Below are 288,358 nucleotides of genomic sequence, written 5' to 3' on the forward strand. Positions count from 1 at the left end.
CTGGGTGGGACACAGGCTAATAATCACAATTCTGCCCAGACGTGACCCCAGCTATTCTTCACAATTCTGTCTCGATGTGACGCAAACTAATATTCACAATTCTGTCCAGATTTGATGCAGGCTAATATTCACAATCCCGTCTGGGTATGATGCAAGCAAATCTTTACAATTCTGTCTAGATGTGACGCAAGCTAATATTCACAATTCTGTCTAGATGTGACACAAGCTAATCTTTACAATTCTGTCTAGATGTGATGCAAGCAAATTTTCGCAATTCTCTGTAGATGTGACACAATGCTAATATTCACACTTCTGTCTAGATGTGACGCAAGGCTAATCATTACAATTCTACCTAGATGGTACACAAGAATATCTTCACAGTTCTGTCTAGATGTGATGCAAGCTGGATGTGACATGGGCTAATATTCACAATTCTGTCTAGATGTGACCCAAGGCTAATCAGGTTTGGCCAATTTGACTGAAAATATTTAACTGTATGGTCTAGTTGACCGAATTTAGGCTGCACAAAATGATCGTACAGCCAAAAATTCAGTCAACTAGGCCATACGGTTAAATCATAGTGAACAAGGGGTCGCTTGGTTGTCCCCTGCTCCTCTTGCTCGGTATAATGGAAACAGCAGTTTGCAGGGGTGTCCCCCGCTTTTGGGACATTGGAAGCGGTGGACTTAAAAAAAATATAAAACAAAGAAATGGACCCTGTGTCATCAGTTCTGACCTGCGTTGCGCAGACAGAACTGACGCCACAGTGTCAGAATGAAGGCAGCCACTGAAAGGTAAATGGGGGAGGGTGGGGATCTATTGGGAGGGTGGGAGGTGGGAATGGATTAGTTGATTTTGGCCACAGCAAAATTGGGTTTTCTGCAAAAATGACTACAGTCAATTCCTCTGCAAACAATTATGCCACGGTCAAATCATACCAATCCGGCTAATCATTACAATTCTATCTAGATGTGACACAGGATTATCTTCACAGTTCTGTCTGCATGTGATGCAAGCCAATTATTCACAATTCTGTCTGGGTGTGACGCTGACTAATCTTCACAATTTTACCCCATCCATAACTTGCCAAAATGTAAACTGCTGTTTGATGCAACGTATGATAACCTTACACATTGTGGCTAAATTCAGAATTGCTACCTTATACAAGTGGGGGAAAAAATGCTGATAAGCAACAAGTCGGCTGAGTGCCTGGGCAGTAGGGAATTGTGAAATGAGATGGGTGGGGTAGTTAATAGAGTACAGTAATGGCTTACTAACACAATCAGGGCAAATTTGAGATAAGATTACTATTCAAACTGTGGGCTAGACGCATTAGACAGCCAGTTATTAGAGAATAAGATATAAATTAGATTGGGTTGGTCAGTTTAGTGGGGAGCAGTACTGGCTGCAACCCCTGCATGAAACTGCACTTACCTTGTCAGATGCTGCTGTGTTTACCTCATCCGGCACCACAGGCCAACACGGTTTGGAGCTGCTTCGGCAGGAGCTGTACTTTGCCCCTGGGTCCTTCACCAAAGGGGCTGTCTGGGTAGTTAGGGTGTCTTGGGAGTGTCGCTAATGAGGTGTTCCAGGTCAGGAGAGGGGGGGCTGCAGAACAGCAATCCACAGTTGGAGGGCAGGAAGAGAGGCTGGCTGGGAATGAGGGTGGCAGCAAGGAGGGACAGTGATTGGCCTATTTTGTACAATGTGATTGGACCCACCAGGAATTTACAATTCAGTCATTATTTTTCCATGGTGCTACCTTGTCTTGATGTGATTCAGAGGTTGTTGGTGAAATAACTATTCTTTTTGATGTTTTTCAGTGAGGCCAAGTCTCTTTTGGTAGAAACGTATTCACCACAGTAGGCAAAATATACCAAATGGGTGCCAAAACAATGCCAGGCCAGTATACTGCATATGATAAACAAATATGTTATTATCTCTGTTACTCAAAAACAAAGATCACCTGCAAACCTACAGAATGCCTACTTCAACCCAAATTCATCTATTAAATTGCATTGTACCTCATATGTATAATCTCTATAATGTTACAGTTACAAAATCCAAATGTGTATCAAACTACTTTAAAACATGTTGCACTCCACAAAACAAACATAATAGCACAATTATGCATTAAACTAAACATTCTAAATGATACGTACAAAATGTATGTCATAAACAAAAAACCGTTAGAATATGCTGTCAGATATCTGACTACTTTAATTATACTATAAAGAACACAGCTACCATTCCTGGGTTTTCCACATTGGATTGTTTTCCCATGACACAATGATTACAAATATGTGCATATAATAGCAACAAACTGATCTGAACAGCACATGGTACACATAATGTACTAGTTATGAGTATATTTTTCACATCGAGTTCTACAACTAATTACATTTTATTTTCTGTGCAGAAAATGACATATGTTACCATTCCGCCTTTATCAGTGCAAGACAACACTCAGACTATGACAGCAATAACAACATGATCAGTGTTCTATAAAAGTCAACCTTCTGACCAAGAACTTCACACAACACCAACAGGACCAGGGAAAGGAGGACCGAGCACCCGCCCTGGAACTATACCCCAAACCGACTATTTTCTGGCTCTGATCATAAATCCCACGTCACAAATGAGAGCACAGAAAATAGGCCCAATATACATTATAGCTATGTGCACTATCATATAACCTGCTCTCTGCTTCAACAGCCACATTAGCCACCACTTGGGAACAGCTAATAACGTAAACATATTAATGACAGAAGCAACACCTTACCATGAATCACATATAAAAACTTAAACACAAAGATTCATTACACCCACTTCCATCGTCGATGTATCCACTAATGTATCAGCAGAAGTTACACATGACACATTACAAAAATAGCACCTGCACCACATCTCATATTCTCAACCCACCAAAAGATCAAACATGTTCATTTTGAAATCTTCATTCACAACACAAATAACATCAAGAATATCTCCAGAAAGAGAGCCCATTACCATCTCAATTCCATGGCCCACCTAAACGCCACAAAAGTTAATTTTCAATTGTTCATTCACAAAACATGTTACCTCAACAAGGCCAGCAAAAAGAGAGTGCAGGGTCTCAAACCACTATTCCCTGGTCGGAATTATTAAAAAAAACACACACACCAAAAACTCGGAAGGCAGAGCCATCTTCCAAAGGCTGTGACTCCAGGCCAACAGAGCTCTCTGCAACTCTCCTCTGTGGTCCTAGGACAAGCCCAGCCCAGAAGCCTCTATGTGCCATCAGCTGAAAGGTAAGCCTGTCATACTGTAGTGTACTGCCAGCACCTATACTGCTGCCTGGGATGGTTATGCACATTATTGCTGCCCACAACACTTCCCCACCCCCTGCTGACCCCCTTCCTTCACCCAGAGTCACGTTCAGCCCTCCAAGGTTGCCTAGGCACCCAGAGAGCATTGATGATACCAGCAGCAAGGTCCCAGTAGCAATCGCTCGCATCAATCCACCCGATGGACTCCCTCCCACTTCCAAATCATGTGCCCGCCCCCTAGCAAGAAGACAATGATCTATTTAAGGATAACCGCCCTGCTATCATTAACGCTCTGCGGGGAATGGCCAGCCAGCATAACCAGCTCTAAGCGCCTCTCCCCAGACATAATGCCAACTCATTACATCAGGCCCATATCACTTTATCTAAGCTGGCTCCCTGCTTCATTCGCCTCGTGTCAGAAAATTCAAAGGGCTAATACCTGCCAAACATCATCATCGCCCCACAATAAGCAGGCACACACCAAATCACTTAAGGACAGCCACCCCTCCATATGGGAGACCAGCTCCTTCAGACCACCATGCAAGACTACAAGCAATTGCACCAACTAGGTTCCCCTCTCCAATACCCACAGAGCTTCCACCATCCCCACACAACCCTCACTTCTTGTCACACTCAAACCAACCCTAGCCACTATCATAGCAATGAACACTAGGTTAGGTTTACTCTACAAACCAGGCCTGGATGGCCATCAACTACTTGTGCCTGAATAACGACAAGATGTAGATCTTGTTGGTGGACTCTCCCGCTATGTTGAAGAAACTTAGCCCCCAATTCACCTCCTTCATGATAGATGGGATTCAGATTCCCAACTCAGCCTTGGTAAAAGCATTGGGTGTCCACTTGGATGTCTGTCTGTCTGTCTGTCTGTCTGTGTCTCTCTCTCTCTCTCTCTCTCTCTCTCTCTCTCTCTCTCTCTCCAAACATGTGAGCACAAACTCTTCCTCAGCAGAATACACTGCAAAACTCAGCAATGCAGCAAGACAGTTCCTGACTCCAGAGAGCTGCCTGACTATCGCCAGAGCAATTACTGGTGCGAGATTGGATTACCGTTATGTCCTCTTTGCCAGGATCTCTAGAACAGAACATCAACAAACTACAGGCAATCCAAAACTATGCCCTACGAGCATCATTGAACATTCCTAAAAGAGACAACATCTCAGCTGCCAGGAAAAAGGATCACTGGCTCCTAAATCTTGAAAGGGTTATTTTCAAAACATTGTCTATTACCCACAAAGGCCTAAGCAACCCTGCCCCGCAATACCTGTCCCAGAAAATTGAGAGATCTATGACTACCAGACCGGTAAGGTCTATCCATGCTCATCTCTGGCCCTACCAACATTGTAAAGAGCCAGAGGAGGTGGTGGCTGAGTTTTCCCACAGTAGCTTTTAACCATTGGAATGCCCTTCCTCCAGAACAAAGAGCAGAGGACTCTTACTGGTCCTTCCTAAAGGCTTTGAAAACATGGCTATTTGTCTAATGTGCCTCTGGTGTCACCCGCTAATCCCTGGTCCTGTGCAAACGTTATCTGTTGTAATAACCTGCATTGATGTTCATTATGTATGCATGTTTGTGGTGGGGTATTGTAATGCCGGAGGAAGCTGATTTATTTATATAACTGTTTCGCAACAGCGCCCTGATGCCTCTGGGCTTAGGCACTTTACAAATTAAAAAAATAAATCTTCCAAATCACCCGGGTGTTCAGTGGCAGATATCCCCATTTTGCACATGCTCATTTAAAGGTCTGGTGAATTGCTTCATGCTCAGTTACGGTTACAGAAATGACCAATTCCGGCATACACGGTAATCGTTATTTCCAGCTCTCAGGTATCCAGCAACATGTGTAGTGCAGCAACGAGTAGGACCAGTTTATTAACACACAGGAACAAATATTCCCAGTTCCCATGCTCAGTAACAGGAATATCTATATATCTTTTTTTATTGTAAAAACCTTAATGCCTCCCAGAGTCCGAGGGCTTTGCAAGGGCGGGCTGACAGACCCATAAGCATTACATTTAAGTCTGGAGATGCGTATGTTATATTCCTTCATCTCTTCTGTAGTCCTGTATAAATTAACAGGCTGTCAGAATCTTCATAATGGGCAACAGATTTTCCTACTCGCATCTTACCAGCCTAAAGTTAAAGCTGATCACACATTTGAAGATGTTCTTACGGAGAGGTGTAAGGAGGACAAAGAACTTATTGCATCTCCCATCCCAAAACACATAGAAGTTGTGGGTTGTTGGTCCATGGTGGAAAATAAGGAAATGTATAAGGGGGCATTGCAGAGGTAATACCAATGAATGTAGCAACCATTGTCCCCTAATCTTTTATATTTATTTGGAATAGCTGTCCCTGGGCACGCGTTGCTATGGCTCAGTCTGGTTAAATGGAGAAGAAAGAAAAGAGAAAGCACAAAACAACCCCTCTCTTCTCCCCCATCCCCCATAATCCAGGAGTCAGGTATATAGTCTTTCCCCCTCTCAGTGGTGGCAGTGGTGGAGGCAGAGATTGCAGTTCCATTCCCTCCTTGCTTGTTCCCCCGCTTATCCCTTTTCATGGGTCAGAGTTTGCATTGTGCTACCTTGCCTGCTGGAGGATACACACAGCATGGAATGATACTTAGCTCAGTTAGTGTTCCTCAGCCCTGTGCCATGAGCATTATAGCTCTTGGCAGTTGCTGCACCCATCAGCCAAATTCATCCATTCTTAAATGAGATGGGGCGATCACCGTGCTCGCAACCATACATCCTCAAGTCTGGCTGCACGTCACTCTGCTGCTTACTCGGCACGTATTCTAAATTGGAAACAATGAAATGGAATCATAAAATATTTAGTATAGCGTGTGTTTCTTTTACGTCTAACAGATGGCGCTGTTTTCCCCCAAAAACATGTTTTTACCTGTCACAGGTGTGGCATCTATATATAGTGGGTATGTAAAAACATGCATGTATTCAAATGCAACGTTGTGTCAAAATTTCAAAGCGATCGGTGAAAAACTTTCGGAGATTTAAGATTTTGAACAAACAAACATTTACATTTTTATTTATATAGAAGATTAGAGAGCATGCTCCATGATGCCATTCTCAAGCATCAGAATGGATCATCAAGTTGGAAGACCCCTTAGTGTACCTAATTGTGGTTTAGGCACACATACTTTAAGTTTGTTCTTAACTTAAAGTCGAGCCAATAGAAAGCTTTTAAGGCAGGCATATGAGTATGGCAGTTTCAATGTGCTGTCTTTGGGAAGACTAGTATTGATTGCATTGTGATATGAGATGTGGCCAATGTCCTACAACATTCAAGAGCAATATGTATGCCACATGTTTTTATGGGGAAGCTAGTGAAACTGTCCAGCCAACCCAATCAAGATATATGCATTCTGGCTAGCTGTGTAGAAGGAGGCAAACAATTTCATCAAGTACTGAACTTCCTTTAAGCAGTTATACAGAGCCCCTCTGGAGGTAGATCATGGTCTCCTTAGCACCGACATGTGAATAGTCGTGTGAGCTTCCAAGATACAGGCAAATGAGGCAATATAGGATTGGCGAGTGGGATAATTCTTAAGGGAGTCTGCTATTGATAAGGCTGCTTGTTGATAACGATGGCTTTACTTTGACTTGCCTAGCAGATGCTGAGGAAAGAAGATAGACAGATGTGCCACCTACTTCCTACTTCCCTAACTAGAGGTTTAGCAAATCTTTGGGGAGAAGTCTTAAAACTCCCAGTACAAAAATGTGGCAATTATTCCAGATGAATGTAATAAAATATTCTTCAATGCTTCAAAGAAAATAACACTTTTGCCTGTTTCCAAATATTTGAAATGCTCCAGTACTGAAAGTCTTGTTTTAAACACACTCCTGTCTTCTATTAATTAGACATGTTTGATTTTCTGGACTTAAAAACATCCAAAAAAAGGATTAATAGATTCAATGCTTCCAACCCCCCTAATTGTATCGAATGATGGGAGCTGTTCAGTGATACGTTGTTGTATGCTGTATAAAAGGCAGCTGAGAGGTTCAATGGAATGAGTGCACATGACTTGGCATGAACTCCAGAAATAAAAAAAGTTCATCTATTACATTTATTAAATTGGGTTTTCTCCTACGAAGTGACCCGGAAGAAATCCTTTACATTAGTAATTAGCTTGTTGTTTTCCAAGTAGAATGAATGTGTGTGGTTATAACAACCAACAGTCCTTTGGTGAAACAAGGGAGTAACAAGTTATGTCATTTGTTGGGCAGGATATTGGAATATGAAAATAGTTAATAAAGTTAGTGATGAGAGTAAACAGTGACTAATAGCCAAGGTTAATTACATTCATTTGGAAAACATCTGTTTGGGGATATCATCTTTTGGAGGATGATATGAGCTTCCTCATGTTGGGTTCTTCTGTGAGGTTCAACAAACAGTAGAACAGGTCATTTGGAGTGAGGCAGATAATATAATATTTTTCCGCTGTTGTCAGCAATTTTGATGCAGTAAATGGGTGTAGGATTCGCTATTGTTCATTCAAGGAGGAGAGGCGGAGCATTATTTTTTTGGTACCACTTCATTTGGAACAATTATTTTGAATAGTTCACTGCTTCCATGATTTGGGCATGCAAGTGGGTGTTTTTATATCTAGTACAAGCACGGTTATAGCCTTGGGTATATATGTTAATGTTAAAGGATATTTATTCCATACACTATCACCACCGGAGTAGTCCCCTGGCGCTCTGGAGGATCTGAAAGGAAATAGGGTAGGATGGGTTAGTAAAGCTGAGTGGGAAAATAGCAAGAGAGCTGTGCTGTGCTGTTGGCAGCCTCAGTTTGGTTAACACTGTTCACAGAGCTTAGGTGTGCTTTTCAGTTGACAGCCGTTATGTGCTGTTGTGCAAGGCTATGTGTGCTTTATTTTGTTGTTGTGATGTAGTAAAACGCATGCAGTTTGTTGCACTTTAGAGGGATGGTTGTGTTTAGTTAGAGTTTCAGAGGTGTATCCAGAGAGGTGAGATTTCTTGGTAGGGTTGGTAAGCGGCATCACTATCTAGATGTGACGCATGCTAATCTTCACAATTCTGTCTAGATTAGATGCAATCTAATATTTACAATTCCGTCAAGATGTGACACAAACTAATATTCACAATTTGGTCTAGATCTGACACAATCTAATCTTTACATTCTGTCTAGATGTGACACAAGCTCATCTTTACAATTTTGTCTAGATGTGACGCAAGCTAATCATTAAAATTCTGTCTAGATGTGACACAAGCTAATATTCACAATTCTGTCTAAATGTTGCACAGGCTAATATTCACAAGTGTGACGCAGGCTTATATTCACAATTCTGTCTCGTGGTGATGCAGACTGGTCTTAACAATTCTGTCTAGATGTGATGCAAGTTAATATTCACAATTCTGTCTAGATGTGACTCAGGCTAATATTCACAATTCCGTCTGGGTATGATGCAAGTTAATCTTTACAATTCTGTCTAGATGTGACGCAAGCTAATATTCAAATTCTGTCTGGATGTGACGCAAACTAATATTCACAATTTTACCCAAAAGTGACACAAGCTAATCTTTACAATTCGGTCTAGATGTGACACAAGCTAATATTCACAATTCTGTCTAGTTGTGACCCAAGGCTAATCGGGTTTGGCCAATTTGACTGAAAATATTTAACTGTATGGTCTAGTTGACCGAGTTTAGGCTGCACAAAATGATCGTACAGCCAAAAATTCAGTCAACTAAGCCATACGGTTAAATCATAGTGAACAAGGGGTCGCTTGGTTGTCCCCTGCTCCTCTTGCTCGGTATAATGGAAACAGCAGTTTGCAGGGGTGTCCCCCACTTTTGGGACATTGGAAGCGGTGGACTTAAAAAAAATATAAAACAAAGAAATGGACCCTGTGTCATCAGTTCTGACCTGCGTTGCGCAGACAGAACTGACGCCACAGTGTCAGAATGAAGGCAGCCACTGAAAGGTAAATGGGGGAGGGTGGGGATCTATTGGGAGGGTGGATGGTGGGAATGGATTAGTTGATTTTGCCCACAGCAAAATTGGGTTTTCAGCAAAATTGACTACAGTCAATTCCTCTGCAAACAATTATGCCACGGTCAAATCATACCAATCCGGCTAATCATTACAATTCTATCTAGATGTGACACAGGATTATCTTCACAGTTCTGTCTGCATGTGATGCAAGCCAATTATTCACAATTCTGTCTGGGTGTGACGCTGACTAATCTTCACAATTTTACCCCATCCATAACTTGCCAAAATGTAAACTGCTGTTTGATGCAACATATGATAACCTTACACATTGTGGCTAAATTCAGAATTGCTACCTTATACAAGTGGGGGAAAAAATGCTGATAAGCAACAAGTCGGCTGAGTGCCTGGGCAGTAGGGAATTGTGAAATGAGATGGGTGGGGTAGTTAATAGAGTACAGTAATGGCTTACTAACACAATCAGGGCAAATTTGAGATAAGATTACTATTCAAACTGTGGGCTAGACGCATTAGACAGCCAGTTATTACAGAATAAGATATAAATTAGATTGGGTTGGTCGGTTTAGTGGGGAGCAGTACTGGCTGCAACCCCTGCATGAAACTGCACTTACCTTGTCAGATGCTGCTGTGTTTACCTCATCCGGCACCACAGGCCAACACGGTTTGGAGCTGCTTCGGCAGGAGCTGTACTTTGCCCCTGGGTCCTTCACCAAAGGGGCTGTCTGGGTAGTTAGGGTGTCTTGGGAGTGACGCTAATGAGGTGTTCCAGGTCAGGAGAGGGGGGGCTGCAGAACAGCAATCCACAGTTGGAGGGCAGGAAGAGAGGCTGGCTGGGAATGAGGGTGGCAGCAAGGAGGGACAGTGATTGGCCTATTTTGTACAATGTGATTGGACCCACCAGGAATTTACAATTCAGTCATTATTTTTCCATGGTGCTACCTTGTCTTGATGTGATTCAGAGGTTGTTGGTGAAATAACTATTCTATTTGATGTTTTTCAGTGAGGCCAAGTCTCTTTTGGTAGAAACGTATTCACCACAGTAGGCAAAATATACCAAATGGGTGCCAAAACAATGCCAGGCCAGTTTACTGCATATGATAAACAAATATGTTATTATCTCTGTTACTCAAAAACAAAGATCACCTGCAAACCTACAGAATGCCTACTTCAACCCAAATGAATCTATTAAATTGCATTGTACCTCATATGTATAATCTCTATAATGTTACAGTTACAAAATCCAAATGTGTATCAAACTACTTTAAAAAGAGGAAATGGAGTCAAAAAGGCTACCCTGACCCAAACGATCGTATTGTGATTCCAAGCAATACATGTACTAAGTTTTCACTCTGCCTACTAACCCACGAAATAGCAGATATTTATGTGCTCACGGTTGCACATCCTGAATGCAATAGCACCCTTTTTGAAAATATGTCTCGTTTTCTGAAAATATGTTTATCGTGTTAGTGTTAAATAAACTTGTTTTTTCTTGATACTCTCGCCATCTTTAAGGGTGTTTGTCTTAATAAGCTAGCCATTAGCTAGCTTTGCTGCAAATGTTGTGACCTCCTTTCCCGTCTTGGGTCAGGGTAGCCTTTTTGACTCCATTTCCTCTTTTTCTAGTATACCCACCCTTAGGAGTCAGGCCCCCTTCACAAAAAAGATAGTTCCGCCCAATTTTTCTCTCATCAAACTACTTTAAAACATAAAGCACTCCACAAAACAAACATAATAACACAATTATGCATTAAACTAAACATTCTAAATGATACGTACAAAATGTATGTCATAAACAAAAAACCGTTAGAATATGCTGTCAGATATCTGACTACTTTAATTATACTATAAAGAACACAGCTACCATTCCTGGGTTTTCCACATTGGATTGTTTTCCCATGACACAATGATTACAAATATGTGCATATAATAGCAACAAACTGATCTGAACAGCACATGGTACACATAATGTACTAGTTATGAGTATGAAAAAAAAACCTATTTGTTATATTTATCACAACGAGTTCTACAACTAATTACATTTTATTTTCTGTGCAGAAAATGACATATGTTACCATTCCACCTTTATCAGTGCAAGACAACACTCAGACTATGACAGCAATAACAACATGATCAGTGTTCTATAAAAGTCAACCTTCTGACCAAGAACTTCACACAACACCAACAGGACCAGGGAAAGGAGGACCGAGCACCCGCCCTGGAACTATACCCCAAACCGACTATTTTCTGGCTCTGATCATAAATCCCACATCACAAATGAGAGCGCAGAAAATAGGCCCATAATACATTATAGCTATGTGCACTATCATATAACCTGCTCTCTGCTTCAACAGCCACATTAGCCACCACTTGGGAACAGCTAATAACGTATACATATTAATGACAGAAGCAACACCTTACCATGAATCACATATAAAAACTTAAACACAAAGATTCATTACACCCACTTCCATCGTCGATGTATCCACTAATGTATCAGCAGAAGTTACACATGACACATTACAAAAATAGCACCTGCACCACATCTCATATTCTCAACCCACCAAAAGATCAAACATGTTCATTTTGAAATCTTCATTCACAACACAAATAACATCAAGAATATCTCCAGAAAGAGAGCCCATTACCATCTCAATTCCATGGCCCACCTAAACGCCACAAAAGTTAATTTTCAATTGTTCATTCACAAAACATGTTACCTCAAGAAGGCCAGCAAAAAGAGAGTGCAGGGTCTCAAACCACTATTCCCTGGTCGGAATTATTAAAAAAAACACACACACCAAAAGCAAAACCAGATAAACAAAACCCAAGGGCTGCCCTAGAGTCCCCGTCTAAGCCGATTATTGCCTGGAAATCCTTACAAACACAGCAGTATAAACAAATATACAGAAAATATGCCAAACATAATTCATAGCTGTAAAGTTCCCATGTACACTTCCAGCTGCCCATCTCTCTGTTTCCCCAATCACAACATATATCTATTGACCACCACCAAGGAATGCATAGGAGTATCCATATGTTTCCTCCAAAAACACTGCCTTACTACAAATAATATAAACACATACCCTTTGTGAGACAGGTACTGGCTGTCCTGCTAAAGCAGATAGAATGTTCACTACACCTAAAAAGAAGAACAGCACCACTCATATATTGGCATGTGCTACTCATTCTAAATTGGGTTAAAACAGCATAAACCCATCTCAAGTAACCGGACACACTAGATGTCATGCCTTCACATATGTTAGGCAAGGCAATGCTTCAAAGCACATACAATAATCAATCACCAGTGATGAAATCATCACAGGTAGTGAGTACATTATGTTGCCACTTTAGTGCAAAGATGTCTGCATATGGAGAAAGTAGCTCCAGGATGTATTCCATTGTCCTCAAAGAAGAAATCAAGGTGTGGCAAATTGACTTCTGCCCTGCTACAGTAAAAGGATGAATACAGGCTAAAACGCCCACTCACTCCTTACACTTCTACAAACCACACAGTCCGGAGATATACATCCTTCACCTTTTGTGGTAATGTGGACTGAGGGAAGTCTGTACTCTTGAGAGGGGTGTGAATGTGGTTCAGCATCTACCCAAACAGAGAAGTATAACAGTCCAAAATAGAGGAAGGTCCAATCAAGGGTATTTAAATATATATACTTTAATTAAACACCACATTCAACAATAAAGAAATAGAAAACAATATAAAAAAATCACCCCTATAGAATGAGCATAGTACATGCAAGAATAGAATAGATGCAGCAGGCTGGGTAATGAGACAGGGGAGAGAAAAGGAAACTTAAAGACCACAGTGTTCAGAAAGGATATTTCTAAGACATTGAAAATGGGATTAAAATGACTTTACACGGTCTCTTAGGTATTTCAAAAAAGTGTACTCCCTACTTTTTGTTCTCGGGGGGACGACACTATCAATGGGAGGCTATTGAGCAAAAGCAAAGGATAATAGGCCGACTACCCCTACCTTAAGTCCCTGAGAAACACAGGATTAAATCCAAGCTAATCTCATACAATTTTAAGATTAGTTATACCACACGCAATATTCATTGAAAAATTAATTTTATTGTTGGAGCATTTTATGCCCAGAGTAAAAAAGGCTCGCAGAGGCCTATGTAAATAAAAAAAAAATAAAAAACTGTGCTATTCACTTACACTCTAACTGGTGTCTTAACACCAAACCTTTCATGATGGTAAAATACGTAGAGAAAGGAAAGAACGGGAAAGCCAGTATGTAATACTGTAAACATAGACATATATAATCACAAACAGAGGGATCAGGCATCTTTTATCCTACCAACAATAATGTGTACCTCATAGGTTTAACTGGAGTGGTTGATCATTCGTGCGATCCTATACTTCATTTACTAACCACTCTATTTTGTTTGGCCACGTCGATGTAGGGCAAAAGGGGTTACTTTGTACACACCAAATACCCTATAGTAAATTGTTGCAGTGAGAGATAGGAAACAAAGGTGTACAAGGTTCCTATTGGCAAGTCGACATATGTTTCGGCCTTTCTGACTCATACGGTGCACTCTCTCGGTGCCGTTGGTTCTGATGGTGTTAATGGTCGTCTTCAGGACGTAAATATCAACAGGGTAATTCATAGAAATTCGCACAAAAGTGGCACATGCGGCTGGCGCACAGTGTCCCCGTGCGATACACTGCGCCAGCCACGTGCGAAAAAATCCTTTTCATCGCACAGCGTATTCATGGATTTTAACCTCCGAAACCAGCCGTGGCGCAGAGTGGCGCAGCGACCCCGCAGCAGCGCCAGTTACGCCCCCAAGAACGCCCTCGCGCACGGAAAAGCCTTCAAAATTCCCAAATCATCGCAAAGGGCTGCGCTAACACTGGACCAGTTCACAGGGCTGCCAAATAGCAAACGCCAAGCGGGGAACGTGTATTTCAGTGGTTTGCGGGAAGTTTCACACGCGATTGTCCTGGGTACGTGTACATCAGGGGTGCGTGGGAAGTAACACACGCAATTCCATCAGGGTACATGTATTTCAGGGGTGCGCAGGAAGTATCACACGCGATTCCATCAGGGTACGTGTATTCCAGGGGTGCGCGGAAAGTATCACATGCAAAAGCAGCAGGGCACGTGTATTTCAGGGGTGCGCAGGAAGTATCACACGCGATTCCATCAGGGTACGTGTATTCCAGGGGTGCGTGGGGAGCACCACACGTGAATTGCACGTGTGGGTCCTCCCAGGTGTTCCCTCTACACCCTCCACGGCCCCTGCAGGCAGCCCACACCACAGGGGCCTACCCTGCACATGTCCCGCAGGCAGCCCATCCACCATGGCCATGCCCCCCAGCCAACCCACATGTCACCTTGCACTACTGCCCACCAACGCATGTCCCCCTGCACCCCCAGCCCCCAGGGCCACCCTCAACCAGGCCCCCACTCATGTCCAACTCATGTCTCCCATCACCCCCACCCCCCAGCAGTGCAGGGCACCCTCCACCAGGCCCCCACTCATGTCTCCCAGCACCCCCACCCCCCAGCAGCCAGGGGCACCCTCCACCAGGCCCCCACTCATGTCCCCCTGCACCCCCACCCCCCAGCAGTGCAGGGCACCCTCCACCAGGCCCCCACTCATGTCTCCCACCACCCCCACCCCCCAGCATCCAGGGGCACCCTCCACCAGGCCCCCACTCATGTCCAACTGATGTCTCCCATCACCCCCACGCCCCTGCAGTGCAGGGCACCCTCCACCAGGCCCCCACTCATGTCTCCCATCACCCCCACCCCCCAGCAGTGCAGGGGCAGCCTCCACCAGGCCCCCACTCATGTCTCCCACCACCCCCACCCCCCAGCAGTGCAGGGCACCCTCCACCAGGCCCCCACTCATGTCCAACTCATGTCTCCCATCACCCCCACCCCCCAGCAGTGCAGGGCACCCTCCACCAGGCCCCCACTCATGTCTCCCACCACCCCCACCCCCCAGCAGTGCAGGGGCACCCTCCACCAGGCCCCCACTCATGTCTCCCATCACCCCCACCCCCCCAGCATCCAGGGGCACCCTCCACCAGGCCCCCACTCATGTCTCCCACCACCCCCACCCCCCAGCAGTGCAGGGCACCCTCCACCAGGCCCCCACTCATGTCTCCCATCACCCCCACCCCCCAGCAGTGCAGGGCACCCTCCACCAGGCCCCCACTCATGTCCAACTCATGTCTCCCATCACCCCCACCCCCAGCAGTGCAGGGCACCCTCCACCAGGCCCCCACTCATGTCTCCCATCACCCCCACCCCCCAGCAGTGCAGGAGCAGCCTCCACCAGGCCCCCACTCATGTCTCCCACCACCCCCACCCCCCAGCAGTGCAGGGGCAGCCTCCACCAGGCCCCCACTCATGTCCAACTCATGTCTCCCATCACCCCCGCCCCCCAGCAGTGCAGGGCACCCTCCACCAGGCCCCACTCATGTCTCCCATCACCCCCACCCCCCAGCAGTGCAGGGCACCCTCCACCAGGCCCCCACTCATGTCCAACTCATGTCTCCCATCACCCCCACCCCCCAGCAGTGCAGGGCACCCTCCACCAGGCCCCCACTCATGTCTCCAAGCACCCCCACCCTCCAGCAGTGCAGGACACCCTCCACCAGGCCCCCACTCATGTCTCCCAGCACCCCCACCGCCCAGCAGCCAGGGGCACCCTCCACCAGGCCCCCACTCATGTCCCCCTGCACCCCCACCCCCAGCAGTGCAGGGGCACCCTCCACCAGGACCCCACTCATATCCAACTCATGTCTCCCATCACCCCCACCCCCCAGCAGAGCAGTGCAGGGCACCCTCCACCAGGCCCCCACTCATGTCTCCCATCACCCCACCCCCCAGCAGTGCAGGGCAGCCTCCACCAGGCCCCCACTCATGTCTCCCACCACCCCCACCCCCCAGCAGTGCAGGGGCAGCCTCCACCAGGCCCCCACTCATGTCCCCCTGCACCCCCACCCCCCAGCATTGCAGGGCACCCTCCACCAGGCCCACACTCATGTCTCCCATCACCTCCACCCCCCAGCAGTGCAGGGCACCCTCCACCAGGCCCCCACTCATGTCCCCCTGCACCCCCACCCCCCAGCAGTGCAGGGCACCCTCCACCAGGCCCCCACTCATGTCTCCCAGCACCCCCACCCCCCAGCAGCCAGGGGCACCCTCCACCAGGCCCCTACTCATGTCCCCCTGCACCCCCACCCCCCAGCATTGCAGGGCACCCTCCACCAGGCCCCCACTCATGTCTCCCATCACCTCCACCCCCCAGCAGTGCAGGGCACCCTCCACCAGGCCCCCACTCATGTCCCCCTGCACCCCCACCCCCCAGCAGTGCAGGGCACCCTCCACCAGGCCCCCACTCATGTCTCCCAGCACCCCCACCCCCCAGCAGCCAGGGGCACCCTCCACCAGGCCCCCACTCATGTCCAACTCATGTCTCCCATCACCCCCGCCCCTCAGCAGTGCAGGGCACCCTCCACCAGGCCCCCACTCATGTCTCCCACCACCCCCACCCCCCAGCAGTGCAGGGCACCCTCCACCAGGCCCCCACTCATGTCCAACTCATGTCTCCCATCACCCCCACCCCCCAGAAGTGCAGGGCACCCTCCACCAGGCCCCCACTCATGTCCCCCTGCACCCCCGCCCCCAGCAGTGCAGGGGCACCCTCCACCAGGCCCCCACTCATGTCTCCCTGCACCCCCACCCCCCAGCAGTGCAGGGCACCCTCCACCAGGCCCCCACTCATTTCCAACTCATGTCTCCCGACACCCCCACCACCCAGCAGTGCAGGGCACCCTCCACCAGGCCCCCACTCATGTCTCCCATCACCCCCACCCCCCAGCAGTGCAGGGGCAGCCTCCACCAGGCCCCCACTCATGTCTCCCACCACCCCCACCCCACAGCAGTGCAGGGGCAGCCTCCACCAGGCCCCCACACATGTCCAACTCATGTCTCCCATCACGCCCACCCCCCAGCAGTGCAGGGCACCCTCCACCAGGCCCCCACTCATGTCTCCCATCACCCCCACCCCCCAGCAGTGCAGGGCACCCTCCACCAGGCCCCCACTCATGTCTCCCAGCACCCCCACCCCCCAGCAGTGCAGGGCACCCTCCACCAGGCCCCCACTAATGTCTCCCAGCACCCCCACCCGCCAGCAGCCAGGGGCACCCTCCACCAGGCCCCTACTCATGTCCCCCTGCACCCCCACCCCCCAGCAGTGCAGGGGCACCCTCCACCAGGCCCCCACTCATGTCTCCCAGCACCCCCAACCCCCAGCAGCCAGGGGCACCCTCCACCAGGCCCCCACTCATGTCCCCCTGCACCCCCACCCCCCAGCAGTGCAGGGGCACCCTCCACCAGGCCCCCACTCATGTCTCCCTGCACCCCCACCCCCCAGCAGTGCAGGGCACCCTCCACCAGGCCCCCACTCATGTCTCCCACCACCCCCACCCCCCAGCAGTGCAGGGGCACCCTCCACCAGGCCCCCACTCATGTCTCCCATCACCCCCACCCCCCAGCATCCAGGGGCACCCTCCACCAGGCCCCCACTCATGTCTCCCACCGCCCTCACCCCCCAGCAGTGCAGGGCACCCTCCACCAGGCCCCCACTCACGTCCAACTCATGTCTCCCATCACCCCTGTTAGGAAAGATTTCGTAATTGTAGGTAATTTTCCTTCCATGTGGCAACCCCTAAAATTATTGCTGTTGTTTTTCACCTTGTTCTCGACTTTGCCAGAGAAGTGCAGCCTTCTGCCGCACTCCTCTGGGCTTTCGCTCCTTTCTTACGGGGAAACTGACATGCCCTTAAGACAGTCAGTACCAGGAAACGCTGTTTTCCGTAGTTTCTTTTATCATGTTGCGGCTTTCGTGCAACATGACACAAGAGGGCACTGTAAGCTAAGTTACTGCTCTCTTGGGTCTCTAGCCTTCTACGGGCCCTAGATACTCTTTTAGGACTGTAACTGATCGGTGCAAGTGATTCACGGACGGGAATGGTGGCAGCGATCGTTTCTTGTGTTTTGAGCTCCTTTTGGCGTTCTAAGCGCGTTTCTCGCGCTTAACCCACAATGGTGGCCTGGCTCCCAAAATGGCCAGACCATGAGGCTCCTTTGTCCTGTCCGCTGACCGTCTTGCTCCCTTCACCTTCCCCAGGTCGAGCCGACCCGGGGCCTTCCTTATTTGGGCATGTACTTTCCCGCGAAACACGGACACTTTCGCGGGCTTCTACATGCCTGGTGTGTGCCTCCAGGATGTGGGCTGGGATGTCTGGTCCCAATACACATCCTGGGTGCCAGAGAGCCTAGGGTGGTGTGAATGCCTGGGACCACCGTGGTCCGTGATAGGTCCACGTATGGTGTGAGTGTTGATGAGCGGATCTCCCATTGGGTCCCCTCCATTTTGGCTCGAAGGGAACCGTGGATAAGAGGGGGCTGGAAACACCACTACCATGTCGATCTCCTGAGTTCTCACGAACGAAGGAATACAGGAGCCAAGTATCCTGCAACCAAGAGGCTGGACCGAGGAATCGCTGGTGACCCGCTGAAGGACTGCTCCTCTGCACTACTGTCGCCTTGTGAAACCCTTTTCACCTTTGATCGAACCAGAAGGCCTGTACTGGTACTTCGACCCTTGGAATAGCGGGAACAGCTATTCTCGGCATCTTCACCATCTCCTGCTAGTAAGCCTTCGGAAGCGTCTCTGGGCCATCCAGCAGACTGACCAGCTTACACAGGAGTCTTGCTCTGTAACCGCCGCCAGGTTGTGTAGTATTTCGAGTCCTTGTCACTCTCACACGCTTCGTATACTTGGCGTTCCCAGGTCTGAAGTGAGTAGTGTACCTTTGGCTCAGATACACACGGCCGCTCCGTTGCCCTGCTGTGGTAACAAACTGTGCGGGTTTCTTCGTTTGGGACGTCTTTTACTCAACTCTGCTGCCGCAGACTCAACACGACGACGAGACGTCCCCTGCTCTTCTGAACCTGCCAGCGACTGAAACTGACACGGAGAAGCCTGGGTCTGCTTGCATCGGGGACCGGTGAGTAGCATAGCTAGGAACTGGTCGCCCTCCTGCAGGAGCCCATAGCTTTTCCCCGCTGTGTCAAAACAGCACGCCGTTCCGTACTCGCGCTCTGCTTCTGCCCACAGTGGAGGCTGCGCTTGAGTCGCGGAACACTGTTCTTCTTCATTTGTGCACTAAATGGAACTGCCTGATTTCCCTCGAAGAGACTCCCCTTTTGCCCGTTGGCACCGGTGCGTGCAGGTACTTTTGAGCACAAGCCTCCACTCTTCGCAGGGCTTTGACTTCCTTTTAGTTAGGTGCCTCTGAAGGCGGACTGGGTCTAAGCATTATTTCGCACTGCCTGTTTTCCTTCCCTTTTAGGTGGACTACACATTTCGTGCATCTAACGCTTGAGACTTGTATTTGTATATATATTGTATTGGTATGGTATGTGTTGGTTTACTAGAGTTGTATTGTGATTTCTCGATACGGTCATTATTTTAAAGGCCTTGGAATAAATGTGTATATATTTTTCATATAAAACCTGTTTGGAGTAGTTTGTAAGTGATCTTGCTTCGTGTGCTCATTGCGGGCATTCAGTCACCATCACCCATCTTGAGACCTAGTCTTGACCGCCGCAATCGCTACCTTGATTGGTCTGGCTCGTCCAGAGGTTACCCTGTTCCAAGTAATTAGGTTGGCCTTCTGAACTTCTGCGCCACCAGGACAGAGTTCAGAAATCCGTCTTAACAAATTGGTGTACAGCGGTGGGATACGACTGAAGGTATCCAGTGTTGCGCACGAACTAAGGCATTTCAAGTTATTCCTACCAGGACACGTAGTGAATTGTTGTAGTATAACTTTAAAAAGGCCATAGTCCTATCTAACAGTATGGAAACAAATACCTTGTTAACTTTAAATGCTTCCAAATCAGAAACATTGAAAAAGATGTGTGCGGAGAGAGGTGTTTCCTCTCTAGGCACTAAATTGGATATGATCCAAAGAATCGTGGCGTGGCAAGAAGCGCAGCTTGATGCTATAACTTCTGAGGACAGTGCGGAAGGAGGTGGGGCTGCTCTCACTGGTAGAACCAACGGTTCTGCCACTGCACTGATCCACCGTGACCACGAGGACAGGGAGGATGAGATGTCTAATGTTTCCTCTGCCACTGCTGATGGGGAGGCTATGCTTGAATTCAAGAAGCAAGAGCTGCGGTTTAGGCAGCAGGAGCTTGAATTCAGCATAGCCAAACTAAAAATCGAACAGGCAGAAAAACAAAAAGACAGGGATCACCAGTTGGAACTGGCCAAGCTTCAGGTTGCAAATGGGTCCAAGGGTCCTGGACATGGGTCTGGGGCCTCCTCTCATCCACGGTTTCCGAAAGATCTGCTCAGTGTGTATGAGGAAAGGAATGACATTATGGACTGGCTGAATGCGTTTGAGTATGCATGCGAAGTTCAACAAGTTGACAATGCTGATAAGATTGCCTGGTTACTCAGCAGACTGCCCCATTCTGGCTGTAGTGCCATTATGGAAATGTCAAAGGCTGAGCGAGCTGATTTCGCAATGTTAAAGCAAACTCTCATTTTAAAGTTTGGGAAAACTCCGGCCCAATATTTGAAACGATTCTGAGAGTATAAGAAGAAGGAAGGTGGTACTTGGGTATCTTATGTCACTGAATCCTTGAAAAACTTAACTGGCTGGGTCGAAGGTTATAAGGTTTCTACCTTCGAAGGCATGATAAATCTTGTCATGCTGGAACACATTTTTGCATCTTCTTCCCCGGAGCTTAAGCAGCATTTGGCCGATTCGAAGGAGATAGATCCTAAGAAGCTGGCCATTGCAGCAGACTTATGGGTGTCACATCGAGTGTCCCATAAGGACAAAACTCATCCTGGTAAGCAGGAGGAAGGGAAAAAGTCCAAAGATAAGGAGGGTGGAGAATCTGATAAATCTTCTTCTCAAAAGGGCCACAAAAAGAAAAATAAGGGTAAGACACAAGAGAACTCACAGGGTAGTGGAGGTCAGCCTCCGAAACAAAACTCGGGTTACAATAAGCCTCCCTATGTAAACAGACCCAATGGATCTTGTTTTGCTTGTGGAGCAACTGACCACGTGAAGGGGGATCCCCGGTGTAAGGTTAGACCTTTGGGGGTCCACTCCGCTAATCTGGCCTTCTCCTCCTACGAGGAAGAAGAGATTACAGGAGCATCCTTCTCCTCAGACTCATTTCCCAGCGGGATAGAAGCTGAGGTAGTTTTAGTTTCCCTGGGTTCCTGGGAGCCTAAAGTCGCAGAGGCGTATGCTAGGATTCCGGATAATACCAAGCAATACTTTAAAGACAGTGTGCTGATCAATGGAGTAGATACTCCAGCTCTTAGGGATAGTGGGTGCAGTCGCACTGTAGTGGATTCTACATTGGTAGACTCAGAGGAAGTTGCCAGAGCTACTCTGATGCCCACTAAGTTGGCTGACGGCCCACTCCGTATGTTCCCAGTAATACCTGTAAATCTTACTTTAAATGGTACAGCAGTCAGGATTCCAGTGAGCATTCAGAGAAACGTCCCGGGAAAGGTCTTGTTAGGTAATGATCTCAGAGCTTTAGGGCTCGTAGGAGACACTGCCGAACGACCCTACACACGGTCTCAAGCACGGGCAGCATTGGCCAAGACCAATACGCCGCCCCAGCCGAAGGGGAAACCCAAGGCGAAAGGAGTAAACAAGTCAAGACGAGGGAAAGAGAATATTCCCCCGAGCTCGCCTACCACTGCGGTGGAGGAAGTTGGTCAATCGCCCGGGCCTGACGAGGAGGTGGCGATGCCTGAAGTATTTGACCCCAACGATCATCCTGAACTAAAAGACTTGTTAGTTGAAGGAGGTCCTGATAGGGACGAATTCAGTAAAGGCCAATGTGAGTACCCATCTCTGCAAGGCCTAAGGAGACAGGCCTGCTCCCAGCTTGAAGGTGAACCTCCTGGGACGCATAGGATTTATTGGGAAGGTGGACTCCTGTATAGTGAGCCTACAGAGTCTACAGAAGGAGACCATAGGAGGCTGGTGGTTCCCCTTGCTGTTAGGCCCTTCCTCCTGCAGTTGGCGCATGAAGTGCCCCTTGCTGGTCACCTTGGTATTAAGAGGACCAAGCAAAGGTTATCCATGCACTTCTACTGGCCCAAGATGGGGGTGCAAGTAGAAAGTCACTGCAGGAGTTGTGCCTCCTGCCAGTTATCTGGTAAGGTTGGCGTGACAATCCAAGCTCTGTTGGTACCGCTCCCAGTTGTGGGGGTACCATTTGAAAGGGTAGGGGTTGACATCGTTGGTCCCCTTGACCCGCAAACATCCTCGGGCAATAGGTTTATCCTGGTGCTGGTCGACCATGCAACCAGATATCCTGAGACCATCCTATTGAAAACTAACTGCCAAGTCAGTTGCAAAAGCTTTACTTGGCATATTTACTAGGGTTGGCTTCCCTAAAGAAGTTGTGTCGGATTGTGGCAGCAGCTTTATGTCGAAGTATATGCAGGCTATGTGGAAAGAATGTGGGGTCACCTACAAGTTATCTTCTGCATACCACCCCCAGACCAATGGTCTGGTGGAACGTTTCTACAGAACGTTAAGGAGCATGATTGGGGCTCTGGAAGAACCCCAGAGAAGAAAATGGGATCTTCTTTTACCATGCTTACTGTTTGCCTACCGAGAGGTACCACAGGAGGATGTTGGCTTCAGCCCCTTCGAACTTCTGTTCGGTCATCCTGTAAGGGGACCCTTAGCCATCGTCAAAGAGGGATGGGAGATGCCCACTCCCCCTGTTACTACCAACGTAGTTGATTATGTGCTAGGGCTCAGAAAACGAATGGTACTTCTGATGGGCTTGGCTAGTGATAAATTGAAGGCAGGACAAGCACTGGTGAAACATTGGTACGACCAGCAAGCTTCCCTCATCAACTTTACACCTGGTCAGCAAGTCCTGATCATGAATCCCATAAGGCCTCGAGCTTTACAGGACAAATGGTCAGGCCCTTACACAGTGGTGGAGCCCCTGGGTGAGGTTAACTATTTAGTGGACCTTGGAAGGCCTGGACAGGCTCCAAAAGTGTTTCACGTGAATAGGATGAAGGCTTTCGTCCCAAGAGTCGAAATCGCAGCACTGCTACTGGCTTCAGATGTTGAGGAAGAGGAGTCTGAACCTCTCCCCGACCTGTTCCAGAGCAGTCCTTCAGATAGCTCCTTTGAGGGTGTCCGAGTGGCCCCTCACCTGACTTCTGATCAGCAGGCTGAGTTGAAAAGTTTGCTTAGGCAGTTTTCCCCCCTGATTTCACAGTCGCTTGGTTTGACACCTTGGTGCAAACATAACATAGACACAGGAGACAGTGTACCTACCAAAAGTAGGGGATACAGGATGTCAGACAAAGTACGGTCTTATATTAAGACCGAGGTCAACAAAATGTTAGACCTTGGGGTGATTGAACCCTCTAGTAGTCCTTAGTCCAGCCCTGTGGTTTTGGTTCCAAAGGCAGGCACTACTGAATTGAGGTTCTGCGTGGACTACAGGGCTCTGAATGCTGTCACCAAGTCAGATGCACACCCCTTGCATCGAACAGATGAGCTGGTGGATACTTTGGGTGCCTCCAAGTACCTCAGCACGTTTGACCTCACTGCTGGCTATCGGCAACTAGCTTTAGCAGAACATGCCAAGGAGAAGACAGCGTTTTCTACTCCAGACGGCCTTTACCAATTCCGGGTAATGCCGTTCGGGTTGAAGAATGCACCTGCCACTTTCCAGAGGCTTGTGAATCATGTTTTGAATGGGTTGGACGAATTCTGTGTTGCATATCTGGACGATATAGCAGTTTTCAGTGCCACCTGGGAAGACCATGTGAAACACCTCGGGATTGTTCTCCAGGATCTTCAGAAAGCACACTTAACCATAAAGGCTAGTAAATGCCAGATTAGACAAGGCTCAGTGGTTTACCTTAGACATGAAGTAGGTGGAGGGAGAATACAGCCTCTTCCCAGTAAAGTACAAGCAGTACAAGACTGGCCTACCCCCACTACACAGACCCAAGTGAGAGCCTTCTTAGGACTCACGGGGTATTACCGAAACTTCGTGGCAGACTATGGCACCATAGCTGCCCCTCTGACTGCCCTCACAACTCCGAAGAAACCCAAGAAGGTAACTTGGACCGACGAGTGTGAGAAGGCCTTCAATGGCTTAAAAGACTCCTTGTGCCAGGCCCCATGTCCTCAGGGCTCCTGATTATCAAAGACCTTTTATCGTGCAGACGGACGCCTCTGACACTGGGATAGGAGCTGTACTATCACAAGTAGATGAGAAGGGTAAGGAACACCCTATTGGTTTTATTAGCCGCCAGCTTAAGGACAGAGAGCTCAGATGGTCCACGGTAGAGAAAGAATGTTTCTCTGTTGTGTGGGCCCTAAGGAAGCTGAGGCCCTACCTCTATGGGACCCACTTCACTGTGCAAACTGACCATAAGCCCTTAAAGTGGCTAATGAACATGAAGGGGGAGAATCCAAAGTTGCTTAGGTGGTCCATAAGTCTACAAGGCTTCGACTTCACTATTGAGCATAGGCCAGGTGTCCAACATAGCAATGCTGATGGGTTGTCCAGAATGGTTAACCAACCTCAACAAGAAACTCATCCAGGGGTGGATTAGTTCCCCCTGTCCATAGTCTGGGAGGGGCGAGTGTTAGGAAAGATTTCGTAATTGTAGGTAATTTTCCTTCCATGTGGCAACCCCTAAACTTTTTGCTGTTGTTTTTCACCTTGTTCTCGACTTTGCCAGAGAAGTGCAGCCTTCTGCCGCACTCCTCTGGGCTTTCGCTGCTTTCTTATGGGGAAACTGACATGCCCTTAAGACAGTCAGTACCGGGAAACGCTGTTTTCCGTAGTTTCTTTTATCATGTTGCGGCTTTCGTGCAACATGAGACAAGAGGGCACTGTAAACTAAGTTACTGCTCTCTTGGGTCTCTAGCCTTCTACGGGCCCTAGATACTCTTTTAGGACTGTAACTGATCGGTGCAAGTGATTCACGGACGGGAATGATGGCAGCGATCGTTTCTTGTGTTTTGAGCTCCTTTTGGCGTTCTAAGCGCGTTTCTCGCGCTTAACCCAAAATGGTGGCCTGGCTCCCAAAATGGCCAGACCACGAGGCTCCTTTGTCCTGTCTGCTGACCGTCTTGCTCCCTTCACCTTCCCCAGGTCGAGCCGACCCGGGGCCTTCCTTATTTGGGCATGTACTTTCCCGCGAAACACGGACGCTTTCGCGGGCTTCTACATGCCTGGTGTGTGCCTCCAGGATGTGGGCTGGGAGGTCTGGTCCCAATACACATCCTGGGTGCCAGAGAGTCTAGGGTGGTGTGAATGCCTGGGACCACCGTGGTCCGTGATAGGTCCACGTATGGTGTGAGTGTTGATGAGCGGATCTCCCATTGGGTCCCCTCCGTTTTGGCGCGAAGGGAACCGTGGATAAGAGGGGGCTGGAAACACCACTACCATGTCGATCTCCTGAGTTCTCATGAACGAAGGAATACAGGAGCCAAGTATCCTGCAACCAAGAGGCTGGACCGAGGAATCGCTGGTGACCCGCTGAAGGACTGCTCCTCTGCACTACTGTCGCCTTGTGAAACCCTTTTCACCTTTGATCGAACCAGAAGGCCTGTACTGGGACTTCGACCCTTGGAATAGCGGGAACAGCTATTCTCGGCATCTTCACCATCTCCTGCTAGTAAGCCTACGGAAGCGTCTCTGGGCCATCCAGCAGACTGACCAGCTTACACAGGAGTCTTGCTCTGTAACCGCCGCCAGGTTTTGTAGTATTTCGAGTCCTTGTCACTCTCACACGCTTCGTACACTTGGCGTTCCCAGGTCTGAAGTGAGTAGTGTACATTTGGCTCAGATACACACGGCCGCTCCGTTGCCCTGCTGTGGTAACAAACTGTGCGGGTTTCTTCGTTTGGGACGTCTTTTACTCAACTCTGCTGCCGCAGACTCAACACGACGACGAGACGTCCCCTGCTCTTCTGAACCTGCCAGCGACTGAAACTGACGCGGAGAAGCCTGGGTCTGCTTGCATCGGGGACCGGTGAGTAGCATAGTTAGGAACTGGTCGCCCTCCTGCAGGAGCCCATAGCTTTTCCCCGCTGTGTCAAAACAGCACGCCGTTCCGTACTCGTACTCGCGCTCTGCTTCTGCCCACAGTGGAGGCTGCGCTTGAGTCGCGGAACACTGTTCTTCTTCATTTGTGCACTAAACGGAACTGCCTGATTTCCCTCGAAGATACTCCCCTTTTGCCCGTTGGCACCAGCGCGTGCAGGTACTTTTGCGCACAAGGCTCCACTCTTCGCAGGGCTCGGACTTCCTTTTAGTTAGGTGCCTCTGAAGGCGGACTGAGTCTAAGCATTATTTCGCACTGCCTGTTTTCCTTCCCTTTTAGGTAGACTACACATTTCGTGCATCTAACGCTTGAGACTTGTTGTATTTGTATATATATTGTATTGGTATGGCATGTGTTGGTTTACTAGAGTTGTATTGTGATTTCTCGCTACAGTCATTATTTTAAAGGCCTTGGAATAAATGTGTATATATTTTTTATATAACACCTGTTTGGAGTAGTTTGTAAGTGTTCTTGCTTCGTGTGCTCATTGCGGACTTTCAGTCACCCTCACCCCTCTTGAGACCTAGTCTTGACCGCCGCGATCGCTACCTTGATTGGTCTGGCTCGTCCAGAGGTTACCCTGTTCCAAGTAATTAGGTTGGCCTTCTGAACTTCTGCGCCACCAGGACAGAGTTCAGAAATCCGTCTTAACAACCCCCATCCCCCAGCAGTGCAGGGCACCCCCCACCAGGCCCCCACTCATGTCTCCCATCACCCCCACCCCCCAGCAGTGCAGGGCACCCTCCACCAGGCCCCCACTCATGTCCAACTCATGTCTCCCATCACCCCCACCCCCCAGCAGTGCAGGGGCAGCCTCCACCAGGCCCCCACTCATGTCTCCCACCACCCCCACCCCCCAGCAGTGCAGGGCAACCTCCACCAGGCCCCCACCCATGTCTCCCACCACCCCCACCCCCCAGCAGTGCAGGGGCACCCTCCACCAGGCCCCCACTCATGTCTCCCATCACCCCCAACCCCTAGCAGTGCAGGGCACCCTCCACCAGGCCCCCACTCATGTCCAACTCATGTCTCCCATCACCCCCACCCCCTAGCAGTGCAGTGCACCCTCCACCAGGCCCCCACTCATGTCCAACTCATGTCTCCCATCACCCCCACCCTCCAGCAGTGCTGGGCACCCTCCACCAGGCCCACACTCATGTCTCCCATCACCCCCACCCCCAGCAGTGCAGGGCACCCTCCACCAGGCCCCCACTCATGTCTCCCACCACCCCCACCCCCCAGCAGTGCAGGGGCACCCTCTACCAGGCCCCCACTCATGTCTCCCACCACCCCCACCCCCCAGCAGTGCATGGCACCCTCCACCAGGCCCCCACTCATGTCTCCCACCACCCCCACCCCCCAGCAGTGCAGGGTCAGCCTCCACCAGGACCCCACTCATGTCTCCCATCACCCCACCCCCCAGCATCCAGGGGCACCCTCCACCAGGCCCCCACTCATGTCCAACTCATGTCTCCCATCACCCCCACCCCCAGCATTGCAGGGCACACTCCACCAGGCCCCCACTCATGTCTCCCATCACCCCCACCCCCAGCATCCAGGGGCACCCTCCACCAGGCCCACACTCATGTCCAACTCATGTCTCCCATCACCCCCACCCCCAGCATTGCAGGGCACACTCCACCAGGCCCCCACTCATGTCTCCCATCACCCCCACCCCCCAGCATCCAGGGGCACCCTCCACCAGGCCCCCACTCATGTCTCCCTGCACCCCCACCCCCCAGCAGTGCAGGGCACCCTCCACCAGGCCCCCACTCATGTCTCCCAGCACCGCCACCCACCAGCATCCAGGGGCACCCTCCACCAGGCCCCCACTCATGTCCAACTCATGTCTCCCATCACCCCCACCCCCCAGCAGTGCAGGGGCACCCTCCACCAGGCCCCCACTCATGTCTCCCATCACCCCCACCCCCCACCAGTGCAGGGCACCCTCCACCAGGCCCCCACTCATGTCCAACTCATGTCTCCCATCTCCCCCACCCCCCAGCAGTGCAGGGCACCCTCCACCAGGCCCCCACTGATGTCTCCCAGCACCCCCACCCCCCAGCATCCAGGGGCACCCTCCACCAGGCCCCCACTCATGTCTCCCACCACCCCCACCCCCCAGCAGTGCAGGGCACCCTCCACCAGGCCTCCACTCATGTCTCCCATCACCCCAACCCCTAGCAGTGCAGGGCACCCTCCACCAGGCCCCCACTCATGTACAACTCATGTCTCCCATCACCCCCACCCCCCAGCAGTGCAGGGCACCCTCCATCAGGCCCCCACTCATGTCCAACTCATGTCTCCCATCACCCCCACCCCCCAGCAGTGCTGGGCACCCTCCACTAGGCCCACACTCATGTCTCCCATCAGCCCCACCCCCAGCAGTGCAGGGCACCCTCCACCAGGCCCCCACTCATGTCTCCCACCACCCCCACCCCCCAGAAGTGCAGGGGCACCCTCCACCAGGCCCCCACTCAGGTCTCCCACCACCCCCACCCCCCAGCAGTGCATGGCACCCTCCACCAGGCCCCCACTCATGTCTCCCACCACCCCCACCCCCCAGCAGTGCAGGGGCAGCCTCCACCAGGCCCCCACTCATGTCTCCCACCACCCCCACCCCCCAGAAGTACAGGGGCACCCTCCACCAGGCCCCCACTCATGTCTCCCACCACCCCCACCCCCAGCAGTGCATGGCACCCTCCACCAGGCCCCCACTCATGTCTCCCACCACCCCCACCCGCCAGCAGTGCAGGGGCAGCCTCCACCAGGACCCCACTCATGTCTCCCATCACCCCCACCCCCCAGCATCCAGGGGCACCCTCCACCAGGCCCCCACTCATGTCCAACTCATGTCTCCCATCACCCCCACCCCCCAGCAGTGCAGGGCACCCTCCACCAGGCCCCCACTCATGTCTCCCAGCACCCCCACCCCCAGCATCAAGGGGCACCCTCCACCAGGCCCCCACTCATGTGCCCCTGCACCCCCACCCCCCAGCATCCAGGGGCACCCTCCACCAGGCCCCCACTCATGTCTCACTGCACCCCCACCTCCAGCAGTGCAGGGCACCCTCCACCAGGCCCCCACTCATGTCTCCCACCCCCCCACCCCCCAGCAGTACAGGGGCACCCTCCACCAGGCCCCCACTCATGTCTCCCATCAACCCCACCCCCCAGCAGTGCAGGGCACCCTCCACCAGGCCCCCACTCATGTCCAACTCATGTCTCCCATCACCCCCAGCAGTGCAGGGCACCCTCCACAAGGTCCCCACTCATGTCTCCCAGCACCCCACCCCCCAGCAGCCAGGGGCACCCTCCACCAGGCCCCCACTCATGTCCCCCTGCACCCCCACCCCCCAGCAGTGCAGGGGCACCCTCCACCAGGCCCCCACTCATGTCTCCCTGCACCCCCACCCCCCAGCAGTGCAGGGCACCCTCCACCAGGCCCCCACTCATGTCTCCCAGCACCGCCACCCACCAGCATCCAGGGGCACCCTCCACCAGGCCCCCACTCATGTCCAACTCATGTCTCCCATCACCCCCACCCCCCAGCAGTGCAGGGGCACCCTCCACCAGGCCCCCACTCATGTCTCCCATCACCCCCACCCCCCACCAGTGCAGGGCACCCTCCACCAGGCCCCCACTCATGTCCAACTCATGTCTCCCATCTCCCCCACCCCCAGCAGTGCAGGGCACCCTCCACCAGGCCCCCACTGATGTCTCCCAGCACCCCCACCCCCCAGCATCCAGGGGCACCCTCCACCAGGCCCCCACTCATGTCTCCCACCACCCCCACCCCCCAGCAGTGCAGGGCACCCTACACCAGGCCCCCACTCATGTCCAACTCATGTCTCCCATCACCCCCACCCCCCAGCAGTGCAGGGCACCCTCCTCCAGGCCCCCACTCATGTCTCCCATCACCCCCACCCCCCAGCAGTGCAGGGGCACCCTCCACCAGGCCCCCACTCATGTCTCACACCCCCCCACCCCCCAGCAGTGCAGGGGCACCCTCCACCAGGCCCCCACTCATGTCTCTCTTCACCCCCACCCCCCAGCAGTGCAGGGCACCCTCCACCAGGCCCCCACACATGTCCAACTCATGTCTCCCATCACCCCCACCCCCCAGCAGTGCAGGGAACCCTCCACCAGGCACCCACTCATGTCCAACTCATGTCTCCCATCACCCCCACCCCCCAGCAGTGGTGGGCACCCTCCACCAGGCCCCCACTCATGTCTCCCACCACCCCCACCCCCCAGCAGTGCAGGGCACCCTCCACCAGGCCTCCACTCATGTCTCCCACCACCCCCACCCCCCAGCAGTGCAGGGGCAGCCTCCACCAGGACCCCACTCATGTCTCCCATCACCCCCACCCCCCAGCATCCAGGGGCACCCTCCACCAGGCCCCCACTCATGTCTAACTCATGTCTCCCATCACCCCCACTCCCCAGCAGTGCAGGGCACCCTCCACCAGGCCCCCCTCATGTCTCCCATCACCCCCACTCCCCAGCAGTGCAGGGCACCCTCCACCAGGCCCCCCTCATGTCTCCCATCACCCCCAACCCCCAGCAGTGCGGGGGCAGCCTCCACCAGGCCCCCACTCATGTCTCCCACCACCCCCACCCCCCCAGCAGTGCAGGGCACCCTCCACCAGGCCCCCACTCATGTCCAACTCATGTCTCCCATCACCCCCACCCCCCAGCAGTGCATGGCACCCTCCACCATGCCCCCACTCATGTCTCCCAGCACCCCCACCCCCCAGCATCCGGGGGCACCCGCCACCAGGCCCCCACTCATGTTCAACTCATGTATCCCATCACCCCCACCCCCAGCAGTGCAGGGCACCCTCCACCAGGCCCCCACTCATGTCTCCCAGCACCCCCACCTCCCAGCATCCAGGGGCACCCTCCACCAGGCCCCCACTCATGTCCCCCTGTACCCCCACCCCCCAGCATCCAGGGGCACCCTCCACCAGGCCCCCACTCATGTCTCCCTGCACCCCCACCCCCCAGCAGTGCAGGGCACCCTCCACCAGGCCCCCACTCATGTCTCCCATTACCCCCACCCCCCAGCAGTGCAGGGCACCCTCCACCAGGCCCCCACTCATGTCTCCCAGCACCCCCACCCCCCAGCAGCCAGGGGCACCCTCCACCAGGCCCCCACTCATGTCCCCCTGCACCCCCACCCCCCAGCAGTGCAGGGGCACTCTCCACCAGGCCCCCACTCATGTCTCCCTGCACCCCCACCCCCCAGCAGTGCAGGGCACCCTCCACCAGGCCCCCACTCATGTCTCACCCACCCCCACCCCCCAGCAGTGCAGGGCACCCTCCACCAGGCCCCCACTCATGTCTCCCACCACCCCCACCCCCCAGCAGTGCAGGGGCACCCTCCACCAGGCCCCCACTCATGTCTCTCTTCACCCCCACCCCCTAGCAGTGCAGGGCACCCTCCACCAGGCCCCCACACATGTCCAACTCATGTCTCCCATCACCCCCACCCCCCAGCAGTGCAGGGAACCCTCCACCAGGCACCCACTCATGTCCAACTCATGTCTCCCATCACCCCCACCCCCAGCAGTGGTGGGCACCCTCCACCAGGCCCACACTCATGTTTCCCATCACCCCCACCCCCCAGCAGTGCAGGGCACCCTCCACCAGGCCCCTCTCATGTCTCCCACCACCCCCACCCCCCAGCAGTACAGGGGCACCCTCCACCAGGCCCCCACTCATGTCTCCCACCACCCCCACACCCCAGCAGTGCAGGGCACCCTCCACCAGGCCTCCACTCATGTCTCCCACCACCCCCACCCCCCAGCAGTGCAGGGGCAGCCTCCACCAGGACCCCTCTCATGTCTCCCACCACCCCCACCCCCCAGCAGTACAGGGGCACCCTCCACCAGGCCCCCACTCATGTCTCCCACCACCCCCACACCCCAGCAGTGCAGGGCACCCTCCACCAGGCCTCCACTCATGTCTCCCACCACCCCCACTCCCCAGCAGTGCAGGGCACCCTCCACCAGGCCCCCCCTCATGTCTCCCATCACCCCCAACCCCCAGCAGTGCGGGGGCAGCCTCCACCAGGCCCCCACTCATGTCTCCCACCACCCCCACCCCCCCAGCAGTGCAGGGCACCCTCCACCAGGCCCCAACTCATGTCTCCCATCACCCCCACCCCCCAGCAGTGCATGGCACCTTCCACCATGCCCCCACTCATGTCTCCCAGCACCCCCACCCCCCAGCATCCGGGGGCACCCGCCACCAGGCCCCCACTCATGTTCAACTCATGTATCCCATCACCCCCACCCCCCAGCAGTGCAGGGCACCCTCCACCAGGCCCCCACTCATGTCTCCCAGCACCCCCACCCCCCAGCATCCAGGGGCACCCTCCACCAGGCCCCCACTCATGTCCCCCTGTACCCCCACCCCCCAGCATCCAGGGGCACCCTCCACCAGGCCCCCACTCATGTCTCCCTGCACCCCCACCCCCCAGCAGTGCAGGGGCACCCTCCACCAGGCCCCCACTCATATCTCCCATCACCCCCACCCCCCAGCAGTGCAGGGCACCCTCCACCAGGCCCCCACTCATGTCCAACTCATGTCTCCCATTACCCCCACCCCCGAGCAGTGCAGGGCACGTTCCACCAGGCCCCCACTCATGTCTCCCAGCACCCCCACCCCCCAGCAGCCAGGGGCACCCTCCACCAGGCCCCCACTCATGTCCCCCTGCACCCCCACCCCCCAGCAGTGCAGGGGCACTCTCCACCAGGCCCCCACTCATGTCTCCCTGCACCCCCACCCCCCAGCAGTGCAGGGCACCCTCCACCAGGCCCCCACTCATGTCTCCCACCACCCCCACCCCCCAGCATCCAGGGACACCCTCCACCAGGCCCCCACTCATGTCCAACTCATGTCTCCCATCACCCCCACCCCCCAGCAGTGCAGGGCACCCTCCGCCAGGCCCCCACTCATGTCTCCCATCACCCCCACCCCCCAGCAGTGCAGGGGCAGCCTCCACCAGGCCCCCACTCATGTCTCCCACCACCCCCACCCCCCAGCAGTGCAGGGCACCCTCCACCAGGCCCCCACTCATGTCCAACTCATGTCTCCCATCACCCCCATCCCCCAGCAGTGCAGGGGCACCCTCCACCTGGCCCCCACTCATGTCTCCCTGCACCCCCACCCCCCAGCAGTGCAGGGCACCCTCCACCAGGCCCCCACTCATGTCTCCCACCACCCCCACCCCCCAGCATCCAGGGACACCCTCCACCAGGCCCCCACTCATGTCTCCCTGCACCCCCACCCCCCAGCAGTGCAGGGCACCCTCCACCAGGCCCCCACTCATGTCTCCCACCACCCCCACCCCCCAGCATCCAGGGACACCCTCCACCAGGCCCCCACTCATGTCCAACTCATGTCTCCCATCACCCCCACCCCCCAGCAGTGCAGGGCACCCTCCGCCAGGCCCCCACTCATGTCTCCCTGCACCCCCACCCCCCAGCAGTGCAGGGGCACTCTCCACCAGGCCCCCACTCATGTCTCCCTGCACCCCCACCCCCCAGCAGTGCAGGGCACCCTCCACCAGGCCCCCACTCATGTCTCCCACCACCCCCACCCCCCAGCATCCAGGGACACCCTCCACCAGGCCCCCACTCATGTCCAACTCATGTCTCCCATCACCCCCACCCCCCAGCAGTGCAGGGCACCCTCCGCCAGGCCCCCACTCATGTCTCCCATCACCCCCACCCCCCAGCAGTGCAGGGGCATCCTCCACCAGGCCCCAACTCATGTCTCCCACCACCCCCACCCCCCAGCAGTGCAGGGCACCCTCCACCAGGCCCCCACTCATGTCCAACTCATGTCTCCCATCACCCCCACCCCCCAGCAGTGCAGGGGCAGCCTCCACCAGGCCCCCACTCATGTCTCCCACCACCCCCACCCCCCAGCAGTGCAGGGCACCCTCCACCAGGCCCCCACTCATGTCCAACTCATGTCTCCCATCACCCCCACCCCCCAGCAGTGCAGGGGCAGCCTCCACCTGGCCCCCACGCATGTCTCCCACCATGTAACGCTCACCTGATTCCCGTAGAGGCGCCGGTCTTGACTGGGCGTATACCGTATCTTCAAAGGTGATGTGTAACACACGGCTGGCTCTTTGGGCTGGACCTCTGTGCACTGTATGTCTGACTCGAAGGATAAGATGTCTGCAGATAGAAAATATGGGATTAAGGAACTGGGTTATTGAATGTCTCTCTCTTCTTCCCTTTCTCTTCTCCTGTAGAACCCCAAAGGTTAACGCTCTCACCTTAGTTAAGTGAACGCCGTGCTCTCCATCTGCCTCGGGGCAGGGTGCTGTAACCAGTTTCTTCACTGGATAAGGGGAGCAGGCCTCTTGACTTCAGAGGACTGCTGTCCGTCGTTTACTGCACGAACGGTAAGTTTCGAGTAATTCTAATGTCTTTAAAGTCTTTAGTAATGATGTTTCTTGTTTTGCAGGGTTCCGGCGATGGCGGATGACGGGCTGAAGTGAGTTGAAGATGGAGCCCGTGTGATGAATAGAAGCGCCTGGAAGCACGTAAGTAAGCGCTTGTTGCCTGCTTCACGATGCGCTCTAACTGTCTTTTTATTTTGCAGGTACAAGTTCGGAGCGGCTGCAGGGTGCCGGAATACCCACTGGGTTAGATGTGGAAAGGAGTAATGGCACGTGAGTATTAAAGTTCCCCAATGTCTTTAAACGCACCTTGTTTTGTCTTTCAGATGCGGGATGCAGCGCCGAAGGCCTCCGGAGCGTGCGAAGAGTTGGTAAGCTTTTGTCTTTCAGATGCCGGAATGCAGCGTGAAGACCTCCGGAGCGCACGAAGAGTAGGTAAGCCTTTGTCTTTCAGATGCCGGAATGCAGCGCGAGGCGTTTGTGACAGCCGATGGACCAGGTAAGCGAAGAGCTGTCACTGAAGACCGTAATGCTAACCTGTTCTTTCTTGTCTTTATAGGTGTTGCTGAAGACTGGATTCAGGATGGTAAGCCTTTTTCCTTAGGCCCAGGATCAGATGCAGAAGACACGATGAGCGTTCTGCTGCAGAGGATGCAGAATAACGCAAAGCAAGATTCATCCATCGGGTGTGGTTTAAATAGCCTCCTGTAGTGCTTAGTTGTCTCCTTCCACAGCCACGCCTAGGTAAGAAAAGAGTTCCTGCTTTCCAGAAGAGTTCCAGTGTTCTGAATCTAGGGAGTGGCTCCTGCCCCACCCAACAGGAAAAGTAGTTCCAAACAGAAGAGGATCAGAGGCTCAACTGGCAGGCAAGTAAGCAGCATGGTCTGCTGCAGGTAAGTCCACCCAAGCATTATGAGCCTGGCGCTTCCAGCGCTGGGACTGGGCATATTTATGAGCCTGGTGCCACTGGCGCCAGGACTGGGTCCAAAAGGTCCCAATTGGGACTGGTTGGCACTCGGAACCTGGGTTATGGATCTGCTTCCAAGGGAGTTGGGAAAACCCTGACCTTTTGGAAGCAGAGATCATGACAGTACCCCCCCTCAAGGCCCCTCCCAAACCGGGCTTCTCCGGGGGTTTTGGCTTGTCAGGAAATGTTCGGTGAAATCTTTTGATTAGGCGAGGAGCGTGGACATATTCAGCAGGTTCCCAGGATCTCTCTTGGGGGCCGTAGCCTTTCCAGTCAATTAGGTAAAATAGTTTAGATTTGGAGATCTTGGAGTCCAGAATGCTTTTGACTTCAAACTCGAGTTCTCCATCAACTAGGATAGGTTTTGGAGATTTAGTTAGTCGGGTTTGAGGTTGCACGGGTTTTAATAGAGAGACGTGGAAGACCGGATGTATCTTCATGTGCGGGGGCAAGTCCAACTTGACCGCTACTGGGTTTACTATGGTAGTGATGGAATAGGGACTGTAAGGATATTTGGCGTGTTACAGTACAGAGTACAGCACTACTGCACAGGTAGCAAACAGCACAGAGTACAGCACTACTACACAGGTAGCAAACAGCACAGAGTACAGCACTACTGCACAAGTAGCACATTTTTTTTTTTTGCAGCACCACCACAAGGGTGCGGTGCATTGCTATATGGGTTACCAGATTAACAAGGAAAGACAGGCTATTCAGTCAAAAACGATTTTAAATATAAAATGCAAATCCAGTTCCTCATTGTAAAAGCACACATTTTTACATTAAAAATGCATACTCTGCCTATATTGCTAGAGACACATTTGAAAATTAACAGCTAACCTATTAACCATTAACCTGACTAATAAAACCTTATTTAACATAACCCACTAATAAAATGTGTTCTCCACTGCAGAATTAGGCATACTCTGAAAGCCATTTAAATGTGTGTGCAGATTTTTTTTTTCTATTCTCTGCCTGCTTATCCGTGTTTTTGTGCACAGTAACTGCAGGAAGAAGGAAGTCAGATTTGCAACAATTGCAAATGTATAAGCGAAGCTATTGTTGAGAGTAGGAGGATGAGAGATGATGGATTTCATTGGGACACGTCATACAGAGGGCTGAGATGAAAGTTTTAGTGGGCAGTAACGGGGAAAAAGACAGGCAGACATTTTTTCTGCACTACTGGGGAGAGGACCTGGCTGTGGGACTCCTGACTGAATGCAGATCCCTGCGTCCTGCTACAGTCAAGATTGTGCAGTCGAGATTGGGGAGAGCTGAAAGAAGGACCTTTCCACTGGCTGAGGCATTCCTATCTGCAAAAGCTGAGAATTCCAGGCAATGACCCCGGTTTGAGAAGGCAAGCGTTCCTTTTTGCTGGAGTTAATCCAAGGGAGCCACATTCACAAAGAGAACAGCCAAAGAGAACAACTAAAAAGATAAGGTAATGAGAAGTGTGGGAGCTGAGTGTGTACGGTAATATGCAGTCAGTGTAGGATTCCTGTGCATGCCTTAATCAAATGCTAATGTTGCAATTTGAGTTCTGTTCTCCGCCACTCTCTTTGCAGTGTGTCATAGACAATGCTTTTACTGTACCATTTTATTTATTTCTGTAAAGAGTGAGATCGTGTTTAAATGCAACTTTTATAATACAGAAAAATATTTGAAAACAGACGGGTGGTGTATTTACTATTTACCATTACAATGCCGATGATGTGGGGAGATTTTTAAACAGTGCAATGGTCATTTTAAGACAGATGTGTGCATGTCAGAATCAGTATGAATAATTGTGAGTGACTGTAGCATAGCTTGTTGGAGGTACATGAGCCAACGGGAAGAGAGACTCTCTGAACATAGCTCCCTACCGTATATAAGGTAGTGGAAATTACCACAACACTACCATATATAGCTCTCTGTCGTAAATAAGTCAGTGAGTTCGCCCATGGTGGCACACCATCACTATCACTGAAAAATGTGGTATTCCTAAAATGTAGGTCTGAGGTCTCTCTAGTGATCACACGAAAAATCTAAGCAAAGATAAGGGATTTTGGACATTGGGGCCACAAATAAAACAAGGGAATTATGCTCACCAAAATACCACCAACCGCGCCTACCACCCACGCATACCAAATATGCATGCCTGAGTGCTGAAATAATGCATGTTCACTGTATTATTGTCGTACATGGCCAAATCTGAATACAAGGAGTGATTGTTGCTAAGTTATTTTTCGGCGGTAATAAAATACTGTCAGGCCCCAAATCTCCACAAAATACCCTACATATTTATGGTGCGTTGCAGGCCGGGAAAGTGATCATAGAGTACCTACTGGGCGTGGCAAGTGTGTCTCACACTGCCATTTGCACATTAAAGGGAACCCATTTTATAATAGCAGTGTGCCACTAAAAACGAATTTCAGAATGTCACAAAGGGAAACCACATTCTCAGATCTAGTGCAATATTTAGAGGCAAAGTTATTTGCACATGGGAATTGGTCTTCGAATAGCACGTTAGAATGGAGTAACCGCATTCAGGGTGAGGTGCAGAAAGAAAAACTAGACAATATTTTTGCAGAAGGCAGCATAATTCAGGTCTGCCTTACAAGATTATTGAATGCAGCCGATAAAAGTGCAGAGAAAGACTGTTTAATACGGCTATGCGGCAAAATATGGTTTATTTTAAACAAGTCCCTGCGAATGCAAGAGAATGATACTCAGCTAATTAACAGGTTAAAGACTGAATTAGAGGGGGCAAGTAAAAATCAGGAAATGTTGAGAGCAGAATTGGATGTATGCCAAAAAGACATGCAATTAAAATGCAGAGACTTTGATACTCAGTTATCCAAAAGCAAGAAACAATTTGAAGATAGTGAGCAAGAATTGGCACACTTAAAAGCCTTAGTGGATCACATTAGGCAGGATAAAGATGAGGTTGTTTCAGAAATGCAGATTTTACAAAAAGAACATTGCGAAAAAGAAGGTGATCTCCAGAGTGCAGAACAAGAAATGATTAAAATGATTCAAGAAAGAGACAAGAGAAATAAAGAGTTCAATGAATGCCAAATGCAAATGTGCGATATGCAGGAGGTGATTAATAAAATGAGTGATGAAAATAATTATTTGCATGATGAAGCCAACAGACTCCTTAAAAAGTGTAAGGACTTAGAACAGCAAATGTGCATTCCCAGGTCCCAGGAGAGGCGGCAGGGCACCACATTCAATGGAGTGGAGGTGAATTCTAGCTATGCCCAAAGAGCTAGTGCTACAGTGGCTGGGCCGGTGACTGAACTTGGTTGCAGCGCCCTTGGGGGATTCAATACTCCCATTGGGGGCAGCCACCAATCTCATACACCTGAAAACAGGATTGAGTCACAAAATAGTGCAATTCCATGCATTGCAACAAGTAGCCCCATAAAAATAATGAAATCCATTAAAGCCCTGATCAAACCATTTAAAAAGGGAGGTGAATGCTGCATTGAGGATCACTTAGAAGCGGTACATGACATTTTTAAAGCACTCCAGATACCTAGGGAACAGTACAGACAATATTTTCATTTAACTTTAGATGCCCCGACGGCCAGCGTCATAAGGGGATTAAATGAACAGCAGAATATGACATGGCTGGAGTTTGAAAAAGAAATTAGGCGTCATTTTTCTCCTTTTCAGGAGGCAAAGAAAGTCGCGTACACAATTACTGCTGGACCTAATACATCCCCTCGCCAATTTTTACAAGACTTAAAAAGAGCATTCTCTCGCTTTGATGTATCTTTTGACTCAAATTCCAATGAGTTTAAAACCGCATACTTCTATGGGCTACAGAAAGACATCATATCCCAATTGGTCCGTGAATTTGACCGTGACAAGTCCCTTGAATGGATTGTACATCAAAGCACAAAGCTATATGAGGTACTCTATTGTCAGGGTAGAGAAAGTGATAAAATGAAAGATACCAGGCCTAAATCTAAAGAACCATCAGCCACAGTAATGGAAATCAGGTCAGCCAAAATGTCCCTTGAGTCTGCTCAAAGCCAAGGTAAAAATAATGTGACACCTGAACAAAGGGGTAATCAACAAAGATCGCCATTTCCTGTACCAATGTTCCAAACACATGATCCTAGTAATAGAGAGAGCTACATCAGCCCTAGATATTTAGGGGATAGACCCCGGGTAGGATATCGGCCTGATATGGCAGGTATGAACAATAACCAGAGACAAAATCAAGATCAAAGAAATGATGGTCCCTACCAGTCATTGGGGACACAGAGCAGATTTGATCCCAGCACCATGATATATGGTAATCAGGATAGGCCCCGATATGTGGATCGATTTACTGATAATGGAAATCAACATAGGGGCCAGTACCCACAATCTGAGAGACAGGACATGAGGCAAAACATGAACTACAATCCACGCCAGTACAATGATTCCCCACCAGGGGACTATAATCAAAGGATGGGTGCAACCCGCTCCCCTCCACAAATGAATCAAGAGTTCAGAAACCATCCCAATCGACATCAATCACCTGAGAGGTATCAGAATAGATCCAATCAGGGGGAAAACAACCAATATCGACCTAGGCCACAGAAAGAGGATCCTAGAGAGATGGAAAGGTTCCAGTGCCTTGAGGCCCAAGTGAAAATGTTAGCTGAGCAAATAGGAAAACTCTATACAGCGCAAAAACAACCTTCCAAAGAGGGGGCTGATGGCCATAGCAATGACCGGGGGGCTTCCGAAAAGTGACTAAGTACTCATGATAATCGCAGTGCCAAAATGACAGATTGCTCTGATATAATTTTGCATAACGACTCTGAGATGCCTAATGGATTAAAAATGAAAGTACCAGTAAATGAAATTGTGATAGAAAGTGCAAATATTTCTAAAAAAGAGGTACGGTTTAACTTAGAGCTAAATAAAACAGTAAAGATTTGCACAAATGAAAAAGAAACATGAGGAATTCCAAAAGAACAAAGGGACAGATTTAAGAAAAATGACTCATGCATGGGGAATACCAGTGAACAGGGAGTAAGTGGGGATGCCATAGCTCCTTCCCTGGGCAAGCAAAACAATGACCAAACACAGACAGAAAAAGGAAATACTCACAAGGAGGGTACAAGTCAATCACCTGAAGAATTCTTTGAGCCACATATTTTTGAAGAGGCTGAAAGGGCTGGTATTACACTAAATGATCACAAATGCACAGAATTAAAAAATGACAAATTGCTGAATGATGTTGTTACACATGTTCAGTTGGAAGGTTGTAATGTGGTCTCTGATGTTACCCAGATGGATGGGCGAACAGTGGCCACACTCCAAAAAACCTCTGAACATGGAGAAATGAATAAAATATATCGCACAGAAATGGGTAAAAAGGAGGGAAAAATGTCTTTTCATTTACCAATGTGCTTAGCCAAAAGTCAAAAAGACCTGAGAAAGGTGAGCCCTGAAATCAGTAAGAATTCACATTTCTTATGTGTATTAGAGGAAGTTGAGGACAGATATTATGCACCCATCACTGTAGAAGAAAAATGCCACACCTTCGCTATGATTGACACTGGCGCACAGGCCACAATTATGTCCAAGGAGCTGGTAAAGAGTATCAATGAAGGGAGGCCTCTACAGAGTCAGATCACAGTGAAGGCAAATCAAGGCCCAGTGCATAACTTTAATGGGGAGGAGGTGCCCATCATAGGTGTAACTGAGGTTGACATAAAAATAGGAAAGCACAGAATGAAACAAGAGGTATTGATCACATCCATTTGTGAAATTCCATTTCTGATGGGGACAGATTGCCTGAAAAGATTGTCTCCTCTCATAGATGGGGTGAATGGAGTGCTGTGGTCCTTAACCAAAAAACCATTGAGGCCTAAGAAACTAAAATCACAAAACAGCAATATAAATGAATGTCACACCGTTGCCAAAACAAATGATGCTGTGGAGGTATATCTCCAGAATAGCTGCATACCTAGTGTCACTGTTATATTAATGTGTCAAGACAAAATGCAGAGCGACAATGAAAAACTACATGTACAAATATACTTGGACCCAAGGAAAGATTGGCAGACTGCCATAGATGAGCACACATTACGTTTCTATTTAAAAGAGAAAACATGCAAACAGAATATTGCTCCTAAAACAGATTCAGAAAAACACATTACCACTCTGGCAGAAATACACATGGAAGATGAGCAACCATGGGTTCATGTTGGTATAAATGATTATCTTAAAACAATAAAAGCCACTTTAGCACTTGAACATGAAAGGAGTTTCATTAATGAGAAATTGTTGCAAAAAATTATGGAGAGGGAAGAAATCCCGAAATTTAGGATTAAAAACCAATATGTTTCTGGGTTGGACAGTCCAGACTTTGAAAACCGAATTGCAGGCAGATGCATGCTTAAAATTAGCATTGGGCAGAAAACAATTTACCATAATGTATGGATAGTGAGTGGAGCACAAAATGAATTTTACATGGGCAATGACATCATGCACAGAATGTGTATGGTGTTAGATTTCCTTAATCAAAAAATATGGTCACGCCTAGGTGGTCCGGCACCTGAATTTGAAGACAAAAGAAGGGCTTATCATTGTGCACAACTGGTTCCTTATGCAGTCGAATTACAAATAAGGAAAGATACTATTATTCCTGCATTTACAAAACAGTTTGCAATAACACTGAAATGCAAAAATGGGCAGCAGATGAAAGGCTCTGATGCATTTGTATGCCTGAATGAATCCATAAAACAGCAAGGCCTGGATTATGAATACATTCCATTGGTAGACATTGGTGAGGGATCTGTAAAAATCATGGTAAATAATAAAGGTTGTCAGGATATTCATTTAGAGGAAAACTCCCCATTAGGAATGGCCATACAAAAATCACATTATACGGCAGATTTAAATAACATGGTGATTGGGAATATTCCTGAAAAATATGTAGATGCCAAGGGCGAGTTGCCAGAACACCTGGACTCTCAGCCCAAAGGAATATTTAAAATTCATTCTGTGTATCCTTATGATTCAAATGAGACAGTGTGCTGCCATCAAGAGGATTGCATAATATTTAATTTAAATGAAAATGAAACAGGAAATCAGCCCATTGAAGTGGAAGCTGATATGCCAAAATATTTAAAAGTGGCAGCTCTACAAAAAGACACAGCCACACAGTTAGAGGAAAGCGCTGAGATTCCTTTACCAGAAGAGTTTCCAGAATTTTCCAGAATGGTAGAAGAGCAGATCTCATTAGCGGATGCTTGTGACAGCGATAAGGATAGAGACGACCTGAGGGAAATATTTATGGAGTTTAAGGATGTATTTGCAAAAGATGCTTATGATTGTGGTTTAACTGATTTACATGTGGCCACACTACCAGAAGGTTGTAGCAGGAATCCAGTGTTTGTACGCCAGTATAGACTACCGCTGGCATGTTTAGAATCATTGGCAGAGATTATTAAAAATTTGGAATCACGGGGAATAATCAGGCCCATTCATAGCACATCCAATACGCCTATTTTAGGTGTGTTAAAGCCAAATGGTCAATGGCGGCTGTGTGCAGACTTAAGAGAGTTAAATAAAAGAGTACCAGTATCTAGATGGCCACTACCATTCATTGATCAGGGCCTAGCTCAGATACATGGTTCAAATGTATTTACCACGTTAGATCTCACATCTGGATATTGGTGTGTGCCATTGGCAGAGGAGATACAACACTTATTTTCCTTTACATTTGACAGGACTCAATATGCCTGGCTTAGAGCTCCGTTCGGGTACATCAATAGTGGGAGTGAATTTGGCATATTTTTGAGAAAGGCCATGCCGGATGCAGCGGAAAGAGGAACAATAGTTTATGTGGATGATGTCCTGATAAAAAATGAAAGCCTGAAAAGCCATTTTGATGAAATAAGACATGTACTTGGCCAATTGCAGAAAGCAGGCGCCAAAGTATCTTTGCAAAAAGCACAATGGTGCAAGAAAAAAGTGAACTTTCTAGGGCATGAAGTGACTGAACGTGGGCTAAATCCACAAAGGAAGAAAATAGAGGCCATACAAAGATTAAAAGATCCTAAAGATGTGAAAGGAGTAAAATGTTTATTAGGGATGACAGGCTATAACAGAAAGTTCATTGAGAATTATGCAGAAATCACTCAACCATTGACTAAACTGCTTAAACTAAATACTCCCTGGAGATGGGAAAGAGAGCAGTCTGATGCAGTGGCTAGATTGAAGGAATGTCTTGTAAAGGCACCATGTTTAGCATACCCCATAAAGGACAGGGATTTCTTTATAGAAATAGGTTTTTCTGAACATTGTATGTCAGCAGTGTTATCACAAAAACACGATTTGAATCACAAAACCATTGCATTTGCAAGTAAGGCATTTTCCCAAGTTGAAATGAAATTTAATGAATGTGAAAAGGCCCTATTAACCACTGTGTGGGCGCTACAACATTTCCACCCCATTGTTCAGGGAGAAAAGGTGATTATTGAAACAAATCATCAACCTTTGCAATTTTTAGAGAGTAAAAGAATTAGATCAGGCAATCTAGCGCAATCCAGAATCACTTCATGGACGCTGGCATTACAAGGTTTTCCCGTAGAAGTGAGATATGGACAAAATAAAAAGAGCCCAATTGCTCAAGGGTTAGCTGAATTACATGACTGTGCAGCTGAACAAATACCAAATGAAATGGAAGTGGAAACTAGTTTGCAGGAATTTGAACAATCATCACACAAAGCTTTTGATGAAAAAACATGCAAGGATTTGCCAACTGTATATGTGGATGGTTGTGCTTTTCACATTGAAAATGACAGTAATAAACAGTTAGTGGCAGGAATAGGAAATGTCTGGTTGAAATGTGAAGGCGTCCCCAGTATAGGGATGAGGATTGGGAATAGGAGCAGTCAGGTGGCGGAATTGGCAGCCATCTATAAAGCAATTGCTACTGCAGTTGATAAAAAGTTCAGTGAAATTGTCCTGGTGACTGATTCTGACTATGCACGGAATAGCTTTGTGGAGTATTTGCCTGGTTGGAAAGCAAGAGGCATGGTTACATACAACAAAAAGCCACTTAAACATGGAAAAATGATACAAGCCATAGACAAATTGGTGTCAGAAAATAATTTAACAATATACTGGAGAAAAATTCGTGGGCATTTAAAAACACCAGGAGAGGATTAGGAGGGAAATGATAAGGCAGACCATCTGGCTAAGATTGGGGCTGTGATGGGAGAATTGCTACATATTGATTATTTAATGGGTGAAATACAAATTGATGCAGTGACACGTTCTAAAGCACCAAAGGAGGTAGATCAACCGGTGGTGCAGTGGAGTCATGACACGCCAGACCAAGATTTGATTGAGGCACAAAAGAATGATCAAATTTTGGGAATCTATTATAATCATTTGATAGATCCTGAACAAAATCCTTTAACAGAAAAAGATTGTATGGGAAAAGAAGAGTTGAGGGTGTTATTAAAGAACAAAACACGAATTAGATTACAGGATGGACTCATGATTAGAGAGTCCATAACAGGACAAATACAGTGGGTAGTACCCCTTTCATTCAGAGGACTGATGCTACACCATGCACATGATGCCATAACTGCAGGCCATAGAGGTTCACAAAAAACATTAGAAATATTAAAAGATTATGCTTACTGGCCACATATGTCCCAAGATGTGGAATTATATACTAGAGGATGTCTAGTATGCGCCCAATTTAAACCTGCTTCACCAATGCATAGAGCACCATTGATGAAAAGAGGCCTAACTCTCCCATGGTCAGATTTGCAAATAGACTATGTAGGTCCTTTAAAAAGGTCGAGCAGGGGACACCGTTATATTTTGAGTGTGGTATGTTTGATGTCAAAGTGGATTGAGTGCATTCCTGCACCAGATTGTAGTGCACAAACAGCAGCCACATTGCTGGTGAACCATGTGTTCTCAAGGTTTGGATTGCCACAAAGAATTGAGTCAGACAGAGGAAGTCATTTCACAAGTACTCTAATGAGTAAAGTATGGCAAATACTAGGTGTGAAAAGGAAACTACATATCGCATATCGGGCGGCGTCTTCAGGTACAGTTGAAAGAAGCAATAGGTCTGTTGTGGATATTTTAAAGAAATTTGTGGCAGAAGCAGGTTCCAGCTGGGATTTACGTTTACCATTGGTTTTGATGGCAATCAGATCGACTCCTGCCAAAGCCACAGGTGTTAGCCCTCATGAGGTCTTGACAGGTAGGAAAATGGTGTTACCACAACACCTACTATACAGAACACATGAGCAAACTCTAGTGAGTGCATCCACAGTTCATGAATATATTGATGAACTGAGGAGGCATTTGCAACATGCATTTGCTTTTGTGCAGAGAAATCTGGAAAGAGCTGCTGACAGTGCAAAGTCATATTATGATAAAAAGACATCAGCAAAGGAATACAGTGTAGGGGATCAGGTGTACAAGTTTCATTTTGGAAAAAGTAAACAGAAAAATTCTAAATTTCTAGCAGCCTGGCAGGGGCCATTTCGGATTATAGATAAGGTCTCTCCTGTAGTGTATAAAATTTTGAAAAATGAAGGTGAAACAGCAATAGAGCAGTTTGTCCATGTAAATCAAATCAAACCATGCCATCCCAGACATGAGATCAGGCGTCTTGAGCATGTAGAAACAGATAAAATCCCTTGAACACAAAAAGAGAAAATAAATGGGTACAATCAGGAGGCAGTGACAAAGAAGTTAAAAAGTTGATTGTTATGATGGCACATAAACACTGTAGTATATGTAAAAATATATAAATAAATAAATAAATAAATAAATAAATAAATAAATAAATGCACATATAATGGAAGCTCATGGTTGGTGTGCAGAGAGAAAGTGTGTTAAATATTGAATATCTGCTTGTTTTCTTTTAACTTGTGTTTAATTTCAGAAAAAAAAAATGAAATATTTTTACCAAGCATGTTTTATTTTTGGCAAAAGGATGAAGTTAGTATTATGCTATGTACTTAATTTGTTTATTTTCTATTTTGATTTAGACAATTAACATTATTTGATCGGAGGTTCCGAGATCAGAGCCCACGGGAGAGACGATGGAGTCCTGGAGTCCCCTGGATGAAGACCAAAAGATGCCTGCCTCCAGGTGGAGGTGAAGACAAAATAACCGGAATGCCAAAAGAGATGACTACTGTGGATTCAAGATTGCCAAGATGGAAGTGTACTCGAATGAACCGAATAACATCGCTGGTCGGGACATATCAGAAGCGGACAAGAGTGCTGACATATGGAGTTCCACGTATTTATTATTTTAATTATTTATTTTAATTTGTTATATTAATTATTTGTTTTAGTTAGTTGTTTTATTTCGTTGTTTTTAATTGACTTGGAAAATTTAAACTTAAAGTAATGCCACTTCAACTGAGAAGGCAAATGTGGAACATTTTATGAACTGATGGACTCAGATGAAATGTTGATTGCAAATTTTCATTGATGCACATGAATATTCATTTTGTTGGATTGCTATATTGTAAAAAAAAAAAAAAAAGAACAAGTTGTTTTTAGGAATTGGCTTGGATTATAGCCAAGTTCTAAAAACAAAAGGAGGGTATATGTAAGGATATTTGGCGTGTTACAGTACAGAGTACAGCACTACTGCACAGGTAGCAAACAGCACAGAGTACAGCACTACTACACAGGTAGCAAACAGCACAGAGTACAGCACTACTGCACAAGTAGCACATTTTTTTTTTGCAGCACCACCACAAGGGTGCGGTGCATTGCTATATGGGTTACCAGATTAACAAGGAAAGACAGGCTATTCAGTCAAAAACGATTTTAAATATAAAATGCAAATCCAGTTCCTCATTGTAAAAGCACACATTTTTACATTAAAAATGCATACTCTGCCTATATTGCTAGAGACACATTTGAAAATTAACAGCTAACCTATTAACCATTAACCTGACTAATAAAACCTTATTTAACATAACCCACTAATAAAATGTGTTCTCCACTGCAGAATTAGGCATACTCTGAAAGCCATTTAAATGTGTGTGCAGATTTTTTTTTTCTATTCTCTGCCTGCTTATCCGTGTTTTTGTGCACAGTAACTGCAGGAAGAAGGAAGTCAGATTTGCAACAATTGCAAATGTATAAGCGAAGCTATTGTTGAGAGTAGGAGGATGAGAGATGATGGATTTCATTGGGACACGTCATACAGAGGGCTGAGATGAAAGTTTTAGTGGGCAGTAACGGGGAAAAAGACAGGCAGACATTTTTTCTGCACTACTGGGGAGAGGACCTGGCTGTGGGACTCCTGACTGAATGCAGATCCCTGCGTCCTGCTACAGTCAAGATTGTGCAGTCGAGATTGGGGAGAGCTGAAAGAAGGACCTTTCCACTGGCTGAGGCATTCCTATCTGCAAAAGCTGAGAATTCCAGGCAATGACCCCGGTTTGAGAAGGCAAGCGTTCCTTTTTGCTGGAGTTAATCCAAGGGAGCCACATTCACAAAGAAACAGCCAAAGAGAACAACTAAAAAGATAAGGTAATGAGAAGTGTGGGAGCTGAGTGTGTACGGTAATATGCAGTCAGTGTAGGATTCCTGTGCATGCCTTAATCAAATGCTAATGTTGCAATTTGAGTTCTGTTCTCCGCCACTCTCTTTGCAGTGTGTCATAGACAATGCTTTTACTGTACCATTTTATTTATTTCTGTAAAGAGTGAGATCGTGTTTAAATGCAACTTTTATAATACAGAAAAATATTTGAAAACAGACGGGTGGTGTATTTACTATTTACCATTACAATGCCGATGATGTGGGGAGATTTTTAAACAGTGCAATGGTCATTTTAAGACAGATGTGTGCATGTCAGAATCAGTATGAATAATTGTGAGTGACTGTAGCATAGCTTGTTGGAGGTACATGAGCCAACGGGAAGAGAGACTCTCTGAACATAGCTCCCTACCGTATATAAGGTAGTGGAAATTACCACAAGACTACCATATATAGCTCTCTGTCGTAAATAAGTCAGTGAGTTCGCCCATGGTGGCACACCATCACTATCACTGAAAAATGTGGTATTCCTAAAATGTAGGTCTGAGGTCTCTCTAGTGATCACACGAAAAATCTAAGCAAAGATAAGGGATTTTGGACATTGGGGCCACAAATAAAACAAGGGAATTATGCTCACCAAAATACCACCAACCGCGCCTTCCACCCACGCATACCAAATATGCATGCCTGAGTGCTGAAATAATGCATGTTCACTGTATTATTGTCGTACATGGCCAAATCTGAATACAAGGAGTGAATGTTGCTAAGTTATTTTTCGGCGGTAATAAAATACCGTCAGGCCCCAAATCTCCACAAAATACCCTACAGGACCAAGGTATCTTGGGTTGAATGTGCGTGGCCCTTTTAGAGGTAGATATTTGGTGGATAACCAGACTTGATCCCCTACTTGATATTGAGGGGCTTCCTTCCGATGTTGATCTGCTCCTTTCTTGTATTGTTCTTTAGCCCTTTGAAGGTGAGAAACAGCTTCCTTAAAGGCTTGGGTGATTGTAGAATGCAGGTAGTCTACTGCTGGTGTTTCAAGATCTTGGAGGGGATCCAACTCCAAGGTTCGAGGGTGACTGCCGTACAAAAGAAAAAACGGGGTTTTCCCAGTTCCCGAATGGACAGAGTTATTGTAGGCATATTCGGCTATCCAAAGGATGTCTTTCCAAGTTTTTTCAGTTTGTTGCAGCATGCAGCGTAAATACTGTTCCAGAGTTTGATTGGTCCTCTCGGTTTGTCCGTCGGTCTGAGGGTGGTGACTGGTCGATAGTCTCACATCAATTTGAGCCGACCGATAGCAACTTCGCCAAAAATGAGAAATAAATTGACTACCTCGATCCGAAATTAGAACCGAAGGAAAACCGTGCAGTCGGACGATGTTTTCGAGAAATTCTCGGGCCAGAGTTGCTGCTGTTGGCAAGCCTTTGAGCGGAATGAAATGCGCCATCTTGGAGAATAAGTCCACGATTACTAGAATCGTATTGTATCCGGAGCATGGAGGTAGATCGGTGATGAAGTCCATAGAAAGCGTATGCCAAGGGCGAGGTGGGATGTCAATAGGGCGTAAGAGGCCTGCTGGTCTTTCCTTTTGACTCTTGTTTTGGGCGCATACTCCACAGGACATTATAAAGTCTCTGATATCTTTTTTCCAAGACGGCCACCAGAAGTAGCGATTGATCTTTTCTGAGGTCTTGGCCATACCGGGATGTCCTTCCATTAAAGAATCGTGATAACAAGAGATTACTTTTTTCTGTAAATCTGTGCTGGGTAGGTATAATCGTTCTTGGAAATACAATAAGTTGTCCTTTACTGCAAAGTCCTTTCCCTGCAGATGCCAATTCTGTATGTCTGCTGGAGTTACAAGTTGCCTGGCTTTATCCTTAACTTCCTCTATGGATTCTGTGGCGATTACACCCAGAATTCTTTGTTCGGGAATGATTGGTACAGGTTTAGGGTTGATCAAGTGTTCTTCCACTCCCATCCGAGAAAGGGCATCAGCTTTACCGTTCTTTGTACCAGGTCGATAGGTAATTATGAAGTCAAACTCGGCAAAGAATAATGCCCAACGGAGTTGTCTAGAGGATTGGGCTTTTGCGGTTTTCAAATATTGCAGGTTTCGGTGATCCGTAATAACAGTAACGGTGTGTCGGGCCCCCAGCAGATAATGCCGCCAAGCCTTAAAGGCAGACTTGATAGCCAGAAGTTCCTTGTCAGTAATCGTGTAATTGATTTCAGGAGGCGAGAATTTGCGGGACCAAAATGCCACGGGATGCAACTGATTGGTTAGCGGGTCCTTTTGTGATAGAACTGCCCCCATGGCAAGGCTTGAAGCATCAGTTTCCATGATGTAGGGGAGTTCGGGGCGAGGGTGTTTTAAGATTGGTGCAGAGATAAATTTAGTCTTCAAATCCTGGAAAGCTTGTTCCGCCTCGGTAGACCATTCAAAACGTTTGTTTTTCTTTAACAAGGCAGTGATGGGCTGGACTATTCGAGAGAATTCGGGGATAAACCTGCGGTAAAAGTTAGCGAAGCCTAACATGCTTTGCACACCTTTTACGGAGGATGGTGATGGCCATTTGAGAACTGCATCGACCTTCTTTGAATCCATACGCACTCCGCCAGGTGATAATATGAATCCCAAGAATTCAACTTCAGTCACGTTGAAAACACATTTTTCCAACTTAGCGAAAAGTTTGTGTTGACGCAATCTTTCGAGGACCATTTTCACGTGTTTCCGATGTTCAGATTCCGATGAAGAATAAACGAGGATGTCGTCAATGTAAACAACAACACACACATCTATGAGCTCTCTGAGGACATCGTTCATAAAATATTGAAAGGCGGCCGGGGCATTGCAAAGTCCGAAGGGCATGACCTTATATTCAAATAGCCCATACTTGGTGCGGAAGGCCGTCTTCCATTCATCGCCCTCTTTTACTCGTACCAAGTGGTAAGCTCCTCTAAGATCCAGCTTTGTATATATGCATGCTTTTCTGACTTGGTCCAGGAGTTCAGGGATCAAAGGTAACGGATATCTATTCTTAACGGTGATCTGGTTCAGGGAGCGATAATCTATACAAGTTCTAAGGTCTCCTTCCTTTTTTGGAACGAAGAACAAAGCTGAAGAAGCAGGGGACTTGGAAGGACGAATAAACCCATTTGCCAGGTATTGATCCAGGTATTGTCGAAGGTGAAGGTTCTCGGGCTCGGTGAGGGCATACATTCTACTACAAGGAGGAGTAGATCCAGGTATCAGGTCTATCTGGCAGTCATAAGACCTATGAGGAGGTAGAGAGTTAGCCTGATCCTTCCGGAAAACATCTTGGTATTCTAGGTATTCGGGAGGTAACTGGGGAGTCTCTGAAGAAATTGCTGCCAGTGCAACACCAGGTGGAGGGTGACAAGTAGAGACACATTCTGGAAACTGGACCGTTCTTGCTCGCCAATCGATCAGAGGATTGTGTTTCTCTAACCAAGGTATTCCTAGAATAATCTGAAACTGAGGGGCCTTGATCACATCGAACACGATCTTCTCATGGTGTCCATCTTGACTTACTAGCGTCACCTCTTGAGTGGTATGCGTTACTGGCCCGGAGGCTATCTCCGTACCATCCACCGTAGTAATGACGTCCTTTACAGCCTTGGGACAAAGAGTTAGATTCATCCTCAAAACCATTTCATGATGCACATAATTGCCGATGGCACCGCTGTCGACGTAAGCTTCAATTGCATGTAATCGATCCGGATTATCAGGGCTAATGAGGACCATAGGTATCACGAAATGCGAGGTCACGGAACTGGTTTTCACGCTTGGCAAGAGGACCTCTATTCTTGTCGGGCGAGGTCGTTTCCCTGCTCAGAGTTTGTAACTTTGGTAACTGCAGCTCCTACTGCCTTCTTGGCAGGTTTCACCGGACAGTCTCGAAGAAAGTGCCCTGAGTTTCCGCAATAGAGGCATAATTGCAACTGTTTTCTCCTTTCCCGCTCCTTTTGTGTTAGAGGACCTTTCAGACCCCCTATTTGCATGGGTTCCCCGGAGTCTACTCCTTTGGAAGGAGTTGGCGGTTTGGAAAATACTCGAGCATCAAACTTGGAACGATCGGCCTTCCTGTTCTGCAGTCTGTGATCTATTTGAACGACTAAGTCTATATAGTCCGAACAATCTTGTGGGGGATTCACTACTTGGGCTAACACATCTTTGAGCTCTCCACGTAGACCTCTATAAAACAGCGTAATCCTTTTGTCCTCAGGCCATTGAGTTTCCACTATCAGTCTGTTGAAAGACGCAATATAAGCCAAAAGGTCTTGATTACCTTGTCGCAACAAAAGAAGCTCATTGTCCAAGGCCTGCCCCTGTGAATGTCTTGCGAACAGTTTTTCCATACTGAGCTGAAAAGCTTGAAAATCATGGAGGACCGGATCATCTTGATTTACTAGAGGGATCGACCAGTCTGCCGCATTGCCACTAAGGTACGAAAGCACGAAAGCTACTTTAGCTTGATCAGTTGGAAAGGCTGCTGGCCGGCATAAGAAATGCAACCAGCACTGATTGATAAATACTGCAAACCTCTTTGGGTCACCAGAAAATCGTTCGGGCGGAGCCAGAGGTACATTCCCAGGTAGGTTGATCTGCACTGGATTCATAGAGGATGTAGAAGGAAGATTTCCCCCAGAGGCGGGTAACGGGGTCTGTCCGGCTTGTGACTGTAGCAATTGTTCGCTCCTTGGAAATAATCAGTTCCCTTCTTAGAGCGTTCGTTTCCTGACGGGCTGCATGCACTTCTGCCCTTAGTTCCCCAAGTAACTGGGTTTCCATAGCGCCTGGACGGGAGTTTTGTGGTTGGCTTTGCGTTCTGTGACGCTCACCTGATTCCCGTAGAGGCGCCGGTCTTGACTGGGCGTATACCGTATCTTCAAAGGTGATGTGTAACACACGGCTGGCTCTTTGGGCTGGACCTCTGTGCACTGTATGTCTGACTCGAAGGATAAGATGTCTGCAGATAGAAAATATGGGATTAAGGAACTGGGTTATTGAATGTCTCTCTCTTCTTCCCTTTCTCTTCTCCTGTAGAACCCCAAAGGTTAACGCTCTCACCTTAGGTAAGTGAACGCCGTGCTCTCCATCTGCCTCGGGGCAGGGTGCTGTAACCAGTTTCTTCACTGGATAAGGGGAGCAGGCCTCTTGACTTCAGAGGACTGCTGTCCGTCGTTTACTGCACGAACGGTAAGTTTCGAGTAATTCTAATGTCTTTAAAGTCTTTAGTAATGATGTTTCTTGTTTTGCAGGGTTCCGGCGATGGCGGATGACGGGCTGAAGTGAGTTGAAGATGGAGCCCGTGTGATGAATAGAAGCGCCTGGAAGCACGTAAGTAAGCGCTTGTTGCCTGATTCACGATGCGCTCTAACTGTCTTTTTATTTTGCAGGTACAAGTTCGGAGCGGCTGCAGGGTGCCGGAATACCCACTGGGTTAGATGTGGAAAGGAGTAATGGCACGTGAGTATTAAAGTTCCCCAATGTCTTTAAACGCACCTTGTTTTGTCTTTCAGATGCGGGATGCAGCGCCGAAGGCCTCCGGAGCGTGCGAAGAGTTGGTAAGCTTTTGTCTTTCAGATGCCGGAATGCAGTGTGAAGACCTCCGGAGCGCACGAAGAGTAGGTAAGCCTTTGTCTTTCAGATGCCGGAATGCGCGCGAGGCGTTGGTGACAGCCGATGGACCAGGTAAGCGAAGAGCTGTCACTGAAGACCTTAATGCTAACCTGTTCTTTCTTGTCTTTATAGGTGTTGCTGAAGACTGGATTCAGGATGGTAAGCCTTTTTCCTTAGGCCCAGGATCAGATGCAGAAGACACGATAAGCGTTCTGCTGCAGAGGATGCAGAATAACGCAAAGCAAGATTCATCCATCGGGTGTGGTTTAAATAGCCTCCTGTAGTGCTTAGGTGTCTCCTTCCACAGCCACGCCTAGGTAAGAAAAGAGTTCCTGCTTTCCAGAAGAGTTCCAGTGTTCTGAATCTAGGGAGTGGCTCCTGCCCCACCCAACAGGAAAAGTAGTTCCAAACAGAAGAGGATCAGAGGCTCAACTGGCAGGCAAGTAAGCAGCATGGTCTGCTGCAGGTAAGTCCACCCAAGCATTATGAGCCTGGCGCTTCCAGCGCTGGGACTGGGCATATTTATGAGCCTGGTGCCACTGGCGCCAGGACTGGGTCCAAAAGGTCCCAATTGGGACTGGTTGGCACTCGGAACCTGGGTTATGGATCTGCTTCCAAGGGAGTTGGGAAAACCCTGACCTTTTGGAAGCAGAGATCATGACACACCACCCCCACCCCCCAGCAGTGCAGGGCACCCTCCACCAGGCCCCCACTCATGTCCAACTCATGTCTCTCATCACCCCCACCCCCCAGCAGTGCAGGGCACCCTCCACCAGGCCCCCACTCATGTCCAACTCATGTCTCCCACCCCCCCACCCCCCAGCAGTGCATGGCACCCTCCACCAGGCCCCCACACATGTCTCCCAGTACCCCCACCCCCCAGCATCCAGGGGCAATCTCCACCAGGCCCCCACTCATGTCCCCCTGCACCCCCACCCCCCCGCATCCAGGGGCACCCTCCACCAGGCCCCCACTCATGTCTCCCTGCACCCCCACACCCCGGAAGTGCAGGGCACCCTCCACCAGGCCCCCACTCATGTCTCCCACCTCCCCAACCCCCAGCAGTGCAGGGGCACCCTCCACCAGGCCCCCACTCATGTCTCCCATCACCCCCACCCCCCAGCATCCAGGGGCACCCTCCACCAGGCCCCCATTCATGTCTCCCACCACCCCCACCCCCCAGCATTGCAGGGCACCCTCCACCAGGCCCCCACTCATGTCCAACTCATGTCTCCCATCACCCCCACCCCCCAGCAGTGCAGGGCACTCTCCACCAGGCCCCCACTCATGTCCCCCTGCACCCCCACCCCCCAGCAGTGCAGGGGCACTCTCCACCAGGCCCCCACTCATGTCTCCCTGCACCCCCACCCCCCAGCAGTGCAGGGCACCCTCCACCAGGCCCCCACTCATGTCTCCCACCACCCCCACCCCCCCAGCATCCAGGGACACCCTCCACCAGGCCCCCACTCATGTCCAACTCATGTCTCCCATCACCCCCACCCCCCAGCAGTGCAGGGCACCCTCCACCAGGACCCCACTCATGTCTCCCAGCACCCCCACCCCCCAGCATCCAGGGGCACCCTCCACCAGGCCCCCACTCATGTCCCCCTGCACCCCCACCCCCCAGCATCCAGGGGCACCCTCCACCAGGCCCCCACTCATGTCTCCCTGCACCCCCACCCCCCAGCAGTGCAGGGCACCCTCCACCAGGCCCCCACTCATGTCTCCCACCACCCCCACCCCCCAGCAGTGCAGGGGCACCCTCCACCAGGCCCCACTCATGTCTCCCATCACCCCCACCCCCAGCATCCAGGGGCACCCTCTACCAGGCCCCCACTCATGTCTCCCACCACCCCCACCCCCCAGCAGTGCAGGGCACCCTCCACCAGACCCCCACTCATGTCTCCCTGCACCCCCACCCCCCAGCAGTGCAGGGCACCCTCCACCAGGCCCCCACTCATGTCCCCCTGCACCCCCACCCCCCAGCAGTGCAGGGGCACTCTCCACCAGGCCCTCACTCATGTCTCCCTGCACCCCCACCCCCAGCAGTGCAGGGCACCCTCCACCAGGCTCCCACTCATGTCTCCCACCACCCCCACCCCCCAGCATCCAGGGACACCCTCCACCAGGCCCCCACTCATGTCCAACTCATGTCTCTCATCACCCCCATCCCCCAGCAGTGCAGGGCACCCTCCGCCAGGCTCCCACTCATGTCTCCCATCACCCCCACCCCCCAGCAGTGCAGGGGCAGCCTCCACCAGGCCCCCACTCATGTCTCCCACCACCCCCACCCCCCAGCAGTGCAGGGCACCCTCCACCAGGCCCCCACTCATGTCCAACTCATGTCTCTCATCACCCCCACCCCCAGCAGTGCAGGGCACCCTCCACCAGGCCCCCACTCATGTCCAACTCATGTCTCCCATCACCCCCACCCCCCAGCAGTGCAGGGCACCCTCCACCAGGCCCCCACTCATGTCTCCCAGCACCCCCACCCCCCAGCATCCAGGGGCACACTCCACCAGGCCCCCACTCATGTCCCCCTGCACCCCCACACCCCAGCATCCGGGGGCACCCTCCACCAGGCCCCCACTCATGTCTCTCTGCACCTCCACCCCCCAGCAGTGCAGGGCACCTTCCACCAGGCCCCCACTCATGTCTCCCACCACCCCCACCCCCCAGCAGTGCAGGAGCACCCTCCACCAGGCCCCCACTCATGTCTCCCATCACCCCCACCCCCCAGCATCCAGGGGCACACTCCACCAGGCCCCCACTCATGTCTCCCACCACCCCCACCCCCCAGAAGTGCAGGGCACCCTCCACCAGGCCCCCACTCATGTCCAACTCATGTCTCCCATCACCCCCACCCCCCAGCAGTGCAGGGCACCCTCCACCAGGCCCCCACTCATGTCGCCCATTACCCGAACCCCCCAGCAGTGCAGGGGCACCCTCCACCAGGCCCCCACTCATGTCTCCCATCGCCCCCACCCCCCAGCAGTGCAGGGCACCCTCCACCAGGCCCCCACTCATGTCCAACTCATGTCTCCCATCACCCCCACCCCCCAGCAGTGCAGGGCACCCTCCACCAGGCCCCCACTCATGTCTCCCAGCACCCCCACCCCCCAGCAGCCAGGGGCACCCTCCACCAGGCCCCCACTCATGTCCCCCTGCACCCCCACCCTCCAGCAGTGCAGGGGCACCCTCCACCAGGACCCCACTCATGTCTCCCTGCACCCCCACCCCCCAGCAGTGCAGGGCACCCTCCACCAGGCCCCCACTCATGTCTCCCACCACCCCCAACCCCCAGCATCCAGGGGCACCCTCCACCAGGCCCCCACTCATGTCCAACTCATGTCTCCCATCACCCCCACCCCCCAGCAGTGCAGGGCACCCTCCACCAGGCCCCCACTCATGTCTCCCATCACCCCACCCCCCAGCAGTGCAGGGGTAGCCTCCACCAGGCCCCCACTAATGTCTAACACCACCCCCACCCCCCAGCAGTGCAGGGCACCCTCCACCATCCCCACTCATGTTCAACTCATTTCTCCCATCACCCCCACCCCCCAGCAGTGCAGGGCACCCTCCACCAGGCCCCCACTCATGTCTCCCAGCACCCCCACCCCCCAGCATCCACGGGCACCCTCCACCAGGCCCCCACTCATGTCCAACTCATGTCTCCCATCACCCCCACCCTCCAGCTGTGCAGGGCACCCTCCACCAGGCCCCCACTCATGTCTCCCAGCACCCCCACCCCCCAGCATCCAGGGGCACCCTCCACCAGGCCCCCACTCATGTCCCCCTGCACCTCCACCCCCCAGCATCCAGGGGCACCCTCCACCAGGCCCCCACTCATGTCTCCCTGCACCCCCACCCCCCAGCAGTGCAGGGCACCCTCCACCAGGCCCCCACTCATGTCTCCCACCACCCCCACCCCCCAGCAGTGCAGGGGCACCCTCCACCAGGCCTCCACTCATGTCTTCCATCACCCCCACCCCCCAGCAGTGCAGGGCACCCTCCACCAGGCCCCCACTCATGTCCAACTCATGTCTCCCATCACCCCCACCCCCCAGCAGTGCAGGGCACCCTCCACCAGGCCCCCACTCATGTCCAACTCATGTCTCCCATCACCCCCACCCCCAAGCAGTGCAGGGCACCCTCCACCAGGCCCACACTCATGTCTCCCATCACCCCCACCCCCCAGCAGTGCAGGGCACCCTCCACCAGGCCCCCACTCATGTCTCCCACCACCCCACCCCCCAGCAGTGCAGGGGCACCCTCCACCAGGCCCCCACTCATGTCTCCCACCACCCCCACCCCCCAGCAGTGCAGGGCACCCTCCACCAGGCCCCCACTCATGTCTCCCACCACCCCCACCCCCCAGCAGTGCAGGGGCACCCTCCACCAGGCCCCCACTCATGTCTCCCACGACCCCCACCCCCCAGCAGTGCAGGGCACCCTCCACCAGGCCCCAACTCATGTCTCCCGCCACCCCCACCCCCCAGCATCCAGGGGCACCCTCCACCAGGCCCCCACTCATGTCCCCCAGCCAACATGTCCTCACAATCTAGATCCCTGGCCCTTATGGTCAGCCTCCAAATGCCAAACACCCACCCGAGTATTGCATCCACCCACTTAGAAATGGCAATAACATGATAGAACCCCAATTGCAAGTTTGGAAATGAACACATGTCCCTCACATACACCCAATGGGTGTCAGTGAATGTCAAAACCCATATCATGATATGCATGAAACCAATGAGATGATACTACACATTGAAGTTTGAAGAAAAAATATGTATTAAAACCAACATAAATTGAATCAAAAATAAACAAACAATAATGGAAATTTTTAAAAAATAAACCAGCATGTCCGTGAAATAATGCAAAACCACAAATCATAATCCAAAGGAAAGGTGTCCAAAGTCACAGTCCACAAAAGTAAATCCAATGGAAAATTAAAATCGAAAACCATTGCTCCATGGGTAAATCATTAAAAAAAATGAAAATCCAAAAGTCAACTATATACAGATAAACAATCCAGGGTCCATGATCCCAACAGAAGAAATGAAACCTATCTAATAACACTACCTAAAAAAAAAAACTATATACAAAAATGTGGCCCATTGTCCAAAAGGTCCAAAAAAAATGCAAAACCAAAGGAAACCTAACACTAACTACAGAACTATTTACAAGGGCAGCGGGCTAGTCCGACGGCTCACTTCGGGATGTTCCGGGCCAGGGCATCATCGAACTCCTGCTCAATGTCCCGGAGGAGGTCCTCCTCCATGGCCCCGAGGGTCCGCAGGGCCGTCGACATGTTCACCCCCAACTCCCTGCGGATTGCCTCGAGGCACTCAGCCCGCCTCAGCGCCCTCCGCATGGAGTTCTCCGCCTTGACCATCGTGAGCCATGCCTCTTCCGCCCGCTGCCGCTCCGCATCTATGGCGTGGCCCAACCGCTGCCACACGGAAGACACTTTCCGTCTTGGGTCCTCCTGCCCTCCGGCCGATGCCTTGCCCTCCGATGTCGAAGGCCCCGAGCCATCATGGCTCCCACCACGTTGCTGCTGCTGCTGTGCCACTGCCCGTGCACTGCCTCCTGCTGCCTGCACATCCTCCGCTGGCTGGGGTGCAGTCATTGATGTGGCCACCCCTGCTGGACGTCCGACTCCCAACTGTGGCAGGGATGCCTCCTCCACCAGCCTGGCCGCACCGTCAGAGGCAGCTCCACAGGGCACCCAGGTGACTAATGGGTGGGAAGATGGCACGGAGGACGACTGGCACATAGGGGGTTCAGTTGAGGAGGGGGTCTGAGCAAGCCCCATCAAACGGAGGAATCCGGCCTGGGTGACCTGTCCCAGTAGGCAGACGCAGTCAATGAACCATTCGAGATGACGTGCAGTCTCCTCATGAAAAGACTGCAGGTCACCTCGCATGGCCCATTGACGCAACGCCACCCCAGTCAGGACAGGCTCAACCCGGACCCGGATAGCCACGTCCGCAGGCAGAGGAAGGCCAGTTGTCGTGATCTTATCCCCTGCCTGAAAACGGGTCTAGGACGTAGGCATCCCTGCTGGTGCAAGATGATGCAGTGACAGGATCAGGGACAGGATTGCACACAGGCACCTCCGCGGCGACCTGTGCTGCCTCCTGTCCCTGGTCCTGCACTGCACCACTAGCACCAGTGGAATCCCCAACTCCAGACCCCGTCTCTGTTGCTTGCACGGCCTCCTCCTCCACCAAAACCCCCACCAACCTGGATGACTCCGTGCCATCTTCCCTCGTTGGGCCCTGTGGGGTCCCAGCTGCCCCTTCTGCTGCCGAGGAGTCCAACTCCGACCTCCGCCTCTTGGACGTCCCCCCGGCAGCTGCGGCCTGGGACGCGGCACCGGACTCCTCACTCCCCGACGAGATCACAATCTGGGAGGGGAGCCGGGCCTTGCGTCTCTGGCTGGCGGTGCGATCCCCGCCGCTGTGCTCCACAGCACCTTCTCCGCCCTCTTCATCAGTTGACGCTGCAGACAGGGAGAAATAAAATACAGGCATCAGGGCACTGTACGATGGACACATACACACATGACAGTTGCACATGAGTGGCATTGGCAAACCTCAGACATGGCATCACAATTGGCAACACACATGTCATTTCAACTTGCACACATGAGCCATACCACAGCCATATCTCAACTGCCAGCACCATCCATACACATACAACAGCATGAGCAGGCAAAGGTGAGCCAGACATCACATGCAACACAGGGAGTACACTACACATGCACGCACACCACCACACTTGCATGCATGTGTACACCTCAGCCAACTGTTGCAGTGTTCAGATGGGCATCCATGTCACATCTGCCAATCAGGCTTCCACATCCCGCTGTCACATGCATCCATGTTGCATCACTGTTGCACCCTTGTCAAATACACACACATGCACATGTACACAGTGCTGATACATGCAGCTGAAAACAACATACATGCGTGACATCACGAACATGCCTACTTACTTACACATTCATGCAAACATGTGTGCCCACACAACTGCATTTGGCATGCAAGCCTACACACACAAGCACCATCCATGTCTCACACATGACAGCCCTTGCATGTGTTAGCCTCACGGCTCTGTACACCCCCACCCATACTCGGCCCCATACAAACAGATGTGCAACCTGCACACTACTGGCACATCACCACACGCACAGCTTACAATCATGATGCATGTACACTTACCGCTTGACTCCAGACAGGTCTGCCTCTCAAGGACCTGGACGTGGAGCGCTGGGGATATGCGTTCCAGGACCCTCATCTGATCTTCCGAAAAGTGGCCCCGGCGCCCCTTAGCATCCGCTGCCTTCAAGAGGCGCCGGGCCTTGTTGAGGGTCCTGGACCTGAAGTCCTCCCAGCGCTTCTTGACATGTTGGAAGTCGCGGACTGCCACCCCCTCCGCGTTGATGGCAGTCACGATGTCCGTCCAGATCCGAGTCCGTCCTTCCTTGTCGGCGCGCACACTTCCGAAGAGGGCATCATACTGCCCCAGGACTTGCTCCACCAGGACACCAACTTCCCTGGCACTGAAGCTGTTGCCCCTCTGCCTCTCTGGCCGAGGGTTGTCAGTGGTGCCCGATATTGCAGGGCCCGACATGACAACCCCAGAGGCAGGAGTGGGTGGGCAACTGTGTCCTGGGGCTGGGCTGTGGAGCGATGGAATCCCAGTCGGGAATCTTCGGTTCCAGCAGGGGTGGTCACAGCAACAGCACCACTGGCTGATGTGCAGGCAGCAAATGGCAGGGCACGTGGGCAGCAGGCAGTCAGGCAGCAGCAGATGGCAGGTGGGAGCGTGCTCAGGGCTCTGGGGTGCAGTAAATCGGCTTTCTGGGCAGGAGCATGGTCTTCAGTGTGCTTACGCGTGGCCAGCTTGATACGGAGTGATTTGGCACGTGAAAATCCTGCACGTCTGCGTGTAATTCGAGGAAAGGCTCTTAGCGCGTAAGCGCGTCTGCACGCATACGCGATTTCATTGGCCCAAAGGCCCCCATGCGCAGCTATGACAACACGCGCATGGCTGTAGAGAATGGTGCGTGTAAAAAAAAAGATACACGTCCGAGTGTCAAAGCGTGTAATTGGTGGAAATGGCCTCATCGCGTATGCGCGTCTGTGACGTGTGTATAAAAGGTACGTGTAGAACGCCATTTCCTTGTACGTGCTTTTCGTGGAGAGCGAGTGGGTGAAATCTGTACTTCTTGTCGGTTCACACGCGATTTACTTCACAGCGTTTCAAGTTCGTACACCCTGTTACCTCTGACAGCTTTTTCTCCTTTCCTCTTTTTCCTGGGCCTGTTTCCTCAAACAGCGTTCCCTTCTACTGTTGTCCTGTCTCCTCAGACAGCGTACAATTCTTCTTTTGGCGGGGGTTTTGCCAATGCGCACACGCGCCTATTTTTCACGCTTTTGTTCCGGGCAGATGTTGAGTCGCGCACGTATTTAACATCTGTGTTTGCCCCGTGTGTCACATACCCCTTCAGAGGTTTGACACGCATACGTTCATTCTTGTGTTTCTGGGTGCCACAGCGTAGTGCAGGTTTATTTTTCCACACATGTGGTCTAGGAGGGGTTGCGTGCACCTTACTTCCCTTTTTTGGGGTGCCTGTGCGTTGCGTGACCCGTCATCTTTCCCCAGGGGTGACATACAGCCTTGCTAGAGCACTAGGGTACGATTACCATCTGGTACCCAACCCCTTTGACCCCCAATTGCCCAGGACAATAGTTCACAGCGACTCCCATACGCACAATAACATCAGTGCCATGGCTGGGAGGCGAACAAGCCGTAAGGGTGGCAAAGGTGGCCGAGCCCCAAGTGGTGGCCGTGGTGGATCCGGTAGGGGACGTGGCCATGACTTGCAGGGTGTCCCTAGCCCCCCATGTGTGGAGGAGCAGTCAGGGACACCCATCCCCCCCCCTGGTTGAGGGTAACGTGGCTGACACCATCCATGCTCAGCCCTTGTTGAACCAGCCCACTGTGGAACCAGACCTGGCACAGGGTGACTCCATGGCTGACTTCCAGGTCAGCAGGTCTAGGCCACGTGCGCCGGTGCACGTTGGTGTCATCAGGCCACGTGGATCAGGGGCAGCTAGGTCATCTGCTGCCCCGCGTAGGCAGGCTGGGGAGGCTGCAGGGGCAGCTGCGGCTCCATCCACCCCACCTCTCACACACCCAGCCAGGACAGTGTCGGTCCAAGTCCATCCTGCTGACATTCCCCCTGACACCATCACACTTGAGCTAATGCCTGCACCAACTCCCATGCTGAGTGTGCAATCCCACACTCCTAGTACAGAGTCCACCGGGGCTCCTGCCCCTAGTGTCCAGAGCGGCGTAGGACACTCAGGATCCCCACCACCTTCCAAGCGGAAGAGGAAGAGTGCTCGTCCAGTAGAGGCTGATGCCCCAGACACGGCTACACAGTCCGGCCCGTCAAGGAAGCCCAGCTTCAATGAGGCCGAACTGAATGCACTTGTAGAGTATGTGTCCGCACATGACCGCAAAATGGGGATTGTTGCAGGATCCAAGGCCACACCTGCACAACGTCAGGCACACTGGCAGACGATCGCGGACATCATAAGTGCCCTTGGAATCGTGAGGCGCACAGCTACTGAATGCTACAAGCGCTGGAATGACCTGAAGCGCAGGGCAAAGAATAAGCTGGCCTACCGTCATGCCGCTACTCTAGTGACTGGAGGTGGGTCTCCAGCAGAGGACATAGAACTCACTCCACATGAGCAGGTTGCTGGGACCTACGTCACGGAGGAACAGATCCAAGGCATGGGAGAACTGGCAGATTACGAGGCATTGTCCGGTGAGTGCACATGCATGTGTGTGCCATCCATGTGCATGATGTGTGTGTGAGGGCTTCTGTTTGGGTGCCAGGTGAGGGTGTGTGTGCCTGAGTGATTTGGGTCACCCATGTGCCTTATCCAATACATTCTGCGCACCAGCATTTGGGTATAGCAGTATCCCTTCTGCCAACATTAGACATCCAGCCCAACACCACACCAGTTGCCCTTGAAGTGTCATCTTGCCACAACATTGTTGCTTATTTTCATCTGTTTATTCAGGCAGATTGTTTGCATACCACCACTTTTACTAGGCATTTCTCAGTCCTATTGTCACATGTCTGACATGGCTATGGTACAGTGGACTGGCTTTGTTTCCTGGACATGATTTGTTTAGACATGTCCCTGTGCTATAGGACCATTTTGGACTGGCAGCTCCAGGTTAAACATGTGAACCATTTCAATGAAAAAATCAATTTCATGAGCAAACTAGACTGAATGAACAATTGGTGCCCTCCTCTCCCTCTTCACATTATGGCTAGGGTACATGCCATCTGTGTGATGGCATGTGTATTTGACCTGCCAATCACAGGCCAATGTGTGATGCCACTGCTAGGCAGCATGCAGCAAATGTGTTCATCTTCCATCTTGGTGTCATCAATGTGTGCCATCTTCCTCCCCTTCACACGCAGTGACGGTGCATGCAATGGAGGGTTTTAGTCATGTGGGACATGTGTCAACCAAGTACTGTTTCTGTAGCTTCTCAGCCCTAATTGTGTGCCATAGTGCTAATGCCTGTTTCCATTTGTTTTCTTTTTATGTCTTTGCAGGGGATTACGCACTTGATACTGCTGGGGTTGTGGAGATGGTGCAGACCCAGGAGGGGTCTCAGGCCCGACCGACCACCAGTGAGGGACGTGGTGTGGTGGTGGGTGAGAACCCACAACTGCTGCTGGTCGTGCTCTCAAGGGGTGTCTCTGGCTGCACCTCCCCCGAGCTGTATTCAGGTGTCGATTCGGATGATGAGACCTATGTGCCGTCGCAGGTGAGTGTTCCTGGGAGGGATTCTGTTCTGTCCGACCCACCTGCACCAGGGTTAGAACCCTCAATGGAGATGTCAGTGTTGGCAGGTACGCCTTTGGTGGTTACGGATGCAGGGTCACACTCCGCAACATCTGATCCTGTTCCTGGGCCAGCAGATCAGAGGGGGAATGCAGTCCTGCAGCCTCAGCCAGTGCCGGCACAGCAAGGCGCAGTTCGCCTTGCCCCAGACAGGTGTGGTGCCTGCCGACGTGGTGTCCGTATGCCACCTGGCAATACCGCATGGGAGCAATCCATATACGGTATGGCAACCCAACAGGCAGCATCATCAGAGATGATGGCTCAGGCCATGGATAGGGTGGCCACTTCCATTGTCCCCCCCGAAAGGCTGATGGAGCGACTACAGCAGGCAACAGACTCCATCTGCCAGTCACACAGGGAGGACATGTTGGCGTCCGACAGGGACAGGCGGGCGGCACTGGCGACTCTGCGGTAAGCCATTGCCATAGAGTCCCAGGGCCACAGGGAAGCCCTGAGGGTGGAACTCCTTCACCTCAGGACGTCTCTTGTTGAGCTTGAGGCTTCAACAAACAGAAGGACAGAACAGCAGCTGGAGCATCTCACACGTACGCTCTCAGCTGAGATGCACGCAACTAGGGCGGAGGTCCGGGCATCCCGTGAGTTGTTGCATGGGGACCTACACACAATTATCCTCCAGAACGAGACCTTCCACACCCACATGCTTAATGCCATGGAGGACCAGACTAGGGCTTTGCGTGGGCTGCCTCCCATAGTGCCACCACCTCCTGATGCAGCTGCAGAGGGTGAGGAGAGCGACAGCAGTGATTCTCTCACAATAGGGTAGCCGTGCAGGCCATGAGCCCATGGAGGTGTTTTTTTTTCACAATATCCACACAGGTGGGTTTTGGTGTGCACACTGTCCTCGGACCTCCTGGGTGGCCTCCCCCACCCCCCTGGGCCCATTAATGGCCATTTTTGATTTTATTTGATTTTTGTTTTTTTTTTATTTTTGTTTTTTGGACAGTGTGTTGCCTTGTGTGGCTCCCGTGGGCATACGCTGTATTGTGGCTGGGCACATGCAGGCTTGTCATGATTTTGGGTCAGATGCTTGGGTTTGTGTGACACACACCCCTCCTCCTTCCCGTTTCCATGGGCTTGCAAAGGGTGTGCCCAAGTGACATTGACGTACATGGTGACGTTGGACTCCCATTTGATGTGTGGGCAGTCTGTAGTCAATACTGTGTATACATTCATAGTGCATATTGTTGTTGTATTGTACACTGCATGGTGTATTGATATGTGCCTCTGCATCCATCTCATCCTCCTAATTTGCAGGTCCATTTCCCATATCTTCACAAGGCGGTCTACCTTGGAACTGGAGTCCATGTTGTAAGCAGTGCACCTACACTCTTGCGTGGCGCTAACACTGTATACTTGGAAGTGTTCGAAGTGCTGGCATTATCAGGTAGTGAGGCTACCAATTTTTTATGTCTGTAATGTCATGTTTAAGGTAGGTTGGAGGTTGTGTAGGTGATTGGTATTCTTGGTAAGTATTTGGTAATGTGTGTTGTAGGTCCTGCATTACTGTGAGCATTTCATGTGTGGCCATGTTTCCATTAGGGACACTGTAGTTGGTGACACTTGGGGCATGTTGTGGGGATTAATTTGTTTGCTCTCACATTGCATGACATGCCATGGTGTGTTGTGTGGCCGTGCCGGGGAGGGGTTGGGTGACATGGCACTGTTCTCATGTAGTATTTGGCAAGTGGGTATTCATTTCTGCAGCATGGAAGTGTGTCTTTAGATGACACTGCATTGGTGGTGTTTGTGTAGGTAGGGATGCACACATTGTGACACTTCCACATGAACAATCTCGGGCTGCTATGGTTCTGACAGTTGACTGTCCCTTTGTTCGTCATAATTGTCAGGTCGAGTCATCATTGCTTATCAGATGGTATGTGCCAGGGCTGTGTGCACTCCACAGGGGTGTGATTTCTATGTGAAGTAATTAGCCACCAGCTGCGTACGGGCTGCCTCACCCCGTGCCCTTTGCCCTCCCATGCGCAGCGGGCGTGCATGTGGTTGGGGATGTGGGGGCACCACCATGTCCACAGCCAGGCCCCGATGTGTTGCAACATTGTGCAGGACACATGCTGCCACTATGATCCTGCACACCACTGGGGGCGCATATAACAGCTGCCCACCAGAACGGTCAAGGGAGTGAAGGCGTGACTTGAGGACTCCGAATGTGCACTCCACTATGCCCCGGGTTGCAATATGGGCTGTGTTGTATCTTACCTCGGGAGGCGTGATGGGGTTCCGAATTGGCGTCATCATGTGGGTGCTCAGAGGGTAGGCACTGTCCCCTGGTGAGGAGGTGAGGGGTATCATTAGTGGGGTAGTGACATAACTCTGCATCTGACATGCATGCATGTGCAGTGGCATTCATACTCACCAAGCAGCCATGTATCGCCATGCCGCCCAGCTTCTAGGTCCCGGCTTAGGGTAGACATTCAGTAAATGAAGCTGTCGTGGGTGGACCCTGGATAGTTGGCATATACTGAGGTGATGATTCCCTTGGCATTACATACTACCTGCACGTTGATGGAATGCCAGTGCTTGCGGTTCCTATAGATGTTCTCAGATGCCCTGGGGGGACGTAGTGCCACATGGGTGCAGTCAATGGCACCTAGCACTTTGGGGAATTGTGCCAAACCGTAGAAATCCAGGGCGGCAGCCTGCCTTTCTGCAGGTGTCCTGGCAGGTATATCTGCCTGCGGACTGATGGGCGTGCAGTGATGATGTTCAAGACCTGGTGTAGGCAGCGTGACTGCGTGGCCTGTGACACCCCACCCACTATGGCACTTGTCCGCTGAAATGATTCAGTGGCCAAGAAGTGCAGTACATTAAGGAATTTCTCCAGGGGGCTGAGTGCTTGGGAGCACAGGGTGGGTGATGTGAGGTCGTCCTCCCACTCACTGACCAGATCCAGTATTATGTGTGGTGGAAACCTGTACCTCCCATACACCTGGTCATCAGGCATCCCAAAAAGGCTGGTTCTGGGAGTGAAAATTCGGGCCCTCACTATCCGCCGCCTCCTCCTTTGGTAACCCACGGCCACTGCTGCTAGGAACGGTATATTCATCCTGGCGTCTGAGCTTTTTAGTTGCTTGCGCGCACTTTTATGCTGCGCGGGTCGACGTACACCTGCTTCATGCTGGCGTACGTGTTTCAGGATTGGACCATTTATTTTTCGGCGCGTTGTAGGCGACCGTGTGAATCTTCCCGCCCACCCCAGGAATACACATAACACGCTCTCCCAGGCCCAGTCGCGAGTAAATATTCCCGCCCACCCCTGGAATACACGTACCCCACTCTCACAGGCCCAGTCGCCTGTGGAAGTTCACGCGCACACCGAAATACACGTACCCTGCAAAATCGCGTGTGAAACTTCACACGTACCCCGAAATACACGTACCCAGCGCAATCGCGTGTGGAACTTCCCGCAAACACCGTAATACACGTATCCTGCTGGTATCGCGTGTGGAAGTTCACGCAGACCCATAATACACATACCCTGATGGTTTCGCATGGGAGACTACCCGCGCACCCCAGGAATACACGTACCCAGGCAAATCGCACAGCTGGGGGGTGGGGGTGCTGGGAGACATGAGTTGGACATGAGTGGGGGCCAGGTGGAGGGTGCCCTGCACTGCTGGGGGGTGGGGGTGATGGGAGACATGAGTGGGGGCCTGGTGGAGGGTGCCCCTGGATGCTGGTGGGTGGGGGTGATGGGACACATGAGTTGGACATGAGTGGGGGGCTGGTGGGGGGTGCCCTGCACTAATGGGGGGTGGGGGTGATGGAAGACATGAGTGGGGGCCTGGTGGAGGGTGCCCCTGGATGCTGGTGGGTGGGGGTGATGGGACACATGAGTTGGACATGAGTGGGGGGCTGGTGGAGGGTGCCTTCCACTGCTGGGGGGGGTTGATGGGAAACATGAGTGGGGGCCTGGTGGAGGGTGCCCCTGGATGCTGGTGGGTGGGGGTGCAGGGGGACATGAGTGGGGGCCTGGTGGAGGGTGCCCCTGGATGCTGGTGGGTGGGGGTGCAGGAGGACATGAGTGGGGGCCTGGTGGAGGGTGCCCCTGGATGCTGGGGGGTGGGGGTGATGGGAGACATGAGTGGGGGCCTGGTGGAGGGTGCCCCTGCACTGCTGGGGGTGGGGGTGATGGGGGACATGAGTTGGACATGAGTGGGGGCCTGGTGGAGGGTGCCCTGCACTGCTGGGTGGTGGGGGTGCTGGGAGACATGAGTGGGGGCCTGGTGGAGGGTGCCCTGCACTGCTGGGGTGTGGGGGTGCAGGGGGACATGAGTGGGGGCCTGGTGGAGGGTGCCCCTGGATGCTGGGGGGTGGGGGTGATGGGAGACATGTGTGGGGGCCTGGTGGAGGGTGCCCTGCACTGCTGGGGAGTGGGGGTGCAGGGGGACATGAGTGGGGGCCTGGTGGAGGGTGCCCTGCACTGCTGGGGGCTGGGGGTGATGGGAGACATGAGTGGGGGCCTGGTGGAGGGTGCCCCTGGATGCTGGTGGGTGGGGGTGCAGGGGGACATGAGTTGGACATGAGTGGGGGCCTGGTGGAGGGTGCCCTGCACTGCTGGGGGGTGCGGGTGCTGGGAGACATGTGTGGGGGCCTGGTGGAGGGTGTCCTGCACTGCTGGGGTGTGGGGGTTCAGGGGGACATGAGTGGGGGCCTGGTGGAGGGTGCCCGAGGATGCTGGGGGGTGGGGGTGATGGGAGACATGAGTGGGGCCTGGTGGAGGGTGCCCCTGGATGCTGGTGGGTGGGGGTGATGGGACACATGAGTTGGACATGAGTGGGGGGCTGGTGGAGGGTGCCCCTGGATGCTGGGGGGTGAGGGTGATGGGACACATGAGTTGGACATGAGTGGGGGCCTGGTGGAGGATGCCCTGCACTGCTGGGGGGTAGGGGTGCTGGGAGACATGTGTGGGGGCCTGGTGGAGGGTGCCCTGCACTCACTGCTGCGGGGTGGGGTGCAGGGGGACATGAGTGGGGGCCTGGTGGAGGGTGCCCCTGGATGCTGGGGGTGGGGGTGCAGGGGGACATGAGTGGGTGCCTGGTGGAGGCTGCCCTGCACTGCTGGGGGGTGGGGGTGATGGGAGACATGAGTGGGGGCCTGGTGGAGGGTGCCCCTGGATGCTGGTGGGTGGGGGTGCAGGTGGACATGAGTGGGGGCCTGGTGGAGGGTGCCCCTGGATGCTGGGGGGTGAGGGTGATGGGACACATGAGTTGGACATGAGTGGGGGCCTGGTGGAGGGTGCCCTGCACTGCTGGGGGGTGGGGGTGCTGGGAGACATGTGTGGGGGCCTGGTGGAGGGTGCCCTGCACTCACTGCTGCGGGGTGGTGTGCAGGGGGACATGAGTGTGGGCCTGGATGAGGGTGCCCCTGGATGCTGGGGGTGGGGGTGCAGGGGGACATGAGTGGGCGCCTGGTGGAGGCTGCCCTGCACTGCTGAGGGGTGGGGGTGATGGGAGACATGAGTGGGGGCCTGGTGGAGGGTGCCCTGCACTGCTGGGGGGTGGGGGTGATGGGAGACATGAGTGGGGGCCTGGTGGAGGGTGCCCCTGGATGCTGGGGGGTGGGGGTGATGGCAGACATGAGTGGGGGCCTGGTGGAGGGTGCCCCTGGATGCTGGTGGGTGGGGGTGATGGGACACATGAGTTGGACATGAGTGGGGGCCTGGTGGAGGGTGCCCTGCACTGCTGGGTGGTGGGGGTGCTGGGAGACATGAGTGGGGGCCTGGTGGAGGGTGCCCTGCACTGCTGGGGTGTGGGGGTGCAGGGGGACATGAGTGGGGGCCTGGTGGAGGGTGCCCCTGGATGCTGGGGGGTGGGGGTGATGGGAGACATGTGTGGGGGCCTGGTGGAGGGTGCCCTGCACTGCTGGGGGGTGGGGGTGCAGGGGGACATGAGTGGGGGCCTGGTGGAGGGTGCCCTGCACTGCTGGGGGGTGGGGGTGATGGGAGACATGAGTGGGGGCCTGGTGGAGGGTGCCCCTGGATGCTGGTGGGTGGGGGTGCAGGGGGACATGAGTTGGACATGAGTGGGGGCCTGGTGGAGGGTGCCCTGCACTGCTGGGGGGTGCGGGTGCTGGGAGACATGTGTGGGGGCCTGGTGGAGGGTGTCCTGCACTGCTGGGGTGTGGGGGTTCAGGGGGACATGAGTGGGGGCCTGGTGGAGGGTGCCCCTGGATGCTGGGGGGTGGGGGTGATGGGAGACATGAGTGGGGCCTGGTGGAGGGTGCCCCTGGATGCTGGTGGGTGGGGGTGATGGGACACATGAGTTGGACATGAGTGGGGGGCTGGTGGAGGGTGCCCCTGGATGCTGGGGGGTGAGGGTGATGGGACACATGAGTTGGACATGAGTGGGGGCCTGGTGGAGGGTGCCCTGCACTGCTGGGGGGTGAGGGTGATGGGACACATGAGTTGGACATGAATGGGGGCCTGGTGGAGGGTGCCTCTGGATGCTGGGGTGTGGGGGTGATGGGAGACATGAGTGGGGGCCTGGTGGAGGGTGCCCCTGGATGCTGGGGGGTGGGGGTGCAGGAGGACATGAGTGGGGGCCTGGTGGAGGGTGCCCCTGGATGCTGGGGGTGATGGGAGACATGAGTGGGGGCCTGGTGGAGGGTGCCCCTGAATGCTGGGGGGTGGGGGTGATGGGACACATGAGTGGGGGCCTGGTGGAGGGTGCCCCTGGATGCTGGGGGGCGGGGGTGATGGGAGACATGAGTGGGGGCCTGGTGGAGGGTGCCCCTGCACTGCTGGGGGTGGGGGTGATGGGGGACATGAGTTGGACATGAGTGGGGGGCTGGTGTAGGGTGCCCTGCACTGCTGGGGGGTGGGGGTGATGGGAGACATGAGTAGGGGCCTGGTGGAGGGTGCCCGTGGATGCTGGTGGGTGGGGGTGCAGGGGGACATAAGTGGGGGCCTGGTGGAGGGTGCCCCTGGATGCTGGAGGGTGGGGGTGATGGGAGACATGAGTGGGGGCCTGATGGAGGGTGCCCTGCACTGCTGGGGGGTGGGGGTGACGGGAGACATGAGTGTGGACCTGGTGGAGGGTGCCCTGCACTGCTGGGGGGTGGGGGTGATGGGAGACATGAGTTGGACATGAGTGGGGGCCTGGTGGAGGGTGCCCTGCACTGCTGGGGGGTGGGGGTGATGGGAGACATGAGTGGGGGCCTGGTGGAGCGTGCCCCTGGATGCTGGTGGGTGGGGGTGATGGTACACATGAGTTGGACATGAGTGGGGGGCTGGTGGAGGGTGCCCTGCACTGCTGGGGGGTGGGGGTGATGGGAGACATGAGTGGGGCCTGGTGGAGGGTGCCCCTGGGTGCTGGTGGGTGGGGGTGCAGGGGACATGAGTGGGGGCCTGGTGGAGGGTGCCCCTGGATGCTGGTGGGTGGGGGTGCAGGGGGACATGAATGGGGGCCTGGTGGAGGGTGCCTCTGGATGCTGGGGGGTGGGGGTGATGGGAGACATGAGTGGGGGCCTGGTGGAGGGTGCCCCTGGATGCTGGGGGGTGGGGGTGATGGGAGACATGAGTGGGGGCCTGGTGGAGGGTGCCCCTGCACTGCTGGGGGGTGGGGGTGATGGGGGACATGAGTTGGACATGAGTGGGGGCCTGGTGGAGAGTGCCCTGCACTGCTGGGGTGTGGTGGTGCAGGGGGACATGAGTGGGGGCCTGGTGGAGGGTGCCCCTGGATGCTGGGGGGTGGGGGTGCAGGGGGACATGAGTGGGGGCCTGGTGAAGGGTGCCCCTGGATGCTGGGGGTGGGGGTGATGGGAGACATGTGTGGGGGCCTGGTGGAGGGTGCCCTGCACTGATGGGGGGTGGGGGTGCAGGGGGACATGAGTGGGGGCCTGGTGGAGGGTGCCCTGCACTGCTGGGGGGTTGGGGTGATGGGAGTCATGAGTGGGGGCCTGGTGGAGGGTGCCCCTGTATGCTGGTGGGTGGGGCTGCAGGGGGACATGAGTTGGACATGGATGGGGGCCTGGTGGAGGTTGCCCTGCACTGCTGGATGGTGGGGGTGCTGGGAGACATGTGTGGGGGCCTGGTGGAGGGTGCCCTGCACTGCTGGGGGGTGGGGGTGCAGGGGGACATGAGTGGGGGCCTGGTGGAGGGTGCCCCTGGATGCTGGGGGGTGGGGGTGCAGGGGGACATGTGTTGGGGCCTGGTGGAGGGTGCCCCTGGATGCTGGGGGGTGGGGGTGATGGGAGACATGAGTGGGGGCCTGGTGGAGGGTGCCCCTGGATGCTGGTGGGTGGGGGTGATGGGGCACATGAGTTGGACATGAGTGGGGGGGCTGGTGGAGGGTGCCCTGGATGCTGGTGGGTGGGGGTGCAGGGGGACATGAGTGGGGGACTGGTGGAGGGTGCCCCTGCACTGCTGGGTGGTGGGGGTGATGGGGGACATGAGTTGGACATGAGTGGGGGCCTGGTGGAGGGTGCCCTGCACTGCTGGGGGTGGGGGTGCTGGGAGACATGTGCGGGGGCCTGGTGGAGAGTGCCCTGCACTGCTGGGGTGTGGTGGTGCAGGGGGACATGAGTGGGGGCCTGGAGGAGGGTGCCCCTGGATGCTGGGGGGTGGTGGTGCAGCGGGACATGAGTGGGGGCCTGGTGGAGGGTACCCCTGGATGCTGGGGGGTGGGTGTGATGGGAGACATGTGTGGGGGCCTGGTGGAGGGTGCCCTGCACTGCTGAGGTGTGGGGGTGCAGGGGGACATGAGTGGGTGCCTGGTGGAGGGTGCCCCTGGATGCTGGTGGGTGGGGGTGCAGGGGGACATGAGTGGGGGCCTGGTGGAGGGTGCCCCTGGATGCTGGGGGGTGGGGGTGCAGGGGGACATGAGTGGGGGCCTGGTGAAGGGTGCCCCTGGATGCTGGGGGTGGGGTGATGGGAGACATGTGTGGGGGCCTGGTGGAGGGTGCCCTGCACTGATGGGGGTGGGGGTGCAGGGGGACATGAGTGGGGGCCTGGTGGAGGGTGCCCTGCACTGCTGGGGGGTTGGGGTGATGGGAGACATGAGTGGTGGCCTGGTGGAGGGTGCCCCTGTATGCTGGTGGGTGGGGCTGCAGGGGGACATGAGTTGGACATGGATGGGGGCCTGGTGGAGGTTGCCCTGCACTGCTGGGGGGTGGGGGTGCTGGGAGACATGTGTGGGGGCCTGGTGGAGGGTGCCCTGCACTGCTGGTGTGTGGGGGTGCAGGGGGACATGAGTGGGGGCCTGGTGGAGGGTGCCCCTGGATGCTGGGGGGTGGGGGTGCAGGGGGACATGTGTTGGGGCCTGGTGGAGGGTGCCCCTGGATCGTGTGGGGTGGGGGTGATGGGAGACATGAGTGGGGGCCTGGTGGAGGGTGCCCCTGGATGCTGGTGGGTGGGGGTGATGGTAGACATGAGTGGGGCCTGGTGGAGGGTGCACCTGGATGCTGGTGGGTGGGGGTGATGGGACACATGAGTTGGACATGAGTGGGTGGCTGGTGGAGGGTGCACTGCACTGCTGGGAGGTGGGGTTGATGGGAGACATGAGTGGGGGCCTGGTGGAGGGTGCCCTGCACTCACTGCTGCGGGGTGGGGTGCAGGGGGACATGAGTGGGGGCCTGGTGGAGGGTGCCCCTGGATGCTGGGGGGTGAGGGTGATGGGACACATGAGTTGGACATGAGTGGGGGCCTGGTGGAGGATGCCCTGCACTGCTGGGGGGTGCGGGTGCTGGGAGACATGTGTGGGGGCCTGGTGGAGGGTGCCCTGCACTCACTGCTGCGGGGTGGGGTGCAGGGGGACATGAGTGGGGGCCTGGTGGAGGGTGCCCCTGGATGCTGGGGGTGGGGGTGCAGGGGGACATGAGTGGGTGCCTGGTGGAGGCTGCCCTGCACTGCTGGGGGGTGGGGGTGATGGGAGACATGTGTGGGGGCCTGGTGGAGGGTGCCCTGCACTCACTGCTGCGGGGTGGGGTGCAGGGGGACATGAGTGGGGGCATGGTGGAGGGTACCCCTGGATGCTGGGGTGGGGGTGCAGGGGGACATGAGTGGGTGCCTGGTGGAGGCTGCCCTGCACTGCTGGGGGGTGGGGGTGATGGGAGACATGAGTGGGGGCCTGGTGGAGGGTGCCCCTGGATGCTGGTGGGTGGGGGTGCAGGTGGACATGAGTGGGGGCCTGGTGAAGGGTGCCCCTGGATGCTGGGGGTGGGGGTGATGGGAGACATGTGTGGGGGCCTGGTGGAGGGTGCCCTGCACTGATGGGGGGTGGGGGTGCAGGGGGACATGAGTGGGGGCCTGGTGGAGGGTGCCCTGCACTGCTGGGGGGTTGGGGTGATGGGAGACATGAGTGGGGGCCTGGTGGAGGGTGCCCCTGTATGCTGGTGGGTGGGGCTGCAGGGGGACATGAATGGGGGCCTGGTGGAGGTTGCCCTGCACTGCTGGGGGGTGGGGGTGATGGGAGACATGAGTGGGGGCCTGGTGGAGGGTGCCCCTGGATGCTGGGGGGTGGGGGTGCAGGGGGACATGTGTTGGGGCCTGGTGGAGGGTGCCCCTGGATGCTGGGGGGTGGGGGTGATGGGAGACATGAGTGGGGGCCTGGTGGAGGGTCCCCCTGGATGCTGGTGGGTGGGGGTGATGGGGCACATGAGTTGGACATGAGTGGGGGACTGGTGGAGGGTGCCCCTGCACTGCTGGGTGGTGGGGGTGATGGGGGACATGAGTTGGACATGAGTGGGGGCCTGGTGGAGGGTGCCCTGCACTGCTGGGGGTGGGGGTGCTGGGAGACATGTGCGGGGGCCTGGTGGAGAGTGCCCTGCACTGCTGGGGTGTGGTGGTGCAGGGGGACATGAGTGGGGGCCTGGAGGAGGGTGCCCCTGGATGCTGGGGGGTGGGGGTGATGGGAGACATGTGTGGGGGCCTGGTGGAGGGTGCCCTGCACTGCTGGGGTGTGGGGGTGCAGGGGGACATGAGTGGGTGCCTGGTGGAGGGTGCCCCTGGATGCTGGTGGGTGGGGGTGCAGGGGGACATGAGTGGGGGCCTGGTGGATGGTGCCCCTGGATGCTGGGGGGTGGGGGTGCAGGGGGACATGAGTGGAGGCCTGGTGGAGGGTGCCCCTGGATGCTGGGGGGTGGGGGTGATGGGAGACATGTGTGGGGGCCTGGTGGAGGGTGTCCTGCACTGCTGGGGGGTGGGGGTGCAGGTGGACATGAGTGGGGGCCTGGTGGAGGGTGCCCCTGTATGCTGGTGGGTGGGGGTGCAGGGGGACATGAGTTGGTTGGACATGGATGGGGGCCTGGTGGAGGGTGTCCTGCACTGCTGGGGGGTGGGGGTGCTGGGAGACATGTGTGGGGGCCTGGTGGAGGGTGCCCTGCACTGCTGGTGTGTGGGGGTGCAGGGGGACATGAGTGGGGGCCTGGTGGATGGTGCCCCTGGATGCTGGGGGGTGGGGGTGCAGGGGGACATGTGTTGGGGCCTGGTGGAGGGTGCTTCTGGATGCTGGGGGGTGGGGGTGATGGGAGACATGAGTGGGGGCCTGGTGGAGGGTGCCCCTGGATGCTGGTGGGTGGGGGTGATGGGACACATGAGTTGGACATGAGTGGGGGGCTGGTGGAGGGTGCCCTGCACTGCTGGGGGGTGGGGGTGATGGGAGACATGAGTGGGGGCCTGGTGGAGGGTGCCCTGCACTGCTGGGGGGTGGGGGTGATGGGAGACATGAGTGGGGGCCTGGTGGAGGGTGCCCCTGGATGCTGGCGGGTGGGGGTGATGGGACACATGAGTTGGACATGAGTGGGGGCCTGGTGGAGGGTGCCCTGCACTACTGGGGGGTGGGGGTGCTGGAAGACATGTGTGGCGGCCTGGTGGAGGGTGCCCTGCACTGCTGGGGGGTGGGGGTGCAGGGGGACATGAGTGGGGGCCTGGTGGAGGGTGCCCTGCACTGCTGGGGGGTGGGGGTGATGGGAGACATGAGTGGGGGCCTGGTGGAGGGTGCCCCTGGATGCTGGTGGGTGGGGGTGCAGGGGGACATGAGTTGGACATGAGTGGGGGCCTTGTGGAGGGTGCCCTGCACTGCTGGGGGGTGGGGGTGCTGGGAGACATGTGTGGGGGCCTGGTGGAGGGTGCCCTGCACTGCTGGGGGGTGGGGGTGCAGGGGGACATGAGTGGGGGCCTGGTGGAGGGTGCCCCTGGATGCTGGGGGGTGGGGGTGCAGGGAGAAATGTGTGGGGGCCTGGTGGAGGGTGCCCCTGGATGCTGGGGGGTGGGGGTGATCGGAGACATGAGTGGGGGCCTGGTGGAGGGTGCCCTGCAGTGCTGGGGGGTGGGGGTGCTGGGAGACATGTGTTGGTGATCAGTAGTGCAAGGTGACATGTGGGTTGGCTGGGGGGCATGGCCATGGTGGATGGGTTGCCTGTGGGACATGAGCAGGGGTGCAGGGTAGTCCCCTGTGGTGTGGGCTGCCTGCAGGGGCCATGGAGGGTGTAGAGGGAACACCTGGGAGGACCCACACGGCCAAATCACGTGTATCATTCCCCGGCACCACCGAAATACACGTACCCTGCTGAAATCGCGTGTGAATCTTCCCGCGCACCTCGGAATACACGCACCCTGCTGAAATCGCGTGTGGGACTTCCCAAGCACCCAGAAGTACACGTACCCAGGCCAATCACGTGTGGAACTTCCCGCGCATCCCGAAACACACGTACCCAGGCCAATCGTGTGTGGAACTTCCCGCGCAACCAAAGTACACGTACCTAGGCCAATCGCGTGTGGAACTTCCCGTGCATCCCGAAGTACACGTACCCAGGCCAATCGCGTGTGGAACTTCCCGCGCACCCCGAAACACACGTACCCAGGCTAATCGAGTGTGGAACTTCCCGCGCACCCCGAAGTACACGTACCCAGGCCAATCGCGTGTGGAACTTCCCGCGCACCCCGAAACACACGTACCCAGGCTAATCGCGTGTGGAACTTCACGCGCACCCCGAAGTACACGTACCCAGGCTAATCGCGTGTGGAACTTCCCACGCACCCCGAAGTACACGTACCCAGGCCAATCGCGTGTGGAACTTCCCGCGCACCCAGAAACACACGCACATGCTATTTTTCACACAGCGGGTGTCCGTGTTTGTCGGTACCCCTTTGCACCTCATTTGTCCTAGAGGGCCACTGTATGGACCATTCATCATGGCTGTATATGGGTGCTTTTTGTTAGCGCACATTTTGGCGCACATTTATTTCAGGCGCAGGGACGCTACCGCCTGCTTTCTTGTGGCGTACTTGTTTGGCCCTGTGCGCGTCTTTCACAGTGCGCTGGTATGCCCTATTCGATTCCATGAATACGGGTTAAAGGCGAGCGTGTGGGCGTTCCGCGCACTTGCCTCCTGTATTTCCCCCGTGACGCCCATATTTTCACGCGTTGTTCCCCATTCCGAGTGTTACGCCCCTTTTTCCGCCTACTTTTGTGATGTGCGCCGCGCTATGTGCGATTTCGCAGTGGCCGTGGAGCACGCTGTTGGATGACCTGTGCGCCGGCGTGCGCGGCGCACTTTTTCAGTGCACATCCAATGTTTTTCTCGCGCACGGACTTCCATGAATCGATGTGCGCTGGTTTCCCTGCGATTTTCACACTTGCACTGCGATTTTCGCACTTTTACTGCGAATCGCACGTTTTGGCACCTCTGCGCGGGAATTTTCGGCGCACATTATTTCCATTAAATCGGCCTCCTAGTATTTTCAGTATTTAATACTTTCCCATTGGTTTGTTATCTGTGTTTAACTCTATTTCTTCGAGACGTTGTAGGTCACTTTATAAGTATTTTCATCTGGCTCCTTGACGGATGCCAAGCGTACAGTGCATGTTCATTCACCATATCTTTTTGTGTTTTTGTGTCACATTGGAATTGGAAAAGGGCACTCCACACGGTGTCACTCGAGATGGTGCTGAGTTCAAAGTAGTGGTGATTCCATTTGCAGTGGGATAGTTCCTCTGCTCTTCCTCTTGTGGCTTTCTTGGTCGGATGTAGAGGTTAAACAATCTCAGGATGTGGTCTCTTAGGGTCACAGATGGACCCATGGGGCAGATATCAATCAATAATACCTCTACACATTTCTTCGGGATTTGACAGCATCAAACCAGACTTCTTAGATTTGACTGTGGTGTTCGCTCCAGTCATAGATACGGCAGTCACGATGGTCATGCCGCAAGCTGGCACCAAGTCACTGTCGAATGGAAGGGGAGCTGCAGTTTCAAAGCATCTACTTGTGGTGTGTGGATCAGCAGGTTACCACGTCAGGTTCGGTGGTTGAGGATGGACGGTGGCCGAGCTGGTATGAAGATGTACAGACGAGTCCGTTTGATACAACGGCTTGAAATGCATGGTTGAAGGAACATCAGGGTTGGGTCCATCTACTCACAGGAGCAGTGACGAAGAAGCTGACATTTCAGATGGCGACTCGAGAAGGAATAGCAGCAGTACTTCTTTTTTTAAGATGAGGTAATGGCACACTTTAGCTGGCACGGTGCAGCAGTATATGGGGGTTGCACAGCGGACAGCACTTTGGACAACAATGGATACCAAAAGGCAGCATTGAAGGTTCTTGCTGGATTGCTCATTTACAAGGCGTGCTTCAATAATGGATCAGAGAGGGTCATCATCGACAACAGCGGTGTTGGCTGTTCTGACTTCCAGGTGCTGTCGGTCCCACTCCAGGGTCTTGTGGACCAATGCCAGTCCATTTCTTAGGGCTCCTAAACACAGAGGAGGCTGGCATACACATTCAGGAGACTTGCAGCATGTTGAGGTCCTAGGAAACATGGTGACTGGCAGAGAGACATGCCTATCGTCTGGCAGCAGTGTTCACCCCAATGGTTCCTGGGAATGGTAAGGGAACAGAGCATGCCTCCACCTTTGGAATACCTGCCTTCACCTGACAAGTGGAGGAATTTAAAAGTACTGCTCTCTCAGCAGGGTCCAATGAAATCTTCTCAAGTGATGCTACAAGATGATTCAAAGAGGTAGAGGGAATCCCCTTCTTTTATATGTAAATGTCTCCAGGTGATTTGACTGAAGCTCGCCTGCTTCAGGGTTCCAATCCCGGCCCTTGAAATTAGTGGACTTTGCCCTTCTGTTGATGCACATGAAGTGCTTTGTTCCAGAGAAAGTGAAAGGGACTGGAAAGAGAAACAGAGGCACAGAGATTCACAATGGTGGCAGTCTGCTTCCCTTGAAAAGAGTTCCCCTAACTACTCCAACTCCACCCACTTCCCTTCTCTCTAAGAACAAAAGTCATTAGAAATGCAGCACCCTGGTGTGAGGCCTGACCTTCTGTGAATGGGTGTGCCTCTTGGTTTCTGTTCCCAGACCAGAGCCCTGTGGATTGGATGTCCGGGAGAAAGGGTGTTACCTGCCCTTATAAATGAACAACGAGAAGCAATCTCCAAAGGCTGCAGTCCTGTCAGTGGACAGGGGCGGGCCTTGTCTGGAAGGAATACATACAAACACTCCACAGCTGAACTGGGCCCTCAGGGCTAACACATGTCAGAAATCAATTTAATGTTGCTGAGATAACTCAGAGATGCTAACTCAGGTATGGCTTGTATGGAGAGGTTGGTGTGGCAACAGGACAGGATTTCCGTAGTTATGTAGTTTTTGGAACAGAAGACATATCTTAAATGCAGTCCCTGCACTGCAGAGACTTGTTTGTCACTGTCGGGCACGTGGCAGCCATTGTCACGATGCCCGCTCCCGGGGAGCCGGCTCAGGCCCTGCATCCCCGAAAGCGGACATCAAGTCCCCGGGGAAGGTCCCAGCAACCCCTTATAGGGGCCCTTTGGACAGCGTCCTGGCGCCTATGGCGCCAGGCTCATAGAAAACGTCAGTCCTGGCACCATAGGCACCAGGCTCATTATGGAAGTGTTTGGGTGCACTTACCTGATGCAGACCATGCTGCAGAACCCTGGCCTCCTTGAGGCCTGAAAGGAACTACTTTACCTGTGGGACTCATTTACCACCCGGGCGTGGTCGGGGAAGGATACATACCTGTTTGGAGGAAGGACACATTCTAGGAACTTCTTCCAAGGCTATTTAAACCACACCCGATCAGCCACACGTGCTTCGCGTTGTTCTGCATCTAGCAGCTGGACGCTCACCGTGTCTGCTCCTGCATCTTGACTTCTGCCACACCTGCCAGCATCCTGAATCACCTGCAAAGGAAGGGAACAAGAGAACAGAAGAAGGAAAAGGCCTCACCTGCTAAATCTGCATCCCAGAGACATTTCGCCGACAATCCTGAAAAGGAAGACATTTATTTTTAAAAGCACATCGCATCGATCGCTGCAGCGCCGCATTCTACTCACCTTTACAGGGCGCCTCCATGTTCAGCAGCGACCATCCGGATTCGCAGTCGCGCTCCCGCGCCTAGGGAGAAAAAGACAAGAACAAAGGTGAGAGAAAGAAGGGAAAAGGGAAGCTAAAACTCCATGTCAAGACTTACCTGTTGGGTCATTCCCTTTTCATTTCGGGTCTGCGCCGCATCCAGGCATTTTCGGACCCCGGCCCCTAAGGGCAAAAAGACATCAGCGTTAATGAGTGAATGAAAAGACATTACCAAAACACTCATTAAAGACTTACCTGATTTCCACAAGGATTTCACCGCTCACCTCGGGTCGGTGCCTGTTCCCCGGCATCCCGTACCCCGGCCCCTATGGGGAAAAAGACACTAGCATTAGAACATTAATGCATGGACACAAGGGGAACCACTTATAGAAAAACTTACCTGGAAGCCAAGCAAGTTTGGTTCTCACCCATCCGAAAATCCAGTGACGTAACTGGATACCAACGCGCCCTTGCATCAGAAGCAGGATGGAGAGCTCATCCTTCCAGACCCTAAGAAGGATACTTCTGCGAGTCAGACAAGTCAGATCTGGGGCCCGGTCCAGTCCGTCTTCCGAACCCTGCGCATCACCTTAGACAAGGTCACAGCAGCGCGAACCAGGCCAGCGCCCCCGTGGGAGTCAGGTGAGCGTTACAGAACGCGAAGCCTTCCTACAAATTCCCACCCAGGCGCTATGGAAACTTCTGAGGCTGATCTGTTGGGCCAATTACTGGGGGCATTACGGGCCGAAGTACATGCCGCTCATCAAGAGACTAATGCCCTCAAGAGGGAATTAATAATATCAAAGGAAAGAACTGATGACCTGGCCAGACAGCTTTTGCAAGGTCAAGCGGGACAAACTCCTCTACCCTGTTCCGGAGGGAACCCCGCTCCTGTGGTTCCCAGTAACCCTGTGCAGATTAATCTACCTGGAAACATGCCGCTGGCCCCACCTGAAAGCTTTGCTGGGGACCCCAAACGATTCGCCGTATTCATGAATCAGTGTCGTTTGCACTTCCTATGCAGACCTGGGCCTTCCCTAATGATCAGACTAAAGTAGCCTTTGTATTGTCATATCTCAGCAGCTGCACTGCCGATTGGTCAGTTCCACTGGTTACTCAAGATGACCCGATTCTCCGAGATTTTCAAGGATTTCAAGCAAGCATGGAAAGGTTATTTGCTCGACACTCTCAGGGGCAGGCTCTGGATGACGAACTTCTATACCTGCGACAGGGCAATCAGGACCTCCTATCCTATATTGCAACCTTTAATAGACTAATTGTGGAAACGGGATGGCCAGAGGATAAAAGAGTCACGTTATTTTATCGAGGTCTACGCGGAGAACTTAAAGATGTCTTGGCCAAAGTTGTAAATCCACCCCAAGAATGCACAGAATATATAGACTTAGTGGTCCAATTGGATCACAGACTTCAAAACAGAAAAACAGATCGGTCCAGGTTTGAGACCCGGGTGTTGGTCAAGACCCACGCTAACCCCAAGGGAGTTGATGTCTCTGAGCCTATGCAAATTGGAGGGGTTAAAGAACCCTTAACTCAAAAGGAACGTGAAAGGAGGCGGCAGTTAAAATTATGTCTTTATTGTGGGAACTCTGGACACATTCTACGAGATTGCCCGGCAAAACCGCCCCGAAAAGCGGTAGGAGCCGCTGATAAAAACCATGAAGACTCTGTTTCGGGAAACAACTCAGCCCGACAAGCGTAGGGGTCCGCTTGCCGAGCTTGAAAACTAACTCTCAGACCTCGCATTTCATTGTGCCAATGGTTCTCGTAGATCCAGAAAAGCCTAAGCGGTTGCATGCAATAAAGGCATAAATCGATAGTGGGGCTATTGGAAACTATGTGGATCGTGAATTGGCCTCTAGGATTAACCTCCCTCTCCTTCCTAAAACCGGCAAAGATGTCATCACCACAGTCGATGGAACAGAAATTGCCTCTGGACCGGTAACACATTCCACTACTGGGGTGACTCTTATTGGTCCTGACGGCCATCGGGAGGCATTTGTGTTTGATGTAATCAAGGCTCTACAGTTTCAGGTTATTCTTGGAATTCCTTGGTTAGAGACACATAATCCTCGAATTGATTGGCGAGCTAAGAGAATAACCTTCCCGGAATGTGCACAAACATGCTACCCAGAAAACCTGAAGATTAATCTAGCATCTGTAACCTCTGCCTCCATGCAATTACCTCCGGAATACCAGGACTTTCAGGACGTCTTCCAAAAGGAACAGGCCAACACGTTACCTCCTCACCGATCGTACGATTGCCAAATCGATCTGGTGCCCGGTGCACAACCCCCTTGTAGCAGGATTTATGCCCTTACCGAACCTGAGAACCTGCATATGAGACAATATTTGGATCAATACCTCGCCAATGGTTTTATTCGCCCGTCAAAGTCCCCGGCATCCTCGGCTTTGTTCTTCGTGCCTAAAAAAGAAGGCGACCTTAGAACTTGTATCGATTACCGCGCATTGAACCAGATAACGGTTAAAAACCGTTATCCTCTGCCTCTGATTCCTGAACTCCTTGACCAGGTGAAGGACGCTTGCACATACACCAAGTTAGATCTCCGGGGGGCATATCATCTGGTGCGAGTAAAAGAAGGCGACGAATGGAAAACAGCCTTCCGTACAAAATATGGATTATTCGAATACCAGGTAATGCCTTTCGGGTTGTGCAATGCACCTGCTGCCTTCCAATTCTTCATGAATTATGTCCTTCGGGAACTCATCGATGTTTGTGTTGTCGTCTATATCGATGACATTCTAGTGTACTCCTCTTCGGAATCTGATCACAGAAAACACGTTAGGGCAGTTCTGAAAAAACTGCGCCAACACAAACTATTTGCTAAACTGGAGAAATGTGTTTTCCATACCACAGAAGTTGAGTTTCTCGGTTTCATCCTGACACCCAAAGGAGTCCGAATGGACTCAAGAAAAGTGGATGCCATCCTCAAATGGCCATCACCTAGCTCTGTAAAAGGGGTTCAAAGCATGCTCGGCTTTGACAATTTCTATCACAGGTTTATCCCGGAATTTTCACGCATAGTACAACCCATTACTGCTCTCTTGAGGAAAAATAAAAGTTTTGAATGGTCTGAAGAAGCCGAGCAGGCCTTCCAGATTTAAAAGCTAAGTTTACCTCCGCACCTATATTGAAACACCCACGTCCAGATCTCCCGTATGTCGTCGAAACTGACGCATCCAGCCTAGCCATGGGAGCAGTTCTGTCTCAAAGAGATCCCGAAACCAACCAACTGCATCCCGTAGCATTTTGGTCCAGAAAATTCTCGGCACCAGAGATTAATTACGCAATCACTGACAAAGAACTGTTAGCCATAAAGTCCGCTTTTAAAGCCTGGCGGCATTACCTGCTTGGCGCTCGACATACCATCACGGTGATCACTGATCACCGGAATTTACAGTATTTGAAAACCGCCAAGGCTCAGTCATCACGGCAGCTCCGATGGGCTTTGTTTTTCGCTGAATTTGATTTCGTGATTACCTATCGACCTGGCTGCAAGAGCGGCAAAGCAGACGCCTTATCCCGAATTGGAATGGGAGAATCTGATACAAACTCAGAACCAGTACCAATAATTCCCGAACAGAGAATTCTAGGAATGACTTCGTTACAGACGCTTGAAGACATTCAAGTCAGAGTGAAACAACTCCTGGACCCTACAGTCCTACAGGATTGGATACAAAAGGGATCAGACTTTACCATAGATAGTGGTTTACCTTATTATCAAGGACGCTTATTCCTGCCGCACAAGGATTTACACGAACTAGTTATTTCAGGTTATCATGATACATTAATAGAGGGACACCCCGGTATTGCCAAGACAATGGAAAAGGTGAAACGACAATTCTGGTGGCCCTCTTGGCGAAAAGATGTTAAATCTTTTGTGATGTCCTGTGGTGTTTGCGCCCAAAATAAAGGTCAAAAGAAAAGACCAGCCGGTCTCCTTCAACCTCTAGACATACCACCAGCACCCTGGCACACCCTATCAATGGATTTTATTACGGACTTGCCTCCTTGTTCGGGATACAATACCATTCTGGTAATTGTGGATTTGTTTTCCAAAATGGCCCACTTCATTCCTTTGAAAGGTTTACCTTCAGCTTCTGTCCTAGCTAAAGAATTCCTCGAAAATATTGTTTCGGCTACATGGATTCCCATCTATACTAATCTCTGACCGGGGAAGCCAATTCATTTCCCACTTCTGGCGCAAATGTTGTCAAATGGCACAAATCGATGTAAGATTATCGACCAGTCACCACCCTCAGACCGATGGTCAGACCGAGAGGACAAATCAGACCCTTGAGCAGTACTTACGGTGTATGTTACAGCAATCTGAAAGCACCTGGAAAGACATTCTTTGGATAGCCGAATACGCATATAATAATTCGGTACACTCTGGAACTGGCCATAGTCCTTTTTATACCTTGTTTGGACATCACCCTCGAACCTCAAACCTCGACTCACCTCAGAACCTCGGAGTGCCCGCAGTAGAACATCTGCTTTCTACCATTACCCGAGCCTTCAAAGAGGCAACCACGTATTTACAACAAGCCAAGAGAAAATACAAGGAGAATGCTGACCTACATTGGAGTGAAGCACCTCCGTATCAGATTGGGGATCAAGTGTGGTTAGCTACCAGACATTTACCGCTCAAAGGGCCTCGAACTTTTAACCCAAAATATCTGGGACCTTATTCTATAACGGCAATAATTAACCCAGTAGCGGTTAAACTTGATTTACCAGCTAATATGCGAATTCACCCTGTTTTTCATGTGTCACTTCTGAAACCAGTGGTCCCCGGAACCCGACTACTCAAACCTCCAGAACCTATTCAAATAGATGGGGAACCCGAATTCGAAGTGAAGAACATTTTAGATTCAAAAATGTTTAGGTCAAAGCTTTTCTACCTAATTGATGGGAAGGGGTACGGACCTCAGGAGAGGTCGTGGGAACCCAGTGACCATGTGCATGCACCTCGATTAGTCAGGAAATTCCACCGACTCTTCCCAAACAAACCAAAACCCCCGAGGGAACAACCTTGGGAGGGGCCTTGGGGGGGAGTGCTGTCACGATGCCCGCTCCCGGGGAGCCGGCTCAGGCCCTGTGTCCCCGAAAGCGGACATCAAGTCCCCGGGGAAGGTCCCAGCAACCCCTTATAGGGGCCCTTTGGACAGCGTCCTGGCGCCTATGGCGCCAGGCTCATAGAAAACGTCACTCCTGGTGCCATAGGCGCCAGGCTCATTATGAAAGTGTTTGGGTGCACTTACCTGATGCAGACCAGGCTGCAGAACCCCGGCCTCCTTGAGGCCTGAAAGGAACTACTTTACCTGTGGGACTCATTTACCACCCGTGCGTGGTCGGGGAAGGATACATACCTGATTGGAGGAAGGACACATTCTAGGAACTTCTTCCAAGGCTATTTAAACCACACCCGATCAGCCACACGTGCTTCGCGTTGTTCTGCATCTAGCAGCTGGACGCTCACCGTGTCTGCTCCTGCATCTTGACTTCTGCCACACCTGCCAGCATCCTGAATCACCTGCAAAGGAAGGGAACAAGAGAACAGAAGAAGGAAAAGGCCTCACCTGCTAAATCTGCATCCCAGAGACATTTCGCCGACAATCCTGAAAAGGAAGACATTTATTTTTAAAAGCACATTGCATCGATCGCTGCAGCGCCGCATTCTACTCACCTTTGCAGGGCGCCTCCATGTTCAGCAGCGACCATCCGGATTTGCAGTCGCGCCCCCGCGTCTAGGGAGAAAAAGACAAGAACAAAGGTGAGAGAAAGAAGGGAAAAGGGAAGCTAAAACTCCATGTCAAGACTTACCTGTTGGGTCATTCCCTTTTCATTTCGGGTCCGCGCCGCATTCAGGCATTTTCAGACCCCGGCCCCGAAGGGGAAAAAGACATCAGCGTTAATGAGTGAATGAAAAGACATTACCAAAACACTCATTAAAGACTTACCTGATTTCCACAAGGATTTCACCGCTCACCTCGGGTCGGTGCCTGTTCCCCGGCATTCCGTACCCCGGCCCCTATGGGGAAAAAGACACTAGCATTAGAACATTAATGCATGGACACAAGGGGAACCACTTATAGAAAAACTTACCTGGAAGCCAAGCAAGTTTGGTTCTCACCCATCCGAAAATCCAGTGACGTAACTGGATACCAACGCGCCCCTGCATCAGAAGCAGGATGGAGAGCTCGTCCTTCCAGACCCTAAGAAGGATACTTCTGCGAGTCAGACAAGTCAGATCTGGGGCCCGGTCCAGTCCGTCTTCCGAACCCTGCGCATCACCTTAGACGAGGTCACAGCAGCGCGAACCAGGCCAGCGCCCCCGTGGGAGTCAGGTGAGCGTTACAGCCATGCCCGTAACCACGGCATGCCGTAAGCAAGTGCACATTATGAGGTCAGAAAACCATACGAAATGTACCCTCAAACTGAGGTGGTAGCAGGAAATGTACAGGAACCATTGAATACCAAGGAACTGTAAAGAAAACCTGACAAATGCAAAGTGATGTCATAAGAAGAAGAGACAATGACTGAATGAAACAATATAAGAATACTTAAAGAGTGTAGATATAACTCAACAAACAAGTATGAGCCTACACATACGTGAGCAGAAACTATAGGTAAAAAGAAGATAAGTAACCGCATAGGTAGTGAATGTATACACGCAGAAATGCATGGTAAATGAGTCACAGAGAAGTTTGCTGCAGTAGAAAATATAACATGGTTGAAGCGGCCATGTTCAAAAGATGGACGTCGACTTTGAACAATAGGAAGCAAATGGCTCTAAGGAGAAAGACCAGGACTGCATAGGTGACAGAGTCTCGAAATATAATTTTGTGAATGAACAAAGAATTGCTGCTGGCCAGAGATCAAGAACACCACAGCAAAAAGTAAATGAACAGTAGAAAGGTAGTCAACAAGGATAAGCTATGCACGTAGGACATATTTCTCTTAGGTTAAGTAAATGAGCGAACATTTGTGAATGCCAAGTATTTACGAATAAAGATGCAGAACGCATATGTGAGCTGGAACAACCACGTCTCCAGAGGCCAAAGAGGGTAATGACAGCTGAGATAATTTAAATCAAAAAGGAGAAATTAACAAAATCGTGGTCTCTTCACATGTGGTGCAATACTAGAAAACAAGGCCTATTCATAAGCTAAAGGCAAAGACATCGCTGTACCATAACTCCATTAAAATTCCAGAAAAGAGACCATCCAGCAAGGTCAAGTACAAAGGAGAAGCCTTGGCTGAAGTCTTGGCTGATGAGAGATGGTATCGTAATTGAGCAAGTGGACAGTAGTCTGACGTTTGTTCACTGCGTCTAGGGTTCATTTTGCTTACATGCTGCTAACGAGCCGAATGTCCAAGGTTGGGAGAGAATGCCAATCAGACAGCCTATGTGATGGTTACTATACACTGCTGCAGAAGCCAATCCACTGCAGTTATGCTGCTATAATCTGCATTATACATAGAGGGAAGCTCTAGGCAAGCCTACCAGATGAGGGACAGCCAATGATCTTACTAACACTTATAGAGACTATAAGTAAATATGCTCTCCTAACCAATCCCTGCATCCAATAAGTTTAGTTATTTGCCACATAGGATGACACCATAGCTGATGCACATCGAGGTACAAAGCCTTTGTGGAACTGAAATGTAGTTGAGAGTGTGTGGACTATGAGTTGTTGTTCATCAGGTTTCCCGTCTTTATCAAACCGATAATAAAGTAGTATTTTGCCATATTTTTTGAGTCTGTCCCATTATTTGGGTCCAAGATTGTTTGTTATGATAATTCCATTCTGCGCATAGAAATGCCCAAAAAGTGCAAATGCACACAGCTGTCAAAAGGGCACCTGTGACCTCTGAACCCACTCTCTGCCACTGGTAGAGCAGGTGCCCTGATTCAGGACACTGATGCAGCAGAGCACAAGTACACACTATGATTTTGTCATGGAGCTTATGAAAGGGGAATCTGATCAGCACATTTCCCTTTCACGGATGGAATTCCACGCATAATTGTATTAGTTACTATAAATCAAAAAAGCCAGGGCTTTCACACCCTCGCCAGATGTCAATTCATCACACAAAGCTGTGAACAAACAATGTAAAAACATAATGCCAGTGTTCTGCTCTTTTCAACATATAGTTTATGCCACCTCAGCCACCCATCACCTCCCCATGCATTCTTTCATGAGCAACAGAAGGGTAAGAGTGCATATTCTGGCATTTTCCAACTGCAGTGTCTGTGGACAATGGCAGTGATCGGGAATCTAACATGGCACACTTTTCTAAATATGTTATACCTGATGTTTCTTAGTTGACCAATTATCACCCGTCTAAGATTTCAGCGGATGTCATGCAGTTCATTGTTTGGTACAGAGGCATACCTGGACATTGGGCCTCATTACAAGGTTGGCGGTCTGGTAATAATGATACCGGTAAGGGAATACCGGCATCGTTTACCAGTCTGGTGCATTACGACCCGCGATGCCGGTGCATACCTGGTATGGGCGCGGGCACGGCACGCGGCACGCGGCAGACATGTCAGTAACAACGGCATGCCGTAAGCAAGTGCACATTATGAGGTTCACGGACATGCACTTACCGGCATCCAGATGCCGGTAAGAACGGGTACCATGATGCCGTTAATACCGGCATCATGGGGCAGCCGTTAAAAACAATCTGCTGTGTTGAAACCTGCCACAGGTGCACACAGTTAGCACAGGTGGAGGCAATGGAGTCTGGTACAGCACAAAAGGAGCACACCCACACACCACACCCCTTCCAAACAAAAATGCACCCATTAGCAGTTGCAATACTGGGGCTGGAGGACATGCCTGTACTGCTACTTCTCCAGCAGGCATTGAACCAGGGAATGCGGCAGAGGCACAGGAGGAGAAGGAGGATGAGACAGGGTCAGCACATATCACCAGGATAGGCAGTTGTACCCCGCAGGCAGCCACCAATACCTTGCCTAAGGGCCAGTCCATTTGACCTAACCCTTGCACAGATCCACACCCTGTACCACCTGGACAGGGACACCATATGCACAATATTGGACCTCACCCATGACGACCTGGTAACCCTCATCAACATCCGCACTGGCATCCCCCCTCTGCTGAAGGTAGTGTCTGTGCTGCACTTCCTTGCCACAGTCACCTACCAGCACACTGTGGAGCAGCTGCATGGCATTTCACAACCATGTTTCTCCCATGTGCTCAACCAGGTGCTAGATGCCATCCTGAAACATGGAAGGGACCACATATATTTACCACGTACTGTGTAGGAGGTGCATGTCAAAATAGCATTCTATGCCATGGCAGTCATGCCTAACGTAATTGGTACCATCAACTGCACCCATGTGGAGCTGGTAGTCCGGCATGCCGAGGAGGTAGTGTACCACAACAGGATGTCCAGATGGTGTGCGATGCAAGGGTATTAAACACGCATTGCTGTGCAAGATTCCCGGGATCCACACATGATGTCATGGTGCTGCGCAACTCCACGCTTCCCTGCTACATGGCACGACGCGCTGCACAACGTACCTGGCTGCTGGGTGAATCCAACAACAGGGCAATGAGGGGCATTGCCTGGGGGGCACAACAAGCATAGGAAACCTGTCTGCTGGCTGGGGCATGAGGGGTGTTGCTGGGGGAAATAACACAGTGACCTAGGTGGCAAAACTGTTACCACAATCAGCTCGACAGAATGTACGACACAGCCAATGGATGCAGATCTGGCATGCCTACACAGCTGTGCATAAATGGAAGCAACAAACAGCGCACAACCCAGCACATGCACCTTGCACAACATTGGACATGATGAACCACGGGTACCACGATGCACCACCCTGCAGGCACAATGCCTGGAATACATGAGCAAAGCAAAGTCAATCACGGAACATGCAGCCATGCCTGGGGGAAATCCAACTACCACACATGGAAATCTATGTCACTGCACCCACCCCACAGACTGCAGACCAGTATACACTTACAATTGCAATGGTGCAAGCAAGGTAACTTATGTAATCACCGATCAGTTTCCACCACTAACATAAGAGTGAGTGGTGCAGGACCCATCCACAGTATCTCTGCTCCGCCTTGCCAGTACACACCCAGCCCCCTCACAGAAATGTTTGCCGTCACTGGCGGACCATACCACCATTGCCATTAAGCCTTGGTCATATAGGGGAAGTCAGTGATGGACAAGTACATGGTGACATCAAGTAGTTGTGAACACATCAGGCAAACATGTCATGATGCATTCCACATGTATAGTACAAATTTCAAATGCATCACACCCATCAGATGTCGGCAGATGATGGTCATTATCAACTCATTTGTGTGAGTGCCTCACCTGATGGAAAGGTCCCTTAGACATGAATGGCACACATACCCCCCAAGCATGGGTCATCCCTAAGTGCACTTACCTGGGTCTCACTATGAGGACATGTCAAGTGCAGTAATGATGAATCTGTGGCATGTGACCATGGACACTGTACAGGCATTGCACACAAGGAATGACAGCAATGTTCATAAATACACTTTCCATTGCTCCTGTGCAGGTGATGCTGGGTATCCCCTGAAGCCATGGCTCCTGACCCCCATCAGGCAACCAGTCAACAGGCAGGAAGAGGACTACAACCGTGCACATGCACGCACTCGTGTCACGATTGAGCAGACTTTTGGCCTGTTGAAGGCCTGTTTCCGCTGCCTCAGCAGGTCGGGGGGGCACTCATATACAGGCCTGAGAAGGTGGGCAAGATAGTGTTGGCATGTGCCATGCTGCACAACATGTGCATCCAGCGTAACCTACCCCTGCCCCCTGACACAGACCAGATTCCACCAGAAGAAGAGGAGGATGATGGTGGAGAAGATGCATATCGACCACGGCCCAATGTGAATGAAGGACATGTAGAACGCCAAACTTTGATTGTACATTACTTTTATTGGACTGGGTTGCACAGGGCACTTGGAATGGGGCACACTGAGAACTGGGCACTGTTAATAAATAAACTGACACACATTCAATAAGCAATATCTACTCATGTGTTTTTCTCATGCACACCAGGTGTATTAAATGATTCAGAACTATGTACAGTGAACTAGGACCCCTCAATATGCAACAAACTGCCCCCCACCCACTCCCCCCAACAGCCCCACACACCCACGCCATCCACCCCCCTCCCCCCAACATCCCCACACACCCACCACCCACCCCCTCCCCCCAAAATCCCCACCCACCCACATCCTTCACCTACCTCCCCCAACATCCCCACACACCCATGCCCCCCTGGTGATGCATCCTCCTCCACATGAGGTGTCTGCTGGGGAGCCAAAGTTTTCCTGGCTGTGACCTTTGGGGCCGGTGTGCCTTTTGGCAATGCCGCCCTGATGGCAGCAATGTGTCCGGGCTGGAACTCCTGACTATGTGTTGGAACTAGCTGCTCCTCTTGGTCTCCGGCTTGTGCGGCCTGTTGGCTGCTGGGCTGTGGTTTGGGAGCAGTGGTTTTCCTTGGGCAAGCCCTTGACATCAACAGCCTGGTGGCGTCATCGTCCCCTCTGCTCATGAGTGCAGATGTTTTTTAAGTAGTTGCGGTGTGTTCCGCATCACTGTCTGATTCCATGCCTATGGGGGACGGAGAGACGAGGCAGGGCATCACTCATGGATGAAAGTACAACCTACATACATCTATGTTAGTATATTTTGAGTCATGTGCATTGTTGTGTGCATGTTGGAGGGGTGGCCATGGTGCTTACAGAAGTTGGGTGGAGGGTGTATTGTTTGGGCATCCTTCTAGTGCAGCCATGATGTCCATGGTGTCCTTTTGGTGGCCTACAGGTGTGTTGTGGCTTGTGTGCTGTAGCCATGCCTCAGGGGCTGTATGCCATGTGCTGTTTGGTTGTGTCTCAAGTGTTCAATCAGTAGTGGAGATGTGTGCACCATGCATTGAGATGGCACAGTGTTGAGGCCTGCATCTCGACAGTGATTTATTTGTGTGTGTGCATGCATGTGTTGCTTGTGTTTGCAATTGTGGACTCATGTGGTTTGTGTCAGTGGGGTTTGTAGTGTGTTTTCGTGGCAGAGATGTAGGGTTTGAGTTAGGGCTGACTTAAGGTGGCAGGTGATGGCCCATGTATTTGCTCTCATCTACTTGCCAATTGGACGCCAACATTATACTTGGGGTATTAGGTGTGTGTGGTGACTTTTTTATTATGCTAAGGGTCACTCACGGTCATTGTCCGATGATGGGACTCCCATCTCGGAATGCCCAACTCCCTCTATGGCCTCCATGTCCATTACGGAGCTGCAGGTTTCCTCCCACCGCGCAAGCTTTATGGGTGATGTTGCTGCACCACCTGTTACCTGGGCCTGGCTGCAGTTTGTTGACAAGATGTTTTGAACACGCAGCTGCAGATCGTCCCACTGTTTTCTGCAGTCTTTCACACTGCGTGGGATTGTCCCCCTCAGCGGAGACCTTTTGGGCCACCTCCTCCCAGATGTTTTGCTTCCTTATTTGGGTGGCACGGCACAGGTCTGGACAGAACACGACATCCGCATGCACGACCAGGGTGTCGGAAAGCAAGTTTAGCTCATCATCGCTAAAATGGGGCTTACGCAGCCGAGGTGTGCCTTCACAGGTACCCTTAGAAATATTCTTGCTGCCAGGGTACACAGTTTGCAATTTCAGGTCCTGTAGCAGAGGATTGCAATACATTGTGTTTTTTAAGATGGCCACCAGCGCATTTCCCGTTCCGGGGCGATGACGTTGCTTCCGGAACCAGCCCTTCCGGTGCCGGTATTTACGATGTCGGTATCAACGGTACCATTCTTTACAGCTTCCAGGATGCCGGTGCCTGTGCCTGTGGCATGGATGATACCGCTATCGGGGTTAGGAGGGCCTTACCGGCATGCCAGTGCAGCTGTTACTGGCATGCCGGTATTCGCGTGCCCGCTGACTCGGAATCAACCGTTGATTCCGGCAGCAGTGCAACACGGACACGGTTGCACTGGCATGCCGGTAATATGGTATTTTTACCGGCCAACTCGTAATGAGTCCCATTGTATTAGGAATTGAGTCTGTGCACAGGACTAAGAAATCACCCTTTTTTTGCATAGTTTTTGGGGACTTTTTAAAAAATCTGCTGGACAGACGAACATCACATTTGCAAAAGCATGTTTCAAGGACCATGCTGCCGCTCCTCTTGCAAGTTTGGTGCAAATCCATCCAGCAGTACGAGCTGACGCCAAAAGCAGTTTTTTCTCCCATTCAACAATATATGGATTTCATAAATGCTGGAACCCCTCTATAACTTTGCCCCCCATGTAACAAACTTTCCAAAGTCATTGATAGTTGGGTCTATATTTGTTTGCAAAGTTTCATGTGGATTTGTCAAACAGCACCACACTTATAACCCCCCAAAATTGCTCTTCCTATGTGAAAGCACATGTAACCATAACTATAAAGTCACTACTACAGACTGTGAACTGTATATATTATCTCTTTTACCTAGTGACGCCAAACTACTAAAACTCACAGCAGAGCTATATGCCATGGATGTTGCATATTGGTGGGACCATGAGAGGGTCGGTGGAGACACTTATTTCCTTTAACCCTGGCAATCCATCTAAGGACCACTGAACAATCTCGTAGAGCACGCCTACTCCTACCCCAACCTTGGCTATCTACGCACACTCATAACACCAGCTAAAGACCCTGCAATCCACCTCTGTAGATCACACGTTTTGCCATTTTTCCATATTAATTGCCTCATGCAATCTGTTATGGAGCCCTCAAATTTCATCCTTTTGCCAGACTCGTTCTTTCATCCATTTTGTCTCATTTTGTTTCCTTTATTTGTCTATGTTATGTTTTTTGGCAATCCTTTCCGTTGGCTACACCTCTTAAGTTGCTGTTTTATCTACCTTAGTCTTACACCAAGAGAGCACCTTCCCACTGCCTTCCTTTCCACTGCTCAAGGTTCACCCCTTTTCCACACAAAGCCTGAGGTGACTCTTCCCATTTGAACATGTGGCCTAGCATTTTCTCTGACCCTTTCCCCATGAAGTGGAACTGCGGTGGCATTTTTTCAAAAAGCATCCTTCCCCATTCGACTCTCTCTCTACCACCATGTTTGACGATGGCTGATTCTGAGCTCTTAAAATTCATACCTGCAACAGTAGACAGGGACCCAGGCTCTTGTCTGATCACCACCCCCACCCTTCAGCTATACCCTCACACTTATGGCAGGAGACATCTATACCATTACACATGCAATTTACGTTTTGCTCTTGCACTTCCCTGCGGCTCAATATAGAGGAAATTAATTTCTGTTTACTGTCATCCATAATATCGCTGTTCATTTTTAATGGGTGTATGCAGTGTGTGGGTATTTGTGAATGGCTGGACTGTGGAGATGAGCAGAGCCTCTAGGTTGGCCCACAGAGAGCTTTATCCGCATCCAGTACCGATTCTGCCCTAGCTTTTTATATGTATGTGTTTGGATTTGCACAACTGTTTTTATTCTGTAAAAGTGAGACTGTGAGCACTACAAGTCCAAATATATGACAAAATATTGTCAGTCTGTCTGGTGATAGTTTATCTGCAAAATCTGGGTCTTGCACCTCTCTGTTGGCCTAGTGATGCCAAATTACAATACAATTATGGCCAAGCTATATCCCTTAAATTGTGCACATTAGTGGGACCATGAGAGTGTCAGTGGCAACACGGATTTGCTTTAACACTGGCATCCATCTAAGGACCATTGAACAATCATGTAGAACAAGTGTACTCCCATCGCAGCCTTGTCTATCTTCGTACACTCGTAACACCAATTTATCCCCCCGGCTACCTCTTTATATCAGACCTTTTGCTTTTTTCCATAGTAATTGCCTCATCCAATCTGTTATTGTCCTTTTGCAGATTCATTCTTTCAATGTTTTATCATTTCGTTCCCTTTTTTTTCTTTTTTATGTTTTTGTGCGAATCTTTCCCTAGGCTTTACCTATTATATTTTTGTACTATGTACCTTATCATAACTTTTATGCATAAAAATTAATGGGCACCTTCCCCTTCCCACTGGATTACTTTCTACTGTTAATGGTTGTCCCCTTTTCTCCGCAGAGCCTTAGGTGACTCTCCCCATTTTAACATGCAGCCTAGCAATTTTTATGAGCCTTTCCACATGAAGTGGGACTGCCTGCAATTTTGATGAAAACACCCCTCCCCATTTGAATCTTTCTCTCTCCCTCACCATATTTTATGATGGCTGAATTCCTGAGCTCTTAATGCTCACACCAGCAACAGTAGACAGGGTCCTAGGCTCTTATCTGATCATTACACCCACCCACAAGCCATCCCTCACATTCTCATTAATAGCTAGGGGAACATTATTTCCTTGAATATAACTCTCCTCATTAAAACATCCTTCCATATGAGAAGTGTGCTTTCAGTCCCCACCACACACATCAAAAACGTTGACATGTGTAAGTACATCAACTGTTTCTATACTTTAAAAGAATGGTGTAGCTACCTTAAGTTATTTATTAAGTTTTTCAATACGAAAATGATATTTTTCTTTTCGTATCAAAAGCTTTCTTAATTATTACTTCTACTATTTTGTTTTGCAAAAAACGCTTTACCACATATCTAGATTTTTGTTTCAAGCTTCTCCAAAGATTTGTAAAAACTCGAAAGTGATACATTTTCCTATACATATCTGTATTCCTCTGTTTCAAATTGATAGCAGATTTGCTACTTTTTCTTCTAGAAATCTTCCTTTTTTTACTCGCTAGTAATACATTTGATACATTTTTTCTTTTTTTTTTACTTTCAAGATAAACATCTCAGGTCCATGATTATATTCTGTTGGCACATCTCCTATTTGAAATTACACATTTTCAAAAGTATTATAGATAATAGGTATACTTTCTGAAATCTTACACTGTTGAAATGTACTTCCCTGCAAACGATCCTTTCTTATGGCTCGTTGTTGTTTCTTTCTTGATGGCATTTTACAAAAAAGCTGTATAAAAAAATTGAGATAGTGAAGGTTAAGCATTAATAATCATGCATTGTGTTTCTTTTGAATATATAATATAACTTCCATGCCGAGGCTGACAGGCAGACACAGGGTTTAACGGACCGCTGATCTGGGCTTTATAGGGCCAGGCAAAACAAGGGCCTCAGTCAAGGCTGTTCAATGTAAAACCCTGAGGCCACCCATCAGCCCAGATGTATTGGTTATTCACAATTGGTTATTCACAACTCAGAATCTGCCTGAGATGCAAATTATATTCTTTTGTTTATTCCTAACAGGAGATGTCATATCCACTATCCTGCTTTTCACTTACAAACTAATCACTACTACTGCTACTCAACAAAACATATCACCAAGTGTATCCGCCCTCCACTACACATCCCCACTCTCACTAGAGTTTAAATGGCCAAATCCGCTAAGCAGTCCTATAAAGCTACCCTACCAAACCTAATCAATAACGTTACCCCCATAGCACTATACATTTCTTTTTTTTTTTAATATCATATTTTATTGGTTTTATAACATACAACCACTGGTCCTTATCGGGCCAGATCGTAATAACAACAACAACAACTTTCGATGGAATAAATGCTCATATGGTTCAGATACAAAACGTATCTTATAACAAGATTCTTTACTCTAAAGTACATAGCTTTACTTTCTATGGTGTTTAGTCGTTAAGTGTTCGAGAGTTCACATCACGTCTTCCCATCTTTTCCAAATTGTGTCCGCTTTCTCGGGACATCCCCTGGCCTTATACACCCTTCTTTCTATGGCGATGCAGATTTGTACATCAGTGATCCATTGATCTACTTGCGGCGTTTCCGCAGCCCCCCATAGCTGCGCTATATTTCTTTTGATTATTGCTGTTGCCGTCATGAAGCAGAGCTTTTCATACCTTGATAGGTCTATTTCACTGTCTGCTCCTAATAGGAGTAGTTTGGGTTCTCTGGGGATCGACTGATGCAGGACTCTTGTAAGGACGTCGCAGCATTTTTGCCAATAATAGCTGATGTTCGGACATGCCCATAGTATGTGGAAGAAAGTCCCTTCCTCTCCACGGCAGCGTAGGAAATTAGGTTCCGTTATTTTGCCCCATCTATATAGGGCTATCCTTGGATAATAGATTCTGTGTAATATCTTTAGTTGGACTAGACGTAGTCTGGTTGATATGGCAACCTCACGTGGGTACATTAGAATCTGAACCCAATCATCTGGCATGATCTCCCCAACCTCAGTTTCCCATTTTGTTTTCAGCCGTTCCAGTTCTGGCGTGGCAAAAGAGGTAATAACACTATACATCACTGTGGTGACCTTTGCTTGGATGTGATCTGTAATTACGTTTTGCTCCAGTGGGGTGCTTTCCGCCATATCGGAGAGAACAGGAAGATGTTCTTGTAAGGCATGTCTCAGCTGCGTGTAATGGTAGCTCTCCACTTCTGGGAGGTAGAAAGACATAATCAGCTCATCATAGGGTCTGATGGCACCGTCTACTATGATGTCCCCCACCGTTTCTATCCCGCATCTCGTCCATATTGGCCACTTTGGCAATTTAGCTACCTCAGGGAGATTTCTGTTGTTCCACAGTGGTTGTATCGGCGTGACCTTGCCCCCCCATCCTATGAAGGCTTGTGACTCCGTCCAGATGCGAGACGTCTGTGATGCCATATTTCTGGGGGTTGTTCTAGGTGTTGCAGCATATATCTCCAGTGGGGGCAATGCTCGTACATGTGGTATTGTGGCTTCTTTGTGTATTGAGTCATTTATCACCGACATTTGGCTTGCCCGTTAGTATGTCTGTAGCCTCGGCAGGCCAATGCCACCTTCCCATATTGACCTTTGTAACGTTTGAAGTGCTATTCTCGGGCGTCAGCCAGCCCACAGGAGTTTTTTAAGTATGCCATCTATCTTTTGGAATGTCTTCGCATGTATATGCAATGGGGCATTCTGGAGTACGTATAAGTAGCGGGGAAGCGTTAGCATTTTAAACAGTGCAGCTCAACCTAGAAGGGTCAAGGGTAGAGACATCCAGTGCTGCACATCTCCCGCAAATCGTTCTGTGATGGGCTGTAAATTATACAGCCAGGCATAGTCATAGCTATGCCTCTGACTATGACATAGCTATACAGCCATAGCATAGTCATAGTCAGAGGCATAGTCATTGAGGTTTCTCGTGATCTTAATGCCCAAGTATTGAAAGTGGTTGGGCGCTATCTTATATGGGCAGGGTTCGGGGGTCTCCATTCCCAAATGATTCAATGCAAATAATGTGGATTTGGACCAATTCACTTTTAGGCCACAAAAGGTTCCGTATGCTTGCAGCAGCTGCGTCACCACTGGACACGTCGTCTTGGGATCTCGCAGATATATCAGTAAGTCATCCGCGTACAGTGAGACTTTGTCCTCCCATTCTGGCCCTCCCGGGATGCCTCTCCATGTGGTTGTGTCTCTCAATAGTTGAGCCAACGGCTCCATGGCCAATGCAAAGAGGAGGGCTGATAGGGGGCAGCCTTGGCGCGTTCCTTTCCCAGAGCAAAGGACCGTGATGTCCAGCCATTCACTCTAACTTCGGCCGTTGGTGCGTTGTACAGTAGTTGGACCCAGGACATGAATCGCTCTTGAAAACCCATTTTCCGCATAATCCCCCAGAGTGCTTCCCAGTAGATGGAATCAAACACCTTTTCGAAATCCACTGCGAGTACTCCTAGGGGAATACTTAAGGCCTGGGCTCGTTCAATGATTAGATGTATTCTCCGTATATTCATTCTCGTGGATCTGCCAGGCATAAATCCACATTGGTCTGGGTGAATCAGAGATGTTATAACACGCTGTAAGCGTATTGCCAGCAGTTTAGCCAATATTTTCGTCTCGGTGTTGATGAGGGAGATGTCCTGTGCTTCGAGCCTGTTGGTGCATTTTAAGTAAGTGGGGGGCCAATTCGTTACCTCCTATCTTTTTCCAGGTATCTATGGGAAAGCCGTTTGGTCCAGGAGTCTTTCCGGACTGGAGCTGCATCATAGCTGCTGTGATTTCGTCTTCCGTGATTTCTTCTTCCAGGTAAGCCATTTGTTCAGAGCTTAGCGAGGGGAGGTTGATGCCTTCCAGTATGGAGGTCCCAGGGGGGGTCGCCGGTGCTCTGTAGAGATCCTCGTAGTATCTTGCAAATTCCTCAGCTATGTCTGCATCCGCCAGTCTCGGTTCTGCATTCTGAGGCATAATTGCTCTCATGTGATTATGCCCCTCATCTCTCCGCTCGAGCCAGGCCAACAGCTTCCCTGCTTTGTCACCCGTTTCATAGACCCTGGCTTTCATTGCTCTATGGGCTTGTTTAGCATTATCTAATGCAATGTTTTGTAACTTTTACTGGGCCATGACTAGAGCTCTGTTCGTGTCAGGACAGTCCTGGATTAAGTGTGTCTCTTCTGCTCGTTTCACGTTTGTTTCGGCCTCTTCCAGTTCTACTAGGTGCGCTTTCTTTTGTGCTGTAGTCCAGGAGATAATTTCACCACGTATCACTGGTTTGTAGGCCTCCCACAGAATAATAGGGCAGCTCACCGATCCCTCATTTAATTCAAAATATATCTTGCTGGCATTTTGTAAGTGTTCTATCAGCTCAAGGGAGCCCAAGTGGTAGTTATTCAATCTCCACACTGGTGGGGGGGTCGGTTTGCATGTTGTGATTGACATAAGCAGGGGGGAGTGATCCGAAATGCCTCTTGGGAGGTATTGTGCTTGAGTTACTGTGTGTATTATTGCGGCCGGGACAAAGAAGTAGTCTAAGCATGACAGTGATGCATGTACCCCGGAGTGATAAGAGTATTCTTTTTCTTCAGGATGTAGGTCTCACCAAGCGTCTTTGATACCAAATGCTTCCACAAATGTAGCCAAGTTGGTCCTTCGGTTGTGGTCTCTATTACGTAGGTGCGTGCAGTCCTGTATGTTACTCATGACGTCATTGAAGTCCCCTCCTAGGACTAGGATATCAGATGTATCATTAGTTAGGAGAGACGTTATATCCTCTAACAACATGGTTTGTAGTGCGGGCGGGGCATAAATCGCCAATAGAGATATTGATTTGTTCCAGAGTGTTCCTGTAGCGTACGTGAATCTGCCTCCAGTATCTAGTGTTGTATTGGAGAGGATAAATGGCAGTCTTTTGTGTATTAGTATCATCACTCCTCTGGCTCCCATTGGGAAGCCTGCCTGTGATATTGTGCAATAATTGGAGCGATTGAACAACGAGTTGGTTGTGCCTGCTAAATGAGTTTCTGTTAGAAAAACTATGTCCGGGCGATGCCTATTCAGGAACTGTCTCACCAATCTCCTTTTCAGGCTGTTTCCTAAGCCATTGACGTTCCATGTGAGAAGTATTAAGGCTCGGGTCTTATTATCCCGCAAAGATGCATTAGCGTTCATGGTTATGGGTTACAATAGAGCCACCTGCCCTGGGGGCAATGCTTATACAAGTCGTGTTGCAGAGAACAACATGCAGTGTTCGACTAACACCTGGTTTATGTAGAGTTCGGTATTTCCTTGAGCTATTCCATCTTCTGAACATATAACCAACTCCCCCCTCCCCATACTTTGCCCCCAACTGAAGCATCTGTCGCCCCATTGTCACTCAAACACTAAACAAACAAAAGTTATACACTCGTGATACTCATACAATGATTCACATCTGTGGCACTCCCCAAGTCTATGACCAGTGCGGGATATGCCGACCGGGGGTCGTGTTTAGGATTGCACGAAGTGACTCATCGCAGGGCCGCCAGCTTCCTTATTCAGCTTACTTCCTAGTTAAGTGGGTGGGGTACGGATCCTGATGTCTGTATGATCTACCTCCGCTGTTAATCGTCGTTGTCTGGGGGCATTTCTTCTTCGGGTTGCCGCTGTGGTGGGTCATCTGGTGGTCTATCCGGTCGAGGTCTATTCCTTCTATTTTCTTGTCTCCTACGCTGGTTCCAGTCCCCTCCTAAATTACGTTCTGCCCAGTCCCTTGCCTCCCTTGGGTTTGTGAAGTGCACTGTCGTGCCGTTGTGATATATCTTTAGTTGAGCCGGGAATAACAGGCCGTACTTCACATTCAGTGCTTGGAGGCGTTTCTTCAGTGGGTCAAACATTTGTCTTGCTTTCTGAAATTCCTTCGTGAAATCAGTGAAGAATGCTAGTTTGGAACCGTTATATGTGATTGCGCCGTTCGCCCTGGCCATCTGGAGCACCGCATCCCGGGCTCTATAATTAAGAAGCCTAGCGATCACAGTTCTCGGTGGTGCCCCAGGGATTGGTCTGCCTGTTGGTACTCTGTGGGCGCGCTCAATGGAAAAGAATTTGGACAGGGATTTTGGGGCAAACAGGTCAGCAAGCAGCTGTTCCAGGAAGAGCTCCATGCTCGCCCCTTCTGCTTTGTCCGGCAGGCCGAGGATCTGGATGTTGTTTCTTCTCGAGCGGCCCTCTCCTTCCTCCACTCTCTCCTCTAGTGCTTTGATGCGCGCTATTGCACTGCTCATTTGTTGACTCATGCCTCGTAGGTCGTCTTCTGCCATTGAGATGCGAGTCTCAGTTTCACCCATCCGAGCCGCCAGTTTCTGAAGATCATGACGTAGCAGGGACACATCGGTGCTAATGCTGTCCATTTTGACTTACATGGATGTTCGTGAGCTAGAGATAGCATTCATCACATCTTTAAGTGATATGTTTTCTGAGGATTCTTGCGTGTTATCTGGTCTGATTTGATCAGCTGAGGGCGGTGGGGCCGGAGTTGTGTACTGCTCCATGGTGCTCAGGGTCCCTGGTTTCTTTATTTTCTCCTTGCCCATCTTGGAGTTGATCTTTCCCCCCGTCCTGCATTGCCCTTGTTTTTGGCAATTGCCAGGCACGATTCAACTTCTCTACTGAATCACACCCCACGTTGCAGACCGTCTGGGTGATTTATGGTGTGGGTTGCCGCTGTGCAATGGTCCACTTGTCTGGCGTTAGTGATTCGGGTGCTACTATCACTTATTCATGCCATGTATCCTATGGACGTCTTTTATGTCTATATCTTGTGGGCTCAGTACCACCTCCTCTGTGTATCTATGCTGTGCTGTGTAGCTTCTATCATACGGTGGTCCTGAGGCAAGGATTGTCCATCTTCGCTGACATATATGGCATAACTGCAATATTAACCTCATATTAGTTCATTGGGATCGACCCATGCTTGGTTTATGGGAAGCTGATTTCTCACTATGTTCACCCTCCGTCTTTTCCGTGTTATATCAGCTTGTCGGGGGCACTGTGGCCGACGCAGTGCCCATGCGTTGTGGTTTGCAGGGCGCACCGCGGCTCCGAGAGAGCCGGAGATGGATGTAGGCTGTGCCCTGCAGGAAGGGTTTCAGATTAACAGGGCCTGGTCTGCAAAAGTTCCATCCACCACAGCGGCCCCCACACCCTATGGTTCGCCGTGGTTATGCCCGTTGTCTCTCACCTCCCCCTCTCCTTACCGCTGTGAAGATCTCTGGACAAACAGCAGGTGGGGTGCAGCAGGCGCTCTACGTTACCCGGAGCGCCCGCAACTTCCACGTTTTCCGCACCTGTTTCCGTAGGCCCACTACTTTTAGAACCGAGTGGCAGAGGAGGGCAACGTGTCTTCTCGGCTCGGAGGCATCTGTCTCATGCCAGCAGTGTAGCTTGCCGCCCTACGTGCTCGCAGTTATGATGGCGGTTACAGTATGGCCGCACTGGAGCGGGGGAGGAGGGCACAGCAACGGTACCTCATGGATCACCATTACGGGTCTGTGATCCCGTGCTGGTCTGTTCAGGCACTGCAGCGACTAGCTCGCACCATCTGTTCGTGCCTCTCGGTCTCCGAGGGTGCACCCGTTCCCGCTCCTCGTTCCGCGCTTCGGGGACTTTCCACAGCAGGGGTTGGTGTCAGGGTTGGTGAGAGTCGTCGTCCTCCCCAGTCCTCCAGCTTCCAGTCGCGGTGCGCTATGTCTTTAGTAGCGATGGGTGCCCACCACTCAGGCAGTGTGGGACGTTCTTTATGGGTACACCACCGCTGCGTAGTACCGCGCGCCCACTTCTCAGTTTCTTACTCCGGCGGCCATCTTAGTTTCACACGTGGGTTTTGCGGGTGCTGACTTCAACAGCGTTTTCTATGTGCGTCAGCGTCCGAATCCAACGAATTATGCAGCGCTCTATGCTATGGAGGTTCCGCTACCCATAGCTGTGTTTTTATCAGGATATGCTGATGTTTTTTCAGGATTTAGAGCAGGATTCAGTTGGCGGCCTGGGAGCGACAGGAGAGCATGTCTACATCGCTCGGTCGCACGCCACGCCCCTCCACTATACATTTCTTAAATAATACCTCACATACCCTACATATAATTCCAGAGTATAATTCCCAAACAACTTCTAAAGAGAATAACTGTTCACTGTAAACAACATGACAAAAATGACCAAAATGTCTTGATTCACATTCATAAAGGTGTTGCAAAACAATATGCAATACATCTTTCCTTTCATATACCAACAAATTATTCATTCATCTCTGGTGTGTCCTAAATACATAAGTAACGTGATAAGACAGTGTAGCTCCAACATAATGCACAAGCATTTATCTCCTCCACCCAGCTCCAGTTTTCACACCTTAAAAAGACTCTACTTAACAACTGTAGGCCAACTCCAGGCACACACCCTTAAGTATTTCCTCCCTTTACTGCCCATCCACACTCCACTTGGTTTTGAATATCCAAGGGCCCTGGTCAGCCCCAGAAAGCTATTTTAGCAAACATCATCAATAATACTGTTTCCCCCATCCCACTATGCACCCCCAATAATTGTACATCTCCCTATGTCTGTGTATTGCGTAACAAAATATTGCATAATATAGCATGAAACCAAAATAGATTCCTGCCCTTCCAACGCACACCATTTTGAAGCAAATAGTGAAGCTGCCAAATATAGTTGTTGATTATTATTTCTAAAAGACTAGCAAATTTGCATTCACCAGGTGCACTGCCTCATAAAATATCTCAATGTTAAAGTCACATTCAAACACTTCCACAATTCGAAGACACTACAAAATCAACAACAAAGCACACACACAGCTACATTATTTGTCAAGGGTAGAGTTATACTCCTTGGTTCACACTAGAGTTTGTTATACACCCACATTCGTATCACATTTTCCAATTTCAATGACAACCAACCCTTATTATGAAATATATTGTTTGTCATGCATAAGCATTGCATAACATGGAAACCCCTACTTGCCAAACAATACTTATAAACTTGACAAAATCAGACACCTAAACATATTTAATTTATTTAGAAATACAATTCAAAATGTACATAAAATGCATAAAAACAGACTATCAGCTGCTCCAATTAAAGAATAGATCTTCACAATAGCCAAACACAGAACATGTGCGCATGCTGAGTTCTGGAAACCGAATGTGAAAAGTTCAACAAAAGATCACTTTCATAACTTTCATAAATAGATAGCACACAACGAGGACTGTAGAAAACAAACACGTTAACAATGCACATGTTTAGAAGTAGTTTTTGTAATATATTGATTAATTTATTTAGTGGTTTCATTCTGTTTAAAATCAATACAAAAAATGTTCTCTTTAGTAAAAAAGCGCTGTCAATTAGAGCGTGCAGGATTTGTCTCCTGTGGTAGATTTTAAGGGCAGATTGTGGCTTTTCAGCTGTTTTTATTTAAATTGTGAAGAACTCTACAGTGGAACATTTTCTGCAACATACATCTTTTGGATTGCCTTACCGTGAATATTTTAACACTGGTAGGTAGGGGGTTATGCTCATTAGTAGGTCTGCTTTTCTTTGTACATCATATTTTACTTTTAGTTTTTGCAATATGGGCATTAGCGTTTTTAGTCATGGCCGGTTTAATTTTGTTGATTGAGGTTACTAGCTATTTTGTTTTAATGTTTTCTATACATTGTTTTAGAGGTAGATGACTATATGGTGTAGTTTTAATTTTATCTGCTCTATTTTTTCTTTCTTTTGTTGCTTCTTAGTAGGTATTTTGTTGTGTCTGTTGGGAAAAGAGACAATTTGAGTTGGAAAAGTTGTGCATTGTATATGCATGCATGGTGCATGGGTTTGTGGGTGTGGTAGAAATGAATAGAGTGCTTTTTGATTGTGAGGCGGTATACTAGGTGTGGTTGGGAAGGTTGTGAAAGTAAGAGTCTGCAGAGTTGGGATGGTGTTGGGTTAGTGAGTAGTGGCGTGATGGAGTCTGTTGGGTGATAGTGCTGATTTGAGCAACACAGTGGGTGTTGCAATGTTGGTTTGTAGATGGGAATAGTAAGAGTGTGAATGGTGGAATATAAAGAACCTATGAAATTCAGTGAAAAATCTTTATTAAAACGGACGTTATGGTTACAAGTAAAACGAAACCCCCCAGAAATTCACCAGTATGTAAGCTAAGCAGACATAGCTTGTGCCCCACTGTGCACTGCTAACACTGGAGGGCCTGGACAACAAAAGAAGCGCAATCATTTAGAAAACAATCAAGAGGAAAAGGATGATGAGGTAGAGGAAATGCCTACCTCTAACACCCAGAGAGAATCATGGCTGTGACAGATTTAGCCAGCATTGGGGGTGTATCAAAGGCTAAAGCTCTGAAGGTAAAATGCACTGAGTGCAACGTTGTATTTAGTCAAGGACAATATGGGCAGTACACTTATGGGATCACCTCAATGCGCCATTACATCAAATCCAACCACTGCGATGCTCTGAGAATGGCTCTTCCTTTCTCAGGAAGTAGTAGGTGTTACACCAAGGGGACGGTGGGATCCTCGTGCCCATAGGCGTGTGTTTGTTTCAGCCCGTCACATGGCAGCTCCTGTGTGGCAGCAATGGAGGTTGCCATGGCATCAAGCAGTAGCTCCGGTTTCCATGAAGCGAACGTTTAAGCGGCGTCACATGACACGTCAGCTGCCCTCATCCACGACGTGTCCTCACATACTCTGCCTTCTGCACTATATTTAAATTCTGCATTATTCGGTGAGACACTGCTTCTATTTGTAGCATTACTCTTTTTCCTTGTTTTATTCTGCCGTGATTCTTGATTCGACTACGGCTACGCATAATGGACACTCTCCTGCCTAATACTTGTACCTCCTCTGGAAACTCTGCTGCCAACACGGATCTCTACACGGACTTCCTCCGGCTTACGTTCTGCCTCCTACTGCTCAGCGATTGCCGACCTCAGCCAGCATTCTGGACTCCTTTTGCCTTGCGCTTCTTGCCAATTACCCTGCAAGCTTTTCATTACCAACACTTGGTAAGCCTGTTGTTGTGCTTCTACAGTGTCTGTGTTTAAGTACTGCCTTTCCTTGTCCTTGTGGGGATCATGCTCCTAATAGATAGAGCTATTTCAGACCGGGGGTTCACGTGCTCTTGGTTTCATCCCTACTCACCTGTTGCCTGTCACTGACATACTATGGGACCGATTCATGGAATTAATTTGCACCGAAAAAGGAGCGCTTGCATGCAAAATGCATGCAAGCGCCCATTTGTCGATTCAAGGAACGCAATGCGCTGGGACTTGCCAGAGACTCGCGAGGAAACCGCATGATTCCAACATGTCACTGCGACACTACGAACACCTTGCGCAAGACACCTACCGAAGGTGCGTACCGTCTTGCGCAGTTACCTAAAAAAGGGGCGAAACACGTGGAAGGGGGAATAACAAGTGTAAATGTTGGCATAATGTGGGAAGTACCACAGTAAAATACTCGCACCGCCCATACGTGTGCAAACAACACGTATTCATGGAATCGAGGAGGACTCACCGGTGCGCAGAAAAAGACACACAAATACGGAAAAACGTCTGTCAGGCGAAACCAGGCGTAAGCGTCACCGGGCACGTAAACCAATGCATAAAAAGGTTGTGTGAACAACCAACGCCATTTAGACAGCTACAATGAATGTACCATTTCTCGCAGCAGTGATTTTGGGACACTGCAGAAGGAGGATGAGAACATCTTTGATTGATGGGTTGCAAATGTTTACGATATTGAGTGGCCATGCCCACCGGACATGGTTGAAGTCCATGGCTAGTAGTTTGGTAGAGTTCTAAAATGGACAGGGCTGTGCACACCAGACATGGCTGAACACCATGGTTAGTGGTTTGGTAGTGTTCTAAAATATACAGTTTGCATGGCTGTGGTAAAAATCTATATAATAACAAAACCTTGACATTCAAGGAAAAACACATTAGTTGCAGTTGAGAACCTAATGCAACAGAACCCTTGACATGTAGCTAAATACCCCCGTTGCACAGCCTATGACCTCAATGATGAAATCACAGATCACATCACTGATAACATCACTAATTACATGTTCTATGAGAACACTGATGACATTACAAATCACATCACTGATGCCAAGACTGGTGGCAATATAATTACATAAAAACTTTGATTTTCATAAAAACAATTTCGACCATGGACCATGACGAAGGCTGTGATAACTAGCCATCACCACACACAATAGCTAGAGGTTAATTAGTGTTGTAAAATACTAATGTGCATGGTTAAAAGTCATGCCTAGTGGCCCGTCACTGTTTTAAAATACACAGTGTGCAACATTGAAAGCTGTGGTCAGTGGCCATAGTTAAAGGCCATAGCTATTGATCATTCCTATGTTAGCATATGTAGTCGGCATCGGCACAACAAAAGGCCATAGCCACAGGCTAGTATTGTGTTGAAGAACATGGTTAGTGGCTGGTTAGTGTATATAATATACAGTGGGCACTGCCGAAGGCCATAGATAGGGGCTGCTTAGTGTTCAATAATACGAAGTGGGCACGTCCAAAGTCCATCACTAATGGCATACTAGTATTTTGTGGACATGGTCAAAAGACGTACTTACTGCTCATAGCCAAAGGCCAAGACTAGTGAGGCCCATTGATATGTTAGAATATATAGTGGACACAGCCAAAGATTGTGCTCACTGGCCAGTGTTATTAAAGTCCATGGGTACTGGCTGATTAGTGTATAGAATATAAAGTGGACACAATTGAAAGCTGTAGCCACTGGTGAAGGCCAAATAGTATGTCTGGTGGCCTGTTAGTGTTTTAAAATATACAGTGCATATGCGTGAATATTGTGGCAATGTCCATGACTGAGGGCCATGATTAGCACCCATTTGTGTGTTAAAATATATTTGGTCATGCACACTGACCATGGCTGATGGCCATCCTTAATGCTGGTTACTTTTTTAATGAGAAGGAGAGAGTGGAGTCAAAAATAACACCAAGGTTTTTTGCCTCACTGGATGGCGAGGGAAGAGGGCCCAAGAATGGCGGGCAGAGTGAGATAGGGAAAGCGGGAACAGGGGTCACAATGAGAAGGATCTCAGTGTTACTGGCATTAAGGCAGAGATCATTGAAGATGCATTAATCCTGAATAATGGATAGACAATCAGGAATGCGTGAGGAAGGAGAGGAGGCTGAGGGAAGCCTGGAAGAGAGCTGAGTGTCATCCACATAGCACTGAAAGAGAAGGTGTAGATCAGATGGACCAAAGGGGCCAGATATATATTGAAGAGCCATGGTGAGAGGATAGAGCCCTGGGGGACAGTCCATGTGGAGCTAGCGGTTGTGGAGAGAAAGAACCCAAGTTGGACCTAGGAGGGTTGGTGCAGGAGGAAGGAGGTCTGCCATGCCAGGGCCTGATACATGATGCCCAGGTTGTCATGGAGTCAATTGACCAGGGTGGCACGATTGACTGTATCGAAAGCAGAGGAATGGTCAAGGAGGATGAGGACAGAGGGAGCAGAGAATCAAGATTAGAGAGATGATCTTCACTGGTATTCAGGAGAGCAGTTTCCATGCCTCTGGCTGCTCTGAAGCCAGACTGATAGTCATGAAGACTACCAACAGATCCAGTTTGAAGAGGAAGCTGGGATATGGCTAGCTTTTCCAGAAGTTTTCCCAGGAAAGGAGTGATATAAATTGAGTGATAGTTTGTCAGACAGGTAGGATCATCAGAAGGATTTTTTAGGGGGGGATGCACACGTGAGTACTTGTGGAGGGAGGGGAAAAATCCAGTGGCAAAATAATGATTACAGAAATTGGCCAAGTCTGGATTGAGGGTGGAAACATGGTCTTTAATAGTTCTGGAGGAGCAGGAGAGTACCTGTTTCTATGGCACTTTTATAGATTAGACTTGTCTGAAAACATTGTCAGTGTTGTCAGAGAGAAGGAGTAGAAAGGAAGAGGAGAAGGAGAGGAGGACAATAAGGACCTGGAGCAGCACCACATTAGCACACTATTCTGTTTGTTGTACCACTTCTCCATTAACCCCTTATTCACTTTTTCTCAAACCTAACACCCCATTAGTAATCCATGGTATCACCCAACCCCCCCCCCCTCTCTCTCTCTCTCTCTCTCTCTCTCTCTCTCTATCTCTCTCTCTCTCTCTCTCTCTCTCTCTCTCTCTCTCTCTCTCTCTCTCTCTTTTGTCCCAAAGCACAATTTGCAATCCATTCTTATGTAGTGGACAAGAAAACAATAAAATACTTGATAAACCTCATCTTGCAGAACTGGGGAACAAATAATGGTAGCAAATGATTTGATATTGGTTATGTTATCAGAAGACAAAAAGGGCAGAATTACAGGTGGTTGGATCTATAGCATAACAAGACCCTTGAAGGAGACAACTAAGGTGTATATGTTCAGTGCAACAAGCCCTTTGAAAATCAGTGTAAACAACTTCAGTCAAAGGGACGTTACGGCACCACTTTAATGAAAGAAACCCCCTGAAATTGGCAGGTAATGGAAGCTACAGAACCTTAACTATAAGAACCCCATTTTGCACTCAAGACATTGATGACATCACTAAGGACATCAAATATGAAATCACTTAGAGCATTTCAGATATCATCAGTGATAAAATCATAGGAGAATCATTTAGAACAACACCTCCTCAATGACCTTACTATTATGTTCATGCAGAGGGGAAATATGTTTCACTGTATTTGAAGATATAGAGTCCATTCTAGCTCTGAAGCAATATACCATCTCTTTATAAAGGTCATCAAATATTTCTCAAGCATTGTAAATAATCGTAGGATAACTACAGACTTTTGGTCTTCCACATTGTAATCTAGTAATAGTAGTATTATTATTTACATATGTAAACCACAAAGGCCCAGGGCATCTAGGCGCTGCTGAGGCAACAAGTTGAATTGTCAAGAAAGCAAGGCAGTTCAAAACAAAAATGTTTTAAGAGCCTTTATGAAAAGCAAGGCAGTCAGTAATCTCACAAATATTATATGGAAGTGACGGGCAGGAACCAAAGAAGAAGCTCTTCTAACATTGTTTTACAAAATCTAGGGATTTTCAAGAGAATTTAGGAGGTTGAGCACCATTTTCTAGAAAGAATGGAACTAGAATGGAGAAACACAGCACACGATTGATGAATGCACAGTGCATAACAAAGAGAATCTTAAAATTGATTTGACTTTTAACAAGGAGCCAGTGAATTTGATATAACAAAGGAGAAGCATGTGAAAATGTAGGTGCATTAAGTGCTAAGGGAGCTGCTGAATTTTGCAGAGTCTGTAGTCGTTAAAACAAAAATCAGGTTGGCCCAGATAATTACCATTACAGACATCAGGAGATCCCATAATTGAAGAAGTAACAACTATAGAACGAAGCATGGATGGAATAAAAGGGAGAATCTTTTTGAGAAGTTTAAGTTTACAGGAAGAGATTGGCACGTCTCTTGAACCAGAAGGTAAACGTTTAATTCCCAGACTGTTTGCTGATGCACTGGGAAGTGGATAAGATCCAAGACTGCTCAGCCAAATATCTGTATGCCACGACATTGTGGGGTTAGGTTTACAGACCACAAGGATCTCAGATTTTTCAAGATTTAATTTCAGCCAATTTTTGGCCATCCAATTGCTAATGGCTGTCAAACAGGTTTTCGGTTTAGAAGGAGGATAACATTCTGTAGAGTTAAGTCGAAAAGTCAGCTGGGTATCATCTGCATATGTGGAGAATTGCTTGTCAGGTGTCTCAATGAGATCAGCCAGGGGATAAAGATTGAGATAGAAAAGAAGTGAACAAAGAGAGGAACCTCACAAGAAATACACCCTGGGACTCAGTGAAACGGGAAAAGAGATACAGTTAGTGTACACTCCATTAGAAACATAGAAAACCAAGAAAGAGCAGAACCCAAAATGCTAGACATCTCTAGACGCCGGAGAGAAGAATGCAATGATCAATAGTATCAAAGGCCACCGAGAGGTCCACGAGAATCAGCACTCCAAAATCGCTCCGGTCCTGAGGTAAGGGTAGGTCATCCAAAATACATATCATGACTGACTCCATGGCCATTAATGGTCTAAACCTGATTGAAAATGATGGAGAAGATAAGTAGATTCAAGAAAACTACAGAATTGCAAGGTGACAATAGCTTCCATAAGTTTCATATAAATAGAAAGAAGGGATATAGGCCTATAGTTGGCTGGAGGAGATGGATCCAAATGGGCTTTTTTAAAAGCCGAGAAACCAGTTCATGTTTCAACGGTACTGTAATCCCACCATGAGCAAAGGAGTAATGGGGAGCAACAGTAAACAAAGGGGTAGTTTCCAGATAATGAAATTGAATAAAATGAAGAGGAATAGGATCAAGAGGTGATGAAGATTTGAGCTTTTGGATAGCCGAGACAACCATCTAATTCGTGTTCAGTTCGAACGTGCAAACCTCCAAGGAATCACAAGAGATTGAAGTCCTAGATGACTGAATGAGGGCTGAAAGACTGGAGGCAATAGAAGTGATAGAGTGATGAATCCTTTGGATCTTCTCCAAAAAAAGGAGCTCATGGTGTCACACAGGGATCGTGACTGAGAGGGGTCCACTGCTGAGGGAGGGGAGGTGAGAAAGATCCTTCACAACTTTGAAAAGTTCTCGAGAGAAACAAGATGCAGCTGTAATGCGATTAGCAGAATAGTGAGATTTAGCTAATTTAGTGGCTGCTTGCTAACATAACAAGGTCTCTTTATAATCCTGTTTAGCTTCAGCATCATATCTGATGCACCATTTACGCTACACACATCGACACCCTTGTTTGAATAGTCTAAGCTCAGGAGTAAACTATGGGGTGGAAGGTTTTGCGCGACTAAGCCAGGTACTAACGCAAGCAAAGGAGACAGCTACAGCTGCCACTGCGGTCAATAAGGAAGTGCAGAGATCCAAGTGGTCTTTGTCAATAAAAAAATGCATAAAGGACATAAGCTGAGCAGCCACCAGAGAAGGGGGCACTTTATTCCAATACTGTCAGGGGTGACACACCCTGGAAATTGAATCATGGGGCAAAGGAGGTGATATAGTGAAAGGAAGAAGAAAATAATCAGACCAAGTGACGGAAAGGGGGTTGAAAATGGATGTCAGATATTTGGCTGAAAAAATCAGGTCAAGAGTGCATCACATAGAGTGAGTGGGAAGATGATTGCGTACATAGACTTGCATATTGAACAATGCAGCAATCACATTTCCAGCGAAAGAATCCATTCTATTGCTGGGCCAAACATCAAAATCACCCATAAGGATGAGATTGGAATGTGATTGCATTATTATGCAAGCTCAGTGATCAATTAGGTGAAGTTGCTAGCAGAATTTGCTAAAGTGTGAGGTGGGGGACAATAGACAAGTAATACATGTACTGAGAAATTGGAAGTAAGTTGAAAACAAACTTAAAAGAATGTGCAGGGTAGCTTATGTGTTAGAGGTCTAAGGAAGCTATTTAAAGAGTCTAGATGAATTAAGCAAGACCTCCACCAGGGGAGGAGCTGTTAAGGTCAGAATGCAAAACCATATCATTAGTAGTTAGAAGCTGCATAATATCAGGTTCAGAAGAATGATTGAACCAGTTTTCAGTCAGGGATAAAATGTCTGGGGGAAGATCTGTCAAAAGGGAATAGATATCCTGATGGGCTGCTGCAGATCTAGCATAAATCACAAAACCAACAAACAGAGAAACAGAAAAGATGTTAGAATGCACATTAGGTCAAATAGACTTACATTTGTTATCAGTAAGAGTAGTAAACTCAGGAGAGGGCGTATAAACAAAAAGGAATAGGAAATACCTGGTGGAAAACAGGCAGAGGAGGGAGCAAAAGACAATAATTGATCCAGCGTATACAATTTCAGATGCAACAAAGCTTGAGTCTTCAACCTTTGGATCTCCAGAGGTTTTATATTTCTACTTCCACTAGTCCTACCCAGCATAGGCAATGGTGGGGGATCAAGGAAGTCATGCTCCAAAACATTTAGGGAAATGCAGGCTTCAAACCCCAGCACTAGAACAATGTCCATCCTTTCAGTGCATTAGCTACTCAAGTCCTGATAACTCTAATACCATGATTGTAAATGGACTATATTTTTAAATGAAAACCCCAATCAAACTCTGTGCTTGAACCCACCCTTATATGCAGAAACACGCTATTTAAATGTTGCATACCTCTAACTTGCACGTGCAAGCTGCTGTAAAAAAATTATATTTTTTTAAATAATGTGCTTCATGCCTAACTCCAGCCCCTAAGTGTGGGAGTGGTATCAAATCCATGCTGTTTCAAAGAAGAGCGCATTGCCCCAGAGTTATCCTCCCGGACCTGCTGAACCAGTCGTGTCACTGAGGATGCCAAGAATGCACATGTTTCATTTGCGCTACTTTCAGAAATGCTCAGGTCACCTTATTCTTAAAGGTGACCTGAGCATTTCTGGAGGTGCAGGACAGTAGCAAAGATGCACTGTCCAGCACCCATGAAAACATTAGTGTTGGGAGTGTGTTCCTGACACTAATGTATGACAAGCTCCAGGCAACCACGTGATTGCTGGGAGCATATTTCACTGACACAGGACATTAAAGGACCTACCTCTGTTTATTGCTCATGTGAAAAGCATTTCCATCCCTGGTTGGGGCATGGAAATGCAATGATGAGAGCTGTGGTTTAGAATCATTACAAGGTCAAGAATGACTTTGTCCTGATTTGCGCCTCCCTGTGCGCCGGTTTTAAAATGTGCAGGGGGATGAACATAGTTGTTGCATGTCACCCCTTCTGGGAGCATGGTAGCTCCCAGTGCATGTGTTATGGTCAAAAGGGAGGAGCTGTTCCCAGCTTGTCAGTCGATCCAGAACTGACTCCTGCATCGTGATTGTATGCACCATGCTGGTGCCGTGCAGCATGCTGAGGGCCCGTCCACGTTGCCTGGCATCCAGACGGTGCCCCTGCTGGGCCACACCATGCCAAGGGACTTGTACTGCCGTATGGTCATGGCCATGGTTTCAGCCATGGTATGTGGCTCCAGTGATCCGGATGCCGCAAGGTGCCCCCTGCAGTCCGCCATCCATGGTATGTAGCTCCAGTGATCCAGATGCTGTAGGGTGCCCCCTACGGTCCGTCCTATGCATTCCTGCAGAGCGAGTGTCTGCCTGGTGACCCAGGAGCTCAGTGCGGCCTGCCTGTAAGCCCATGGGTAGGCTGCCAACAATGGTGATGAGGAGTGTGGACCCCTGTGACCCCTCCACCCACTACTGTCAGTGGCGTGTTTGCCACGAGAAATGGAGGTGCCTGCCCAACCTCGGTTTTTCCCTGCTGGGCTCTGCGAGTTGTCTGCGGTGGGTACGGTGGGTGAAGAAGGGGAGGTGGATCTGATGTCCACCACCCCACCAAGGAGGACAGAAGATGGCAAGTGGCGTTGGCCGCGGATGAGGAGGAGGCGGCGGTGGCCGTGAAACAAAGAAGAGCTTAGGCTGGCTGTGTGAAGAGGGGCGTGGCCTGTGAACACCTGGGCCCTGAATGGAACTAGAGGAGAAGCAGCTGTCATCGCTGTGTGGATGGAAGGGGTGCCTAGGCTTGTGACAATCCGGCTGAGGCCCTCACTGAAGACCACACAGCCCAGCCTCCAGTGAGCCAAAGAGGTGCTCACAATATGCTCTAGAGGCTCATGATTGTGCCACAGCTGCACCCGTCCCCAAGGTGAACTCATGCATTGCGACTATGAAGCCCTTGTAAAATAACGCCTTATTTCCAGTGAATCACCCCACAACAAGATCCCATGGAAATAGTAGACAAAGCATGTTTTAACGACTGCTTAGGACAACATTACAAAGCATGAAATGGAACAATATATCTGCACACATCTCTGTATAGTCAAATCTCTACACCTGTAACTTATGCTCCCTTAATCAATATCAATTTCATATTATGCACACAGTCACAGAACCGTGCAGTAACAACCTGGTGACCCACAAGAGCTGGGAAGTTAGACACCTATTACTAGTCACAGAATGTATAGTATGAACCAAATGACGTCTAGGCCCAAAACTGTTCCTAAGCAGAATGGGGTTTATTTGCTACAATGCAGTCCCATCGTAAAGCTTCATTAGCATTTAGAGTATTCTGTCTTTTCCTCTCTGATCCTCACTACCCGATGTTGGCTTGCTAAAAATATATATGGGGTCTTGAGAGCCATGTCTATATTTTCTTATTTCTGCCTAATTATAACATAGCAAATTGTCTCTAGAGCAGTTGATGTGGTATTAACTTAAATACTATTTTGACCAATCTCATTTTATGTTTGTCAATGTCCTACACCATGGCTGCATCTGATTGGAGCTGAGCTTGCGTGGAGAGGAGTCCCCCTGCAGCCTTGTTCTTGCACAATTTACACCAGTCAGTTTAGGAATAGCCCATGATGACCTTTGTGACTTGTCTCAGTGGGAAACGGTTGTATTTCCTCCACATGTAAAGGGGAACTTCTGAAGGTTGGTATGGACTCGACCATTGAAGTCTGGACATCATTGAGTGAGAAGGCAAGAGGATATATGAGATGTGTTTGTTCTTTAAGAGGCAGTTTAGGATAATATAGAAACTAGGAGTGAGAGACTTCCAGAAGCAGCTCAGGTTTTCTTCCAGGTGTTGCTTGATATTCTCAACACACCTCTTGCAACTAGTACACCAGGAGATTTCTTTCACTTTTTGGGAGACTTGGGGGGTAGTAGACACATCCAGCTATTTGCCAAGAGCCAAGTTGGTGGTTATTTAACATACCATGGTGAGGTATTTCCTTAATACCTTTAATACTATTCTATATAGTTATTTGGTCTATAAAATTCATACTCATTTCACATATTGTCATACTTTCTCGACCCTCTGTAACACTCAAACAAATTAAATAGACTAAAATAGTCACGCTCATTTCTGTGTTGAGAACAATATGTCCTCCTCCTGTGTCCTCTGTTATATTGCAAATAATTGCAGATTATATTTTCAAATTAGTAAGACTCCTCAGAGTCCTATTGTATCTACTTTGCAATTATATGCCATATCCAAGAGAAAGGCTACCATGTGGTTTCCCCCTGTGCCCACAGGATAGAAGCAGGAGAACAATATGTTCTACCCCATAATGTCTGCAAGTATGTGCTCTAGGGCAAGGATAAGGGGGGGGGGGGTGTCTAAAGACTCTGCCAACATTATGATCAGTTTAAGTAGTCTGGATATATCTGAGCTCTTCAAGAACACCTTTCCAAACAGGGAATGATGGGAGTGTGTCCGAATGGAGGACTGCACCAAAGCACAGTATCCAACTATTGATAAACAATGTCGTTTACTTCAGGCACTCCAACTGCAGTCACCCTGTCTACACCTTTTAACAGTGTTAATCTATTGGGCATTCCCAGAAAGCCACATCAGGTTGAAGGTAGGAGCTTCCTGACTAGAGCTGAGGTGTACAAACACCATAGGACTATCCTGGCCTTGGATGTCCATATGCTCATTCAGTAACCAACTTCACCCTCACATTTCCACTACTCTAGAGAGAGCAGAAGGGGACCTAGTAGTAAACTCAGCAATGCATTTTAGTAATCCAGTGACAGAAAGAGGGGGTTGATGACATAACTATTAAGAGTGATGTTATCACTTCTAGGGACCGTGTGAATTAGCCAATCCAGATCACCTGAAATGCATGGAAAGCTTGATAATGTGTGTAAATCAGCTATTGACTATAAGAGTTGTGACTAAACTTTTTGCTAAAGCCCTTGATTAGGTCAATCACTCAATGAATGCCTTTTATGTGAGGGTAACTTCTTAGACAAACAGGTGTCATTTTTTAGAAACATGTTTTGATCTGGAATCTTCCCAACGTCCTTATCCGGTCCATTATCAAGTAAGGATGGCAGCAAAGGGGTAGCAGCTGATGTAAGATTGGTTAGTAGCAGTATGAGGGTGGAACAAATTAAGGAAAATGCAGACAGGTGTTTGGTGGACATTGGAGCAGTGAAAGAGCAGAGGTTTACAGGAGTTGGCTCAACTAAAACTAAGACTATTCCTGCCATCGTGGAATGGTCTATGTAAAAATCTAAGGAACAAGGAAATTCACTGTGATCAGTGCCTCATTTATCTGATTTCTTGGAATCCGTTTAGAAGAATGTGTGTACTCATGGAACATTGGTCTTCAATTTACCTCCGCAAGCAACACCATTAGTTGTGGTCTAGTCCATGTGCCCACACTTGCATACTGGTAGAGAGAGACCCAAAGACTGTTCATAATACAAACAGTAGAACAGGTTTAAAGTTGGATCCAGGGTGCCATTCTGGCATGCCGGGTAAAGTGGGTTAGGTTATGGCCGTACGTCAGTGGAGGGTGATCGTGTTGATGTGACTTTTCATAGGGGACTACTGGCAGGAACTGTGTTGAGAAAAATGGAGGATTGTGTTACCCGAAGGGAGGTCCAGTGTTAGACGGTTAGCCCTCCAAAATCAGAGTTCCGCCATTATGTTCCCTATAAAAAGACAGCATATTCCATAATAAGTGTCAGAATATATGAATATATATGACATTTGCATCATCAGCAAAATAGTGTTTGCCTCAAAATCTCTGGTTCTTTAGTGATCAAGTTTTTTTTTTTTTTTTTGTATCCCTTTGGTTGGGATAAGGTGGTAAATGGCATTGCCCTGGGAAGTGAGTAACTTTATGCCAGAGGAGGAGGCAGTGTGTTTTTCTGAACAGGAGCATTGAAATTTTCCCTTGATGGAGGGGGAGGTTCGGGGAAACAGGACATGTAGTATTGCCATACTTCCAAGGGAGGGCTTGGTCATTGGGGGCAGCCTCAGAAAAAGAAATAGACGAAGAGGAGGAAGTGTCCTTTGGGGAGTCCCCCATAAGCATGAAGTGAGGGGAGGAAGGCTTTGATGTTTCGGAGCAGGGAGGCTATTTGCAAATAACACATGAACATTACATTGCTTTGTTCATGCTGGCGGAGGGTACAATTGCTGAAAACACCCTGCAGGAGGTTTTGGAAATGATTCCTGACTTGACTGGGCGCCCCTCAAAAGCAAGAAGGAGTGGTCTTGGTCTAAATGAAGGCTTAGCAGGAGGTCCAGGTTGGAGAGAAGTCTCAGACAAAGCACAGGAGTTCATGGAAATCCCTGAGGTAGAGGAGGGGGATGCAGATGTGGTGGGGCATCATCATGAAGTAAGGAAGGTACAAAAAGGACAAGGGTAGGCAGACACAGGAGTTCCTGTGAGACCAAAGTATGGTGCAATGACCTCACGCTCCACATGAACCTGGATGTGGCAGTACTTTGAGCTGCCACCAGGGAAGTAGTACAAGGGTGAGGACAGAGTGTGTGGTCATCTGTGTAGTGAAAGCTGTAGTAAGACAGTGATGTGGTGAACCACAAGCAAAGGTTGTGCCTTGGGGGTGATAGCGACAAAGAAAATATCCATGGGTGGCAAAAAGACATTTTCGGGGTGCATAACTGCCCATCACTGCTCACCCCTAGTGACTGTGAATCCACAGCCCACTCTGCATGGGTTACAATATGGATGCCTGCACCTTCCAGGGCAAGGGTGCCGCAGCCCTTTTTGGGTTTGCCATGCAAAAGAGGTGGTGGCCACTGTACTTGCCAAGCCTGCCCAATCTTTGGGCACCTGCAGCCATGCATTGCAGAAGCCACCCAAGGGACTGGTTAGAGTTAACGTGCCACTGGCAGTGGCAGTAACCCCATTTGAGCAGAATCCACACATCTGACTCAAGAGGCATTATGTCACTTTATGCTTGTAAAGCCTGATGTCTACCAGTCAGGGGAGGCTAGAACCCATGACAATTGAGGCTGCCATTGCGAAACATATGCTGTAGAACCATCCTTCCCCAGTGTAGGTAGTTGTGCAGAGCGAATGAGGCAGACATGCGGGGTGACCGTCCTCTCAGGACGACTCTCATACATGCAGGAGTGACATAGTTGTGTGGTACAGAATGAGGACTTTTGGATGGTTCTGAGAACCATAGGGAAGCAACATTTTACTGGCACAAAAACACTAGCATGCTCTCACCATTACCATGTCAGCATGTGGTAATTGTCTCTCAGTCACTGCTACAACTATCTGTTTCCCAAACACATGCACCATGAATCAACCCCAGTCAACCTTTTGGTATCAGACATGTAGAAGGGGCAGTGGGCTACACATCATCATCATCCAAACTTCTGTTTCGACTGTTGGTAGATGACTTCCCATAGTCTGCCATAATGAAGTGCTCACTCATTTTACAAAACATCAATTGTTCTATACGTAACAATAATAGGGTCCACCTGCATTCAGAGATAATATTATCGGCTGCACTAAAACTCCCTGCAAATGCACACTTGAGGGGAGAAGCTTAGGCTTGCTGTTCCAATACTATAATTGCCATCATTCCTTCCAACAGGTGAAGTGTCCCAGTAGAAAGGCATTAAGTGTCTGTGCATTTAATGGTCTGCTGTCTAATCTTGTTGGTATGTATTTAAGATGCCAAATCCCATGAGAAGGGTGCACAACCACATAACCTTTCTATTGGGTATGCCTGCAGTGGCCATGCAGCTTTTATCTGGTGTCAGTGATGTTGTGACCCTTGTTGCTGTCAACATGGACATTCATGGTCTTGTTGGATGGGGTTCACACAACTCTTTTTGCTGCCTTTCTCCAAATGATGTTTCAAATACTGCAGCAATGCATTTTGCATGCTTTCTAAGTGCCTCCTCTTCCTTCTGATATTTCTTGTAAACCCTCCTACTCTGGCACAGGGTGACCAAAAGTAACCACTTTCACAAGGAACCATCGGTCCAAAAAGAAAGCTATCATAACTCCTTTCATTCTGATCACACATTGATCATTGATATTGATATTTATATTTTATTTCTATTGCGCTAGTACACAATTGTTTCAGAGCGCGACAAGTGAAGGGAGGGGAACAGGGGAGAACAAAACAGCGATCTTACTAGGCCCAGTGACATTGAGAACGCGCAAGTGCATGGGAGAGAGGGAGGGGAAAAGTGCATGGAGGGAGGGAGAAGTGGAAAGTGCTAAGCAGAGGAGAAACAGATAAATAACAATAAATAAATAATAAAGGCAACAAACAGTGGTAGTGCAGCCAGCAATTAATATAACAGTAGAAAGAATCATCCCAGCCATCCTTCCAACGCTAAACGCATTACCAGACAATCTAGATCCCAACACACTAGTTCACGAATATAACAAAATTATGTTAAATACCATGGACAAAATTGCCCCACTTAAACTCCGCACCAGAAAGCCCAAAACCCATTTAAACAAATGGTACACACCTGAACTCAAAGCCCTCCGCCTAAAAAAGAGAAAATGTGAATCTGCTTGGAAACTATGCCCTTCCAGTGAAAAGAAAGCCACTCTAGATACGATCTCGCGTCAATACAAAGCTGAAATCTGTCTAGCTAAACGGAACTCCTACAACAACCGCATTGCCAATTCCAACTCAAGCATGAAGGAGCTCTTCTCCATTTTGAAGGAACTTGAGTCACCCATTGCCACACCCGACACCTGCACCAAGGACCAGACCTGGTGCACAGACATCCAACAGGCTCTAGCAGATAACACCCTCCAAAATAAAATTCAACTAAAAAAAGACTCCCTAAACCTCACCAACCCTCCCAAACCTCCGTCTAATGTGTTACCTAGCACACACACTAATTCATTCTCCTTCTCTAAAACTACCACCCTGGAGGTCGAGAAAATAATACTTTCTCTCAAACCCTCAAACTGCAAAGGCGGCATTTGCCCTGCACACATAATCAAGGACGCAGCCAGAGACCTATCGCCCTTCATTTCCAAACTCATAAACGCATCTTTATCCTCAGGTAGCATCCCCTCCAACTTAAAACAATCTTGGGTGCTCCCCCTCCTTAAAAAGCAGACACTTGATCCCCTCATCCCCACTAACTACCGTCCCATCACCACGGTACCCTTTCTACTGAAAATCTTGGACAAAGTGGCCTATGTCCAGATCCAAAAATTCCTAAAACTACACAAATTACTAGGCTCCAGACAATCAGGCTTCCGACCACTACACGGTACGGAAACAGCCCTCATTGACTTGAAGACCCAAATTGATGATCTGAGGGATAAGGGAAAAACAGCACTACTCCTCCTACTTGACCTCTCCGCGGCATTCGACCTTGTCGACCACAAGGTCCTTTGCAGACACCTGGACTCAGCTACTCATTTCTCCCCAGAAGCCATCAGATGGATTGAATCCTTTCTGAGCGAGAGAACAATGAGAGTCCTCTCCCCATCAGCAGCAGCAGACCCCTCTCCTATTACTTGCGGAGTCCCGCAGGGTTCATGCGTCTCCCCCACACTATACAACATCTTCACCAAACCTCTGTTCGACGATCTGGATCATCTGGGTGTCACCTACACCAACTACGCAGATGACACTCAGATTCTCCTCCCACTTTCAGGGGATCACAGCAAGGACAGAGAGTTGGTGAACAGGGTGTACCTCATCATTTAGGCATGGATGGCATCTCATGGCCTATGCCTGAATGATGAAACGACAGAGCTCATCATCCTGGGTACCCCTACCAACATCAACAAATTAGGCCTCGAATATGCCGAATTCAACATAGACGGCAACATTATCAAAGTATCCAGGGAGGTAAAAACTCTCGGCTTTTACCTGGATGCCACTATGTCATTCACTAAACAGGTCAACTCACTAGCATCTACCACTGCGTACACCTGCAAATTAATAAGAGCAGGCAGACCATTCCTGTCTAATGATAGCTGCATGATCCTGGCAAGAGCACTCATACTCTCCAGGCTCGATTATTGTAATGCCCTATATAGCGGTGCTAACAAAGCCATTACCCATAGGTTACAAATCCTACAAAATAATGCCTTGAGAGCTGCCCTCGGCATTAATAAAAGAGAACACATCTCCACTACCAGACGCCAACACAATTGGCTCTCCACCGATAACAAAATCAAACTAAAGTTGGCCTCCCTAACCCATAAAGCCCTCAACATTGCTGCCCCCAGCTACTTGATGGACAAAGTAAAGAGAAAGTCATCCATTAGACAAACAAGAACTATCAATTCCAACTGTCTGATAATTCCCAGATTCAAACTCTCCACCATTGGAGGTAACAGCTTCCCTGTGAAAGCCGCCACATTCTGGAATTCTTTGCCACACAACCTGAGAGCCGATCAACCCTACCTGCACTTTAGAAGGAATCTAATCAGTCATTTGAACTCCAACAACCCCCGTACTTAATTGTACACTTTACACCTCTGTATAGATACTGATACCTCCTACTTGAGGCCTTTGTTCTCACCAAAGAGCCCTATACTTATTTGTATATTTCACTCCTTTGTATAGATATTATATTTTTATGTGTAAAGTTTTGTATATTTCTCATTCCTGTAATCCTTAATTGCACATGCCTATAATTTTATTTTGTATATTTCTGTATATTTCTGTAACATTGTAAGCCTTGCATATCCTTTCTGCCTGCGCCCTGCTGCCCCTGGGTATGGTGGACCATATAAATAAATAAACAAACAAACAAACAAACAATTTGCAAGTGCTACGTTTAAGGCAGCAGACACGGTAGGTCTGATAAGTGCAGGAAGAAAAGAGGGTGGCCAAGTGCACAGTGCCAAGAGAGAACAGATCAGCAGAGGAGAGGGGGAGCGAAGGCAGAAGAAAAGAGGATGGTCTTGAGGTGCTTCCGGAACCGGAGATGGTTCTCCACAAGTTTTAGAGTGGCAGGGAGACTGTTCCAGATGGGGGCCCCAACCGAAGACAGAATTCTACCCCGAGCTCGTTTTTTTGAAAAACGACTGACAAGAGGGAGTTGGAGGTAGAGGAGCAAAGAGCTCGAGAGGGAATGTATTGGCGGAGGGATAGCTGAAAGCATTTTGGACCCAGGCCCCAGAAAGCCTTGTGGACAATACAGAGGATTATAAATTTAATCCGTGCATCCACTGGGAGCCAATGGAGAGATTTCAGAGCTGGAGAGATACGATCCCAGGGCTTGAGGCCAAGGACAAGTCTCGCTGTCTTGTTCTGGATTAGTTGCAGAGGGCGGAGAGTAGAGGAAGGTAGATTTAGAAAGAGGCTGTTACAATAGTCCAAGCTAGAGGGAAGCAGAGCTTGGGATACCATATGCTTCTGGGGGAAGGAGAGGAAAGGCAGAGTACCTCTGAGGAGGTGCAGTAGGAAAGGAGAAGGAAAGGGTGGAGTCAAAGATGACCCGAGGTTCTTAGCCTCGCGGGTGGGGGTAGGAGGAGGGCCAAGGGAGGCCGACCAGAGAGTGAGGGAAAGGATGGTGAAAGTGTGCCAATGAAGGAGATCTCCGTCTTGCTGGCATTCAGACAAAGATCATTGGCAAGACACAAATCGTGAATGGCAGTTAGGCAATCAGAGATGAGAGAGGGAGAGAAGGTGGCAGAGGGCAGCCTTAAAATGAGTTGAGTGTCATCAGATTAGCACTGCAAATTTGAGCAGGCAATGCAGTGGGCAAAAGTTGCCAGATATTGGTTGAAAAGCCAGGGCAAGAGGTTAGACCCTTGGGGACCACCACAGGTAGAGAGGAAGATAGATGAAAGTAAAGACCCAAGTTGGACCTGGGAGGGTCGATCTGAGAGGAAAGAGGCCAGCCGGGCCAGAGCCTGATCAGTGATACCCAGGTTTTAACGGAGACGGTAGAGCAGGATGGTATGGTTGACCGTGTCGAAGGCAGAAGAGAGATCGAGGAGGGTTAGGACAGAGGGAATGTTAGAGTCAAGGTTGGAGAGCAGATCTTCACAGATGTTCAGGAGAGCAGTTTCCATGCTTCTAGCAGCTCTGAAGCCAGACTGGTGGTCATGGAGCCAGCCAACAGAATTGGAATGAAGGTTAAGCTGAGAGATGGCCAACTTTTCCACGAGTTTGCCCAGAAAGGGAGTCATATAAATTGGGCGATAGTTAGCTGGACAAGAAGGATCAGCTGTGGGTTTCTTGAGAAGAGGATGCACAAAGGAGTGCTTCAGAGGAGAGGGGAAGGATCCTGAGGCAAAGTAGTGGTTGCAAAAATCAGAAAGGACTGGAGCTAGGGTGTCAATGTCATTCTTGATGCTTTTAGCGGAATAGGGATGGAAATGTTTTGACAAGGCTTTCATAAATCGGACTTGTCTAGCGACCTTGTCAGGGGAGAAAAGAGGAAAGGACGAGAAGGATGGTGGGGGGTGGCTAAAGGAGGGTCAGCAAGCACAGATGGAGAGGGGAGAGTAGGGTTGTGGGTTCAGAGGGTGAACAGGATGTCCTGGGTTTTTTAAATGGAGTGAGAGGCAAGGGCGTTGCAAAGAGCCTAGGAGGCAACAAGAGGGGTAGAGACTGCAGCATGGTTGGCCAGCTCCTTGCAGATTTTAAAGAGTTTGGCCGAGTTTTTAGATGCCGCAGAGACACAAGCTTGAATGTGGACTCTCTTCTTGGTGAGGACAGAGAGTCAGTATTGCCTTTGTAGCAGGTGACAGGCCAGTTTGTCAGAGGATGAACAGGAAGTCCTCCATTTCCTCTCAGCCACCCTACACTTATGTTTAAGTGTAGCTAGGTCAGAGTCATACCAGGAATTGACCTTGGCTTTGGACTTCAATCAGATCCTCATGACAGGGGCAAGAGCATCAAGCGTATCAGAAATTGAAGAGTAGAGCAGAGACAGGGCTGTGTCAGGATATGAGACAGCCAAAGGTGGAAGGGGAAAGATAAAGTGGCGGCAAAAGCCTCAACTGACACATGCTTCATGGGCCAGATGTCCGGAAAGGTAGGTGGCAGTGTTGGGGTAGGCTTGGCTTGGGGGGAAGAGAGGGAGACATGAGAGGAGAGGAGGGAGTGATCGCTCCAGGAGAGAGGAGTGGTCAGAGGGATGGAGATCAGAGGAGATCAAGTCATCGAGTGTGTGCCCTGAAGAGTGAGTCGGGCCAGAGGGGAGGATGGACAGGGAGAGGGAGTCACAAAGGTCACGGTAGAGTACAGAGGAGGACCAAGGAGAGTTTAAATGTATATTGAGATCGTCAAGGAGGAGGAGTTGAGTGGTAGAGGCCAGGAAGGAGGAGGAGAGGTCTGCCCACCCAGAGAGAAATTTCGAAGAAAAGTTGGCTCTTTCGCATCATGTGCGATATACATTGTATTTATTGCACTGGTCTGCCTGGATATCCCAAAAGTAAAGAAGGCGCAAACTTGAGTAAACTATTTTGAGATGTGTTAGGAAAGTAATTGGTAGGTTTAACTGAAAATATATTAAATACACACAGGAGCAAAATTAAAGTTAGTGTCACTCTCACACGTTGCATTAAATGATCAGAAATGGATTTTGGAAGTCTAAAGATGTAGGAAAAAAGGGAGTGATAATGTAAGATGGAAGGGGATGTTGAGTTCGATATAACAACTCGCTTCGGCCATTTGCCAGAACAGAGTCCTTCTTCCTCTTTCTTACACTGCCCTCCCATTTGTAGACTTCCTTCCTAGTTGTGTGCAGATATAGTAAATGGATGAGTTTTCAAAAACCGCAAAAGTCAGAATTGTCCACATTTGGGTTAATTCATAAGATAAATAGTCTCAAGATGCTGAACCTGTTTGAAACTGTGCCCTAAGACCTTAGCAAGGACCTGCAGGTGTAGTACAAATGCAAGTTCTGCACAGTGAAAAGTTGCCCACGTATCAATTGCGAGAGCAGCTCTGTAAAGGGGAGGGGGCTCCTTTTAATTGTTACATAAGTCAAGCCCAAAATAAAAGTGATTTACATATAAAAGAAATGTAGGGGCGCAGGTATGTATAACGAAACTTAGAGGTAGGCTAAAATGCGATAAATAGGCCTTGTAACATGCCTTTGTAGCTAACGAGTATAAACCTTTTATTAATCTGCAACAAAACCGCAGTGGCGGGTAATACATTGCAGATCCCAGGCTGGAATGGTAAGAAGCAAAACAACAGTTATTTTTCAAGGTCACAGGTTAGAACCCATGGGTCCCACCAAAAGTCATGGAGAGCATAGCCATGTAATAATTCAAAATGATTTGCAAAACATGATTTTTAGATGGATTAAAGAGAACCACAGTGGTTTCAAAAGGCCCCTTAGCAAATTTAGCCTGAGAAGAAGGTTGAAGCATTCTTAATATGCAACATTGGTATAGCAGTATGTCCATGGTTCAAGGCTCCGACAGTGTCATGGTAGGAAGCTCTTCTCACGAGAACATAGATCAGATGACCGGGACAGATTAATAAAGTTCTGCTGGTCATCTCAAATGTTTCAATGAATTGTCATTATGCTGTGATAAGTGAGGGTGTGGTTGTGATGTCACATATTCAAATTGAGGGCAGTGTGGGAAGGTTTGTGGACCAATTACAGAACAAATGTATGTTTTTATATAAGGGTCTAATGTGCAAGTGCCAATCAGCTCGATGTGGGGAGATTTTTTCATGTTGCAAAGTTACCAATGTTAATTAGCTGTTGTTATTACAAAAGCATTAGATTTAGGGGTGTTTCTATGACAGCCCCTTTTAATGCAGTTCTGTTCTGCGATCTGTTTGAATATAGCTGTCCCAGCTGCACCTGGACCCTGAACAAACCTGTGTTACTTCTTGCCTGTGAACACTCCTTTTTCACTACTTTTGTAATTATTTTTGAGACCCGAGGCAACCCCCGACGCACAGGCAAGATCTAGAGAAATATTTGTCGTTCATTTGTTTTTCTAGTGTGCCTATGCATGTGGTCAATCAGTTGAAGAAGTGCTTTTGGAAAAGTTTTCAAAATAACATTATAAACATTCAGTATAGGTGAACAGTGTGTTTAGAGAAGAGCACACAAAATAAATGAAGCTTGTTTCAACTAATGTCTGCACATTAATAGCAACATTATTATTCATTAGTACCCAGCGAGCAGGGTATGGCGGCATCCCAGCCAATGGGAAGGCTCAGAATGCGGATGTTACCAGGTGGTAATCCCGCTGCCCTGAGCCTCCTCATTGCTAGTGGCCACCATCTCCCTCACCGGGGAATATGGTAAGTTCCTTCACGCCCTCACATTTCCCTCCCCCCACACACTTACCTGCTTTTTGGAAGCAGATGCGCTAAAAACACTTCTGTCTCAAGCGCGTCCGCTACCGATCTGCGACAGGCCTCCATGGAAAGCAAGAAGGGACTACGTGTAGTCACTGCTCTCCTTTCCATGGTGCCCATTTCTTTTGTTTATTTTTTCCTTATTTTTGAATGGCAACCATGGAGAGGGAAAGGGACTAGGTGTAGTCCCTTATCCCTTTCCATGGTGGCAATTTTGTTTGTTTACTTTTTGTATTGTTTTCAAGGGCCGCCATGGAAAGGGAAAACTGACTTCATTTTGCCTTCTTGGTGGCCATTTTTGTAACTTTTTTTTTCTATTCAATACGTTTTGCAACAGAAACAAATTGCTTTTAGTGCCCCAGTCTCACGGACCGGGGAACTAATAGCAATAAGCCTCTCACAGGGATTGCATTAACACTTGAGGTAATTCCCTGGGGCCTTCGTTAAAGACCATGCTTCGCTCTGGTCTCTAACCATGGGCCCAGTACATTACCTGAAGTGGTAATGCCCCCCCTTTTCAGGGTTTAGTGCTTAATTAGTAGCAGGAAAGCAGGAATTCTGGTGTAGAACTATGAGGATGTCCCTGTTGCAGCTCTGTGATGTCACAAGGCACATAGCCATGATGACTTAGAACATTATTCTAATGATTATTATTATTATTATTATTATTATTATGAACAGTAGAGGTCTCCTCTGCCACAAAGGGATAAGTAGCAGTGATGAGACAGGATCTCCAAAAACAGGCAGCCTTCGATTTAGGTTCAATGAAGTCCTAAGTATTGTTGTTTTGAGTTATAAGAGGCAGATCCTCTTCTGATTTCCCTTCAATCAGTAGGGAAATGGTATCACCCACACTGTTGCAATGTCATGATGACAAATGGTTATTTCAACTGCGACACATCACTGGTCTAAAAGGCTGATCACCAGGAAGCTGCAGCATTGGAGATCAGGATCTTGGTCAGGGAGGATGACTGCTGAACCAAGGGGAAGTAATTAGTCATATAATGCAGAGGGGACCATGCAAAACAACTGAACAGGGCAAAGGGTGGGGAAAGGGGAAGAAGGTGAGTAAATAATCCCATACAATTACAACATTAAATGCACTGAATTGACCTGAATAGATTATCAAACGGAATACCAAATTGAAAATCCTCTTTTACCCTTACCCTGAAATCCTGCTCCCCACTCAGCCCTCCCAATCTTCTAAACAAAACAATGCCTAGAATCTTTCTAATTGACATTTCACTCTCCAGTTCTCACATTTCAGTCACCCTTAAACTCCTCCATTCTTGTTTCTTTCATACCTTCCCTCCAATCTTATTTCACTGCTACTCCAATCCCCGTATGCCTATTCTAAGTCCAATAACCCTGCTTCAGTCTCCTCTGCGCACCAACTCCCTCCTTCCTAAACCTCCACTGTATTCCTTCCACACCCCTTTGCTGATCCTCATCCTTTCTCAAATCTCCCTTTCCCTGCCACCAATTATCACCCTTGAACCCAATCCAATTCTCATTTCCTTCATATTCCTGCCCCATATTCCAATTTCTCCCTGATGCTGCCCCTTATCAGCCACCTAGTCTGACCCAGAAACTCCCCTCACATTTCCCCACACTCACTTTCTCACCCAAAACACCCCACCCCTCTCCTCCAGCAAACAACACCAACATAAATCACCACCAAACGACCCCACCAACTCTGCCCCCTGCTCTCACCTTCATTCCTCTCATCGTGTCCCTCCCTTTCTTCTCTCCTGGTCTTTTCCCATCTGCCTCTTACCATTCTCACTCTTTCCCCTCTTACCCACTGTTCTCCTTCCCCTCTGCATCCACTCCCCCTTCACCCCTACACCTGCTTGCTCCTCCTCACTCCCCGGATGTATTCCCACACTCTCTAACCGTCCACTCTATCCTCCCTCTCCACTATTACATGCCTTCCTAAACACTCCAACACTCCACCTGTCCCTTTTTCTTCTCCTCCCTGCTTCCCCTTCCTCTCTTCCTCATTTACCGAACATGCCTCTTACCCTGTGCTCCACTGCTTCCTGTTCCCCTCCCATCCACCCGTTTCAATCCCCTTTCCTTCATGTCTCTTCAGTCTTTCTATGCAAGCCTCTCTTATTGCAGTGCACCCCTTCATGACTCACTCTTATCACCTCCTCCACTATTTCCCCTCTCCTCTTTACCTGATAAATCAATCCATTGTTCCCTTGAAGTGGGAAAATGGGAGAAAAGACTCCCCCCAATCTCCTCGCGCCCCTGGCCTAGAGGATCGCGACCCAGACACCCACCACAAGATGAATTTGCCTATCTACGAGACGACCAAATACCCTGGTACATGAACATATGGATGTGCCCACCAGCCTGCCCGCCAGCCTGCCCTGCTCAAGCCGACACCTGCGACATGGATGAACTCGACTAAGCCCTTCAACAGTGAAGAAATACATCGTTAGAGATGCCATGACGACCTAGCCAACTGTCAAGACTACCCGTGCAACCATGCACACTGGACACCCCCACACCAATCCACACGAAGAACATACTCAGTGCTATGACGTAGGTGACGGACACACCCACTGACGCGCACCTTTATTATTTTTCACATAGGTTTTCTAAAATGCAGAAACGCAAGACGCACAAAGCACTCATCTAAATGCTTGCTGATGCTTCTCCCGACCCATGCATTGTGATGAAGATACGACGAAGACATGATAGTGATTATGGAGCACTGTGATACCGCAACATAAGTACCGTGCATTAAACATCCCCAAATATGCACCAGGCCCAAGTAGGCCGCAAGCAAGAGCCTCCACGAACATTGGACGAGCAAGAGTACAATTGCTGACCCTGCAGAACGAGCCCAGCGAGAACTGACAGCCAAGGGAGCGATGTTGCAACTCGCATGCTACCGGCCGACGCCAAGGTCACACCTGCAAGCAAAGCCAGACATGCAGTGGAAAATACAACTTCCTCAACCACGGTCTCTCCTCACGTGACCAAGCCAAACCTGACAGGGTGCCAGACCCAGGAGGGAGAAGTCGCCTGGGTCCCACGTTTGAGACACAGGCTGCAACAATGAAATGACCCAATGGACATCTACAGCGATGGGAATGGTCTGTTCTCAGGCATATGAGCAAATCCACGTATTGTCTGCACGAACACATAGTTACATATTGTTGCAAATGACAGGTACACCACGAGCTGGGAACAACGATGGTCCCAGGCTGGGGGGCTTGCGAGTGGACCAATCAGAACATGGGGCACTCATCACTGACGCCACTAACAATAGCCAATCATTAGGGGTCTTCGTGTAACAATTTTCAAGTATCTAATAGAAGGGACAACCCAAGTATACCACCTGACTGACCCTTAACCACTAACAGCGTTCTCTATACGTATGCTATACTAAGCCTACCACTCGAGGAACCAATCCAGAGTGGCGATAGGTTTTTTTCTAACTTTCCCAGGTGACGCAAGAAGCGTGTCATACTGAGGCAAAAAGGGGCCTGTGAGCCCCACGAACGGAGAGAGAGTCTGGACGGACGCGTACGATCCTAGACCCATCCCTGCTGTTATTCAATAAACAGCAGAACCACCTTGCTTCTTGTGTGTGTGTCTCATACTCATTTTTGGGATACGCAGGAGGAGTTGGGGTCTCCCAGCTCGGAGGTCCGCGGAAGGTCCAGCCGACCCCGGGAGAAACCCCCCGACAAGTTGGAGGCACTGCTGAGATCTGTTTAAGATCTAAGATTTTATTTTATTTTTTCCGAGTACTCTCGTTGCGAGGAGACTCGGCGGCGCGGCCCCCTCTGCCGCCGCCCCCTTTTTGAGGACTACAGGACCATCACGGAACTGCGAGAAGACCGGACCGCGCAATCCGGATATTGGCCCTCGGGAGCCAGTTGAGAAGTATCCCGCCCGCGGTTGGGGAGTGTCCAGACGTGGTCCAGACAAGGGGAGGTGGCGAGCCGCTCGGAGGGGTGCACGCAGTCGAGCGGCCCCGCACCAAGAGAACTTGGTGAGTATGCCACACCCAACAAGCAATGTGAAATTGTGAGGGAGGGAGGAGGAATGGAATAAGGGAGGCGGGAGGTGTTACTAAGGTGTGCGGCGAAGATTTGATAAATTAGTGTTGACGGTGAAGTGAATGGTAGCTGGACAAGTGCGAAGAGCAGTCCGCTACGCTACGAAGAAGAGTGGGCGGAGCACGAAAACATCACACGCGGCCGCTCGTAGACACTGATTGGCCTAGGTCGCGACCACCTGTAAGGGTGTGTGTGTGTGTGTGTGTGTGCGGCTTCCTACGAATTGGCAATTATTGATGAATGAGTAGATGAGGATCCCTATTGATCGAGCATAGAAACTCGATAGATAGATGACGTTTTCCTGTAGGCGGTAGCTAACTGGTTGCCTAATACGGAAGATAATTTGCTGGTTAAGCCCTCCTGTTGAGGGGCGTATCACACGCGAGGCGACGCAGTGTGCGCAGTCTGATTATATTATTGGTTACCTTGTTTCAGGCGTGACAAGAGGACAGTTGTGGGGTTAACTGGATTAAATAGCAACACTTATTTCGAGCTTTCTGAAATGTGAAAAGAGCTTACCGGTAGTTTTGGAAGAGGTCGGTGACGTCACCAGTAGGGCTTTCATAGGATACCTCGAGCATAGAGAATTGTTGAAGAGTGGTGGAGAAGAAGAATAGTGGTAAGGGAGTGGGCACGGAGGTAAACGGCAACAATTATATCGGGGCAAGGTGGAAAGGGGGACGTGACCGCGCATGGAGAACGCCGGCCACGACGAGTGAGGAAAGAGGAGGAGGGGTGAAGTAAAGTGGGACGGCTGTATAAGCACGTCACATAGGGCACGCAGCCGCAGGGGGCTAGGTGCGCCTCAGCCGTAGGGGGCCGTAACGGTGTTAGGTGAGAGAAACAAGGACAGAAAAGAATACATAATTGTAAACGCTATATTTTATTACTTCCTCTTAGCGGACAATCGCAAGTCCCCAAAATTACGGGGCCAGGTAAAAACATCTGAAATTGTATAGAGTTCATTATTAGCCAAGTAACCACTACCATATCGAGGGAGAATAACAAAACAGTACTACCATGTCATACGGGACAGGATCGGGAGGGTGGGGGAACACCCTCACTACCCCACTACAACATATATGTAAAACACTGTCACCCCATAGGGAGAAACTGATTAAATACAGCATAGAATGGACACAGGGGACGGACAACAAAATGACGACACCCTGGCCGCCTAACGGCAGTTTCGACCCATATGTCCAACACTCACTATTGACCCATCTACATAACACATACAAGGGGAAGAAGTTGACACACCATGTGGAGGTGTTTAACTTATGGAGGATGTTCCAGGGGTCCCGACCAGGACCGACCGGGATGTTCACTGTGGGGGAAACAAAGGAGGAGAAGAAGGTTAAGGAGGAAGAACAAAATGGGGAAAAAGAGAGTGAAAGCACACAGTGCACGGGGAAAGGACAAGAGGGAGGAGAAAAGACCAGCAACGTAAATGAAACAGAAACAAAAAAGGAACAGAGCGACGACATGCCGTTAGCAAAAGTAGTGAAAAAGGAGGAAGGGGGGTTATATCCTATAACGGAACTACGAGAAATAGTGAGAGAACAATTAAGGGCGGCTGAGGGGTATTCGAACCCAGCATACAGCCCACCACCATATACAGCTACAGGTGGCTACAAGGGAGGGGAAGAGACAAGTACGGTAGGGTCATTTTATACGAAGATGCCAGCAGGGGAAGGAAAGACTAGCGAAGAACAAATTGCAGCCATAGGACACGATGAGTGGGTAGCTGCGCAGGTGTTATTAAAATTGCGAGGTTCATTAAGAGGAGAAGAGAAGGAGGTGGTAAGGAAGATGAAAGAAGACAATGTGGGCAAGAGCGAGATAAGAGGGGAAGGGGGGTAAAGGAAGGAAGGGGAGATGTTACGAGAAGAGGAAGAGATTTTGGAGGAACGATTAGCGGAGTTAAGGAATGAGCAAAACACCCTGATCAAACAGCTTGAGAGGGAGGAAAGAGAGAAAAGAAGAGAAAGGAAAGAAAGTAAGAATGAGTTGGAAAAAATGAGGGAACGAACTGAAGAACGAAAGAGGAAAGCTGAAAGGGTGAAGGCAGCAGCAGAAAGGGTATCTCGAGCAGCACAGCGCAACAAGAAAAGGGAGGAAGAAGAGAGAGAAGAGGAAATGGAAATATGGAAGAGGAAAATACTATCGGAAACGACAAAGAAATACAAAGAAGGGACGGTGATAGAAAGCATAATAGAACGGGAAAGAGAGAGATGGGAAAGGAGGAGAGAGGAGGAAAGGATATTGGAAAAAATGAGTAGTGAAGTAATGGAGGAATTAAAAAAGAAAAGAGAGGAATTGGGTGGAGAGATAGTAGAGAAAAAAGACGGAGAAAGAGGAGATAGGAGAGGGGAAGTGGAGTAAGGAAATACGTACGTAGGGACACAGAAGTAGCAACAACATCAGCGTAAAGGGGAGCACTCGGTAAAGAAGAAACGGGAGGAACGGATTTAATAGATTTAAAAACAGTGACGATTAGGGGGAAAAAGACAGATTGGAGGTTGTCGCTCCTGGATGATTTTTGCAGCGAGGAAGAAGAAGGAATGGGGAGAGAAGGAAGAAATAGGGAAAGGGAAAGCTTAGATAAATTATACATCACCCGGACCAACAGGGAATCACCATGGGCCTGCAGAAGGAAGGAAGAACCGGGGGGAAGTGAGGAAGACGAGGAAGGAATGGCTGGAAGGCACACACGTGCAGCTACACCCTCATCAACCCGTCCAACATGTTCCACCACCCCGCACTCATCCCGTGCAACATGTCCACCTACACCCACGCCCGCCCCTCACGAACACACACCCTACGCTGGCAGGCTTAGAGATCTCCCTGGACGCAGGCAGGAAGAATGAATACACACGCCCACATCAAATAAAGTAAATGATAAACGGAGGGGAAGAGACGGAGGGGAAACAGCTACGAGCAGGGGCAATATGGACATAACAGAAGATATAGACAACACAGAAGAAGAGGAGGAGTATACGGATTTAACACCGGGAAACCCGGGGGGGGGGCAGATAGGACACAAGCTAATGCCACTTTTAGAGAGAGGAGGCGTTAGACCACAATACGTCCCTTGGAAGCATGCAGACAAGGAAAATATGAAGTGCAGGCTCCCATCACTAAGTGGAGGAGCGGGGAAATGGATATATGAGATGGAAAAACACACTGCAGGACAGAAACTGGCAGTAGGAGACGTGAAGGGCCTACTAATATCAATATTAGGCGATGCAGCAGATGACATCTGGAAGAGAGCGGGCTTCCCCGGGGTCACAATAACAAACACATCACACGACGGGGCGCCATTCGCAAACTGCGGACATGCATTATGGCAAGCACTAAGGGTACAATACCCAGACACCTCAGACATAGGAGCAATTACATTGCGCAAGATGTGTGAGAAAGAAGATCCTGTTGATCATATCCAGGAAATTCAAGAGAAGTGGCGTATGGAAACTAGAGAGCAATGGGACAGGACACCAGCAATATTTTATCATATACTAATACAAGGGCTCCCGGAGGCAGTGCAGAAACAATTGAAGAAAGTAGTGGGGATGGAGGCAAAGGCTTGGCCGGAAATACAATTGACGATAGTACATCATTGTAGGACATGGCAAGAAAAGATGAAACAAAAGGAAGAGGATAGGAAAGCGGAAGAGGCTAAATTAGTGCAGAAAAAACTGACTAAGTACACGATGGAAGGAGCACTAATAACTACACCTACAACAATGACACAAAACCCGACACAAGTAGTGGCCGCACAAGATCCCTCCCAAATACAATTGCCACAAATTATAGCACAACAGCTACCACCACCCCCACCATATACGACAAATATGGGAGGAGGATACTCAACACCAGGAGCTGGATATTATAATTACAACAGGGGAAGGGTAGTAATGATGAGGGGGAGAGGATACGGCTATAACGCACAACAGCAGAGGGAGGATTCAGAAGCCTCTACTCCACTGGGCAACCAGTATACCAGGACAATTCAGGAAGTTTCCCGTGGCAGAGCAGGGGACCACCTGTATGTTGGATTTGTGGATTGTTGGGACACATGTCACGCACATGTAGAATGAGACCCTCCACACCAGCGTGGGGAGAACAGGGACAGCAAGGGCCTACAAGGGAACAGCAGGGTTATCAACAACAGCAGGGATTGCCACAGGGCAGCACGCAGCAACAGGTAGTAACACAGCAACAGCCACAGACATATTCACAACAGAAACAACAAGTAGCGATATCACAACAACACCAAGTGCAGCAAGTACAGCAACCCACTCAAATTCAGGACCATAAGGTAACCTCCACCAATACACAGCTACAACAAACACAACTGGGAAGGGTGACTGTCCTGGGACACAACCCTTACACAGGAAGAGGTCAATCATTATACCCACAATAGGACAGCCCACAGACGTCCTTGGTGTGTCCCATCCTGTCGGTAACACCTAATAGTGCGGAGGAACCACGCATAGAGGTAACGATAGGTGACAAAAAGTTATCATTCCTTGTTGATACTGGGGCAACCCAGTCTTGCATAAGGGAAGGTAAATTTAAGATGTCAGGTGAGGCCATGAACACCCAAGGATTCTCTGGGGCTAGGGGGTTGGTTCCCTTTACTGATAACATCCCCTTATCAATAGGGGATTATGACATGTCCGTCCCGCTCCTATATTCAAGGGACTCGCCAGTAAACATACTTGGGAGAGACATAATGAGCAGGTTGAATATGACAATCTCCTTCACGGAGGACTGCATAATTTGTTCCACCCCTGGAATAAACATGCTCACAGCACGGCAAATTATGCAAGCATACTGTGGGCAGACAGTGACTCGGGCTGAACCAGTAGATGGCAAACTGTTCCAGTACGGAACAGACATGGCATTTGCATGGATGCCAGGAATAGAAGGGAAGATTTGGAGGAGGCCAGCAGCCTATCTGTTCAGACCCGAAACACCAGCCAATGAACCAGAAGGAAAGGTGATTTCAGTGAGCATCGAGAGCATTATAGCGACTGCTGATTATATCGCAGTACACGCCCAAGACCGGGAAGGAAGAGCATGGAGGGCAGTGATAGCGCTGGCTGAGGGATGCAGGCTCACCCAGGTGTCCGATGAGGAGCTCTTTTCAGAAGACAAGGAGGAGGGCGAGATGGTATTTATGATGAGTGTAGATATATGGCTAAGAGTGACATACAAGCAAGTGGCGCAGAAAATTGCAATGGCACTTGAAGCACTCGCATCTACCCCAGTTCCCTTTTATGAGGAAGATATGGCAAAAGTTCCAACATCACTGTGGACCACTAGTCCCTATGACGTGGGTTGCATAAAGAGTATCGGGGAGTAAGAATAAAACTGAAAAAGGGTGCAATACTCCCTAGAGTGAAGCAATACCCACTATCAAAAGAGGCAGATGAGGGCATATACGAAACAATAACGACCCTAATAAATAACGGCATACTGGTACCATCAGAATCACCATCTAACACGGCTGTGTATCCAGTGCGCAAAGCTAAAGGGGGGTCTTGGCGTTTCATCCAGGACCTCAGGCCCTTGAACAACATTGTAGAAGCAGAATGCCCCATAGCAGCAAACCCGGCCATGATATTATGTGGAATTCCAGCAGAGGCCTCACAGTTTACAGTGATTGACCTCAAAAATGCCTTTTTCTCAATACCCCTACATCCAGATTCACAGGACCTAACAAGCTTCACGTACAGAAACACAAAATGGAAACACACCAGGTTACCACAAGGGTATTGCGAGTCACCCTCAATTTTCAACAGAGTAATACAGATGGACTTAGGAAACATTGAATTGGAAAGTACGGTGCTGCAATATGTTGACGATATAATAATTTGCAGCACGAGCGAAAAAAGGTGCAGGGAGGACTCATTGAAAATGCTGACAATATTGGCTGAAAAAGGTTACAAGGTAGACAAAGAAAAGTTACAGTACTGTCAGGAACAGGTATTGTACATTGGTCAACTGATATCCCAACACGGAAGAAAAATTGCACCACAAAGAGCACAGGCTATATCAAACACACCACTGCCACAAACAGTGAGGGAGCTGCAGCAGTTCTTGGGATTGTGCAACTACTGTAGAGCATGGGTTTTTGATTACAGCTCATATCTAGGACACCTACTTGAAGCATTGAGAGAAGCAAACAAAGGGGAGAAAACATTGAGGTGGACAAGGGAAATGAAGGAAGCATTTGACGAGTTAAAAAACACAATATCAACTGCTCCGGTACTGGCCACCCCAGATTATGAACGGCAGTTCCTTATCTTTTCACATTGCGACTCAGCAGTAATGAAAGCAGTGTTGGCCCAGAAAACAAGCATGGGATACAAGCCAATAGCATTCTACAGTGGTCATTTGGACCCTGTTATGTTAGGTCATTTCCCTTGTGAACAAGTTCTTGCCGCAGCTGCCTTCGCAGTAGAGAAATCTTCATCTATTACAATGGGGTGCCCAACCACACTATTCGTGGAACATGCACTATTTGCAATATTGAACAAGCCTAAATCCACACTAACCACGCAGAGGGCGTCAGGTTATGAAATAATATTGTCTAGACCAGAACTATCTATTGTTAGATGCAGCACAGTAAATCCTGCAAGGTTTATAGCAGAAGTGATTGAGGTGGGTGACTATGCTCACGACTGTACTCAGACTACTGAAATGTACTCATGTACTAGAAAAGTTGAAGAAGATGCGGTAAATGGAGGAGAGCTCTTGTTCATTGATGGGTCATCGACAATAGACCAGAGTGATGGGATAAGGAGAACTGGGGCAGCAGTGGTAAAAATGACAGAAGAATTGTTGTGTGTTCCGGTGAAATGTGTACAGTTACCATAGCATTATTCGGCTCAAGCAGCAGAATTGGCCGGACTGATCTTGGCATTGAAGTAAAGCTTTGACAAAAGAGTTACTATATATTCTGATAGCGCATATGTCACGTCAACTGTCCACTCAGGGTTGACAAAATGGCGGAGAAGGGGGTTTAGGAGAGCTGACGGTACCCCAGTGCAACATGCTCTCTTGTTAGCTGAATTAATTGAAGTAATAAATAATCCCCAGGAACTAGCTTTGGTCAAGTGTCCCGCACACACTAATGGAGAAGATCATATCTCAAAAGGCAATGAAGCAGCAGACGCACATGCTAAGCATGCTGTGTATTTTGGTGAAATATGGAACCCCCCAGAGTCAGAGAGAGGGAGAGGGGGGGGTAGCTAAACAGATGTTGATGAAAGAAGGGTACACCCACCTTCCAGCCACACAGATAATGGAATTACAGGCGGCCGCACCAATGGCAGAAAAGGAACTATGGGTAAAAAGAGGATGTACAATGTCGCCAACTGACGCACTATGGCGTCAGGGTAACACTGGAAAGATGGTCATGCCATTGGCACTATTGAACACCGCCCTGGGCCAGCTCCATCTCCCAGCTCATACAGGGAAGGAAGTTATTGCAGCACGAATTAAGGAAGACTGGTTCTGCCCAGAGTTAAATTCTCATGTAACAAATTTTATCAGCAACTGCCTTACATGCCAACAGTTTACGGCCGGTCACACGCTGGAAGTGATAAAAGGTACTACACCCCAGCCAGAGGGACCCTTCCTGCATATTCATATTGATTACGTTGATATGATCAATGTATGCCAAGGAAATAGGTATATGATTGTAGTGGTATGCCCATTCTCCAGGTGGATTGAGGCAGGACCCTGCTCACATGCAGATGCTTTCCGAGCAGCCAAATTTCTAGTAAGGGAGGTTTTCCCCAGGTGGGGAGTGTACAAGGTACTGCGGTCAGATAACGGCCCGCACTTTGCCAATGATATGTTTCAGCACATCACGTCCTTACTGAACATCAAGCATACATTTGCGTGTGCATATCACCCGCAGGCCAACGGTTTATGTGAACGTCTGAATGGCCTATTGAAAGAGGAAATCGCAAAGATACAGCAAACAACAAAAAAGAGTTGGCTGTACTGTCTTCCGCTAGCTCTATTTGAGCTAAGGAATAGGCCAGGGTCTGACCACCACCTCACTCCTCACGAGGTGGTGACCGGACGTCAAATGCGCCTTCCTCTAACGCCAACATCAAGAGCATTCACAGACTATGAAAACACTGCAATTGTTCTTGGTGACGAAATGTACCAATATGTGTATTCTTTGATTACTAGTGTAGCGTTTGTGTCTCAACAGCTGGAGCGCACGCGGGGCGGGTCTAAGAGTTACCAACAAGAAGACGCTGACAACGAATTGGAAAAGGAAAGTGTGTGCAAAATTGCTAAAGGCGACCACATGCTACTCCGCAACTTCAATAGAAGGTGGAACAGCCCACGCTTCACTGGTCCCCACTTGGTAGAGGAGGTATCTACGAGAGCGGTGAAGTTGCAGGACAAACGTGCTTGGAATCACCTACACGACGTGAAGATCTGCAAACTCCGGACCCGCCCTAGGTGGGCAGTGCAGGTGTGTGGCGCTAGTGGGAGAGGGACCTGGGCCCGGGATCAGAAGTGTGTCTAGGTAGCCAGTGCAGTACCGGTTTCAGCCAGGGGTCAGCAGAGGAGAGGAGGAGAGACAGCAGAAGCAAAGAGAAAGGTTTTGAGGTGTTCCCAGAACCGGAGATGGTTCTCCTCAAGTTTAAGGGAGGGAGCAAGGCTGTTCCATAGGGAGGCACCAGCTTCGGAGAGAGATCTACCAACTCGTTGCTTGGAGATGCGACTGACACTGAGGAAGTTGGAGGCAGATGAGCGAAGAGCTCGAGAAAGAAGATATTTAGGAAGAGCGAGTTGGAGTTATTGAGGCCCCAGACCACAGAAGGCCTTTTGGACGATGCAGAAGGTTTTGAACTTAATCCTCGCAGCCACTGGGAGCCAAAGCAGAGATGTCAGTCCTGGAGAGATACGATCCCTGGGCTTAAGGCCAAGGACAAGTCTTGGAGTCCTGTTCTGGATGAGTTGCAGAGGGCGGAGAGTAGAAGTAGGCAGACTTAGAAAGAGGCTGTTGCAATAGTCCAGCTTAGAGAGAACCAGGGCTCTGGAGACAGTGAGCTTCTTGGGGAATGTGTCCCTCTTACCTTTTTGCTTTCCCCTTCTCACCCCCTGTTCACCTGTGTACCAACTCCAACCTCCCTTCTATTACTTTTCTCCCTCTCCTATGTGTCCCTCTCACACTTTTAGCCCTCAACTTCACATGCTCTCTATCATGACCCACTCCCCACCTCTACACCTCTTCATCCCTCTCCCTTCTTCCACACACTTGTTTCAGTTCCTTCTTTCCTGCCACTCAACCTCTGTCAGCCTCCCTCTCTACTTTGTCTTTCTTACCTTTGCCCTACTTTTCAAGTCCCTCATCCCAACATACGTGCTACCTTCCCCCATTTCCCTCTCCTATCTACTCCTTGATCCTCTGATCCCTTGTGACCCTCCCCACACTACCTCTCACCACCATTCTGCTCTCCTTAACCCTCATACCTTATTCCCATATACCATCTCATCACGGTGCCCTAACCCTCTTCCCTTCCACATTCCTCCATCCCCCTCACCTTCTTCCCCTCTCTCTATCCATCTTTCTTCCTGGTCGCTTGCTTCCCCTCTCTCCAGTGTGCTTGTATCAACCTCCACCCACACTTCCCCATGCTCACATGACCACATTGCCATTATTTTCACTTGGAACTCCCTTTTCTCTCTCCCCCCCCCTTAACTTCCCATTCCCCATCCTACCGCTCCTCCCCCTCTCATTCTTCTCACCCAGTATCCCATCAAGCTCATTTCCCCTCTTCCCTCTGCCCATCTTCCCCATCTCCCTCCCCTTCCCCTCCCCTTTTTCCATCTCTCCTGCTCGCCTTCAAACCCCATTCCACCTCCCGTATGCCCTAGTCTCCTCTCCACTCCCACTCCTCATCCACCTTTTCTCAAACTTCATCTCCACACTCATTTATCTCTGCTCCACTCTGCACCACCTTCCTAACTCCAAACTCATACCCTTCCCCTTTCACCTCTTTTCTCCATTCAACATTTGCCTCCATCTCACCCCTCTCTACACTCTTTATTCATATGCCACTTTAACCCCTCTTGATGCTTGTCGCTTCCCCAGAGCCCTTCCATCTCATGTTTCCCGCTTGTCTCCCATCCTCTGACTCCCAACCTCTTTTCTTGCTGGCAACTTTACCTTTCCCCCTCTACACTACCCCAGCTCCTTCTCCTCCAATGTGTTCTGTCACATTTTCAGTCCTTTGCCTTGCCCCTCTCTCCCTTCTTTATTCCTACCCTCCTTTACCTGCTTCTTTACCCTATCCTTCCTTACCCTAGAGCTCATTCCTCCTCTACCCACTCACCCCTATCCTTCCTCCCACTCCCTTGGCCTCACTCTCAAAAACACACTCTATTTCATCTCCCTAAGTTTCCAACTCCTTGGTCCCTTCCCCTTTTCCTCTTACCCATTTCCCCTTAACCTCACCTACCTCTTCAGCCTTTTCACTATCCCCATAGCCCTGCTTCTTACCTTCTGTTCTTCTCCCCTTCCCAACTGCCCATATCGCTTCCTCCTTCGCCAGTCCTGCATCCATCACCAACCCTCACCACCTCTTCACCTGTTCTAATGTGTCTCTTTTCTCCCTTCTCATCTGGCACTTGGCTTCCTCCAATGTTCTTTCTGTCCATCCTGCCTCTTCTCTTGCTTCCACAAATGTTTTGCTCCTTCACACATACCCATTGCTGATGCTGATGCCCTCTTTATTCTCCTCCCTTTCACCTCTCTCGCCCATCTTTCTTGACATATCCCTTTCACTCACATACCCTTTCATCATCCTGTGGCATCCACTTTTTTCCCCTTTCATCCCTCTGTTTGCTTCCCCTCCCACTGTCTCCCCGTCCACTCTCTCCTGCTGAGCCTCACTACTCCTTCACTCCTCTCTTTTTAACCTGCTTCCCATTATTTCCCTTTCCCTACCCCGTCTTCACAACTTCTTCACTCATTCTCCTACTTCCCAACCAGTCTCTAGCTCTTCCACCCCTCTTCACAAATTCTCCTCTGTCCCTGCCCATTCTCCCTCCTTCTCTCTTTTTCTCTACATCTCTTTCACAAACTACCATTTCACTTCTATCCTCCCTCTCCCCATACACCCTCTAATCTGCCTCTCAACAAACCCAACCATCCTTAACAGCCACCTTCACCTCTCCTCATCATGTTTCCCTTACTGTACCACCTTCCTTCAACCTTTACCCTCCTGCTCCATCTAGCCCTCCCTCTGCATGTTCTAAGCCAGCCTCTAACCATTAACATTTTCTACTCTGACCCCTCATTCCCTGTCAATCCACACTTCTTTTCCCTTTCACAATCACTGAAATCTCCCTCTCCCTCACCGTCCTCTCCTCTCTTCCCTGTCCCTTGCTCCCTTATAGTCCTACACTTCCCCTCTCCCATTAGCTGTATGCTACCACACTTCCAACTGTCCAACCCCATTCCCATCTTCCTCATCTCACTACTTTGGCACCTGCCCGTCCTCAATCCCCCCTTATTATCCCTTCTCTCTCTGTGTCTATCCCTATCCTCATCAAATCACTTCCTCTTCCTACTCTCACCTGCTTCACCTCTTTTCTTCCTCTTCCTGCCACAACTCCCACCACCTCTCCTTTCTTTTTGTACTCCCTCTAATATGTTACACACACTCTCCCCCCTCATCGGTCCACCTCCCTCTGCCCCCTAATTAGCCATCCTCTTCTCTCTATGTGTCCTCTCCACCAGCCTCCCTCTCATTCAGTCTCTCCTCTTCTCTACTTTATTTCCCTGAGCTTCCACCTTCCTTATCCACCATCTTCCCCTTCTTCCTCTGCTTCCATCAGACTTTCACCCCATCTCTACCTCCCTCTTGCCCATCCCCCTCTACTTCTCACCATCATTTCACTCTCCCCTGTCAACCTCTCCCCCATTGTATTCCCCTTCTAAATTCTCCCCTTGCCCACTTCCCCATTCCCTTTCTCTTCTCTCCCCTTCTCCTTATACTATGTGTTGCCACGCTCTGCTTTCTATTATATTCACCTTCTTCCTCTGTCTCATCCATCTTTCCCATCTCTACCTTTACCTGAAATTTCTACCACTCTTCCGCTGCATCCCTCCTCATTCTCCCCTTACCCTCTCTCCACCCTCTTCTCTAGCTTCTCTGTTTCCCATCCCATAAATCCTCCCCCTTTCTCACTCTCGACCGGATACTTTTCTTTGCTCATCTGTCAATTGCACTTTTCCATTCTGCTTCCTTCCAACTCTCTCACCACCTCACCCTCTCACCCTCTCCTATTGTTCAGTTTCCTACCTCTTGCCTCTATAACCTGCCATTGTCCTACCCTCATTCCTTCTCCCCATGCTCCCTCTTTTCTATTCACCGACTATATCTCCACTCTGAATATCTGTTTCATGGCACTCTTCTGCATTGTATCCCCCTCCCCTCCTCCTTTCATCTTTGAAGCCTTTGCCCTCAATCAGACCCCCTTCACTCTTGTCTACCCGCCCTGTGTACCTACTCCCCATGCCCTCTCTTCCAATGTTCTCCCTCCCACCATCTTCCCATTTCCTCTAATATCTTATGCTGACACCACTCATACTCCCATGCTCCCCATCTCCTCCCCACCCTCCTGCTCCCTCTTGCATGCCTAATTATGCCACCTCCCACTCTCCCCCTGGCAACCCTCTTCTGCTGCACTCCACACCTGCCCCTTCTCCCTCCTCACTCCTCCCCTGCTTTCCTCTCTCTACCCTAACCATGTCTCCTCCCTCTCATCCCTGCATCATGTCATTCCTGTCCACACCCTAACCTCTCTTGCCAGCCACTTTTCCTCTCCCCTCGAGATATGTGAGGTATGATGAGCAAATAAACCAGCAGAGAGACGCACTTGGCCTTTGCCCAGTGCCAATCAGAAGAACAATACCTATTGAAGTGTCAATAACCAGACAACCATGGACAGTAAGGTATCAATTGAGATAACCATACCATCAAAAGACATGAAATAAAGATTGCTTAAACACAGTCCCAGAAGAAACTCAAGAGGCCTTAATTGAAGACGAATGATGATGACACGAGGGCCCGGACAGACGTACAGATGAACGAACGACAACCAAAAGATGACACACAAAGACGAAATGTGATAAATAAGGATATTGTGAAACTAGAAGGAGAGACAATGTTGAAACATACAGAAACTTGAACGGCAAAGCAGGAGGAAGATATTTAACTAACTAACGCCTGTACATATGCTTGTAGCGCAAGAAGCTAAGAAACCAGTGTGGCTTGTGATGCTTAGTAGAAGAATAGAGAGGCATGCACCATTATACATAATCTACCTCAACGAAGCACATTATATAAGTGCGAGTCCACTTTATACAAAAAAGCAGAACTAACCCAGGTTACTACGGGTCAAACAGGCCAGGATTCATGTTCTAACAAAAAGCCAGAATAGTGGCCTGAACCGAAACTCAGCAAAAAGCAGCTCGAGCCTGGGAAGTCGAGGTCAAACCAAGAATGGGAGGTGGATAGTAACTTCGGAGAATCGAAACTTAAGGAGCAGAGCAGCCTTCCCGTGAAGGTTGAGATAAGGAGGCCCAGGCAGGTGGCGGCCGAAAGTAAGAATTCAATGCAGAAATAGAAGGAAAACTAAGCAAATTCACGTTGTGCTAACAAGTGACCAGCCAAAAGTGAAGAGGTACCAACGTCTGATGTCACCCAAAGCAGAAGATACCATATTTCTGCCTGACAAGAAGCTACAGTTTCGAGGCCAACCACAGCCAACTAATTGACACATAGCCATTTGAGTACTGATTGATGGAAGGGAGGCTGGGTGAATCTTGGGGCATCCTGTATCTGGGTGTCCGTTCTGCATGCTGCCAATTAAAGTGGAGATTTATGCTTGGGGTTGTAGCCTACCCAATCACAATGGACCAAATAATCTAGGGTCCTATAGCTAGTAGCACCAATGGAACGCCGTACTTGTTGTGATGTTTTACATGAGTAATGTTAGAGGGAAGGGCGTAGACGCCCACCTGATAAGGCTTATCCAATCCTCACACTCCACTACCATATACAGATATAGCACCTATATGTAAGTTATCTTTTCCAACCAATAGAATTGCATGACAAACTTTTGAGTGTTATATGTCAATGATGACACGTTTTGAGTATAAATGTTACAACTCGTATGAAGATTGTGGGAGTTGAAGCGAGACGGACCATCGCATCATTGTTGATCTCCATGTTTCCCCGTTTCTTGTACTTGTCATTAAACAGACTCCCCTTTGCCAAACCATTGAGTTGTCCTTATTGATTGGTGTAGGAGTACGAAACCTGCAACCCCATCCACCTCAAGGTGCAGCTATCTCGTCTTAAAGTATTCGAGAGCTATCTCTGATTCTATGGGCCAATCAGAGGTTAATCACACTTGTTTACACTTCGTAGCAGAGGATGGTTGGAAACCATTGATTATTGATTATTGAGTAATATAAGACACCTATTGACCGTCGACACAAAATAACTCTAGGTCTTCGGCAATATCACGAGTCCTGCGCCATTCGGCTGAGTAGACTGTAAAGCTTCTTGTGGACAATGGTAGTGTAATTGATCCAAAACTGCAGTGGGGCCTGAAAGGACCCGTTTTAAAAAACCATATCGCATCCCATTCCTATGGGCAGCGGATCAGGTGAAAGTCTGAAGGTGGCGGTAACAGAGGCAGTGATCCCGAGGATTCAGAGAAGAAGGTTGCGAACGGTGAGTGAAGCAAAAAATTGAGTGCTTTGGCACATTTTTACATGAAGGGAAAAGGTAACAGAGGGAGGTGGAAAAACCAAGTAGTCAGAAGTAAGAAGACTGTATATATATAAGGGGATAATGACTTGAGAATAATTTAATACATATAGGATACCGGGGCGGACACCTGAGAAGTGAGAGGATACCAGGGTAAACACCTGAGAAATGAGAGGATACCAGGGCGGACACCTGAAGAAAGAGAGGATTCACCTTATTTCTGTGCTTTAATATAGCAGCCAGAAGAAACGTGAAGCCAGAGTCCCACATAATAGGGAACAATTATGCTACCACCACGTTTAAAGATATCATGAAAGGGGTTTGTTTAAACTCCATGTCAGGGTAATGATTAGAGGAAGAGATATTTGTGCCCAGCTGGTGTCTGTCTAATCTGTTAAGTGTCTGTCTTATATGTTCTGTTGTGCCGTCACATGTGAAAGAACATTTTTGAGAACTGATTAAGCTTTGGCGTAATTCGATAGTTGAGACGGAATCGTACACAAATTGATATTTTTGAGTAAATTGGTAATATAAAAGATTTTGGCAGGAAAAATTGGATTGGAGCTTGCGGTGTTTGGTACTCGCTCATATTGTTGGAGGTGTTAAAGTTGCATGAAAGTATTGAAAAGTATTGTACAAGACTAACATAAACAGATTTAAGCATGGAAGACATTACTCCATTAGCACACCTACGTAAACAGCTGCCAAAATACGCACTCAAGCTAAAAAAGTATAGCACTGAGTGGGTTAAAGGCACTGCACACAAGATGTTTATGCCATGGCCACAAAATGGGTCTTTATCTAAAGCCGTCTTACAGCATATGACAACATATTTTGCACGCTCATATAAAGGCAAGAAGTTAGAAAAATGCCTTGCCGTTCTAGAATTGTGGAAGATGTATGACCAAGGAAAGGAGGAAGAGCCTCTGGCAGATTGGATACTAAATGTATGCTCAGAGCGGGGTGAGACGCCTACTGCGCCACCTGCCCCGACTGAAACGGAAACCGAAGAAAGTAAGGCTGAGGGACTCTACCCATTAAGAGAGCTTAAAGCAGCCACAGGGTACAGCAGCCCCACTTATGAGTCGCCTACATACAGTAGTGACGAAAATCAAGAGAAGGACTTGGAAAAGACTCTTACCTCCACAGCCCCGAGGGACACAGGGAGATGTGATGTTGAAAGGAAGGATCTGGCACAGACCAGTGCATCTCTCGATGAGGAGAGAGAGGGAAAAAAATGGAAAGGAAGCAAAGTCAGAAGTGATGGGATAGCATTCACAAAAGACGAATGGATGGGAGGACACATTTTATTGAAACTCGATGGGAAAGGAAGTGATGAAGAGAGACCTAAAGAGAGGTTAGATGAGGCACGGAGAAAGAAAAGGAGTTAAGGGATGAAAGGATAAGAAGGAAAGATAGACTGAGGTGAGAACGGCAATATTGCGAAGAGCAAGAAAAACAGCTCGATCGCAAACAGAGAGCAGGCTATGACCAAGACAGACAGAAACCGCAAAGGTTGAAGAAGAGCAAAGGGTCCGTGAAAAAAGGATAAGGAGACGAAGAGATGAGGAAGTTCGAAGGGCAGATGAACGAGTCAGAAAAAACACTCGGAATGGGGAAAACTGCAAGTGCACAGTCGGCCAAACTTATATTTAAACTAGGACAGCTCACTGAGAACCCTGATGTGCTCTATCCTATAGAGACACCAGACCCTCATAGAGAACCTAGGGTGGATGTTGTTATAGGGGGTAAAGAATATTCCTTCCTAGTGGACATGGGTGCAACACGCTCGTGCATACGTGAAGGCAAGTTTCCTTGTCCAGCGAGGACATAGATACTCAGAGTTCTACAGGAGCTCACAGTCGAGTTCCCTTTAAAGATGCTCTCCCAGTCTCCATCGGAGAGTGCGAAATGAATGTACCCTTATTGTATTCACGTCAGACCCCAGTAAACATTTTGGGTCGAGACTTAATGACAAAATTGAACATGATGATTTCGTTCACGGAAGAGGGCATAGTATGCTCCACTACATGAATGCACTATTCAAACGTGAGCAAAATGATTAGAGCATACTCAGGACACATAGCCATGAGAGCTATACCGCTGGAGCCAGAAGTTTTCGCATATGGCATGCGTGTTGCTTATGGCAGGTTTGCCAAGCCTTGCAGATAGAACTATGAGAACCCCTGATGAGTTTTTTGTCAGTCCAAGAATACCTATGCATGAGGATGTGGGACAAGTGTTTCCCTTGATGATACACGCAACTGTAGTGCGAGGGAAAGTAACATTGGTTGAAGGATACGATGATGAAGGCAGACAATGGTGCTCGATTATCGCCATCGAAGAAGGGTATCGAGTGACTGACGTCACCGAAGATGATCTGTTTGAAGTACAATCAGACACAAAAGAGACAAGGGTGGAAGTGAGTCTCGTATTTTGGGTAACAATTATCAAAAGAGAAGTGGCCCAGAGAATGATGTTGGCACTGAAACGCCCGGAATATTTTGATGAGGATATAGCTAAAACACCTGTCTCAGTGTGGACTACAGGACCCTATGACGTAGGCCTTCTGAAGGGGGTGTGGGAAGTGAAAATTAAATTGAAACCAGCAGCAATTTTGCCGAGAGTCCGACAATATCCCATGTCCAGAGAGGCAGATGAAGGGATTGCGAAGACAGTCTCTGCAATGATGGACCGGGGCATCTTAGTGACGTCAGAATCATCATGTAATACAGCGGTTTATCCTGTCAAGAAATGAAAGGGGGGCCTTGGCGTTTAATCCAGGATTTACGACCATTAAATGATATTGTTGAGGCTGAGTTCCCTTTAGTCCCTAACCCGGCTACAATTCTATGTAATATACACATTGAGGCAAAATATTTCACAGTGATTAACTTGAAAAATGCCTTTTTCTCAATCCGTGACTCACAAGAACTGACATCATTCACGTTCAGACAAATGCGTCTGAAAAGCACGAGGCTGCCACAGGGGTACTGTGACCCCGTCCATTTTCAACAGAGTCCTGCAGATGGACTTAAGCAATATCGCATTAGAAATTGTCGTCTTGTAGTATGTAGATGACATCCTTATCTGCAGCATCACAGAAGAGCAGCGCAGACACGATTCGGTCCAGCTATTGACTACACTGGCTGAGAAAGGATATAAGGTTGACAAGGAAACGTTACAATACTGTCAACAGGAAGTGCTATACATAGGCCAAATAATCTCACATGAAGGGAAGAAAGTGACCCCAGAAAGGGCTGAAGCCATCTTGAACACGGCTAAGCCACACACAATAAAGCAAATGCAGAGCTGTTTAGGCCTGTGCAACTATGTTAGGGCATGGGTGTTTGATTACAGCTCATAAACTAAGCCTTTACTAAAGAAGGTCCAAGTGACAAAGGAAACAATTGAATGGTCTGAGGCGATGGAGAAAGGGTTTTCTGAACTCAAGGGAGCGATTTGTACAGCTCCAGTTCTCGGGATTCCTAACACACAGATGGCAGCATCATGACGGCAGTGCTCGCACAAAAATAAACTTTGTTGGGGTACAAGCCCCTAGCATATTACAGTGGGACTCTGGACCCAGTAATGAAGGGACAATTCCCATACGAACAAAGCTTGGCTGCCGCAGCGTTTGCCATAGAGAAGGCGACAACCATCGTAATGGGATGCTCCATGATTTTGTATACTGAGCACTCATTATTTGCCATTCTAGAGAAACCTAAGGTCACATTAACATCTCAGAGAGCTTCTGCTTATGAAGTGATCATATCCAACCAATCGATTAAAATAGTCTGATGTAAAATAGTGAACCCAGCTATGTTCATAGCTAAGCCAGTCACTGAAGGAGAGCCTATACATGACTGTGCAAATTATGAAGAATTCTATGACGAAATCCCCAGGGTGAATGACAATGCCCTGGCGGGAGGGGAGATCGTCTTTATTGATGGGTCTTCGAGAATTGATCATGATGATGGACAAAGATACACAGGCGTCGCTGTGATGAAACACATAGCAAATGGAGAATTTCGAGTACTCGTCAGTGCACGAATACCATCTCATTATTCAGCACAGGCTGCAGAATTATTGTCATTGATACTCACCATTGAGAATCACGCAGACCAGGAAGTAATGGTGTGCAGTGACTCCGACTATGTGACGTCAACAGCGCACGTTGGCTTAGCGCGCTGGAAAAGGAGGGGCTACCTCCGAGCAGATGACACACCATTGCAGCACGCAGCCCTATTGAACAGGCTAATAAAGGCACTACAGTTCCCAGTGGGCATAGCGGTCGTGAAATGCGCCGCCCACACCAAGGGGACAGATTTTGTGTCACGCGGAAACCTTGCAGCAGACACGGAAGCCAAGCGTATGGCATCCAAAAGCAAGACGGTTTTGGAAGTGGAAGTGGCGTGCACTGATGAAAGGATGATGGTAGCACGAACCACACCAGAAACCTATAGCAATTTGGGGCAAGCACAACTAATGGAAATTCAGGGGGAGGCAGCGCAGGAAGAGAAGAAACTGTGGAAATGTTGAGGGTGTTGTTTAAACCCCTCTGACAGCTTGTGGAGGCAAGACAACACTGGTAAACCAGTGATGCCTGTAGCCCTACTAAAAACAGCGCTGGTACAGTTACATTACCCGGCGCATATCACAAAGGAGAATCTAGCAGCAACGCTCGTGGAAGACTGGTTCATACCAAATTTAGCTGAGCATGTTGCATTCTTTATGGTGAGCTGCATAATCTGCCAGCAACTCACCGCTGGGCACACATTTAAAGTAATGAGAGGAGTCATCCCCAGGCAAAATCGGCCTTTTCAGCACTTGCATGTCGATTATGTCGACATGATTCAAGTATGCAGTGGGTACAGATATTTAATTGTTGTGGTGTGTCCATTCTCTAGATGGATAGAAGCAGGTCCATGTACATACCCAAACTCTACCTGTGTGGCCAAATTCCTAGTGAGGGAAGTGTTCCCTGGGTGGAGGTGTGTGCAAAGTAATGAGGTCAGATAATAGGGCTCATTTTGTAAATTCAGTCTTTGAACAGATTAGCTTGCTGCTTGGTATAAAGCACATGTTCTCGTCGGTGTATCATCCAGAAGGTAATGGGGTCTGTGAGAGGATTAACGGCTTGTTAAAGGAAAGGATAGTCAAGTTGAAGCTTACTCTAAAAAGGGGATGGTTGCACTGACTTCCTTTGGCATTGTATGTTCTTCAGAACCAACCAGGCTCCAACATCATCTTACGCCGCACGAGAAAGGAGAATGAAAACTCCCCTAAACCTTCGAGACAGAGCTAGATGTGATGCCCAGTCAAACCGAGAGGTCCTGTGATCCGAAATGCAAAAGTACCTGCATGACATCCAGCCTTACTGTAATTTCAGACCAGCTGCAGCAACGACAAATAGGGTGCAGTGCAGCACAAAACACAGAAGGAGACACTACAACAGACCCAGTTCAAGGTCTACATGTTCCACTCGTCTTCCCTGGAGATACTGTGTTAGTAAGGAATCACACGAGGAAAAGGGGGGAAGAGGCAAGATTCAATGGTCCTTTCAGCGTGGAGGACTGCACTCCATCAGCTGTGAAGTTGCAGGGCAGGAGACCATGGATTTTTCTCAATGACATTAAGCCCTATATTGGAGAAAGCCCCCTAGCTGCACCCCACCGCAAAGAGACTACAGACGATGGGGAAGAACCACAGCACGTGCAGACGAGATCCATGACGAGGAAGGACACATGAGCAGTGAAGAAAAGACAAAGAACTTGAAGTTGTGGCTTTACTTGGACACTTTCTCAAGACAAACGGGGATAAGGACATAAAAAACGGACACTCTGTGCATCCTATTTGCAGGGTGAAAATGAAATTGCGCACATAAGCCATAACAAGTTTTGTTGACACAAACTTGTGAGCTGAATCACACGTGAGCCGTGATGAGGGAAAGACTATGACAAACTTTGATCAAAGACTTTTTAATTGAAAGCAAATACAGTATCCTGATTCACACAGTACCGATACTTTGGTTTGCAGCACTTATGGTGTCCCACAGCAGAGACATCACAAAGGACGTGGTTACTTACTTCCACTTAGTGTTAGTGTCATATCCGTCGCAAGTGGGAAGGCTCACCAGGGTCACAGACTTTCTACAAGATCCTGACAATCAGAAGGTAATCAGACACCTGCTTACTGTCATTGCAGAAGAGTTCATCATACTGGTGAGAAGGACGTAAAGGCTTCCACCACAAACGATTCTAGATGAACTCATCACTACACTCTTCTTTCGAATAATTGAGGATTGTCCCTCTATTGTCAGGAGAACAACAGACACACATCAGAGATCCAGCAAATGCCGAACATTTGAGCCAGCTGTTGAACAAAATTAATTATTTAGTTGCACTCCATGCAACCGGACAGTGCAAACATTGTTCACGTCAAGGAAAGAACACATAATCCTGAATCTCAACAAAGACTGGACGAATGTCCCTATCACTAGAAGACAGCAGATTAGTGCACAGTGTCTTGTTTCGCACAGTTGCTGACTTTCCTGAATTAGTGGGGAGACCTATCAAAGTTGACGTCCTCACATTCATCCAAAATCCAGCTAATATCACACAATTGGGGATGCTAATGCATGGAATAATCCTTTACGTGGAACTTTCAAATCATCAGAGAGGTTATCTGGGGAGATTCTAAGAAACCTTCCGCTGAGAGACAGATCGAGGAAGCAGAGTCAAGAATTCATTTGTTATATTGTTGTCATTTTTCCCTATTTCATTGTACTCTCTAGTGTCCAATATGTCCTCCGGACTGAAGCAGATTAGAGGAGTGGACTGGGAACTTAAGTATTTTGAACATGCACAGTAAAAGGCACTCATTGAAGTGTTAGTCTAATCTATTTTCTCCATAGTCTAGCAAGGGAATTACATCCTGTATTAAGAGACAATCGTTGTTCGCAAAAGGGAGAACACTTGTGAAGCACATGACACTTTCAATACAAAACTTTTCGAAGAACGAGATTGGGTGGGGGAACAATAACATTAAAATTTGGCGAATTATCAAAATTGGGGCCCAGAACAGTAACCTGGTCCTCCCACAAGCAGAGAGGCACCCTCGCTTCTCTGGAAGAAAATGCTGTTGCCTTACATATCGAACTATAATGTGCTTATGTATAATAATTGTCATTATTTTCCTGTCATTAACAATCAGAACTGCATTCTTTATTGGTGCACGAAGCGTTCCAAATTCAGTACACCCACCTGATGATGTACGCATGAAATCCACAAGAGCACCCAGACCTTATACAGTCATTCCAGTCCCTAGAAAATCTGATGATAGAGTAAATGAACTTGAAATGAACATGATTAGTAGTGATACACTCACATCTATGGTAACAAATCAACAGGAAAGCCGGAGACAGGGTCCGCACGATAAGAATGAAGACAAAGCACTGACACATACATGCACACACACACAGAATGCACACAGGATGGGCCTAGAATCAATAACCGCAGAACCGCAAACAAGAGCAGCAGATAAGATGGCAGTGCATGCTGAAATCCAGTCCCAGGAAATAATGTGAGGAATCGAGAAGAATCAAAAGAAAGGCCAAAAAAAGCAGTCATATCAGAAGCCCTCAAGAGGACGGAAGCGGCCTCATAAAAACTCACAGCAAAGACACAAATGTTAGTAGATCTTCTACTACCGCACATAACCAGAGTAAGAAAACTACAAGAGGAACTGAAGAACAAACCGACAGAGATTGAATCTACAAGCACACATGGTCCAACACAAGGGACCAGCACCAGGTCTACAATACAGAAATATACCGGACCTGGGTGGCATGGGCACTTGCACGCAGCAGAGAAAAAATGCACGAGGACTAGGAAGAAGCCGACAGACGCTTGTCCACTCAAATGGCGCAGGTGAAGAGACCTATGCACGGACCGAAATACCTAAGAGTCCTCCAGCAAGCAACAGCCACACAGATGCATTTAGGGATGTAATCATAGCAAACTACAGGAAGACACTAAGAATCAAAAGAAGCCTACATGAAGATAATAATGAACTAAACGACTACCTGGATAGCACAGCACATCTGAGAAATAACATTTAGTACCAACACATGACGGAAGTTGGAAGATGAAATTCAGAAGGAGAATGCTTCGTCTGTGCACTCCTACCGTACAGCATGGAGAAGTCCAAGATCTTCGTAGCTGTAGAAATTGATGTCCCGACAGCACACTGTCTCTCACACGTAGCAATGTGCAACACCAGAGGACAGTTCATGGGAAGTGATGCCTCATTCATATGGGCAACTGAAGCAGCTTATCCCGATGAAGATGATTATGTCCAGGACATCAAGACAAGAAATAAAGCCCACACTAGGAATCACGTTATCAGGTATGAGAAACCTGAAGTTAAAGGAGCAGGAATAAGATGGGAAATAAACCCAAGGCTGAATGTCCAAGGGAAAACTCCAGAAGAGGCTCAGATCTGGAAAAAACAGACCAAATACAGATTTGGGGAACAGTTCTTTCTCCAAACAGATGGGAAGAAGGAGTAGTAATCTGCTGAGCCTGGATGGTTTTTGGAGCCTGCAAGGAAGCAATAGAAAACTCATAGAGGTTGTGCAAACCTCTATGGCCAAAACTGGATTGTGTTTCAGGAACAAGGGCACGAGGAAGATGGGAGAGAACCAGAACTGTGGACAAATTTTTAAGGCTCCAGGAATGACACATGGGACTGCAGTAATTATGGAACATTATTGGGCGTGTGGATCCAAAGAATGCATAAGACTGCCAAAAAACTGGGGAGGCACATGCACTATAGTGAACGTCTACGTTCCAGCACTAGTGATCCCGAAAAGTGGCCTGAATATTGACAGTTTCCTGAAAGCAGATGCTCACCTGAGAAAAAGGAGATCTGTAGAGCTGACATCCCGAATGAAGAGAGAAAATTACTTCTCTGCCAAATCAGAAGAAGCATTCCATGCAATCCCATATGAACACAGGCTGTTCAGCCTCACCTCATCAGTGTTCACAATGATCCTAATGGCAAGATTCCAGGTCTGAGCAAACACTAAATGGTTGCAGATAACCAGATGGGAGTTACTACAAACCATCAACTCGACAATAAATGGATTCAATGCAATCAAGGAAGAGTTAAGAGCAATCCGACTGATGACTCTCCAGAACAGATATGTACTTGACATGATCACAGCTATGGATGGAGGAGTTTGCGCAAAAATCGGAGGATCGTGTTGCACATTTATATCTTATCACGACAAAGAAAATTGAACTTTAACGGAAGCCAAAGGTATGCTGACAAACCTACAGAACCAGATGATCAATGAAACAAGAAGTTGACGATGACTGCTGGTTTGGATCCCTGTTCTCATAGGTACCACAATAGATGGCGGATGCGTTTAGGTTCCTAGGAGCCCTACTAGTAATGATATTACTAGGAGGTTGTTTCATCAAGATAATAATCTCACAATGACAGAAAACTGCGAAGAAAGCCATAGGGATGAAAATCATGATTGATGTCGAACCAGGATGGAAGCCCGGAGACCTAACTGATGACGAAATAAGAGACTTTGTGAAGGCCAGCGAGTATGCGCCAGAAGGAACAAAGTTTCTGTATCCCAGGACACACAGAAACTATGAAGGAAAATGGATCTATTGCAGCCCAAATGGACAATGTCAACTAATGACATGGAATAAAGATGAACATGTAAGGACAGCAGGAAGCCTGAAAGGAGTGATACAAACATGGACTCAAAAGAGACACTCTTTCACACCATCATGCACAAACCCAGAAGACAAAGAAGAAATGGATACAGAAGAACCAAGTAAGATGAATCCAAAAGAGGAAGCGGAAGTGGTCAATAATCCAACCAGAGGGGGGAGTGTAGAGAAGGTCCCACATACAACCTGCACTCCAGTTGCCCATTTTGAAGTAGCAGGAACATTCACACTGAGATATGTGACGTATGATGAGCAAATAAACCAGAAGAGAGATGCACTAGGGCTTTGCCCAGTGCCAATCAGAAGAACAATACCTATTGAAGTGCCAATAACCAAACAACCATGGACAGTAAGGTATCAATTGAGACAACCATACCAGCAAACGACATGAAATAAAGATTGCTTAAACATTGTCCCAGAAGATGAATGATGATGACACGAGGGCCCGGACAGACGTACAGATGAACGAACGACGACCAAAAGATGACACACAAAGACGAAATATGATAAATAAGGATATCATGAAACTAGAAGGAGAGACGATGTTGAAACATACAGAAACTTGAACGGCAAAGCAGGAGGAAGATATTTAACCAACTAAAGCCTGTACATATGCTTGTAATGCAAGAAGCTTTTCCTGGGATACAGAACCCTTGGAAGCAGGGTCAATGGGGAGTACTAAGGCCCGAAAGAGGAAAGCCTCTCACGACCCCCAGGGTCCTTTGGATGGGGCAAAAGAGAAAGCCCTGGAGGTTGTCAATGCCTTCGAAAAGCTCTGAAAAGCGTACTTGCGGCATCAGACAGTGCCAGACCTCACAACCCCCACTCCAAGAGAAGATGATGATGGAGAAGAGAACCTGGGCTCGGAAGAGGAGCCGGAGGAAGGTGACCTTCCCTCCCAGGAGGAGGATGAATCAAGGGAGGAAGAAGAAGGTAAACCCAGCAGAGGGAAGAGAATCCACAAGGAGAAGCACCACGAAGAGGTGGAGGATAATATGTTTGATCCAGACAGCATCTGGAATCCGAGATCATCCGATTGGCAGCCTTTGCCAAGGGTAGCGCTGTATATGACCAAGAGATTAAGAAAAGCACTGGACAAAGAGGTCCGTCAGCGCCTTCGGGCAGAGTGCCCTAGACCAGATCTTCTGGGGAAGGTGGTCGAAACACCAGAATTAGACCCCAAGATGCTGACCCCCTCAAGGGTATCAATAGATGCTGGAGGAGTTGTCAAGAGAAAGTACTTGACCTAGCCGGTCCGCTCGCTAAAATCATGGGCCTGGCAGAAAGGGCCAGAGATACGGGGGAAGAAGTAGACCCCGACGCTCTAGCAGGCTGGGCGCAGAGGACGGTATGCCTCCTAGGGAACGCTAACTGTGCCATTGCCTCGGAACGACGGACAGGACTGTTATTGAAAATTGATGCAAAGCTCAGTGATCTCGCCTCTTACGAGGCCGGAGAAGCAGCACAGGGGCTCCTATTCGGGAGACCTTCGGCAAAGAAATGGGCCGCTTCGTCGGAACCTACACGTCACTTCCGCCTGACTGAGCAATGGCGGGCGCATCGCGGCACCAGAGCGAGGCTCTGACCGCGTGGATCAGCTGTTGAGCATTCGAAGCTCCTGTATACCAATCCTCTTCCGCCGGCAGGCAGAAACACCGGCCTCACAACAAAGGCCCATACTAAGGCCCCTGTTTGCCCCTCCACACTCCCTCATCGCAGCAGCACCAGCACACCACGGAGGAGGGCAGGAGCCCCAGCCTCTCGAGCCCAGGAGCGGCTCCAACTACACACGGTTCTGCCATGCACCGGATTGCCCTGCCACTCTGAAATCCTCAAAGGTGAGGTCCTCCTATACCAGATAGGTATGCCCCTTGAGCACACCTATTTCAGCCGCACGCCGTGATTTCCCCTTGAAGCGCACTGCATCCAGAGAATCGCCTGACCTTGGCAGATGCTTCCGCCTGACTGAGCAATGGCGGGCGCATCGCGGCACCAGAGCGAGGCTCTAACCGGGTGGATCAGCTGTTGAGCATTTGAAGCTCCTGTACACCAATCCTCTTCCGCCGGCAGGCAGAAACACCGGCCTCAAGACAAAGGCCCATACTAAGGCCCCTGTTTGCCCCTGTTAGCACGCTGGAGCGCGCTACTCTGCCCGTGCTCATACCTGCAGTATGATCTCTATGCCAACATCACAACTGAAGGCCGGAGGAGGAGGCGATCCCGCAACCCATTGCAGGAGCAGCAGGTTTCAGGAACGTTGGTTACGAGCCCTGCCAGACGCAAGGTAGGCCATATGCCTCCCCTAGTTGTACTCCAGATTCCAGCCACTTGCCTGTTTTTTTCTCTTTCCTAGAGCGCTTGGGCACCCATATGGGCCCTCTCTAGCATACGGCATCCAGCCTGTTTACCATTGCCACATGTAGAAACAGTACATGTATCTCAACTTCTACATTGTGCCCTATGGTCGCTAATAGACCACACTTGATCTGTACTGTGCCTTATGGTCGCTAATAGACCACATTTGACTTGCATTGTGCCCCATGGTCGCTAATAGACCACACTTGATCTCTACTGTGCCTTATGGTCGCTAATAGACCACATTTGACTTGCATTGTGCCCCATGGTCGCTAATAGACCACACTTGATCTGTACTGTGCCTTATGGTCGCTAATAGACCACATTTGACTTGCATTGTGCCCCATGGTCGCTAATAGACCACACTTGATCTGTACTGTGCCTTATAGTCGCAAATAGACCACATTTGACTTGCATTGTGCCCTATGGTCGCCATATTTGACTTACATTGTACCCTATGGTCGCTAATAGACCACATCTGCTCTGTACTGTGCCCTATGGTCGCTAATAGACCACACTTGATCTGTACTGTGCCTTATGGTCGCTAATAGACCACATTTGACTTGCATTGTGCCTTATGGTCGCCATATTTGACTTACATTGTACCCTATGGTCGCTAATAGACCACTTCTGATCTGCATTGTGCCCCATGGTCGCTAATAGACCACACTTGCTCTGTACTGTGCCCTATGGTTGCTAATTGACCACACTTGATCTGTACTGTGCCTTATGGTCGCTAATAGACCAGATTTTACTTGCACTGTGCCCTATGGTCACCATATTTGGCTTACATTGTACCCTATGGTCGCTAATAGACCACACCTGCTCTGTACTGTGCCCTATGGTCGCTAATAGACCACTCTTGATCTGTACTGTGCCTTATGGTCGCTAATAGATCACATTTGACTTGCATTGTGCCCTATGGTCGCAATATTTGACTTACATTGTACCCTATGGTTGCTAATAGACCACACCTGCTCTGTACTGTCCCTTATGTTGCTAATAGACCACTTTTGATCTGCATTGTGCCCCATGGTCGCTAATAGACCACACTTGCTCTGTACTGTGCCCGATGGCTGCTAATTGACCACATTTGATCTGCATTGTGCCCCATGGTCGCTAATAGACCACACTTGCTCTTTACTGTGCCCTATGGTCGCTAATTGACCACATTTGATCTGCATTGTGCCCCATGGTCGCTAATAGACCACACTTGCCCTGTACTGTGCCCTATGGTCGCTAATTGGCCACATTTGATCTGCATTGTGCCCCATGGTCGCTAATAGACCACACTTGCCCTGTACTGTGCCCCATGGTCGGCAATAGACCACACTTGACCTGCATTGTGCCCATGTGCCTTGGCACTGTACCTAGCATGACAGCTGCATCTAGCCTGCCTGTTCTTGGCCTTTTCAAATTGCTACTGAAACTGTACCTAGCCTGATAGTTGCATCTAGCCTGCCTAGTCTTAGCCACCTCAATTGCCATCGAAACTACCCCTATCGGATTATTATCCAGTCACTTAGCATGTACTCCCTGGGTCTTGCCTACAGGTCACCCTGGCTACCATTGTATATCGCCCTCCTCATCACATTAGGAATACAACCACCTAAAATAAGCACCAAAGTTAACATTCTGAGTCTTCGCACCACGTCCTATTCCACCCATTGCACCTGCCATATCATGCTCAACACACAACAACCCAATACTGGACTTAAAATGACCCACTATCCAGATAGCATCACTCTACAAAAGCCATGCAACACTGTAGACAGAAACCTTAGACTACGTGCTCACCTGTCCAAACTGCATGAGCTACCAGCCAAGAAAGCTGAACTATCAAAATTCCAAAATAAAATACAGTTACCCTTGAAGGGTATTGCGGAACCAACTAGGAAACAGCCCAAGCCCAACAGACCCAAAATAAACAACTCCAAACAGACAACTAAAGGTAGTCATAACACCACCAGCCCTAACTTAGCTGACCACAAACCATATCTCAAAGGTGCACTTATAAACGCCAGGTCGCTAGTCGCACACGCCACAGAGATCTCAGATATCATTGCCACAGACAACTTAGACTTTTTGGCCATCTCAGAATCCTGGCTACATGATGCGGCTGGCCCAGCCTTATCACTAGCAGTCCCAGAAAACTATACAATCCTACGTGCGGACAGACTTACTTCCCGAGGTGGAGGTCTAGCAATCATAGCTAAAACTAGCCTGGACATGAGGATCATCACTACTACCAATATGCAATCCTGTGAATGCCTCACGGTCAAAATAGCCATCGCCAACTCCCAAACCCTAAACATCATCCTCATCTACAGACCACCAGGTCCTATCGGAACCTTTTCTGAGGACATCTCGACATCCCTGTCCAATAACCTAGAAAATACATCCCAAACAATAGTGCTAGGAGACTTTAATCTAGGCTATAATGACAATAAGGACTCCCAATCGACAGCGATTGCTCTGACCTTGAAAGAGCTGGGATTCTCCCAAAAAGTTGAACTACCCACCCACAACAAAGGTTGCATCCTTGATTGGATAGCAGAACATAATTGCGAAGTAAATATTACGGATTCTGTACCGCAGATCTGGACTGACCACCACCTGCTATTATTCTCAGTGACAACCCACCGGGTCACTGCCCCGTCCTCACTTGCCCCACCTCTGCCAACGAGAAATAAAAAACTAATGACAGTAGAAAATCTGATGCCCGTTATAATACCTAAATTGAACTCACTACCTGACTGCATGGACTCTAATCTGTTAGTCGAACATTATAATGCAGCCATGTCCTCAGCCCTGGATCACATAGCCCCGCTCAAACTAAGAAATAGCAAACCTAAAAAACACCTCAATTCTTGGTTCACGCCCCACCTAAAAAATCTTAGGCTGGCCAAAAGAAAACTTGAAACTATTTGGAGACTTTCCCCATCAGTCAAAAATAAACTCAACCTCTCCAAAGCCTCCTCCCAATACAAGAAATAAATACTATTAGCCAAACAAGAAACCTACAATACTAGAATATCCAACTCAAAGAACTGTTCAGCATTCTGAAAGAATTGGAAACACCCGTTGTACCCCAAGAAAACTGCACCAAGGATAAAAAATGGTGCTCTAGCATACAACTTGCTTTAACAAACAAAGTAGCAAACCTACAAACCAAAATTGCCATCAAGAAGGCATCACTAACACCACACATCCCTCAGAGCTCAGTGCCACCGCCACAGCCCAAGTTGGGAGCCCGATTCTGCTTCTCTAAGGTATCGACCATAGAGGTAGAAAAGGTCATCCTGGGACTCAAACCGTCCAACTGCAAAGGCGACCAATGCCCAGCACAACTCATCAAGGATGCTGCGAGAGAACTATCGCCATTTATGACCAAACTAATCAACTCTTCCTTTACCTCAGGTTCAGTACCGATCAACCTAAAAGAGTCCTGGGTACTGCCACTACTAAAGAAGCAAACCCTTGACCCCGCCATTCCGACTAACTTCAGGCCCATCACGACTGTGCCCTTTCTTCTAAAAATTTTAGGTAAAGTGGCTTACTTGCAAATTCAAAGCTTCCTAGAGTCTAACCACTTACTTGGAACCCGTCAATCAGGATTCCGCCCGCAACATGGGACTGAGACAGCGTTAATAGACCTTAAGGCCCAAATAGACGATTGCAGAGACAATGGCCAAGCGGCCCTACTTCTCCTCCTGGACCTATCAGCGGCATTCGACATAGTGGACCACACAGTCCTCTGTAGTCACCTCGACTCGGCAGCCACTTTTCAAAAGAGGCCATAATTTGGATCAAGTCATTCCTGAGTAATCGGACCATGAGAGTCTTCGCTCCATCAGCCTCAGCAGATCCAATCCCCATAACATGCGGTGTTCCAAAAGGGTCTTGTGTGTCACTCTATAATGTCTTCACGAAGCCTCTCTTTGATGAAATTGATCATCTGGGTATCGCCTACACTAACTACGCAGACGATACCCAGATCCTCCTCCCACTCTCAGGAGACTACGCCAAGGACCTGGCCCTAGGGAACAGGATCTATAGCATCGTTCAGGCATGGATGGCCACACACGGCCTATGCCTGAACGATGATAAAACTGAGCTTATCATCCTGGGCACCACTACCTATATATCCAAACTCAGCCCTGATTACGACAACTTCATTATTGATGGGAACAACATAAAAGTAGCTCATGAAGTAAAAACCTTAGGATTTTACCTAGACGCCACCATGAACTTTACCAAACAAGTTAACTCTCTAGCTTCTGCCACAGCATATACATGCAAACTTATCAGAGCGAACAAACAATTCCTCTCCACAGATAGTTGCATTACACTTGCCAGAGCCTTGATACTATCCAAATTAGACTATAGTAATAGACTTTACATTGGAGCTAATAAACAGACCATCCACAAAATTCAAGTGCTCCAGAACAATGCTTTGAGAGCAGCACTCAAGATTATTAGAAACAAGCATATATCCTCTACAAGAAGAGAATACAAATGGCTCGCCACCGTAGACAAAATTCATCTCAAAATCGCTTCCCTCACCCACAAATGTATCAACAACAAAGCTCCACCCTACCTCATAGATAGATTACGTAAAAGGACTTCTTCCAGACCTACCAGAATAGCCAACGTATGGAACTCCCTCCCCCATGACGTCAGAGAACCTGAGCCTTTCGCAAAATTTAGACAAAACCTCACTAGGTGGCTGAGAGCCAACGGCAGCTAACTAGTCCACCTATCACATTGTACATTACTGTATATAACTATATATTACGTGAACAGGAGCATGCTCCCTGCTCCCCTGTCCTTGATCTCTCCCTGTTCATATCTGCTTGCTGTAATATTGCTGATGTCTATGTCTACACTTCCTGCCTTTTCCCGTACTTGCAATTAGCCGAGCATATTTGTAACCAGGCTCAGCGCATCTCTGTACCTTCATATGATTTCTATGTACCTGTAACTAAGTTGAGCATATCCTTGTCTGTTTGCGCCCTGATACTCCAGGCTCGCTATACAAATAATAAACTAAACTAAACTAAACTAAACTGAAGAAGGAGCAGGCCTCAATCCGTAAGATCTTCCCCAACCGAGTTTTCTGCGGGACCAGTCGCCACAGGGGTCGCTCGACTGGTCGCAACCAAGAAGGAAGAAGGCCCCCGAATCCCAGAGCCCAATACCGGGAGAACAGGCAGCAGGACTCCTTCTTCCCGAACAGAGGACACTTCCACAGAGGGTGCAGAGGAAGAGGATCCGGCCGTGGACAAGGGTTCACACAAGGTGAGAGTTGCGCATTACCCTCCAGTAGGGGGGAGAACTGGTATGTTCTGGAGAAGCTGACGCAAGCTTTCCAGTGATGCCTGGGTGTTGTAGACAGTTCTGGGTATGCATCTAGAATTTGTGAGTCCACCCTCACAAGAGCGCAGGCCCCACCAACAGCATTTGGAGCGTGCAGAGCAGAGGCTCCTAGATCAGGAGCTATACCTCCTAGCAAAGAAGAATGCCATAGAGAGATGCCCGAGGGACCCCAACTTCATTAGCAATATGTTCCTGGTGCACCGGAAAGAGAAGGTAAGACCGGTTATAAACTTACAGGAGCTGAACAGTTGGGTAGTTTACCGTCATTTCAAGATGGAGGGCATCCACCAGCTATGAGACTCGCTCAGAGAGAAAGATTGGCTAACGAGGCTGGATCTGAAAGATGCCTACTTAACGGTCCCAATAGCAGAGGAATTCAGAACCTTCCTAGCTTTTCGCTGGAAGAGGCAGCTCTGGCAATTCAAGACCATGCCCTTCGGGCTTGCTTCAGCTCCCTGGGCCTTCACCAAGCTGAAGAAGCCTATAGCGGCTGCTATAAGGGAGAAAGGAATAAAATAGATCATCTATCTAGATGATCTCCTGCTAATGGCCGAGGACCGAGAGACTCTCATATATCAGACGAGATGGGTCCAAGACATGTTGTCATCACTAGCATTCCTAGTAAATATAGAGAAGTCAGATACCGAACCAGCACAAAGGCTGGACTTTCTGGGCTTCGTCTTGGACACCAGGAAAGCGACGCTCGAGCTGCCAGCTCGAAAAATTTGTGACATCAAGAGAGAACTGAGAGGGTGCCTACAGAGACAAGTAGTGTCACTCAGAACCCTAGCGAGAATAGTGTGCCTACTGGCAGCTTCCATTCAAGCCATATTTCCTGGACCCTTACATTATCGAACGTTACAGAGGTTAAAGATAAAACATCTACAGCAGGGCTTGAGGTATCATCAATCAGTACCGTTAGATCAAGAATCCCAGACGGAGCTGGAATGGTGGTTGAAGAATATGGACGCCTGGAATGGGCGAGCCATTTTCGGAGACCGTCCGGATTTGATCATAGAATCTGACGCCAGCCAGCTAGGCTGGGGAGCAAGGTGTGGAGACCTGCAGACATGAGGGAAATGGAGCAAGGAGGAACTCTGCCTCCACATAAACTGCCTAGAGCTACTAGAAGGATCTTTCGTGATCAGAGCCTTCACAAAGGGGAAAATGAGATTGTGTGTCTTACTAAAGATGGACAATATATCAGCAGTGCGATATATAAACCACCTGGGCGGCACCAAATCCGGAATGCTAGCCAAACTAGCGAAAGATTTTTGGCATTTTTGCTTGCAATCAGAGACATCAGTCACAGCGGAGTACCTCCCCGGGATGCTGAATGTGATAGCGGACTGGAACTCATGCTACCTCACAGACTCATGCGACTGGAGACTGGATCCAGCAGTGTTTCAGAGGATGAACGAGAGATGGGGCCCGTTACTCATAGACCTATTCACCTCCCGGTTGAATGCGATGTATTTCATCTGGAGGCTGGACCCGGGAGCTCGAGGGACAGATGCACTCCTGCAGGAATGGAGCAGAGGCCCATACTAAGCTTTCCCCCCATTCATGATGCTGAGCAGAGTTCTAGCAAAGTGTCAGAGAGAGAGAGAGCGAAGCTGGTGTTAGTAGTGCCACTCTGGAAGTTCCAAGTGTGGTTTCCAACTCTTATGGAGCTATCAGTGGATCACCCGATAATACTCCCAGAAGGAGAGCACCGGCTCACGGATCCAGTTGGGTCATATCATCCTCTGAGAGTGAGAGGGACACTCCCGCTCATCGTGTGCAGGATAACAGGAGACGCTGGATGCTGCCAGGCATTTCGGCAGAGGCTGCTCAGCTCATCGAAGAATCCTGGGCTCTGTCCACACGAAGGAGCTACGACACAGCTTGGGCCAAGTGGACTAGCTGGTGCAAGGGGAGAGGTGTTCATCCCATTTCTGCACCTGTAGTGATGATTTTCAATTTTTTTGGCGCAGCTATTACATGGTGGAAAAGCTTTCCGCACCATAGGCGTGAACAGGTCTGCGATTTCCGCAGGACACCTGCCAATCGAGGTGATACCAGCTGGTGAGCATCCAGCAGTAGTTAGACTCATTCGAGGGGCCAAGTTTAAAGCGCCTCCAGAACCTCGATATAAGACAGTTTGGGAAGTTCTGGTCGTCCTTAAGTTATTGGAAAGTTGGCCTGGGAACAGATATTTATCCCTGAAACAATTGTCGGCGAAATTGTCAATGCTTTTGTGTCTAGTGTCTTGTAAACGCGTGTCAGACGTGAGAGCGTTATAAGTAGATAGGAGATCATTTGGGCCAGAGGGTGTCACATTCACAATAGCCAGGAGAACTAAGACTGGTACGTCTTTAGTACACTACCCATATTTTCCGGGTAGACCTAAATGTTGCGTGGCAGAATGCATCAGAGAATACAAAAGTAGGACAGTGGAACACAGGGCAGCAAATACCACGCAATTGCTTATAGCGCATAGAAAGCCTTTTCAGGGCGTATCCACAGCCACTATTGCCTGATGGGTGAAAGAGATCATGCAGGCAGCTGGGATAGATGTGGGGAAGTACGGAGCTCATTCAGTACGTGGAGATATAGCATCTAAAGCTTTTAGATCAGGGGTATCCCTTAGAGATATTATGCTAATGGCAGACTGGTCGAATCATCGAACATTTAAAGAGTTTTATTTCAAGCCGACCGAGAGCTTAGCGGTCTCTGTGTTTGGACGCTATGAACATGCATAATGCTTGCCTCCAGTTTTGACATAGAATGAAGATTACCCCTGTTAACTGCACTGGGAGTATTAATTCTATTAAAGACTAGGAGGCAAGCATTAAATTCTATTATCCCTAGGGGAAGAGCAGAAGAACAATTGAAGTAGGAGACGAACAGACATAGCCGCCTGGAGTCGAGGATGTTCGACATTCGGTTTGAAGTGGTTCAAGTCTTTGCCAGTTGCAGAACTTAGTGTGGAGTTTACAGAGTGACTTTTCAGAGCGATTAAAAGAGAGGAGGAGCTGAGGGACAGGAAGTGATCATAGCTGAGCTTGGAGTGAGATGAACTACAGAGACTATTGGGATTGTAGTTTCAAAGGAAGAAAAGTCTATTGAGACATTTTTCAGTTTGTATTGTTGGTTTTATTAGTTTGTTGAAACTGCTGAGGAGTAGTAAAATAAAGAAGTTGGAGCATAATGCTTGCCTCCTAGTCTTTAATAGAATTAATACTCCCTGCGCAGTTAGCAGGGGTAATCTTCATTGTATGAAGATTGTGGGAGTTGAAGCGAGATGGATCATCACATCATTGTTGATCTCCATCTTTCCCCATTTCTTGTACTTAAACGGACTCCCCTTTGCCAAACCATTGAGTTGTCCTTATTGATTGGTGTAGGAGTAAGAAACCTGCACCCCCATCCACCTCAAGGTTCAGCTATCTTGTCTTAAAGTATTTGAGAGCGAGCTCTGATTCTGTGGCCCAATCAGGGGTTAATCACACTTGTTTATACTATTGCTACTTTAAATCTCCCACATCCCCTCAACCCTTAACACTCCTGCCCCTCGCCTTTCTCCCAGGTATACTTCTCTCATCCTCTTCCCTTTCCTCATTTAACCCATCTCCAATTATTCACTCCAGTCATTCTCCAGTACCAACAATCCCTATCCCACAACTCTTCCCCTAAACCCCCTTCCTGTCGAGACTCCCTTTTCCCCATCTACTCTCCTCTTTTCTTCATCACATCTTTCCCCACCTCTGGTTACCTGATTCCCTCTCCCTCCTTTCCAACCCCTCTATTACATCCCCATTAACACCTCCCTTGCCTACAACCTGCCTCACCTCTCCCCCTCTTGCCCTCTGTTTTTGTTGTCTTTCCTCTCCCATCCCTCCCCCTGTCCCTTCCACCTTTCCAGCTTCATATTGTCCTTCCTCTCTCTCAGACCCCATTCCTGACTCCTCTCTCCCCATTTACTTATGTTCCTCCTTCACCCTCCCCATCTGCTTCCCACACCCCCTCACTCCTTCCTCCTCTTCCTTTCCCATGCTCTGCCTTATTAACATCTTCACTCCCCGTCCCCACCTCTCTTCCTCCTAACAACCTGTCCTTTACTACTCCACTATGTTCCCTTTCTCTTCTACCATGTCCCCTTCTACCTCAACCACTCCAGCTCTTCTCACTGCACTCCCCCAAGCCCTACTCTATCCTTGTTCATCGTATGTCCCCTTTCACTCCTTTTCCTGCTTTCCCCCCACCCCAATCAATTCCTCCTTTGTTCCATTCCCGTTTTTCATTGATTCCATTCCCCTTTGCCCTCCTAACCTCTCTGCCTCCATGCTGTCACCACCTTCCTCATTCAAGAAGTGACCCTCCATTTCCCTCTCCCATCTCTCAACTAACCACTCTTACCCCTTTCCCTCGCTCATGCTGACCATCACTATCCCATCCCTTCTCCCTACTCCTCTAACCTTTACCCTTTTTCCTTCCAACAGTTGTCCTATCCCCTCTGATGATGCACTCCTAACTCACTTCATCCCATGTCCCATCACCTTCTCCCCTTCACAAAGAATGTCCCTGTGGCTCTTCTCTCACTTTCTGAAAGATTTATGTAAGAATCTATGTCAGTAATTTTAAAAGCAGCCAGCAAAATGAGTGCAGATGATAGTGATTTCAATAAAAGCAGCCAGTTAAATGGGTGCAAGTGGGATTACAGGACAGCACTTTCAGTGGGGTTAGTGTAAATGCAGAAAGGAGACAATAAATTATGTAAATCAGGTGGAATGCCACATTGAGTCATTATAACAGTATATTAGGCCCTCAATGGCAAAGCAGAATGTTTGCAGAAAGACAGTAGATTCAAAGTGCATGGTGCATACACTTAAAGTTATGGGAATTGCCATCTGTGTAAGGTTGCATTGGTGAAATAACCCAAATTAACTAACTACCCTTACTAAATGACACCCCAATAACTAATTAGTTCTCCTGATTAACATTGCAATGCAATGTAGTGAACATGGATGGAAATTCTGTCTTAGTTTTTTTTTCTTTCTTTTCGCTCCATTGAAAAGAAATATGCACTGTACAAAAAAGAAAATGAATGGACTGTCTTTATGCATTCTGAGCTTTCTTTGTCTGCGCAGGAAGCAAAAGAGATACATACAAACTCTTGTGATTGGATAGTGGGGTCAGGAGTCTAGAAGTTGCAGAGACACGTCAGAAAGATTGCAGTTTTAGTCTTGATTGACAGGAAGGATAAATAAATAGGGCTGAGATAGAGGTTGTTGGTTCTTTTGCTTGCTGCCAGTTGCCCAGAGGGTTCAGACGCAGCAAAGTCTGCTGGGAGTCCAATGCCATCTTTCGGGAGTGTGAAGTGACTGTGTGGGCTAGCAACATTTCATAGTATACAGGCAGGAGTGGGCAAGGGGCCATCGTGATAAGCATGAAAACTGCAGAACCCTATGTAAGTCAAGTAGAATTGAGGAGAACGCACGGTGAATGGGAAATATCTGCGTTCAGATAGACAGGAATGTATCAGCAATTTCAACTGAATTATTGCTTGCTTTTCTTTCTCACATTATGAACTAACAAAAATAAGAAAAAGTTGTGCAATGCATGTATATCTTTTTGACTCTTAGGAAACCAGGAAAGTGTAATTTATCGGTAAGATGTGATAAATGTTTTGTTGTGAAATGAATTCTGATTTTAATACAATAATGGCTTGTTCTTAAAAATACACACACATAAAGTTTGTGAAAATTGACTTTTTGTAAGGTTTACTTTTATGTCTCTGTTGACTTCTCTTGAGGGGAGGTAATTAGAAAGTTTTGTAGTGTCTACACCATGGTGGTTAAGAACATCATTTACTGCCGAAGGTAAAGTAAGAAATAAAAGGGGGCAATACTAAAAGCAAGGCAGAAAGCCTGTGTGTTTGTATGAGTGTGTTCAGCCATCCATGCTGGGACTGCACAGGGTCCTTCAAGGGCATAAGCTGATGGCGTAGATAAGTCATCGGCACAATCTATGCACAATCTATGCACAATATATGCATAATCTATACAATTTTTGGCCACAGTTTGTCTCTTCTAAATATGCTAAGCCTGGGTGTCCATGTCTATAGTCAACCCGAAGTAGACCATAATTGTAAAGGGGGAAGGTTTGTCTCACCATATAGGGCTGTGCTATGAATATGCTCACCACTATACCAAAATACAGCCAATTAGGTAATAGCCCAAGACAAACAACCCTTACATAATTTTGGTGCATTGGCCGGGAACAAACTGTAAAGCAGCTACTGGGCGTGGCAAGTGTGTTCCACACGGCCATTCGTGCATTTAAAGGGAACTATTTCTGTGAGATTAGTGTAGTGCTGAACACTGTATCATTATGTCTCAAATTGAAGCTACATTTCCTGAACTGGTAAAATATCAGGAGGCAAAATAATATGCACATAAGGTATGGTCATCAGACAATGCCATTCTTTGGCATAACCGCATTGATGGAGAAGTGCAGAAAGAACCAGTGAATACGATTTTTGAGATTATTTAGATCTGCAGACAAAAATGTTGAGAAAGATTGCATAGTAAGGCTCTGTGCCAAGACCTGTTTTCTTTTTTTAATCGGTCTCTGAAAATACAGGAAAATGATGCTGAGATGATTAATAGACTACAAATCAAATTAGATAAGCTGGTGAGCAGGTGAAAAACCTAAAATCGGAATTAGAGGTATGTCAGAAAAAAATACAATCCAAGTGCAAGGAATTAGAAACAAAACTGTCTCAGAAAAGGAAACAATTTGAAGATAGTTAACAAGAGCTAAACATCTGAAGGGGGTGGTAAGCGACTTCAGGCAAGATGAAGAGGATGTTATCTCAGAGATGCAGACTCTCCAAAGGGACAGAATGGAGGAAGAAAGTGAGCTCCAAGCTATTGAACAAGAGATGGCTAAAATGTTCCAGGAAAAGGACAAAGGGGACAGGGAATTTAATCAATGCCAAATGCAAATAAGTGAAATGCAGGGTGTGATTAATAAAATGGGTGATGAAAATGCGTATCTGTGTCAGGAGGCAGAAAGGCTACATAAAAAGTGCAAAGATTTGGAACAGCAAATATGTAACTTCAAATATCAGGAAAAGCAACACGGCACCACATTCAATGGGATTGAGGTTAGCTCCATTTCTACATGAGGGAATAATGTTGCAGTGGCTATACCAGTGGCTGGACCTGGTTGTAACACATTTGGGGGGTTTGACTCACCCACTGGTGATTGCCACTAGTCCCATACACCTGTGAAAAGTAATGAACAACGGAACAATTCAACTCCAAATATAGCGCCAAGTAGCCCTATCAAAATTATGAAATTAATCAAGGCCTTGATTAAGCTATACAAAAAGGGAGGTGAGTGTTGCATAGAGGACCACTTGAAAACAGTGCATGATATATTTAAAGCCCTACAAATACCCAGGGAACAATATAGGCAGTATGTTCATTTAACTCTTGATGCTGCTACTGCGAGCATTATCAGGGGTTTGAATGAATAAGAAAGTATGTCATGGGCAGAATTTGAAAAAGATGTTAGACATCATTTTTCACCATATCAATCATTGCAGGATGCAAAAAAAGGCTGCAGCAAAGCCAAATGTGTCACCTTGCCAGTTTCCCCAAGAATTAAAAAGAGAATTCTCTCGCTTTGATGTATCTTTCAGTCCTAATTCGACTAAGTATAAAGACTGCTTACTTTTATGGCTTACAAAAATATATTATATCACCGTTAATTTGCAAGTTTGATTGCGAGAAGTCAAAGGAATGGATTGTAGAACAAGGCACTAAACTATATGAAGTCATACACTGTCAGAGCAGAGAGGGATATACAATTAAAGAGACAAAATCAAAATCTAAAGATTCCTCGTCAACGATAATGGAGATACGATCTGTAAAAATGACACTTGAATCAGCTCGAACTCAGGTCAGAAACAACATGACATCTGATCAGAGAAGCGCACCACAGAGGTTGCCATCCCAAACACTGATGTTTCGGTCACATGATCCAAGCAATAGACAGAGTTACATTAGTCCTAGGTATATGGGAGACAGATCTAAGGTGGAATACCAACCTGATATATCAGGTATAAATAACAAAGACAAAATCAAGATCAAAGAAAGAATAGTTCATACTAGACATTGGGGGCACAGAGCAGATTTGACCCCAACACTATGATATATGTCAATCAGGACAGGCCATGATATGTGGATCGGTTCATTGAAAATGGAAATCAGCATAGAGGACAGTTCCCACAAAGTGAAAGACAAAATGTGAACTAGGCCCCACGCCACTATAATTAATCACCACCACCACGGGATCACAACCAAAAAATCGCCACACCACACTCCCCATCTCCCATGAATCAAGAGTTCAGAAACCACTGAAATAGAAATCAATCTCCTGAGAGATACCAGAACAGATTCAATAAGGGTGAAAGTAATCAGTACCTGCCTAGGCCGCAAAGAGAAGATTCCAGAGAGATGGGCAGATTTCAATGCATTGAGTGCCAAGTTAAAATGCTGTCTGAGCAAATAGGTAAACTCTGTGCAGTTCAAAAGCAGCCACAAAGTGAGGGTGAAGAATATCAAAATAGTGATCTTATGCTAGCCCCTGCGATGATAAAAGTACAGAATCCCATGAACCAGTTTTGTGTAACAGCCCTGAATTGCTTGCTGATTTAAACATGAAGATGACCACAAATGAGAATGAGGCAGGGGATGCGACCACACATTAAAAGGAAGTTTGGTTTAATTTAGCGTTGAGTCAAACTATCAAAGTGTGTGCAAATGAAAAAGAGAACAGAGAAAATAAACAAGAAATTCCAAAAGAGCAGAGAGACAGATTTTAAAAAAACATCACGTGCCATGATAAAACACATGTTAATGGGGTAGGATTTGTTGTTAAAACATCGTCCATTGAGAGTCAAGATGCTGATGAGACGTAGACAGGAAAAGTGAGTACTCAAAAGGAGGGCACAGGGCAGTCGTCTGAAGAGTACTTCAAGCCACATATCTGTCAAGAGACTAAAAAGACTAATACCGTGCCAGATGCAAATAGGTACTCAGAATCCGAAAATGACAAGTTAGCATGTGAAGTTTATGAGCATGGTCAGTTAAAGAACTGCAGTGTGAACACTGATGGTCCCCAAACAGAGGGGCGAACAGAGGCTACACTCCAGATGACTTCTCAATATGGAGAGATGGACAAATATTTCCGAAATGAGATGGGCAAAAAGGAGGGGAAAATATCCTTTATTTTGCCCCTGTGCTTGGCAAAAAGTGAGAAGGGCCTGAGAATAGTGAGTCCTGAAATCAGCAGAATTTCACATTTTCTGTGTGTATTGGAAGAAGTTATGGTCAGGTATTATGCTCCCATTACTGTGGAAGAGAAGTGCAATGTGTTTGCAATGATTGACACAGGTGCACAGGCCACAATCATGTTAAAAGAGTTGGTAAAGAGTATCAATGAAGGGAGATCCCCACAAAAAATCGCATTAAGGTGAATCAAAATGCAGGCCCGTACATAATATCAATAGTGAGGAGATGCCTAAAGAAGGTGTCACAGAGGTTGACATAAAGATAGGAAAACACAGGATGAGACAGGAAGTGTTGATCACATCAATCGGGGAAATCCCATTTGTGATGGGAACAGATTGCCTGAAGAGGTTGTTTCCCCTCATTGATGCGCTAAGTGGAGTTCTGTGGTCTCTGACAAAAAAAAAAAAACATTAAGGCCTAAGAATGTAAAGTCACAAAACAAGATTGCAAATGAATGCCATACCGTTACTAAATCAAATGATGTAGTGGAGGTGTATCTTCAAAATGGCTGTGTGCCTAGTGTCAGTGTTATCCTGATGTGTCAGGGTGAAATGCAAAGTGAAAAAGAGAAACAATCCATGGAGATTTATTTGGATCCTAGGAAAAAATGGAAAACTGAAATAGATGAAAATACATTGCGCTTTTACTTAAAAGAAGAGAAGTGCGAGCAGAATGTTATACCCGAAATAACCACAGGAAAACATATTACAACCCTCTGAAATACACATGTGAGATGGGCAGCCAAGGATCCATATTGGTGTAAATGGTTATTCTGAAATGATAAAAGCCACGTTAGCACTTGAACAGGAAAGGAATTTTATTAATGAAAAACTATTCCAGCTAATAATTGAAAAGGAGGAGATTGCAGAGTTCAGAATTTAAAACCAACACGTTTCTGGGTTGGACGATCTAGATTTTGAGAATAGAATCGTAGGGAGATGCATGTTAAAAATTACTATGGGCCCGAAAACCATCAGTCACAATGTGGGGATAGTGAGTGGGACACAACTTTATTTTTATTTGGTAAATGACGTTATGCACAGAATGTGTATGGTGTTGGATTTCCTTAACCAAAAAGTGTGGTCCCGACTAGGAAGACCTGCACCTGAATTTGAAGACAAGAGACAGGCTTATCATTGTGCACAGGAGGTGCCATATGCAATTGAGTTGCAAGTGAAGAAGGATGTTACCATTCCTGCATTCAACACACAAGTTACTATAACACTAAAGCACAGAAATGGACAGCAGATGAAGGATGTTGATGCATTTGTGAGCATAAATTAATCCATGAAGCAGCAAGGGCTAGAATGTGAATATACACCATTGGTGGAGATTGGGGATGGGTAGATAACAAAGGGTGTCAAGATAACAAAGGGTGTCAAGAAATTTATTTGGAATAAAACTGTGCATTAGAAATGGAAATACAAACATCACATTACACTGCAGATTTCAACAATTCAGTGATTGGGAACATCCCTGAGAGATATGTAAATGCACAGGGCGTGTGTTGCCAGAGTCACTGGACTCTCAACTTAAAGAGATATTCGAAATTCAGTCTGTGTATCCTTATGATTCCAATGAGACAGTGTGCTGTCACCAGGAGAAATGCATATTATTTGATCTGAGTGAAAATGAAACAGAAAATCAACCTATTGAAATGAAGGTTGATGTTCTGAAATATTTAAAGGCGGCAACTCTGCAAAGAGATACAGCCACACGACTGGAAGAGAGCACAGAGTTTCCTCCATTGGAGGACTTTCCAGAATTCTCAAAAATGATAGAGGAGCAAGTTCTGGCAGCAGATGCATGTGATAATGAAGAGAATAGGATTGAATGAGTTGAGAAAAATATTTATGAAATTTAAAGACGTTTTTGCCAAGGATGCCACATTACCAGATGAATATGGATGGGATCCGGTATTCGCGCGTCAATATCGGTTACAATTGGTGGGTCTGGAATCATTAGCGAAGATAATTAAAAATTTGGAATCCAGAGGAATTATCAGGCCCATTCATAGTACCTCCAACACTCCTATTTTGGGTGTGTTAAATCCAAACGGTCAATGGCGTCTGTGTGCAGACTTGAGAGAATTAAACAAAAGCGTACCAGTGTCTAGATAGCCTCTCCCATTTATTGATCAAGGCCTCGCACAGGTTCATGGGTCAAAAGTGTTTACCACGTTAGACCTTACATCTGGGTACTGGCGTGTGCCATTGGCTGAATACATTCAAAACTTCTTTGCATTCTCACTTGATAAAATGCAATACGCTTGGTCCAGAACACCATTTGGGTATGTTAATAGTGGGAGTGAATTTGGTATATTTTTGAGAAAAGCACTCCCAGATGCGGTAGAAAGGGCAACCATAGTCTATGTAGATGATGTTCTGATTAAAAATGAAAGCCTGAGGAGTCATTTTGATGAGATTAGACATGTGCTTGGCCAATTAAAGAAAGCGGGAGGCAAGGTATCCTTGCAGAAGGGACAGTGGTGTACATTTCTTAGGCCATGATGTGACTTAGTATGGATTAAATCCACAAAAGAAAAAGGTGGAAGCAATACAGAAATTGAAAAATCCTACTAACCTGAAGGGATTGAAAAGTTTACTAAGGATGATGGGATATAACCGGAAATGTATTGAAAATTATGCCGAGATCACGTAACCCTTAACTAAATTAATGAAGCAGAGTACACTCTGGAAATGGGAAAAAGAGCAACCTGAAGCAGTGGAGAGATTGAAAGAGTGTCTCATGAAGGCGCCATGCTTGGCCTACCCTACAAAGAACCAATATTTATTTGTGGAAATAGGGTTCACAGACCAGTGTATGTCAGCTGTGTTAGGTCAGAGGGATGATTTAAATCATAAAACTATCGCTTATGTGAGCAAGGTCTTATCTCAGGTTCAAACTAAATTCAGTGAATGTGAAAAGGCTCTTCTGACCACTTTCTGGGTGTTGCAGTATTTACATCCTATTATTCAGGGAGAAAAAGTGATCACTGAAACTAATCACCAACCTTTGCAATTTCTACAAAGTAAAAGGATTAGATCAGGTAATCTGGCATTGTCTAGGATTACTTCCTGGACATTGGCATCTCAGGGATTCCCTATGGAAGAAAGATATGGGAAGAATAAAAAGAGCCCAATTGCTCACGGGCTAGCTGATCTGCATGATTGTGCAGCTAAATGTGCCTCTGATGAAATAGAAATAGATCCCAGTTTGAATGAATTCGAATAATCACTACACAAAGCTTTTAATTAAAATGTGTGCACAGATTTGCCAACAGTGTATGTAGATGGATGTGTGTGTCATATAGAAATTATACTGAAAAGCAACTGGTGGCATGGATAGGAAATGTATGGATAAGCTGTGAAGACATTCCTAGTATAGGGATGAAAATTGGAGCCTGGAGTAGCCAAATAGCAGAATTAACTGCATTTATAAGGCAATTGTTACCAGAGTTGGAAATACATTCAAAGAAATTATCCTAGTAACTGATTCTGATTATGCACCAAACAGTTTTGTGGAGTATTTAACTGGCTGGAAGATGAAGGGTATGCTCACATATAACAAAAAGCCCATCAAACGTGGGAATATGATCCAAGCTATAGATAAATTAGTGCCAGGGAATGGTTTAATAATACACTGGAGGAAAATGTGTGGGCATTTAAAGACACCAGGAGAGGATAAGGAGGAAAATGATAAGCAGATCAATTAGCCAAGATTCGGGCTGTCACGGGAGAATTATTCCCCATTGAACACCTAATTGGTGAAATACAGGTGGATGCAGTTACACGCTCAGAATCTCCAAAAGAGGTTGAACAGCCTGTGGTACAATGGAGCTATGATAGAGAAGATTAAGACTTGATTGGAGCACAAAAAGAAGATCTAGTGTTAGGTATATTTTACAAGCATTTGGTAGATCCAGAACAAAATCCTCTATCTGAAAACGATTGCAAAGGAAATGAAGTGCTGAGAGTGTTGTTAAAGAACAAAAAGAGAATTAAGCTACAGGATGGTTTGATGATCAGGGAATCTGTAACAGTCCAGATACCGTGGTTGGTGCCTCTGTCATTCAGAGGGCTAATGTTACACCGCACGCATGATGCAATAACTGCAGGACACAGTGGTTCACAAAAAACTTTAGAAATATTGAATGGCTATGCTTACTGGCCGCATATGTCCCAAGATGTGGAATTGTACACCAGGGGGTGTCTGGAATGTGCACAATTTAAACCTGCTTCACCAATACGTGGAGCTCCGTTAATGAAAAGAGTTTTAACCCTTCCATGGTCAGATTTGCAAATCCACTATGTTGGGCATGTAAAAAGATCGGCCAGAGGAAATAAGTATTTGATAACAGTAGTATATCTAATGTCGAAGTGGGTGGAGTGCATTCCTGCACCAGACTGTAGTGCGCAAACATCAGCTACATTATTGGTAAATCACATATTTTCAAGGTTCGGGTTACCCCAAAGGATAGAATCAGGCAGGGGAAGTCATTTTCCTAGTGCCTTGATGAGCAGGGTGTGGCAGATTTTGGGGGTAAAGAGGAAATTGCACATATCCTATAGGCCATTTTCCTCAGGGAATGTAGGGAGTTGCAATAGATCTATAGTAGAGATACTAAAGAAGTTTGTAGCTAAGGCAGGTTCCCGTTGGGAGCTACAATTTCCTTTAGTATTAATGGCCATTAGGTCGACTCCTGCTAAAGCGACAGGCATCAGTCCTCATTAAATATTAGCAGGAAGAAAAATGGTACTACCACAACATTTATTGTACAGGAAACACAAGTAAACACTTGTGAGTGCATCCACAGTACACAAATATGTGGAGGAATTGAGGAAGCACTTGCAACACGCATTTGCATTTGTGCAGTGGAATCTGGAGAGAGCTGCTGAAAGTACAAAGACCTGTTATGATAAAAAAAAAGACATCTTTAAAACGAATATAAAATAGGTGATTAGGTGTACAAATTCCACTTTGGGAAAAACAGGCACACAAATTCTAAATTTCTCCCGGCATGTCAAGGGTCGTTTGTGATTGTAACTACAATATCCCCTGTAGTGTATAAAATTATCAATAAGGAGGGTGAGACGGTGACAGAGCGGTTCGTTCATGTCAAACAAATTAAGCCCTGCCACCCAAAACATGAAGTGAGAAGGCTTCAGTGAGTTGAGACTAATTGAATATATTGAATGCAAAGAAAATAAAACTGACAGTGTAATTAAGGTAATGATTATAAAAGCACAGTAAGTTTGTCTATTGGCAGATACTTTGAACAGAGACTGATTCATAATGGATGTAACCTAATAACATGAGGGCATGTGTAAGGTAGTATACACTTCACCCCATGAGTAATCAAAAATATGGTCTGCTGAGCAAGCAGAAGCAAACAGAAATACCACATGTAACCTTTAAAATGGTGTATTATTTTCATGAAGAGGCGCTGAATCAGACTGAGCTATCATAATATTGTGTAGTAAGCAATGAGATATGGCAAAATGCAATGGAGTTGTAAAATATTGTAGAGGGGTGTGTATTTGGGTTGGAATTATTGTGATGCCAGGTGTAAATGGTGCCTTGTTTTTCTATAATATGTGTTCATTTGCAGGTATTCAAAGTTGCAAATCCAGGGAACCAAGGTGTTTTGAGCATCCAGTTTTTTTTAGGCTTGGTAGTAGAAAAGGGATAGGAAATTGTTTTATGCTACGTACTTAACCTGTTTCTTTTCAATTCACTTAAGATACCACTAATCTATTATCCGGGCAGGGCCAGCTCCTTGAGATGAATGACCATTGGAGACCATGGGAGGAGGCCCCGGAAAGTCCCCGGGCCTCTACTTTCCCTGCTCCTCCTACTCCTGTGGCTGACTCACACCCTGACACAGCCCTTTCTAATCTGAATCTTTCTATTTCCAACTACCTGGACATCCTTGCCTTTGTGCAAATCTTGGTATGTTTCCAACCTCGCTGCCCTGAAAAACAAGTGCAGGGTGGCTGAGAGGAAGTGGGGGGCTTTGGACACATCATCTGACAAACAGGCATGCAGCCTGCTTCAAAGGCAATACATGATTTCTGTCCTGTCCAAGCAGAAAGCACACATTCAAGCCCACATCTCTGAGGCCTCTAACAACATAGCAAAACTCTTTAAAATCTGCAAGAAGCAGGCCTCTCATTTTTCTGCAAAAACTCAGGATATCCTGTCCTCTATCTCCTCTTCCTCTCTCGGACCTCCTGTGGCCATCTCACCCTCTCACCTTTCTCCTCTTTCTCTCTGCCAACACCTGACAAGGTTACTAGACAAGTGTGATCTATGAAAGTGTCATTCAAGCAGGTGCTCTCCTGCTCCTCCAGAACCATCAACAACCATATTGACACCCTGATCCAGCCTTGGCTGATTTCTGTAAACACTCTTTCACCCCTGGAACTTGCCCCTCTCCCCTTAAGCACCCCCTCCTTAAGAAGCCGTCTGCCGATCCTACCTGCCTGGCAAACTATCGCCAAACCTCCATCAACCCTTTCCTGGGAAAACTCTTGGAAAAGCGGCCATCTCCCATCTTACTTTCCACTCTGAATCTGTTGATTTTCTCCATGACCATCAGTCTGGCTTCAGAGCTCCCAGAGGCATGTAAACTGTAAAGATCTGTTCTCTAACCTCGATTCCAGTATTCCTTCTGTCATCTTCCTCGTTGATCTTTCCTCTGCTTTCAACATGGTCAACCACACCATCCTGATCAATCGACTCCATGCCATCCTGGGCATCATGGATCAGTCCTGGAGTGGCTGACCTCCATCCTCTTGGACCACCCCTCTCAAGTCTAACTTGGTCCCTTTCACTCTGCCACCTCTCTCTCTACCTGTCACCCTGGTTTTTCAACCTCTACTTTGGCCCCTTTGGCCCACCTGATCTCTACATTATCCTCTAACTTCCAGTGTTATGCGGATGACACTCAGCTTTTCTTCAGGCTCCCCTCAGCATCCTCTCCTCTCTCGCTCATTCCTAACTGTCTATCTGTGATTCAGGATTGGTGCCTCCATCGATCTCTGTCTTAATGCAGGTAAGATGGAGATCCTTCTCAATGGGACCTCTGCCCCTGGTTTCCCTCTCTCTGGCTGCCCACTGTGAGCCCTCCTCTGTTGCCTTCTTGTGGGGCTAAAAACCTTGGTGTCATATTCGACTCCACTCTCTTTCTCTCCTCATATCTCGGACATCTCCAAGAAGACCCACTACCAGTTGCATCTCCTCAAACAGACTCTTCTCTTTCTCACTTTCCCCCAGAGGTTCACTGTCTCCAGAGCCCTTGTTCTCTCTAGGCTAGACTACTGCAACAGCCTCTTTCTGTCTTCCTCTACACTCCGCTGTGAGAAACCTGGAGGTATCTCACTCACTGGTCCCAGGGATCTTTCATCCAGGTGGCCAGGAAACAGCCATCACTATTGGATCCAGTTTCAGGCGGTGTACCAGTGCGGGAGGATCACCTGAAAAAGGGGTCTTCAAGGAGTGGAAGTTGGACACTAAAGGGTGAGATGCAGTATCCCCTTCCTTATGAGACCTTTTCCCCATCCTGCCCAGTAGGATATCTAGAAACTCTAACCCTCCTTTTCGAACACAAACCCTTTCTCAGCGACAACGGACTAATACCAGAGCCATTTACCTGACATGTCCCAACACGAGGGTCAGGCAGAGTCAGGCAATTGCTGACAACTACAAACACCCGACTGCCCTTTCCCTTCCCCATAGGGTTTAAAGGCAGAGCACGGGAGCACACTCTGAGCAAAGCCGAACACACGAGGAAGCAGCTATTCGAGAACGGCAGTTCAAATGGAGGAGAAAGGCAGCGAGACCTGAAAGGACGTCAAGGAGGGAGTTGCTTTTGCCCTTTTCAACCCAGACCGGCAAAGCTTCCGACAAAAGAAACATAAGGCTCTGAATCACAGCTGGCAAATGGTGTGATGGATGTCAGTGGTACATGGAACCCTCCCGCACTGATGGCCAGGGTGGGGAGAAGTGGTGGCAATCGTTGTACCATCCTTGAGCACAGCTGGTGAGTCGGAAGAACCTGATAGTGGGCTGGATGCTGTTAGCCTCAAGGTTGCAGTGGCAACATTACAAAGATTAATAGACAGATGTCTTTTGTGAAAAAACTTGGTACCAGATGAAGAGTGGTCCGGCAACAAGTGGGCGCTCATTCAAAGGTCTCTGGCTGGTACCCTTCGCCTGAACAAAGAGACTGTGTTGAACTAAAAGAGTATTGAAACTGATTTAAACTACAAGTACCAAGTGGCAATAGGGAAGGTCTGCATGAGGTGTGAAGGTGGTCATACAAGGGTCAAGCCAGACCCCCTGCACGATCAAAAGTCCTTGATACATTGCAGAAGTTTTGATGATTGTGAAGTTGTGAACCCGACTGAGGGAATTGTGAAATAGGTTTTTGTGCCCAGCTGAGGGGAATGCCGTGCAAGCTATGATTTTGTGAAGCAATCACGCGGTATAGGTTAACTGAGTGATGTGATCACCCTTCAGAATTCTTTGTTTAAAATTGGCAAGTGCTTTGGAAGGTCTGAGCCCGGATGAGAGTGAACTTACTAAAACTAGATGATTGTTTACAAAGACATTGAGACTGTTGAATTTTACAAATAAGGATATTGTGATTGAAAGGCGGTAGTTAACCAAACTGAGGGACATTAAGAGAAAAGCGAAGGGAAGTGAACCCCACATTGTGAAGGAGCTAAATGAACTACATTGTGACAAGTATGAACTCAACTGAGGGATGTCCACAGTGAGCGGTTGGCCTGAGCCCGGCTGAGGGAGGTTAACAACTGAGAGAGGGATCAAAGGGTGAAGGGTAATCACCCGATGTGTAGATTAGCAGAAGGAACTTTAGTTTTGTTGTTTTTGGCAAATCAGGCCCTCTGAAGCAAGAGACTTTGCATGAGAAGAGACATGGGTACATAAAATCAGGCCCTCTGAAGCAAGAGACTTTGCATGAGAAGAGACATGGGTACATAAGGCCCTGCTATAGAGAAAAGGAACTGTAAGCTCATGCCATAGAAGCCCAGGGGTGTGCTGTGCTCAAGAGTCCCACCTTGTCCCATGCTAAAAACGTGGGGAGGGAGACCCTGGCCATAACATCCTGGCCTATCATTTTGTAAACACTTTTTATCTTTTCTTGTGAACATTATCCCACACTATTTGTATCATAGCGGAAAGGATTGGCAATAGGTTTTCTTAGTATAGGCCCTTTTTATTTCACTAGACTCTACTAGCGCTGCATTATTATTATTTGATGGTCGTAGGTTACTCCCATCTTAGATTTAGGTTTAGATTAGGCATTTATCTCACCCATTTTACCATTTAATAAACACGCTTGGATTGTGATCACTTGTGTCTGTTTTACTTTGATGAACACAATTACAATTGAATAGGTCCGGATAAGGATGTGCTCAAAAACACTCATACAACCTATTTCCCTCTGCATATAGAAAAGAAAGACTCACTCAGTCTACTTCTGAGAAAAGATTTGTTTGTTAATCTTTTTCAATTTTTATAAATTGGTATAAAATGAACATTTCTTTCAATAATATGACATCACAGAATGTCTCAACCAAAAAACGTACAGACTAAAGGATTTACAACACATAGAGCCAAATGTTTTCTGGCATAAGAGTCCATTTTTGTGTGTAAGACAAACTTCCTCACAGTTGTTGTTTGTCACAACAATTCACATAATACAATATATAACAAAAACACTTTCACATAGTAACAACAAAACAAAGATTGTGAAAAGCAATCGTTCTATTTGGTCGTGAGCAGTGGCGATGCACTGTGGTTAGGGGTGCGTCTACACCAGGGTGTTTCAACCATTTAGGAGAGCCTATTTAGCCCAATCTTGTACACGGTCTTCATCAGGATGAAATGCTGTACGTTATGTAGTGCGTTCTGCAGGGGAAAAGGGAGAGTCTTATCAGGAGAGTGCGGGAGCACCTATAACTATAGGAAGATTTAATCATGTACTGTGTGGTCTCTACATTTTGCATAATAGAGCACAGCTAACCTGTGGGTAATTATTTCCACGGGGACTATTTTCTAGGAACTGCTAAGCGTAGTGAGGATCTCATTGTGGTCCTGTTACAAAAAACAGGGAAAGGGCACCCAGTACTGATTAACGGAGTCCTTGAGATGCATGTGACAAATCACAGTTGCAGAGAAAATACCATCCGCGATATGCGTGGTGGTGGAATCTTACCTCTGTAGTCGGGGCTTGTAAACCTGTGGTTACTGATGTTTACAATTTCAGGATTTAATCTAGAAAAGGAGAGAAGAGGGGAATGGACGGCATATCAGAGCTGTGGCAACACATATGGGTCGTCAAGAAATCTCTGACTGCACGCGTGAGCCTGGCGCGAGCATACATGTGTGGATGTTCGAACAAGGATGAGCGGGACAAGTGTGTTCCTCGCTCGAGAGGTGCTGAATCACTCCGCGGCTCGATGGGGGCCTAGCAGCATAGCGTTGGTAACGCTGCTGCTACGGACCCGGATTATTTATATGGCAGCCATTTTGAGTCGTTTGGACGGGAACGGTTGGATTACATTGCGTCCCTTGGGCCAACGTTGGATTTAATCAATTTACAGTGTACCCCATAGTGTAAGGAATCCAAAAAGGTAATTTAGAGGTAAAAGTATAACAAATGGTTACCATGGTAACCATAGGAGTCACAGAAAGGAATGACGTATGCACCACCACTGCAGCAGTTAAATTGAGACAGAGCGGGGGAATGCATAAAATAATGCCAGAGTGAAATTCTGTTAGTTAAGGTGCACAAACTCGCTAAATGTTGGTTTTAAAAGAGACAGTGCATGTGTGTACATGTCTCCACGATGTAGAAATTACATGCATTCTGAATTTACAGTTGTTGACATCCACATACATGAATGAAAAACATGCGAGAACAGCTGTTACGTCATGACATCACATATCCACAATGTCCTGAGAGAAGAAATACATGTTGTTAGTGCAATCATTCACAATATGTATTTTGACAAACAACATTTTGTGCAAGATAAATGAACAAGCAGTGGGGGCCCCCCTGCGATCCATGCTGAGGGCTCCCCAACTAAGCAACAAATCATGGGTTGTGTCACACTCTGGGCCGGCTTAGATTATCATGCTTGCACAATACGCACAAATGTGCTGCTGAACCGGTAAACCGTGCACTGTACTAAGAGAAAGATATAAATAAGTGTTTTCATGCAATATACAGCACACTTTCTGAGAATAATTGGCTAAAAAGCCAGAGTGTTTGCAATTGTTTTTTAGGGTAACACCAATCCAATACACTCAGGTCACCAACACTGCACATGAATATTAATGCTTTCTTTTAAAAATGCCATGCCACATTGAAAACATGTCCCACTGGCTGCACAATGTAGACCAGTGTAGACACGTAATAACACTACAGTAAAGCATGCCAGGTCACATTTAGACATACCTAGACTGGTAGCACCATAACACTCATCAGGAAGAGAGCAAACATTCAAGCCCAGGTCTCTGCAGCCTCTAACAACACAGCCAAACTCTTTAAAATCTGCAAGGAGCTGGTCAATCCTGTTGCAGTCTTTATCTCTCCTGTGCCCTCGCAGGCCCTCTGTATGGCTCTGCCACTAATTCTGTGCTAAAACTCAGGACATCCTGTCACCTATCTCCTCTTCCTCTTCCGCTTCCTCTTCCTCTACCCTCTTCCTCACCCTCTTCCTTTCTCTGCCCCCCTTTGGCCATCTCTACCTCTCCTCCTCCTTTCTCCTCTTTTTCTCTCACAACACCTGACGAGGTCTCTAGACAAGTCTGATCTATGAAAGTGTGGTCCAAACATGTGCTCCCCTGCTCCTCCAGAACCATCAAGGACCATATTGACACCTTCACTAGAGGCTTAGCCGATTTCTGTAATCACTCTTTCACCATTGGAATGTTCCCCTCTCTCCTTAAGCACTCACTTGTGCATACACTCTTCAATAAGCCACCTGCCGATCCTACCTGCCAAGAAAACTATCACCCAATTCCCATCACCCCTTTCCTGGGCAAACTCTGGAAAGGCTGGCCATCTCCCAGCTTAATCTCCACACTGAATCTGTTGTCTACATTACCATCAGTCTGGCTCCAGAGCTGCCAGAGGCACGGAAACTGCTCTCCTGAACACCCGTGAAGATCTGCTCTCTTACCTTGATTCCAGCATTCCTCCCTGCCCTTCTCAGGCAGAGTGCCTCATACATGAGTACTGCCTCATACACAAGTGCAGGGACGAGGAGGAATAGGTCTAGGAGTAATGGCGATTACCATTAAGTAATCAAGGCATTAAACACAAGTAGTGGCATAACACCATTGACTTTACAGGGCTTCAGCACTCCCTGCAGACACCCCCCTGAAATGTTGGGCTGTGTTGACTCAACCTGGCTGACCTTCAGAGCAGTTGCCGGACAGAATAGGACACAGATGTTAAACGGCACCTGGGTTTCATTGTTAACAAGAGCTCAGCAATTACTAACGTAAAGCATTTCACTGTTAGTACCTGCATTCAAATGCCAATTTTTTTAGGCAATTTAAATTGTGATGTGGGTTTAGTACTTGCATGCCAAGGGAGTGATTGGAAGGGTAGAGAGGGAAGAGGAGACTGTTCATTCTCACAGCAGTCCAAATGTGGGTGCTTTCAGACTTAAAGGAGAGAGTCAACTGCTAGTAACATTGAAGCTGCACTAGAATAGTCTCATCAAAATGTGTAAAGAAGTTAGATGCCCCCACACAAATCAGTGTGCCCCTCACCCACCACCCATGAAGTTAGTGCAAGTCCCAACATTTGAAGGATTAGCCCCCCGAAATGTAGGTTTTGTTGTGTCCCTGAACACAAGCATGCACACCATTCACCATATACACACATGCACACCCAGTAATCCATACATTTAAGTGTGTACTCTTCCACCATACAGGCACACCCAAGCAGCCATCCATACATTTAGGTGTGCACCCTTTTTTTGATACAGGCTCTCCCAAGCAGCGACCCGTACATTTAAATGTGCTGCCTTTCACCATAGAAATACACACATCCAGACTCCCACCCGTACATTTAAGTGTGCACACTTTCACCGTACACGCACCCAAGCAAACCCAGCCACCCATAAATTTGTGTGCACCCTTTCACCATACACTCACACAGGCAGCCACCTACGCATTTAAGTGTACACCCTTTCAAAATACACTCACACATGCACACGTCATGAAGTTGAGGGGAGCCCTACTACTTCAAAAAGAAATTGGGCCTCATATACGTACTTTTCAAGTTAGCTTAATAAAGTAGATCATTGTTAAAAGCCAGGCATGGGGGTGAGGAGGTGAAATGATGAGAGGGCACGTAAGTCATGAGTATTTGCACATGATGTGGCAAGAGCATTTGCAATCCTGGAAACTGGTGCAGTTATCCTCACCTGATTGTGGTTGCTTTTTAGGGTACCAGTAAAGGACATATGTGGGTGGACAGCATAACTTTTTTTCAGAGGGAGGACACAACCCTTAGTTTTTTTTTTTGAGGTTGGCAAGTCCTAACCTGTTGATAGGAAGGTATTTGCAAGTAATCACTTTTATGAATAATGATAATGATGGGTAGTCATTTGTACATAGTCACTTTGGGAATAACTAAAATGATGTGTGGAGTCCTGCGTTTCTAACAAACTTTAATCTGCTCACCTATGCATTTACTATTGTATATTTTAAGATTATACTCTTATAGTCTAATTAGTTTAAGATACTCATTTCTGTTAGATCTAACACATTTTCATATTTTAATTTGCTGAGGAATTTTAACATTCATTACTTTTTCAAAAATGTACAGATGATTAAGTAGTCTATTAATGTAATATGTGAATCTTTTATGATGGTTTCTGCCAAAATAAACTGATTGATTGATTGAGTGATTTAACTAACACATCCTAAGAGGAAGCACATCTAGAAGAAGGCCTTTCATAGTAGCTTGTAGACAGTCATGGCTAAAGATTTGTAATACTGGAAGTAAAGCAGCATTAATCAAGCTTCTGTTTCTGGGACTACAAGTCAGAGGGCGACTAGCAGACTCAATCACTCCAGTCCCAACATTGACCCCTTTATGTCTGTTCCTCTCTAATTCAGATGAGGGGCTTTCTTCTCATATTTATGGATGAAAGAAAACATGTTCAGGATGCCTGGGCTCAGGAAGTTGTATTAAATTGTTTAGCAGGGACATGATTGTGTTCACAAAGGGGAAAGAGACTTTCCTGTTAAAGAATGCAAACTGTGTATGTCAGTTGATGGACCCGGAGCAGTTCTTCTACATTCTGTTGCAGGTAAAGAAGCAATCCCGGCATTACAGTACTCATCTGGATATCAAATGGCTTAACATCTTCCTCACATACAAACTCATTCTCATTCAAACTCCCCAGTTGGTCAAGTGTTCTATTCATCAGGCACACTGGCTCAAATCCTGCACATCCTACATATCTGCACATTCATACGGGAAGAACCCACTAACACTACCTGATTTTGCAGTGAATGAAAAGATATGTCAGTTCTGGGTTTTAACCTTAAACTTTTCAACTGCCCCTTGAGCATTAAACAAACTATTAGTCCCATGAATAGGGCTTCTACACCAGGAGGATATAGTCATACACACATACTTGGATGATTGTTTGGGGCATGGTCCACCTTTCAAGAATGTACTATTTGTTTAAATGACAAGCTTTTTGGATTGGAGTTTACAGGGTACAGTGATAAATCAATCATAGACGTTCTTGATTTGACTATTTATATTCATGAGGGCAAAATAGACAGCAAAACATTTAGGAACACCACAGAGGTCAACTCCACTCTTTGTGCCTCCAGCTGTTATAAAAAATCAACTATTCGCAATATACCGACTGCAGAATTCTTCCAGGGTCGCAGAAATTGCAGTCTGACTAAAGACTTTGAGTCCGAATGTGACTTGTTAAGCGAGAGATTTAAAGCAAGAGGATACAATGAGGATTGTATTTCCGCAGTATGTAATAAGATCAAAAAGATGAACAGAAATGAAATGCTAATATCTAAACCGCAGAAAGAGACTAAAGAGTTCAATCAGGTCAGTTTAGTGACCACATTGTCTGTGGATAGCAAATTGCTATTTAAAATTGTGAATACCCACTGACATCTTTTAAGGATGGATCAGGACTTAATTGAGTATATAGACAAGAAACACACATTGATATACAACCAAGCCAACACTATTAGAAACCAATTGAGACCTTCCTTCCTTAAACCAGTGAATCCTCAAACTTCAGGGGCATGCTAATGGATGCATCCACGCACATATGGGTTTTACAAATGTAGTTATTGCAGCATGTGCAAGTATGCACATACAGATACCCAAAAATATATACATCATGATGGCACAGAAATACATATTCCAGACGATATAAATTGCAGAACCAAATATGTGGTATATGTGATCATTTGTGTATGCAGCAAGATCTATTTGGGTAGTACAATCAGAAAAATAATGATTCTTATACGTGAGCATATGGACAGTTTAAGCACACAAGTCTGTAGCTTACCTTTGCCAAATCATTGGCAAGAACATGTCATTGCCACTAATCAAAGGGCCAGTCCTTCCTCATCCCCAGGGTCCCATTGGACCCAGTCCTGGCGCCTCTGGCGCCAGGCTCATGTAAAGGGGTGCTCTGAACACTCTATGCCAAGGGCGTGTGCAGCTGGGCCAGGCATGGCCATAGAACAGAACTGGAAGGCACATGCTACAGTCCCAAAGAAGGGCAAGGTGGAGTCAGTAGGTGGGGCTAAATGGAGGGGTCTGAGCCAGCGTATATAAGGCCAGCCCATCCACGTGCCTTCCATTCACGCTATTCTGTTTTCAGCAGCGTAGGCTCTCCGCAGTGCTTACCTGCGCATCACTGCACTCCTGCAGCCCCATCCTGAAGATATTCCTGAGAGCACTCTTTACCTGCAGTCTACCGCTACATCGCTGTGCACGCCATTCACCCCAACTTCTCCATCGCCGAGGGGGCTCCTTACCTGCTGCCAGCCACTACACCGCTGAGCGCGCTCCTTAACTTCTGCCAGCCGCTGCATCGCTGGGCGCGCATCTTACCTGCTGCCCACCGCTACATCGCTGAGAGCGTTTCTTACCTGCAACTCATCGCGCCCGGAGTTGGACTCTTCCTCTTACCTGCATTCCATCACGCTGGGAGACAAAGTCTTCTTTCTCATGGGCATTCCATCATGGTCAGAGTCGGAGTCTCCATCCTGCATACGCAAATCTTCATCAAGAATCCAGACACCATTTTTCATAGTCGGCCTGCACCTGTAAAGAAATAAGAACACAACAGGTTAGAACTCATATGCATATCGAAAGCACGGCCGCATCATACAAAAGACTAGAGTTTCCTATAAAGACCAACTCACCTGTCACTGTTGAAACTCCATCAGCCTCCAAAGTCTTCTGGACACTCTTCGGTCCCGATTTACTTCTCCGTACCTATGGAAATGGAATGAGACATTGCAAGAATAATTATTAGACGAAATACAGACAGTCTAATCGAACAATAGTCATAACAAAAGACTTACCTTCTAAGTGGATTGGTCGCATTTGGTCTGGATCAACACTCCCACAGATCAGTGAAGCAACTTGGTCCATTCTACGTGCCCCTTCTAGGATAAGCAGGACGGATAGCTCGACATTACAAAACTACAGGTGAGCTTATATGGGAAAGCGCTTGCACACCGTATTTTGGCATGGCATGAAAGGGTTGGGGGAAGTCACGATATCGCCACTCCATTTTCATTGCCTTACCTCTTCACTCAGGGGCAACACCCATCTCCAGAGCCACAGGTCCAACCACTATCTGGAGGGGAAGGTGATTCCGAGGAGTCAAGTCAAGGGAGGGGTCCAACCGTGCCACAACAACCCTGCGGAGACCAGGTGAGCGTAACAGAACACAAAGCCTCTCCAAATTTCTGCCTGAGCATTATGGAAACTTCTGAAACCGACCAGTTAGTCCATCTATTGGGAGAGCTACGGGCCGTTGTGTATGCCACAAGACAGGAGACTAGCCACCTGAGGAGAGACCTTATTGTAGACTGAGAACAAACAGATGACCTGGCAAGACAAATACTTCAGGCACACGCCGGATAAGTCCTGTTACCTGGAATTACACCAACTCCGTTGCCGAAGCACTCACCACCAGTACAGGTGGGACTCCCAGGGGCGGTTCCACTTGCTCCACCCAAACGCTTTTATGGCAACCCGAACAAGTATGCTGTGTTCATGAATCAGTGCCACCTACACTTTTTGTGTCGACCAGGATCCTTCCCTAATGACAGTGCTAGGGTGGCCTTTGTTCTTTCTTATTTGGGAGGATGCGCAGCTGATTGGTCTATACCATTAGTGGCTCAGGATGATCAATACTTCAGAACTTTGCAGAATTCCAATGGGAATTTGAAAAACTGTTCCCCAGACACACTCAACGACAAGCATTAGACAACAAACTACTGTCTCTGAGGCAAGGAAACCACGACTTATTGACTTATATTGCCATCTTCAACTGCCTCGTAGCAAAGACCAACGGGCTGGAGGAGAAAAGGACCACAATGTTTTACTGGGGGCTTCGTGGTGAGTTAAAGGACATACTAGCCCAAGTTGTTAACCCACCCGAATGCTGTGCAGACTATATCAACCTAACTGTGCAGTTAGATCACCGGTTACAAGACCGAAAAATGGACATCACAAGAGCTGAAGGGCGATCAGTCTACATAAGGCCTCGGGACACTCAGGCCAGGGGTCATGAAACTAGGGGGATTACGGGCTTCCATTTCTAAGGCTGAAAGAGAAAAAAGAAGAGAACAGCGGCTTTGTTTATATTGCAGAAAAATGAGACATTTCTTATGGGATTGCCTTACAAAACCCCCCAAGAAGGTGGTAGGTGCCACAGACAATGACAACAAAGACAAGGAACAGGAGTCAGAATACTCGGACTCCCGGCAAGTGTAGAGGTCCACTTGTTGAGCGGAATCAAGAAAGTTGTAACTACTTCTCACCTGGTCATTCCAGTATTAATAGCCCACCCCCAACAACCATTGAGAGTTCATGCTCTAGGAGCCTACATCGATAGTGGTGCAGTGGGAAATTACATCGATCAGGGGTTGGCTGCATGGATAGGCCTTCCGATTCAGCAAAAACCACACTCGGAAAATGTCACTGAAGTGGATGGCTCTCATCTGTCTTTGGGGCCAGTAACTCAACACACCGACGAGGTAACGCTGACATGTCAGGATGGTCACCGGAAAGCATTTTGTTTGATCTCAAAGGGGCCCCCCAGTTCCAAATGATTCTAGGAATGCCATGGCTGGAAACCCATAACCCAAGGATTGACTGGCGCACCAGAAAGCTGACCTTTCCCCGAGAATGCACCAAGAGCTGCTACCTTAAGGATGTGAGGAGATTACAACACAAGGAGAAACCCATCCTGGGAATGTCGGGCTCATTGCCTTCCGAATATCAAGACTTTCTGGATGTGTTCCAAAAGGAACAAGCCAATACCCTACCACCACACAGAACTTACGATTGCCAAATCGATCTGGTCCCTGGGGCACAAGTTCTCTGCAGCAGAATCTATGCTCTGACTGAGCAGGAAAATCAGCATCTATGAACATATCTTGATCAGTAGCTAGCTAATGGGTTCATCCGCCCATCCAAGTCTCCAGCCTCCTCAGCTCTCTTCTTCATACCAAAGAAAGATGGGGACCTCAGGACATACAACGATTATAGGGCGTTAAACCAGATTACTGTAAAAAATAGGTATCCTCTACCACTCATTCCTGAACGACTCGACCAGGTAAAGAATGCTAAAATCTATACAAAGTTAGATCTATGAGGAGCTCACCACCTGGTCAGAGTGAAAAAAGGCAACGAGTGGAAGACAGCATTCCAAACCAAACATGGGCTTTTCGAGTACCAAGTTATGCCCTTCAGGCTATGCAATGCACCAGCCGCATTCCAGTTCTTTATTAACAACGTACTCCACAAACTGCTAGACGTCTGTGTCCTTGTTTATATCGACGATATCCTAATTTATTTGGCATCCAAGGAGGAGCACGTGGGCCATGTAAGAGCCATTTTGGAAAAGCTCCGTAAGAACCAATTATTCGCCAAACTAGAAACATGTTTTTTCCACGTTACAGAAGTCGAGTTCTTCGGCTTTATGCTTACCCCACAAGGGGTACACATGGATACTCGTGAAGTGGAAGAAATTCTTCAATGGCCATCCCCGACATCAATGAAAGGGGTGGAGAGCGTACTCGGGTTTTCCAATTTCTATCGGCGGTTTATTCCGGGATTTTCGCAAATCGTCCACCCTATCACCTCTTTGCTAAGAAAGAATAAAAAGTTTTCTTGGATCCCTGATACTGAAAAGGCATTCCAGGAATTGAAATCGGCTTTCACTTTGGCCCCTGTTCTCCGGCATCCTCGACCCGATCAACCTTATGTGGTTGAGACCGACGCCTCCAATGTGGCAATGGGGGCGGTGTTATCAAAGAGAGACCCAGACACCGGACAGTAACATCCTATAGCATTTCGGTCCCGCAAGTTTACAACACCTGAAACGAACTATGCTATAACCGTCAAAGAACTATTGGCAATCAAAGGAGCCCTTAAAAACTGGAGACATTACATCCTGGGGGCTAGGCATACTGTCACCGTTATCAAGGACCATCGCAACTTGCAGTTTTTAAAGACAGCCAAGGCCCAATCATCTCGTCAGCTTCGCTGGGCTCTGTTCTTCGCAGAGTATGATTTCATAATCACGTACTGACCTGGAGTGCGGAACGGAAAAGCTGACGCTCTGTCACGAATGGGCGATAACCAGGATGCATTTAAACCATCACAACCAGCACCCATTATTCCGGATGAACAAATTGAGATCCAGATTGCAGTATCCACCTGTTGGGAAGAATTAAATACGGACCTCCAATCGCAAATGGATCAAACCACCCAACAAGAATGGTTGAATAAGGGAGATCAGTACTCTTTCATGGACAACTTACCCTATTTTCATGGGAGACTATACATTTAGGATAAAGAAATTCAAAACAAGATCATCGGCAACTACCACAACTCAAAAGTGGAGGGAAACCCCGGGATTACTAAAACACGGGCCAAGATCAGGAAGAATTATTGGTGGCCAACTTTGAGAAAGGATGTGGCCCAATTCATTGCGACCTGCAGAGTCTGCACACAGCAAAAATCTCAAAAGACCAGCCCCGCAGGATTATTACGTCCCCTAAGCATACCACTGGTTCCTTGGCATACCTTGTCCATGGACTTCATCACAGACTTACCCGCTTGCGACAGCTTCAACACCAGTTTAGTAGTGGTGGACTTATTCTCTAAAATGGCACACTTTATTCCACTAAAAGGACTTCCTACTGCTGAAATCCTGCCCACCGTGTTCCTAGAACAAGTAGTCAAATTGCATGGCTTCCCCTCAGTACTGATCTCTGATCGGGACACACAATTTGTCTCAGCCTTCTGGAGGAGTTGCTGCAAGATAGCGCAAATTGACCTCCGCCTTTCTACCATTCACCACCCCAGACCGATGGTCAAACCGGAAGGACTAACCAGACGCTGGAGCAGTACCTGAGGTGCATGCTGCAACGGACCGACGGATCCTGGAAAGATGTTCTTTGGCTAACGGAATTTGCTTATAATAACTCTATCCACACTAGCACGGGACAAACCCCATTCTACATCATGAATGGTCGGCACCCGCAGACATCGTCCTTTGATCGACTTGATGAGCTAGAAATGCCAGCAATTACCTCTCTACATAAGACTATTACTCAAACCCTCAAGGATGCAACCAAGAGCTTAACTAAAGCCAAAGAACAACAAAAGAAGTGGGCTTACCGGCATAGAAGGGAAGCTCCACACTACCAAATCGGAGATAAAGTATGGCTAGCGGCCAGAAATATCCCGCTAAAAGGACCTTGTGTCTTCCGCCCCAGGTATCATGGGCCCTATCCCATCAAAGCCATCATCAACCAAACCACAGTAAAGCTAGAGCTACTTGACAATATGCGAAGCTACCCTGTATTTCACATTTCACTCTTAAAGCCTATGAAGCCTGAGACGAGAATTACACAACCACCGGAATCTGAAATTATCGAAGGGGAACCTGAGTATGAGGTTAAGGACATCTTGGACTCTAAAATGGTGCGGTCAAAACTTTACTACTTAATCGACTGGAAGGGTTATGGACCTCAAGGTAGCACTTGGGAGCCTGTGGAGTTTATGTGCCTCGACTAATCAGGCGGTTTCATCGCAATAATCACACCAAGCCTGGACCAGGGAGAAGATCGCCCATGAGAGGGGACTTGCGGGGGAGGGCTGTCATGGCCACTAATCAAAGGGCCAGTCCTTCTTCATCCCCAGGTTCCCATTGGACCAAGTCCTGCCGCCTCTGGCGCCAGGCTCATGTAAAAGTGTGCTCTGCAAAATTTATGCCAAGGGCATATGCAGCTGGGCCGGGCGTGGCCATAGAACAGAACTAGAAGGCATGTGGTACAGTCCCAAAGAAGGGCAAGGTGGAGTCAGTAGGCAGGGCTAATGGGAGGGGCCTGAGCCAGCCTCTATAAGGCCAGCCCATTCACGTGCCTTTGCTTCGTGTTATTCTGCTTTGAGCAGCGTAATGCTCTCCGATGTGCTTACCTGTGTATCACTGGATTCCTGCAGCCCCACCCTGAAGATATTCCTGAGATCGCTCCTTACCTGCAGTCTACCGCTACATCGCTGTGCATGCCATTGACCCCAACTTTTCCATCGCTGAGGGCGCTCCTCACCTTTTGCCAGCCACTACATCGCTGAGCGCGATTCTAACCTGCTGCCCGCCGCTACATCGCTGGGCGGGCATCTCACCTGCTGCTCGTCACTACATCGCTGGGCGCGCATCTTACCTGCTGTCCGCTGCTACATCGCTGAGAGCGCTTCTTACCTGCAACTCATCACGGCCAGAGTTGAACTCTTCCTCTTACCTGCATTCCATCACGCTGGGAGCTGAAATAGTCTTTCTTACCGGCATTCAATCACGGTCAGAGTCGGAGACGCCATCCTGCAACCGTAAATCTTCATCAAGAACCGGGACGCCATTCTTCATAGTCAGCCTCCACCTACAAAGAAATAAGAACACAATAGGTTATAACTCATATGCATATCGAACGCACGGCCGCATCATACAAAAGACTAGAGTTTCCTATAAAGAGCAACTCACCTGTCACTGTTGAAACTCCATCAGCCTCTAAAGTCTTCCGGACACTCTTCCGTCCCGATTTACTTCTCCGTACCTATGGAAATGGAATGAGACATTGCAAGAATAATTATTAGACGAAATACAGACAGTCTAATCGAACAATAGTCATAACAAAAAACTTACCTTCTAAGTGGATTGGTCACAGCTGGTCTGGATCAAAACTCCCATGGACCAGTGAAGCAACTTGGTCTATTCTACGCACCCCTGCTACGATAAGCAGGATGGATAGCTCGACATTATAAAACTACAGGTGAGCTTATGTGGGAAAGCGCTTGCACACTGTATTTTGGCATGAAAGGGTTGGGGGATGTCACGATATACACACTCCATTTTCATTGCCTCTCCTCTTCACTCAGGGGCAACACCCATCTCCCGAGCCGCAGGTCCAACCACTATCTGGAGGGGAAGGTGATTCCGAGGAGTCAAGTCAAGGGAGGGCTCCAACCGTGCCCCAACGCCCCCACGGAGACCAGGTAAGCGTAAGAGAACATCATCAAATAAGTAACAAAGTTGACACCTGTTTCATTGGGATAAGCAGAGTACAAGTTGGTACACATGGTGTACACCAAAAACTGATGTTGAGACGGTCAGAATCTAAGATGATTTGTAAATTATGTTGTGTCACAAATGGCTTAAATTGTGAACATGAAATGTATCGTTTTTTTATAAGAAGAATGTATAGGACTAGTGTATGTAGTATTGAAGTACACTGTGTATACCAAGTTCAAAAAGGACGGATAAATGTTATCATTACTTTAAATTATCTTGCATAAAACACAGACTGAGAACAGTTGCTCACCACATTGTGGTTGATTAAATGGGCTTCTCCAATTGTCAGTCTAGAAAAATGGATACCTCTCATGATTGACGGCAAACGTATTTTGGTGGCCGTGCGCCAACCGTCTCATGCACGATATGATAGACATATAGGTTTCCGAGTTTACCAATGAACGACCATTTTAATGTAAAAAAGGATCGCCATTTTGTTTTCTAACAATTGCTCATTGCTTTCTGTTCTTATTGCTTTGCAGCACATTTTCTGCTTACACTGCTCGACTGTTAAACATTGTTGTCTGAACGTGAAAGGACAAGGCCGCAGGGACGCGAGGCTAACAAGAATTTGTTGAAACACAACGTAGGTAGCGCCAGGAAGGAATGCCCGTCTCCCTCCCGAATGTAGCCTTGAAGCAGAGCTGCAGGGCATTTAATAATTTCACAGCTGCCAGCCAGTCTCGTTATATGGTAGAATATGCTAGAATAAAGCAGCTAAAAGCTTGAATTATGCTCTTCTTACGGCCCCCCATTTACTGAGCCCTGTAGAGCGTGTCGGCTCCCAGGACACGAATAGCACCTCATAGATAGCAAGGTCTGGAATGTGACTCTTCCCCCGTATGTAGCTTGCTTCCAAGAACAGAAGCACTGTGTTCTGTTCAACAACTAAAAGATGCCTCCGCACTTGCAAATTACATATTGTTACTAGAATAGATATTTGAATGTGTCATAATTGTCGAACGTGTCCATCATCACACCGAGTTCAAAGAAACCCAATGAAGGAGGGTGTTAAACATGTCATAGCTGATTGTATGATATGCATTTTATATATATGTAACTGATGTACGTAATTCGCTCTCTTCCGTCCCTCGAGGTCTAGAGATATACGTTGCGGGGCGTGAGACCGAGTTGGCCAACTGAGACTATTTGCTTTGCAATAAACCCTAGCTTTTGGAATACAACCTCGTGTCTGGCGTATCTATCGCGTGTGGTGGCCTTCCATAGACAGAAGGGACCCCTAGGGGCCTCTTTCACAATGTTCAGTTCATGATTTGAACACTAGATGAATTGTAACTTTAAAAAATTGATCGAGTGCAGATGTCACTCATATGAACATTGGTGTGTGATACAATTGAAAACAGAATTGATAATGGATTGCCATTAGTTTTCCCTTCAATCAGACATTTGAGAGTATTATGAAAATATTTGAACAAGCGAAAGGTTGGACAAATTAATTCAGGAAATAAGTGAAGTTATCCTTTGTTGATAATGCAAATTCCTATCGATTTAAATTATCTTATTGCTGGACACATTTAGATCATATACTAATTTTGAGTCAGACTAGTACAAACTCACGTAGCCCATGCCATATGAGAACAAGGTATATACAAATAATTATATTTGATCATCTAATTTGAAAACGATCTGAAATAGCCTATTACTGGACGCACTGAGAGAACATACTAATTAAGAGTAAAACTAGCCCAAACTATACAGTTGAATGTTGTGAAATGGGGACAGACATACACACATCATGCCGTGTTAGATCCAGGTGAATTGTAACTGATGAGGTTAATACAAATTATGAGAAATATTAGTTAAAAAAATCTAATTGACACTAACACTAAATATGAGAAAGAATAATTCACAAAACAAAAAATACCTTTTGTGTTTTGGTTTTTGTTACCCTGAAAGAACGAGAAAATATTGTGGCTTAGTACCACAAAGGAAATACACCAATCATGAGCTAGAAAGATTCACAGATCTTTTATTACTGTGCAGTTTTACAAAGAAACACAGATAGTTATCTGGCTCTCAACGCCCTGCAATGTGTATCAGACCGACAGAGGGAGGTGAGAGAGTGCTGGACGTCTAAACATTCGTACTTTTATACAATTTCGAGTAATATTGTCCAGCCTCTCTTCACGTTAATAATTCGTGGTCTAGAGTTTATGCCTAGTTCACACACAGATCATACAATATTATTAAAAGGATTACATAAGTTTGCATTTCCATAGAGATACAATGACGATGTATGTTCTCAAATCCTCCAGTAAATCTTGTTCTATATTCCTACACAATGTAGTTCGGCCTGTGTCTACGCTCGAGGTTTGTTCTACATTGTCCCCAATGCATATTCACGGATGAGTCTTGTGAGCACAGACAACACTTAAACAACAGTTCAATTGCAGTGCAAGGCCTCATTGCATAGTCTAAACAGTCGGCTCTCGGACAGCCTAAACATTAACAGAACTCAAATGTCAGGAAGCCTAGTTGCAAGTTGAAAACATAGTCCACAATTTTAGAACGAAGAAACATACGAGTAGAAATCAAAATGGCGGATGAATCTTAAAATGGCGGCGAAGTCAACTCAAAATCGGAACTTTGCAATGCGGTTTTCCTCATTGAGCGACTAGTCTTAGGCCAATATAAATATAAAGGAGGCACTATATAATTACCGTTTAACAACCCAACTGTAAGCGAAGAGAGACTTCATAACTACAGACGTTTACTGAGAAAAGGTACAACAATTCCATTTGATCTGTGACAAATATTTATTGTTCAATTTATATTTAATTTGTAAAAACCGATGGTCCAATTTTAAAAATAATAATAATAATAAAAAAGCACAAATTTGCTGATCAAACCATTGATAGCAAGTGAAGACAGATTTAGAATCTATAATGTTTTGCAGCGTCATAAAGAAGGCTATACAAACTAATTCCATTTAATCTGTGACAAGTATTTATTGTTCATGTTATATTTATTTAAAAACTGTTGGTCTAATTTAATAAAATAAAAGCACAAAGTTGCTGTCAGTGATCAGGTAAGCTTCTGTGTTCACAGTAGGTGCACAACCCGATCTCGCAACTTCCCCACTCAAGGCACCACTCTCCTCACCTGATTCCTCCAAATCCGTCTTTTCAATCCAATGGACCTCATTACGACCCTGGCGGAACGGGTTAAACAGCGCCATAAAAGGCTGCGGCGCCGTTCAACCCGTTCTGCCACATTACGAGGTCCCCTCGCGGGACACGTTAAGCACGCCTGGGAAAACCAGGCGTGCATACTGGGTCCCGCGAGGGGAAGAGGGATCATACAAACGGGCCATCTCGTAATGGCTCGTTGTTTACTCCCTCTCCCATTCCCATTCAGCCCTATGGGGGCTGAAATGGGAATGGGGATGAACCGTGTCCGTGTCCTCGAGTGAGGAATTACCGGGCCATCCGAACTCGGAATGGTCCAGTAAGTCCTCATTCCGAGGACACGGACACAGATGCGGTTTTGCCGGCAGCCATGCCGCAAATTGCGGCATGGCTACCGGCATAACTTGTAATGAGGGCCAATGTCTATGAGCCAGATAGTCCTTCTTGATTTGTGAAGTTAGTGCTCTGACACGGGGTGAATCCGTGGTGAATCCCCGAACCGGATAACACCTCAGCTCCAGTCCCGGGTGCAGGCGGTGCTAGGGGAAAAAGCCTGGAGGCAGAAAAAACCCCTGCAAAGGATCCTGTTATGCTGGTCGATGCGTAGTGGCTGTAGCAGTAGAAGTAAACAGTAGCAATGATGTCCGGGACTGCCAGAAGCAAGGAGAAACTCCGAAGCCAAAATGAAGGTAAGAAACCCTGGGGTAGACAAGGGGACAAAAGGAGGAGACCGCAGGATAGGCAGAAAAAGAAAACACGCAGAGGTGGCGAGAGTGAGGGAGAAGAGAAAAAACAAAGAGAGCCAAGGCCGCCGCCGAACATAAACAGCGGTGAATATGGAGGGAAAGGAAGCAAAGGGCAAGTACGGAAAAAACTGAGAGAGAGAGAAGAATTGGAGCGTCTCACCGTGTAAAACAAAGCTAGACGATTGCAATGCAAGGAGCGATAGGAATGCTGGGAGGAAATAGCCCAGAGTTGAAAAAAAGGAAACACTAGACCGTTGAAAGGAGAAGTGGAGAAAACGCAGTGGAACCGCTTAATGGTGGCAAAGTCGTGTCAACGGTAACCACCGCCAACCTAATGGGTTTGTGACAGTATGCCCCCTCTTACTGCCTACACCACCCAGTTTGCCTGGATGCTGCCGGTGGAACCGGGCAACCAGACAAGGCGCTTTGACAAAATGCACCGGTTCCCATGAGTCTTCCGATCTGGGGTACCCCTTCAGCGAAACAAGGTATTGCAGCCTTCCTCGGTAATACCGGGAATCGCGGATCTTGGAAACTTCATATTCATCTTGAGTGTTTTTCTTTTGTATGCTTTGAAAAGAAACTGGTCTATGATGTAATTCTGAAAGAGACTCCTTTAGAAGGGAGGTATGGAAGACAGGGTGTACCCGTCAGAGGTAGGAGGGCAGTCGGATCTTGTAAGCTACGGGTTTGATCCTCTCTAAGATTTGGAATGGACCCAAGAAGCGAGGAGACAACTTGGAGGATCGAACCCACCTGGGTAAAAATTTGGTCGGAAGCCAAACCTTAGTTCCCCTATTCCAATTTGGGGCAGTTTGTCCATGTTGATCAGCAAGTCTCTTTTAGGCATTGAGGCTCCTTGCTAAACTGTTTCTGGCAGTCCTATGGACTTCATTAATTTCAGACAAAGCGGATTCCACCGCTGGAGATTTTGATGGTCTGAGGAGAAATGAACCATATGCCCTTGGGATGTAGCCCATAATTACAATACAATGGAGTGAGACCTGTGGCAGTGTGTTTGGAGTTATTATAAGCAAACTCCGCTGTGGGGAGCAGTTGGACCCAATTATCATGTAGTTTATTTGTATAGCACATGAGATATTGTTCAAGAGTAGCGTTGAGCCTTTCTGTTTGGCCATTAGTCTGGGGGTGGAACCCTGAGGAAAGAGCCCGGTCTATGCCTAATCGTGAATATAGTGGCTTCCAGAACTTAGAAATATTCTGGCTGCCTCTGTCAGAGGTAATCTTATCAGGGAGGCCATGAAGGCAAAAAACATCCTGGGCAAAAACCTCGGCCATACGAGCTGCAGTAGGTAAACCCTCCAAAGGTGAGAAATGATCCATCTTAGTAAGAGAATTGACTGTTACCATGGTGCAAGAGCAGGAGTCTTATAAGTGCAGATTCACAATGAGTTCAGTGGACAGATGACCCCAGGGCCGCTGAGGGATTTCCGGCTGAGTAAGTAGACCCAGAGGTTTGCCTGTGGGATTCTTGGCCATGGCACAAACAGGGCAAGCCTTAACGTAAGTTTGAACTTCTTCCTTGAGGTTGGGCCAGTAAAAAGAGCGTCTAATAAGTTCAGTAGTTTTAGATTGACCTTGATGACCTGCAACCAAACTGTCATGACACCAGTTGATAATCTTCTTACGAAGATGACCTGAGGGTATGTAAAGCCGATCCTTGTAGAACCAGAGACCGTCTTTAAGATGATAACCCGGAGCTCGTTGTTGGTCAGTGGCAAAGGGTTCAGAGTTCGATGCTTCCTTGACTTCTTGAAGGAATGAATTAATTTCGGCCACAATACGGTTTCGTGGAAACATGAATTCAGGAGAAGAATGCCCAAAGGCGGTGAGTGGCTCCTTGCGGGACAAAGCATCGGCGAGAACATTCTGGGAGCCCGGTAAGTAAGTAATGGTGAAGTTGTACTGAGAAAAAAAATATGCCCATCGAGCCTGGCGAGAGTTGGTACATTCCAGTGATTGCAAGACCTTTAAGTTCTTAGGATCCGTTCGTATGATAAAGGGGATGCTAGCACCCAGTAACAGATGACGCCATTCTTCACAGGCCTGCTTCATGGCCAATAATTCCTTTTCAAGAACTGAGTAGTTCATTTGGCTGGCCGTCAGAGTGTGAGAGAGATAAGCCACCGGATGCTCTATCCCTTTGGACTCCTGGAGTAGGGCAGCTCCAATTGCTGCTGAAGAGGCATCCGTTTCCACAATTAACTGTTTAGTCTGATCGGGTTGAAGTAATATTTGCGCCGAGCAAAAAAGATTCTTGAGATGTTTGAAGCTGGTTTCTGCTGCTTAAGAACATACAAAGGGTCTGGAAGACTTCTTGAGAAGAGTAGTAATGGGTAACACGGTTTCGGAGAACCGGGGGATGAATCTTCTGTAAAAATTTGTCAGACCTAGAAACCTTTGGACTTCCTTAATGGAAGAAGGAGAAGGCCAATCCAGAATGGCAGATACTTTTCCTGGGTCCATGGAGATACCCTGGTCAGACAGAATGAACCCTAAATATAGAATACTGGAAACTCCAAACTGACATTTCTCTGGTTTCGCCAGTAAGCAGTTCTCCTCCAGCCGATTCAACCCCGCCAAGACATGCTGTTCATGTTCTTCCTCATTGACTGAATACACCAAAATGTCATCCAGGTAAACTATTACTGAGACAAACAAGAGGTCAGAAAACATACAATCCATAAATCTTTGAAAGACAGCGGGGGCGTTGACTATCCCAAAGGGCATTACCCTGTATTCAAATAATCCAAATGGAGTACGAAAAGCAGTCTTCCATTCATCCCCCTTGGCAATGCGCAACAAATGATAAGCGTTGCGAAGATCCTGTTTAGTGAATATGTGTACAGCTTCAATTATGTCTGTGATGAGGGGCATCGGGTAGCGGTCTCTAATGGTGACCTTGTTGAGGCCTCTATAATCAATGCACAGCCGTAATTCTTTGGAATCCCTCTTGTTAATAAAAAACAAAGGGGCTGCAGCAGGAGATTTAGATGGTTGAATGAGGCCATTGTGAAGATTTACATCCAGATAAGTTCGTAAGACGTCTTTCTCCATTTGAGACAGAGGAAACATCCAGCCGAACGGAACCAGGGCATCGGGTTCAAGATCTATGGAACAATCCTCTGGTCGGTGTGGAGGAAGGGCGGCTGGTTTGACTTCCGTGGAGACCTCTTGAAAGTACTCACAAAAGTGCGGCAAAGCATGCACAGTTGAGGATTCTTGACAAGGTGCCGGTATAATTTGAAGCTTTATATAAGGTTGTTTAAGAAGACAATGCTGTTTGCATAATTTGGACTCAAAACTTAACTGATTAGAGGCCCAATTTATGTGAGGGTTATGTCTCCTGAGCCAAGTGATTCCCACGATGACGGAAAAATGGGCGACTCTAATAATATCAAATCTTAAGGTCTCCACATGTTGGAAGATCTTGACTTCGATATTCTCTGTGGTCTGTGTAATGGGTCCTGACTACAATGGAGTTCCATCTACACCCTCCACCTTCTGGTCTTCCTGACGTGCCAATCTTTTTAGGCCAACTTTGCCCAACCACAAGGTATCAACTAAGTTACCTGCTGCACCACAGTCTAAGAGGGCTAACGTCTCCACCAGTTGTTCTTGAACTTTAACTCTGATGTTGATAACCATAAGTCTGGAATCTTCTTGGGCCTTATTAGTGGAGACTGACAAAGACACATAGGGACTGGATGGATTTGGTGAGCCCCGGTTTTCTGTCCCTTTTAAAACTGGGGTTGTTCGTTTCCCTAACGCCTTTGAGGCAGTTCCGAACAATCTTTGAGAAGATGCTTGTCAGATCCACAGTAGGCACAATGTCCTTTTTCTCTTCACCTCCTTCTCTCTTCAGTGGAAAGTAGTGCCTGAGTGATTCCTATCTGCATGGGTTCTTCATGGGGAGCCAGAGAAAGAAGAGGGAGTATTCGGTGATGGATCAATGCCAAAGGAAGTTCCTCTATAGCGTCTTCTCTCGTTACGCTTCTCTTGCAATAGGTGTTCAATCTGTAGTACTGATGACAAAAGATGTGAGAAAGATACAGGTTGTGGAGATCGGGCTAATTCATCCTTTAAGTCTTCTTTAATGCCTCTGCGAAATATGGCATATTGTGCCTGTTCAGGCCAGCCGGCCCCCACAGCCAAGGTCTTAAATGTAGTAATGTAGGAGAGTAGATCTGAGGACTCCTGTCGTACATCCAAGAGATCCTCACAGGCAGTATAAATAAGCTCAGGTCTCTCAAAAGTCTCTCTGAGAAGGGTATGAAAATTCCCGTCATTCTGTAAAACGGGATTCTTCCCGGTCACCAGGGGTGTAGCCCAGGCGAGGGCATTGCCAACCATGTTAGAAATGAGGAACCACACCTTTGCCTGATCTGTAGAAAACATGCAGGGTCTGAAAGTGAAATAAACAGTAGCGGCTTCCAAAAATTCTTTAACTTTCTTGAGGGAGCCATCAAATTTTCCTGAGGGTAAGGCAACAGGTGGCAGCTCTGGAGGGGGTGGTGGTTCTCTATTCGAAACTAGTTGCTTTAGTTACACATTCTCTGCCTTAACCGCTTGTAGTTCTTGGGAGAGACTGTGTACTGCCTTCCAAAGCTCTTGCAACTGTTCCTGCATCTGCTCTGGTGTAGCCATCTGGAGCTTTTGGCATTGCAAACTGTCAGTGATCAGGTAAGCTTCTGTGTTCACAGTAGGTGTACACCCCGATCTCACAACTTCCCCACTCAAGGCACCACTCTCCTCACCTGATTCCTCCGAATCCGTCTTTTCAATCCCTTGTCTATGAGCCAGATAGTCCTTCTTGATTCGTGAAGTTAGTGCTCTGACACGGGGTGAAGCTGTGGTGAATCCCCAAACCGGATAACACCTCGGCTCCAGTCCCTGGTGCAGGGGGTACTAGGGGAAAAAGCCCGAAGGCAGAAAAAAACCCTGCAAAGGATCCTGGTATACTGGTCGATGCGTAGTGGCTGTAGCAGTAGAAGTAAACAGTAGCAATGATGTCCGGGACTGCAAGAAGCAAGGAGAAACTCCGAAGCCGAAATGAAGGTAAGAAACCCTGGGGTACACAAGGGGAAAAAGAGGAGACCGCAGGATAGGCAGCAAAAGAAAACACGCGGAGGTGGTGAGAGTGAGGGCGAAGAGAAAAACCAAAGAGAGCCAAGGCGCCGCGGAACATAAACAGCGGTGAATATGGAGGGAAAGGAAGCAAAGGGCAAGTACGGAAAAAACGGAGAGAAAGAGAAGAACTGGAGCGTCTCATCGTGTAAAACGAAGCTAGACGGTTGCAGCGCAAGGAGCGCTAGGAATGCTGGGAGGAAATAGCCCCGAGTTGGAAAAAAGGAAACACTTGACAGTTGAAAGGAGACGGGGAGAAAATGCGGTGGAACTGCATAATGGCGGCAAAGTCGTGTCAACGGTAACCACCGCCACCCTAATGGGTTTGTGACAGTTGCTGATCAAACCCTTGATAGCAAGTGAAGACAGACTTAAAATCTGTGATGCTTTGCAGCGTCAAAATGAAGGCTGTATAAATCAGCATTTAAAATGGTGGCTGCGGGAGATTGCCACACATTTTTATGAGCAGACATGACCACAGTGCATTTTGGGTAGACAATGCTCTGGTAAGATTTTTAATTGTGTAATATGGAAAAATACCTGCTCAATGGTATTTTGACATTTAAAACCCTTTACTTATTTGGGCCAATCTGCTTTTATGTAGTTGCTGATAAAATTCATTTGGATAACTCACACAACCAACCTGATGTTTCAAGTTTCCAGCGTATAAGGTCATAGGAAGCAAACATTGAGTGAGAAAAGCATTAATGTTTTATACCTCATTGTAGTAGTTTTACATTTCAAACTAACAGATGGTTGTTATACATTTGTTTATCATTATTCAAGGTTACTTATTCTCTTCATAGGACAAGCGATGTGATAGATAAAATTGGTGAGTCAAGTTCAAGATATTTCAAATTGATATAACATCACTGACGTTTATTTTCTTAGAATTAGCACAGTGAGGGGCACACCTTAGCTAACTCTAATCCAAATACTAATTAATTGTGCATAAATGAAATAATTGGGTACCATTAAGAGGCACACACTGTATCTTTAGAACCAGAACGATGAGGGACACACCACAGCTAGCTCTATTTCATTTTACCAATTAGTGGTGCACAAATGAAGCAATTGATAATCATCAAGAGGCGCAAACTGTGGAGCTAGTGCAACATATGTATGGGTGAGCTGCTTTTCACTGATCTGATCATTTGATGAATAGCTGTATTCTCTTAAGTATTTAAAACATTTAGGGGGTAATTCATGGATTATTTGCGCCGAAAAAACGGGATTTGTACGCCATTCTTCCCGCAAATCCCCATTTGTTAAACAGGTATTTGCGCACAGAATGGCGGACAAATCCTGTTTTTTTCAGCGCAAATAATCCATGAATTACCCCGTTAATACGAACAATTATATTCTAATTTTCAATCACTTGGTGAATTGAATTCTTGCATTATTTTTTATCGGTGGCGTGAATTTTGGAAACTCATTCAGATGAATTGCATTCAATTTATTAACTGCAATTATAATAACGGACTTATTATATCACATTAAGAAATGTGCAAAGATGAGTTTTCCTTTATTATTTTAATTTGTCAATGTGGATTTGTTTTCATTTTCCATAATCTTCCCAACCTCAGTGAAATGATGAAATCTCAATATGGAATGGTAGTATGGATGAATTTTAATTGATATATTTCTTTAATGATTTATTATTCTACATTATATTATTATTTAAACGTGCAATAATTGATCGATGAAGTTAGACAAGCCTTGATAACGACCAGTGTGTTGAAACACGTTTTGGCAACAATGAAACAGTCAAGCGATTAAAACATTGCCAACACAGATTATTTTGTGTTCTAGAATCTTTTATAGGGACAAGCGCGCTATTGTGGAAGTGTGGATGCACCTACCTCCAGAGTATGCATAGCATTGTTTAAGGGGACACAGTGATGTGCACAGAAACAGCACCCTTGCCACAATTTTAATTCAGACACCGGGTCCTCCACATTGTGCATCATTGTGCCCTTGAATTCCAGGCTTTCAACCTGATGTTTCCTTTCTTCTAAGATATTCAGACCTCCCTCTCATGGTAAAGGGATATGCAGATGTTGCTTGTCTACATATAATTTGTTTGGGAACCTCAAGTGGTAATGATGGCAGATGGCAGTTAGAGGGGCTGGCTCTCAATCCTGGAATGCCTGAACATGCATCGTCTGTGTACCACACAGGAATCTTGATTGTCATCCAATCAGAGGCAGCTGAAGGCTATCCTGAAGGCCCTGCTGGTATTCCAATCAGAGATCACTGGGAAGATGGTTCTTATGAAAACTGACAAACAGATCTACAAGATCTACTGAACGATGCAGGGCTGCTTGTAGGATTTTGGGGTGGGAAGAAGTACATCTGAAGGACCTCTCGGATGTCTATCATTCCGAGCAAGAGAATGTGGCGGTATTGGAGCATTGCCTGCATTTTCAGACCCTTCATCTAGTGAAAAACCAATGAATTAACCCTTGACTGGATCTCTTCACAATTGAATTGTACTCAATCAAAGAAGTACAGATGTGTTGTTCTTCTTCGACTGGGCACCTTCATCTCAATGGTGTATGTTTTATCAGCATGGGGGCCAGAAGGTATTCTGTGTACATCTGCCTTCTTCCCTTTGCTACTCATTGCGATTCACAAGATTCAACAGGAAGGTTGCAATATTCCTACTGTGATTTCTCACTATCCACAAACACCTACAGAAAACATTGTGCCTATTTGACATTGTTTCACATATCAAGGCAGACCGTCCAGGATAGTGTAGCATGAAACATTATGCGTGAAAAGAAATTCAAGGTTTTCCTGCACAAAAACTGCATTTGTTGCAGCGTTTTTGCTTAAGAGGTCTGCAAAAATGCTGCAATAAATTACATTTTGTGCCGGAAAAAAGGGATCATTCAAGGGGTGGAAAACATGGATCAATGAATGTATGGAAGATTCTGGAAATTTGGGCTGATGGTTTTAGGATTGGTTACATTACACTCAGCAGTAGTCAGAGCATTCTGTGGACCTATTTAATCAGTGCATGGTTAGGAACAATTCATATGGCATTTGCAGAACAGCACGCAAGAGAACATTGGTGATGGCATGAGAGCTCATTTTGATTCTATAACAAATGCAGAAGGTTCATTTTAAAACGTTGCATGATGTTGATGTTAACTTTAGGACATGAAAAGAAAGACTGCAGGTGCCCATCACACCAACAAGCTAAATTGGCAAAATTGGGGCTTTCCTCATCACAGAACCCTGCTTGCAGTTCATGCTGGAAATAGTGGCCTTGTGGCCTGACACTTACTTCCTAAATAAACAAAGTTCTAGCTTTCACAGGAGTCAGATGTCGTTTTACCGTTTCTCTTTCTGCATCCTTCATCAAAGCAAGAATAATGGCTCTACATGATGGACGTGCCCAGAGTCCTCAGTATTTAGAGAGATGGAACAGCTTCCTTCCACATATACAAATCTCTGATGGCTGCTCTGAGAGGGATTCTAAGTGAATGAAATCTGCATCCTCCACCCTCAGCCGCTATATTCGAACCATCACCTCTATTACATACAATCAAGCTGGAGTTTTGCTGCTTATCCTTCCACAACGCTCAAAGAGTCTCATTAAAGGAGAGCCACAATGTTGTCACGCGGGCATCACGTCACACATGTAGTAAGTAAGCACTAACCCTTGTCTGTGCCTGTGGGGGTGACGTTTCCATGGAATTCTGATCCATAATTCTTCAAGATTGTCATTCGTAGACTCAAGAACAAGAATACTTTTGCTTAAGTATCCAGTTTTGGTCAGACTAGTTTTGTGTATTGTAATATTCTGGCTGAGGGAGCAGCAACACTGCTTTGCATCTATTCTATCAGTGAGGGCTGCAATACCGGGGGTAAATGGCAGATTAAGTTTTGTAATTATCATTACTCCTAGGCCTCCCTAGTCATCAATGTCCTTACACCCCACCCTCATGTTCCCATTATCGTTCTATTGGACTCACTGGCTCAGATGTCAAACAAAGGTAGTGATGATTTAGGGGAGCAAGTGTATAGTCATGTGAAAGGGGCCAAGTGATCATTTTGGAGTGTATGTAAATTGTACGTGTCCCTGAAAGGTGGATTGTAATCAATCAATTACTATGATGATTCAGGAAGACTAGGAGTAATAATGATGACATTGGTAATTTGGGCTCAGTAAAACCACAGATTGAGAATATAACATTGTACTTGATATCCAGTTTACGAGTTTACCACAAAACACATCACAAGAGACTTGGAGTGAGAAAGCATGTAATAAGCATGTATGTATTACATTCTTGTAAAACCCAGACCAGAGGATATCACAGCAGGTGCACGGAATAGGAAGGTTAAATACATATAAGCGGTGAAAAGACAGACAAGTTGGTGGTGGGAGCTAATACTTTTGCTGAGGTAGTGTCCTTAATCATATTTATTGAAGAGCTACATTTCCAGAGGTTTCTTAAAGGTAGAGTAGGGGGTTTCATCTCTGATGTTTGAGGGAAGCGATTTCCAGAGTGAGGGGGCAGTGGTCGCAAAGCTTACTCCACCTGCTCTAGCCTTTTTGAATAGTGGCAAGAGTGGTGCTGATGGATGCACAGAGAGCACGTAAGATGCTTGCAATAAGGTATTTAGGGGCAAGATTGTAGATGCAGCGATATGCCAGTGAAAGAGTTTTGAACTCTATGCATGCTCTTTTGGGGAACCAGTGGGCTTTGCACTTAACAGCTGTGACGTGGTCGGAATGGCGCATACCCAGGGTGGCTCGGTTGGTGGCTGACGTGCCCATGAGAAGATCATTGCGGCAGTCAAGCTTGCTGATGACAATTGCTCTGGCAAGCATGAGGCAATTGGGTGGCGACAGGAATTGCCGCCTTAGGTATTTGTGGAGTAGGTTGTTGAGGATGCAAGGGTGTTGATGTGCTTGGACATGTTTAGTTCAGCATTCAGATAGACTCACAACGTTTTGATTTGTCCGAGTAGAGGGATGGAGGTGCTGTCAACGGAGAAGGAGAGTGGGCAGGGGCAAGCTTGCTGAGATGATTAGGGGAACCCACAGTCAGTAGTTCTGTTTTATCATCATTTAGGCACAGGTTGTGGGTGGCCATCCAGTTTTGGATGCTGGTGTTGGTCTTACTGATAATGATAGTGTGCTCTGAGTTGTTACCCATGATGGGGGTGAGTATTTACGTGTCATCGGCAAAATTAGTATATTTGATATCAACAGAGTCAAGGATATCAAATAATGGCTTTGTGTAATATTTGCAGAGTGCGGGGGACAGACAGGATCCATGGGTAATGCCCAGCGAAGCTTTAATGGGGTCTGCTGCAGAGTTCCCTCTGCGTATTCTAGATATGCAACCCCCCAGAAAGAATCTGATCCAGGCAATTTTGTCTGAAGAGAAGAGGAAGTGGGAACCAAGGTGTAGGCAGAGAAAAACATGGTCAACCAAATCAAAGGCAGCAGAGAGGTCAAGGAGGAGTAGAATAGCCCGTTTGCTTTCACCCATAATGCTGTCAAGCTGCATTTTCAAATCCAGAGCTGTTTCTGTACTAGGCTTTACTATGAAACGTGATTGTCTAGCACCTAACAGTTGCTCAGCTTCTAGGAAATGTTGAACTTGTGAATGGGTGATAAGGTTGAGAATGTATGTAGAAAGGGGACTGTGGTGATGGGTTTGTAGTTGGTAGGCAGCGAAGGATCGAGAGAAGGTTGGTTAAGGAGTGGGGTAACCCATGCAGATTTGATGTTGTTAGAAACTGTGCAGGTCTCAAAGGAAGGATTAACAAAGTCTGAGATGACTGGAGATACCGTGGGTACACACAACTTAATAGTGTGTGGTGGGCATGAGTCCCCCTTGGAGTTTGAGGTTTTGAGAGAGATGTGAGATATAAACTCTGAATAGAGAGTCAGCTAAGAGGTGCACATTTTGTCAATCTCAGGGACACACAAACGTAGGTACTGATAATAGCTTTTCTTTTGTTTAACTTTCTCAAATACATTTTCATCTTCCAGACATTCTGACTTTTCGTTGTTCATCCTATGCATTCCTGTTACATGCATTTTTTTTCGGAAATGTGTAACAGGTACCTATGACTATAAACATGATTTCCATCAGTTTAAATATTAATATTTAATTAATATTTACTATTAACAGCTAGCATTTTATTGGTTTACTGGTTGTCGATCATATCACAGGATCTTATGATTAAGTGGTTATGTCAAGGTCCAATAGCATCCGTTCGGCATACCACCAGAGAACTTTTACAAAAGAGAACACATAATTACTGTTTTTCGAAAAATGTTTTTTTTTTAGTTTGTACCTTAATTGTACATACTGTTATGTAGTAATAGCACAAGTAAAAGAAAAACACAGAAAATAAAGGAAACCCATCTGGCAGTTATAAAACCATGTTTAACAGAGTAGAAATAACAATGTAATAATACATTATAATGCGAGTAAAGCATTGTTATGCTGCAATATTGTTTAAACGTAGAATATGCACGAAACGTATGTACATCCTTCGGAAACGTATGATGAAGGGCTATTTAGGGTTTTCATCAGGATGAAACTATGTTTTAGCATTGGATCATTGAAATGCTCTATGCGTCTGTGGTCAAGGCACACATTTAGAGATGAGCCACCATTTGGAGCTCCATTTTGAAGCACAAGGGTGTATTTTAAGCAATCAGTTTATAAGATGTACCACCGGATACTGGCCCAAGTCTGCAGTGTGTAATGGAAATTAGTCGCCCCTGGGCAACACAAAACATTATGTTCAACACTTCATCTGCGGCATTACTGCCCTCTAGGGGTCGCAAGACTAATTCAAAAAGTTCAGTCAAAGTTTACTCATAATAATTAAAGACAAAATTGATTTTGAGAAAAGAAAAAAAAAAACTGCTCGGCAAACAAGTCTTTATTACTCTCATCCTCTCTAGCCCGATAACAGTTTGAGCAATGTGAACCCAGTTGGCAGCCAAAACCAAGTGTCTCCATGCACACATCAAGCTGGATTATTTATGCCAGAAACTGCATCATTTTGCAATTATCTTGCTCTGTTTTCTGACAGTTATTGTACTTACCATACATCCTGATCGTCTTAATGTGTTGCTGTGTCAGGTTCCTAAAATACACCTTGATAAAGTGATGTTCTCCAGTCTGTCTGTCTTTCAGTAAGCAGTATTGCAATCACCACAGGAGGCTGTATGCCTGTCCTTTTGTGGCTCTTACCATTTACACAGATGGTCCTGGATGCCTCAACGTTATCATGGGAGGCCATCAATAAGTTGTTTCATTAAGAAGGCATTTAAAGAGCTCTGCCGGGAAATCCGAGCAAAGTAACTTCATTCTGGTCTGGTAAGCAGCACTTATAGTGAGTGCAATGGTAAAGTTAGTGAGTGCAATGTTAAAGAAAATCACATGGTATTTTAAAAAAACACCTTTTTTTGAAAATACCCCTAATGATGAGTTGTGATTGCATTCCATAGTTACAGGATTGGTTAAATACAATTACATGTTTAAAAATGGTCTGACCCTTACCACACACGGTATGCATCAGGGACTTTACATGTCCGCATGATTACATGTAACGCAGACCCGAACATGATTCCCCATGTTGCAGTCCTATTAGATCGAAGGTCATTTTTAATTACCACATGAGGTCATTACTGCAGGTGGTAATGCTTTTCTGTGGCAGTAATTACCGCCACATGAAAGCAGCCATGTCTGAAACCTGCAGTTTGTCTGAATTGGAAAACATCTGGGGCAAATAAAGGGGGCGCAGCTGTTAGGCGGAAACCTGTGCAGTTCCCTCTGGGACCACTGCAAAAGATTTAGGACTACAGGTGTTTGGCAGTAAACCCACTTGGTAGCAGTCTGTACCACACAGATTAACTTGGTAGCTGTGGCTGAGCAGTCAGACTTCCCTCAAGAAGAGTTAGACAGTATGTGGAGTATACAACATAGGGCAATTCTTCACAGTAAGACAAGCAAACACGCAACAAGGCTTCAGTGTAAAGATATAAAGGTATTTATTTATAACGACACATTTATAGAAAACACTTTGGCACTATCACGGCAAACACTTCAATGACAATTACTCTATGAAGAAAACAGATCAATCCCCATAACAATAGTTAGACAAGTCTAGGTTTTACCAGCATCACTTATTTGCAGACAGAGGTGTATGCCTCAACCTACATGGCACTCTAGTATTCGTTAGGACGGGGAGAGAAAAATAAGCAGGTTACGAAATCAACACGGTTCCAATACTGAACGGACAAATGCAAGGCAAGAAGACAAGAACCACGATAGATCATAAAGTTCAGAGGCCAGGCCCACTCGGAGAGAGGCGAGGTGATATGTCCCAAAAAGTATCTTAGTGGAAATGCGTTCGAGTCTTTGTAGCAAATTGTTATCGGCAGATTGGACCAGTTCAGAACAACACGCTAGAGAAAGCTTGGAGGCGACCCTATGGAGAGGTGAGGATTAAGACACTGTTAGGGAGAATTCTCTGTTTAGGCTGAATTTCCTAACCTAGTGAGGCCCCCAGCAGCTTTGCTGGATTTCTGGAGTTTGTTTTTTCCATCCTGCCAAGAGTGAGACTCTTTTCTCCCACTCTTGGACATGTATGTGTGTAATTCCTTTGAAATGTCAATGTGTTCGATGGGCTATGGGGTCTTTTACTCCATAGGGTCTCATATGTTTTTCTATGTGTGTTACACCGAACCCTACTTGTCGTAACACGGGGGTGCCCTAGCGGGTCCCCCACCTTGGACTCCATACCCGGGGACTGACTACTGTCTCCCCGGGCATGTAAAGTCACCATTGGCTTTACTAGACCTAAATTTACTAACAGAACTAGTACCAACCATCTTATTGTGGACGTACTAGTAGGGGTAATTCGATCTGTTACTTGAGGGGGCACAGTCCCGTCCCACCTCATTCGAGTTTTGGCTGGTGGCAGTGGAAACTACTTGTTATGTTCGATCCTGAACATAACCCTATGGGATTCGTCCCATTGTTGGAGATTAATCCTTTTTCTCATTAATCTCTGAAGTACCACCGATCTACTTATCTTAAATAAGTTTATCGAGTGGTATTTTCTGCCAGAACTCGGTGTTAAAATGGCGTCTGTGTTTGTCTCTGTGACTCCTAAACCAAAGGTTGAGCCCTTTGTTCCACTTTTGGCGGTCCTCTGTACAGAGACCATCCAAAGTGGTGCCATTCTGTCTGGGTTACCTCAGGGGTGTGGGAGGGGGTTTAGGCACCCTGGACCGAGTTGCCTTGCCAACTCAGGTCGCACTCTGGAGTGATTGGCCCAGGTGGTGAGCCTTCCCGCTCACCACTTAGCATGTGTTGATTGACAGCTAGGCTGAATGAATGGGGGTCGTCTGCATAAAAGCAGGGCTTTTGGGATTGGATCTTCAGAAGTCACCACAGGACCTAAGAATCCGACGAGGGTAACGCTGAGCCGACCTGCACGACGACACCTCCGGTGGAGCCCTGCGGAACCGACTCACCACTTCCCGACGACAGAGGAGATCTCCCTGCCGGAGAGTCTCTTCCCCTGACTGGTGGGAACAACCAGTCCCCTTTACTTTTTATTCACCTCAGGACGCAGTGGTCGAATTGCCCGTGCAGAGCACCTCGGCAACCGGATAGCCACTACCCCTGTACCGCGACCAAAAGGTGGTGCCTTGTGACGGAGCACTCCGCGGCTGGTCTCTTCCCTGGTGGTGCACCGGACTTTACTTTCCTTCGACGACGAGATCATCTCTACTCTTGGCCAAGACCCGACGTGCATCCACCACCAGGAACAACTGCCCCCGCCGGAGCTGCCCTCCACAACAAGGTACCGTGTCCGCCTGGCTTGCCTTTCGTTCGGTTCGAGCGAGGTGTCTTAATCCTCTCCGTTCCGCTGGGTCGCCTCCAAGCTTTGCTCATTCTTTGTTCTGAACTGGTTCAATCTGCCGAAAACAATTTGCTATAAAGACTTGAATGCATCTCCACTAGAGACTTTTTGGGACATCGCGCCTTGCCTCTCTCCGAGTGGGCCTGGCCTCTGAACTTTATGATCTAATGTGATTCTTGCCTTCCTGCCTTGCATTTTATCCGCTTAGGATTGAACTGTGTTGATTTCATAACCTGCCTATCTTTTTCTCTCCCGTCCTAATTAATATTCGAGTGTCATCTAGGTTGAGGTATACACCTCTGTCTGAAAATAAGTGGTACCGGTAGAACCTAGAGTTGTCGATATTTTGCTAGGGGGATTGATCGTTTCCTACTCCGTAGAGTAATTGTGTTTGATTTGTTTGCAGTGGTTTGCTTTAGTGTTTTCCATAGATGTTGTGTTATAAATAAATAACTTACTATCTTTACACTAAGCCTCGTTGCGTGTTTGCTTGTCTTGCTGTGAAGAATTGCCCTATGTTGTATACTCCACATACTGACCAACTTTTCTTGAGAGAAGTCTGACTGCTCAGCCACAGCTACCAAGTGAATCTGTGTGGTGCAGACTGCTACCAAGTGGGTTCACCGCCAACGCCTGTAGTCCTAAATCTTTTGCAGTGGTCCCAGAGGGAACTGCACAGGTTTCCGCCTAACACTGGTGTACAGCGGTGGGATTTGTATCGAGTATACAGTTTAGAGTGCTTTTCGACGCTGTAGGATAACTAACCACAAAACATAGCACTAAAAAGCAACTTTCAAAAAACTGTCTACGATGGAAACTTACAGTCAAGAGTCTTTGTCAGGTGAAAATACTGAGAGTTTGCGAGCTCTCTGTTGGCAAGAGAATCTTTCTGTAAGAGGCAAAAAGTTAGAACTAATAGAGAGATTGCTGGCGAACCAAAGTCTGGGTACTGGTTCAGAGGAACCAATCTCTCCAGCGAATGTAGATAACAGTGATGGTGTTGATCTGAATCGTAATTCTGATGATAGCGATGAAGAGGCTGACGAGGACAGAGAGGCTAACGAAACTGTCTCCCCTGCTCCTCTACCCGCCTTACCAGCTTTGCCTACGGGGCCCATACCAGGTCCCACAAGTAACCCTGCTTATTTTGAACTTGAAAAAATGAATCTCGAATTAGAATATAAACGGTTCTTGGCTCAATCTGAACGAAACCAAGAGCTCGAGTTCAGACGGATGAATGCCCAGGCTGAGCAGAAGCAAGCTGAGTTAAGACTCAGAGAAATAGAACTTAATCACAAGTTAGAGATGAAAAAGTTGTCTATAGAAAATGCTTCTCTCTCCTCTGGTTCCTCTAGGAGCTCCAGTCCCAAAAGACCCCGGATGCCGAAGGAATTAGTGGGTATGTATGAACCAAGATTGGATGTGTTGGATTGGTTGAAACTGTTTGAATACAATCATGGGCTCCAGGACATCACCGGGATGCTTTGCTTCCCTGGTTGTTCTCTAGGCTCCCTCCTGTTGCGACTGATGTGGTAATGGAGTTGGGGGTGGCGGATAAGACGGATTACGAAAGTGTGAAACTAGCTTTGATAGCTAGATTCGGGAAGACCCCTTCCCAGTATCTTAAGAGGTTTAGAACCCTCAAAAAGCATGATGGTACCCCTTGGGCTACCTGGGTGAGTGAAGGGTTGAAAAACTTAGAGGGATGGATTAAGGGTTACAAAGTGAACACTTATGAGGGTATGAGAAATATTTTTATGTTGGAGTCTATTTATGATGCCTGTTCTCCTGAGCTCAGACAGCACTTGGCTGATTCGAAGGAATTGGATTCCAGGGCACTAGCTAAGGCTGCTGACTTGTGGGTTGCCAACAGGGCTACTCATAAGGATTCTGGGGCAACTCAGAAAAAGGATGAGGGAAAACAGCCTAAAAAAGACTCAAAAGAGAATTCGAATAACTCACATCCCAAAGAGGGCCCCAAACAAAACCAGAAGGGTAAGCCACCGGGAAAACCACAGCAGAATAGTGTGTCTTCTGGTGCCAAACCAGAAGGAGGTCAGAACAAGCCTCCATTCCAGAAAGCATTCGGTAAATGCTATGTTTGTGGCTCGACTGACCACGTGAAAGGAGATCCCAGATGTAAGGGTAAACCTTCAGGGGTCCAGCTTGTCTCCTTAGCCTTCGCTCCAGAGGAGGAAGTCCAAATGGCAAGTGGAAACTTTCTACTGCTAGCTGACGAACCCATTGGAGTCTCAGCCAGCGTTTCTTTAGTATCTCTGGGGTTGTGGGAACAACAGAATTTAGATGTCTATAATTCTATCCCCGATAATACTAAAGAGTATTATAAGGACAGTGTCCAGGTGAATGGTCAGGAGACTCCTGCCATTAGGGACACTGGGGCCAGCATAACTGTGGTGGATAAATCGTTTTTTCAGGCTGAGGATGTTGCTAAGGCACCCAAACGCCTCACCAAGTTAGCTGGAGGGCCTGTGCAGATGCTTCCCCAATTACCAGTTCTCATCCAGTGTAACGACATGACTGTGAAGATACCTGTCAGCATACAGAGTGAGGTACCAGGACGCATACTGTTGGGTAACGATTTGAAAACTCTCGGAGTTGTATCGCATACTCCCAGACCTCCTAGTAAACGGTTACAGGAGCTAACCAGACCTGCAAGAGAGAGGACCATGCGCGGTACTCTCGGGGAGATGATGAAGAAAGAAATCACTCCTGCTCCACTGGAATTGTCGGCCGCTGTTTCCAAGAAATCAGAAGCGAAGGGGAAACCTAAGACTTCTATCCCGAAACCAGCAGCCAGCATTCCAGTGCAGCCGACACAGACTTCCCCGCGGTTGTCCAACGTCACACCCGTAACTCCACCTCCAGCCGAGGCTGAGAGGGAGGTACAACCCTGTCTGGTAGAATTAGACTCTGAGGAAGAGCTAATGGAAGGCCAGGAACTCATTGGAGATCTGGATCCTGTTGACCATCCTGAGCTGCAGTCTTTACTGGCAGAAGGTGGACCCAGCAGGGCAGACTTCAGTAAGGGACAAAGAGAATGTCCAACTCTGGAAGGTCTTCGCCATCAGGCAGAAGCTCAGGCTGAAGGGCAAGAGCCTGGGAAATACAGGTTGCACTGGGAAGATGGCCTCTTCTACAGTGAACCGACCGAGTCTGCACCTGGAGACTACAAACGCCTTGTAGTACCCCAAGAGAACAGACCACAGTTCTTGCAGTTAGCCCACAAGATTCCTTTGGCTGGTCACTTGAGTTTCAAGAAGACTAAGGAAAGGCTCTCGCTTTACTTCTATTGGCCAACGATGGGGGCCGAAGTAGAAAAACACTGCAGGAGCTGCCACACCTGCCAGATCTCTGGTAAGGTTGGATCCAAGAACATGGCACCGTTAGTGCCTCTCCCGGTTGTGGGAGTCCCATTTGAGAGAGTAGGGATTGACATTGTTGGTCCCCTTGATCCTCCAACCTCCTCAGGCAACAGGTTTATACTTGTTGTAGTAGGCCATGCTACTAGGTATCCTGAGGCAATTCCTATGAGGACTGTTACAGCTCCGGCTGTGGCTAAGGCCCTCCGTGGTATTTTTACCAGGGTCGGGTTTCCTAAGGAAGTAATCTCTGACAGGGGGTCAAACTTTATGTCCCACTACATGAAAGCCATGTGGAAAACCTGCGGAGTAATTTACAAGTTCTCAACGGCTTACCACCCACAAACCAATGGGTTGGTAGAACGGTTCAACCGAACCATGAAGAGCATGATAGGTGCTCTATAGGAACCCCTTAAGCGTAAGTGGGACCTTCTATTGCCATGCCTTCTCTTTGCTTATAGAGAAGTCCCTCAGGAGGGAGTAGGTTACTCTCCCTTCGAACTACTCTATGGTCATCCCGTCAGAGGTCCATTGGCCCTGATTAAGGAGGGGTTGGAGAGTGCTCCTTCGCCCAAGCCAGTCAGAGTGACTGACTACGTGATAGGTCTCCGGAGGAGAATGTCGCACATGATGACGGAAGCAAGCGATAACTTGAAAGCTGGACAAGCATTGGTCAAGCACTGTTACGATCAAAAGGCTAACATGGTTGAGTTCGCTCAAGACCAGCTCGTTCTCGTTATGATCCCAACAAGGCAGAGGGCCTTGCAAGATAAATGGATGGGACCCTACCGAGTAGTGGGTAAACTCAGAGAAGTTAACTATCTGGTGGACTTGGGCAATCCCAAGGAGGCTCCGACAGTCTTTCACACCAACCGACTTAAAGCGTATGTCTCACGACCTGATGTAGGAGCGTTGCTTCTAGCATCATCCGAGGAAGAAGAAGAGAGTGAAGCTCTTCCGGATCTCCTCAGAGGCTTACCTTTAGATGAAAAAATTGAAGGAGTGAATCTCTCCTCCAATACTGACACCCGAGCAACAAGAAGAGTGCAAATCTATGTTGAATCAGTTTGCCTTTCTGTTCTCGCTTTCACCAGGCTTTACCCCTTGGGGCCAGCGCGACATACTCACTGGTGACTGTCTGCCGGTCAAAAGCAGAGGATACCGCATGTCAGAAAACGTACGAACCCACATCAAAGGTGAGGTCAGCAAGATGCTTGATCTCGGGGTAATAGAGCCCTCTACTAGTCCATGGTCTAGCCCAGTTGTGTTAGTACCAAAGGCCGGATCTAAAGAACTTAGATTCTGCGTGGATTATAGAGCTCTTAATGCAGTCACCACGACTGATGCCCACCCTTTGCCAAGAACAGATGAGTTGGTGGATAAACTTGGCGCCGCCAAGTTCCTCAGCACATTTGACTTGACGTCAGGCTATTGGCAAATAGCCCTGACAGACCATGCCAGGGAGAAAACTGCATTTTCTACCCCCGTTGGCTTATACCAGTTTAAGGTAATGCCTTTCGGACTGAAGAATGCACCTGCTACGTTTCAACGGATGGTAAACCAAGTTCTGAATGGGATGGAGGACTTCTGCATGGCATACTTGGATGACATCGCAGTGTTCAGCAATTCCTGGGAAGAACATGTAATCCACCTGAGATATGTTTTGCAGGCTCTTGGACGAGCCAATCTGACCATAAAGGCAAGTAAATGCCAAATTTTACAGAGTAAGGTAGTCTATCTTGGGCATGAGGTAGGCGGTGGAGAAATAAGGCCTTTGCTCAGTAAGATTGAAGCTGTGCAAAATTGGACAACACCGACTACTCAAACCCAGGTGAGAGCCTTCCTAGGCCTCACTGGGTATTACAGGAATTTCATAGAGAACTATGGGACCATAGCTTCTCCACTGAATGTCATCTCCTCGCCCAGATTTCCTAAAAAGGTTAAATGGAACGAGGAGTGCAATCAGGCTTTTGAAAACCTGAAACAGGCTCTTTGCCAAGCCCCAGTACTCAGAGCTCCTGATTACCGCCAACACTTCATTGTGCAGACAGACGCTTCCAATGTAGGGATAGGTGCCGACCTCAGTCAATTGGATGGGAAAGGTAGGGAGCACCCAGTTTGCTTCATCAGCCGCAAGCTGAAGGATCCTGAAACAAGGTGTGCAACAACAAAAAGAGAGTGCTTTGCTATCGTGTGGGCTCTGAAGAAGTTTAGGCCGTACTTGTATGGTTCTACTTTTGTTATTCAGACTGACCACCAACCCTTGAGATGGTTAATGCAAATGAAAGGGGAGAACCCAAAACTATTGAGATGGTCGATCTGCCTGCAAGGGTTTGATTTCACCATTGAGCACAGGTCAGGGTGTCACCACCAAAATGCTGATGGTCTCTCTAGGATGTATGTCATCGACTAGAGGTATGAGATTCATCCAGGAGTGGATTAAATCCTCCTGTCCCTTAGTCTGGGGGGGGCGAGTGTTAGGGAGAATTCTCTGTTTAGGCTGAATTTCCTAACCTAGTGAGGCCCCCAGCAGCTTTGCTGGATTTCTGGAGTTTGTTTTTTCCATCCTGCCAAGAGTGAGACTCTTTTCTCCCACTCTTGGACATGTATGTGTGTAATTCCTTTGAAATGTCAATGTGTTCGATGGGCTATGGGGTCTTTTACTCCATAGGGTCTCATATGTTTTTCTATGTGTATTATACCGCACCCTACGTGTCGTAACACGGGGGCGCCCTAGCGGGTCCCCCACCATAGCCTCCATACCCGGGGACTGACTACTGTCTCCCCGGGCATGTAAAGTCACCATTGGCTTTACTAGACCTAAATTTACTAACAGAACTAGTACCAACCATCTTATTGTGGACGTACTAGTAGGGGTAATTCGATTACTCCTGGATCTGTTACTCGAGGGGGCACTGTCCCGTCCCCCCTCGTCGAGTTTTGGCTGGTGGCAGTGGAAACTACTTGTTATGTTCGATCCCGAACATAACCCTATGGGATTCGTCCCATTGTTGCAGATTAATCCCTTTTCTCATTAATCTCTGACGTACCACCGATCTACTTATCTTAAATAAGTTTATCGAGTGGTATTTTCTGCCAGAACTTGGTTTTAAAATGGCGTCTGTGTTCGTCTCTGTGACTCCTAAACCAAAGGTTGAGCCCTTTGTTCCACTTTTGGCGGGCCTCTGTACAGAGACCCTCCAAAGTGGTGCCATTCTGTCTGGGTTACCTCAGGGGTGTGGGAGGGGGTTTAGGCACCCTGGACCGAGTTGCCTTGCCAACTCAGGTCGCACTCTGGAGTGATTGGCCCAGGTGGTGAGCCTTCCCGCTCACCACTTAGCATGTGTTGATTGACAGCTAGGCTGAATGAATGGGGGTCGTCTGCATAAAAGCAGGGCTTTTGGGATTGGATCTTCAGAAGTCGCCACAGGACCTAAGAATCCGACGAGGGTAATGCTGAGCCGACCTGCATGATGACACCTCCGGTGGAGCCCTGCGGAACCGACTCACCACTTCCCGACAACAGAGGAGATCTCCCTGCCGGAGAGTCTCTTCCCCTGACTGGTGGTAACAACCAGTCCCCTTTACTTTTTATTCGCCTCAGGACGCAGTGGTCGAATTGCCCGTGCAGAGCACCTCAGCAACCGGATAGCCACTACCCCTGCACCGCGACCAAAAGGTGGTACCTTGTGACGGAGCACTCCGCGGCTGGTCTCTTCCCTGGTGGTGCACCAGACTTTACTTTCCTTCGACGATGAGATCATCTCTACTCTTGGCCAAGACCCGACGTGCATCCACCACCAGGAACAACTGCCCCCGCCGGAGCTGCCCTCCACAACAAGGTACCGTGTCCGCCTGGCTTCCCTTTCGTTCGGTTCGAGCGAGGTGTCTTAATCCTCTCCGTTCCGATGGGTCGCCTCCAAGCTTTGCTCATTCTTTGTTCTGAACTGGTTCAATCTGCCGATAACAATTTGCTATAAAGACTTGAATGCATCTCCACTAGAGACTTTTTGGGACATCGCGCCTTGCCTCTCTCCGAGTGGGCCTGGCCTCTGAACTTTATGATCTATTGTGATTCTTGCCTTCCTGCCTTGCATTTTATCCGCTTAGGATTGAACTGTGTTGATTTCATAACCTGCCTATCTTTTTCTCTCCCGTCCTAATTAATATTCGAGTGTCATCTAGGTTGAGGTATACACCTCTGTCTGAAAATAAGTGGTACCGGTAGAACCTGGAGTTGTCGATATTTTGCTAGGGGGATTGATCGTTTTCTACTCCGTAGAGTAATTGTGTTTGATTTGTTTGCCGTGGTTTGCTTTAGTGTTTTCCATAGATGTTGTGTTATAAATAACTTACTATCTTTACACTAAGCCTCGTTGCGTGTTTGCTTGTCTTGCTGTGAAGAATTGCCCTATGTTGTATACTCCACATACTGACCAACTTTTCTTAAGAGAAGTCTGACTGCTCAGCCACAGCTACCAAGTGAATCTGTGTGGTGCAGACTGCTACCAGGTGGGTTCACCGCCAACGCCTGTAGTCCTAAATCTTTTGCAGTGGTCCTAGAGGGAACTGCACAGGTTTCCGCCTAACAGACGCCTCACTCTATCCGGCAACAAGGGAAGCCAGGCGGACACAGTACCTTGATTGTGGAGAGACAGCTCCGGCGGGGGCAGTTGTTCCTGGTGGTGGCTGCACGTCCGGTCTTTGCCAAGAGAAGAGAGGATCTCGTCGTCGAAGGAAAGTTGAAGATCGTTGCACCACCAGGGAAGAGACCAGCCGCGGAGTGCTCCGTCACAAGGCACCACCTTTTGGTCGCGGTACAGGGGTAGTGGCTATCCGGTTGCCGAGGTGCTCTGCACGGGCAATTCGACCACTGCGTCCTGAGGCGAAGAAAAAGCAAAAGGGACTGGTTGTTCCCACCAGTCAGGGGAAGAGACTCTCCGGCAGGGAGATCTCCTCTGTCGTCGGGAAGTGGTGAGTCGGTTCAGCAGGGCTCCACCGGAGGTGTCGTCGTTGCAGGTCGGCTCAGCTTTACCCTCGTCGGATTCTTAGGTCCTGTGGCGACTTCTGAAGATCCAGTCCCAAAAGCCCTGCTTATATGCAGAAAACCCCCATTCATTCAGCCTAGCTGTCACTCAAAACACGCTAAGTGGTGAGTGGGGAGGCTCACCACTTGGGCCAATCACACCAGAGTGCGACCGGAGTTGGCAAGGCAACTCGGTCCAGGGTGCCTAAACTCCCTCCCATACCCCTCTGGTAACCCAGAGAGATTGGCACCACTTTGGAGGGTCTCTGTACAGAAGCCCGCCAAAAGTGGAACAAAGGGCTCAACCTTTGGTTCAGGAGTCACAGAGACGAACACAGACGCCATTTTAAAAACCGAGTTCTGGCAGAAAATACCATCCGATAGACTTATTTAAGATAAGTAGACCGGTGGTATGTTAGAGACTAACGAGAAAAAGTATCAATCTCTAACAATGGGACGAATCCCATAGGGTTATATTCGGGGTCGAACATAACAAGTAGTTTCCACTGCCACCAGCCAAAACTCGATGAGGGGGGACGGGACAGTGCCCCCTCGAGTAACAGACCTAGGAGTAATCGAATTACCCCTACTAGTACGTCCACAATAGGATGGTTTGTACTAGTTCTGTTAGTAAATTTAGGTCTAGTAAAGCCAATGGTGACTTTACATGCCCGGGGAGACAGTAGTCAGTCCCCGGGTATGGAGTCTATGAGGGAGGTCCGCTAGGACACCCCAGTGTTACGGCACGTAGGGTGCGGTGTAACACACATAGAAAAACATATGAGACACTATGGAGTAAAAGACCCTGTAGCCCATAGAACACATCGACATTCAAAGGAATTACACACATTCATGTCCAAGAGTGGGAGAAAAAGAGTCTCACTCTTGGCAGGATGGAAAAAACAAACTCCAGAAATCCAGCAAAGCTGCTGGGGGACTCACTAGGTTAGGAAATTCAGCCTAAACAGAGAATTCTCCCTAACAGCAGCAAATTACTGAAATGCTCAGGTCATCTTATTCTCAAATGTGACCTCAGCATTTGAGGAGGAGCTGGGCTATAGAGCAACTATGCACTGTCCAGCCTCCATGTTGCGCTCACCCCCAACACTAATGTATGAGAGGCTCCCAGCAACCATCCAGTTATTCGGAGCGCAGTTTCACCAAGTTGGGCTGGTAAAGGGCCCGTCTCGGGGGAAATGACCAAAAACATTTAAAAAAGCATTTGCATCCCCATTTGGGAGATGCAAAATCTAGAGTGACAGCCATGGTGTAAGCCGTGGCTGTCGCACATCAAAAACCAAACATAACAGGGCCATAAATTACCCTGCCATGATATGGCCTTCGCCTGTGGGGGAAAGGCCCTCGTTTCAGGGCATTTTAACATGCACCCAGTTTGTGACTTCGGGGTGTGCTTTATAATGCCTAGCTACATCCCCTTATTTGCCCCCCAAGTGCAAAAAGGGGCGGAAAGGACATCGGAATAAGTGCATCGCAGATGCGCTCGTTCAGTTTCCCTTTTTAAATTGGGCTGCCACTTTCTTTGGCACAAGTGAGGAGAATCGATAGCGCATTTCCTCACTTGCACAAAAACACGTTTTGAGAATCTGTCCTTAAAAATACCGGATGTGTCATCACTGTTGTCAAATGTGTACTCATGGGGGACCGTTTGGCTATTTACTTTATGTAGTACATCTGATGTACCCCCATAAGTGAATATGACGTAGAACCCCGGAGGAGAGCTGTGGATTCACCAGATGCGTTTGCATTGATGCTTTTAATACTATTTCTTAAAACATTGTTTTAACCTGTGGTTTTACGTCGAATCAAGAGGCTTTAACTTGTGACCCAATTTGAATCTCTGGACTGAGGAATTACAAGTGTGTAGTTCTTTTCTTTTGTTACTAAATCTGTGCCTCTGATCTTATAACTTCTGCTCTCTCAGGTGATGTTGAGTTTCCGATTCCCCTGATTTACCTTTCCCCCAATATACATTCGTACGTGTGCGCAACGGAGATGCATACTTGAAAGTTCCTTTATTTCGAGCTGCATAATTACAGCACTGTGCCAAGTAATTTCTATGCTAATGGGATGTGGTCACCACTCAAAAAGGTTTCACTGTGCAATAGCACATTAATTGCTTAATAACTTTAAAGGAATTACTATTTTATTGGCATATTAGATATTGCATCAACATATAATTATCCAAAGAAATTACTTTTTTTTATTACCGTATACATCATGCATGGAGAAATTATCAATTAACATTTACCAAACTGAGTAATTACTGAAATGGACAGTGTGCAAGCTTCGCCACTGGATGATAAATATTAATGCTATATGCTTGCCCATATATGCCAAACCTGCGCCTTAGCTCTGCACTTATCGACTAATTCCACAGAAATAAATAAGTTGTATTACTATATTATTCTGTCCCACAATGGCAGTTACTTATATTAATATTCTAGCTATTGTGAATTTCAATAAAGGGAGTAATTTGCTAAGCCTTTTGCAGGCGGCTGATACATTTTAATAATACAATACTTTCTAAAAAGCCATATTTTTATCATGTCTTGGAGTTACAGGGCAATAAGGTTGAGGGTTGCAAAAATCAAGGACGAAAACCGTTTTGACGAGAGTGAAAATCGCTTTCAATTGAAGGGATTTTGCGCAATGTGGGCATATGATTCCTTTGTGTTTTTTTTTTAATTCGTGACCTGAAAGGAGTGGAGCCGACCTTACTTTTTTTTTATATATATGTCTTCCAGCGTCAAGTTTTCCCTTATTTGCTTCACTGCAACTATCATTGAGTCTTCTGATCCTTCTTTAGGTTTGCCAGTCTCTAAATCTATGTTATTACCAATAGATTTGGACAGCATTTGGTACTTAACACTGGGCTTTTGTCCATTTGGCAGGCTCCCTAAAATAGTGCAGCTATTTTTTTTATTTTTTTTATTTGTTTATTGTTGTTTTAATCAAGCATAAAAATACTTGATTTTTTCAACATTAATTCATATAAAATTCTATGATATCAAACTCAATCAACAATCATATACAACAGCTAGTGAAGCTAAAAAAGATTGAACAACCTTTTTTTTAAAAAACAAAACAGATGTTAAAAAATACATTTCCAATATTATAACATTGTATTAGTTGATATTCTTTTTCATCTTTTGTTAGCGTAGTTTCAAACCATAAAGAAAATGTAATATAGCATACCTGACAGATTTTCTTGTTGTATGGTATAATAAGTACCACAATTCCGAAGTGGATTCAATTAATAATCCTTCAAATAGAGGTTTAAAATGTACAATTCTCTGAGGTAGCAACTTCAAACATTCTGTACAAAGATGGCTCAAGGTTTCAGGAACAGATAAACAAAACCGACAGGTTATTGCATCTGGTGGCAATATCTTCCTTCTGCATAATACCTCATGATTGGGCCATATGTCTAAACGAAAGCGCATGAAATCATCTCTTTGATGCAAATTTGGAAAAAGTATCATATACGGTTCAATCATACCATACCGTTTTAATTTAAATGGATTGTTTTTGAAAGATTTATACATGGAGCAAGCCTCCCTTGATTTTATCCAGTCTAGTTTCCATAATTTTTTTTTGACTGCGTTGGGCCTCTCAATTAACGTAGCGTCAGAGATGTCTAATTGTCTAAGGATTCCCTTCGCTTTTGTCCGCCATAACATTGGGAAACTATCTTTTGATTTTAACAAGTAATTCGCTATAATGTACATCAATCCTATATACGTTTGCGCACTTGTTATCAAACATTTTCTGTACATTGCACAAAGTTTCCATTTATAGATTGCATATAGTGATAACAGCCCCAATTCATGTCTTAGTAACACTATGGGAGTCGACATTGGCAGATTCAAAGCTTGTTTCCAAAAACTACTCTCCAAGGTGGACCAGTACTCGTAGGTTTTGATCTTAAATGTTTCACTGCCATATGTAACAACCGGCACAAATTTCTGCTTATAATATATTATGATGGGTTTCAGAGAAAATGTGCAAAACTTGGCTTTGATCAATTGTGCCTGGGAAAGAGTCATGATTGCTTTTTTCCTTATATAGTTTTCATAACCCAGGGCACTTGGATGTTGGGTTATTAATGTTCCCAGATAAACGTAAGCGTCTACTGACTCCACATTTTTTGATTGTAAAGGCCATTGGTGGCATTTGGTTCTCTGCCTGACTGTACCAAACTGAATAACCTTGGTCTTTGAAACATTTATGGAAATATGGTTTTGCTCGCAATAAACCCCCAAGGCATTTAATAAGGCATGTAAGCCGTTCGGGGTTTTAGAAAGCAAGACCATATCGTCTGCATATAACAAGTGTTTCACATGGATATTATCTATTTTCGGTGAATCTGTCAAGATAGGGTCGTATCGAGCTTTGATATCTGCAATAAAATAATTGAACAAGGCTGATGCTAGGAGGCATCCTTGTTTCAATCCATGAGCGGTCTTAATCGGCTCTGATAAGAGACCTGTTCTGTCCAATCTGATTTGAATTGAGGTGTTCGTGTGAAATTCAACTATCCATTTAAGGATTGACCACGGGCAACCGCTATTCATCAATTTTAAATACAGCAGCTCTCGCGGGACAGCGTCGAACGGCGTTCGAAAGTCAATGAAGGCAATGTATAACGGTTCCTCCTTCTCCTGTGCTCGATAAATGATGCTATTCAGAGTGATAACATTTATTCCTGTGCCTATTTCAGGTATAAAACCTGTTTGGAAAGTATCACGCAAGGAATTGTTATCCAGCCATTCATTAAATTTATTAAGAACCAATCGTCCAAAGATTTTACCAGGACAGTCTAAGAGAGCTATGGGCCTGTAGGCCTTTGGATCCGCTCTATTGCCTTTTTTTCAATATTGGCACTATTACGGATTGTTTGCATGTGGGCGGTATTTGCATGGTTGTTAGTGTATTTTGAAAAATGTGCATAAGAATGCCAGCCCATTCATACGGATAAGCTTTAAACATGCTGTTATGCAGACCATGAGGTCCAAAAGCTCTGGAATTACTCAAGGCTTTGATGCATGTTAAAATGTCACTCAGCCGATTTGGAAAGCACATGGTATGGAATACAATTGAAACTCTCTGTCTAAATTCTTGAAGGGCGATTGGTAGAGCTGTTCAAAATACATTTTCCAATCCTCTTTTTGTACTGAGTTACTCAGAACCGCTATTTGTGGGCTCGCAGAGACACTATTCATGCAAGCCCAAATGCCGCTGGTCGATTTCTTTACCAGTTGTGTAAGCATCTGCTCACTGTTTTGTTGATGCAAATGAATTTTCAGCCCCTTTAGCCATTGGGCATAGGTTTTTTTAAGTTGCTTTTGCATCATATTTCTGAGATTAACGGGATGGTGTATTAAAGCTCTTTTGTCTCTTTTCAGATTGGTTTTGGCTTGTTGAAAGGGTGACGATGACTAATTCTAGTTGAGGATTCCGAAGAACTCGATTGCTTAAACAATTGCATTTTGGTCACATAACAATTTTGGGTGTTAGTTATATTGTCATTATACATTTCATGAAGTATTTTCTCAAAATACCAGAGACTTTGAGGATTCCACTTAAGGCGATTGCCCTGGTTGTTAATAGCAGTACACGCAATGTTTTTGTAAATCTCCTCAACGTGCCATGGAATTGGAGTAGAGAAGCATAGGACTAGCTTGTTGTGGTCACTTTCACCCGCAGATACAACAACTATTGATTTGATTTGTGGCAAGAATTCTTTACATACATAGATGTAATCCAAAATAGCACCGGAGGTGCCCCTCTGCCATGTATTACACAGAGGGCTGTCTCCGTTGCAAGCATTGTTAAGCATGATCAGGCCTCTTTCTTTCATAATTCCATTCCACATGTTTTCATTGCTCGTCCATAAGGTCTTTTGAGTTGATAATAGGTGCAAATTTAAATCCCCATTTATGAAAACAACCCCAGATTTCGTGTCCGAGCAATATTGTCAAGATGCCACAGGAGGGTAGTGAAGAAGGCTTCTGCTGTGAGATTAAGTCTGCTCCAATATATGTTCATAATGGTTATGTTAAATTTTGCCACAGAGAGACTAACAACTTGAAAGTACGGGGACGGGGAGTAGTGCGTTCTCCCAGTAAACCCACATGACTTTTTAATTGCTAGTAGAAGACCTCCTGATGGTCTACCTTTTGATTTTTTAAACACCAATGTGTCAAAAATAATGTGAGTATCCCATGTCGGAGATTCCATTAGCCATGTTTCTTGCAACACTATGACGTCATAATCTTCCAGCGAACTGAGTTTCGAATTTATGAAGTGACTGTTGCCTCTTGTATTCCACGAAATTAGTTTAATGGAGGTTTGATTGATGAGTTGTTATGACCTCTTTCCATTACTCACTGGTAGAATTGTTGGGTTCCGTCTGTCATTGCTTGGTTCGTAGATGTTTATATATGGTTTATCCGCCTGGTCATCAGAAGTACAATTTACTTGCGTTAGTGTAAATCCCATATCAAACAAGTCCATTCTAGCCTGCCATATCAGATTGTATATTAGGACAGATTTAATGTAGATGTTAGCTTCAGGCGTATTTTTGTGACTGGCAAATTCAATCAAGTCGAGATCACACGATGTTAATTCTTTTAGGGTTTGGATTTCAGTGCATATATTTAATATGCTTGTGCGATTAAGCACATATGTTTGAAAGGGATGATCTCGACATTTCAGATTCAGACAGGGTACGCCTTGCCTTTTATTCGTATTTTGCCAGTTGGTATTCGCTAGGGCTTGCAAGGACAGCTGAGTCTGAGTAAGCGACTTTGGATGCGCGTTTGGTTTTTGCTCATAAGATCTGCTCACTGCGCTCGGCCCTTGTAGTAACGGCCCAACTTCTGGGAAGGCACCATTAGACTGCCTCGATGGCATGGAAGTATGATGACATGTGTCACTTATGTAGGATTCAATAGAAGCTTTAATCAGTTCATGAAGTTCTTGCTGGGATGATGTGTTAAGCAAAGGATTGTCCATAGTGGTTGATTGAGTTTTGCATACGTCTAGAGTGGATTGCGTTTGGTGCTGCAAGTTAGCTGCTTGACTTGTACTCTCCGATATTTTCTCAATTTCTTCCCGGCCATGTTCTTTCAGTCCTTCTGCTTTTTGAACGATTGATACTGTGGCCTTCATGGGGTCGGGAACTTTTGTGGTTATAGACACATTGTTATTTTTAGCTACATGAGTTATGGAGGGGTCACTCTTGTGGGTGTTCCCGATTTGATGAATCTGGTATGCCTTGATGGATTCTCTGATTTCCTTTCTTAAAGCTTCGACCGTCATCGGCTGCTGCAGCGTATTGACACTGGCGATGGAATGTGACTATCGCTTTCGCTGGATTCTTTTCCTTGAACATGGTTGTGTTCGTTGCAGGAGTGACCATCTTATTCACATCCCGAAAAGCTAGCTCTCCACTTGCTTGGGTTGCTTGCTTGGTTAGTGCCACTAGGGTGTCTAGAGGTTCATATGGCACGCTTATTATCTGCGATGGCTTCATCTGTTTTGAATTTTTATGTTGTAGTCTTACGTACTTGCGTTTCTTCAATCTCTGATTTTTAGAGTCAGTTTGAATAATGGGTTTATCCTGTATTTGGTTTCCATTCTTGGGCGGCTTAAGTTTATTAGTGTGGATTACTTGGCCTCCGCTACTCGATTCAAATACATCGAATATATTTCTTTTTAATTGTGACTGATCACTTGTTTCCGTTGAGGGGTTTACGGATACAATGGTTCGTAGTTCTTTTTCAGCATGTTGATTTGGGTGCAGTTGAGCATCCACTTCTCGCAAGTTCATCTCCACTTGTAATACTGAGGGCTCGATCACTTCTATTATGGATTTTTCTGAATCCTTCAATAATAGAAAATTGCATTCAGAGGGTAAAAAATCTGGTTTTCCCATAGTATCCGATGATTTTTCTGTGGGATCCTGTGTTGCTCCTGGGCCATCCTTCCGAGGTCGATAAATGAGTACCAATTTCGGTTGGGTCATATTGTATGCAAATATGTGCTCTGTAAAGCGCTTTGGATTAAGGTGGTATATAAATAACACATCATTATTATCATTTATTTTATGAATTTGTATGCATTTTTCTTCAAGTGAAACAGGTGGGGTTACATATTTTTATTTTTTGTTGTCTTTAATTTTTTTTAAAAGTCAAATAGAAAATTGTCAAACCTACAAAAAAACAGGGCAGACCCAATCTTTCCCATCATGATATGTATGTGGGCAGCTTAAAAAAGCTGTTGTCCGATACGCGAGTCATCCAAAAAACCCTATCAACATGCATATGCACAATGTGGTTCCCGAGAGCAGCTCATCAGATTAACTGCTGTGCATCTCCTAATTGGAGTGTCTTGTTTCACCTGCAAATGAGCTTAATGTGGAAGCAGACCACAACACTAGAGTCTCACAGATCCTGAATTAGTACACAATGCCTCATGTACCTGCATGAGGCCTTGCCACCATCTTCAAAGTGCTCCCGCTACCTCTGGATCAGACTTTGGGAAATGATCTGGAGCTATGGATCACTCTTCAGGAGATATCTGCAAGCTGCTCATGCTTGAGAGAACATTGTTCCACCCAGCCCTTTGAGTCACCTCCCTCGGGAAGCTCAGGACACCCATCGATCATCTCTGTATTCCATGTTTGGTCTCTGGGACTGCTGAACAGCACTTAGTAATCTCCAGGGGAATCCATGCATTTCATGGTATTGCATTGACCTCAGTAATAGGCTCTGACCTGCACCCTTGTGTGGATTAAGAAACACCATGCACAACATAATCCTGAGTCAGTGGGGCTTACTCCCATCCAATCTATCTAGATTCCCTTGCAATCCGCCATTTCCCTTTATCCAGGCTCGAAATGGCTTATCGGGCAATAGGCCCAGGGACCGAACCAAAAACGCAAAACGTTGGTTGGGCCAGTTTATTTGGTGAAAGTGGGACACTTTTTTTTGCCAATGTGGGCCAGCTTGATGAGCTACTTCACTATGCAGCTAGTAGTTTTGACCAGTGTTGCTGAATAAATATTCTATAAAATGCACAATTTGAATCACATTTTGTCAAAAAACACCCCCTTGGATACTATTCAAACAGTGTCACAAAAGGAATGAATAGCCATTTGCAACTGTGGGACAGTTTTTCATTGGTGCCCGGGACAATTTTATAGCCCAGTCTAACCCTGCCTTTATCACAGGCCCATTGACATTTAAACGAATGTATGAATATTATAATTAATAAAGTTCCATCAACATTTATTCTAGTGCTGTCCATTGTTATTTCTTTTCCTCCATTTACCAACCGGACATTTCTCTATCAAATTGTTACTGTGTTTATAAATATTTGTTTGGACGTTACAGTTCTTATCTCTAAACTGTTTGCTTTTTGATGTTATCGTTTCTTCATAACTAATCCCCACAGCAAGGCTTATGCCCCAGGCACAGAACATCTACGAAAAGGAGAGCAGAAAGTAGGAAAGAAGATATGGCTCACTTCTGTGCATCACGTTTTGCCAGAGCTAACGTTGAGCACAATAAGCCTGTTCCTTCTCTCTCTTTATGGATTCACACAAGACTTGAAATATTGAAATACATTTAATGCATATATTTAGAGTTCATGTTTGCATACAATTTGCATGGCATTGATAATTGCAAACTTTGAAACCTGACAGCTACCTTTCTCCTTTGTGATATTTCCCCATTGATACCCCAAGTTGGAGATTAAGCAACCACCTGTGGTTGGGGGTACAGTTCTTTAGACTGCACCTATGACCACCTGAGCCTTGCACCCCATTGTTAGCAAATACAACTGCATCGGAAGGGTTTTAGTTCATCCACTGCTATGCCAAAGTCTGCTGGCACAAAAGACTCCCTCATGCTGACAGTGGCATGAGCTGGATTGCCACTGTGTGTGCATGTCCACCCAAGGTCCATTTTAAAAGGGAAGCAGAGGTTGAACTCTCCATACCTGATACCTTCCGGATGTCACACATGCATAGCACATGCCCAGAACCCAACTACCTTTGCACATGTTTTGTTAACACAAATCATTGGCAATATCGATTCTCTCAATCTAAATGTCTTCCGCGAAGTTACCACAATGTATTAGGATGTATAGAACTGGCCTTCCTGCCCCTTCTATGATATTATTGTGGGCATCACGCTTGGCACCCTGTGCAAAGGACAGAGAAAAATGTTTTGCAAGGGGGTTGTACATTTATAAATGTGTCCCCATGCCAGTGAACTATGAACTGGAACTGCTTTCTGCAGTCCTTAAATAAGAAGAAGATTGTGAAAGTCAGAGAAGGTGCACGAGGGGCTCCACCCTCAGCTTCACGTTGGAACATGCAAATGCCTATGACTTTTGAATACTCTTGACATTCAAGGTTAGAATTGGCTTTGAACCAATGTCCACATTTGTACCCGTGCACCCAACAGGGGAAATATTGACATTACACTTTCAGTAGAAATTGCTACGCTGCGTATGGACAAACTGGTTTCAGGAGTTAAACACGTGGATTAGAATGTATCCAAGACAATTCATTTTGAATTTGTATTTGATTAAAAAAACACCGTTGAGTAGGAAAATGAAAAAGCACATTAGGGAATGCTAAATTGTGATGAATAAGATATAAAGATGCAAAGGCCTGCAGTCACTTAACAATAATAAAAATTGCTGTTCTGGGGTAATTGTTAGTTTAGGGTGTGGGGATAACATGTGAGGAGGAAGAGAGGAATAATGAAAAGCTAGTAAAGAGAGTTTCAGGGTGGGTATAGGCGGTGAGATCCGAAAGTATGGGTGAGATTAAAAAATGTGAATTTGTAGAACCATGTAGATCAGTGCTTCCTTTTTACTTATTAGCTGACTTTCTTATTTCTTGTTTTAATTGCACAGCTAAGCTACGATCGCAAAAGTTCAGCAAGCCTTAATTTGCTCGATTTAAAAATAGATTGATGAAAGAGGAGGCTTAGAGTGAGCGGGGTTGTGGTTATGAGAGAAGATCACTTATCATGGGTATAATAATAATTATTAGTGAAGTGGTGATTAAATCTGAGATAGAGAGAGCACACATTGGTGCTGACCATGGTCTGGAATGAAAGAAGGTGTTCCAGGGTGAGACGGCCAACATGATGTTTTCTCCTTTCCACCATTCACCTCAACCAGCTCTCAAAACGCCATCAAATGTCTCATAACCATCTGCCTCTGGACAGGATTAGGCTACCTGGTGATGCACTCTTCAAAAACAGAACATATATTACTGCTACTGCCATTATTGCGAGAGTCAAGCTCCTCCACGTTAGAAAAATGCATCCCCACCTCTCACCTAAGAGCTCATCATTGCAACTTGTGCTTGTGTACACTAAGCTCAATTACTGCTCAACTCTACTCCTTGATCTCCCATATGTTTGTTCTGTCATCTTCATAAATTCCTCAACTTTGCCACTAGCGCCATGTGCAAACTACCCCCATCATCCCGACCTATGCACCCTGCCAACATGCTGGCTGACTTGCAATGAAAAATCTAAGTCTCTTTAAATGTCTTCTTCTTTTCTTCAAATCCGTGCATGGTCTAGTCCCATACCTTATTGACGGCATCTCCCTATATTCACCCTCTCATACTTTATGATCACCCTTCATCGTTAACCATTCTCTCTACCACTACCACTTCACCTCCTCTCATTTCTGTTCCTTTCCCTTACTTGCCCCATTCCACTGGTTCGAACTGCCTCATATATTTAAACTATCCCATATCTTGAATCCTTCAAGATCAGACTCAAGATCCAGCTGGTTTCCTGTGAAGGCGCTCCCTGCACCAACGCCTACTGACCCTAGTTCACCCCAGCCACAAATAAGTGAACATTAATTATATGTCATGGCACAAGGCATATATTATATACGCTACCTATATATGTTTGTTCTTGTCTTTTTCCCCAGTTTCTTCTCTATACTATCAGTAAGCCTGGGTCAATAAATGTGGCAGGATGTAGACCCACACAAATCTCCACCTCTTAGATTGCGCCACTCAAAATGATTGCTTGCCGAACTGATTTATCAAATAAATGCAGCACAAAACCCAGCATCTCAAATTAAAAACTGTAGTGTTGTTAATGCTGAAAGCACGCCTCCAGCATAGACTGTGCTGTGGGCACACATTGCAACACAAAGGGATGTGCTAAACAGGCAATTACATTGATTCCAGGGTGCAATCATTCAGAACTTGTCAACGAATGTTCAGATTACTTACTGGTAATCTTCATTACTCCTACTACTGTCCCACGCCACAGTAGTTACTCTATGAAGGCCCTCTGCCTTCTTACAGAATCCTTTTCCAAAAGAAACAATGTTCCATTTCTACACCTTCCCCTCTTATAGCCATGGGTAGAAAGCACCTCACTAATCACAAAATCCACTTCTCAATATAAAGGAACTGGGGTGATGTTACCACAAGTGAGTGAGAGGAGGTTGTCAGTATCGTGATGAGGTAGAGTAGGATTAGGAGTAATGGAGGTATAGCAAATCCAGAGGTATTGTATGGGGTGGAAAAGGCATCCAGCCTCATACATTTGGAAGGTGTCAGTAATATGATGAGAAAGAGTAGGACTACAAGTAATGAAAATTACTGGTAAGTAAGCTGAGCATTAGCTTCTTGCCTCTCTTGCACTTCACAGTATTCACTTCATGAATTATACCAACGATCCCAAGATCGGACCTGCACATACTTGGACCTCAAAAGAATTACCTTCCTCAAAGGGAGCAGTGGCCATCCCATAAAGAGTCACACGCAAATCCCCCCAACGAGAGAGAGGTAGTGTGGAGGACATCCTTCAAAGAGGCCAACATTAGAGGGACATAAAGCCATGTGCAATGGATAGACATCTATTCATACCATTTGCAGGCCTAGGTCAGGCAGGCTGAGAGCCCAAGACTTGGACAATCCAAACCCAGGGACCTCTAGAGAATGATAGCAGCTCCAGGCAATGGACATGAAAGAAAGCAACCCCAGGCCAGCTGCCAACTCCCAGAGCCTCAAGGAACAACTGAGCAAGGCAGGGGCTCAGCACTCCTCCTGCATAAAAGCGCAACAACTGCAACTATTCCCAGAGATATATGATCAGTAATATCCTACCAGAAATACCTCCATCCAAGAACACTCCACCGACATATGGCCAGCAGTTGTCCAAATGTGGGACTACACAACCATTGAAAGGGGGAACCAGTGGGATTCAAAAGGACTTGCAGGGTTGGGGGTTAAAGAATGAGCACCAGGGCAGGTTATCCCAAAAGAAGCAGGAATATAGGCCAGGGCTCGTAAAATGCTCATCCCCACTATGGTCTATGGTCACTGGGGAGTGAAAATCATCCTGAATAAAGGGGCTACGTTAAAGTCCCCCTACTAAGTGGCCAATGGCTAAAAAAAAAAAAAAAAAAAAAAACAACACATGATCTAACTCATCAAACTGCAGACACTAGAGCTGCATCCCAGTTGGACTGAAGAAGCAGCTACTGAATTTGACACAACTTCCGGGTGTTTTGCACCCTCAAATGTCCAACAAAAAAAATAAAATTGCCAAAAAGATGTGGCAGAAAGGACAGAAAGCCACCCCACTGGAAGAACGGAATTGACAGCAAATGGTGGCAAATCTATTTTCCCAGCAGTAATTTAGCCCACCCCTGCGTACAACCACCTCCACCAATTGTCCTTCTATGCAATGGCACTTGCATCCCACAACAATAGGCATTTCCACTTCAAGGTGCGCATAGAAATAAACCAGGAAAAGCATCAGTAGTCATATGCACCCTAATTAAAGACATTTCGCTTGTGGCAGCAAGATAATTTATACTTGCTGTCCACACCTTTCTACCCTTCAATAATGATCGCCTCCATGCCCCCTGAGAAGCCTTTAGGAACATACACTCTAAACACCAGAAAGGAGTCCTACATAATGCACCATCATCCATAAAAGGACTGATAAGTCTAATACAGCTAGACAACCCTCATCATCTAGCATTGGCGTACATCTCGAACACAGGTTCACTTTAAAATAGCATGACACATCTACAAGCCCGTCTCTCTAAAGTCCCAAATCCACATTCTTGATAAAGTATGATTCCCTTCAGCCCCACAATCAGATAGAAGCAAAGACCTGCATATATTTGCCATGAAGGAAGGAAAGGAACACAGGCCATCTCTGTCCATGACCACACACCGTCACAGTCAACATCTAACTAACCACCATACTTACACCAATTGGGAATGAGTCCATAATCACCATCCCCAAGACATGCCTAATCCTTAACTCCTACCTCCATGCACCCCCCACACCACAACACACCTGACATTGAACCTTCTCAAATCCCTGCATCAGCACCTGGTTGCCCGCATGTTCCTAGCAGCATATTTAGTTTGCACTCCACCCTTGTTACTTCCCCGTGCCCTTGCAATGATCCCTTGCCAACTTCTCCCTTCAATGTACACATCCCTATATGAGCAAGTAAGTGCACTATCCCTTCCTGAATCAAGCTCCTCCATAATGAAACTCCCAAATTAAATTACTAGGAAGAAAAGGGCAACGCTTCTCACAGCTCAAATGACCTCCTCAACCACCCACCCAAAGTAGAACACTGCCTGCATGTATACCGAAACCTGGAAGTTTCAAATAAAGATATGTGTTGGCCAGATATTCAAACATGTGAAAACTCTGAAAACATCACCTGCTAACACTAGTCAATGACATTCTAAGTACAGTGGCCATTATACACTGATCTCTAACTACACTGCCATTAAGCAAGGACACGTCCTGCATCACTATAATGACTCAGAATATTGCATTGAACCGCGTAGCCCTCAAATCACATACCCTGGAACATGGAAAGGATGTGCCAAACAGATAGTGGCAGGCACACTAAACCACTCGTACACACTTATAACAGCAATCCAGCACGTACACAACATGCTACAATAACAAAGCAAGGCCTAGGATTGAAATAGAAAATTGAGGAATGTACAAACGCATACACGATATGAACAATATGAACATATATGCAAAAACAAAAATCTAAGCCCACTGATCCCAAGAAATAAAGAAACCCATACAAATGCACACCCACCAATGACACCAATACCCAGGACAAAGCTAACTCTCAATTCAGAATGGCCTCCCAGAATCGTGTCTTCTCTCTTGAGCAAAAAATCCCACTACACAGCTTCCTTCCCTTACCGTGCTGAGTGAACCAACTTAGATGTATGTGTACTTAATTTTTGCATACTTAAACCTAAACAAAAGGGCACTTCACCTCTTAATTATCGAAAAATACACATATTTTATTGTTTATCACACCATATTGACAATTCTAATATACACAATTAAAAATATTCCAAACACATATTCAACAATGAGTCATTGTATGTACATCTTTCTTCATTACAAATGAAGGCATAGACATATCTGCTTAGACAAACCTTTTGTATGCCTTACTGGGGGTGTGTTCTCTTTTATAGAACGAACCCCACTCTTATTTCTGCCCTTCCTAATTTCTCTGGGCAAAGCGGACTGTGCCAACACTTTTATAAAAATGTGTTTCTAGGACCAGCATGGAAATATATCTTTAAGAATAAGCTAGGTCAGTAATCCCTATGACGAATCCTGCTGGTACTGTCTTCAGGGCACATAGGCTTAGTTCATATAGTGGTTTTCACCCACTTAATGGTTTGTCGTAATTTGCAATCTTTCTAAAAGACAAATAAAACAGTTGTATTTTAAAATATGGTTAAAATAAAACATTTTTATGCAAAAAACGAAATACATCTGTTACGGTTTCAACTCTTTTGGCATTATAGACAGCAGGGATACATAATTGCTTAAGTGGTCTAGATTATTGTCCACTACCACACTTCATCTCATATTCAACATGATTTAGTCTCTTCATTTAATGTGTCTGCAAAAATGCATTTTACCCTTTGAAACTTGATTTCCTTGGGCTGACCGTCTCTTTCCAACACATATTTGTTGAAAGACTTCTTCTAAGCGGTGGGGGGGGGGGGGGAAAGGGGGAGGGGGGGAGAGAGGGGGAAAGGAGAGAGAAGGGGGATATCACATGTCTCTATATGTTAATTTATCACCCTATTCTCAATGTAAGTAAGCTGAACGCTCACCTTTCGCTAGATCTTCAATCTTTTCTCGTGCGGACTGGTTCCTGTTAGCACCGTGCGGGCACTATTACTGCCCAATGGAGTTCTCTTTGTCTAAGGAACGGGGCGACTCCCTACTAGTATGTGGCTTTGCTCTGTAACAGAAGAAATAAGCCATTGTTACTTATCAAGACGATGTCAGTGGTCACCTCCACACCCTCACCCACTCAGCCCCTAAAAAGAGGATAGGTATAGCTCAAACAATATTCAATTCTCTCTTGAGCAGCCATGAGAAACTCCTCCACAATCAAAGTCAGATCATGTGCCATTCTGTCCTTAGCCACAGCCATACCCAGGGAAATGGCTGCATCCTGTGCTGGAACCTGGAATGTCTGCCTCTCCTCCTCTTACTGTCTCATTTCCTCCAACACAGATACCACCTATGTCCACACGCTCAGCCTGGCCTCCTGTCTTTCATGTTGGGATATCCCTCATCTGTTGCTATCTCATATTTCCCTTGATGGCAGCATCCTGCCTTCTCTGCCCCTTACATTCTGCTGCCTGGAAATCCTTCTCTGCTACTGGTTCTCCCTCCGCCAAGATAACCAGCTATGGCAAATAGACACTATGATTGTGCTGTCCTGAACTAAGTCTTTAGCCACCACATCCTGTTTTCTACCAAACAACATTGCAGGCACAGAGGCCTGCATCTCCCAATGCTGTTCAAGCATGTATGCCACATCATCTTCCTCGGTATGTATATCCACTTCCATCAATGGCAAAGGGATATCCAAGATGGCTGATGGTGGGAAAGCAGCAGAAGAGCCAGAGCAAATGTCGGAGATGCAGACCAGACTCGGTTTGCCTGAGGCACAGATGTAGGGACAGAGTAGCGGGACATTGAAATGTCCTGTCCGAAGAGACCACTCCTGCTCAGTGCATCTGCCTGGTACATGAAGAGCATGAGCACCTCTCTGTGATGCTGTGCTGTCTGATATACAGTGGCAAGCACAGCATCATGGAGGGCATTGATCTGACACAATCCACCTACCAGCAGTTGTACCACAGTGGCTTTGAGGGCCTCTTCAGCTGATGGACTGGACATTGTGTGGGTGGAGGCATCCAATATTGTATTTAGTGTAACTGTTGAGTCTGGGACAGGGTAATGTACTGTAACCCCACTGTGCCCTGCAGATCTTTCTGTCTAATACCCAGGTCTGCATCATGAACATCCCCTTCACATCCTCCATCTGACACCAAGGGCAGGCCCTCAATGTTCTCTTCCTGCCGCTCGACACTCAGCGATGACACCACAGCTGAGACCCCCAGGCTCCATGGCTCCTCTGATTCATGGGAAACACCTTTCCATCTGATGTCGAAGTGTCCACCAGAATAACCACACCCAGCCCCTCCTTCTCAGCATCAGTGCAAACAGGGGACACCACACCCCAGGTGCATGCACCTCCATGGAGCTAGATGTCATGGGAATTTCCTGGGGTCTATGGTGATTTCTAGAGACCTTGTCCCTGACATTCAGCTCCTTTTCAGGTGCAGGTCCCTCTGTAGCTGCTTGAGACACTGGAAGAAAAGGACAAGAAAAACAAAATCATAATAATGTGTATACACACGCCAAGGGACACAAATATCACATTCCAAGGTACTAGCCAGCCATTAAATGTGCCTAGCCTACACTAATCCACACATGTACACAGAACACCTTTGCTTACTTGGCAAGAGCCATTTATCACTAGGCAACGTCTAGTGGCAACTACCAACCATGAACCCTACATATGTCTACAGGGAACTGTGATATGTTGCCATGCACATCACAACGACATGTCTGACATTTCTTGGGCACAGATGTGTAATGGAAAGGGTACAAGGCCACATGGACAATTGACCTACAATTCACAGTATATGGTTTGTTAATTGTGCTATGAGCATTCTGGGCAGTCCTGGAGTAATGTATGCAATAGATGTGTCCTTGGATAGAGTCAGAGGTGGATAGCATACTTGTGGACCCCCCATGACACGACTAAAAGTTGCCATGTTTCCTGACTTCCTGCAAGTGTTTCTTGCTACTTCTGCTTGATGCGAAAATCATAGCCAGATCAATGGAGTATGAAATGTCTTCTGGACATGAGAAAGTACAAGACATGATGGGCTACCACACAATGTATTAACTTTTAGGCCAATGTACACTCCTGTCACATTCACCTCTAACAGCCCTCCATAGCCACTATCCCTCACATGCATGCTTCATGCTGCACCAGATGGGTTCAGTGTAAGTAGATGATATGATGACAGGTCATGTGTATGTTACTGATGAACAGCACATGGACACAATTGTTTTAAAAACATTACATAGATGTATGCCTTGGACAACAGACAGCTACATCAAGATAGGAAAACCCCACCGTAACCTAAGTATGAGGGGTGAAAACTAAAAACATACACATTGATTCTCTAGAGAGAACATACATTGAAGCAAAACAACTTTATATAAGTGCTGGAAACACAATTCCACAATATTGTACAACTATGTACACCCAGACAATAACTACTATACTTACAAGTAGTGTGTTTAACAGATGGCTTGTATAATCAACAAAAGGTATAAACATACATTTTATTTGAAATACAATGTCTGTGTCATACCAACAATCACATTACAATTCAATATACGCTTAAAAAAAATATTATTCAAAAATACATTGAAATCACCAGAGCGAGCATATAGGGCCTCATTACAAATCGCTCGGAATGGAAACAACGGTGGTGGTAAACCCGCCGCCACCGCTGTTTCCATGCCGGGCGAATACAACTCCTGCAGGCGGGAGGTGATGTTCCCGCCAGGTCTGACCTGGCGGGTTTAACACCGCCCGCCTGCAGGCAGACGAGGAAACACCGGCAGCATTACGAGATGCTGCCGGTGTTTCCATGATCCCCATTCCCATTGAGTCCAATAGGACTCAATGGGAATGGGGATTAACACCATTCCGCCTCCGTGATTCCCGGGAAAGAGGGGTTGTAATGCCCCGGTAATTCCGGGAATCACGGAGGCAGAATGGTAATACGAGTCCGGCGGTAACCAGCTGGTTTTACCGCCTCGGTTACCGCCGGACTCGTAATGAGGCCCATAGTGTTACCACCACCATACATGTCACACTTATGTACAATGAACATTAACTGCCTTGAGTGAACATTAATGCTTGCTTCAACCTGTGACATAACTAAAGAACAACTAGTTTTGTCATCTTGTCCAAGTGTCTGCTGCCCTTTTTCAGGGTCAATCTATTCTTTGAACCTAATCTATCACAAAGGTGTAAATCATCTGCTGCTGGATAACCCTGATGTTACTACCTGATCAAACTGATATCCATTGCTTTCTTTTACTTGCTTTTGGTAGAGCATCTTTACCAGTTGGTCCACAGGGTAGGCCCTGGACTTGTGATAGTCTTGTGGTTGTCTGAGGGATTGTTTGGGTGGTTCACTGATCTCTGGACTCCTTACTAAATCTGGTTGCAGACATCTTTTTGTTGGTTCCTCAAACTGTACGAGTATGGATCACAGTTGTCAGGCCAGTTTGCAGGGGTCAGCCTCATTTTCTGTGTCTATCTTTTTTTTTAAAGTCCCTGACTGCTAATTCCCTGTATTGTAATATTATAAACCTCATTAATACCCAATGTCTAGACCTCTGAAAGATGAACATTAGACTGAGCCATGCCTGACATTTGACTGATATGCAATCCTACAGTTCCCCACTTCAACTTTACTAAATTGATAATTTTCAGAAGGATGAATGACTGAGTTCCTCTTACCAAGGTTCAAACCTGGAACCTGCAAATTACACATACATCTCTGCAGTAGGTGAATTAACCTAATGAGATAGCTCATGGAAGGGTTTAAGGTACTGTCCTTCTTGCATAGCATTTACAGACCAAAGGACACCATCTCTCCTTGTTAATCCCCCCATCCAGCATCTGCTGACATTACCTTTCCCCTAACCTGTCTAATTCTTACTGAACACTTTTAAGATATTTTGTGCAGATTCCTTTCCCCCAAGACTCAGGCCAAACCTGGTAGAATTGTGTCTGAGCTTCCAGTAATATGTATGGCTCTTAAGGGATATTTGTGCTGAGTCAGTCAAGAAGAAACATCTGCAGAAACCTGCCAACCAACCTCAGTCTCACCAGGAGAATCACAGGAGTCTGCACATCAACTTTGCGAAAGTGTGTCCACACTTGCCCATTGTGTGTCCTCATCTGCACCCACCTACTTATTCCTGGATATCTCTGATGTATGCAAACTAGCTTTCCTGATCTTGCTAGACCTCTCTGCCACCTTCGATCTGATGGACCACAACATCCTATGCCAACACCTCTCTTCAGCAGCCCATTTCTCCCCTAAAGCAATAGCATGGATTTCATCCTTTCTAACAGAAGAATGAGAGTCTTCTCCACCTTGGCACCAGCCTCTCCAGCACCAGCTACTTGCAGAGTCCCTGAAGGTTCCCTGTGTCTCACCCACCCTATATAATATCTTCACGAAGGAATCCCCTCATCAACCTACTGGACTCTTTGGGTATCACCTACACCAACTATGCGGATGATACCCAAATCCTCCTACCTGGATGGCAGTACATTCCGTATGCCTAAACAATGACAAGACCGAGCTTCTCCTCATTGGATCACAGACTCTACTAAATAAACTTGATAAAGTCTATAACTCCTAACCATACACGTTAATACAATTGCCTCATTTGCTGCCTATACTACTAAACTCATCAATGACTGCAGACCCTTCCTCCCTGCAAACAGCTGCATCCCAACTGCAAGAGCACGTATTTGCTTGAGGTTAGACTACTGCAACACACCGTATGCAGGCTCTTCCACTGGCAACATCAAGAAATTACAAATCAATCAAAACAATGCAGTAAGAGCAGCCATATACATTCCCAAAAAGACCACAAATCACGTGCTAGAAAGACATTAATTGGCTGCCCATTTGAGAGTGCATTCTGTTTAAAACTCTCACCATAATGCACAAATGCCTTTCAAACACAGCACCAAGATACTGATCTATCATAACTACCAAATCACAGCCCAAATGACCAACCAGGCCCTCCCACTAACACATGATCCTGATCCCCAGATTCAAATTACAAAAAGCCGGGGGCAACAGTGACCCGGAAGTGGGCGCCAAACACTGGAATGCCTTACCACTACCCTTAAGAATTGAACCATCATTTTTCACATTCCACAATTGCCTCAAAATGTGGCAGTTTAAACAAGACTCAAACGAAAAACTCTGAATGCATTGCATCCTTGCAACTGTACCCATGTAACTCACTCACTAATCTGCATGTATTGTACCAAACGTATCTGAAACATAAACTATGCTTATTGTAACCAGCGCCTTGATGCCTCTGGATTTGGTGCACTCTACACATGACAAAATATATAAATATATAAAAGCAAGCTATCTGAAGTCTGGTTCTGTTTCCAGTATTGTTTCCTATGTTTGCTATTTTTTGTTGAAATGACACCCCAGCCTTCAATAAATACATGAATACAAATAATTCCAGCTTAAGTGCCTAACCTACGGATCAGCTTCCTCCAGGACCAACAGTAACATTTACAGTATGCTGCTGAGTCCTCCTCCTTTGTGTTATTTTGTGTGCCTTTTCAGGAATCTTGAGGCATTGATGGCTATCCTTTATGCTTCATTGACAGTTTAGCATTTTGTAATTTCTTTTTATATGTGCATTTGCGTATCTTTTTGCGTATCTTTTTATTGTCCTGCTGAGAAAGCTTTTCTTTCACTCACAGTGGCGTACATATCAATATAGAATACAATAGCACCCTTCTTTTTGTCTTAGAAGGAAGGTGTATTGATTATGTTCTATTTTCAACCTTTTTCTCAGCTTATTTGTTTTGATGATGTTATACCTGCAAAACTACTTTTCCTCTTCCTTTTGAATGTTTGTGATATAAGGCTGGGTTTATTTTGAGAAGATAAATATGTCCGACCTCAGAATATAGTTAGAATGGTACTTTTTCACACCCCCATTCCTCCAACTAATTTTCTTCCAATGTTATCAAATATTCTTTTCAATAAATTATAAACACTTTCATAAAAAAACGATTTTGTTTAGCCTGGTTTTCTGGCTTCCCGGGCAGTGCCGGCCTTGTTTTGGGCTAGATCTGTGGTATAACAAGTTCTGTCCAAAGTGAATTCGATGTCTGTCTCTTACAAACTCCCATTAAGACCAGAATACATGATTACTTTTTTCAGATTGTTTCCACCAGGGAAATTCCACAGTTGGCTTTGACAAGATTATTGTGTGTTCTTTGTGAAATCTGGCGAAACTGTCTGAATAATTCCCTGTGCATTACAATGTGTGGGAAGAAGTTGATGATCACATCTTTCCCTTCAGCCGATCATCACAGTTGGTTGTGCTCCCCTTCCATCGGGGCACAGAGGCTCTTCCAGCTTCCACCACCATGGGTGTATATGGCCATGAATCCATGCCAAAGATGGCCGCCAGCATCACAGCCTTGTCTGGCCCCATGGAGGTGCCTGGAGAGGCACAACACACCAAGCAGCCTGCCAGTTGGCTGCATGGTTCCATGAATCTGCTCACCCAATGGAGCCGGAAGGCAAAGCTGGGACTTTTCCTAAGGGCTGTGTGTAAGGGCCCTGTCTTTCCCTGTCTCTGCCTGTTGATTCCTCTTCTTACCCACTGATGTACGTTTGCCGCCCGCCTCCAAGAACCATATATAAATAACTAAATATATAAACAAACAAACAACCCCATAGTTCTCCAAGATATAGAAGGCTATCTAATTTTGAGAACATTATTTGTGGGCTGTATTTAGGCTAATTGGCCACTACAGTTTTCTGAGTATTGCCATACCATAAGCATTTGACTCTGCTCTCCCTACTGGAAACTAAAGTCTGATGATTGCAGTTATGAAGAAGCAGGTGGATACAAATAAGACTGCCCATTTGTGATCAGTTTGGAGTTCAAGAATACATTCTATGATCTGCTTGCTGAATTTTGAGTGTTCCAGACAATTAATTTGCTTTGGCACTGACTGATTCAGAAGCAGAGGCGTTGCTGGGGGTGCTATAGCCAGGTCTTTTGGTTGTAGCCCTGGATAAAATCAAAGGGCTAGCTAGCCCCGAGTCATGACAGTGTAGACATTAGCTTAGCCCCAGATCTTTTACAAATCTAGCAACTCCCCTGTATCAGAAGATTTTTTTAGAGTACTACTTAATCCTAGGGAATTGAGATAGTGTGCTTGAATTAAAGGATGGTTTTCAGATATAAGGGGTGTATGATTCACATTTTGGAAGAAAGGGAGGTTGACCTCTGTAAAAATCTTAGTTTGTAATTCTTTTAGCTTGGTTGTCTGTAAAAGTTAACAGGTTCTGTGCAGTTGTTATATGCAAAGACACAAGAATGCTGTTGCCGTTGGGATCTGAGTTGTCAATGTCTCTGGCAAAGCACTGACACACTTGCACCACAATGTTGTCTGCTAGAATAAATAGGTGGAAGGTCTGGGCAGTGGATTATTCATTTTTTTTCAACTGATTCAGTTCCATTAATCTTTTAGTTTGAAAAGAAACATGGCTGATGTTCGTTTCATAGGGATTTACTTGTTTTGTGTGGTTTGTACTCAGTTAATTCAGGGAGCATGTGGATAATGCAACTGCATAGTGTGATATTAGAAAACAAAGATAACCAAAGTTTATCACAGCTGGAGGCCATCAATTGCAAGCATTTCTGGGTGTATGCAAGGTTTTTGAAAAAGGGTATGTGCATTACCCTAAGCAATGGATTCCATCGGCGTTGCAAACACACATTCTTGCTATGATATGTACTCAGAGAGACAGCTATTTGTACAACAGGGATACATTGGAAAATACTCCAGATTCAAGGATACAAAACACACAGGTTGCCTTCAAATTCGCCAATCTATCCTATCCCCTCTGTATAGCTGTTCTGTTGTTATCTATGAATAGCACTCCGTTATGGATTTGTACTGTTGTACACCTTTGTAAAGTGCTCTGTTGTGTATCTGTATTGCTGTATACCACTTTAAAGTGCTCCCTTGCTTCCCAAAGCTAAGTTTGCCCTGAATAATAATAATAATAATCATCTAAGTTTTTGAATTCCAAACATAGGTTTACGTTAGCAATTGCCATTAAAGTGTGCATAGATAACCAAATTTAATTCCTTCATAAATGAAATCAGAAAATATCATCAGAGATTTGCACACAAAGTTGCCGACACGTGTTTCGACCACAAGGTCTTTGTCTAGGCATACAATACAAGTCTGGTATGAAAAAAAAAGGTTCCCAAATAAGACATATTTTGTCAATCAGAGCGGTGCATTGTAAAAATAAATGTTTAAATTATGAATTGTAAACCCAAACATTAGTTGGTCACAAAAAATAAGGATATCAAATAAAAGAAACCATGCGTAAAACTAATAATCATAGTCAACAACCCCCAAAATAAAACGCAAAATGAAAGGAAGAGAGAGAAAAAGCTGAGAGAACACAGATTATTATATTGGGGATTGAGCATGATGTGTTACATATATTAAAGGGCCTGCGGTAGTGGCCCTGTAGTTACGGTTAAGTTGCTCAACTCATAGAAAGAGCACTTTTTGGGTGTCTTATAATTTTGCCCCCTTTGGACGACTCCTCACCATACTTTATAAACAAAGTAGATGCCCACCTCAGAATGATTTTATGAAGTTAGATGCAGGTTCATCAAGGGGGGGCAAAGTTACACGGGGGGTCCCAAAATGTGTGGAAATCTTCATAGATGCAATGGAAAAGCCCAAACTGCTTGATGGATTTTCACCAAATTAGCGCCAGTAGCAGCGGGTGTGTCCCGAAAGCGTTTTTTTTTTAATTTGGTGTAAATCTGTCCAGTAGCTTTTTTTTAAATGGCCAAACTGTAGGTAAAAAATAATTAGTGATATCTGGTTTTGGTCGACAGACTCATTTCCTGATTCGGAGTCCATAGACGCCTCTGGTCCAATCAGGGTCCGGCATGACATCCACAGACATGATACGTGCCTGCTGATTGGTTGTTGGAAAATATGAGCTCTGTCAGATTTTCAGAAATGATCACCATGTTGGATCCGCGGACATGCGTTGCCGACCGTGGACACCGCAGTGAGAAAAAGTCTGGAAAACACATTTGGGGTTATTTGGTGGCTGAAAAAGGGCCTGGAAAGGGTGAGGGAGTGGAATACAGTTGACATGGGGCTTTTTTTATCGGTGAAAAACAGGTTTGCAGGTACCGCCGACTCTGCGGACATCACTGCTGACTGCATACAGCGCAGTGAGAAGAAAGTGTGCAAAACACATTTGGGGTTATTTTGTGGTCAAAAGAGGACCTTGGAAGGGTGGGGATAGTGGAAAATGTTAAGATGGAGCCATTATTGTAGGTGAAAAAAGTGGTGCAGGTTTAATTTTGTTGTGGTGGTTGTGGCCAGTGTAGGTAGGAGGACTACCCTGTGCTGCAGTGTCTCGGACTACAGTGGTAGCCTGCAGACACCAGTTGTGCCTTTCGGGTACTTTAAGGGTGTTATGCATGGAAAGGGGCCTGTGGTGACCAGAGACAGCTCTTATGTCCGTGCACATGGGGAGATCAGCCAGGTTCTGTGGAAATGGAGCACAGGAAGAGAGGGTAGCAGGTGTTTTCTTTGTTGGGTGCAGTGAAGATGTCTGTAGCTTTGAAAGCAGTGTGTGTGAATGGTTGGATATTCGTGGATGCATTCATTGAAGGATTAAACAGAATCTTGTGCCATCTCTGGTACTATTAGATTGGAAGAAGTGGAAGTATTGTGGTATGCAGTTTGTGGGTTAAACTGGGGGACCCTATTGCCATTCTTTAAGAGTATGGCTCAATTTAAACATCCAGATGTTATTGTTGTGCATTGTGGAGGCAATAGTTTGGACTATGTAAATCCAGTATCTTTTCAGCTTGCCCTAAAGAATATGTTGAGAAGGCCAATTGAACTGTTTCCAGCTGGAAAGATATTTTTTTCTCAAATCAATCCAAGGCAAATATGGAGATGTCCACATTTGTTTTCTGTGCAAATGGGAAAGGCTAGGCACTTGTCAATAAAGGTGTATGTGTTTTATGTATATGGTTTAGGGATGGTAACTTTTGTGAATGAAAATATCAAGTAGGATGATGTAAATACTTTTCAGAGCGATGGAGAGCATTTAACGGATGTTGGCAATCAGATTTGTGTTTGGAATGTTACAAATGCATTGAAAAAGTTAATGCAAACTATTTTTAAGGGAATGTTTGGATTTTATACAAAACCATTTCTTAATAGGTGTAGGACATAAAAATGAGAATAACAAATATAAAATTGAAAACTCCGAAAATACCCTGAAGGCTATTTTAAGAGCCCCATTGTAAAATAAATGCTTTAAATTGAGTTTAAACCTCCCCACCTCTTTCAATGAGTCATGCCATCCGCGGACAATGCGGTAGTACGCAGATACTATATGTTAAATTGGGTATTTTAAGGATGCTAGGCATGGAAAGAGGACTGCTGGTTTTGTGGGTGTGGTGTACAGGAAGACTGGGCAGCAAGAGTTATATATGTGCAGTGATGATGGCTATTGGGCGATTCTTGTGTCCATTTGCTTAAGGTGTTCTGTGAGCAGTGTGGATTACCTGGGTATCATGGATTTTAGGAATTTGAAATGTCCTGGTTTTGGTGTTCGGGGAATATAGTGTGCATAATTGCTCCCATTTTGTGAGAGTATGGTTATTTTGAAAGATCTGGATGTCATTGTAGTTCGCTGTGGTGGCAATAGTTTGGGCTATGTCATTGGAATTGTACTACAGTTTGCAATGAAGAATAGATTTTCATAGTTGATTGAACTGTTTCCACATTTGAAGATTGTTTTTTCTCGGATAGCTAGAAGACCAATGTGGAAGTGTTGAAATTAATTTTGTCCACAAATTGAGAAAGCAAGGCACAATGTAAACAAAACTGTATGCGCTTTTATGCAGGATGTTTGAATGACATCTTTTCAGAATTAAAATATCAAGTTTCATATTTTTTACATTTTCTGAAGAGATGGAGTGTGTTTGACTGATGTTGTCAATCATATCTTTCTTGAAAATGTTCAAAATTCTTTGAAACATTTTATGTAAAAACATACAATATGGACTGAAGTATTGTTTAGTACTTGTAGTAAACAAAAAGTAAAAACTGAAAAAAATAGAAGCACTTTTTGTGAAAGTGAGAAAAAATAATGAAGTTCAATAGAACTTGCTACTTAAGCATATAAAACCAAATAATCCCAGAAATATATAGAAGTCAGAAAGTAAAAAAAAAAGAAGTTTATTTGAAGAGCCACCATTTTTGAGCAAACAACAAGTTAATTGAGTTTAATTCTTGTGGACCTTACATGCTGAAAAAGCGCCTATGATTTTTTTTCTAATTTTCTTTTACTGTGAAAAGTGCCTAGAAAATGAACCTTTTTTTGCCTTTCTGGTTTTTATGGTTTTTTTCTTTTTGTCGGATAGGTGAGGAGGTAAATGGGGTAGTGACAGGAGGGTCATGAGTGAAGGGGTAACAACCACAGATATGTAGGGGCAGGTGGACAGGGGAAGATGTTGGGCAGGCCTTAAATATAAGGTAGGAGCCAGTGTTTCTCGTGTTCCTTGACTGACGCTTTGAAAGCATTTTGAAACTGCTCCTCCCGAGGAGCAGTGTGTCACAGTATATACAGAGAACTGTGACCATGGAAAGGTAAGGATTGACAGCCTCCTTTATGGCCTGTGAGGGTGCTGGCAGGATGGTCTGCTCCACAGGAGTACCTTGTGTGGTGTCAAAAGTGGTTGAGGACGACGCATTAGAGGGTGTTAATTGCTTATCCGTGACAAAGGAACTGACTTTCTCAGAGCACCCGAGTGGTTAGATTCTGTCTAGTGGCACATAGAGGTGGTGCCAAAGGAGTACTGCTGAGTTTGTTCATGAGTAAGTACGACCACGCACTGAATGATTTTTACCTGGGCAGCCTGATCCTTTGGTACTTCCCCAATAGTGGTAAACAAATGCCACACTCATGACTCTCTCCAGGCACTGGAGGATGGCACTTCCTCTACCTACTCTTCCTGTTCCTCATTATCCTCACCCACATCACTGCACTTGTTGCAGTTTCCAGGGCTTTCACTTGGTGGTTGTGGTGGTGGCACCTGGGAAGGTGGGATACCCATGAGATATGCCATTGTTAAACTTCTGGATGTCTGTTGGAAATAGCTCTCTTGGAACATTCTGTCTGCTGGTGTACCAGATTATGAATGACTAAAAGAAGTAGGTAGGTCCAGTTTGAGGAACTGTCTGCAAACTACCGAGCTGAAAGTAGTCCTTGGAAATTTGACAGGTCAAGTAAGAATAGGTCTAGGAGCTGTGGAGGGGTAAACTTTGAATTTGAAATATTGTAGTTGGCTAAAAGGTACACGTGTATCAGAATGCAGCATCTTTGATTCCTACCGAGACACAAATCAAGAGGTGGAGTACAGACAACAATGTTGATTGTGTCATAGTAGGATGCGAACAGAGTAATCTACCTTTGTTCCTGAGTTGCTGTAAAACTCTCTGGAACTGTCCTTCCACTTCCATTGTGAGAAATATTCTAGACAATATATGTTTTAAGTTGTAAAGGAATTGTTTTGGATTCTATTTTCAGTTTTCTGTATCTGTGTGTATCTGTGTGTTTAGCACCTATAAGTCTCTGGGTCAACATGTGCGCTACATACATACTATTAAAAAAAATAAAATCTAGTCGACATTAGAACCCCACTCTTTCTTCAGCACTTTGTAAACCCACCGCCTGCAGGCTGTGCATCTCCCTCCTGGGATTGCTCTGCACCAGGACTTAGGCCGTGGTCTCTGACTTGCGTACTACTTGGAACATCCTTACCGGGCTCCCTTCAGCACTTGCGCATCCCTACTCCCTCTTCTATTAATGCACTTCTCTCACTGCACAATGTATATGTACATTTATAGCAGCACTGTGCACAATTGTTTTGCATAAGTAAGGGATACATAGATGGAAAATGTTTCTAGAACATTGTTAAGTGAAAGTTGGTGTCTGGAAGTTTAATATGTTCATAGGGTTACATGTAGATTTTTTGGAAGTGATTGCTGGATGGATGTGTGAATGTTCGAAAGCAGGCAATGAGGAAATGTTAGAAACATAAAAGTAAAAGGGTAGAAGGACTGTCCTGTGTGATGGTGTGCATGTGACATTCAGGTCTTTTAATGATGCCTGGCCTAGTAAGGGGACTGCAGAGACCACAGATGGTTATGAAGGTGCATGTATTTGGTCCTTATTGTATGCTAGAGAAAGGTATTTGTGATCAAAATTTGTTTGTGTCCTTTTTTCATTTTCTCTAATATACAATTGTCCCTTATTTCCGTTAGCATAGTACACAATGGTAATGGAAATGTCGGAGCATCTTATTGAGTCTAACAACATCATTGAAAAATGTAAAGTAGATGGAATCTATACAATTGTTTTTGTTCTATTTTTTAACTGTGGGAGGTGGCTCCAAATGGAACATTTCTCTGGGTGTTTTTTAATTTTGTGTTTGTTTTACAGAAGAGGCTGGAAAGTAAGGTGGGGGAGGGAAATGAGGGAAGGGTCCCCAATGACAGATAGGGAGGGGCAGGTGGACAGGGGAAGACATTGTGTGTGCCTTGGATCTAAGGTAAGGGTCAGTGTTTCACAGGCTCCTTGATTGCAGCCTCAAAAGCACTTTGAAACTGCTCCACCTGCAGTGTGGTGTGTTACAGTATATACGGAGTACTGTTGTCTTGGAAAGATATTGATCAGCAGCCTCTTTTATGGCTTACAAGGTAGCTGGTGGGATCTTCTGAACATGAGTAGCCTGTGTGGTGGAAGTGCTGGTTGAGGAAGATGAGAAAGACAGCCTACTACTTCCTTAGAAAGGAACAGCCTTTCTCAGAGCATCCCGGTGGTTGGATTTGGGGTGGCATCGCATGAAGGTGGTCCAATAGGAGTACTGCCCACCTTCTAAAGAACCACCACACCCATGATTCTCTTTGGATGCTAGAGCAAGGCATGTTCTCTATCTCATCTTCCTGGTGCTCTAGATTATTTCACGCATCATTGCACTTTTTTCCAATGTGCAGGCCAACCAGCTGGTGGTGGTGTTGGTGTTGGTGGCTCCTGGGGAGGAGGGATGGCCTTGGCTGATGCCATTTCTGAAGTTAAATAGCAGTTGTGCTAACATTCTTTCAAGCATGTGCTTTGTACTTGATTGCATATAGAAAATCAGTAACAATAAGTCCAGGAGATGTGCAAGAGTCAATCTTCATCTTGAAACTTCCTCGATCAGCTCAAAATGGGGTTTCAAACTGTTTGTGAAGCACAGACCCATTCACGATTCCATCATCATGCTGTGCACGCATGTGGTCACTTGACAGTGTCTGTAAAGTCTGTGGTGATGTCAGACGTTCGCGAACGTTGCAAACAAAAACGGTGCATAAAGTTGCAAAAAGTTAATGAAAAAAAGTAGTGTTAAAAATGTTGCTAGGAAATGGGTAATGGCACAGTTTTAAGGTCAAACTTTCTAGAACAGCCAACATATTGGGGATAAGTATGATATTAGAAAGTTATAGTAAATTAAGGTTCACTGGTAAAAACCCATGAAATTCAGTGAAAAAATGTTGTTAAAGGGACATTATGGTTAAGTTGCACTAATAAAAACCTATGAAATTCAGGGAAAATACTTGGTTAAAGGGACGTTAAGATTACAAGCAAAACTGAAACACCCAAGCAATTCACCAGTGATGGTAAGCTAAGCAACCGTAACTCACGCCAAAACCGTGCACTGCTAAGACTAATATCTTCATCATCAAAGATGACATCACAAATGTCATTGATGACATCACTGATGAAATAACATATATTGGCCACTGGTTTTTCTTCACTGACATATCTAGACCAGGTGTTTTTGTACACTAACAGCCAGAATATGAAAATTCAAAAGGTGCTATATATCTAGACATTAATCTTGTCATATGTTCTTAAAATACTTTCCTTAGGGTTTGGTCTAAGCCCATGTTGCACATGCATGGGGCTATAAGCAGCACTCAAACACACAATTCATTTGTTTAGATGAAGATGAACTTTAATCTTATTGACATTTTCTGCTGATGGATGTTGTTACTTTAGCTTCCCTTTACGTGCCACTGATTTGTATTAATTGTGGGTTTTCATAAGTATTGTTTGTACTAACACAAGGGTGTAGTCAGTCTTGCATTGTTAGCTATTCATTCCATGTTTAACATTACTCAAAACTCTGATAAGGTAGCATTCATTATTGTGCTATCCAAAATACCAGATTAAAAATATTGTACTTCTATGGTGCATGCTGCAGCCATTGCCTATGCGCATGTATGATAACAACACTCCAATATAATATAGTTTTGGATAAGTACATTCTATATTATGGTCATAGGCTGTGCAACAGGGGACATGAAGTCAAGGTGGCTTTACCTGAATTTCACGGGTTTTGTTGTGTTAAGTTCTCACCACAATGTCCTTGCAACTAAAGGTTTTTCCTTAAATTTCAAAGGTTTTGTTAGAATGTATTGTTCACATTAAAGTCCCTGCAACTAAAGAGTTTCCCTCGAATTTCAAGGGTTTTGTTATTCCATAGATTTTTTAGAATGCTTCCAGACCACTAGCCTTTGGCTGTGCCCACTGTCCATTTAAAAATGTTACCAGACCACTAGTCATGGCCTTTGGCCATGACTGCTGGGCATGGCTGAACATTACCCAACCACTAGCCATGGCCTTTGGCCGGTTGGCACAGCAACTCTATATTTTAATCCACTTGCAACCCAACCCTCAAAGAAGTTCATCAATCACAAACTGATTTTGTCATGTTTCGACTGTGGTATTGTTATATTTAAAAGATTGCAGATTTTGAGAACTCACAATGTTTTTAGGCAATGCGCAGTGAGATTAAATTATTTGCCATGGACCACACACTTTGGTTAAGCAGCATATTCCAATACCCTTGCTTTATGGCCGGTCTCTTGGTGACTGTTCAGATACATCGCACAACCCCAACTAACCACATTTAAGCACCACAGAAACAGGAAAAAAATGACCAGATGCAAGAATAAAATATGCCCACGTACTTTCTGCACCCATAGCTAACATCAAAGTTGGCACCCATGAATATATGCACAGTAATTCAACATATATCTTAAAGTGAATTATACAAATGTAGTTCATTTGGCTTTCCCCTTAGAAGAAAGTGCACAAGACAAAATAGCATTGGACTTTTTAAAAAAAAAGTAATGAGCACCAGAAAAATAACATGAGAGAGGAAATGTTCCAATAAATATGCTGGCAAAGTATAAAAAGTGAAACCCAGCAATCTGTCATGAAATAATCCCTTGTAAACAAAATCCCAATACGAAGCTAGTGCGTGTGGTCTTGTGGGTAAGCGTCTGCACTGGAAGCATGACAACCTGAGTAAAATTCTGGTGGCCAAATACTTGAGCAAGCTTGCCAACCCATGTGTTGCATCCGCCTTCTGAAAAAAAGTTATGCTTGTCAGCCACATGTGTCCTTTACTTGTGCCCTGAAAAGCAGCCACAATCAGGGGAGAAAACTGCACCAGTGTCCAGGATTACAAACTCTCTTGCAACATTCTGGGCAAATACTTATGACTTACTTGCCCTCTCATCATTTCCCCTCTGCACTCTCATGTCGAGCTTTCAACAATACTCTGCTTTATAAAGATTACTTGAAATGTACACATTTATAGTGCCTCCAAATAAAAACAACTCTGCTATTGTCAATCCTTGAAAGTACAGCACTCAGAGACCATGTTTCTGCCTTTTCTTGATTTGCATTCTGGTATTTGTGGGGGGTTGGGGGGGTGTAGTGGCGCAATAGTATTTTTTTTTAGTAACATATTTCAATACGCATTTATATATTTGAATCAATGTATTTTGGGGAATTATTTTATACCAAGGTGTACATGCTTGAACTTGGTTCTCCTTTTAAGCCCTTGGTTGCACTATTCAAAAAATCTGTGTAGCCATCCAGTAAAGAGGTCTCAGTCATCCAAGATTCTTGGAAGCATAGGATGTCAACTTTATTCAGTGTTACATCTACAGCACATAGTAGATGGGCGAATCCCCTTGTATTCCACAATCCTATCTGCAATCCAACCGGTGTCATCTCCTCCTCACTCTAGGGATTGCATGAGTTTGCTAGTGATCTTGCTAGCCAGTTCCAAGAGGCCTCTTTCGGGATTCTTGTAATTAAGTTCTTTCCTTTAGATGTTGAATCACAGTCACTCGTTTTGGATGGGCCTTTTATGGGAATCTTCAGTTGCTTTGGTCCTTGGAGGGTAAAAGGCACATCTGTAGAGGGTTTCAATGACTGATTTTGGAGATTCATTCTTCGCATTATAAATCAGTTCTTCAGGCTGCGTGGTATTCTTTACAGAGGACACAAATTCTCTAATATTGAAACCCAAAGCTCTCAGATCATCATTTGCCTTCATCGTTATGGTATGTCAAAGCTGGAGATTCCATATGTAGGAGCACTCTGTCGTCCTCTTTCTCAGACGGAACGGCCACAATCTTAATGTCTTCTTATTTTATCACTCTCAGATGAGGTATATTATGCACTCTCTCCAGGAAAATTGTACACAAGGATTTATTTCCCTGTAGAGTCTGGTGCTGGTGCAAGATTTTTTGAGATAGCAGGGTATCTATATCTTTTAGTGGATAGATTTGCCTCACTAGAGACAAGTAAATCTTTCTTCTGAGAGTGTGCTATCATTTTACTCAGAACTTGTGAGTAGGTCACAGCGGAGACTCTCTTCAGGTTTAGTTTTTCTCTCTTATACTCCAAGGTTTCAAAAGTGTCAGCATCTTCTATATCTACCATTCTGCTTTTATTTGTTGGTGTTTCGGTTAGACTTACGGTCGATTCAGGTGTTTTACTATCCTCTTCATCCTCATAGGTGGATAGCTGCATCAAATCATCTTCTGTATAGTCTAGAGCAATGAGTTCTTTTTCATCCTAACTACCATCCCGTATTGTGTATTGTTGTTTTCTGGGAGTCTTTAAGGTAAAAAATGTCTTTAGCAGTTGGTTCTGGGAGGTCAATGGAAGACATGGTGGGTTGGGATACAGTAGTAACTGTTCTGGATTTCTAATGAAATTTGTAGCTCCACCTCCTCCTTGCCTTTTGTTCAGTGCTCTTTTTTTCGGTTTCTTTGAGGGATTTGTTTCTCTTTTTTCCATTGCTTTCTGTGATTGTTTTTCCTGTTCGTGACCATCTTTATTAAAGATTGGGAAAGGTTCATGGCTATCTTGTTTTTTTCTCCATTTACAATAGCGGGCTTTTTCGTCAGGTTATGACTTTACAGAACACTTGTCCAAATAACCTGAGACTGATTGGGGGGGAGAGCTTGCTTCCACTCAGAACTGTGAGTTTGCTATATCTAATTGATTTCCCAAACCGCTGCAAGACAGTTGTTTGTCATTTTCTTCGTGCAGTGATCTTTTCTGTTGTTTTGGCCCTTCTCGGCATGGATGGACTGAGGGTCTCCAACAGTTTGAGGTCTGTGATCTTTTTCTCCCTTGTGATATAATTATGGTTAATACTCCTGTCCTCTTGGCTCTTCATCAGGTAAACCATATCGAAAACAAGCAAGAACAGAACTTTTATCTTCTCTTGCATCCTCAATTACGTCTATGAGGGTTTTAAAGATTGCTCCCTCAGACTCCTTTTCTCTGGTTCTTCTTGTCGCTTCTATGTATGACTCGATAAGCACCAGTGTTGAGTGCATTAGTGCCAACAAGGTGTCCTGGTCCTTGTACTTCTCATTCAACTTTTCATGCAATTTAAATAAGGGTGCTATGGTAATTGTTGCCATTAAATCTTATTGTAGATTGTAAATGAGCACATTGTGACTCCCAATCGGTGGAAGGACTTGTTGCTCTAAAGGCAGAGTAATCAATAATCCTTGCTGATTCTTAGAATTAATTGGGCCTCTGACCCGCTCTGTGGTCTGCTGTGTTTCTGGTAATACCATCTGCTCATCTTCTGAATCTTCGCTAAAAGTAGTGGGACTTGTTTTGTGTCCCCTAACCATGCACTTACTTGGCAGTAGATTAGGTTGGCAATGGGTTTCGTCAGTCTATATATGGAGTAGATGCATGTTTTGCCGGTCTTCGGTGGTACATTTTGTTTTTTTCATTGGGGCTCTACAATCTAGAAGACTTTCATCCTCCGTTTCCTTCAGAGGTCTTTTTTCTCCTCTCGCTCAGTCCGTCAGGTCAGTCGGAGGTGTTGATAACAAGTAGATATTAGAGAGGTTTGACTCTGAATTTTGCTGATTTTTCTCAATTACATCAGCCGAGTTTATCACGGTTGGGTCACTCGCCTCGCTTACATTCAAATCTAGTTTGGACTGCAATAATTCTATCTTGTTTACACGATTTGATCTGTTCATTGCCTCCTCATTCACATCAAATTCATCTGGGACGACAAGACCCAGATTTTCTTCCTCCCTTGTGGGCGTCCGGTCTCTCTCCCATTGTGGATCTTTTGTTTGTATGTATATTTTTTGCATTTGAACTTTTTGTGGGGAAATACTTTGTGCCAAGGCTGCAAGCAAGTCTAAATCTGATACATTACCCCAGTCTTCACCAGACAGGGGAACTGCTGCCTTGATATTGTTACAAGGAACAGGTAATTTTGCTTGAAAGTGCCATTTTATGGATTTACTATCGCACAATGATTTACTTCTAGACTTCACCGGCATCTTGTTTATATTTTTTCTATTAGTAGAATTGAGAGTAGCCACATCCGGTGGAGGCATTCGTTTGTCGCCATTCTTACTGGATGTTGTCATCCCATAGGGAGGTAGTGTCAAAGGCCTCGTCATCTCCCCCTCTCTCTTATTTTTTGCCGTCTTTCACCACAAAAGTCGACAACCACGTGGGAAGCGGCAGACATCCGTCTAATAGCAGGTACTCAATCAAAGCAGGATCAGCGTGTTTGCTGTCATTAAACTGGAATAGGTCTGCATTCTTATTTCCTATGCCCGGATTTTCTTTATTAAAGTTTCGGGAGGTGTCCGATGTAGCAGGAAGCAAGTTTGTCCCATTAAGAGGAGCTGGGAGAGAAACACACACAGGCTGTCCAGACTCATCCAGTGCACTTATATTGTCTCCCGTGACAGTATATGGGGATCTAGACATGATCGCATGGTGGCTGCCTGCAATAAATGTCGAGCACGAAGCTGCATTTATGTTGTCGCCGGAGACAGTATGCAGGGATCTAGCCACAATCTTGTGGATGCTGCCTACATTAGATGCTACGCTCGACCAAGGAGACATTACGGCAGACATGGGAAAGATTTTTTCGAAATGCAATTTGCTTACATTAGCACAGCTGTGCACACCACCACCTTTACCTCTATTCTGTTGGTGTAGGTGTCGGGCTTGACTTTGTGTCTGTGACAGAACTCCCCCGTCACCATGCAGCAGCCCCTCCTTCCCCATTCTGGCATGCTTTAAAACACTCTTGGGTAAGTCTACATGCTGTGTACACTGTAGAAATTCCAAATTCTATCAATCCGACAGAGAAGTTACTTTCTCATTTTTCATTTAGCTGAGCTCGCCTCGGGATTGAGGCTGAGTAAATGAAGGCACACCTCCAGCAGGTCGATGGGCACAGTAATCCGTCTGCTACGAAGGCTGTGCAGGGGGACAACATGGCAAAACACTCTCAACACACTCCGCTCTCTGGAGGCATTTCAACAATGGCAGGCATGACCATTGACAATGCGCATGGAACCATAATACCTAAGAAACCTACCAAACACTTACCTTGAATGTTTCTCTAGCAAAACTACATAGTGAACACACCTTGGTGACAGCATACAGCAGTGGTGCGACACATCCTAAACCAATGATTTGGCCAATTCCACCACATATAACCACAGCGGTCATGGGTCCCCATGCAATGCGTGAGTAGTACATTCAGTCCTGGCTTCATTCCTTGCATGCTAGGTTTTGTAGTCCCTCTTACCCATTTAAAAGTGAATACTAAAGATAATATAATTCAAGGTGAAACACATGACATTATATCTGGAAGAAGTGTAGCAGAATGACAGCAGAGAGCCACACATGCAAGTGGCTTGAGCCATTACCAATCGTATAGTCTTAACATTATTTAGTGGTTTTGCAGACCCCTCAGGTGCCATCACTGTACTTCATATTACTAGTATGTATGTTTCTTTGGGTTTTCAGATGAATGGTAAGTTCCCCTTCTTGACACACAACATGAGATTCATGTGAGCTCTAAATATTGCCTAAAAGCATGTGCATTCAAGTCACATGGTCACAACGATAGAAATGCATGTCCTTGTGTGTGTGCTGGCCAACAGTACATATGAGTGCTTAGATATATGTGTATGGATCAAGACATTCATAGTTGCCTCTGAGGAGGTCATCTTTGCCACAATTTTAAACTATTGCTCCACATCCTGGCTGTCCACTAGTTTACCTTTTTTGGATGGTGATATGGGACAATATAACACATGAATCCTGGACTGAATTGTAGCATATGTGTTGGAGAGGTCTCACTTGCACATTTCTAGAAAAGGAACTTGATAAATTACTGCTTCTTCCTCTTCCATAAAGAGCAGTCCAAGTGTCACCACCATGACCCTCACTTGTGCCACCACACTCTGAGGAAAGAGTAGATAACACCCCCCCCATTGTCTCCAACTGTGACAAGGAGCACAGATGCACAATGTCTTCTGTGTTTCGTAATACAGGTGCTTCCCAAGTTCATTCAAAAGCATAAACCTCAACAAAGGAGGGGGGGGTTGGTTTAACCAAATGTGGTGGTCAGACACAACAAATCTGCATATCAAGAAGGACAGCAGATGAAATGGTCTACCAGTGTCTTGAAGGGGTTGTATACGAATTGTTCGTTTTACAACAGTTCGAATTACAATTGTTAAGTTGCGCTACTAAAAACCTATGAAATTCAGTGAAAAAACTTTGTTAAAGGGACGTTATGGTTAAGTTGCACTACGAAAAACCTATGAAATTCAGACATGTTCGCACAACAGTATCACCACCTAAAAATTCTGGGGGGCTATGTGTAATAGTTATATCATAACATAGGAACATTTAACAACTTTCCACATAGTTTTTGTGACTTTTTGAACCTTTTTGATGTTCGATCTGTCTTGCGGACGGCGCGCATGTCCGCGACCCGCGCACAAGCACCCCTATATAAGACGACGCCCTAGAGCGCATTCTTATTGTGTTTCTGACTATTCCACAGAGCAAACTGCATATTGCTGCATACTTTGCAGATTTTGAGATTTCCATCTCCAAGCCTATGACATCCATGGCTCGACTATTACCACATGGTGCTACATCTGCCTCAGCACCACCCCCACCCCCTTCCACCACCACCATTTCCCCAAGGGCCTGAAGAGAGGAACAGGAGTGAGGATACAGAGGAGGAAGAAGAGGATGACGAGAATGAGGTAGAGGAAATCCCTACTAGCCGCCCGCGGCGTGATTCTTTGGTGTGGCGGTCGTTTACCATTCATGGGAATGGTCCTAAGGCTCGTGCGAACCATGTCACCTGCAATGAGTGCAAAATGATACTCAGTTGCGGGAGGCATGGTTCGTATAGCTTAGGGACTACGACCATGAAGCGACACCTGAACTCATTCCACACTGGGGCCATTCGCAAGGTTGTACTTTGCGAAGAGCGTAGTAGGTTGATTGCCTCTACTTCATCCTCCGTTTCTGATCCTGTCACCACAAGGAACACCTCTGTGGGACAGCGTCTTCCTCAAGCTGCCTAACAGGCCATACAGAATTCTGATGACCCTTACTTTTCGAGGATCACAGTTGTTTGTATGTCCTGTGACACAGTATTCTGTAGGGGGGAGCGACTTCGGAGTGCTTTTGAGACTATCGTCTCAGAGCACGAGAAGACCTGCTCACTACCCAAATAAAACCCACTCTACATCTTCCTCTCTCAGCTCGCCCTTTCTTATCCCTGTGGTTGGTGTCCCCCCTTTACCCTCCTTTCCCCTCCTCTCCTAGTGTGTCGTTTGTAAAAAAACCCAAAATACAAAATAACAAAAATCAACAAAAAATATAAGGCTCTTTTCAGAGCCGCCTTTCACAGTTAAAAAATAGAAGTAACGATAAAGAATGTAGGGCCCTTTCTATTTCTTGAAAGTCCGCGGACAGTTCGCGTAAATAAAAAAAATCAGAGTGCTGCCCTATTGTAACGATTGCTTTTTTCTCTGGGAGGAAGTGGTGGCTCTGAAAAGAGCCTTTGGGAGGTGTTTGTATGTCAAAAATTATAAATACTTAACACCTACTTCAAAATAGATGCTGCATTTCTAAAAAAGGTCGCAATGCATTTTGTACATTTCTCAGAAAAATGTGATTGCCAGCATAAGTAAGATGGACTCCATCTCTGCGAAAAATGTATGTACTACGAAACATAATATTTTCATTGTGAAAAGAGAACATGCCAATATCTCTTAGGAAAGCACAAACAGCCTTATTGCCATTACGCCTTGCTTTCTCCATTTGTGGACCATATGAGAAAGAACAAAGCCACATTTGTCTCTGCGCAATCCGTGAAAAAATTACTTTGGCGTTTGGAAACATATCCATGATCTTCTGAAGTCCTTCTTTCATTGCAAATTGCAAAGAAATTCCAGACACATGTCCTAAACTGTTCCCTCCACAATGAAGTACAATTATGTCTGGATGTTCCTCTATCTTCAAAGTTGCACAGAGAGGTAGCAAGTCCAGCCACTTCATTCCACACACTCCATGCCAGTGCACTTCCACATGTGGGAATCCAAGATCTATAGATACTCCACAGCTTTCTGCATGCACCTTCAACCAATGTATCCACAAGTCTCCCAAAATCCACACAATCTGTTTTTTGAAACACTCAGCCATAGCTATCTGTTCTTCTCTCACCAAAAAGAATATCAGAGAAAACCTCTCCTAGCACAACAGTCTCACTAAACTTTACTGACCAATCCCTTGCTACATTCAATCTCATTTGCATGCCTCCCCACCCCAAATTCCCCGGATGTAATACGCGGTGTCCTGGAACTACCGCCATGTCTGTGAACGTATCATAACATGGACAGCCCTTCTACCATTTCCACTTCACTCTCTGTGCCATTCCCTCATTGGATGTAGCTAAGAAATCACATGACCATCCACCAATCAAATCCACAACCTCTACATGTAACTGCATCATCATAGATCAGCACTTCAAATGTACGGTGAATCTCTCGGACTGCAAGTCTCATACCATTAGCAAGCACGATCTACGAGAAATACTAGACAAATGTCCAAGATTTCTACTTGCAGCTTCGTCCATATCCATATGCATGAACACAAACTACAGGTATGCATATTTTCTATACAGTACATGAACACATTTTCTAACCGACTTTTACCTTGTATAATCTGTAAAATGAATCTACAATCATTTTTTCATTATCCTAAAATGAACTGTGACTTACAAACCTTTATACCGTTTAATTTCTTCGTACACACACACACGCAAATAATGTTAAACTAATCTTTTTCAAATAAAATATATAGACTACATATAATCAAACAAAATTACATGCACACTCTATGATGAAATCTCAAAGAATAATGTTTGTACAAACACATATTTGGTTTTACTTTTTTTAGTTTATATAATTACTTACATTTATATAGGACAAGCAGGCTATGACATTCACTCACTATTATGTGGAAAAGCAGGCTATGACATGGACTCACTATTACGTGGAAAAGCTTAGTTGCAGGAATAGTGGTATACAGTGGTACATTATGAATTTAACAAGCCATAGTGAAGATATTTTCTTTCCTACAGTTAGTCATAAAATAGTTTTAATGGTTTTAAGGAAGGCTCTGAGCATTTCAATTTAAAAAATCTATGTCTAAATTAAAAAGAGTGCTATATACAAACCAATTTACTAATCTCTTTCTTTTACAATTGCAGTGAAGACCATTCTCCTGAAAAGAAGCAGCCGAATTGGAACTACAAAGAACAACTAAGAAGCAAACTGCTCATTTTAGAAAAAAAGTAAGTAGAATGTTACCATAACATTTGAATTATTACTCACACTGTAAGCTTAATTCATGCTATTTCTGTGCCTACACATAGAGATTCTGCACCATTCTGACCAAAAATCCCCCTGTCTTAAACAGTGATTTACTGGCAGAATGGCCCACAAATTCCTATTTTTCGACACACAAATTACCCAACTCAGCCGCTAGAATTTTGATGTTGTAGAAAAAACAACTGTTTTAATTGTATAGCTTTAGATATACTATTTATACTTCTCCACACCACTAGCTTACTTTTTTCTGTCATTTGAACCCCAGTTTAGTAACACATTAATTCAAGATTAGCCATCCCTACTAGTTGTACTTCCCAATGCACAATCACATACCATTACATACATCTTTATCACCTTACTCAAACACTCATGCACACACCACACATGCATTGCAGAACACCCCAACCCATACCTTCTGTATTTTTTTCAACAGACCCTAAAGAATTCCTACCAAAAAGCAACTCTGTAGAAAGGGACGCAGAAGTAGAGCAAATGAAAAGAAAAGTCTCCAACATAAACATCCATCTATAGCAGAATTTGTAAAAAAAAGTTGAAACACAACAGCTAATACAGTCATGTAGTGAAACAGGAGGTTTCTAGTACAAAAACTTTCCCTCCTCTATCAAAAAGTAAAACAACCCAAAAAACAATTAACAGAAAATCAACTATCACTACAAATAAAACTTCTTCTATAAATCTTGATATAGTACAAAGTAAGCATACCAAGAAAAGTATTTTAGCCAAAATGTTCCGTCACAAAGTCCTTCAAAAACTTATGAAAACAGGAGAGAAACCAGGTTCAAGACTTCAAACATATCATAGGAAAGTAATTTTAGAAGCGTTGATAGACAGTGCACTTCTTCTCAAAACAAAGTTATTCATTTTAGTGTTAAACAGAATGAAACCACTTACAAAACTAATAACTAAATTACAAAAAAGACTTCTCAATAAACGAAATGTCAACAGAAATATCTGTGGAGTTGAATGGAGTCACACTACAACCACAGAACCATACTTTAATGAAGAAGCCTACAAACAAAAGCAAACAAATACAATTGCCATACATAGCAGTGGTCGAGGTTATGAAAAAGTTAATAATACCATAATGGAACAAGAAGAACTCCTTACAAAAATATGCCCTGAAAACGTAGATTTACCCCTCCATTCAACTGAATCAGAACATCTAGTGTATAAATGGCCATGCACGTCAATGTGTAACATTCCCAAAAAAATGTTCAAGTCTTTACGCCAATTCCTCAATCAATATGTGAAAAGCAAAGACAAAATCAAAATTAAACTACTGCAAAATATGGATGCTTGTCCAATACGCAAGTACACAGGACTACAAGGACATTCCTTGGCCTGCATTACAGGACCTACTTGCAAAACACCCTTCCATGATATCAAAAGGATATCAACACATCATGCAAGTATAAGAAATCTAGTTTATAAACTGTACTATGCTAAAAGTCCTGCTTTAGTACTAGCCAATTTAAATAACATTATTCTACATGGTACAGCAAAAGACCTCCTAGAAGAAATCGACTATATCCAGACAAAATATTTTGGAAGTGAAACCCACTTACAAGATGAATTAGCTGTCAACCAACTTTGTAACAATTCTGCACATGGCTACCTTTCACTACAGACATACAAAAAAGAAATACTAAAATTTGAAAGTACTTCAGCTGAAGTACCAAACCACGTGTGTGTATGTTGCCGCAGAACTTTATATAAATGTAGCACAAAAACTATAGACCTATCATACAAAATAGAAGACAGTGAAGATTCTAAATGGTTTGAATTAGCTCTCTACCTTATAGCAGAAAACAAATACGAAATAACTGACCCCATAATACGTTGCAGTTACTGCACTACAAAATTTGACAACAACCAAACTCCTTAACGTGCTATCACAAATTACTTGGAATTGTATCCACTACCAAAACCCCTTCAACAACTTAATTTATATGAGAGCATCATAATTCAAACAGCACACCCATTTCAAGCAATAATACGCCTTCAACCAAAAACTGCAAAATTACCTCCCTCTGAATTAGTGAAAGGTATTCGTGGAAAAGTAGTGTATTTACAATTAGATCTAAAAGAAAATGTGCACACTCTCGGAGTGCAACGTCCAATGCAGCAATCTTTAATTATCTTGGTAAATGGAGTACCTACAAAAGACAAAAAAATGTGGCAACAACTGGTAGATTTACATAAAGTTAGAGAAGCCCTACAATATCTTAAAGAGAACAATGAATATTACAAAGAAGTTAATATTGAAGAAAACTTGCAAGATACAAGTGAAATAGTTGAACAGACAAAAGAAGCTGGTCAATTTGAGCTCCTAGATCCTGCTACAATATCAAACACTTTAGACCATTATACAATTAATCCATTGCACTCTAATAACACCATAGAAGATGCACTGGAAACGTACCAAATGCGTCAAACAAAAGGATCATCAATCAGCATATGGGAAAAAAGTATAGAAGCACGTGCTTTTCCTCTACTCTTTCCTACTGGCAAACGAGGAAGATACAATGATAGACCTATTCAAATATCAGCATCAGAATATCGCTCATTACGAATGTATTCTGAAGATCCCAGATTTCGACAAAATGTGGTATACATATTCCACCTTCTCTTTGAAAGTGAACTAGCAACTTTATGTTACGGAGTTGCACACATATTAAAATCAGGGTCACACTTTCAAAATATGACAGCTACACAATTATTACAAAAAGTTCAACAAAAAGATGAGGTTTTACAAGCAAATCTTACAAATCTATTAGCAAATATGCGTGGTAATAAAGAGTACTGGTTTCAACGTCATGGAGATGTACGTTGTATGATCAGAAACCTTGGCCCACCCACTCGGTTTGTTACATTAAGTTGCGCAGAATATGCATGGGAAGATTTACATGCTTTCCTACACATATCAAACGAAAACAAAACAAACATAGATATACTAACACCTGGAGAACTTTCTTCACAGGATCCTGTTAATGTTTCACAATATTTCCACCATCGCTTCATTGCTATGCTACATTTTATTTGTAACAAAATTGTTCCTCCCCTTGGAGAAGTGCAACACTTCTTTTGGAGAAAAGAATACCAAGCCAGAGGAGCACCACATATCGACATGCTTTTATGGATTAAAGATGCTCTTAAATTTGGTCAAGACAGTGATGCCACTGTTTTACAGTTTATTGAAAAATATGTCACTTGTGAAATTCCATCAGAATCCACAAATAGTGATCTTCATGCAAACATTTTACAATTCCAAAGACACAAATGTGGCAAATATTGCCGTCGCAAATACAAAAACAAAGGTAAATACTACACCAAATGACGATTTGGTTTCCCTAGACCAGTCACAAATACAGGCCAAGTGAACAACCTTATGTCTTCAGTTAGACATAGTGTTAAAGGTAAGTCACCTAAAAATACATATTGCATAAAAAGAAAAGAAGAAGAAAAATATATCAATGATTACAATGCAATCATTGCCTACTTATGGAATGCAAACATAGACGTGCAGTACATTGCAGACAATTCTACTGCAGTTGCACGATATGTCACAGCATACTTAACCAAATCAGAAAAGACAGAGCTCCAAGACCTCTGGAATGACCTGTCATCAGATAAAACAGTGTCTCAGAAATTATACAGCTTGGGCATAAAAATGGTGTCCCATAGATAATGTGGATCCAATGAAGCAGCTGATCGATTAACTGGTACTGCATTGTATGGTAAATCTGCAAATATAGTATGGCTAAGTCTTGGTCCAGCTAAATCTAGAAAAAGAGTTCTAAAATCATAGGAAGATATAGAAACAATAGCCAAACATGATCCCAACAGCCAAGACATTTTAAAAAACAATGTATTGGACACATACTACCAAAACAGGAGTACCACTTTGGAAACCATGAGTCTATACCACATAGCCCAAAACTACACATACAAAAATAACATAAAACCTGATGAACAAAACCGTAAATGCAAAGTGACAAACTGTGAAGGCAGCTTAGTAAAACTCACCAAACCACATTTAATTAATCATATCAAATTATCATTAAAGACTCCTCAACATAAAGAAGTATATTACATGTCATTGTTACAACTCTTTAAACCATGGAGAAAAGAAGAAGAAATACTAGATAACTATGACTCATATGAAGACGCTTTCAAAGCAAATGAAAGCAGTATAACTGATGTAAACTTTGCACAGTACAAAACAATGTTGCACAATGAACAGCAACACGAAGAGGAACTCCAGGCCCAACTAGATAAGGACACTCCTGACAGTAGTCAACCATCTGTCACAGAAAGCCAAGAACCACTGGAAGACCCACTAATAACAAATGAGGCAGAATAAGCTATGGTAGAAGTACAAAACACCATGTGTCAGTATGAAGATAAACAAGACTTAACTATACTAGAATCAAAGCTAAACAATGAGCAACGTAGTTTTTTTCAAGAAGTAACAAAATAAATTGCACATGGTGTACAGCATGAAAACAAAGAATGCACCTGTCAAAATTACAAACCTATACTATTGTATGTCAGTGGTATAGCTGGTTCTGGCAAAACATTCCTAATCAAAATCATCAGTAAGTTCCTTCAACAATTTACAAACAACAAACTGTCAGCTATTGTCACTGCCCCCACAGGTTTAGTTGCCTACAACATAGGTGGGGTCACTTTACACCGATTACTACTCCTGCCAGTAGAACACCAAAACAAATTAGATTATTACAAACTTTCTGCAGAATATGCAATGGAACTACGCAGAGTATTAAAACAAATGAAAATGCTACTAATAGATGAAGTGAGCATGGTGTCCAACCTAATGTTGGCTTTGATTCACCTCAGATTACAGGAAGTACACAAAACAAACTATGAAGAGCTCTTTGCAGGAAAACACATTATTGTTTTCGGAGGTCTTCTTCAATTGACACCTGTAAAAGGTGAGCCTATTTTTAAAACATTAGGACACATACTCTGTCGTAAAACTGTTGGCAGCATTGGAAATGTCAACCTTTGGCAACATTTCCAATACAGAGAATTAACACAAAACATGCACCAATCTGCAGATCTCACTTATGCCAACATTTTAAAAAGTATCAGAGTTGGTATACTTTCTAGAGAAACAGAAGCAATATTGAAAACCTGGCACATTCATGCACTTTATGGTGATAATACATGTGCTACAGATGTTGTCATGGAACAATTAGCCCACAACATTGTCAATTGTATGGCCTTAATGCCAACTCTTGCAAGCTGTTTCAAATTCAAAGAAATCATGTTAAGTAAAGAAATGCAACCAATAATGGAAATTAGCGCCACAGACAAACTAGATGTACATGGAATGACACTACCCATGTGTGACCAAGCCACAGCAAGACTAAACAGTTTAGAAAAATCAATCTCAAACACAGCAGGCTTGGAAAAGATAATAAAATTATCCTTAAACTGCAGAGTAATGCTGAAACGTAACCTTGACATGGAACAAGGACTAGTTAATGGAGCACTGGGTACAGTTGTTGGCTTTCAAACATACACATTTGACAACAAAATTCAGTTTGTCAATATTCTCTTTGACAAACTTTCAGAAGTTAAAAGAATAGGACGCTCAACAGCTCGATTCCTTCTCTTCAAAGACAATTTTCTCTAACTCTTGCATACGCAGTCACCATTCATAAATCACAAGGTCTTACCTTAGACAAAGCAATGATAGACATTGGTAACACAGTCTTTAAAGAAGGCATGAGCTACGTAGCACTATCATGCTTACGTACACTTGACGGTCTATTTCTAATCAACTTTGATGCAAGTAAAATAAACGCTGATATTCCTTTCATTTTAGAATGCAATAGACTTTGTTCACTATACACCCCCCATCTACAAACATATCCTGTTCCACAAAAAGGAAAATGTTTTAAAAGAAAACTAAATCAAACAGAAATGCAACAGGATGTCACTGCAAATCCTCCAAAAAAGAGTAAAAGAATCTAAAACTTCATCAAGTACCACAATCAAAAAAGAATCAATTAGGGAAAGTAAACCAGGTACTTCTTCAAAGAAGGAAGACAAACTCCAAAAAAAAGCAGTCAGATACAGAACTACATGGTCCATTTAAACTCTCAAATATAGTTGGTGTAAGTTGCTACACAAATGTAGCAATGAATATTCTATTTCAATTACCATCAATTGTTGAGAACATTTACTTACACAGTGCAGACCCATTGTGTTTGCAAATGTTAGTACTTCACAGAAATACAGCAAACAATCCTGACAACACATATAGTGTTTATGGAATAAGACAACAATTGGTCTACTGTGCTGGAATGGTGAAATTCAATATAAACTCACAGGAATATCCACAAGAATTTCTAATGTACTTACTACAAGTACTGGAAAACAAAAACATACCTATAAATGAAATCTTCCAGATTTCATACATGTGGAAACATACATGCACTCTCTGCAACAATGTGACACAAGAACAAATCCTCAATGAGCGCTTTGTGTATATATCAATACCTAATTGTGAATCCGTTCCATTTCAGCAACTTGTACAAAATGCAAACCACGGTAGATTGTGTTCCACCTGCAATTCAGACAATCGCTCCACGTTAGTAATACAAACACATAGTAAATACGTAATACTAATGCTTCTACGTTATCAGTGCACGGTGGTGGCATGAGTTATGGTTGCTTAGCTTACCATAACTGGCGAATTTCAGGGGTTTTTCGGTTTTACTTGGAACCATAAGGTTCCTTTAACAAAGTTTTTTTACTGAATTTCATAGGTTTTTAGTAGCGCAACTTCACCTTAACGTCCCTTTAACAAAGTTTTTTTTACTGAATATGCATTTTCATAGTGTAAATTCGATAGATGTGTACAAGGGTTCCTTTATTTTATCTACAATTAACTTAGAACATACCGAACACCCCGCTAATGATTGTGATGTCCGCGGACGGTCACGGACGACATCAACACTACCCTAACATGCAGGGGGTATCTAAATTGTTCTATCATACCATATAAACAGTACGCAAGTTGAAAAAGCAGCACATACACACATTATATATATTAATAAATAAGCAGTGGAACCTACATATTTAACACATCAACCAGCCATTGAAATACGATATGTAATAAAATGGATTATACCATAACAAAAAAGATATACCTCCAACATAATTACCTCACAGAAACTGCAGAGCTAGAAGCAACAGTAGACCTACACAACACAATGAATACAACTTACCAGAAACTAGTAAGTAAACTTCATTTTTTTGTATATATTACTCTTCTTTTTTGGGTGAGGTACAGTATAACTAATATATTTTTGTTTTTCACAAAGAAATGTGCAGTACTTTGGAGTGGCTGGAAGAACATTTTCCACATGAGGAAATGTCTGAAGACAGTGATGATAATGGTAGACACTTGTCTATACAAGGAAATTAATACTCATTACCTAATGTGTATTTAACAGATATATGTTTATTTTTTACAGACCATACAAAGATTGAAAATGTGACTTCAAAAGACACAATGGAAAAGACTCTCAAACGCATTGAACATAAAGTAGACATGCTGAAGGAAAATCACAATAGTTTGAAACAGTTAGTAGGGTACCATTGCCCCACCTGTACCTGTGTCCCCTCTCCATGTCCCAGTGAACTATCCCCAAACCGTGAACAACAAAATAAACGTTTTGATGAGATTTCCATCCCTTCATCCCCTCCCACCCATCCTTTCCAAACCCCTAATTCCCCTGTTTCTTTAATAATTTGTGTATATGTATATAAATAAAAAAAGTTATGTTTCTTGTAATGAAATTCTTTGTATCTTATTTTTTTTAAAAGCAGTTAAAATGTCAGCGGACAGCGCGCCTCTCCGGCCTGTCCATAATTAGCAAAATGTGGATGTCCTAAGGACACTACACCCTTCTGTACCATTCACAACCAAGATGGAACTGTTCTTAGAACACACTAGCTGCCTGGGATGTCCGTAAATCAACAAAGTGGAAGTGTCCTTTGGACACTATACCTCTCCACACAGTTCGCAACCAAGATGTAACTGTTCTTAGAACACAACAGCTGTCCGGATTGTCCATAAATCAACAAAATGGAGGTGTCCTAAGGACACTATGCCTGTCCGTACTATTCGCAACCAAGATGGGACTGTCTGTAGAACAGGCGCGGTGTCCGGGATGTCCGTAGTCAAACAAAATGGAGGTGTCCTAAGGACACTATACCTGGCCATACAGTCTGCAGAACATCTACGCACAATGCCACCATACCCATAAGTCCTGCGAACATCGCGCCTGTCCGTAACTGTCTGTTTCACTTGTGTCACACTTGTAATTAGTTTCAGGACTCCAACACCGTCCGTAGAACACCCGCGCACATGCGCACGACCGGTCCTGCGCATTTGCTGTCCTGCGGATGTATTCCCGACGTCATCATGTGACCGCACGCATGCTGAGCAGATTGACTTTTGCTGCCTTTAGAGCTCTAGCTGAGATTAACTCAACAACCTATTAACGGCATACATGGCTACTATTGCTACATCAGCCTCAGCACCACCACCAAACCCTCCACCAACACCACCTCCCCAAGGGCCTGCAGAGGGGAATATGCGTGAGGATGTAGAGAACGAGGATGAAGAGGATGAAGAGAATGATGTGGAGGAACGCCCTACTACCAGCACTCGCCAGGAGTCTTGGTTGTGGCGATTGTTTACCGTTTATAGTAATATACCAAAAGCACGTACGGACAAGGTCACCTGTAACCAGTGCAAATTACTTGGGAATTTGGAAACATGTCCATGACCTTCTCAAGTCCTTCTTTCATTGCAAATTGCAAAGAAATTCCAGACACATGTCCTAAACTGTTCCCTTCACAATGAATTATAATTATGTCAGGATGACGCTCTGTCTGTAAAGTAGCACAGAGAGGTACCAAGTCCAGCCAATTCATTCCATGCACTCAATGCCAGTACACTTCCACATGAGGGAATCCAAGATCTGCAGATACACCACAATGTTCTGCATGCACCTCCAACCAATGTATCCATGAGTCTCCCAAAATCCAGATAATCTGTTTTCGAAAACTCAGGAAAAAGACGTCTTCACTAAATCTCTCCTTAGACAACACACCCACTAAATTTTACTGACCAATCCCTAGCTCCGCTCATTCTCATTTGCATGCCTCTCCACCCCAGAATGCCCTTATGTAATACTCGCGGTCCGCAGACTACCGCCATGTCCGCGGGCATGTAGAAGATCTGAGCGTGGTGAATGTACATTTAAATAGTGTTCCCCATTTCCCCTTTAATGGGGGCACTGAAAAGAGCCACTTTTTTTTTTTGTAGATGCCTGACAGACACCTGTTATTTTGTATTTTTTGGGGGGGTTTTCCTCATTATTTTACAACTAAAATCTTCACATAACCGGTTCCAAAGCAACCCAAAAGAACATGGCATTTCCCAAAAAAGATACAGAAACACCATCTGCTTCAAAATAAGCAGCATTACTCGAAACAATATTCTCGTTGTTACAGAAAAACATACCAGCTCTTAGCATGAAAGCATGCATGCCTTGATTGATTGCACACCTGGCAATGTTTTGCTGAGGACAAAACAAAGAACTGTTATCCCATATTGCTCTAGGTAGTAATCCAGAAAAAATAATTTTCGCATTTGGAAGAATGTTGATTACTGCTTGAACCAACTGTTCCAAATCTGCCAACAAAGTAGGGGAACTCACATAGCCCAAATGGAAAGCATCATGGTGCAAAATTACCACATGGGGACTGTTCATCCTACGCATATCTCTACAAACTTGGAGAATTGCCTCTGCATTGCAGTCAGTCACAGTGCTCCACACCACCTCCACTCCTCTAATATCGAAATTGTTTGCCACATGCTTGCATTGAGAATACTGCTGTAAACCATGGACAAACATATATCCGAGGACCAACACCCTGACTTTCTGCACCTCTACCATCTTCACTACACACACTGGCCCTCATTACGACCCTTGCGGAAATCGGAAAACGATGGCGGAAATGCAATACCGCCATCGAATAGCGCTCGGTGCGACTATGACCCGTCACCGCAAAGTACGAAGCCATTAGCGACACCGTAGTGAACGCCAACGCTAACTGCACCAAGCACGCGCGCGCGCGCCATGCGAAACCGCAAACACCACCATGGCGCAACGGTACGCCAATTCCGACCCTAGCGGACATGTACCTAACGCCATCAGGCATGGCGTAATGTACCATTCCGCCATGGTGAGAAGTACGGCATCGCGAATCAACCGTAAACGGCCCCACTGAGTGCCTGTACACCGCTCCCTGCCCACAAAGTACAACTCCCCGTAGGTGCAATGAAGTCACAATGCAACCATTGAAATGTACAAGTCACCCATGCATGGCAACGAACAAAAGAAACACAAGAGGGGCCAATGGGAGCTGCAGGGCACAGATGGCACGAATACAGAAGCCATCCCAATGGACATGACCACAGTCCCCCACCAAGAAACGCACGCAAACACAGGCATCTGTGACCAGCAATATTCCGAGAATCACATCATTCCACCAGTCCACCTGGCTGACCGGCATCTGTTACACAAAACCCAATCCCCCGCCCCTGAGCATGACAACATTCAAACTGTCATATTGGCAGCCCCCATCCCTGACCTCACGGGCTTAGTAGGCAAACGCGCCCAGTACAGTACCACGCAACTAAACTCCGAAGCTGGAACCCAATGCAGATCTCCTCACAATACATCGCCCCCCAAATAGGCATATGCCACATCACTTGCAAAGAAAAACGCTACACGGGCCAAATCAGAATAGAAATTTAATGCACATCAAAGTCACCAAGCCCATACAGCCATCAGGCCATGAACTCCTAAACACCAATCACCATTGTGGGCTGCATCCGCAAGAAATGACCAGCCACTACTTGTGTGTCGTCCTGTTCCCTCATGGTACACAGAGCCACATTCACGTACGAAAAGGCAACATGGAAGCGCACAGAACCGCAGGGCCGTCCCAATGGGGAGGCACTAGTCCAGCTGAAAGGCCGAAATGTTGCTCCGAGCCACCAGTACTGCGTAAGGGCATGTGGGCCATTGGCGATCGTCCCATAAGATCGTAATGCTGCTCCACTGATTAACACGAAGCAGCAGGTGTCGGGAGTAAAACCCATCTGCAGGAGTGGCATACAGATGGCAGTGGCAAAAGGGGAGGAGATACCTGTCAACCAAAAGAAAAGAAAAAGAACAGAATGGCCATCAGAACTACATTCCAACAACTCACTTCAATGATCACACGAAATCCACAGCCATATGCATGCTAGCCCACTCCAAAGGATCATCACCACCCCAAAACCACTTGCGACTCCTAACCATCTATATCGAGGTGCAAACACCATCACAAACGAGTGTACCTGTGCATGCGTCTGTCAAAACAGAATCCATCAGATGGGAATGTTAATGTGCATGTACACAAGTGTCTGAGGGCGTGTCGAGACAGGGAGGGCTCAACAAGGCCAGATAGACGATGGTCCCACCATGGCAGCCCTGCATCACATAGCGTAGGGGAGGCGGATAGATCCCAAGAAGCCCTGTACATGGCAAACTCTGTATCAAATCACCTGCCCATGCATCCATTCATCATTCCCTCATCCCGGAATCAAAACGCCTGAATAATTACTCACATAACATTAGAAACATCCATTGAGTCTGTGCGTTATGCAGCCTGCAAAATCCACAGTGCCCCAGCCCGTAATTCCAGTGTTGTGAAGTAACATGTATTTGGGAACGGCCGGCCTCATCGCCCACGTAGCAATTGCGCATCCCAAACTATTCATATCAATCATTGCTTCCTCGCCATGGGCCCTGTCTCAAGGACATTGAACAACAGAACGTTATATTTGCAGTCAGACCTGTGGGCATCTCCTCGCCGCTAGCTGGAAACCGAAAGCGCCGCCCTTCGAATTCCACATTTGCAACATCACGCCGAAAAGGCATCTGTGGCCGTTTGAAATCACTAATTATTCCATCGAGTGCGGCTGTGTGTGAAAATGGCAACTGCCTTCACCCACAAATGGGACGCCCCGCCCGTCATTGCAACTCGGTACAGTGATGCATGAGGGCCCACCGTTACTCGAGTACTACGTTCCACTGACCCTTCACAAGTCTGTTCGCGACTGCACAGATAGTATGTGCAACAATGGGACCACAGCAGAATGAACATGTCAACCAATGTTACACGGCCATCGGGTACAAATACATGATTGCAATAGCAAGATGCCATTCCCCGATTTGCAGCGTTGTGCGCGGGACGTGCTCGGCCAAAGGGGAGAGCAGTTTGCACAGGTGGAATTAATCACCACAGGTGGAGGCCATACAGCCTGAAAACACATAAATTGCACAGCCAGTCTCCTCCCACAACCACACCGAAATGCTACCGGCAGGACTCGCGATGTTGGCCCTGGGGGACCTGATAGCACTGCAACTACTCCAACTCCAAGAAGAAGACGAACACCAACTGCAACCGGCCGCACGAAGGAGACGCAGGAGGAGGAGGAGGCCAAGGCAGGGCCAGCAAGGGCCGCCAGCACAGCCACTACCACCACGCAGGCAGCCCGCAATCCCACGCCTCCGAGCACATCCGTTCAACCTCACTGATGAGCAGATCCACACCCTCTACCGTCTGGACCGGGACACCATAGCCGCCATTGTGGACATGACACAGGCTGACTTGTCAGCATGATAGATAGCCCAACCGCCATCCCACCCCTACTGAAGGTGGTGTCTGTACTCCACTTCCTGGCCACAGGCACCTACCAGCACACAGTCGGACAGTTGCATGGCATTTCTCAGCCACTGTTCTCACGGACACTATTTCAAGTGCTCGATGCCCTCCTGCAGCACGCAGACGACTACATCTCTCTACCACGCTCGGAGCAGGAAATTACCAACACAAAAGTGGGATTCCATGCACTTGCCGGCATACCGGGTTGCATTGGCGCCATCGACTGCACCCATGTGGAATTGGTCGTCCCACATGCCATGGAGGCCCAGTACCGCAACAGAAAACAATTTCATTCCCTGAATGTACAAATGGTGTGTGACTCCAACAGGATCATTACACATTGTTGTGCCCGATTCCCTGGATCAACCCATGATTCTATGGTCTTGAGGAACTCTACAATACCACGCTACATGGAGCGACACGCAGGGAACAGATCCTGGCTACTCGGTGAGTCTCATTACATGCATGATTATGTGGGGTATGTGATTTGGCAATGACCTGGCAGGAAGGGGGGGGTGTGCGTACGTAGCAATGGCATTCCACATCATACGTTTCTCGTCCACATACAGGTGATGCTGGATATCCACTGAAGAGATGGCTCCTCACACCAGTCCGGAACCCACGGGACCAGCATGAGGAGGACTACAACCATGCCCACTCACGTACCCGTGTAGTCATTGAACAGGCATTCGGCCTACTGAGGACTCGTTTCCGCTGCCTCAGCAGGTCTGGCGGGGCACTCCTGTACCGCCATGAGAAGGTTGCAAAGATGGTCATGGCATGTGTCATGCTCCACAACATGTGCGTACGTAGAAATGTGCCCATGCCCCCTGACGCAGAACTGCAAGCACCTGATGATGGTCATGATGAGGGTGGGGATGTGGCAGCACCTCATGGAGTCTGCGAGGCACCGGAGGCCCGTGACATTCGTCAGCATCTCATTGATGTATGCTTCTAGCACTCACGCCTGGTGGCTGATACATGGACACGGGACTCGTGGCACTGTGTGTGTCTGGGACATGCACAATATGGACTGTACGCCTATGATGGCCTAGTACACAAAAATCAATGTCCACACATCTCATTGGTTGATCGTGCACTTTTTATGGCATATGTGATGTCATGTTGAACACCCTATCGACCCGCCACCCAAGTGAGCCCAACACACCCCCTCCACCCTCCTACCTCCCCCCCGAACACCAGTGTCCAAAGATGCTCATTGTCAGTGGGCTGTCGCTATTGCAAGCCCCCTCTGCGGGTATCAGGGGCACCCCTGCCTGTGGAGCGCAGGTTCCTTCCAGATCTACGTTGGGGGCTGCCCTGGACGGAACTTGCAACGGATGATGTGTCTGCCTGCTCACGTCCATGCATGTCCCTAAGGGTTTGCGAGAGCTCAGTGAGCACACGGCGCACTGCGGCAAGTTCGGCACATACGTCTTTGGACGTCGCATGCAGTTCCCCCCTCAGGCTCTCGGTGCTTCTCTCCATTTGGACTCTCAGGCTCTCGGTGCTACTCTCCATTTGGACTCTCAGGCTCTCGGTGCTACTCTCCATTTGGACTCTCAGGCTCTCGGTGCTACTCTCCATTTGTGCCCTTAGCGTCTCTGTGCCTCTCTCCATTTCTGCCCTAAGTGTCTCAGTTGATGTTTCTATGTCTGCCTTAGTGCCCCCACATTCATCGGCATGGTCCTTGAGGAGCGTGGCCATTTGCTGCTGTTGCACGATTAACTGGTCGAGGGACTGTTGCCTCTGCTGGGCCATGGCCATTTGCGGGGGTGTCGCAGAGGGGCTGTTGTCCTCATGTTGCCTTGCCACAGGGCTTGTGGGGGATGGCCAGTCGTTGTCTTGTGGGTGCCCCTGCGTGGTATCCTCATGTTGTACGGGATGGGACAGACAGGGGGATTGGGACAGGTCATGGATGGATCTGACTTCGACATCCCCGTTTTCTGTGTCCGAGCATGCTGCCATCAATGGGGTGTCACCTATGGTGCTGCTGCCACCAGAGGCAGTGCCTTCTGTGGCATCCATTGGGGGGACCTGTGGTGGTGGTGTTGTGGGCATGCTGGCTGCTGGGGTGCCTGTTGATGTTCCCTCCTCTGTGCTGCCACCTGATTTGTGCTGCTGCCGTGTCTTGATGCGTGCAGCTGAGGTGGAGGGTCTCTGGCCGTTGGTCTTGGCCCTCTTTGCAGGTGTGCTGGTAGGGGTGTCCTGTAGCTCGTCGTTTGGATCGGGCCCTGTGGTGGAGTAAAGGAGGGCGAGGGTTAATGATGGGTCTGTGGGAATTGGAATGGCATTGTATCACATGCTTTGGGGTGGTACCTGAGGGTGATTTGGGTCGGGTCCTTGGAGGTGCTTTGATTTGTGTGTGGAGTGAGGGTGCAGTTGTTTGGCAGCCTGCAGTTAGGGTGTGCCTGCTGCACGTGTAGTGCGTGTATTAGGGGTTTTTAATTATTTATGTATTTATTGTGGGTTTTAACGTGCGCTATCAGGCCGATGTGTGTGGCCGTTCTCCTGGACATGTGTTTCTGTTGCACTATGTGGACGCATGGTACTTCACATGGATGGACTGTGTGGATTTGGCATTGTTTTATCTGGTACACCTACCTGAATCTTCGGATGTCTGCACTCCTTTCTCCATCCCTCCGACTCCCTCTATGCTCTCCATTCCGATGGTGGAGGCACAGATTTCTTCCCAGGGGGTCAACTTGATGGGTGATTCAGGACCTCCCCCGGTGGCTGTGGCAATGTTGTGGTTGGCAGAGAGTATGCTGCGGACGCGTATCCGCAGGTCGTCCCATCGCTTGCGGCATTGCTGTGGGGTGCGGGGTGCGGTCCCCACCGCACTTACCCGCTGTGCCACCAGAGCCCATATGGCCTTCTTGTTTGCAAGTGCCGTTCTGGTCATTTGCGTGGAGAAGACGACGGCAGCATTCTCCTGGAGGGTCTCTGTTAGCACGGTGAGTTCCTCGCGGGAGAAGTGGACCTGCCGCTTGCGGTCACACGCTTTCTTCGCTACTTTTCCCATTTGTCTTGGTTTCGCTAGGGTGGGTGACGGGTTGGGGTGTGTTTCAGGGTAGTGATTTTAGTGGTTGTGTGGTTTTAGTGGTTTTATAGGTGTACGCCGGGATGTTTCCCGTTCCGGGCCCATGTTTTTACTTCCGTTTCCGTATATTTCCGGTCACCGTACTTTCCGGTAGGCGCACACTGCGGTGACCGCTAAGAGGGGTGGCGGTATTGCACCTAGGGCGCCGTACGGCGGCGGTGTGGGCCGTTCTGGGGTCATTTCCGCCATCGCGGACTTTGCACTTCCGCCGTGGCGTGGTGCTCGTGCCCGATGGGTCGGAATGGGCCGCACTTTGCTCCTTCGTGCAATGGCGGAAACGCTATTTACGCTGTGGCGCTCCGGTCAGTCACTTTCCGCCAGGGTCGTAATGAGGGCCACTCTCTTTCTACACAAATTAACAACGACAACATATGATTGGCTGATCCATACAGTCCCCTTTCCATGCTGGATTTGCTGGAAAACCCCATATGTGGCACACCCAACCCGCGGATAGCCACAGTGTCTGCACGGCACGTAACTCTTAGCCAGCCCTTCCTCCTCTTTCCAAATCACTCTCAGTTCCATTTCCTCATTGGATACAGCTAAGCAGTCACACAACCATCCACCAATCAAATCCAAGACCTCTACATCTAACTCCATCATCAGAGTTCCGCACTTCAAATGTACTATTGATCATTCTGATTACAAGTCTCAAATCATTGGAAAGCACCTACTACACAAACTACTGTACAAGTCTCGAAGATTTCTAGATTACTATAAAGAAATAAATATTGAAGAAAACTTAAGGGAAACAACTGAAATAATTCAATTCTCACCAGCTCTTACAGCTCCATGCATATCCATAGGCATGATTACAAAGTACAGGTATGCATATGTTATTCAGAGTATATGTAAACTCTTATGAATCCATATAAACAGAGTAATACCACTAAATCTGCATAGCCAATACACACATGCCAATGCTCTCGATTTAAGCATAATCCCAATTCTTCATTGAAAAATCTCACTATTTATTAATGTCTCCCGCCTAAATTAATGTTAATCCCAATGCAATTGTATGAGAAAAATAAATGTTCCCCATTGTTGTGTTGAAATCTCCTTCTCAGGTGTTCCCGATTGTTCACATGTCTAGTTATAATATAAAATTATTCAAATGTTTCCCATCTACTATAATGAACTATCACTTCCAAACCTCTCTGCTATCTACAACACAGCTGTAACAAAACAAGTGAATTTCATGAACTTAAAATTCTACTCATTTGTGAAGCATGTTGAGCTAACATACTGTAAATAACATATAAAGGCTGCACATAGTAAATGAAATGCATGCATACACTAAGTTCAGATATCAAAAAAGAATACTACCACAAAAACATAAAAATCAACGTGTACATTAACATCAGTGTTATAAACACACAAAATTACTATCTTATTCCTTTTAAGACCACTCTCCTGAAAACCAGCAGCATCTAAACTACAAACAACATATCTGAAGAAACCTGCTCATTCCACAAAACAAGTAAGTACAATACTACCTTTATAATCTTACTGCTCCTCAAAGACACTGTGTGGTTCATTCATGTAATTTGCGCACCAAAAAAAACATCAGTTTCTGAACCATTCTGCCCACAAATCCCCATTTATTAAACAGAGATTATCAGGCAGAATGGCACACAAATCCCTGTTTTTTTGGAACACAAATAACATACTCAACCCTTGGAATGTTAGTACTACAAAATAAAGAACTGTTTTAATTTTACACCATTACGTGTACTATTAATGCTTATCCTCAACACTAGCTCACTTTCTACTCACATCTGAACCGCAGTGTATATAACATATAAACAGAAGAATAGCCCTCCCAAATCATTGTAACTGCCCAATGCACATTCATACACCGCCACATACATCTTCCCCATCAAACTCATACATGCATGCACACAGCACACGTACATTGCAAAACAGACCAACCCATACCTTTTTCAACATACCCCAAAAAATGCCTACCAAAAAAGAAGTCTGTAGAAAGCAATGCAGAAATAGAGCAAATGAAAATAAAAGTGTCCAAAATAAGCAACCACTTCTACCAGAGTTTGTATGAAACGTTCAAACAAAACAGATGATGCAGTCATTTAGTAAAACAAAAGAAGCTTCTAGTACAGAAACTTTGCCTCCTCTATCAAAATGTAAAACGAAATAGAAAGTGATTAACAAGAATTCAGCTACCACTACTGCTAACACTGCTCCTATAAATCTTGATGTAGCTGCAAGTAACCATACCAAAAAAAGTATTTTAGCAAAAATGTTCCGCCACAGAGTCCTTCAAAATCTTATAAAAACAGGAGCAAAATCATGCACAACCCTTAAAACCTACTATAGAAAATGTATCCTAGAAGCTCTCATAGACAGTGCAATCCTTCTCAAAAGGAAGTTTTTTATTTTAGTTTGAAACAGGATGAAACCACTAACAAAATTAAGTACTAAACTACCAAAAGAAATAACTTCTCAATAAACGCAATGTAAACAAAAATAACTTCTTAAATATCTGTGGAGCTGAATGGAGTCAGACCACGACCACAGAATCATATTTTAATGAAGAAGCATACAAACGAAACCAAACAAACACAATTGCCATCAATAGGAATGGACGAGGTTATGAAAAAAGCAATAATACCATCATGGAACAAGAAACACTGCTTACAAAAATATCCCCAGAAAACTCAGAATTACCTCTCCATTCGACTGAAACAGAACTTCCAGTATACAAATAGCCGTGCACGTCAATGTGTAACATTCCCAACAAATCTTTACGCCAGTTCCTCAATCAGTATGTGAAAGGTAAAGACAAAATCAAAATGAAAGTGCTGCAAAATATGGATACCTGTCCAGTGCGCAAATAAACAGCACTACAAGGACATTCATTAGCCTGCATTTCAGGACCTATTTGCAAAAGCACCTTCCATGATATCAAAATGATATCAACACATCGTTCAACTGTAAGAAATCAAGACTATAAACTGTACTATGCTAAAAGTCCTGCTTTTGAACTAGCCAATTTAAATAACACACTTCTACATGGTACACCCAAAGACCTACAAAAAGAAATCGACCGTATCCAGAGAAAATATTTTGGAAGTGAAAGCCACTTACAAAATGCAATAGCTTTAGAACAGACTAGCAAAAATTCTGCACATGGCAACCTTCTACTACACACATACAAAAAAGAAATACTAAAATTTAAAAGTACATCCGCTGAAGTACCAAACCATGTGTGTGTGTGTTGCCGCAGAACTTTTTACAAAAGTAACACAAAAACTATAGACAAAAAAAACAAAATAGAAGACAATGAAGATTCCAAATGGTTTGAATTAGCTCTCTACGTTTTAGCAGAGAACAAATACAAAATAAGCGACCCCTTAATACTTTGCAGTTACTGCACTACAAAACTTGACAACAACCAAACTCCTTCACATGCTATCACAAATAACTTGGAATTATTTCCACTACCAAACTCCCTGCAACAACTCAATTTGTATGAGAGCATCATTATTCAAACAGTGCACCCATGTCAAGCAATAATACGCCTTCAACCAAAAACAGTAAAATTACCTCCCTCTGAACTGGTGAAAGGCATTCGTGGAAAAGTAGTTTATTTAACATTAGATCTGATGGAAAATGTCCACACTTTAGGAGTGCAACGTCCAATAGAGCAATCGTTAATTGTCTTAGTAAATGGTGTACCAACAAAAGACCAAAACATTTGGCAACAACTTGTGGACTTAAATAAAGTTCGACAAGCCTTGCAATATCTAAAAGTCAATAATGAATACTATAAAGAAATACATATTGAAGAAAACTTAAGGGAAACAACTGAAATAATTCAAGACTCACCAGGAACTGGTCAATTTGAACTTCTGGATCCTGCTGCAGTATCCAATATTTTAGAGCATTATACATTTCATCCATTGCACTCTAATGACAGCATAGATGATGCACTAGAAATGTACCAAATACGACAAACCAAAGGTTCACTAATGAGCATATGTGAAAAAAGTATAGAAGCACATGCTTTTCCTGTACTATTTCCTACTGGCAAAAGAGGAAGGTACGATGATAGACCCACTCAGATAACAGCATCAGAATACCGCTCATTATGAATGTATTCTGAAGATCCCAGATTTAGACAAAATGTGGAATTCATATTCCACCTACTCTTTGAAAGTGAACTAGCAACTCTATGTTATGGAGTTGCACACATATTGAAATCGGGAACCCTCTTTCAAAATGTGTCAGCTACACAATTAATACACAAAGTGCAAGAAAAAGATGAGGTTTTACAATCAAGCATTACACATGTGTTTGTAAACATGTGTGGTACAAAAGAATACTAGTTCCGAAGTCACGGATATGTATGTTGTATGATCAGAAACCTACTTGGCTTGTTACATTAAGTTGTGCAGAATATGCATGAGAAGATTTACATGATTTTCTACGCATATCAAACAAAAACAAAACAAACATAGATATACTAACACCTGGAGAACTTTGCTCTCCAGATCCTGTTAATGTTTCAAGATATTAACACCATTGTTTCATTGTTATGCTACACTTTATTTGTAACAAAACTGTTCCTCCCCTCGGAGAAGTGCAACACTTCTTTTGGAGAAAAGAATACCAAGCCAGAGGAGCACCACATATCTACATGCTTTTATGGATTAAAGATCCTCCTAAATTTAGTCATGACAGTGATGCCACTGTTTTGAAGTTCATCCAAAAATATGTCACTTGTGAAATCCCTTCACAAACGAGACATAGTGAACTTCATGCACAAATTGTACAATTTTAAAGACACAAATGTGGCAAATATTGTCGTCGCAAATACAAAAACAAAGGGAAATACTACACCAAATTCCGCTTTGGTTTCCCTAGACCAGTTACAGAAACAGGTGAAGTGAACAACTTCATGTCTTCAGTTAGACAGTGTTAAAGTTAAATCACCTAAGAACACGTATTACATAAAAAGAACAGAAGAATCAAAATATATCAATGATAACTATGCAATCATTGCCCTCTTATGGAATGCAAACATAGATGTGCAGTATATTGCAGACAATTCCACTGCAGTTGCACGATATGTTACAGCCTACTTAACAAAAGCAGAACAAACAGAGCTTCAAGACCTCTGGAATGACCTATCATCAGACAAAACACTATCTCAGAAATTGTACAGCTTAGGCATAAAAATGCTCTCTCATACAGAATGTGGCACCTACGAAGCTGCAGATTGTTTAACCGATACTGCTTTGTATGGAAAATCTGAAAATATAGTATGGCTGAGTCTTGGTCCTGCTAAATCTAGAAAAAGAGTTCTCAAATAATATATGGACATAGAAACAATAGTCAAAAATGATCCCAACAGCCAAGACATTTTGAAAAACTATTTACTAGACACATACTACCCGAACAGGAGTAGCACTTTGGAAACCATGTGTCTATATCAGATAGCCCAAAACTTTGCATACAAAAATAATATAAAACCCGATGAAAACAAAGGTAGATATAGAGTGACAGATTGTGAAGGCAGTTTAGTGAAATTTACCAAACGAAGCTTAAGTAATCATATGAAATTGTCACTAAAAACTCCTCAACAGAAAGAACTATATTACATGTCCCTGCTATAACTTTTTTAACCATGCAGAAAAGAAGAAGAGATACTAGATAGCTATGACTGCTATGAAGACGCTTTCAAAGCAAATGAAAGCACTATCACTGATGTGAACTTTACACAGTACAAAACAATGTTGCACAATGAACAGCAACACGTAGAAGAACTCCAGGCCCAACTAGATAAGGACACTTCCGACAGTAGTCAACCTTCTGTAACAGGAAGCCAAGAACCACTGGGACAGCCACTAATAGCAAATGAGGCAGAATTAGCTATGACAGAAGTAGAAAGCACCATGGGCCTCATTACACAGATGGCGGTAAGGGATTATGGTGATA

Source organism: Ambystoma mexicanum, chromosome 5p, assembly GCF_040938575.1.
Source record: "Ambystoma mexicanum isolate Mex_15411 chromosome 5p, UKY_AmexF1_1, whole genome shotgun sequence".
In the NCBI taxonomy this organism is placed as follows: Eukaryota; Metazoa; Chordata; class Amphibia; order Caudata; family Ambystomatidae; genus Ambystoma; species Ambystoma mexicanum.